Source organism: Apodemus sylvaticus, chromosome 15, assembly GCF_947179515.1.
Source record: "Apodemus sylvaticus chromosome 15, mApoSyl1.1, whole genome shotgun sequence".
In the NCBI taxonomy this organism is placed as follows: Eukaryota; Metazoa; Chordata; class Mammalia; order Rodentia; family Muridae; genus Apodemus; species Apodemus sylvaticus.
Window position 1 is genome coordinate 68657292 of NC_067486.1, and position 288358 is coordinate 68945649.

The window sequence follows — 288358 nt, forward strand, 5'->3', positions numbered from 1 at the left end:
GTCAAGCTGCCTGTCTTAATCCCGGCTTGGTAGGCGACCGTGGGCAATGTATCACCTCCACGCCTCGTACTTCCTTCATGACATTGTTTTGAGAGCTAAATTGGTACTCGGCAGTTGGCCTAGCATTAAGCAAGCCTTTAAGTGTTAGACGGGCCTATATTTAACCCAGGTGTGTGCCAGCTCAGCCACCACCACTTGCTGGCATTATGATCTTGGGTGGGTTGCCTCCCTTCCAGTAGGGGGCGCTGTGGCGCACAACCCAGTGTTCCTCCGGGACTCAAGGCCCATTCTTGCTAGCTGCCGGCAGTGGTGGTGGTAATTGATGGTGTCCTGTTGGGTTTTTCTTTGAGACTTGTCCTCTGCTGAAGCAAGGTCATGCCACCCCAAACCTGTATCTGACGGAGGGATGGTATGGGGGGTGTGCACGACAGCCAGGCGATCTTGCTGAACATAGAATAATAGCCTAAGGGGCCTTGCTGCAGTGCAACCCATATCTGTCATTCAAATGTCGGCCTCGTGGGGGTTTTCTGGGTAAACAAACCTATGGCAACTGGTACCAGGAAGGATCCTGGGGAAAGAGAGTAAAGTGGGCTCTCAGCACTCGGTCATCAGCTGGCCATCTGGCAGTGAGAACTTCAGGCACAACTGTTAAAACTTTCCCAGAGTGTGGCACAGATGGTGTGGTGGCTCATGCCTGTAGCCATAGCATCAGGAGGCCGAGGCAAGAGGACCTCAAGTTGACTGGCAGCCTGGGCTACATAGCAAGACCTGGTTTCATGAAAACAAGCCAAGCATATCCTTTTTAAAATTTTTTTTTTGTTTTTTTGGATTTGGTTTTTTCCGAGACAGGGTTTTTCTGTGTATCCCTGGATGTCCTGGAACTCACTCTGTAGACCAGGCTGGCCTCGAACTCAGAAATGCACCTGCCTCTGCCTCCCCGAGTGCTGGATTACAGGTGTGCGTCACCACTGCCCGGTGCCAGGCATATCCTTATCACTGGGGAGGCAGAGGCAGGAAAATCCTTATGCATTCCATGAGTTAGAAACTAGAGTGGGCTACACAGTAAGACCTTCTCTCAAAAAACACAAGCAAGCAAACAACCAAAAAAATCCCAAACCAACCAAACAACCAAAAAAATCTAAACAACACACTTTACAAGTACTGAAATGGTAGTAAACTGGTATAAAAAAAAAATATCTCTGTGCTGGGCCTTGGGCCTTGTGTCCTGTTACTTCAAGGCAAGGACCCAGGTTCTGAGTTCAAGTGTCGGGTTGTGAAGGTAAAAACCCATCGGGAGAAGGCTCTGTTTGCTGTAACCTTGATTTTTTGCAATATGAGGGGCTAGGACAAGTTATTTGGACACACTGGTTAGTGGCGGTGCTATGTCAGGCCGTGAGCTAGGAAGGTGGGGGAGGGGAAGTGCTGTTCATGAATAAGTCAGGTAAGGGGTGGGCGTGGGGTGCGTATGTCCCTGACTCCTGAGTAATGTACCTGATCCTGGCTTTTCTCAGTCTCTCCCAGGCCAGTGGGTACTGAATGTTGGCACGGAGGCTGACTAGCTGAGTTTGGACCTCAGTCCATCATGTTTAGATGATCCTTCTCCCATCTGCCCGCAGGCTGGCAGAGGGCTCAGGACTACTGGCAGTTGCAGGGGAGTGTGTGTGTGTGTGTGTGTGTGTGTGTGTGTGAGAGAGAGAGAGAGAGAGAGAGAGAGAGAGAGAGAGAGAGAAGGCTTGTGACACAGCTCTGTTGATCTGCAGGGCCTTTGAGATTGTCTGGGAAGGCGAGGCCCCTCCTCCTCTCCAGAAGATTTCTTCCAACTAGTTGGTGTGGCAGATGCTTAGAGAGGAAGTGGAGGCTCTAAAGCACTGATTCTCAACCTTCCTATCGCTGTGACCCTTTGATGCACTTCCTCATGTGGTGACACCCAACACCAAATTATTTTCGTTGCTACTTTATAACTATAATTTTGCTACTGTTATAGATTGTAATGTAAGTATATGATATGCAGGCTATCTGATGTGAGACCCCTCTAAAAAGGTTGGTTGACCCCAAAGGGAGTAAGAACCACAGTCCTAAGGAAGAGTGACTTCTCCTAGGGCATGTGGCCAACAGTATAGCTGTTTGCACATCTGGGCTGAGTGGCTCCAGGTCTGGGCACCTTCAGCAGAGCCAGGTCCCTGTGCTTGTGACTGTGGAAGGCTTTGTCATCATTTCTATTATAGCTTATTCCATTCCAAAACGAAAGGGTCACTCCTTCCTTCATTCATGGCCGTGCTGGAGCTGGAGTTCAGGGCCTGGCTCATACAAAGCCAGCACTGTACCACGAGGCTACATCCTCAACAATTTACTTTAAACGTTTTGCAATTCAAAACTTAAAGAGTTTAGAGAAACTAAAAATAAAGTTTAAAGAAAGTTTCCCTTAAATCCCACCAACTAGAGAGTGTCGCTGTTAACAGTTTGGTGAACAGACTTCCAGACAGCATTGTGTGTGAGTGTGGAGGACTTATGGTAATGGAATCACATACTGTTTCATAACCTGCTCTTTTTACTCAACAATATGTCACAGGGATCTTCCCACCTCAGTGAAGGCAGCCCTACCCTTTACATAATGGCTGTAGACAGACCGCAGCAGAGGGATGTACTAGGGACGCATTTAGATGTTGTTAGAACTTTACTGTTCCTAAAATTATAGAGTGAACGGTATACTGCTCTCACGGCTGTGAACATGGCAGCTGTTTTAAGTATATTTTAGCAGGCTGGTCATTTATTTATGTATTTAGTTTTATATTATGTATTTATTATGTATGTATTAAATAAATAATTTATTTATATTTGTGTGTGTGTGTGTGTGTGTTTACACGTATGTTCATGAGTGCAGAGTCTCTGGACTCCTCTGGATCGGGAGTTACAGGCAGTCATGAGCCACTCAGTGAGTACTGGAAACTGAATTCTAGTCCTTTGCAAGGGCAGCAAGTGCTCTTTACTGCTGAGGGGCTGAGCCATCTTTCCAGTCCAGAGTTCCAGGGCCTTAATGGGGAAATCTTAGCGAGGGTTCTACCCAAGAGTTACACGCCCCCTCCCCCCAGGACTAATTTTACTTTTACATTTTGAACAAGGGTCTTGTTAAATTATACAGACTGGCCGGGCGTGGTGGTGCACGCCTGTAATCCCAGCACTTAGGAGGCAGAGGCAGGCAGATTTCTGAGTTTGAGGCCAGCCTGGTCTACAGAGTGAGTTCCAGGACAGCCAGGGCTATACAGAGAAACCCTGTCTCAAAAAAAAAAAAAAATATACAGACTGGCCTTGAACTTAATCTACCATAGAGGCGGGCCTTTAACTTTTGAACTTCCCATCCCAGTCTTGTGAGTAAATGGACTTACTGGCCTGTGTCAGCAGGCCTGACCAAGTGGATATTTTAGCTGGGTATATGGCTATATACCAGACATAATTAAATTGTGAGGGCTGCAGCTAGCAGCTGGAGCAGGGTGGGTCGATGCTGGCCCTTTCTTGCAGCTGGCTTGTTGGAATCCACAGCTGGGTGATGGCATCTTCTAGCACACCTCACACCCTCCCCAGGGATACTGCATAAGCCACAGTTCTTTCTTCAGGTTGGACTCAGCCTCCTACCCAAGGGGCCTTGACTACTCATCCTCCTGGCCAAGGAAGCCCTAGGCACCTGCTAAACAGCCCCAAAACGAATGCAAACCCAAGTTGCCTCTAACTGCATTCTTCAGAGTGAAGAATTTGCCAGACATTCTGTTCCTATCCCAGATCTGCGGAACAAGCAGGGCACAGCAGCTTGTTTTGACAAGGTCTCCAGGTCATGCTACTGACAGGCTCCAGAGTGTGAGAGCCCCTGACGTGCAATGACTCTCAGGAGGAAACCCACTTCTGCATCTGGAGCAGCCACCCTGAAGGCTGTTGGGAGGGAAGAGATACGGAGACCACCCGAGCCTTCCGTTCCGGCCGCCATCAACTCTGTGGAGACTGACTCTTCCTGATGTTGCTTGTTTTGAGACAGTCTGGCAATATAACCTTTGCTGACCTCACACTTCAGTGATTTTCCTGACTGTCTTACAGGTGCCCAAATATGGAATGGGACTACACATATATGTTACCACACCCAGATACAGTGATACACACACGCGCGCGCGTGCACACACACACACACACACACACACATATATCTCCTAGGCTGGCTGCAAACTCTAACTGCCTCAGCCTCCTGCTGAGGGAAACATGGTAGAGGGCTATGGCCATCAGTCTGTATTTCAGGTCAGTGCAGGCCAGGAGTGCCCGCTGTGAGGACTGTGGGCCTCCTTCCCCACCAGTGAATTAACAGCGAACCTGCCAAAGGAACGGTGGGTGTGGGGATTTATTCTGGAGACACAGGGCAGGGCATCAGGATGTTCTCATCCCCCTCTGCATCCAGTCCCCTGAGAAGCGGACACCCAAGAGGCTGAGGGGGTGGTGGCAGCTGGCATGAGCCAGGCATGGGGATAGCTGGGGCACTGCGGGGGCCAGAGAACGGATGGGCCAGATGGGGAAGCAAACGGAGACGGAGACGGAGACGGCAGAGTGGTCCCTGACTCCTCTCAGCCAACAGGGCTCTAAAGGAAATATACCATTGTGGTGAGGCAGGGCAGGGGCCTGAAGCAGGTTGGTTTCTGAGCGACAAAGAAAACAAGTTAAGTCAGGTGGCAGACGGTTTCCACCTCCATTCAGGCCTCTGCGTATGCAGGGATATACGGCTTTATTTAAAAAGAAACCAATGTCTTTCTTTAGCACCAACGCAGCAGTGGCCCGTGGCAGTCAGACGTCATTTACACCACGCTCTTGAAAGTCACACCTGAAAGGCACACGGCACAGACATCGCACTTTGGGCAGCACAGTCGCGCCCACAGTACACTCCTCACCGTGAAAGTCCCCAGCTCAGACAAGAATGGATGGCTGTGTTCTGAGAGGAGGAGGGGAGGGGCTTGCTCTGCAAAGCAGCATGGTGACCGAGATTCCTCCGGATTGTGTGACTCTGGCTGGGACACTGCCAGGACTACTGGTGAGTGATGGAAAGGATCTGTCCCGTCGCCCACAGGTGGGGGCGGGCCACTGGGAACCTGGCTTGGCATCGGCATCCTGAGGCCCCCCACACAGACCAAGACACAAATAGCTCCAGGCCCACACTGCTTCCAGTGTGCTGACAAGGACGGCTTGCTCCTAGCTCTTCTCCTTTTTATTTATTATGTTTAAGGGAACAAGATTTGGAGTAAGAGTTGGTAGCTTTGGAAAACTTTTTCTGGTTCTTGAGAGAACAATGGCAAAACGGTGGAGAAGAGGCTTTTCCTATGCCTTGACTGTCACAGCTCTTAGGAACCAGGGACCCTCTCGAAAGATGCAACCAGCCAAAACAAGCAGGGTGAGGGGAAGACAGGGCTCTTCCCAATGCCCTGGCTCGTGGTATGTCCTAAGGCCCAGTTCATGACATCACGACATGGCCTTATTTTGGGTTAGCTCATGCTTCCTCAGACAAACAGATATGTTCACACAGATAAGGTGAGTGTGTGTGTGTGTGTGAAGGGGTACGTGAAGGCAGAGAGAAAGCTAATGTGGAGACTGAGACCAGGACAGCAAACAATAGATTCCAGGCAACAGTTTCATTGTGCAGTGAGGTCCAGGCAGGGCAGGGCAAGACCTGCTTGCCACAGGAGCTGTTAATCTGCATAGTTCGCACCCTGCACCTCACACACTAACATTCTTTCTGGGGGGGTGAGGGGGTAGGTCCCTTCCTTCCTCTGAGGGTTTTTGGAGGACTTCATCTCCACAATACAGCTCTGCCCTTCCTCCCATCCCAGTCTGGCAAAATCTTGCTGTCCAGTGTGCTGGGCTCCTAGGTTGGTGTCACAGAAGACAATGATGAAGGCTGTTCCTCTGAGGGCGTGGGTCTGAGCCTTGGTGCCCACAGGAGAGGGTGGTGTGGCGGGGAGAACGGGGGCTGCTGGGTGGAAGTGTGTCGCGGAGGTTCTCTAGGTTCTGGGCATGCTCCTTCCTTGGCACCTCCCCAGGTGGCCAGCGCAGAGGCCGGAAGCTGCTCCACGGTTGCCATGGCAACTGGCATCTTTCCCCCCCCCTGCTCCTAACCCCTCAGCCAGCCAGATGGTTCCAGGTGGGAGGCACGGGTTCGCTGCAGGCGCCAGCAGTGTGGGAGGAGGGGCTGGGCTGCTCGCCAGGCCAGCCGCCTCAGGTACTGAGGGCTCCAGCAAGGTGGGAAGACTTGGCCTTAACAATCGTCCTGATTCTAGAAAATTTCTCTCTGGGTTAGAATCACACGTCGGAGGCTTGCGTGTGTGAGTTCTCATTTGCCTCCTGCAGGGTTAGCTGATGTCCTGGTTTCTTGGGTTGGGCTCTGGAACTTTCCCTGCTCAGGGCGTGGCCTGAAGTAGCCGCCTTCAGAGAACTCGCGGGAGGAGGCCTGCAGCCAGGGTCAGCAGGAGCAGGGCCAGCAGGGGGACTTGGTGCACCGCGGCCCCTGCGGGTGGAGGGTGGGGGGATGACAGGTCGTTAAGGCTGGAAGCACCGGGCCTGTGGGCGGAAGGCTTGGTGCTCACACACAGGCAGCACTATTTCGGTGTACTTTGCTAGCTCCAGACTCCTTTCTACCCCACGACAATCTTGCCTTTCCTTGCTTTCTTTACATATGTATTCCTTTCCAAATTATACTGCATACATATTTATGTTGTTACCTCAGATCCACCACAGACTATCATTTCAGCTTTTATGTTCATGATCCCAGTCAATTTGGGTAACACGCCAGAGCTGCCTCAATTGTCTGCAAGCCTCCCTGCTCAGACCTGGGACACTTCACCTCGACAGCGTGTGCAATGGGGACCTCCTCCTCTGCTTCACCCGGGCCTGGGATACCCTTTAACTTCCTCAGAGTTTTGATTCCAAACTTCTTTACCCCTATGATTCTGGGGTGTTACCTTTGAAGGGGGTAACATAAGTTCTGGCGTATCAGGCCTGCGGCCCTACCTGCACGCGAACACTGCTGAGACAACATTCCCTCTAGAGCGACCACGTAGTCAGGACCCAGCCAGTCCAGGTATGTGGTTTTCTCCCGGACGGGCACTGCTTGGACCGTAGCATCTTTGAAAAGCAGGTCTTGGCTGTGGTATTTGGAGGAATCAAACATTTGGAAACCATTCTTGTTGTGGTCGTCTCCAAATAGGTCCTGGAAACATCAAATTCAACTGCGGTGTCTGGGCTTACAGAATCTCCTAGGGCTCCAAGGAGCAAGCATTTCAGGGCTCCAAGTCTCTCAGTGGGAGCCAGCCACCTCCCCTCTGTCATGGAGGGAGTCTGGGGAAAGATCTGCATGGAGGCACCATCCAAAGACTCCCAGAAATTCCCACCCGACCAGGCTTTCTCGCCATTTTCATGGGGATCCTTTCCAAAGAGATTAAACAACCTCAGAGGCCTTTGCTCTGTCACCAGGAGTAAGAAAATAGTGAGGGCGTGGACGGTGTCACCTCTAACCCCCTCAGAGTCACAGGAGTGATGCCGCTTCCTTCCCTGGTGGGAATCCTTGCACTGATTGTGCTTTGGACAGTCCCAAACAGCCAGAGGAAGATGTGACACAATACCAGAATATCACCATAATATAATACAACAAGCCAGGCATGGCGGCCTATTCCTATAGTCCCAGGGCTGGGGAAGAGAGTGGGAGGACAGCTTGGGATATAGATAGTGCTGTGGACAAAGGTCATCTACAAATATGCATAATGTGTGCCCACTGTTAAGGAGCAGCCAAGGGAAAGGACAGAGTGGCCGTGGCCTTCAGTCATGGGGGGACTTATTCTCCTGAAGCCATCAACTCTCTCAGAAAAATATACACCCACAAAGTACTTGTCCCCATTTAATTTCAGAGAGCCTGAGAGACCGGTCAGGGGTAGGTATGAGGTTGAAGGGGTTGTTCCTGGAACAGACTGGCTCTGTCAGGAGAATGAGCAGATCACTTATAATTTCAGTTTAGGAACGAACAGTCCTTTGGCTCTGCTAGTCTATAGTTCTGGTGGGTCAAGGAGGTTAAATTTAGCCTAATCGATAGAGTTGGGAGGGGAGCCAGTGATGTGGGGATCTGAGAGCCAAAGGAGAAGGTGTTTCAAAGAGAAGGGCTTTGAGGCTCAGGAGAAGGGAGCTGTGGCCCACGCTGTGTGCTGTGGTGTAAGGTCAGGCGCAGTGAGACCCTAGACTGCGGCCCTTGGATTCAGCAATGTGTATCAAGGTGCCCTTGACAAGAGCAGTTTCAGGTACGTGGTAAGCACTGTCTGGCCTGGAGCTATTTCCAAGTCAGACCAGGAGAGGAGCTGACAGGCTTAGCACGGAGATAGCTCCCTTGTCTTCCAAGGGAGTGGAGGAGCCATCTTAGGGGAGGGGGCTCTGGGTTTGAGTTCCTGGGTCATACAACAGTAACAGCAGTGACAAGGAACGGGGTTGTAACGTTCAGAGATGCGAGGCCAGGAGGGTTAGTTTGCTGCTTGTGGCTGGTGAAGCAGCTGTTTGTATGTTGCTGGGAATGGATTGCCCAGTCGAGAAGGAAAGTTAATGATGTAGGAGACAGGGGGATGATTGCTAGGAGAATGTCCTGACTGGAACGAAAGCTATACAGTGCCTCCTGGCCTCCTGAGTTTCTTGTGACTTCTGCTCCAGGCAGGCAGAAGCCACCTTGGGGCTTGGCCCCAGCCCTCCCTCCCTGAGGTCACTCTCCCTGAGAGTGTTCTAGCTTGGCTTACCTGGGCCTTGTCCAGAAGTCCATACACAGTGAAGATGTTGGTGTCTGGACGAACCATGACAGCGTGGGATGGCATCTGTGCAAGGTTACAAGCTTGGAACTGGTCTACCTCAGCCCGTGCCCCGTTGGGGCACAGTAGTTCATAGTCTTGCCGCCTGAGGTGAGAGGCCCAGGGCTCTGGATTGTGACCTGAGGGGACAGCATGGGGTGGGAAGAAGGGGGAGAGAAATCCGTGAGACCCCTCAGTGGGAAGAGGCGGTGATATCTGGGCAGCGTCCCAAACGCTGTGCTCTCGGCTGTTACAGGGAGGGACAGAACCCTCTGGCGGAATGTGGCTCTGGGCGCTCAGTATGACAGGCGCAGGTTACAGCCACACAGGGCGGGGATGAAGTGGGGGCCATCACCTCCATTTACAGCCCTTTACAGCTACAAAACCAGGGAGGGCTCTTAATAAAACCATTTTTTAAGACTGGATCTTGCAATACAGCCTAAGCTGGCCTCAAAACTATGATCCTCCTGCCTTGGCCTCCAGAGTGCGGGACTGTGCTACAATGCCAGACCTTGATATCTTTATGGTTTTCCTTCTTGTGTAAGAATTCCTATCTGTGGGTCATGCCCTTGAAGCTGGGCATGGGGTGTCTCTGAGTGCTAAGCTCTTAGACTGTAGAGGGTGTGGCATCAGTTGTACGTGTGAGACACAGTCTCGAGGGCCACAGCCTGGGAAGAAGCTCACTCTAGCTCTTGGGCAGAGGCCGGAGTCTGCATTTTGTAGCGGCACGTGTGATGCTGGAGCAGGCAGCTGCTCGCAGAGCTTCCCAAGAGGGGCCACCCTGGCGAGTCACATCGTATTTGCCCTGAGGTACTTACCTAGCCTCCCTTTCCAGAGGGAATGGCAGGGGAATGCCACATAGAGCCAAAGACACTAAAGGACCCTGGGAGTCACAAGTGTCACAGCAGCCCAATCTCCCTCCCACTGCCTTCTCCAGCACACTACCAGCTCCCTTCCCTGGAGGGTGTGCAGGGAGGCCGGCCTGGGGCAACAGGGAGGGCCGTCTCCAGGGTGGCCTGTCTCCAGCTCTGTTGGGGCCATGTCCTGTGACCTCAGTGACCTCTGAACACTGCACCTGGTGGGATCTGAGTTTTTAAATATTTAAATACTGATGTTTTTCCTAAGTGTCTAATTCCTCCCTGCTTTGGGCCACAGCTGTGCCCTTTGTGCTGTCCCTGGAAAGACAGCATTAGGAAAGGGCAAAGATGACTGGGCGTGGGTTTTTGGAATTTCAAAGCCAGGGCACAGCAGGGTAGGCAGAAGTACAGACACTAAGGTGCTGTGGGCACAGACTCCAGCTTTAACCGAGACGTGCCTTCTCCACTTGAGTGGGTGTGGGGTGGGAGCTGAGAGGTTCTGTATGCCGACAGGATCTCAGCGGTGGCTTTTGGGGACCCGAGTGTCTGAGCTTGGGAAGGTGACTGCAGGAAACCCAGTTGTTTGTGTGATGAACCTGGCTGGGCCCTGCCTTGGTGAGACCTGAGTAGATTTCCCTGCACAGGCCACTGACCTGCTTCTGACCAGTGACCAGAGGCGAGCCCGCAGGTCTCAAAGCAGCCGAGATTCAGGCATCACCCTGCCGTGGGATATAACATTGAATTCTGTCCCCCAAATCTGTCCTTACGGTGTGGTTCCTGGGGTCCCTAGGCTCATGGGGGGTTAGAGGGTTCCAGACTCAGTTTCTCTTGACTGCTGCTCAGTCTCTAAACCCAGCAACACCCCGAGCCTGGATTGCTCTGGAGACCGGAAACAGCCCGTCAACCCCGTGCTCGTTCTGTTTAGCTCCAGCCCGAGCCCTCTCACGTACCATTTGTGTTCTCAAAGACAGTCGTGTGCTTGACGAACGCCACGTCCCCTGCATTCTCCACGAGGCACCTGTCACGGAGGAGGGCAGGCTAGCCGTCAGGAAGACAGTCCTGCCGCAGGGCCAGGCCAGAAGCCCGCCCCTGTGCCGGGGCTGCCACCGAGTACCTGAAGGCCCCGCTGTAGCCATAGTATCGCTCCTGGCTGCTGCCCACGCACTTGTTGTCACCCTTCTCGTCTCCCACGCAGAGCGCGCACAGCGAGGAAGGGTAGTTCTTAGGGTTGTTTACAGGCACACAGCTGGCATTGAAGAACTCGCTCACCGCTGGGGCAGAATGCAAAGGATGGAATGAGGGCTCAGCAGAAAGATGGCGGGGGGGTGGGGGGGGCGGGGGGTGGGTGGGAGGGGTGGGGAGAAGAGGGGCAGACTGTAGCCCCACCCCCATTTCCCCAAGGGACCTGGGCCTGAACTTTCCTCATGATCTAGTCTCCTTATTAGAGCAATTGAGTACTGTCAGGAGACAGAATTGTCAGTTCTGGTGCCTTCCATGTGATTAAAGGTAAGAAAACTATACTTATTGTCTCTGAGTTACCAGCCAGGAGAGGGGTGTGGCCAGTCAACTCAAGGACCTCGCTGGCTTCGGACCTTGAGAATACGGGAAGAGCTTTGCATTAGCCGTATGTGGTGGGCAACTAGCAAACCTTTCTTATTCTGTCGCCATCTTAGCACTTAAATATTTGGGCACAGAAGTGCATGCCCTGTCACTTTCCAATGAGGTCTGCAGATGCCTAGGGGCTGCTAGGCATGGGGACAACCTGCCTATTCTTATTCCCACGTTCCCCATGTCGCTCAGTGTTAATTCTACTGGGATTGAGGGCCTGGAACATCTAGACGTATCATGAAGCTGTGGGGTGACACTAGGACCATGTCAAGAACAGGTGACCTGTTAGGTTCACAAGGCCCCCAGCCCTCAGAGCTGACCATCTCCCCATCAGATCCTAAAGAGCTTCAGGACCCGTGTCCCTCAGAGGGGGATACCTGTGAGGACATCACAGTCCTTGGGCCGGATGAAGCCCCGCTGGATGAGCGAGCCTATGGGCACCTCCCAGCCCGCGGGGCTGCCCAGGCCGGGGTGGCAGGAACGCTTGCCGCGAAGTTCGTCCGTAGTGAAGGAGTAGGAGCTGTCCCGTCTCACCACAGCCACCACAAAGTAGGAATTGCTGCTGTCTTCCTCTGTGGGGAGAGGAACATCTTGAAAAGGACCCCTTGTCAGAGCTGGGACTCATGCCGCAACTGTCCCCTCCCGTTTGAGACTGTGCCGTCTCATCTCGGGACTGCGCAAGCCCAGCTGATGACCCAGGGCCTTTAGAGAGCAGCTGGTGTCTCGCCTGGCTGAAACCCGTCATCTTCCTCACACCCAGCTGGTATTTTATTTTTTCGCTAAGGGAGGAAAGCAGGGCTGACTGAGACCCACAGACATATTCCCGAAGCCCAGAGATTTCTCACAGCCAAGTGGAAGGGACTAAATAAATGTCCTGAGATCAAGCCCAAACCACCGAGAAGGTGTGAATGAGTCAGCAAGCAATCAGCTCCACCATCACATCAGGGAGAGAGCAGCATCTTCCGGAGCCTTACAAACTGTGGGGTGGTCTCCTTGTTTAGCCTGGGCTGGCTGGTAAGAAGGGCTTTAGTAATTATTAATAAGGAATTTGGAAGTCAGAAGAGTATGACTGGGCTCTGCAAAGACTAGAATAATTCCTTGACCCTGTCCGGAAAGTCTGTAGGTGTTCAGAGGTTTGCATCGCACAGACAGGTAACTGAGTTCCAGGGTGGGAGGGGCTGGCTTCTTGACAGAAGGCTGGCAGAAGCCTCGGGATGAAGTACTGAAGGGAACTTGGAAGTTCCCAGGCAGTGTCAGAGTTACGGAAGGATCAGCCCCCAGGCAGGGACATGAATACGCACCGGCATACAGCTCTCCAGCCGCTGGAACCAGGCCGTACACCTTTCCTGCCCTGTGAATGTCCTCACCGCCCAGAGTCACAGCATCGATGTGCCCAGCCTGCAGGGAACAGAGGGAGGCTCACTATGCTGCTGTGACAGGAATCCCGGGAGATGGCAGGGCTCTCCCCCCCTAGGGAAAAGAGGGAGCTCAGCCTCTCTTCCTTTGGGGGTCACCACTGTTGGGAAAGCCCCATTCTGTCCTTATCCCGTCCCTTCCCGCATTTATGGGGATGCCAGGTCCAGAGGACACTGAAAGGCTAAGGGCGGCCAATACAGGAGGGGGTACCCGGCTCCCGGCAGCTTCGCCAGCCTTTCGGAGCGTGGCTGTTAGGACTCCCCCACGTCCCTCCTCCGCACAGAGAGCACTGCCCTTGCCCCACTGCTTGGTCCCCAAGGACTGCCAACTTCCAGTGGCCTGAGGTCTCTCAGCACTCTTCCGTGGGTAGCACACTTCATGGGCAATACTCAGCTGCAATGGCAGACTGGCCCAGAGATTGAAAGATGACAGTCCCGGGGCCTCAGGGTCCTCCCCGAGTGTTAGGAACAGGCTGACCGGGAAGGCAGTGGGCAGTTCTTCTGTCTGAGCACACTGAGATCTCCCCCCGCCCCCCTGTCACCTACCCCCCACCCCCACCCCGCTTGCTCATTCTAAAGCCATTTGATACTAGACTAGGGGTTATGTGGTAATAAAGCTACAAGAAAGGGGCCAGACTGGGGAAGAGAGGCCCTGGCACCCTAAGGGCGCCCCACACTACTGCAGGTGTGGGGAGAAGGTGGTGGTGTTTGTCCCAATGGGTGCATCTCTAAAGCTCTCTCCTAACTCAGTTTCTGACACCTCCTGTGATACTAACGGGGACACAGCCTGGACACATAGCCTCGGTCTCAGTCACCGTGGAATTCAGGAAAGGGAAGTGGGCACCTTGCTGGACATCATCTCCAGAGCCTGGGGTGCCAGAACCGAGGCCAACTGAGCCTCTTGCTGGGTTTCTGAGGTTGCCCGGGAAGACTCCGCTCCTTCCTCCACAGGCCTAGGCGCCTCCCTCCCCGGTTCCTGTCAATCCTGCAAAAGCTGTGTGGCTGCATCTCAGCCAAGAGGGGATGATCCTGCCCCTTCCCATCTTTCTGCCGCAAGGCGGCATTCAGAAAGAGCTACCCAGAGATAGGCCCGTCTGCCAGGCATCAGGGAATAGACATCCTCTCTTCCCAGCCTCTCTTTCCCTTCGTGCCCAGCCAAGGTAGTCAGGAGGACAGACCCGGATGGGATGGAACAAGGAATAGAGTTTTCCCTGTGGATTAGTGGGTCCCAAGACACCTGAACAGGTCACAGCAAGTGCTCAGGGAAAAGACCAAGATCAAATGCAAGAAACAGAAATACCGAGCGTTCTTCTATCCCTTCATATGTGGGATGCGGTTTCCATTCATTCCTATTACATTCCTATTTTGTGCGATAGATCTTCAAACACAATGAAATCTATTTCTAAGTGTGGGTTGCCAACAGACACATCTAGCAAACAGTGATCTATCTCTGATCTATCTCCCACTCTCTCCAAGTATGGGGGAAACGGGTTCAGAAGAGAGAAGGGACTTTCTCGGACCAAAGGTCTGTTCTCAGCCACCTGTGGTTCTCACCTGCCTTCCTCCGTGAGCTTGTCACAGGATCCCCTCCCCGCCCTTACCACATAGGTGTGAGAGATGGGGATTGCACCAGGTACCACGTACAACTGCCCCCGCCCGCCCCAGCCCTCCGCCGTGCACCTGGATCTGCGCCATGCAGTGCTCAGGGGAATCGGCTGACACACACTGGATCTCTGGCTTGAGACTCTGGCGGCTGAAGGCCACGGCCATATCTCCACACTTCTGGATCTCGGGTGCCGACAGCACACACCAGCGCAGGTAGTGGGGCAGCCCTGCGTAGGGTGCACACGGGGACTTCAACAGGAAGCCTTTCCAATCAGGGCTCAGGGAAATTCTGAGTGGGTTTCTTAGCCGTGTGACCAGGACAGGTCATTTACCCACTTCCTCAAATGGACAGCTGGGATGCTTGAGGCAGACTGCTGTGTCTTGGACTCAGTCTGACATCCTATTTCCCTGGCTATAGGTGGGAGCTGTGTAGGGGCCCGGAGGCAGGAAGCCCACTTACAGGCAATAATCCGAGGGCGAGATCACGCCTAAACCCATACAGTAAAGAGGGGGAGTGGGAGGCTGTGGGATCAGAGTTGTTCTGAACACAGTAGTTCTAAAACAGGCTCCCAGGACCCGAGTCCCAGGCCCTGGAGGCTCTCACAGGGTTCCATAGGTCTCACCATAGGATTGCTATATAGTCCTCTCCAAACTGCCAAGCAGCGAAGTGACAGGCTCTCCAGGGGCCACAGGGCACACGCCAGACTGCCTGGAGAGGTGCCCTGCCCTGGCGAGCCTGGTAGAGAACCCCGCCGTGTTCCGTCCAGGCGGGGATGCCGCTGGCAAGGGCGGCCACAGGAGGACTCACGGTTGGGATCACAGAGCAGGCCCTTCATGGCGTGCAGGTATTCCCGGCCCAGCCAGGCCTCGTAGTTCTGCGTGGCAATGGGTACAAGCTCCAAGGTGGAGTCTTTGAACAGCAAGTTCTTCTGGCCGTAGGCTTCGGAGCTGAACATCTGGAAGCTGCTGTCTTCGTGGCTGAACAGAAGCTGCACGACAAGGGTAAAAACCGGGGTGGCGAGGCTGCTGCGGGCCGCATCCTTTCCTCCCAAGTCTGTCGCCTCTAACTCCTCCTTGCAAACTCAGGCCAGGTGCCCACGCTGCCACTTCTTCACAGAGCCTTCCCGGATGCCCTGCTCCCTCCAGCGCTACCTCATCAGCCCCCACCATGCGATCCCAGAGCCTGTGGTCTGGGTTAAGATGGTTATAATGACTAGGCGGTGGCTGACGTGGTGGGGTCTCTACAAAACATTGTTCGCCGCAGTTAGCCAACAGCGCAGTCGCTATCCTATTTGCCCCGAACTGTGGTTTTGATTTTCAGTGGCACAACTAGGAAGGGCTTCTACTGAGGGGTGCTGGGACTGAGGCCATGTCCATGCTCTGGCTGTTCCTCCCTCCCCCCTTCCTCCCTTCCTCCTCCCCCACCAGCTTGCAAAGCACTGGCCTCTCACACTGACCTTGGCTGCACCAGACTGAGTCCTCCACCTAAGGGCCCAGTGCTGTCCAGGAGCACAGCACCCGCCTCACCTGGCCTCCATTGAGGAGTTGGAATATGAGGCCTCCGTCCATGTCTCCCCTCACCACCACAGCATGAGCAGGCACCTTGGCCAGGTGGCATCGTCTCCACTCAGTGACGTCGGCCCGGCTGCCATCCCTGCAGAGCAGCTGGAAGTCCTGCGACATCAGGGCCTTGCCCCAGGAAGGCAGGGTTTTACCTGGAAGGTGGGAACTGGGGAGTCAGCTCCTGCATTCACAGAGGGCTGGAGGGCAGAGGGGGATAGGAGAGGGGGCTGGAGGGGGCTGGGTGCGGGGAGCTGGTACCCACGCCGGGAGCTCTTCGGCTGTATACACTGCCCTTTCTACCTTTCTCCAGTTTCTGTTGAGATGGATTTGAGGGAGCATGCCGTAACACAGCACACAGATATGGCTACTTACGGAGGGTAAGATGAGAGAGCTACATGGAGCCCAGTAGGCAGGGGGCAGGGGCAGGGGCAGGGAGGAGGGGGCACGGTATAGGGTGCAAGGTGTGGGGGAGGGGTAGAGGAGAAGGTGCAAGAGTAGGCATAAGGGAGAGGTTGCAGTGTACAGGGGCAGGGTGCAGGAGCAGTGAATCACCTGACTGATAGACTCTCCTCAGAGCTGTGGCCCTAAGGGAGAAGAGTCATCCCCCAAACTTTGCCCAGAGCTCCAAATGTTACTATTTTGGTTTATTCTCCCTTATGGTCAGTTTTCTAACCCATGCATGCTATAATGTTGATTAAAATAACAAGGTAGAATATAAAGTTTATATCTATCATGTGTCTGGGTGTTTAGCATGCATGTGTGTCAATGCCCCGTGTGTGCGCCTGGTGGCCATGAAGGCTAGAAAAGGGCATCGGATTCCAGGAACCAGAGTTACAGATGAACAGGAGGCGCCACGTGGGTGCTGGGAGTTGAAGTCAGGTTCTCTGGAAGAGCCGTGATCTCTACAGTCCCTAACCGTATGTATTCTTTATTTTACTTATTTTTTGAGTCAAGGTCTCACTATGCAGCTTTGGTTGATCTGGAGCTTGCTGTGTAGACCTGGCTGGACTGGAGTTCCTGAGCCATGGGATTTAAGGCTTGCATTCTTCCTCTTTTTTAAATGCAGAGGTGCTGAGTGTTGGGACAGTGTTTCATAATTAAACATGGTGTGCCTTTGGCCAATTTTTACAAAACAAAGAGAAGGAAGAGGCAGCTGTGGCGGCACCTGGGCATGCACACATCCTACAACCCTAGTGCCTGGGAGACCAAAGCTGGACGGCTGAGAGCCTAGACTACACTTTATTTTGTCTAACTAACCTCCAAGTCTATATTCAGTATAGTTCATTCAGGGCTGTCCTGTCCTGCTGACAATTCTTTGTGCTTTAAGATCCCCTCCCCTCTTTTAGAAACAAACACAATGACTCCCCAAACCCAGACAACAACAAAAACAAGAAACACAACCCAAAACTAAAGCAGGTAAGGCTCACACATCCTGACCGGGCGAAGGTTAGACGTGGCTGCAGGTTGGTCGGGAGAAAACTAAATCTTGCTGCACATAATCTCAACTTCAATTTAGGGAGGAAAAATCCCCTACTGATCTTCAGGCAACTCCACAGTGAGGCCTTTTCCAGCTCTGCATGTAATCCTAGCACTTGCTTGCAATCCTCCTGCCTCAGCCACCCAAGTGCTGGGATTATAGGCATGTGGCACTGTGTCTGCCTGAAAGTTCTAAAGGTCAACTACTACAAAATTAAAAACAAACAAAAAAACCATACCAGAAGAACCCATCTAAAGCAAGACTGTCCAGGGAAAGGCCCGGTCACAGAGGAAATGCCAGGAAGGGACAGGACAGCCTACGGTGTTTAGCGTGGGGCTTGTAGACTTAAGTGGACCAGGACAGAAGCCAATGCCACAGTTAGAGCCCTGCTTGCCCTGACCCTTGCCGCACCAAGCAGAAATGCCTATGGTGAGACCCTTAGCTCAGTACACAGACTGTGGGACTTGGCCAGAGTCCCCCAAGGAGACTCAAAGCAGCACTAGACCAACGTGCTGCAAGCCATCTGGGGTCACCCCGGGCAGTTGAGACAGACGCCCCTCACCATCAGTGTTCTCCAGCACTGTGCTGTGTTTCACGAAGGCCACGTCACCAGCTCCTTCCGTCAGACACCTGTGAAGGAAGCCGTGAACCTGGGCACTCAGTCCCACCTGACCCCTGCTACGGCTCTTCAGCCCCCAGTCTTCTATCCTGGGGATTTGACCAGAGCTGCAGGGGGCTTCCCTAAAGGGTATATTTTACAGTTCTGTAGTTCTGGAGGCAGGGGTCTGCTCCCGAATTGTTGTCTGTGTGGCTTTGCCAAGTCGTGGACTCATCCTAACCATTCCGTGTCACGTGGGCCAGGGAAGCAGGTGGGGTGGGGCTCTCTGAGAATTAGGGGTCTCTCACAGTTAGTGCAGGTCCCGTGCTGCCCCCCCTGGGCTTGCGATCCAAACCCTAGACACCCAAGGTATTTTGAAGAGGACTTGTCTCTGATACAGGGGACTGGACTAGAAGGACTCTCATGCTATACCCAAAGATTCTGAGTGGGAAAGATGCTGACTTTCATATATTTTCCCAATATGGAGGCAGGTTGGGAACTACTGGGCAATGGGAATTCTTGGGTCCCCACAGCCAGAAAATAAGCAAACTGGACTGGCGTGGGGAGGTGTCAGAATGGAGGCCTCTGACAGGTGTCCTCCTTCTGTGGTTAAAACTGTGCCCCCTGGCCACCAGTAAGCCTCCCATCATGAGTGTGGACACGGAGCACTGATTCCTACAGGGACTGGAAACCCTCCTGTGAGACATGAGATGAGGCAGAAGCCCTTAAGACTCTCTCTTGAGTCATGGAAGGCTAAAGTGCCAGTCAGGACCGGCATAGTGACAGGCCAGCTCCGGTGTCCAGTCATATACCTCACCGCCCTCCTCCATGCTCAGACATCAGAACGGGGACCCAGGAGCCGCCTGAGATGGCTTTTTCCATTCTCTTTGGTCAGAGCCCTCCCTTTCCCAAATACACCAAACTTGTTGACTTTGTGAGCAAACTCAGCCTGGCACCTTCCGGTTTCGTGTTTATGAAGCAGCACAGCTTCGTATAAAGGGCTCTTTGATGCCCTGCAGCCCACAATCACTTCCCTGCACCCCTGAGTTTCTCTCGCTGCACCCTGCCCGAGCCCCCCCCCCCCCTCACCGGAAGGCTCCACTGTAGTCGTAGTATCTCTCTAGGGGACTCTTGTCACACACGTTGTGCCCAGAAGAGTCACCACGGCAGAGGCGACAGAGGGACTCAGAATGGCTGGTTTCTCCTGTTCCAGGGACGCAGCTGCCCCCAAAATAATCACCAACGGCTGTGCGAAGGGGCAAAGAGAGGTCACTGACCCCACCCTGGAGACTCAAGAAAGCCATCAGCCCAGACGCCACCCTTCAGAGTCAAGTGAAGGAACACGGGGAATGGCTCACACCCATATTCCCAGACTGGGACCCGGGTGGGGCTGTTGCTGTGACTGGGAAATGAGTTTTCTCTAAATGTCTTCACAGCACAACAGACTGCAAACTGGATGCTGCTCTCACCGTAGAGTTCATTTTCAGATCAGCGGCCAGCGGTCTGACCAAAACGGGGGAAGAGGCCTGCGGCCAAGCCGTCTGACCTGAGATTTTTGTGGAGTTTGCTTTTTATGTGTATTTTCTCTTCATTAGTAAGGCTCCAGAAACATCTTTTCACGAATGTTCACCCTCGTGAAGGGTAGCTGGCCGCCCCAGAGGCTGTGGAATCTCCCAGGTTGTCTGTTATACCATGGCGGGGGCCCACAACCACTTGGGGGTTTTTATGGGTGAATGTGACACTTGTCTGGGTCCTGAAAATGTAGTTTCTCATCCTGGAGATCTCGGGATACATGTCCAGACAGGGACCGCCCTCCACAGCCCACCAGCCTGATCTCTTCTTGATCCTCTCCCTATAACTGTGGCTGGGTCCTGCACTTTAGCCAACCAGCAGAGAAGAGGGCGTGGCTTCGCAGGCTGCCGTCAGGGAGGGTCCCGAAGGAGGTGGGGCTTTGCAGGTTCCCAGGGGGCATCGGATGAAAGTGAGGAGAGGGAGAGGGAGAGGAAGAAGAGGAGGAGGAGGAGGAGGAGGAGGAGGAGGAGGAGGAGGAGGAGGAGAAGGAGAAGGAGAAGGAGAAGGAGAAGGAGAAGGAGAAGGAGAAGGAGAAGGAGAAGGAGAAGGAGAAGGAGAAGGAGAAGGAGAAGGAGAAGGAGAAGGAGAAGGAGAAGGAGAAGGAGAAGGAGAAGGAGAAGGAGAAGGAGAAGGAGAAGGAGAAGGAGAAGAAGAAGAAGAAGAAGAAGAAGAAGAAGAAGAAGAAAGAAGAAGAAGAAAGGGAAGAAGGGGAAGAGGAGGGAGAGGGAGGAGGGAGAGGGAGGAAGCTGGGCCTGAAGTTCTCACCTTTGAGCACATCACAGCCCATCACTGACAGATGACCACTCTCTACGAGGTAACCGACAGGCACGTTCCAGCCCACAGTCCGGTTGATGCCCGTGTGGCAGGACTTGACGCCCTTCAGGGTGTTGATGGTCACGTTGGAATTCCTCCAGACCACAGCCACGGCATAATAGGAAGTCCCAATGTCTAGGAGGCGAGAAGTGAGGGAGGGGAGAGGACGGCAAGGGTGAGGACACAGGAGGCTGCGGGGAAGGCAGGCAGTGGGAGATGCTCTTCAGTGGAAGTGTGTGTGTGTGTGTGTGCGCGCGCGCGTGTGTCCGTGCATGTGCAGACGAGCACACGCGTGTGTGCTTGCTTTTGTGTCACTAAGAGCTGGAAGGCGCCCTCTAGTTCATCTCCCGGCAAGATCCGCCCCACGACGCCCCTCCTCCTCCACCTCCTGAACTTGGAGAGAGATAAGGAATTTATTCAGCTGCCCCGGTCTCTTTCTCAAGCCATCTGGCCACAGCCGGGTCTCCATTTGCTCAAGTGAGGGGAGCCTTCGGCTCCCAGAAGCACTTAGGAGAACTTGGAGGTTTGAGGAGGGGCGCCATGGTTATGGAGAGAGGAGAACTGGGGGAGAAGCTAGAGGGCCCCTTGCAGAAGGAAAAACCAGGTCAAGGTGCTGCAGTGCGGATGGAAGTGGGGAGACACAGGGAGCTGGATGCGACCCTAAGTCACTCAAGACCCTGGATAGCTCCCGCCAAGTTGGCTCTGCAGCCCCTCGAGACTCCAGGGTGGCCCACGGTGGAGAAGGGCTCTTCCCTTCACATAACTAACCCATCTCCGGGGACTCTCCTTCTCCCTGCCCCCTCTCTTACAAGCTGTGTGGTCGTGGGATGATCAGAGCACGCTTGGGTTTGAGAGAATTAAGCAGTTGCCTCTCTCATTAGTGACTGGAGTCATCAAGGCCTCAGCCACCAGGGCCATTGTTGTCCCACCAGCCGCCCCCCTGCCCTCCTCTGTAGGCTTCCTGGCACCTCTTTCTCTTGGCTTTTTTTTTTTTCCTTCATAGCACTTGCGCTGTGGGGAACTGGGGTTTGGGGTGCGTGCTGGGTATCTGACTTCCATTGCTGAAACAGGGCTTCCCAGCCATGGAACAGGGAGCCAGCGGACGATGGGTGCTCGATGTGGTGCTGAATTAACCACAGGAAGAGCTCTGCTAGGGGCCGTGAGCCAGGGCTGTTGGTGGCCTTGGAGGAAAGGCTCCTTGTGCTGGACTGTGTCCTGTGTCATGGGACTGTCACAAATTCAATTAGCAGCCAGCCAGGGTGTGAAGAGCCTTGGTCTAGGCTCCATTCGGGGTCGACAGGGCAGAGGGATGAGGCCTTAGGCTCGCGGAGGAGGAGAAGCAGAGCTTTAGAGACAGTTCAGAGGCCTTTGCCAGGAGCTCACGAGACGATAAGATGGTTGTGTTGCTGACTGAAGAGGCTGGGCATTGGACAAGCCGAGGGAGACAGACAGAGCAGGTCCAGAGAGAGGGAGTCCAGCATGGGAGGTAAGTCTACTATGAGACATGGGACGGGGTAGCAGCCGGCCCCAGCCGTGGCGTTTCTGATCCCTCCCGTCCCCAGCCCCCGCCCCCACAAGCGGCCTCTGACAGGGGCACTGTGTATATCCGGGCACCTTGGTCACCAGGCGCCTGACCATTGGGTTTTTACCTAGCCCTGCCCCAGGCAGGGTACTGCCCCTTAGTAAGAGCTCAGTGGACCAAAGTTGGGGGGGGGGGTGCGGCGTGTTAGACCGCCCAGGAAGAACAGACTCATCTTCTGAGTCCCTGGTTCTCCCACCTAAAGGTTTCAAATGAGAACGCGGGGGGCTCTCAGAAGGGCTTTCTGTGGAGCTAGGGACCAGGTTCAGGGTCACGTGGCCAGACCACCCAGGTGACTTCTGTGAGGGGTCTTTGCTTCTTCCCACCCCAGACCCCTTACCTTGGTCATAGACTTCACCCACCACTGGCTTCAGGCCGTGCTCCTTCCCCGCCTCATAAATGGCCCCTCCGTCCAGGGTGATGGCATCTGCTTTTCGGTCCTAATCGAGAATGAGGGGCGGTCAGTCCACTCAGCCAGCACGCGTGACACCCACAGGCAACCCAGAGCCAGCCCCTCGAGAAACATGGAGGGCTACGCAGCCTTCTTCATCTGGCCCAGGAGCCTGATCTCGGCCCTGACCTAAGGGCCCAGGGTTTCCTTTATCGGGCCCAGAACTCATGAGTTTCCACATTTGCTCTTAGTTAGTTGCTAATTTTACAGGATCATCACTGATGTGTGAATGAGAAATCAGTAGACACAAGACGGAGCTGTCGCAGAAAGCATCTCTTCATGGGGCAATTCTCAGCTTCTTGCCCCAGTCCCTAACCAGCTTTTTCCTCCAAGACAGTTCATGAAGGCAGAAGCTGAGAGGAATTGTTATTCATTGCTGCCTTCTGCCCTCAGAGAGGGTTGGCCCCACTAGCTGATTAGTTCTTAGAGGCCTCCCGGGGGCCGGACTGCAATGGAGACCCAGTACCTGTCCTGTCTTGCTGAGAATGAAATTAATTGGTCTCAACCGAGGTGGGGGAAGGTGGGGGTGTGTTGGGTGGAGGGGCATATACATGGAGGCAGCGGGGAGGAAGAGAGGGAGGGGTTGGGGGACTTAGGGGAGGGGGGATATCAGGAAGGGTTTTACCATTGGCAATGTAAATGAAGACGATTTTCAATAAAAAAAGAAGAAGAAATGAATCGGTCTCCATTCATCTAGTCTAGCCTTCCCAGCTCAGTTTCCCAGGGCTTTGGGATGAGGGCTTCTTCTCCTGGACCTTACAACTCCAGACATCACTATGCTGGCTAGGTTTTTTGTTTGTTTTTGGGTTTTTTTGTTTTTTTGTTTTTTTGATTTGGTTTTTTTGAGACAGGGTTTCTCTGTGTAGCCCTGGCTGTCCTGGAACTCACTTTGTAGACCAGGCTGGCCTCGAACTCAGAAATCCACCTGCCTCTGCTTCCCAAGCGCTGAGATTACAGGTCACCACCGCCCAGCTTTTTTTTTTTTTTTTTTAACTTCCCTTCAACTTGACACAAGCTAGAGTCCCTGAGAGGAGGAAACCTTTGCCACCAGATTGGCTTGTGGTGCATTTTCCTGATGGATGCTTGATATGGAAGGACCAGCCCACTGTGGGGGGGTGGAATCAGGCCTGTGGGCGGGGCCAAGCCAGTGTGGGCGGGGCCAGCCCCTCCCCCAGGCAGGTGGTCCTGGGTTATTTAAGAAGGCAAACTGAGCAAGCCAGGAGGAGCGAGCTACTGAGTTGCATCCCTCCATGGCCTCTGCCTCAGTTCCTGACACTAGGTTTCTGCCTTTAGCTGCTGTTCTGTCTTCCTTTCATGACGGACTGTGAGCCGTAAGCTGAAACGAACCCCTCACGGTGTTTCTCACAGCAGTAGAAAACCAACCTAGGCCTGGGGGTAGTGGCATACGACTTTTCTCTGCGCTCAGGAAGCAGAGATAGGTGGGTCTATCTCTGAGTTCAAGGCCAGCCTTGTCTACAGAGGACGTTTCAAGAAGCCAGGGTTATACAGAGAAACCCTGTCTCGAAACCACAAAATAAAATAAAATAAAAAACTAATAAAGGAAAGCAAGCAAGCGACTCTCCCCCCCACGAGGGGGTAGCATCGCTGCCCTCATTCAAAAGGGCTACTTGTCCTACCAGGGGTTTTCTCCACTTCCTCCTTCCCCACTGGTGCCCATCTGGACCACAGCCCCTCCTCACTTCCCGCTTGGCAGGAAAAAGTCAGGCGCTTGCTGCTAGGGAAACTCAGGAGATTGTATCGCCAAGGCTGGCAGAGGAAGCTCGGCCTCCGTTCCAGTGAATGGGCCTTTTGTGCAGGCCTCCTGAGTCAGAGCTCTCTTGTCCGGGCCAGGGGTGGGGGACAGTCAGAAGGGAGAGGCCTCACCTTGATGAGCTGGACACAGTGGTCAGTGGAGGTGCCCTGGACGCAGAGGAGGGGAGGCTGAAGGCCAGCCTCCCGGAAGGCCTGGCTCATGTCTCTGCATTTCTGTTGTTCCGGGTCTGAGATGGTACACCACTGCACCTCGGTCACACAGAGGACTGCGCGAGAGAACAGTCGACAGCATTTCCTCCCGGAGCCAGCGCACCAAGACCCGGCCAGCCTGTACGGCCAGTCCCCTGACACACAGCCTTGCGCTCCCAGGGGGAGGCAGCCAGGCAGAGGCGGGACAAACCTGTTCTATGGACTCTAACCACAGCTCATAGTTTTGCAGATGGGTGGCTCATAACCTAGCCCACCACAGAGCAGTGGGAAATCCCTGCTAAAGAGAGAGCACTGGCCCCAAATCTCAACAGGGGCTGTGGCCGGCAACTTCCTGTCTCTTTCCCAAAGAGGGCTTGTCCCGGGATCCCACCCCAGCAGTGTCCCTGCCCCTCTACATAAGCACTGGACTACAGACGGAGGGAGTAACTGGTGCTCTGTCATCTGCGATGAGGCAGAATCAGAGGGCCCTGGCAGGGGAAGGTGCAACAAACAAGGGAAGGTACAACTTCTGCTCACAGCTGTAACAGGTGACATCGGGAGACTTAGCAGGTGAGACACCACCTTCAGTGTGAGAAGTCAACCTACACAGAGCTGGACACACAGGCCCTCTGCGTGGGTTCCTTCTGCAGCCTTGACCTGACCAGGTCAGAGTTCTAGGAGCGTCCCTGCAGTGGCCCAGAGAAACGGGTCCCAGAGTTGCTCTGGCTTGGTGACTTTGTAATCAAGACCCTCTGGAGGCCTGTCCGTCTGGAATTTGCCTTTGGGGTTGCCTTTCGTCTGGGGGTCGGTCCTTTCTGCTGCCAGCCTGCTTTACCGTCTTTACCAAGGGTCAAACTGTAGCTGCCTCACAGTCTGGGGGCCACCTGGACATGCCACTGCCTCACTCTGCTATGGGGCTCAGAGCACTCAACCCTTGTCGCCAGGCTCCTCCTTCTCCTCTTCCTCCTCCCCGTCCTCCTCCTCCTCTGTCATCAGGGTTGCCTGTGTCCTGTCCCTTAAGCTTCCTCCCACCTTCCACATTAGACAGCTGCCCCCCACCCCATCCCCGGCCCCCAGACCCCTGCCCCCTCCACTCCCGCCCCCCGGGACTTCTTCCCTGACATCTGACATGATTTTTCCAGGCCTGGCTCAAGGCTGCCTCCTTTAAGAAGCCCTCTGGGAATTGCGCTGAGCCCTAGAAGGTGCGAGAAACCTGCAGGCGCAGCACCGCTGCTTTACCCCATACTCTTCTCCCAGGGACACTCTCACCAGTGCACAGGGACAGGAGTAGCCAAAAGGTCACGCTCAGGAGCCTCATGACAACGCTGCGTTGGCTGGGGTGCAGGCGGGGCAGTCCTGGCTTCCTTCTCCCTAGTCTCTCTGGCCCTTGACTATTTAAGCGCAGCCCAGGGAGAGTCCACGCCCCTCAACACACCCTGCACTGAGCACCTAGGCTGACCAGCGTGGCCTTGGCTTTCTCCCTGGCATCCCCTGCTGACGCCTCCTCTGCCCCCTGGCGGCCGGTCCGAGGGTTGCTGACCCGACCTAGCTACCCCCTGGCTCTCTGTCCTCAACAATTTGCCTTCCAGACCATCCTTCTCTGTGCTTGAGGACCCCAATGCCACATCCTACTTGACAGGGACACATTCAGAGTTGGAAGGAAAAGAAGTCGGAAGGTCAGAGTCTGAGCCTGGGGAAAGTGGGTCACCTAATTCACTGGCGCCACCCTTCACCCACAATGCACGCAACATCTGGAGACTCAAGTATGGATGGGCCCATGACTCAAGATGGCTGCATCCATGATTTTGCAGATATTCTCGGAGACTCATCTCTTCGGTGACTTGAGACCGTATCAAATTGGCAGTTAACACTATTACAGAAGGTTACTTTTCCGTGTGGACGATGAAGTTTTATAACTAATGTTAACAACCGGGATTAACCACAGGTGCTGCTGAGGAGTGAACAGGCGAGACTGGCCGTGGACTGGGATGAGGCCGCTCCCCAGGGCACCGCTGAGCAGCCACAGTGGTAAGGTGAGGGCCAAGGCCTGACCAGGAACCGAGGTCCTCGGTGTGTGTGATCTTTAAATATTTTTCATAATTTTATTTATTCTTCTGTGTCTGTGTGTTTGTGGGAGCCGGTCTTCCCTTCCACCATGTGGCTTCCAGGGATCAAACCCAGGTCATCAGGCTTGGCGACCACTAAGAGCAGAGGTCCTTGTGCTCACTGAGAAGGGATGTTAGTCACATGGGTGTCTCCTCAACGGGGAGATAAAAACCAGATACTTGCAAATCAGATATTGCATCCAGAAAGCTGAGCATGGACTTTGTTAGTGACCTGGTGACCTTTCTGCTCGCTATAGAACACCCACATTCCCCAGGAAGATCATCCCAGACTCTGCTGCTTCTGGGTATCCCAGACTGATAGCCATGCTTAGGGGAGGTGCCACAAGTTGGCCTGTTGATCTTTATGCTTCGACAGTCTCTAGGCCTTCTAGCTGCAGAACCCACCCTCGTGTCACACGCACTCTGTAGAAGAGTTTCTGTGTAGCCACACCTTGAGCTATCTTGAACACATGGAATTAGGTGATTGGACTGTTTGTTGCCTGTAAACCTTTTCCCACATCGTGCTGTTTACAATGTGCTGACAACGGGCCGCCCGGCATTAGACTTCCCGAAGTCTAGATGCAGCAGAGTTGCACTGAGTTCTCATCCTCACACAGTTCTCTTCCCTGGATGACACCTGCAGGGACCCCCCCCACCCCACCCCACCCCATTGCACCCCACCCCACCCCACCCCACCCCAGCCGAGCCCTTCCCTCACACTCCTAGGCATGGCTCAAGCCCAGGTAGCCTACATTTTGGCTACACAATCCCACAGACGATTCTGGGAGCCTGAATTTACAGAGCTGGAAAATGATGGGTGAATGACTGTGTTGTCACTACAACAGGTCTCAGTCCTGTTTCACTTAAAGGAATCCTTGGGCAGAGGAGGCTAGACCTTCAACGCGTTAATCAGCCGGGCACCATTCAATCTGGCACAAGTCTATTATTGTTTTGCTGGTCCAGGCTGAGCCCACAACGTCAGAATGCTGTGCCCTCTTGGTCCCTACTACCACCTGTGCTAAAATATCACAGGACACGCTGGAGTGCCAAGCTGGGCCGGAGAGAAAGCCCGTCAGCTGCAGATATGCTCCGTCCCTCCCCGCCCTCCTTGCCTTTCCTCAAGAGAACTCCTCTCTCTGGTGGTGGCTGGATTGGCCAGGCACAACCGGTGAGGCCCTGGGGATTTACAGGAAGGTTGTCATCACTGCCTGGGGGCCAGGTGAGGAAGGGCTCCATCAGTGACGCCAGTAAGAAGAGTGGAGTGTTTGGGAAGAATTAGAAGTATTTGGCGACTGAAAAGTTGGGACATGACAAAAGCACCCGTGATGAAGTTGAGTGCCTGGAAGAGCATCTGTGGATGAGGCCATGGCTAGCCTCAGAGGGAGAAAGGCTGAATTAGCGTCAGGTAAAGCCAACCCAACCCAAGCATAAATGTTCAGCGAAATGGAGCTATCCTCAGAAAGCTGTCTTAAATACCACTAGGGAAGTAGGTATTTTTAATTAAACGACTCACAAGATTTAGAAAATCTTTTTGTAGAGACTCCCACTGTGGGACATATGGAGCGTTTGAGCGCACGGCTGTGGCTGCTCCATCTGGGAGGCAGGCGAGCCTAATTTTAGACAGCCAAAGAGAGCGTCTGAGATTAGATCACTCGTCCTCCCTAGAGAAAGTTCCCATGCTCACTCATCAGCAACTTCCCATGGCGCTTGTTCCGTGTAGACGTCCACGTAGTTTACATCAAGGAAGGACTGTAATTAATTGTACAAGGTACTGGATCTCTGAGCTGCTGTTCATGCTCCATATGGTTCTTTAAAAACCACTCACAGTTCAAACAAAACCTATTACTAACCATTGACTGCTTGGTTAGTCGGTTGGCAGAGGTAAGTATAAGTGAAAATGTCTGTGCTGGGTAAATGCTGACTCCTAAGGGTTAGTCCAGAGCCAAACTGACCAACTTAAACCAAAAGCAGAGGACATGGCCGAGGACCCCGTGCCGTCTGCAAACGGTTGTTAGACTCTGGAGCCAGCTGATGAAAGGGTCCTTAAATACACGGCAGTTGAGTCCTATTGCTGTAAATCATGCAGCGGAATATGTAAAACCCACAGGGTGACTACCCAAAGAAACCAGGCAACTAATATAGATGAGAAACAAGCTATAATTGGCATTTTTTGAACTCTAAAAAGTTTACAAAAACAAACTTCTTGAAAAAACAAAAACAACAAAACAGACCGGTCTCTCAGGAATGGTTTGTTGTTTGTTACTTTGATCACAGCCATCTTTTGGCATCTTTGGGAATTAGCTTCTGGATCCCTGTGGGGTACCAAAACAGGGAGGAGAGCTGGGTGTTCTGAGTCACCCAGGTGCCCTGAGCGCGCGGAAAACTGGGCAGGTGTTCTACGCAAACACAGCATCATTTTCTTGGGACTTGGGCACCCACAGATTTTCCTGTGTCTTGGATCACTCCTCTCCTCAGATACCGAGACAGGAAATAGCAAAAGGGAAAACTGGCTCTCATAGTCGTATTTGTGACAGCCATGGTGTGACTTCCTAAAGGTGCATGCTTGGGTGTTGTGAGCAGGAGTGTGTCTGAATGTGTGTGGAAACATGTTGCTGTGGAGGAGGTCAGAAGAGGATGTTGGGAATTTCCTGCATCCAGGCAGGGTGTTAGTTGAGCCAGAGCTAGCCTTGCCCTCACCCGCCTCTAGCCCTTCCCCAGTCCTCTGCTGACCATTACTATTGCTTTATAGACACTAGGAAAACCGGAGTGAAACTCCACCATATTGGTACCTTCTCCACAAGGTTTCAGTGATATCAAGTCACCTGACCACCCACTCTGCTCAGCAGACAATATGCTTTGTCAGCTGTCAGGTAACAATCCTCCAAGGAAGAACCGAGATCAACTGATGTGCAACCCACAAGGGAACCAATGAGGCAGAAGGAATGTTGACAGTTTCAGTGTTTTCTGCTCTCCTGTCTAGGCCTTATTGGTTCTAGCACCAACAATTCTGGAGAGCTTGTTAGAAACGTGGTTAGGAAACTGCAGATGTGAAAGCCAGCGGTCTTCCAGGTCTGTATTACAGGCTGAGTTAGAGCAGACAACTACAGCATCTCTGACCAAAGATATTCTTAGATGAGGGAAAATGATCAATAGGGCTGAAAAAATGTAAATAATCTAACATATCTCAGATCCTCCACGGGCGCTGGGCAGTGGACAGCACTGTGGTAACCATGCACAAGTGCACGGGAGTGAAGAACGGAAACACGTCCAGCAAGAGTCTGACTGCGTTGTGGACACAAGCCGAGCCCTTGGAACAACCTGCAGGGCGTCCAGGTTCCATCTCAGCTCCACACACGCAGCACCACTGACTCTAGGTTTCAGATCTCACCTAGAGTGAGAAACTTTTTTTCTTTCAGGGAAAGGAACAAAGTATATTCTGACCTAGCACACCTCAAGGCTTATCAGTCCTTAAAGTCTCTCCATCTTAGTACCAAGAAAGCAGCAGGCTTGTGTCGCTGCCATCCAAAGCCAGCTACATCAGCCGGTCCCCTTCACGCTGCATGACAACGACGACGCTCCTGAGGGGAGAGGTGCTGTCCATGACGGCAGACCACACAACTGTCAGTCCTAATCTGGGCCAGGAAAGTGACCGCTATGAATCTTTTCTCAACAGAGAAAACTTTAATGAACGTCTTGGCATTTACTACTCTTCTTTCTGAGGACAGGACAACCTTCCACAGGAGCAGAAGGAACCAGCACGGTAATAAGCCCGCTGCCAGCTCGAAGCCAGCAGAACTCTGTGTGACGACATAGGATTTCTAAGCTTCTATTCGTGACACGAAACATTACTAACGGTGGAGTCTTAGGAGGTTGTTGGCCCCTAATAGTTCAGAAAATAAATTTTCTTAGTATTAAATCCCCCCAACAGCCATCCTAGGAGTTAAATATTCCAGCCTTCAGCGGGGGCTTGAGGTCTGCTTCTCCTGTTTACACAGGAGTCTGAGGCAGCTGCAGACCCAAGTGAACAGACACACGGAGCCGATGTGTCACATCTTAAGTCATTTCGCCTCAGTGTAAGGATGGTATGAAACAGATCCAAACACGGAGTATTTAGGAATGTACGAACTCCCAGGCAAAAGAACACACCTGTAATGAAGTCTCCAGTGTGTCTGAAGACTCCTCATCCCTGCTGTCACAGTGCGGCCATGGGAGCTACTTATCCTGGTCACTGCGGAAGTCCAGGTGTGGGAATCTGTACAGACACCAGCTTACAGTTTATACCAGTGTGCCTCACTGAATAGGGGCTAAACAACAAGGCGGCACACAATTACCAGAAAAAGACTTTCCGGCCACATCATGTAAGGTAATTCCATTTTATGCCTTAGGGTGGGGGTAGTGAGGCTTGGCTCTTTCTTCAAAATTGTTGTAAAATTCTAACATGAATATGGTAATTAGTAATTACATTATTAATACTCATGCAAAAATCTAGAAAACACCATAGATATATTTTCTTTAAAAAAATCACTTAAAAAAGACATTTGGAAAGAAATCTAAGACAACTTTTAGTAAGTGAATTCCGCGCCTTTCTGGTTTCCTCATACTCAGAGGGCAGCACCTGCCACATATTGGATCAGCTGTGCCGGGTCTCACTTCTGTGGGTGGTTTACAGAGCTCTTAACATCTTTCATTTTTCTTCCTGAGTTTATGTTTTCTTATTTATTTTTATTTTTTTATTTTTATTTTTTAGCAATTTACTGCATCTAGTCTAAAAACTACATATATTGATCATGTCTTTAAAGCTAACTTGTTAAGTGATGTGGTGAACCATCCCAAGAAATGACAGCTTATTAAAAAAAGAAACCTCCAAAATTCAAGACGCGTTTACCATATGGATTTTACAATGAAGTTTATTAGCTGTCCTCTTCTTTCTCATAACTGGAATGGATACTTCTTTACAACCCAGTACTCATTTAGGAAATTTTAAAGAGTTGCCAATAACCAATAAACAATTCCAAAGAGCAATGGGAAGCCAAATGGTATTAATAACGGCCTAGAGAACCGGACTTCTGCAGCATCCTGCCTCTCACCAACAGTTCTAACGCCGGTTACTGTCAGACCTGGGTAATTCTACTTCAGTGCAGCTATGCAAGATGAATTGTCTGGGGGAATCTCAAAAATGGAGTTTGTCTATTAATAAGATGAGGAGCACTAGGAGGAAAGGCAGAGGACCAAAATCAAAGTCCATGACAAGAACACAACGCTGACAGAAAACCTAGGAACCTTCTGGAACTTCTGTGGGAAGAGGAGAACAGGCCTGACGTCGCCTCACAATCTCCCTAGAGGCTTCTCCTCACCGCCACCACACGCTTGTCTTAAGTTCACATGATTAAGGACGATAAGTCTCATCAAGTAATATTTAATTTAAAAACCAAACAAAAAGTTAGAAGTAGGTGGCAAAAGAAAAATATATTTTAAATATATATATATGTTTGTGTGTGCAACTATGTAAAGAAAATAATTCCCATAGTTACAGAGTTTAGTTAAAGAAAGTTTTATATATATTTATATATATTTTATTATAACAAAATAGGCAGTTATTGTGGGTAAAATAGTCATTGAAATCTGACCCCTCGCTAAGCATACATTAATTTTAGGCTGTGAATTGGACTCCTTCCCATTGCCATGACTGCTACATGTCCAAATGCTTCCTTGTCTGCAGTTCTGTGTAAGGTGAGTTCTCTGCGCCTGATAGACCCGTGACCACAGTGTACGGACACTGCTGAGAGTCGCTGGCCACCCACCATGCTGTGCCGCACAGCCCACTGGCGAGTGCTCCAGGGAGGACACTCACAGGGAAGACCTGCCATCAGTAATGAACGGCCCTCCTGACATCATGAGTTAACTCAGACATTGATTTTGAAATAAGCCCCTATTTTTCCTACTGTTTTTAATGAAATAATTACTTTAATGCAGAAGTCAATTGAGGAAAGAACTTGAGGGCTGATACACGGGCCATCCATGCTATTAGAGCTAAGCGTGCACAGGTGCTCAAGGTCCACTGAATCACTGATTAAAACCACTTTTCTTTCATTTGTACTGAAACTGGAAAAGAATGTATATAAAGCTTTTCTGAAAATCTCTTAAAGTTAACTTTCCCTTAAACATTAAGGAATTTTACAATTTTGCATCTCCCCAAACCCTAGATAGCTGGTCAGGCCATTCAACTTTAGTTTTGAAAAGCGGCCAGAAACCAATAGTAACACAGAATAGTACAGATGACACAACATGAAGGGACACAGATGTCAAACAGGCACGGCTGCCGACCATGAGGAGGGGCTCTGCATCAGTGTAGAGGGACACTGAACACGCACTCCGGAGCAGGTAAGAGATGAGACCACAGAAAAGACAAAGAGCGGCGTCCGTCCGTCTGTCCGTCCGTCTTCATAACTTTTCTTTTGCTGGGACCCAGATGTAAGGACCAGACTGCTCCTCGATGATCTGTTTCACTTGGTTGTAAATGTCCTCCAGCGTGTCTCCCTGAACAATGGCTGCAACAGAGAAGACAAGCATCCCCATTAGTCAGCTTCCTTTGCCATCGGCATTTCTGGTGAGATGGGAGACACACAGTGCTACTTGTGTCCAACAGCTGTCATTGTCAGCTGTCCTATCTGTGCAGCACGCAGCAATGGCCCACAGTGAGACACACGTCGCCTCTCTCCTTTGTTCAGTGTGCTGACCATCCGAGCTTCCTTGCCCGCCGGCTCTTCTGATGGTGCTGGGGACTGAGCAGCCTAACTGTATGTTTATGTCTTATTTATGCCCCTCAGTTGTTAGCTTTATTATTTTAATACAAAATATTTACTCCCTTGACTTTTGTGGGAACTACAGAGTTCCCACCAAGCTTCTATAGTGGTGGCAGGGTAGGCTCTGAGGAGAGACAATCGATTCCGCACTCTGCTGAAGTATTTAGTGTGCCATGTAGATGGAGAAACACAATCTGCATCTTAGTGTTAGAAACTGTCAAAACCAACATTAGAAAGCTCATTTCCTGCCTGAAATAATGTGTAAATAAAAAATAACACAGTCTGTGTCATGATGCATAAATGAAGATTAAATGGAATGAAAATGTTAAGACATGTTAAAAAATTTTAAGACGTGATATCCATGGACTTTTACAAACTATTGAAAGTTCACATTTTGAGCTACATATAGGCATGCTTTGATAACTGCAACGCCGGTTCCTGTGGCTGGGTCACAGTATGTAACAGGGCAGGCAGGCCCGCAGTGGCCCGCAGTGAATTATCTGAGGAACGGCGGCTGCTGAAGTGCACTGGGAAACTTACCACAGAAGCAAGTCATGTTCTCCTGGGCTAGAGGAGTGGAGGTCAAGTCTGAGATACCTCAGCCATTACTGTTACAAGCAGCACCACTAGATGGCTTTCCAGAGCAGTGCTGTAAGCACTGCACGACACAGATCAGTGTGACTTCTCTGACATGCCTGCCCCAAACTAACCCAAATCTAAGGGAGCTGGCCTTCATTCTTAAAGAACCAAGCCAAGGGAAGTAACTGGGCATGGCGGCGCATGCCTTTAATCTCAGCACTTGGGAAGCAGAAGCAGGAGGATCTCTGTAAGTTGGAAGTCAGCCTGGTCTCCAGAGTTCCAGGACAGCCAGGGCTAAACAGAGAAACCTTCTCTGGACACCCACCATGCTCCCTCTCCCCCAAAGTCAAGGTTGCCAATGACTGAGAGCAAGGCTCAACGCATGGCTCCAGATCAGGGACATGACCCGTGCGACATGTGTGCCTGGACTGGATCCTGCCAGCATTTTTTTTTTCTTTTTTGTCATCTAACAAGTGGCACTCTAATAAGTGCCACTCCTGGGGAAAGCCTGTATGGAAGGGTGACATTCCCCATGCTCCACTTCCTGCGTTTGATCAGCAGCACCCCCACCACGGGGAGGGTGTGAACAAACACTCAATATCCTCTTTAAAGGAATTTTTGAAATATAGAAATATTTAGAAGTAAAAGGCATCTATTTGTAACTCATTCTCAGATGTTTTAGAGGTAAATGTTAACACTGGAAAATCTGGGTAAAAGGCACGCCTCCTACCCCACACAAGGTTTCTCTGTGTAGTCCTGGCTGCCTGACACACACTCTAGACCAGGCTGGCCTTGAATTCAGAGCTCTGCCTGCCTCTGCCTCCCTAGTACTGGGATTAAAGGTGTGCGCCATTCCATTCTACATTAATATTCTTATGGTTTCCTTCTAAGTGTGAAATAAAAAGTTAAAAAAAAAAGATGCTCCTCCTTTCAGCACATGGCTGATGACAGCAGGGCACTTATTGGAACTCATGTGATCATTATTTTAAATGAGGTCAGGCATAGTGTGTATACATGGTCCCAGCTACTCAGGTAGCAAATGTAGAGGGATCACTTGAGTCCAGTAGTCCAGGGCCAACTTGGCACACAGAGCCTATCGTTTCTAAGCAAGCCTAAGCTGTTGTTACAGTGGTGGGCTGTTGTTGTCAGAATGAGGCTGTTGGTCACTTAGTCTCCAGCCTTCTGTGTGCTTGTCACCCTCTGTAGGTCACCCAGTCTACAGAAAACACAGCGAGAGGTCTAAGTCAACAATCTCACTTCTGGGTATAGATCCAAATGGAAAGTGTGTCAGTGAAACAGCTACAATTCTCTGTTAACCTCATTATTCACAGTGGACAAAGCAATGAAAATCACCTAAATGCTTGCCAACAAAGAAAATAAGGGGTATTTAAATATCTATAATGAGAACATTCTCCATGCATAAGAAGAGGGAATCCGGTCATTTCTGACAACATGAATGAATATACAAGACCTTAAGCTACATTAAACCACACATATAAAAATAAATCTGACATGGCTTTATTTCCCTGTAGAATCTAAACTGAACTCAGAGAGGCAGGGAGCACAGTGACAGTTCCCAGAGATAAGGGGAGATTAAGGGAGGGGTGTAGAACAGGATAAAAAAATGGTGGTCAAAGGGCAGACATTTCCTTTTTAGGAGGAAATGTACTATGGTCACAGCTCAGTGACAATCCTTGCCTAGTTTGTGCAAAGTCCCAGTACTGGAAAACCCAAGATCCTAGAAGAACAATTCCTGGGCATCTAATGTACAGATGGTAATGACATTAACAAAAGTAGATGTCAAGTGACCTCATCAATAGACATACACAGCCACACAGCAGGTAGGACCTGTGGCCATAGATGTACTAATTACTATGACCACAGTAATCAACTCCCAGTACACATATCCCACTATGCACCCTGAATGCCTAGGGAATCTGTCAGTTCTATCTTAGCAAGCCTGGGAAGAAGGAAGAATTTATAAAGGGTAAGAGAAGGTCCGAGCCCTCAATGAAGCAGTGAAATCAAACCTACTTCTCTCTGGTCAGAATTATTCCCATGCACACAACCCTAGGTACACTGCATTCTAAGATTCCCCATTACCAGCCAGGCTAACCTTTGAGCTTCCCACAGGACAAAAGCACAGATCTTACACGTTTATTTTAGCAACAACAGGACTAGCAGATGTGGACACAGCACGGTGCGGCCAGCAGGCCCCGTCCCAGGCTCCCACCTGTGAAATGCTCAGTGAACTCCTGCTCCAGCTTCATGGCTCGCTCAAATGTTTTTCTGGCCTGCTCCTCTGTTAGGCGCTTGTTCATTTCCCTATGCAAATAAATTTAGAAATTGCTTGTTACCATATTTTATACTCTTTAGAAAAAGATGACAGAGGACATATAAGGCATAGAATAATGAGTAGTTCAGCTGTGTGAACTATAGCTGTCATTGGGAACAGACGCAGTCATTAGGCCTACTGCCTGACACTCCAGTGACAACAGGACTGTAGCACTTTCTATACAGAGCAACCAATGCATTCATCTGACAGTTTCCCTGTGTACTTCATATTAAGATGTGATTCACAGATCTATATCCCAATTTACAGACCATAAATGGACACATTAAACAACCAATCAGAAAGTAAAGTTTGGGGAAACACTATGAAATGACCTAGTTTCCCCATCAGTGGAGTGGGATGAGAGAGAGGAACAAGGAGGAAGACTTAGATTAAAAGCTTAACTTTCTCTCATGAGGAAACCTTAGCTAGAACTCGGCGGCTATAGGGAAAAAACCTGCAAACACATACGACACAAGAAAGGACATCTGACATGATATTAAAACATATTGTTGCTGGGCAGTGGTGGCGCATGCCTTTAATCCCAGCACTTGGGAGGCGGAGGCGGAGGCGGAGGCGGAGGCGGAGGCGGAGGCGGAGGCGGAGGCGGAGGCGGAGGCGGAGGCGGAGGCGGAGGCGGAGGCGGAGGCAGAGGCAGAGGCAGAGGCAGAGGCAGGTCTGAGTTTCTGAGTTTGAGGCCAGCCTGGTCTACAGAGTGAGTTCCAGGACAGCCAGAGCTACACAGAGAAACCCGGTCTCAAAAAAACAAAACAACCCCTTTCCCCCGCCCCTTCCCCCGGGCAAAAATGTTGGCTAAATGCCATACCCTCAATGGGGATGCTTTAATTCATCAATTACTTTTATAATATATGACACCATACATATGACATTTATTTCACAATAATCTCGGTGTGTGTGGACAGAAGCAAGACATTCTGCAGGGCTATGGCACAGTGCCTTCCTTCTCGGTCCTCAGGGTTCCCTGAGCTTGGCTTGCAGGTGGTCTAAGTGTCAATGAACTGCTTTTGGTAATCTGAGAACACTTTCGTTTCCTTTTACATTTTTTATTACTATTCTGTATATGCATGGTATGTGGGTAAATACACCACAGTGTTCACGTGGAACACAGGAGAACTTTGTGGAGTTGCTTCTCTCTCCCCTCCTTCTCATGGGCGGGGATCAAGAGCACATCAGCAGGCTTACACAGCGGGCTCCTTCCCTCATCCTCACTGGGTATAGGGTGCTGGCCTTGCAGGCTTTAGTTCTTCAGTGCTTTTTCATGTAGCATTCATGCCTCTGACCGGCTAAGTTTCTGATGAGGATTGCTTACTGGACGATCTCTTGTACATGATGGATGAGTCGTTTGTCATGCTGTGTACAACACTGTCTCCCGACAGTTTGGCTGCAACATGCCTCAGGCAGGGCCCCTCCATCTCTCATGCTTGGACTTGACTCTGTATCTTGGATATTTATGACTTTTAAATAAAACCTGGGAAGTTTCTTCAAATAATCTGTCCCTGCTCACATTTTGAAATGCATAACAGATGTTGACCTACTCAATGCCAGCTCCCAGTTCCTTGAAAGCTGTTAACTTTTCTCCAATGTTCCTCAGATATGATAATTTCCATTGTCCTATCTTTAGGTCTAATGAGTCTTCAGCCCGTTCAAAGTTCAAATTTGTCTCTAAATCTCCCTACTAAATTTATCTCAGTAACTGTTTTCACATCCAGAAATAGAAAAAAAAATTGTTTTTAATTATGTATTTTTGAGTTGTGGTGTGGGTATGTGCACTTGAGTGCAGTGTGCAGGAAGGCCAGAAGAGGGCGTGGGTCCCCTAGAACCTGACTTGGATGCTCTCTTAAGATTAGTCTGTGCTCTTAGGGGCGAGCCATTGCTAGCCTCCCAGAACTTTGAGTTTTCTCTTTATTGATAATTCCAACTTGTTCAGATATACTTTTTCTTGAGATGGACCTTGTCTTTAAGTTTTTTTTTTTTTGTTTTTTTTTTAATATATCTTCGAGGTGTTATAAACATTATGTAACATAAGGGCAGAAAGGATACTACCAGGCAGGATGAGGGGACAACAGAGGTGAATATGAGCACTGAATATATATATAAAATAAATGCATGAAAATGTTATATGGAAACCTGTTATTTTTCACTTAAAAACAACAAATCATACTAAAGTGGTTTTACAGTCTGTAGTGAGTTTGACATCTGGTTTGTCTCAGGGATTTGATATTTCCTTTGAATGAATCATTCTTTGCTGTTTCTTTGTATACTTTTGTTAAAACTTCACATTGGATTCTTACGATTCAGCAACTCTTAGAGACTATAATTTTTGCTGTGTTATTTAAAACTTAATTATTGCCGGGTGGTGGTGGCGCACACCTTTAATCCCAGCACTTGGGAGGCAGAGGCAGGTGGATTTCTGAGTTCGAGGCCAGCATGGTCTACAGAGTGAGTTCTAGGACAGCCAGGGCTACACAGAGAAACCCTGTCTTGAAACAACAAACCAAAACAAAACAAAAAACAAAAACTTAACTATTTATTGTTGTAGAGCATTTCTGTGCTAAGACAGCTTGATATAAGCTGAAGATTTTACTTAGGTATTTTCTGAGACTGTGTCTTTCCATAGTCACATATGATATACCTATAAATTCCATCCACACATTTGACACTTTCAAATGTCCTGGGCTGGCTAAAAAGTACAAAAGCAAAGTCAAGGAGGTGGGGTAGGCCCGGGGAAAGGCACTGGGGCCTTTAAAACTTCAACAATTACTTTATAAGCACCTTATTATATTTCCAAGCCAGAAATAGCACTAGCCGGCATAGCTGTTGCTGGCAGGCCTTTGTCGTGTCCTTTGCAGCATCTTAGAAATTGTACATAGACTGCTTGCAATGGGGCTAAAACAATGGGAGCTGACATCACGCTGAGAGCTGAAATTAACCTCTTAAACCAACCCTAGGAAGCTGCAAGGCTTCAAAAGACTTCAAAGTTCCAAACTAGACTGAGCAGCTAGCTCTTGCAGTGAAGCCATTGTGTAGTGTGGGGTGGGTACTGTGTGCTCATTATTTGGAGACTCTCCTTGATGCTAAGTCTAGGCCCTTGAAATCCTATACCCTCTGTTTATGCTGGACAAGTGCCCTACTCTAGACCTTTAGTCTACTCATAGATTTTAAAATATTAAATCAGCCTTATATTCTAGGAATAAACTCTGCTTGTGGTCATTATGTAAGATTTTCTTTCCTTTTGTCCTTTTCTAGGTAATGTTTTTGGAGGTGTAACTTTAAAAGTATGGAAGTGGTGTGGCTTACATGTACAGTTTGACATACTGTCATAAGCCTGTGCACCTAGCACTCAGGTCTAACAGAGCAGCACCTGTGCTCTGGGACTCAGTACGCCATCCTCATGGCTAAGTTTCATTTGGTTTTTAAAAGCAATGATCAAACCTGGAATTGTGGAGTGTACTTCTGGGATCTTTCATTCAAATTATATGACTCTCTTATTTGTACATAGTTGAGACTGCTCATGATTATTTTTGCAGAATGTTTCATTGTGAAAATGTCGTTTATATATTCAGCTGGTGGTGGTCATTTAGGTAGTTTCTAGGTGGTAGCACTTTTGAACAGCACTTCTGCTGTCAAGAAAGTAAGCTTAATACAAGCAAACATTTCTGTTGTTCTATGAAGTAGAGTTCAAGGCTGATCATACATTTTGCATGTGTCAATCTTTTGAAGCCACTGTAAAATAACCAATGTAGATTCACCAAGTGACACTTGAAGACTGAGTTGTTTCAGATGCTCTGTATTCCTGTCAAAGATGTGCTGTCCCTTTCCACTTCACCCTTCTGATGCAGTTAGTAACATTATGGCTTTCATACTGCGTGTGCTCTGTCCAAGATCTAATTTCTACGGGGTCACCTGTGTCAACTATAATGACCACTGATGTATACTGATCACCGTTTTCCATTCTGGTGTTAATATGAAAATGCTTAACTTTGTTTCTTGGTCATTCTTAATGTTTTTTGTATTTTCAAAGACCATCTTCCCATTTATCACTGTTCTTTGCTGATTTGATAGTACTTATTTGTCTTCTGGCTTCTTTGAATTTATGGTTGACGTCCAACTTCTCTCCTTGTTTATGCTTTTTTGAAAGCGTCTCTCTCACTCTGTAGTCCCAGCTGGTCTTGGAGTTTCAGCAGGCCTCTTGAGCTCCACAGCCCTAAGATCAGGGGCTTTGCAACACGCCTTACGTTTAGTTTCATGTTTACAGGTTGTGTAACCTCCTTCACCAAAGACATTACATTAAATTTTTCAGCTTTTATATGTAGCTCAAAACATTTTATTAATTTTTCTATGATTCCATTTGTAACATATTCAGAAGTATAATGCTCAGTTTCTAATAAATAAGCATTTGAGTCATATTTTTATTATTAATTTCCAGTTTAAGTTTTGCTGTGGTCAGAGGATATTTGTTTTCAGTTATTTGACAACTATATTCCATGGAGCCTGGATATTGAACTCAGGTCCTCAGGCTTGACGGCAAATGCTGTCATGGAGCTGTCTCACTCACATCTTGTCAGTCAGGGAGCCACCATCCGTTTATCTTTTTAATGGTTACCATAGAGCTGCACTGCCCATTCAATAGTGTGAATCATGGTGATAGGGTGATGAGGATGTTAATGTCACACAAAACTCTCTAGGACAGGTACAAATACTACTGTCTTCATTTTGTAGATGGAGAGAATGAGGACAAATAAGTAACTCAAGGCTGGCTGATCTGCATTTAAAAGGAACAATCTAGATAGACATTTACACTTACATGATATTTTCCATGGATTTGGGTTTAATAAAAATAGATATTGGGTAAAGCTGTGCAATCTGCAACCTCTTTATGGCATTTCCAGACACATCAAGGATACAATGTTTGCCCTAAAATAGAGACAATAAAGAAGACAATTAGCCGGGTGGTGGTGGCGCCTGTAATTCCAGCACTCTGGGAGGCAGAGGCAGGCAGATTTCTGAGTTTGAGGCCAGCCTGGTCTACAAAGTGAGTTTCAGGACAGCCAGGGCTAAACAGAGAAACCCTGTCTCAAGAAAACCAAAAATCCAAAAGAACAAAAGAAAAAAAAGAAGACAATTAAATAGGTGGGCCAAATCTTTTCAATTATACTAAAGGAGTTTCCCACAGGCCACAATCTGAATTTTACTTCATTTAGATCCTTTTTACTTCAAGCAAAACTGTCATTTATTAGTAAATTTCAGAAGGGAAATTAAATGAAGACAATAATTATGAATAATTATTTTTCCATTCTCAAAGTTGAAAGGAATTAAAATACAGGTCTTATATCTCTAGTTTTTATAGATCAACAACTTTTAAGTGGGTGGAGACTTAGCAGCTGAAGTCTTCTTGCAGAGGAGTTGAATTCATAGCCCCATGCTGGAGAGCCACTAGCTCTGGTCATTATGGTTTCAGGGGATCCAACACCCTCTTCTGACTCCAAAGGGCACCTCTACATACTCACATGTACAGACCCCCCATGTTTAATATAAGTTAAAATATACAAATAAATCAAAAGGGCACTAACGAACACATTTCATAGAATGGTATGCCCAGCAGAAGGTAAAAAGACACATGGAGTGTGACACGCCGTTCACTCAGTAAACTTATATAGCCTCCTCACTACCACTGTTCTTTAAAAACTTATTTTATTTATGTGCATGCCTGTGTGTTTTCTCTCTGGAGACCCAAAGATAATCACAGTGTAATTCTAGCTGGTCATCTAATGCTCCTACTGAACAAGCAATAGTTGTGGCTGAAGTTACAATCTAGGACATATTTGATTGATTGACGTGTGACTGCCAACAGCTGGGCGCTCAGCCCCTGTCACTCTAGGTCTTACTGTCTCACTGCTTTTGTGTTGTGTACGCATATATTGAGCATGTGAATGGAGAGGGCAGAGGCCACAGTCCAGTGTTTTTGCTCTCTGCCTTACTTGTTTTTTGAGACAGGGTTTCTCTATGTAGCCTTGGCTGTTCTGGAACTCGCTCTGTAGACCAGGCTGGCATTCAACTCATAGAGACCCATCTCCTGAGTACTGGGATTAAATATGTCTGCCTACCCCAATCCCACTCAACCTTACTCATTCTTAGGATAAGCTTGCTCCCAGATTACTGTTTATGGGGTCTCGCCAATGTCCACCCTACTCAACCTCAACCTGCCTGGCTTTTATGAGTACTGGAGAACAGTCCCCATTGTAACAAAAAGCACTGCACTTCGTCCTGTGAGCCAGCTCTCTCTATCCCTAATCTTGGCAATTCTGCAGTGTACAGACCATTCATTTCATAGGATATGTCTTATTTGTCCGACTCTTGACAATCAGAGAGCAAGTTACACATTTCTCAAATACCTGAAAGGTATCCTGTTATTAGTTCATTTTATCAATACGGTATGTAATATCTATTTTTCTCATTTCTAATGGCAATGTGATTACATTTAAACTTCTGTCAGTTTAAAAGTTCTCCATTGTAAAATTATCTTTGCCTTTTAAACTATTTTCAGGGTAGACACTTTCTTGGAATGTAAATAATTTTGTTTCTCACAAAAATCACTTATTAATTGTGATTATTTTAAGATATGATTTTAATCATCTCTTAATGCTCTTGTCTGAAATAATTATTATCATGAGGTTTTTCAAGGAAGATTTCCCACCTCTGTCACAGCTTGGCTTTGATCGTGACAGACAGTGCATGGAAGCAAGGCTCCCCCCCAGCTCCCCCTCCTGCGCTAGCTTTCTCCCGCCTCCGTGGACGACTTACCTGTTATGTAGACTGTGTTTTATAATCACTAAGTTACTCTGACAATCACATGTTCCACTCCCACTTTCCCTTTGTTAGTAACTAGTCTTATCAGGTTCTGATCAGTTCTGTGTTTATACACAACCGAGTAGATGTGTTTTATTTCTCCTTTTAAAATACTATGTCATAGATCCTCTGCATGCTGCAAATCAATTCATAGATACTTCACTGTCATTTATTAATTGTAAAGAACTCAATTCATAGGTATTTCTGATTTTCAATCACTTTGTTTTGGCATTGATAGTTTACAATACCTTACACTCTGATTAAGGCCCCAATGGCAACTCCTTTGCAAATGCATTTTTCATATTACTGGACTCTGTGTTTGGAAAAAAAATCCCTAAAGGTGAACTGCTTGGTGGAGGATGGTAGTTTACCAGCTGCTGTCAACACTTCTTTCTGACCAATGTTTTGCAGGAGTAGAGTTTTTATTTTGATGAACTCCAATCTATTATATTTTCTTCTGTGGATTGTGCATTCAATGTATCTTTGTCTAACTTAGGGTCTTCATTTCTTTTGATAAATTACTTATTTCTATTTTATGTATGAGGGCCTGTATGTATGTATACAGCATGTATGTATGTGCACTATATGTGTGCCTACTGCTCTTGCAGGACAGAAGAAGACATCAGATTCTCTGAAACTAGAGTTATAGGAGGATGTGAGCTGTCAGATGTGCTGGGAACTGAACTCAGGACCTCAGAAGAGCAGCCAGCAAACACTCCTAACTGCTGAGCCATCACGCCGGACTCACCTTATGCGTTGTCTCAGAAGTGTATAGTTTTAGAATTTAGACCTATGACTTTGGTTAGATTTGTAAATAGCATGAACTGAAGCTACTTAATTGTTCTGGCATCACATGTTCAAATGCTATTTATCATTTCACAGAATTTGTTCTTTTCTCCATATGTCCGTGTGTGTAGATCTATTACAGGATTACATTTTTTTTTTCCCCGTGATGAGACAGTCTTGACATGTTGACAGGATTGTCCTTCATCTCTTGGGTTCAAGCGAGCCTCTTGTCTTACCCCTGAGTAGCTGAAACTGAGCATGTACCACCAATCTAGGCTCATTTCAAAATACTGCAGTGTGTAGCCCCTTCATCGAAATGACTTTTTCTATACTGAGATGATGTTGCTGCTGCTGCTGTTGTGATTATAATTATGATTATGATTATTATAGTATCAACATTAAGTAGTATAAGATCTTCAACTTTGCTGTCTTACAAAATTGTCTAGCTATCTGTGATGGTTTTAAATGTCATTGCCAAAACTTGGAATTAGCTGAAGAAGGAAATCAGGAAGGCCCGTGGGCAGGCTATGGAGGGGATTGTCTGGACTGTTAAATGAGGCGAAAAGCATCGTCTTAAATGCGGGTGGCACAGTTTTACAGACTGGGCCCTGACTGTATGAGAGGAAAGAAAGGCAGTAGGAAGCAAAGGACTTGACTGCAGACAAGATGTCATTAGTTGCTTTGAGTTCTTGCCACTCTGAATTCCCATCAATTAAAGGATCATTGGAATTATAAGGTAAATATACCCACAAGATGCTTTGATTAGGACATTTTATCACAATGACAGAAATGAAACTAGAGCACTATCCTAGAATTTTTTACATAGAGTTTATAATTATGATATAAATTTCTAAAAAAAAAAAAAGTCTGTTGAGAGTTCAGGGATGTCTGATATTTAAGTTATATTTGTTGGGACCTTGGTAAAATGTTAAGGTCTATTATCTGTTACCTGACTAGCCTGCCATTATAAGGAAACTTTCTAATGCCAAGATTGATCTCATATTCTGTTATGTTCTGTGCCCTTGGAAACCAATGACGATAAAAGTCAGTAGACCTGTTTTGTATAGTTACCCAAAATAAGCTTGGACCCGAACCAGCCAACCAACAGCATTTTCTGCACCTATGTATAAGCTTTTATGGTGTTTGCCTTTATAAGCTGCCCCTGGGATGAACATCTGTACCAATATAAGAAACTATTTGAAATAAGACTTCCATTTTGATTAGTGGTGGAATGAAGTTTAAGTTCCAGAGAACTTCCTGGGAACTCATTACTTCTCAGAGACACTGGCGGCCTTAGCTAGGACCAGGCCTTAGGGTACCATCCCCTAGTTTACAGATGCACGTGATCATTTCATCTCCAGATTTGACAACCTGTTCTTAGATGAACTTTTCTAAGTTACTGAAAATCTAATATTTACTCAACTACAGCAGTAACGTTATTAAGCTATCAAGGTTATGTCAGCTGTATTATATTTTTCAATACAAATAAAATAAAGTAGCCTTTATTAGAAACCCTATGCTGGGTGGCCTGGTGCTTACCTTCTCTGCCACTGCTCGCACAGACTGAACGCTCGTTCCATACAGATGGTTGTTATACTGGCCAGCTTCAATGAATTTATGCTCCTGGATATCCTTCTCCATCTGTTCTCTTGAAGTCACAAAATGATAATCTCTTCCATCCACCTCATAGTCACGCTTTGGTCTAGTTGTATCTTCAATAAAAAAGAACTTGGGGAAGTGTTTAATATTTAAAAACAGAATAAATACATCTTCTCTTTAATTCATTCCTATGAAAAGGTTTAACACACTTTTAAATATAAAAAAGAAAATAATATTGAAGAAATAATAATAAAACAATCAACTATAGTCTTTAAAGCAGTTACATTTACTTCTACCAAACACAGTGACAGAAAATGTTAAATAGTTTTAATTTGGGTTACTCACGAGGGACACAGGATCCAAATTTGTCAGGAAATTCTGAGATTAAGTCATCATTTACTCTGTCTTTCATAGGTCCTAGTATGATGACTGGTCGGGTATAATTAACTACAAAAATAAATGTATTAAAAAGAATAAACATTTAACAAATATCAGTGTATTTTAGCAGAGAACAAAACCATCCTGAACTATTATGAAGAATTTCATCCTCATTCATTCTTCCTTATCCTTTCTCTATATTATGTTCTCAACTAAGTACTACTTTGTAAACAAATCCTTCTTAAAATCTCGAAAGTCAAGTTATATTTAGCATCTCAGACATTTTAATAGATTGCAAACACTTCATTATAACGAGAAAACAAAGTATGGTGTTGAAGTTAAAAACAAGAATGCAGAGGAATTGAGACAGAAACCACTGGGTGCAGGAAGTGATGCGATGGCCCTGTGATCTAGAAAGATGAGCTAAAAAGCACACAGTGGGTCATGCTGAAGGAGGGAGATCACTGGTAAGAATCAGACCAGTACTGTAGTCAGAGGGATGGAAAGGTAGATATAGTGAGCTTAGGGAGACAATACCAATAAAACCCAAACAACATAAAATGACTTGGTTCTAATATTTTATGGGTTTAATATTCATATAGAAATTTTCTACATATATAGTTAAAAATAGCAAAATTATGATGTAATATTTTTGCATCTAATAGTCTGATTTTACAAACTAAGCATATTTATTTTGTTTTACATTAATCTATTTATTATGATTAATTCTTTTGTGTGTAACATGGTGTGTGTATGTGTGTGTGTGTGTGTAGGTCAAAGGATAATTAGTGGGACTTGAATCTCTCTTTCCACAAGGTCATTTCTGGTAGATGGAGCCATCTCACTATCCCTGAAATACACTTTTTTTTAAAAAAGATATATTTATTTTTATTTATATGAACACACTGTAGCTGTCTTCACACACACACCAGAAGAGGGTGTCAGATTTCATTACAGATGGTTGTGAGCTACCATCTGAATTCAGTCGCTGGAAGAAGAGTCAGTGCTATTAACCACCGAGTCGTCTCTCTAACCCGAAATATGCTTTCTAATAAGGCTATAAAACATCAACAAACGTCACAAACCTTCTTGTTGATTCACTGGCTCATAAGATAAAACATATTCTTCTTGACCACCTATTGGAAAGTTAAAGCAAGGATAAGAAAGTCTGTAAAGATGGCTAATGGCATTGTAACCCTGCTTCACACAACCCATCCACATCCTTACGTGTAAGGTATTATTAGGACTTTCTGAGGAATAAACATGATACACAAAAAGGTTCTTATGTCATAAATATCCAAGGCAAGCCTTAGAACAAAAGGGGAAATTATTAAATCATAAAGGTAAATTTAATATATAAGTCAAATGCACTATTTTTCTTAAGTTAATGTTATTATGTGCTTATTTACATGTAATCAAATCCATTAAAATCTTCATTTCTGGCTGGAGATTTAACTTACTGGCAAGTTGCCCAAGTTTGATATCTAGCACTATGAAAAACAAACAACAACGCTGCCTCCCAGTTGAAAAAAATCAAAGTCAACAAACACCCTTTCATTTGGAATATAGAATATTTAGTATGAATATATACTATGGCTGGATGTGGGGCTGCTTGCCTATAATCCCAGCACTTGAGTCTCAGGCAGGAGGATTGGCATTTTGAGGTTGGCCTGAACCATGTAGTAAGACTCTGCTAAGAAAAAAAAAAGTCAAAAAAAAAAACCCAAAAAACAAAAAACCCAGTAAGTTGCTGAATATACTGTTTTTGTTCCGAATGAATATATTTAGTTAAAGCTATATTTATTTATAATCTTGTTTTGATCACAAAAGTACTTCAGAAGTTAAAGATCTTCAGAAGTTAAAGGAGCTTTGGAAATACTATGAATGAAAAAAAAATCCTATGAACTATATCCGAACACCATGAAAATAACTGAAACTGTACTTTTAACATGTATTATAGAAACATTTCAGTGATTAAATGAAAGCAATGAAAACTGATAAGGTATTTGGAAAATACTCTATCAAGACTCAAAAAGTTCCATGGCCTTGTGATTGGGTTACCATCCATACACATCGCTATGCACGTGCAGCTGCTGGTGCTAAGTCTGTACAGGGGCACACACATCTGCACTTGCTTGACACTGTATGTGCTTGCTTCCAATCTCATTGTAGTATCACAAAACAGATACTTTATGAACTGCTTTTTTTTTTTTTTTAAATTACTAATGTATCCAGGCATGATAGCATATGCCTTTAATCCTAGCACTTGGGAGGCAGAGGCAGGTCAAATCTTCTGTGAGTTTAAGGCCATCCTGTTCTATGTAGTAGAGTTCCAGGACAGCCAAGGCTACATTTCGTGTCTCAAAAACAAAACAAAACAAAAATTACTGATATGGTTTACATACTGTAAAATCATGCAGTTGGATATTCCACAACATAATAATTCATGCAAACAGTGAGAGAAGACAGTATATACTTTCATGACCTCTTTGTAGTATAGACCACCACCCAACTATCAAGAGTGCATTCTGTTTATAAGCAAATAAAATGCTGAAATCAAAGAAAATATTTTCCCATTCTTCTTCCTCAAATCACATAGCTATCATGTACAGCAAATATCCAACAACTGAATGAGGGTTAAAAGTATATATTGCCAACATGAGATATTTGGGACTTGTAACAGGATTATTAACCTTTTGAGCAGCCATATTCATCTGTAATCAAGATTACTTTCATTTTAGACAGCAGTAAAAAAAGTTAAAAAAACAATTTTAATTTTTAAGTTGCTACAATCGACATTTACATACTCTCCCCTCTTTCCATATCCCATTTTGTATAGCTTAATTAATATAAAGAATATAACATTAAACATCAAGGGAATAAAAAGTATTGCTTTTTTGCAATGGTTGCATAGAATAAAAAGAAAATAAACTAATAATGATTTAGCATTACTAACAAATATCTTTTTTAGTGCTTATGTTAGAAAACAAAACTACTAAAGAAATAGGAAAATACAAGTTTATTCCCCAACAGATATTTTTTTATAAGGGGCATACAAATCTACATACTAAGTGTAGTATCCAAAAATAGGTTGGTAAAGCTGTTTGCTTTCATTAAACCATTGAAATTAACCTTTCTGTATGTGGAATTTGAGGCACCCTTAGCCAAAATGCTTACAGCAAAACGTTTCAGATTTAGAGTTTTATACATTTAAAAATATCTACACAGCCAAACTTGGCTGAGCAACTCTGAACTGAAAATTTTGAAATGTTCCAAGATCTGAAATCTTTACACTGCAACTTTGTTGCTACAGACTTTGGGCTTTGGACTAGAGATACTCAATATTCTTTTCAAGTCTATGATTTTACTTGGCTCTTCCTAGTTTAACAATCTTAGGAATCTGACTTTTAGTTTTTAGAGTACGTTATTTAGGAAAAAGTCACTCAGTAATATTTTACCTTTACCTTTTTAAAAAAAAAAAACAAAACAACCAAACAAAAGAACAAGTAACATGAAACACTTACGGTAACTACTTTCACTATCGCTGGCATTAGAAGTTACGTGCTCTGAAATTGAAGGGAAATGAAAAGAAAATAAAAGTGTCATGAACTTAAAAGCTGATAAAAGCAAATTTTAAAAATTAAACAAGGTGGTATTATAAATGTTGAGGTATAAACCAAATATACCCACAGAATTTTTACAAAGCATTTTAGATTTTCTATGAAAAAAAGTTAAAATTTTCAACTAAATTTAACATAAACTGTCACGAGAAAATACCTGCAGTAAAAGAAAATGGCTTATGTTTCCAACAAAGTTTATGAACAAAATTCTCAGGAAAAAACCAAGTGGAGCATGGTACAGATACAATGTAATCTTGTATTAGTCCAAACATGCACATAAAATCCCAAAAGAAAAAATCGATTTGGTACCCAAGGGGACAAGCTCCATTTGAGCAAATCCTGATGGGAATGGTGCTTTTGTGATGTACAAATAGGTCAGGTTGTACCAGAACATCGTTTCTCTTAAACCTAGGTTTCAGAGGCCATTCAAAGCTGTCATGACAAGGAACTGGATGCTGGGTGAGACTACGTTTTAATAGGTAGTGTTCCAGCCAGGCGGTGGTGGCGCACGCCTGTAATCCCAGCACTCTGGAAGGCAGAAGCAGGCGGATTTCTGAGTTCGAGGCCAGCCTGGTCTACCGAGTGAGTTCCAGGACAGCCAGGGCTACACAGAGAATCCCTGTCTCGGAAAAACCAAATCCAAAAATCCAAAAAACAAACAAACAAAACAAAACAAAACAAAAAAATAGGTCAGTGTTCCTTAGCAACTCCCCTTTGATATCAGACTACTTTGCAAAACAAAACAACTCCCCAAACAAATATTAGTAAAAAGTCACCTAACTCTGGTCAAAAGTGGCCCCATTTTATAACTTGGTTACTCATAAGGATCAGGCATCCATTTATCTCTCAATAAATATCTTCTTTTAATAAAAGAGCAAAAATTTCATCCAGAAAACAAGAAAAGGAAAACTTTCAAGGACAGAGGGAAACCCAATTTTCTGTGAGGGAGAGAGAACATTTAGAGCCATGTGCGCTCCTTGGATGGTGGCTTAGTCCCTGGGAGCTCTGGGGGGTGTGGGTCTGGTTGGTTGATATTTTTGTTGTATGTGGTTGCAAATCCCTTCAGCTCCTTCAGTCCTTTCTCTAACTCCTCCATTGGGGATCCTGCACTCAGTCCAATGGTTGGCTGTGAGGATCTGCCCCTGTATTTGCACGGCTCTGGCAGGGCCTCTCAGGCGACAGCCATATCAGGCTCCTTCCAGCAAGCATTTCTTGGCATCCACAATAGTGTTGGAGTTTGGTGACTGTATATGGGATGTTTCCCCAGGTGGGGCAGTCTCTGGATGGCCTTTCCTTCAGTCTCTGCTCCACACTTTGTCTCTATATTTGCTCCCATAAGTTATTTTGTTCCCCTTTCTAAGGACTGAAGCACACACATTTTGATCTTCCTTCTCCTTCTTGAGCTCATGTGGTCTGGGAATTGTATCTTGGGTATTCTGAGCTTCTGGGCTAATATCAGTGAGTGCATACCATGTGTGTTCTTTTGTGATTGGGTTACCTCACTCAGGATGATATTTTCTAGTTCCATCCATTTGCAAAAGAATTTCATGAAGTCATCATTTTAAATAGCTGAGTAGTATTCCATTGTGTAAGTGTACCAAATTTTCTGTATCCATTCTCAGTTGAGGAACATCTGGGTTCTTTCCAGCTTCTGGCTATTATAAATAAGGCTGCTATGACCATAGTGGAGCATGTGTCCTTATTACATGTTGGAGCATCTTCTGGGTATATATGCCCAGGAGTGGTATAGCTGGGTCCTCAGGTAATACTATATTACCCAGTTTTCTAAGAAACCACCACACTGATTTCCAGAGTGGTTTTACCAGCTTGCAATTCTACCAGCAATGGTGATGATCCTCTCCAGCATCTGCTGTCTCCTGAGTTTTTGATCCTAGCCATTCTGACTGGTGTGAGGTGAAATCTCAGGGTTGTTTTGATTTGCATTTCCCTGATGACTAAGGACATTGAATAGTCTTTAGGTGCTTCTTGGACATTCGACATTCCTCAGTTGAAAATTCTTTGTTTAGCTCTGTACCCCATTTTTTAAAATAGGGTTATTTGGCTCTCTGGAGTCTAACTCCTTGAATTCTTTGTATATACTGGATATTAGCCCTTTATCGATGTAAAGATCTTTTCCCAATCTGTTGGTTGCCCTTTTGTCCTATTGACAGTGTCCTTTAGCTTACAGAAGCTTTGCAATTTTATGAGGTCCCATTTGTCGATTCTTGAACTTAGAGCATAAGCCATTGGTGTTCTATTCAGGAAAATTTCCCCTATGCCCATGTGTTCAAGATTCTTCCCCATTTTCTCCTCTATAAGCTTCAGTGTATCTGGTTTTATGTGTTGATCCTTGATCCACTTAGACTTGAGCTTTGTACAAGAGATAAGAATGGGCCAATTTTCTACATGCTGACCCCCAGGTGAACTAGCACCATTTGTTGAAAATGCCTTTTTCCACTGGAAAATACCAAGTGACTCTCTTTCCATTTTTATGTGTGCATATGAGTGTTTTACAGGTATGCGTGACTGTGTATGGAGGCCCCCAGAGGATGCTGGCAATCATCCCCAGGAACTCTTCTACCTTTTCAGTGAGGCCCATGTCTCCATCAGACCTAGAGCACGCTAACACTGCAGGTCTCTCTCGCTTGCCCTAGGGACCTGGTTTTTGTCTTTAGAGGCAGGAATTACAGGCAGGCTGCCATACTCACCCAACATTTACATGGGTCTTGGGGCTTGAACCTTGCTCCTTATAGCTGTAGGGGCAATTGCTTTAACCACTGAGCCATCTCTTCAGCCCCACCCCCAACCCTTTTTCCCTCATGTTAGTACATGGATTTCAATACAATCATTTGAAATTCCTGAATGATATTCAATAAATTCTAATTTGCCTGTTATTAAGACATTTTATTTGCTTTAAACTGTTTTACATTAATAATTCTAAATGTCTTCATTTATACCACTTTTTATCTATCCTATTTCTTTAAAATTTGTTATAAGAAATAGGAATGCCACAAAAACAAAAACTTCTGAAGGCTGTATTAGGATTGGCATTAAAAATTAGTTATCTGTATGATGAGAATAAGTGGGTAGGTAAGAGACAAAACTGATGACTGCTGAGCTGGGGATTATGAAGCAGGTGAATGAGTACTGCAGCATCTATGTTCACTAGTCTACCATTCGATAAACTGACACACTATAGAAGAAAATGGTATATTCTTTTTTTTTTTTTTTGTATTTTACATACTCACCTTGAGCTTTTAAAACCTGTAATAAACTTCTGTGGGTTCTTTACATTTTCTGTATATGGTTCCTCTACAATAAAACCTTGCTATTCATAGGGTGGGCCTTAGACTAGGATGCTGGGGATGGGGCTATAGCTCAGTGGTCCTGCCCCTGCTTAACATGCATGAAGAAGTGCATGCATGTTAGGTCCAAGCCCCAGCTCTGCCAGAATAAAAACAAAACAAAAGTTGAACATAACTTATCAAAGAAAGTTAGATAGCTAATACATAGATTGAAAGGTGTTTAAATTTACTTCCAATACAACAAAACCAAACATGCCAACGGAAGACAAGGACCACTTGTCTTATGAAGCAGTCAGAACCATCTATTGGGGTTAGGCATGTGGGTAAAAACATTCTGGAAAATTGCCAGAGCAGTGATCCCTAGATACCCAAGGAAGATAGGTTCCAGGACTCCAGGTAACAGAAGTGTAAGATGTGAATGTCCCTTCACAAAACTTGCAGGATTTGCATGTATTTCCTGCTCTTCTCCTTTCCTTCTTAGAAAGAGGATCATGTAGTCCACACTATTCTGTAACAGGCAGCTGAGTCATCCCAGATGCTGGGACTGTAGGTAGGCACAGAGCATCACAGCTGGCTCCTGTATACTTTGATCTTTTTTGATTCTATAATATCCTATATAGTGCAAATAATGGCTATATTATGCTATTCAGAGAATGAGAAGGGAATTAAAGCCAACTCAGCATACCACTAGAGGCTGTGAAGTGAATAATGGTAAATAAAAGTGTTATGGAAAGCCTGGGAATTTCTGAAATGAAGGATGTTCCAGGAGTCGCCATTCATGTCTGTTCATTCACTGCAGTGTTTTGTGCATGTGGCAATTTCAAGTTTTATACTTTGCAAATATCTGGACTTTTCTCCCCAAATATTTTCAATCTGCAGTTGGTTCAATTCATAGATATGGAAAACATGCATATGGAGAGTCAATTTTGTAATGCTCAACCAATATACATGCATGATCTAAAAGTGTCTCCCTTTCCTACATATTTCCCCAAAGAAAGGCATATATCTGAATATCAAAAGATATGCACAAGAATATTCAAAATAACATTATTTTAAAGTGCCAAGCACACTGTGCTTGCATATCTGACGTACGTAGCTGTTTTTATTGTGTTTGTATTGTGAGCACTCTGCATGTCGTTTGTGTGGCTGGGCTCGGCTCAGGCTCGGGATGCTGCTTCCTTTCTGCCAAGTGCTAGATGCCAGACACGAGCCAGCATGACTGCTTCTTAATAGGACCTGCAACTGCCCTTTAATACTATAAGGATGAATTGTATTTCGTTAACCATTTTTAAATTTGGACTCCAGAATGGCTTCAATCCTTTTTTTTTTTTTTGCTTTTACTTCTAAAGAATGATTAAAAATTATCTTTATCTCCAACTATACCCTGAGGATAATCTCCTTGAAATGGATTTAATAAGTCAAAAGAAAAAAATTTTTTTCAGAAAAGATGCATTAATTTATAGTTGTAATCATAGTGCATTAAAAAGCTACTCTATGGAATACTTCCATCACCAATGTGCCTCCAGGAAAAGGTAAAACACAGTACTTTGTAAACGCTGACTACTGAGTGCGCGCGCGCGCGCGCGCGCGCGCACACACACACACACACACACACACACTTGTTGCATCTCCTTATCTTATGAGAGCAGTTGTGCTAAGGGCTGCAGGCAGTAGACTTGAAAGTGCAGCCTAGGGGCAGCTTTAGGTCACTGTGGGTGTGCTCTTCAAGAGGATCCTTGCCTTTCCCAGGCTTTTCCCATTCGTCCTGGCACTGAGAGGAGAGCATCTGAGGAACCACTCATTGTATAGTGATGTCCTCCTCCCCACAAGCGTTCCAAACAACAGAGCCTCACAGGTGGAACCTCTCAACTGAGTCAAAGTGAACATCTGTAAGACGATTACCTTAGTTTTTGTTGTTGTTAGTAACAGAAAGGCAGGGTACTTGTATTACCCCTGTCCAGTTCTCTAGTGAATAGCCTGTTTCTTACTGATTCATAAGGAACAAGTACTTGACGCACATATATTCTTCCAGGTCCAGGGCTGCGTGCGAGGTACCTCAGATGCAAATTTAAGACCTCCCCACTCACCCTCTTACTTTAGGAGAAAAGTATTCCCTAAATTTTCTCTCTTCCCCATCACCCCCTCTTTCCCACCTCTTCTATTTTTAAGGTGCCCCGTGAACACAATTTTCTCAAATGTAATTACATTTGACCTTTCCTCACACATCTCCTGCCTGCAGGGTGCATGTTTGTTCTCTTTACTCCCTCCAAATGCTACACTGCCAATCCCAAGCAACTATTTGACATCTTACTTGTAAAAACACAAGTAAAAGCAAGTGTAGTTTTGGCACTTGAGAGTTGTGCACAACTCTGCTCACACAAGTGTTTAAAACAAGAAGAAAATAAACAGATATAAGAAACCTATGTGGCTGTTGTCGGAGGAAGTTTTTGAGGTATTTTATAAAACTGGAAATTGTAAAAACAGAAAACAAATGTGTTGTTTTTAAACTGTGTGCTATCACTTCACTTCTGAGTACCCCGTCTACCTCTTACTGAGTCATACCACCTTTAGTCTTATTTTGAATCCACATATATATTAATGAAGCCATAAGTAATGTCCTGATGTATCCTTCTTCCAGTATTTTCTCTATAATAACAAGCAGTCTATAATGCTTTATGTGTTTGTTTTATGGGATAACCTCCTTCATACCCAGTTTTAGAATTCTACTGGTATTTTTCTGCTTCTTCAATATTTTTTGAATAAAACCTTGACCTTTATGTTGCCAAGTTAATAAATTCTTTCAATTCCTGTGAAATGAAGCAGGTAGTCATAGTCCAGTGAATTATAATATACTGTGTAGAAAGTTAAATCTTTCCCCAAGTGACACTGCCTGATAATCTTTATTTTTCATAAGTTTTCCTTAAGAAAGTTTCTATTTCCAATTAGAGACACAGGTAAAGGTATAATCATAAATAACTATAAAATATGGGATCCATAATTACATACAGCAGTGTCTATGATTTTCAAAAATTCCAAGTTGATTCATATAACTTCTAAAACACATCAACCTCAAGACAAATCCCAGTGCATTGGGAATCTGTGGAGGATATTTTTCCAGTTATTGAAGATTTTCATAATTTTTCCAAAGTGTTAAACATTAAAAAGAAGCTGCTGCTAGTGACAAAAGTGTGTGGGTACTACTAATTGTAATCTTTAAGTAAAAAAATCTGTATATATTTTGATAAACAAGTTTTCCCTCTACTTCTGGTTCTCTCAGATGCTTTCCATCTCCTTACCCAGCCAACTAACAAACACAATCAAACATGACAAGGAGCAGAGCGGGCCAGAGTCAAACTGCCTGGTGGAGGCACTGGGCACCATGCACACGCTCTCAGCTTAGTGCAGACCTGCTTAGTAAGATCAAAGTAAGAGTATCTATCTAAAAATTGTAATATTTATTATTTAATGATGACATTCTTGGAAGGTTAACTAGTTACTATAAGAAAGTTTGCAAAATGCTTAATAATTTAAATGAAATAAACAATTCAACAAAAAAAAAATTTAGCCTGGATGTTTATTTCTATGAGTAGAGATCACCTAAATTAACTTAATAATATTTGATGATTTTTCACATTTAAGCAGTTTGGAAATACTCAAGTTAAACAGCACCTCACTCTGCTGAATAGGCTGGCCTCATACTCCCGAGGTCCTGATGGGATTCCACGCACATGTCACCATGCTTGGTTCTTACTCAATTACTTATTAGATTCCATCTACATATCAGAATCTACTAACCTTTATCCGATGACTAATCAGGTAGTTGAAAGTTAAGAACAGAAAAAACAAGAACAACAAATCCAAACAAATAACCTCTTGGCTAAGGGAGAAACGCTTAATTACACTGTGTTCTATAATGTGCTTATAATCTGAAGAGAATGACCCATTTCCCATAGACTGTTGCTTGAACTTGTTATTACCTTATACTTTCACATTAAAGCAAGGGTTTTCTAATACATAACTGTAGTGATTTAAACTTGTTTTTTAAAAGGGAAACACAAAACTCCAAAGCTGTACATGTCTATATTCTATTATGATGGGCAAGTGATATTAAAAAACAAACAAACCAAAAAAAAACTTGTAAAAAGCCTACACTTAAAAATTTTCTAGAAAAAGTTAACTACCAGAAAATTTACAAAATTGAAAACATAACTGAGTTTCTCAAGTGGCATGTTTAAAAAGGGAACATAGGAAAACAAAAATTGTATCATAGAAGTAAAAATCCCAAGCTTATTATAGACATGGAAAGCCTAAAAGCCATCTAAAGCACACACCTCCTCATGCCAGAAAGGCACTACTGTGAACCTCAAAATGTCCCTGAATAAGGTAGGAGGTTAAAAAATAACTTGGGAGTATTTTGATCACTTACTCAGGCCTTTTGATCCCATGTCGTCAGGGATCTCCTGTAGAGAGTAGTCCCCAGAGAGCAAGCAATAAAAAGATAATCAAAGAAAATAGTTGTCAGTGATGCATAGAATTGGTGCTACAATAAGAGACAGTTCCAAGACCATTACAGGTACACACAGCTTAAAATCACACTTGTAGATTTTTCAAGGTTTAGAATGAGCTACCAACTAAATGTTATCTACGCAAAGGATGAAAACTGGAGTTTAGAGGTTAATTAGAAAAGAAAGGAAAATTTTCAGGCCATTTTGGTATTTTACAAGTAAAATTTACATTATCTATATTTAATGACACAAGATAAAGGAAATGATTCCAAATGATCTAGCATCAGAAACTGGCAGTACTATATCTATATATCAGGTACTTTCATTTGTTCCCTTAGAACTCTGAATGTGTAAATGGTAAGTGCTTCTTATATGAGCCCTTACTTCAAAGAATTATATTTATTCTTATATGTTATAAACAGATAAGATGCAGTTAAAGAGTTCCTAGGTGCTAGAAAAGTTAAGACTGGAACACAAATTAATTTGTGTGTATCAAATTCCCATGGTAAAGTAAATGAGTAACCTGTTGCAGCTCTTGAAACTGTCTCCATGGTAACAGCCAACTGCAGGGCAGCAGTTCCCTCTACGGTCTATTATCAGTTGACCAACGGATCCACATACTTACGGTCAGCATCACTCGTTTCCTGCTCACTCTGGTCCTTGTTCTTGTAGAAGGGAAATTTTCGGGAAAAGAGGTTCTTTTTACGCTTGTCATTGAATGACTGCTGAAGAAGAGAAGGAGGGGCAAAACAAAGGGGTGTCTACTTCCGTGTGCACAAAGGCCCAGCCTAGCAGCTATGGAAGCTGACTCCTGGGACCACAGTTTGCATGCAGTTTGCATGAAGTTTATACTGTTCACATGAAAAATGAATTTCTAATTTTGTATAAGGTTTTATAATTCTATTATTTTGTAAATGGTAAATATTAAAATTCTAGAGCACATTCAGTTTTATCGAAAAAATAAATGCTACTTGACAAAAATGTTAAAAAGGGTTAATCAATTATTATCAAGCTAATATTTATTTCTAACGACTATGTATTTTTCTAGGAAATTTCCAAGGTATAGTACTAGATAGGTGATACCATGTTATTTTTAACGTTATGTTGCTGCTCAATTCTTTCACTTATTAAATAGCAATCTTGGCTTTACTTTGTCCTAACTATACATTTTCTTTTATGCCTTTTATTTGTGGCTATAATAAATTAAAACAATAGCCAATATTAACAAAACGAACCTAAATAATTACGAGGGGGTTCCTAGTTTAAATAGTTTCTTTTTTTTTTTTCAAGAGAAAAAGGTAAGCGCTGAAGTCTGTGACATACAAATGGAAAGACATTGGTGCAGTCACTGACTGGAGCCCCCGAGAAACTTTTCTGTTCTGGACTTTCTTAGTGGAGATGACCTCACCTACCAGCAACATCACAACCAATTAACTGGAGTGAGGATATATGATGAGGTTTTTGGAAGGTAGTGCTAGGGATGGCAAGTGCTTCACCAATAAGCCACATCACTAGCCCCAAAGATAGAATTTCTGCTTTGATTTTTCAAGTTGAACTGTGCCCGAGATGCTACCCCAGCCCTAACCATCCATCACGCACTTCCCGGGCCTTCAGGCTCTGTTATCTGGTTTTGAAATAGAGTGGACTACTTCAGAAATGTACAATCCCCAAGTCTTAAGATGCATATCTTTTTAAAACTTGATATGAATATGATGATGAGATCTTATGCTATGCTGGCTCCAACCTCCCCAGGATGTGAATTATCTTTCTGCCCAGTGCATCTACTTGGTGTACCCTATTGACTCAGGAGTGACTGGGGAGCCAGCCATCTTTGTTATCTGATTGACTGTCTTGGTATCAATGCATTTATGTTAAAGTAAACATCATTTTACTTTATGCACTAAAAGCTCAAGAGTAGCAATAATGGCTATCCTATTCTATTGCTATAATTACTGTGCTTTTTATTAATTTACTGTGCTAATTTATAAATTACATTTGTCACAGACATGCATCTACAAGAGAAATGCAGCATAAATGGCTTCAGGTGCCCACTAGTGTCTTGGAATGTACTTTACTCAGGTGAGTGGCATTACTGTTTATCACGGGAAGCATGTTCTTATTTAAAAATCAAGTGGTGTGAACACTTAGGGAAACATTGTAAGTCAAGTTAGATGGTAAATTCATAAACCAAATTATCTTAGAACATGAAGGTCAGGAGGAACTAGAGAAAGGAGAACTCTTCAGCAGAAGCTGGCCCTGCTGCTGCTGAGGTGCAGGGCTGCAGAAGTCTTGCTTCGGCAGCTATTTTATCAGCTGTCAAGTAGCATCATGCGACTCAAAATGCTTGCTTGGGTCTAAATTTTAGAAAGGAGAAAATTTAAGTTTTAGCAGGGAAAAAAGGTAATATTTCTCTCTCTCTCTCTTCTTTTTTTTGCATGAGAATCGCTGGTTTAAGCGTGTGATTTTTCATAAAATTTTAATTTTTTAAAAAAAGGTTATTTACCCCATTTACCGCATATATAGTGGTCAGAGTCAGTTTCCTAGCACACAACCAAAGAAATATGTAGTTTAAAATGTTTTGATTTTTTTGTTATCTTTCCAGTTAGCCAAAATAAGATATCTCAAGGACACTGTAATACAGGATAGAAAGATGTGTGTTAGTTAAGAAATGTATTAATTATAGTAATTTAATATCACCCAGGTGAAAAACTTATTAAAAGTGCAAATGTTAAGTAGCATAAGCAAACAATTAAAGTGTGTGGAAAATATAAAACTGAAGAGATATGAAGAAAAATCTTCAGTTTTTCTGTATTTTCAATAAAATTATTTTTTAATTTTTTAATATCATTAATGTCATATTGCAATAAACACAAGAAATGATACAATGCCACAAATTCATGACAGGTATATGAAACACATAGATATAAATGCTCCAAATGTAGCATTTCAAAAATGGCCAAATAAGTACTAAAAATGTTAATGAGGAACTGAAATGTTAAAGGTCAGTATTGAAAAAAAGTTTGCAGATCATCATGTAAGGAAAGGAAAGGAGGAAGGGAAAATATTACAGAAAGGAATGCAGTTCTGTATCAATGGCAAGCGTATTTTTACCCCACTCAGTACCATGCATATTCTGGTGCTGTGTTAGAACACAGTGACTGTGTACAGAGTTGGTTACAGTCAACAAAGACTACAATTTAAATCTCGTTAATTCAGTTAACTGCTCACAGAATGAAAGGAGAGTTAAAACATGCATCCTCTTTTTAATTCACTGATAGTTTTACTGTACTGACTTTTAAATATATATATAAACAAGTACAGAAAACACTGTTATTTAATATCCTGAGTATATACCTGGGATTTTTCTTCCAATAAAAATTTTTAACAAAATATTGCTTCAGGTTGTAAGATGTAATTATGATTCTGAATTTAATAGAAATTTATCACTTTCAAAAACTAAATTATCTAAAACTTATCCAGATATAATTTCTTTAACATATTAAAGCTGTTAGCACTGAGTGCCTGATGACATCTGATGTCCAGTGATGGTAGTTTACAGGACTAATTTGCTGCAAATGTCTGTTTATTTCAAGTATAATGAAGAGCTTATAAACCTTGCTTCAGGTAAAAAGCAAGTCTAGAGATATAAACATTATGAAAAGTATCTCAATGCAGGTAGCATGTGTGAAGTTCTTTCTGCAGGCTCACTTAAAGTACATTTTACTGCAGGAGGGCATGGGTAAGGAGGAATTGTGTACACAGTATAACTGAAACCTGTACCATCTTACTCATCTATCAGAATGTTATATTTTCACACACCCAAACATATTTAAACTAAATAGAAAAATAAACATCTAAATAGTTAAGAAACTCAATACATTTTCCCACTATGTATATAACTTCTTTTGACTTTCTTTATTCCTGGATTATAGCTTTGTGTTGATCTTAACATCAAAAATTGGATTCTAGTAAGAAATTTATTAAGGGAAGAAAGAAATACAGAACAAAGACCTCTCTAGGTGGCTTCACCTGTAACAACTTGTAAACTCACACCATGACTTAAACTAGACCACCCCCCCAACCCTCTTTAATGAAGGGTTCTTACTATGTAACCCTCATTATCCCGAGATTCACTATGCAGAGCAGGTTGGCCTGAAGCTCACAGAAATCTGCCTGCCGCTGCCTCCTAACTGCCATGTGCCACTATGCCCAGCAGGTAATACTCTTTATAGTATAGGAGGATCATTAAACTAGCTGTTTCATAAGACATGGAATTAGAAGCATGCCTGCTGTCTACCTGCTTCTCTATGCCTTGGGATTATAAGTGTGCATCATCAACTCAACTGACACAGTCTAGTTAAACCACTGAAAGCTAAATTCATATGTATAAAAATAATACTGATCAAAAGTTACTAAGAATCTATCAAATGACATAATCTGAAAAGGCCTGCAGAATAGGTACTTTATAGTAAGTGACTACTACTATTCTAATCTGTGGCAAGAGCTGTTCATAGTTAATTCTTAAGGTCAGTATTCTCATTTTAACAACAGAACCAAAATAAAAATGATAGAAATGTACAAGATTTCGTATACTCACCCCTTTATCTCCTCTTGTTTTAGAATTGAATTTGACCGTTTTTAATCGGGCTCGTTCTTTCTTCTCAACTCTGTCAAAGTACAGAAGGTTACTGTCTTTGTTACTGGAGACTGAATTCTAAACCTTATATAAATTAGACATATTTTCTAGCACCGAGTCCTGATTTCGAGAATTTTTTCTTCTGTTTAAGTTGGAGTTTTACTATGTGCCCTAGACTGATGTGAAAATGTTGATTCAAAACCTTATCTTAGCCTTCTGAGTAGCTGGAATTTATAGATCTACATTACTATTCCTGGTTATAATATTTTTCTCTTAAAGATTTTTGTGTGTATGTATATATGTGGAAGTTAAAGGTTAATGTTAAGCCGGGTGGTGGTGGCACACGCCTGTAATCCCAGCACTTTGGGAGGCAGAGGCATGCAGATTTCTGAGTTCGAGGCCAGCCTGGTCTGCAGAGTGAGCTCCAGGACAGCCAGGGCTATACAGAGAAACTCTGTCTCGAAAAAACCAAATCCAAAAAACAAAACAAAAAAACCCGGGGCTGGAGAGATGGCTCAGTGGTTAAGAGCGTTGACTGCTCTTCCAGAGGTCCTGAGTTCAAATCCCAGCAACCACATGGTGGCTCACAACCATCTGTAATGGGATCTGATGCCCTCTTCTGCTGTGTCTGAAGACGGCTGCAGTGTACTCATATAAATAAAAATAAATTAATTAAAAAAAAAAGAGTTTGTTTTAAAAAAAAGGGAGTGGGGGGCTAGAAAAGGGGAAATCATTTGAAATGTAAATAAAAATATATCGAATAAAAAAAAGTGAAAAAAAAAACCCAACAAACAAAAAAAAAATAAAGGTTAATGTTAGGTGTCTTCCTTCCTTGCCCTCTACCATTAAAAAATACATTCATTGTATGTATGTATATATGTATGTATGTATGTATGTATGTATGTATGTATGCATGCATACCTGTGTGTGAGAATGGACAAGTGTGTAGATACTCAGGAAGGATAGAAGAGTTGGATTCTCTGGGAATTTGTCATAAGCATACATGCCTTAGCTGCTGGAAACCAAACTTGGCTCCTTTGCAATACATGCTCTTCTTAACTATTGAGCCATCTCTTCAGCTCCCATCCTACTTTTTTGAGGCAGATTTCCCACTAAGTATACAGTTTACCAATTTGGCTAAGCACACTCTAGAGATTGTCTTGTCTGTTGGAATTCCTGGTATGTACTGTCCTGAACCTGACATTTTTATGTGAGTATGACACTTGTGTGACACTTTACAGACTGAGCCACCTCACCAGTCCTTAGTACAAGTCCAATACAATTTAGAGCCTTGCTTTACACCACTTATTCTAAAATTCCCCAAGCCACTTTAGTGTGAAGTAAGAAGCCTTTTAGGAAGTACCACAGTACACAAGCAGACACAGGATACAACAGACTACACTTACATGCACTCAGTTCCATAAGTAACCTGAAAACAGTCAGACAACATTTCTGACTTTAGTCAGTTTCCAGGATTCCTTCCTTCTTTCTTTTTTGTAAATACTAGCTTAGCATAGAACATATATGATGAAAATAAAGCTTAAGGGAGAAAGTAAATGTAGCAAAACTCAACAATTTGGATGTATACTGTATTATCTTGAAACTTTTTGTACTGTTCTGTAGCTCTGAAATATAAAACCCATGTGGAAAAAAATTTAATTCCAATAATCTATACGTATAAAGATATAATAGTCTACAAGTCAGTAGAAAAGTATTTTGGAAGGGAGAACAACAGGTAAGCTTTATGTCTTTGAGGGTGAAAGGTAACTTTGGGAACAGGTTAACAGATGCCAGAAGGACTTTAAAAAATGTTGAATTTTGAATCTTCTTGTATTTATACAATGAGCATGAAGGCTCATTCCCATAAGCCCTATATGCAAGAAGCTGAGGCAGGAGGATTGTTATGAGTTTGAGGTCAGTCTGTGTGATAGAGTGAGTTCTAGTTAGGTTGGGCTACAGTCCTGTTTCTCAGAGAAAGAAACATTAAAAGGGTGCCCTACTCAAATATGCAAATTAAAAAAACACCAAAAATTTTAGATACAGTGACATCAATCTTAATCATGCAAATGTGTTTTCACATAAATTAAACTCTTTAAAAACCTTTAAATTTTAGCTTTTAAGTATGATAGCATACTGCAGGAAACCCAAGCAGAACAGCCTATGAAAACTATCTAGCTAATGTTTTATTGTGGGTGCAACGGAATCTTAATACTCATAGATTAAAGCCCTATGTTCTTGAATACTCCAGAAGAATACTTGGGAGTCTATAGCATGAGTAATTTGTAAACTTGTTCCAGTACTTACTGAGGGTACCACTAACCTAGAATTAATTAAATAAACACCATTAAAGTCCATTAAAAATGGACTTTCCTAATCTGTTCGTTCAGTAAAATATAGTATTTGTAAATGCTATTCCGGAAATAAAATCAAGAAGTGTGAGAATTGTAGCTCTTCATGGTATTAGATTTCTGGATAAAAGAGTTTTACTTAAAACAAATTTTAAAAACTTTCAAGAAAAAAATAAAGGTGCCTGCATCTTCCCCTGAAGCTGGCAGTTATAAACTGTGTCCAGAGCTGACCAGGGCACTGTGGAAGGAGACCATGCCTTTCTTTTATGTGCAGAAAAGGCTGGGCATTAGCCTAGATTGCCCCTTGATGATCCCTCTCAGTGCCATGCTTCTGAGAAACAGAACGTGTATGTGGAATTGGTGCTATCTGGGCTCAAAAAGAATGCAGTGTAAATATGAAGATTTTGAAGATTTTTTGGTGTTGGTGTGGGGGCACAAAATGATGAAGGGTATGGTGACATCAAGTGGCAGCAGGATAATGGGAGGGAGCCTCCCCATCACACCCACACCTTTTGGCCAAGGAGAAACCCAGGCCCTGGGCACAGGAACTGAAGGCTGCATTTTATGCTGTTTTCTACAGGAAAGATTGTTTAATGAAAGCTTCTTCATCTAATGTGTATAAACAAAAAGCCACTCTATTTTACATTTAAATAAAATGGCAAATGTGTTGTGTCCTACTATATTTTACAGTAGAAACATAATAGTCTTTATAGTGCTATTTATGAACCAGAAGATGAATAGATACTTCAAGATGTATCCCCTGTGTTCACCCTTCCATCCAAGTCACCATGTTTCTCTGGTTGAGGGCACATGCAAAGCCTCTGTAGGGTTATGAGGCTCCAAAGGACAATTTTTAGGAGCTGCAACTTTGATATTTAAGATGTGAGGTTTCTACTGAATCAAGAAGGCAAAGAGGAGTTTCTGAATTAAAGCATACTATATTTTAATATAGGAAAGAAGAATGCCAAAGGCTGTACTCCTAAAATAAGATTTTTCCATCAAACACATGATTATACAACAGATGGTTCTTGCTAAGTATAAAGCTCTAGCTAACAACAGTTATACCCTTCCAATCAGTAATTACAAATCCTGTAAATCAGCAATACTTTAATACTGTTCTTGGGCTTAAGATGTAGTTCATTTACAGAATGGTTGTATAGCATGCACAAAGCCCTGGGGACTCAATCCTTAATACTGCACATAAAGTATTTCTGTTTGCGCTATGAAAGAGAGAGAGAGATATGAGTTGGGGTATTTTCGATTAAAGTATAAATCCAACTCACCAGTGAACTAGAGCTGAATGAAGTAGCCAGCTATAGTAAGCATAGACACTATGTTTGCTGGTTACCTTGACATAAGTTGAGTTAATGAAATAAAAACAAGACAGGAAGATTTTCCTTTCTTCTCCTCCTCCTTTTAAATTTTTTTATTTTTATTTTATTTTTGCAGCCTAGGGATTGAACCCAGGCCTCAAACATGCTGGGTAATCAAACCTAGTCTTCTAGAAGACCAACCAGTGCTCTTAACTGCTGAACCATCTCCAGCCCCCTACAAGATAATCTGGTGGGAGTGTATTATCTAGTTCTATCATTGGTTACTTTTCTGTTCGTTTGTTTGTCTGAGACAGTCTTGGTATGTAGCCTAGACTTGCTCGGAACTCACGGAGTGCACGTGCTACCTCACCAGAACCTCCACTGGAGACATTTTATGTGACAGAATCAAATAGTAATGAATTACACCACGGAAAACAAAGCTTCGGATCACTATTCAAGAAAAGATATTAATTCATTTATTCAGCTTTCTTAACTCTTTAATTCATTAATTGCGGGGCTCAAAAGCATTTTAAAATTGTGTATACTTAAGTATAGTAATATATGCATGCAATCCTGGCACTTGGAAGGTTGAGATAGAAAGGTGTTGAGAATTCAAAGTCAGCCCGTGATACATTGCAACACCAGGTCTTAAAAGTCAAGGCTGAGGAGATGGCTCAGTGAATAAAATGCTTCATGCACAACTCAGATCCTCAGACTCAATATAAAACAAGAAGAGGCACTGCATATCTGCAGCCCTGCAGCGAGCCTATGGTGATGTGGAGACAGAGGAGCTTTGAAAGCTGACATGACTAGCTAGCCCGATCTAGGCAGTGGTAAACAAGAGATCCTGCTGCAGACAAAGTGGAAGACAAGCACTGACTCCAAGACTGTCCTGACTGCCAAACGTGTGCTGTGCACACGTGAGCCCCCCACATTCACCCTTCCCTATAATTTGATTTGTTACACATATTTTGATATGCACAGGTAAAACAATTGCTATAAATTATGCCAATTAATTTAACACACCTCAATAACTTCTCATGCAATTACTTTTTAAGCATTGTTTTGACAGCGAGAAACTTGGGCTCCACTTAGCAAATTTCACTATGGCTCTCAGAGTAGCCTTCTGGAATTTATTCTTTTATCACTGAAACTACCTTATCCCTGACCAACATCCTCCCATTCCTCTCCCACCTACGACTCTCTTGGAACCTCTAGTAACCTCCAGAATATTTTACATTTCACATAAGTGAGACACAGCACTTTGACTTTCTGTATGTGCTTCATTAAGCACAATGCTTCTACATAGCACAGTACAAGAAATGCCAAGAAAACAATTATTAATGTCCTACTTTGAAGTAGTAAGAAACCCACTCACCTGCGCTTGCTAGGAATCACTCCAACGTCGTCACTCTCGCCGTCTGGGGTGACCTGCCTGGCTTGCCACCACTCGTCGTCAGAAGCATTGATAACATGGAGAATGTCTCCAAATTTGAAGTTCAATCCTTGACTGGGAAGCCCACTGTCTTTAGTCTTGTCATAATCAAAAAGGGCTCTAGACTCAAGAAAAAAGTTCATAATAAGTTGTTATTGTGGTAATAATCAATTTTAAAAATTCATGGGATCGCAGAAGTATATATAATTTCTTTAGACAAGTTATTAGTTTAGTACAAAAACGTTAGGCTTGATTTTACAGTATATATAACACAGTAACAACAAAAAAGAAATCACTCTGTAATGGAAACAGTCTAAGTCTATTACTTACTGCTTTCAGCGTTTTAGGATAGACTGCATGCTGGGTTGATACTGGAAATTGCTGCATTGAATATGAATATGTATATGGATTGCTACGGGCCCAAAACAGCCTTCTTGCCTCAGTCTCTCGGTCCTGGGAAGTCTGGCTACTTTATCTCAGGGCTGTCTTACTGAGTCGCCTAGGGAAGGGGGCTGACACATGTGATCCACTCACATTTCTACTGGACAGTGACAGGAGGGCTGTAGAGCGCTGGCCTCAGTGCTGCCCAGCACTCCTGGGTATGCAGCCCTTCGCTGCTTCCCTCTGACAGTTTCTTTGGCTTCCCTTTGCTTTTTCCCTCCTATTAGATGGGGCTAATGTTGACACACTGTAGAGTTGTTCTGATGACGCCATCAGGCTTATGTGTAAGGGAAATTTTAAAAATCTCTGGATACACTGGTTATATTTGTATTTTCAACTACCAAGGAGGACTGCTTGAGTCTAGTAGTCCTGGGTGAGCTTTGGTAACATAGTCACACCCCATCTCATGATAAAGAATAAAAATAAAAAAGTTGGCACCCCAAATTTCATTACCTATAATATAGTAACAAAGTATATTAGATTTGTAAATGAGAAATTATAAACATTATCTGCTTTGATTAGATATTTAGAAACAACCTTCCATCTATAGATTAACTAGCTAGATATGCAAGTATATAAGTTGGTATCAATATAGTGATTATTCTTCCAGCTAATTACTTCTTCTACTTGTTTGCAAATGTAGTAATAACATTAGTTTAAAAGTCATTATCAATAAAAATTAAGAATAAAAAAGATAGTTATTTTAAAAACTTATTTTAAAAAAATATAGTATTAATTTACAGCAGTAAAATGTAAAGTCTTTCAAAATTTGTTAAAAAGAAATGAGCTAATAAACACACAATATTTAAACTTAATTCTTAAGACCAAATAAACTCTCTTAAAAGTCCAAGAAAAATAGGCTGGACTGAAGTGTACTTGCCTGGCATGCACAAGGCCTTGAGTTTAATTCTTAGGACCAGTGATCCTAAGCACTTTGAGCAAACAAGCGAAGAAAACCAAAGAGAATTGTGGCAATCAGACTGAAATACTAAATAGTTATTCTTTTATCTTAATCTGAAAACTGAAAATTAAAATAAAATCATTCCTTGCTACTCAACACTTTAGTCTTTTATAGTATTACATTTTTTATTTTGGTTTATGTGTAGGAGTGAATAAAGGAAAATACAATCTACCCAAGCTCTGATAGTCACTAAAACAACCTAAATTATCTTTGCTAGTTCACATCTATTTTTGTCTTTTTTTAATACCACTAATTCAAAAGGTCACATAATTTATGATATTAAAGTTCAACTATTCCAACTCTTGAGAGTATAATGTCAGAAAATCAATCATGAAAATTTTATTGGTTTGCACTGAACTTTTCTACGGTAAATCCAAGTCAGTCACAGTAAACAAACAAACAGGATCTGCTTACACAATTAGATGATGTCACAGTTACATGTGACACTTACCTGACATAGAGGGATCGCTTCTGGCTAGTTCGAAGAGACCCTGACCCTGAACTAATGCTGCTGTTCATCATTTGCTCCCGTAAGTCATGGATTTTAGCTTCAAAACGACTGTACTCTGATGGAGAAAAAAAAAAAAAAGAAACTAAATATTCCTAAAAACAAGTTTTTCAAAGATAAAATATAAGCTATATAAAGTGTCTTAAAATTGACCGGGTAGGCTAGGAGTAAGCCCCCATAAGCTTCTAAGTGCTAGGGATTAGAACTGGCTGGCAGAGGATGCTGTTCAAATCACATTTAAGACAACTCTACGAATCAAATAGCACTAGCAGTTTTATATTTTCATTTGGATGTAAAGTTTAAAAATACGAAGTATTGCAGTTTTTAATTAAAATGAAATTTATAATAAGTAATGTCAGATGCTTTGATGGATGAAATTTTCTTAAGAAAAACTTTACACTTTCAAGTGTAGAATTTACATAGAGTTTATAACAATGTAAAAAAAAAAATCCAAACCCGCCAATAGGAGTGCCACTATTTTGTAATTTTTAAATTGCTGAAATGATAAAAAAAAAAGGCAATCAGAAGTAACATTCATAAAATTCAGAAAAAATATTAAAGAATTTTTTGACACTGGCTATTTTAATCTGTGTTATAATGCTAGAGACTACTAAATTTTTGATGATGTAAAGTACCTTCTAATTTTGTTTCTTTCTGATGCATCCACACAGACAGAGGCTATAAAGCCCCCATGAGCCTACCTAAACTTCTACCGTCTTGTTACTAAGTAAGATAACGCTATGGTCTTTGATCACTTGATGACGGGTGCTTCATGGGTTATCTCTCTTTCAAGTGAGTTATTAAATATGTATACATCTCTTAATTCTTAAAAATAAAAAGCCTTAGTTATTTACTGTATGTTGAGGGAGGGTGTACAGATCTCATGGACCCTGTGTGGACCCAAGCTGTCAAAGGACAGCGTGAGGACACTGCTTTTACTGTGTAAATTAGGGGCTGAACTCAGATCATCAGGCTTGGTCAGTGCCTTTACTTGCTGAGTCATCTCACTAGCCCATTAAGCTTTTAATTAGCCATTTAACTAACATTGGTAAGGACTTCTAACTTACAGTAGGCTATACTTAGTAGGCTTATCAGTAATTTGAAACAGAAATTGTTAATTTGTGTGTCTTCTTCCATATTGGATCTTTTTTAGTTATGTTTCTATCATTGTTTGAGCAATTTACCTTTTGGCACAGAGTATCATAAAATACCAGTATTTTCTCTGCCTGAATCTGGAAGCCAGTCATCTGTTCAAAAAGCCTCAGTTAAATAGAAATAGATCTAGATCAGAAGGCAAGATCTAGGGCCTATGTATGCTCACTACTATTGGGGTATGACTGTAGTATCAAGGGCAAAGCATACCAGATATTTATATATGCACATAAGAGGTTTAGATCTATAACTGAATTTACATCTACTGAAACTGAAAGTTGAGTTCATATTAAATTTTCTAGTTCAAAGCCAATATCACAGAATATATATTTAGCTTTTTCCTTTGTATTTAACGCATAAAAAAAATCAGCTTAAAATGTATATTCACTTTATGTTTTGAGCACCACCGAGTGCCTGCTCTTATCAGGATCTATTGCTTTCCTGAATGTGCTTCTCAAACTAGGCCATAACCTGACAGGAAGGGCGAAGCCCAGGGGAGCATGGCAGCACTCCTCGGGCCCTAGCCCTACAGTGGACCTCGCTCTGTTCTTTCTAGTTGCTGTGGGACTTAAGTGACCAGGCTGTGGAAGAGCAAGATCTCTAGCTTCAATTCAAAAACATTTCCCCAGTTTTCGTACTCCCCTTAGGAAATACCGGTCCTATTTAAATACAGTGTTTTATTATTTTTAGGACGTTTCTAATTTTATGAAGTCATTGCTGTTCTTTGCATATCTTGAGACTATTCTGTAAATACATCAGTTGGTGACCATTGTAAGTGTGTGCTTTCTTATGAAGAAATTATTCTAATTCTTATTTTCAGTTTTCAAGCAGGTTCCTATGTGATTCAGTCTTGATCTGTTCATTTTTATCTAAGTTTCTAGAAACTTTTTTTTAAAGGTGGGATCTCCTGTAGCCCAGGTTGCCTTGGGGAAAGGAGGGAGGGAGGGAGGGGGAGGGGAGGGAGGGAGGGAGAGAGATACCCTGAGATAAATGCTTAGCTTGTCCTAAAATTTTGGGTAGGCTTTGATATGGCTTCTCCCTTCTAGACTGGAGCTTCCTTCTTTTGTTGCTTTTGCCAATTGTTCAAAGATATGATCTAATATGCTGAGATTCTCCTACTTTATGATGTATTTACCCTATTAACAGAAAGCGAGTTTCAGTTGGCTGTCACGGCCCGATGCCTGCAAACCCACTGAACTCAGTATGCAGACTGCGCCAAACCTTGCACTGCTATTACGCTCCACCCTCCGCCATGCAGGGTTTACTACTCACCCTGAGCCCCTCCTGTTGCTTTGCCCTGTACTGTAGGTTATATCACAGGGGTTGGTAGCTCTTTATAGCTTGATTACATCAGTTTTTATTTTGGGGTTTATGAAGAGTTCCACCTAGTTTTGTTCTAAGTCTGCTAATAAATTTTAGTTTCTCTGTCCTAATAATTTTTTAAGAGGTGTAGAGAAGTTATGGGACATGCATTAAATCTACCATTTCAGTTTGCATTTTCTAGCAGTACCATTGACTCTGTGCTTCTGATTTTTAAAGTTACTGTATTACTGTATTGATAACTATTGTGAGCACATATGGGTATACATACATGTGCCCTGACATACGAAGGTCAGGGGATCCCTTTCAGGGCAGGTCTTCTTCAGCTGTGGGTCTGGATTAAATTCGCGTCTTGCACAATGAGTGCTTGATGACACTGAGCCACCGCACCTGGGCTTTGGTCTTCCCTGTGTTGTGTATTTGGTTTTGAAATACAGACTCCCTCTGTAGTCTAGCCTGACCTCAAACTCGCTATCTTCCTGCCCTAGCGTTCTAGGCAGCAAACCAAGCAGGTCCGACCGCTCCAGCTCCAACTGTTCGATGCTTTTGTTATTTTAGCAATTATCCCAAACAAGTGATGGGCTTTTCAAAGTACATTTCTTCTGTTTTAAAAATATTTTAGCATTGCATATTTTTACAGTTTTCTTTTCTTTCTTTTCTTTTCTTTTTTTTTTTAACTTACTATGTCAGGGAGCTTTGAGCCCCTGACTCATGCCTCTGCCTTCACAGTGCTGGGACTATAGGCATACGCAACTAAAGCCAGCCATAATTGTACTTTTAGCAAAAGCCTGTCTTTAACAATTAGTTGGCGAAATCCTCTCAGACACTGCTCTTGAAGGGAAGGGACTTGCTAGCTCCAAGTCACCATCTTTGCCTGATGGACGGAGGACGCTTACGGCTAACAGCTCCACAGTGTCTACTGTGCTCACTACATTTGCTGTGGAGCACTGTTGGTCCTCACTTTGAGGGACTGATTAAAAGAAGCCTTGGGCATTTTTAAACATTCAACACTAAACAGTTAAAATTTTATGCAAAAAAGAGCACATCACATTTACAGTGAGGCAGGAGAGTGCTATCCTATTAAGGAGCCAACGGTCTCTGATCCCACTAAATAGTCACGATGAGGGTGCTAGAGTGATTACTGATAAGTTCTTAAATGTGGGATGTGTTTTGTCATGTTTATATTTATGGTCCTCACTACTATGAATTCCTTGTAACATTTTCTTTATGATAATTTTCCACACATTTCTCCATGTTACTTTTTAATTTTCAACTTCATTTACCTTGTGAAGATTACTCTTTCATTTAGTTTCAATCAGCTTACACCTGTCATCCAAGCTCCGCCTTTAACCATTCTGTAAATATTTCCTCAGGGGAGAACTTTGCCCCCCTTTTTGGTTGTGTGCACCCTTCTCAGAGAAATCCTTCCAACTCTTAGCAAAGCAGCTACCAGGAGAGAACAGGCTAGGTGTCTGTCACAAAGAAAATGTTTGCCAGCATTTCTGACTCTATTGGACTAAATCATATTTTATTTTCTATACCATATTAAAGTCATCTGAAACAATGAGAACAGAATGTGCATGCTTACTGAGGAGAGAGAAGCCTAATGCCACCTCACCTCCTCTCACGCTTTAGGATGCACAAGTCTGGTATTCAGGAAATTGTGGAAATTCTAAATATATATAAGACAAATCCATATAAAGAAACCACTCTGGGATAGGAAACATATACTAAGTACTACTTGAATAACCCAACAAAAAAGAATTCTCTTTTTTTCAAAACTTTGTTTGTTTGTTTTTGTTTTTTTTGAGAAAGGGTTTCTCCATATAGCCCTGGCTGTCACCCTGTAGACCAGGCTGGCCTTGAACTCAGAAATCCACCTGCCTCTGCCTCCCAATTGCTGGGATTAAAGGTGTGTGCCACAACAGCCCAGCTTCAAAACTTTTTTTTTTTAAATTAAGACTAGAATAGCACTCTCTCTCTCAGTATTCTTCAGATTAGCACTTTAGCATACTGCCCCCTCAAAACAAACAAAAAGGGATCAATCTGAAAGATATTAGCAGATGCTTAGAAATCACAAAAATAAGATTAAGAATAAGCACCAAAGAGGGAAGAAAAGGGAAATTCCTGGGGACACTCAGTAACGACAGAGAAAGGCTGAGTGGTCAGTGCGCTGGCCCCATATGGGCCATGTCACCTGTTGCTAAGCTCTGCTGTTACTCTCTGCTCTTTCTTAATTTCCTTCATATGAATAATTTGAGTACCCAGGATAGATACTTATAGATTACTTATGACTCTGAGTTGAATTTTGCTGGAGCAAGAAAATCCAGAGTAAATAAAATAGCCGCTTCTTCACAAAGCTAACTCACAGACTATCTCCTTTAATGCCTCAATTATACACCACTTCACTTTGCTCATTCCGACACCTCGTTTTCCTCCCTCATCCTGTTGTTTACGAGCACTGGCGAGCATATTTCTATGTATTCTTCTGGGTTTTAAATGCATCAGTCCCACTGAGGCGTCACGACTGACCTGGTAGCTGATGCTGCAGCCTACACATGCGCACTACAGAATTAGCGCCGAGTTTCCATTATCACTTTCTTCCCCTGGGAAACTAGTCGAATTATGTTATGATGCTTTACTGTCGAGAGAGACAGTATGCTACAGACTTTACTCTATTTTAAATAACATTAAAGGTGACTAGAAAGCATAAATCTGTTATTAATAAGTATATTATAATTTAAAAGAAAAGATTCTGAGTAACTTCACTTTCTTTGGCAGTGTGATTATTATTACTTACAGGTTTTTTTTTTTTTTTTTGGTTTTTTGGATTTGGTTTTTCGAGACAGGGTTTCTCTGTATAGCCCCGGCTGTCCTGGAACCCACTCTGCAGACCAGGCTGGCCTCGAACTCAGAAATCTGCATGCCTCTGCCTCCCAGAGTGCTGGGATTACAGGCGTGTGCCACCACCACCTGGCTTAACATTAACCTTTAACTTCCACATATATACATACACACAAAAATCTTTAAGAGAAAAATATTATAACCAGGAATAGTAATGTAGATCTATAAATTCCAGCTACTCAGAAGGCTAAGATAAGGTTTTGAATCAACATTTTCACATCAGTCTAGGGCACATAGTAAAACTCCAACTTAAACAGAAGAAAAAATTCTCGAAATCAGGACTCGGTGCTAGAAAATATGTCTAATTTATATAAGGTTTAGAATTCAGTCTCCAGTAACAAAGACAGTAACCTTCTGTACTTTGACAGAGTTGAGAAGAAAGTACGAGCCCGTAATCCCAGCACTCTGGGAGGCAGAGGCAGGCGGATTTCTGAGTTCAAGTGCCACCACCGCCCGGCTATTATAGTTTTTATTACTCTTTCAAATCAACGAGTTAGTAAAAGGGATAGTTAGACATGGTAAATTGGGAGTCAGATTAAAAAGAAACTTGAAAATTAATTCAAATAATGGCACAATCTCAACAATTGGCAGATGAAGTTCTAATACTAATGAAAAACACTTCTGACATGGAAATGAATTGGTATACACTGGACAAATACTAAACTGACAAATTAAAACAATACATAAAGCGAGTTAAAATTGGAAAGTGAGCCGTTTACTAAGAGTTAGCAGTGTAGCTTAGTTGGCAGAGCACTTGCCTAGGTGAATAAAAACCCGTGACTGGATCCCCAGCACAGCATGAAAACAAGCATGGTGGATCCACCCACAAGCCCAGCATCTGGGAGGCAGAGGCAGGGGTCAGTTCAAGATTATCCTCAGAGCATACTGAGTTCAAGGACAAGCAAGGCTACATGAAAGCGTGTTACAGAATAAAACAAGGAAAAAATCATTATCAAAAGGAAGAATTTAAGATCATTTAAAAAGCTAACTACAGTGTGCAACAGTGAGAGGCAGCAGAAGTGTGTACCCTCGGGCCGGTACTGTGCGACAATCGTGACAGCCTGGCCGGCGGTTTTTAGCGCGGCTGCTGCTTGCTCGTGACTTGCAGCTCTGAGGTCAACGCTGTTCACCTGTAAATAAAATCAAATGCTAATATAAGAAAATATGATCTTTGCGGAGACATCACAGTGCCCCATTATGGGAGTAGGCACAAGTAAGTTACAGCACCTTTATAGTTTAAATATATCATATAGTAAAACAACACATGATTATTTCAAATAATCTGATTCACTAAAAAACACTTGGTTTAATGGTAAGAGAAGGAAGTCAAGCATTTCCTCAGATGGCAGTCAGAAGGATGGCTACCAGGCTAATAATAGGCACAATTCATTTAGCAAGTAACTTGAGCAATGGGAAGAAAATTGATTTTTATCTGTGGCAAACCCTCCAGTTCAACTCAATTTCATTTTTCTTTCTTTCAGGCTAAACTTCCATTCTTGTGCTGTAACAAGAAAGCCATTGCTAAGCATAGTTCAGGCTTCAGGGACCAAATGAAACAATAATAAATGTAAATACTCTTAGAAATAATTTCTAATAAAGGAACTTGCATTGGGTTCAATTTGACTCCTGAAGAATACCCCATTTTATTCTCACCTCTAAAATGCACTAATACACTTAGTTATGAAGCAAGGCATTATTATACCTTCAGAGATTACTCCCTTTCTTCTAAGCCAAATGTTAAGACATTGTTCACAGATGAATTGTTATTGAATGCAATAAAGCCTTAATATTAAAAACTGAGAACCAACAACAATGAAGAGACCACAACTGTGTTCAGGACTGAGGGCTGGAGAGATGGCTCAGCAGTTAAGAAGAACACCTGTTGTTCTACCAGAAGACCCAAGTTCGGTTCTCTGTAGGCTCAAAATTCTAGTTCTAGGGAGGGTCTGATGCCTATGGCTGCCACAGGAACCTGAACTGCACATACCCACATGCATGCCTACCCACAGTTAAAAAGATAAAAACAAACCTTTAAAAATTACATTTTAGCCATGTAAAGCTAATGCAACTCAGTATGGCTATCAGAGAGGAACTCCAGCTGCGGGGACGTCACTTACCATTTATAACAATACAATGTACACTTCAAATTCCGGTTGCCAGAGTAAACTAGGGAAAAAGTCTAGAGAAAGATAAACTTCTATAGATTGTAGAAGAAAAATTAAAACTTTTTCTGGGGAGGGGAACAGGTCTTACTCTGTAGTACAGGCTGCCCCGGAACTTTCTATGTAGCTCAGGTTGGAGTCAAAACTCATGACCATTGTTCAGTCTCAGTTTCCTCAGTGCTGAGATTATAGGTGTGTGTGAGCCTCCATGCAGCTTGGCTCAGTGGGTAAAGTGCTTGCTAGCAAACTCAGTAACCTCAGTCTGGACTCTCAGAACTCACATGACAGCTAGGTACAGTGGCACTCATGTTTGTGGCTCCCATGAGCCAACTGGAAATGGGACATGGAGAACAGAGATTCTCTAGCTCATAAAGAATGGCAGAGACCCTGCCACCAACAACATGGGAGGTGAGGGCCAACCTCAAGACTTGTGTTTTGACCACAAGCCATGTACCTTCACATACAAATGCACACAGAAAAGCAGTAATGACTATAGGCAGAAAACACATTCTAGTTACTGTGTAGCTCTTTGACCTTTGAGTACATTCAATAAACAATTTTTAAAAAAAAAAGTTTTTAATTTTTGCTTGGAGAAGATTGGAGCTCCATGTGGACTCAAAAACACATAATCTGCTTGACAATAGTAGAACTAAACTTTCCAAAATACTGGTTAATACTTCAATGAAATTATGTCTTATCAAGTATTTTTTTGTTTTTGGAGACAGGGTCTTACTATGTAGTCTTGGCTAGCTCAGAGTTCACTATGTAGACCAAACTTGCTGGAATTCAGAGATCTACCTGCTTCTCTGCCTCCAGAGTGCTAGAATTAAAGGTGTGTGCCCCCAAACCTAGCTCACTGATTTTTTTGCTTGTTTAAAAAAAAAAAAAAAAACCAAAAAACCTGGCCGGGTGGTAGTGGCGCACACCTTTAATCCCAGCATTTGGGAGGCAGAGGCAGGTGGATTTCTGAGTTTGAGGCCAGCCTGGTCTACAGAGTGAATTCCAGGACAGTCAGGGCTACACAGAGAAACCCTGTCTTGAAAAAAAAAACCAACCAATCAACCAACCAAAAAACAAAAAACCCTATGTACTGAAAGATATATTTAAATAGCCTTAGATATACTAAAAGAATACACACATTTTAAACACTGGGAAATACTTCAATTACCATAAAACATAATCTTTAAAACTGCATAGTTGTTTTGAACACTGATAAGATCATAAAATTACCACAACTACCTAATCTCAAAATTCTCTCACTCTAGAAAGAAACTCAAGTCAAAAACTGAAGCGGAGGCTATTCCAAAAGTAGCTGCCTGTCTGTGGGATATGTTCTTCTAATTTGGCTGCCTTGTCTGGCTTCAGTGGGGGGATATACCTAGCCCTGCAGAGATTTGATGTGCCAGGATACGGGGATACCCAAGGGGTGGGCACCTGCTCAGAGGAGAAAAGGAGGGATTGGGGAGGGGGAGAATTGTGTGTGTGTGTGTGACTGGGAGGGGCAGGAAGCAGGATTTAAAGTGAGTAAGTAAAAGCAGCCAACCAACCAACCAACAACCAACCAACCAACCAACAAAACCAAAACCAAATTAAAATCTAGTCAGTGGTCTCTCCTTGCTCCAAAAACCCCATAAAGCCCCTTTCAGCTACTTTTCGGTATAGGTTTATTTTTATTATGTATGTATGTATGTATGTATGTATGTATGTATGTATGTATGTATGTATCTATCTATCTAGTTTCAAGATAGGGTTTCTCTGTGTAGCCCTGGCTGTCTTGGAACTCACTCGGTAGACCAGGTTGGCCTTGAACTCAGAAATCCGCCTGCCTCTGCCTCCAAAGTGCTGGGATTACAGGCGTGCGCCACCACTGCCTGACCCCCGGTATACATTTTTTATCCTGTACATGTGAAGTAAGTGGGCTTCTACACTTTCTGGACGTTTTTCTTGGTGTTTCTTATTTAAGGTTCATACCTAAAGCATAGTCCAGCACTTTCCTTACTGTGGTTGATCATTGCATGCAAAAACTTCATCTGTTTCCTTAAATATACTTTTGTCCATTGGTGCAACACAGGGGCGTTGGATCCTCTGGAAGTGGTGGGTGCTAGGAACTGGGTCCTCTGGAAGAAGAGCACGTGGCCTTAATCACTAAGCCCTTCCGGCTCCATCCTTAACTCCACATTTAGCATCTTAGTTTTTGACTCTGATACAAGGGATCAAACTTGGGGTCTCGCCTCATGCATGTGCAGTGAGCATGCTGTTTCTACCCCATCAGCTCAGCTCATCAGGATCTAACACTATGTGGTTCACGGGACGGAGCAGCGCTCTACCCTGGAATCCTGTCAAGCGTCTGACAGGTTCTGCTCTGTCTTGTTCCAGTGCCTCAAGACTTTTACAGATGAGATCAGGCCACCAGCACAACGTCTCCTTTCTGCCTTTTAATTCTGGAGGACTTTTCTATTTTTCTTGTCTAAGTCCTTCAGAACAAAGATGAATACAAGTGGGAAGAAGATTAAACATCTTCGTTTTATTTAAGAGAAAAGATTTTAGTTGTTCATTTAGTATAAGGCACTGCTTTTTTTTTTCCTTTTTTTAAAATAGTGAGTTAAAAAAAAAAAAAAAACCTAGGTGAGGAAATAGCTTTTTAATTCCTAGTTTCTTAAATGTTTTTAACCATGGAAAGGAATGGTCCTATTCCACTCCTTTTTTCCTGTTACTGAATGATCACATGACTGTACCATTTACTGTGTTAGGATGCTTTTCAACTCTTTTTTTTTCTCTGCAGAGTCAACCATGCATTCCTTGGATAAAGTCTTCTTAGGTACAGCACACACCTATGTTTCTAGATCTATTCTATTATTTTATTGAGGGTCTTATCATCTACATTCAGAATGATGCACCTTTCTTGTTTTGTCTGCTTAAGTCTGGCCTTACACACTGAGCTGGGACATGTTACAGTTCTTCTGATTTGCAAGAGCTTCTTAAATTTTTTAAAAGTTTGCCAGTAAAATTGCCTGGTTTTTGGCTTTTTTACTATAGGAGGCTTTTGACATCTCTTTCTTACTCCACACATATAATCCATATACCATAATATATATATTATTTATTTTGGTATTAGGATCAAATCCATGACTCTGTGAATGCTAGTACATGTTTTAACATAAAGTTATAGCCCAAGCCTTTGATTACTATCAACTTAGTGTCCCTCCTAACTATAGATTTGGTTTATGTTTCCCAAATTTATGAACAACTATGTATGTGACTAACAGCTATTATTTTAAGCATATAAACAAATACTTTTTCTTTTTAGTAACAACTTTTGTTTTAAAGTATATTTTATTTGTGATTTTCAATTTTTTCTAATGAGGTACTTAAAAATTTGTCCTGGAGTTCTTAGAATTTGTTGATTTTTTAAGCTTTTTTCCCCATATTTTTACTCTTGCACCTAAAGATTGTTCTCTTTTGCTTTAGTGCTATTTCCCCACAGAAGCCTAGTAAGCACCTCCACTTCAATGTTACTGATGTACACCGCCAAACAGTGCTGTCTTCAAGCACACTCAGGGTAAGCAACACTGTCATGCACTCTCTGGAACTTTCAGCCCCAACACTGGGAAAGTCCTGAGTGAACTTGGCTGTGCTGTTGGCCTAACACATTTTGGCAATATTGCATGTCAGTGACAAGCTAGTCTGAGAAGGGCAACTTAAAATCATCTGTTTTTGCTCTGAGGTTTTCACATCAAAATCTAAGCAAATTAAAAAAGGAGGGAGGTGATTGGAGAATGGATGGAGAGAAGAAGGTTTATGGGACATATGGGGGGGATCTGGGAAAGGGGAAATAATGTAATGTTTGGAATGTAAACAAAGAATATAGAAAATAAAAATATTTAAAAAAAATGTACTTTCACAGATAGTATGAAGTGAAGAAGGTACTAAGCCAATTTTATTCTCCTAATTTGTCTGACAACATTTACCAGCAGTTTGTCCTTATCACACTATGACTTATTTTTAGTCTAAATTATAGTATATCTTCAAAAATGTGAAAAAAAAAGCCCTATGACTAATTAAGATGGAAGGACCTAACACACATATACCCCCATAATCTACAATTAGAGAACAAAGATACTGTTCCCATTATCCATCCATGAGAGTTCTACTGGGCACTTTATAGTCAGTACAAATCAATAAAAGTAAATTTCCAAATTCTATTACCAGAAATTAGTACTCAAGATTATCACACAGGACAGTATGCATTTCTGTGACATCTGCGGTGTTTTATTCAACATAATGCTTTTAGAGTCACATGTTATTTTGTATTTCAGTTATTTTGTTTCATTTTTCTTGCAGTGAGTATTAAATGATATAAATATCTCACCATTCACTCAGTTTTTTTTTTTTACCTATTAACAGGAGAAGATCATTTCCAGATTTAGATTATAATGAATAAGTTGGTACAAACATTTCTGTGGATATGTTTTCACGTCTCTTGAGCAAAATTTATGTGATAAGCTACTTGCATATTTAATGGTTTCACCAAAGTTCTTATACCATCACTTTATGAGTTACAGTTTCCCCATTGCTCTCACCCATTATGTATTGCCTTTAATAATATATATTAATATCCTCTAGCCATCCAACCCTATGGGATATATATTTTGAGATATCCCCAAATTCCCTTGTTTACCAGTTCAGTAGTTTTGTGCTGTTAACTCTTAAATATCTTTTCATGTGTATCCACTTTAGTAAAGTATCTGTTTAAGTAATCTATGAGTTAAAAAAAAAAGGATTAGTGTCCAAGTTAGGGTTACTGTTGCTGTTATGAAACACCATGGCCAGTAGGAAGTTGGGAAGGGAAGGGTTTATTTGGTTTATACTTCCATATCACAGTTCACCACTGAAGAAAGTTAGGAGAGGCAATCAGAGGAGCCTGAAGACAGCAGCTGATAAAGAGGCCTCAGAAGGTTGCTGCTTCACATGCTTGCTCAGTCCGCTTTCTCACAGAAGCAGGACCACCATCCGAGGGCCGGCTCCCCCAGCATGGGCTGGGTACTCCCCATCATCTTATGGAGTAACTAAGATCTTATGGGGACACTTTCTCAGGAGAGGTTCCCTCCTTTCTGATGGCTCTAGCTTGTGTCAAGTTGACATAAAACTAGGTAGCACAGTTACTCGAGCTCTTTATTGTGGATGTGTAGACATTTTGGGTACAAATCTTTTGTGAAGATATATTTAGACCTCTACATAGCTTGCCCACTTGTTTTCAAGTGGAGCTTTCTAATGATTAGTGTCCTTTGCCCAAGAAATTGCTGCTTTGCCCATATAAATTTTCAACACTTTTTCCCCTCTAGAAAGATCTGGCTTTAGGCTTTAACATGTGAGTCTAAATCTACCTAGGGTTACAGTTTTACTTTCAGAGTAAGCCTGAGTGTGGCTCGAGGTTTTGCTGTCTGCCCAGTTGATCCGCTGTCTTTGTTAAACGTTTTCTTTTTGTGGGAGCGTCTTTGTTACCTCCTGTTTCACATCATAGCTGCAGAATTACGGTGGTGTTAGAGAACATGCTGTTAAAAATTTGCTTTTGCTTTTTTACAAAGGTCCAGTTTTTTTGGAAATGTGCCTAAGATGCAAACGTAGTCTCTGATATCTGTCACAAGCTTATTACTTTTGTCTTTATTTATATACTATTTAGAACTTGAACCTGTTGTTTGCTTGTTTTATTACTAAAAGTCTTTCAAGGCTTACTGTATGATGGTGGAATAGCAGCCTATCCTGTTTTAGATGTATTTAAATTAGAATTCCCACTCATTCCTCTCAGATTTGCCATTACATTATAGTCCTTTATTGGACATACTCTGAGTTTGAGATAAATTTATGATTTAGATTAAGATAGATGATTTACTAGATAACTTAGAAATAAATCATCTCTCTTGAGTCACTAGTGCAATATAGTATTGAGATTTTATGCCATTTAAAAATTTATGAATTGATATAGAGACCTTTTCAAGTGTAAAGTCACAAAATATTCCTCAAAATGAAAAACGAATGTGGCTGGCACATGATAGAAGAAACATACCAGAAATGTAAAATTCAATCTTTTTATGCAGTTTTCAGAATTATCTTTCTTACTATCTGAAGGAACATCTGACATACTTAAGACTTATCAATATATTCCTGCATCTAATCCTTTTGAAGGTCTCATATAGTTCAATGACAGAGTCTAGTATAGAATAGATGATCACTTACAAAAGAAATAGCAATCAAATTTTGTTCTAGTTGCTCTATAACATTGGCGTAACCAGCTGAATGAAAATTTAAGTATTTGATATGTAGCAAGGAATAGTTTATTAAGGATTATATACAACCTTAGATGTTAGAAACATCAATATGCAGTACTGTTAAATAGAAATTACCTTTCTATGTTTAAGGGCAAGTGACTCAAAAGGCAGGACATATCAAGAATGGTGATTACTACAATATATTCTTAAAGATAAAGAGTCTACCTAATAGGACTAAATCATAGAAGTCTCAAGAATTATCACTTCTATCTTAATAATCAAAACCATCAGAGTAAGTTTATAAAAACTAAACCCACCAGGTTACTGGAACTTAAAGAGACTTAAGCGAACTAATATCTAGAATGTCATAGGAAGACACCATGGCCACGCCTGTCCCTGGCAGAATGGTGAAAGCAGGAGGAACAGATGCAATAGGAAGACCAGCTATCACTTTACTTAGTATTGTATGGTTTACTGTAGACTGGAAAAACATATAAAACTTCCAAGAAACCACAAGTCAAGTGGACCCCCAATCTGTCGATCTTGTGTTCAAGGACCAAAACCCACAAACAAACCGGCAAACTGAAGCACGACCACATGCAGCTCAGCTATAGGATCATGTTCACACAGCTCGTCTCTTGTAGTCTAAGCCATGAATCATTCCCTATTCCAAGGATTAATCCCTGCCACACACTTATCCTGTCAGAGTAATAACGTAGTACTTCAGGCCGAGTATCAAGTGCCTTTACCTGCTCAGCCATCTTATGTGAGTTACTTCATTTATTACTTTATCCAAAATATCTCATGAAGGTTAAGATTATAAGACATGCAAAGATGGAAGAAAATCTCACTTGTCAAGACAAAAAGAAGTAACCTCAATACTTAGGAAACTGAGACCAATGATACTCATGAGTGGCTGGCTACGCTGGACCACAACTGAGAGACCTTGTTACTAAAAATAACGATTATTATGATAGAACCATGAAGATAGAAAATGCTAACAGATGTAGAGACAATGTGGATGATGAGTTTGGTATAAAAACTGCTACCCCTCCCAAAAAAAGCCCCAAACAAACAAACAAACAAAAAACCAACCAAAACCCACATAGAATCGCTAGAAAAAAAAATGAGAAATTTTTATTTGAAAGACTTAGTAGTATAGTAAAATTAATTGAAGAAAGAAATAGGAAATTTGAGCCTAAGTCAAAACAAGTTTCCAGGTTGAAACTTACAGATAGGGGAAAACTGAATGAGAGGACAAAAGCATCATCTGTGGGGCAGTTAGACTCATGGTGTCTAATAAAGATATGGAGTCTTCTACAGAGATGCTGACAAAGACCTTCCAAGATCAATAAAGGAGATGTGAGATGGCAAAGCAGGTAGGGCACGTGCCAAGCAGGCCTGTCAATCTGGATTTCATCTCCTGGACACACTGGAGAAGACTGTCTCAGCCACCACCCAGAGCATGCTCACCACTAGTCACACCCAACAGTTGTCAAAAGGGCTAAAGGTGAAAAAAAATTGACAGATTTTATATTTGATGTAATTCTGATAGATGGAGGTGAATGTAAAAAGTGTTTAAAAACTCAGTACTGGGGCTGGAGAGATGTCTCAGTGGTTAAGAGCACTGACTGCCCTTCCAAAGGTCCTGAGTTCAATTCCTAGCAACCACATGGTAGCTCACAACCATCTGTAATGGGATCCGATGCCCTCTTCTGGTATGTCTGAAGACAGCTACAGTGTACTCATATTCAAAAAGGAAATCTTTAAAAACTCAGTACTGAAGTAAAAGACAACAAACAAACAAACAAACAAACAAAAAAACCAAAACCAAACAAACAAAAACCGAGGAACATTGTAAAGTAAATAAAAAGCAAAGCTGTTCTGAGACTGAAATCTCCAAGAATTCCTCATTGTACTGAGCTGGAGATAGAGCTCAGAGGTAGAGCACTTACCTTATAGAAGTTAGGCCTAGCTTCAGCCTGAGCACCACACAAAAAAGTAACCATTGTAGAACAATTAACACATGTAGAATATGTCAGCTTCGTTCAAAACAAACAAACAAAAAAAACCCACCTTCAACATAACAAGACTGAGCTCTATAATGTTTATCAGAACTATACTTTCAAGTTATTTTAAAAAATTCATTTTTAACCATTAACAGATCATAATAAAGACAATAAAAAATTCAAGTATCAGACCTACCGATATAATGCGATCTCCTTTTCTGAGCTCTCCACTTAGATCAGCAGGGCCTCCAGCAAGGATGAAGGAGATAAAAATTCCTTCTCCATCTTCACCTCCCACAATGTTGAAACCAAGTCCTGTTGAGCCACGATGAAGAACAACTTTTCTAGGTTCCCTAAAAAATAAGAAAAAAATTAAAGCTCTCTCTCCTTCAGCCAATGTCCAAAGGAAAGAAGGCTAAGGGGAAGAAGGCGGCCCCAGGCCCTGCTGTCATCAAGAAACAGAAGGCCAAAAAGGTGGTCAATCCTTTGTTTGAGAAAAGGCCCAAGAACTTCAGCCTTGGGCAGGTCATCCAGCCCAAAGAGACCTAACACGCTTCATCAAATGGCCCCGCTACATCCGGCTGCAGCGGCAAAGAGCCATCCTCTGTGAGCGGCTTAAAGCCCCTCCTGCCATTAACCAGTTCACCCAGCAAACAGCTAGCCAGGCGAACATCTACTCAGCCGCTTAAGCTTGCCCACAAGTACAGGCCAGAGACAAAGCAGGAGAAGAAGCAAAGGCTGCTGGTCCGTGCTGAGAAGAAAGCTGCTGGCAAAGGAGGTGTCCCAACTAAGAGACCACCTGTCCTCTGAGCAGGAGTCAACACAGTGACCACTTTGGAGGAGAACAAGAAGGCTCAGCTGGTGGTGATTGCCTATGATGTAGACCCCGTTGAGCTGGTGGTTTTCCTGCCTACCCTGTGTCAAAAAATGGGGGTGCCCTACTGCAGCATCAAGGGAAAGGCCAGGCTGGGGTGCCTGGTCCACAGAAGACATGCACCACTGTTGCCTTCACACAGGCTAACTCAGAAGACAAGGGTGCTCTGGCTAAGCTGGTGGAAGCTATTAGGACCAATTACAATGGCAGATATGATGAGATTCGCCGCCACTGGGGAGGCAACGTCCTGGGTCCTAAGTCTGTGGCTCGCATGGCCAAGCTGGAAAAGGCAAAGCCTAATGAATTCGCCACTAAACTGGGTTAAATGTACACTAAGTTTTCTGTACATAAATATAATTACAAAATTAACAAAAAAAGAAAAAAGGTAAATATCTTAGAAATTTTATGTAGAACCTTAACTTCAGAGGGAAAGCATCCTACTGGTGACTCCTACGAGGGGAGGAAGTCCTACTATGGAGCCCCAGCTGACTTTCAGTTCAACTGTATGGCCTCAAATTCACAGCAATACTACCCAGCCTCCTAAGTACTAGGACTATAAAAGCCTGTATTACTATTCGAAGTTGATATTCCTATATTACCAAATAATACACATAAGCTACATGGAAAAAAACAAAACCTAAATGTTATATGCCTTCTTAAAATGACAAGGGAAACAGAAATAAAAGAAGAAAAATCTAATTATATATATATATATATATGTATATATATATAATTAAGGGTTAAAAAAAATCAAGGAAGCAAAACTACTACCACCACCACCAATATCAAAGTAAGAAATAATACATATGGATCTGGGAAGAGTAGGGAGGGAATGAATTTGATCAAAACACATTCAATGAATACTCATAGAAAAAAAACAGTATTAAAGGTAATATAAAAGTAGTACATATATTTAAAGGTTCTGTCAAGAAACTGTGACATGTGTCCCTAATGCCTGAGAAGGTAGCACGGCCACTATTTCTTAGACATATCTGCTTGCAGAAAGCAATGGCATTCAGTCCTTTAGCTGCAAAGACACCATTCAACTAGTGAGCACAAACTAGTGTCTGTTGCTAAGGACAGGGCTTGACCTCTTTCTGGCCTCTGACAAATGAAAATGTTTTGTCATGTCCCACAGAGGGGGAAAAAAAACCCACATTCCTACCCTCTTTTCTCATATCACTCAACTTCATCAAATAAACAAATCGTTAATAAAATCTCCTTACTGGTTTAGATATACTGTAATCATGAAGGTGAAATCAGAGAACTCCTAGGCATTAAGGGTTGCCATGCTACCTTGGAAAATGGCCATCTCCAAACTTTTTAGATAAAAGAATTATCCTTAAACAACTGGCGGTGACTATGTGCACTTGTAGGCCTCGTTTCCTGAAAGGCCCAAAGCATGAAAATGACTTAGGATCGTGATCTGATACCACCCAGGCATCACAGACAAAGTGCATTTCCAAACAAGAGCAGCAACAACAAAAGAATTGGTTTTTCATTTTATTTTTTATGTCCACTGACTCCATGTATATGTGTGTTAGGATGCTGAATCCTAGAAATGGAGTTACAGACAGTTGTGAGATGTAGTTGGGTGCTGGGAACTGAATGCAGATCCTTTGGAAGAGCAGCCAGTGCACTTAACCACCGAGCCATCTCTCCAGTCCCAAACCAAACGATTGTTTTCTAGGTGTTTTGATCCAAGGTGCCACAGTGGAATTCTTGTCTGTCCACACACTTACAGAGATCTGCTTGCCTCTACCTCCCAAAGCGCTTGTGGTTAGGCGTACACTATTACCCTGCCGGTTTATTATTTCACATTTACTTTTTCCCACACACCAAAACTCTGGCTTTTATCTCTCCATTGATAATTTTCACAACTCTCGGCCTGTAAGAGTTATGTGAAAATCACTTACTCACATCTATCTTCTGGTAAGATAACAGAAGTGCCAGAAGCAGATCCTTTTAAATTAGATGAAATGGAGAATATCACTTGACAGACATTATTTTTAAATAGAATAGAATGTATTTAGCAAATATTTAAAAGTTTTAATATGATTTTTTCTAAAATATAAAAGGAAACTATTGGTTATAATAATCTTGAGTTGAATATGATGAATTTTAATAATTGTGTGACATGTTAAATCAATTTTGCTAACTCATGGTGTTTATGGAATTATTTTTCTTATCAAAAAACAGGAAGTTAAATAAAATGTTTAAGAAACGTGTGTGTGTGTGTGTGTGTGTATGTGTGTTTGTGTGTAAATATAAAAATGAAAACATAATAAAATTTAGGAAGGCAGTAATTTGGAGATTCTAAAGGAGAGACAGGGTAGGATGAGGGACACATCCGAACTGTACCATGTGAGGTAGAGGGTTCAGTGTGCAGAGCTCCTATCTTGCTTCAAAACACATGCATGAATTGTAAATTCATAGAATAATTGATATAACAATTTTAAGTTTGATAAGAACAATGTAAATTAAACCAAGAGATACTTGTAAGTGACATGTAGTGACTGTATTTTTTTTGGAGACAGGGTTTCAGGATTCAGAGGCAAGAAGATCTTTGTAAACTCAAGGCCAGCCTGGTCTACAGAGTTCTAGGAAAGCTTATGCTACAAAGATCCTCTTGCCTCTGCGTTGAGTACTGGGATTAAAGGTGCACGCCACCACTGCCAGTCTCTGACTGTAAAATACGGCTGATAGTTGTGTAAAAAGCTAACTAACAGAGCAGGGACATATGCTCTTAGGACTCTACCAGGTTATTTCCTAAGAAACTTGCTCACAGCATGAATTAAACTACATGAATGTCAGTATTTATCAAAGAACTATTTATAGTGATAAAATGTGGTTTGAAAGTCTATGAATGGGTGTGCATGTACACATACACACTCAGATATACACATAGGACTACTACTTAGTTAGAAAGATGAAGATTTTAGATTCTTACCCATGAGTGAACCTTGAAAGCACTGTGCTATGAAATCAGTCACTAAAGACATACTGCATGGTTCTGCTTATATGACTTATCTAGATGAAGCAAATCCACGGGACTGAAAGTAGGCTCAAGTTACCAGGGGCCAGGAGCAGAGTGGATTCTGTGATGACAAAAAAGGTTTTGGAAATAGCTAGTAGCAATAGCAGCACCTAGACTGAATATAATGTACCTGACATTAAATTGTTAGTCATGCTGACATGTTAGTCATGCTGACATGACTAACATTTTAACTGTCTGATATATACATATTTTATCACATTAAAAACTAATGATATGTACTACAAATTATTAAGCTGTACATCTGACTTAATGTTTGTGTATGTGGGCAGTCATGTGTGCAGGTCTAAGGAAAGTCTCAGGCCATTTCTTCTAAGACAAGATTTCTCACTGGCTTGGAACTTGTTCAGCGGGCGAAGCTGGTGCACTCGATAGCCTTAGGAATTCACCTGTTTCTGATTCCCCAGCACTGGGACTGCAAGTGTGTGACCAACATGGCTTTTTAAAATGTAGGCTTGGAGGGGTGTATGTCAACTTTAAGTTTTCCAACAGGTCATTTGCCAGCTCCATTCGTAAACTTCATTATGTATAAAATGGTATGTAAATATTTGAATAAAACTAATCTTTAAACATTTTTATTTATTGTTGTGGGTTTTTTGTTTATTTGTATTTGAGACAAAGTCAATACAAACTAGACCAGACTGGTCCCAAACTCATAGAGATCCACCTGCCTCTACATTCCAAGAACTGGGATTAAAGGCACTCACCATTTATGCCCAGCTCCGAATTTTAGAAGTGTTAAATGGTAGCTGTGGCATTTCTGAAGGGGGGAGCTGAGACTGGGTGACAACTTCACAAGAGGCTTTGGTTCAAACTATGGAGAACTTCTAATGTCTGGACAAAGATTTTTGTATTTTATAATCTGGGCACAGAACCATACTTATCAAATGGGATTATATAATGCGCACCATTTTAAGATCTATTTAGTAACTAATCATCTTGTTTTTTTACAGTAATATGGAAATAATGTCCAACAAATTCTCTAGATATGAGATGTGCAGAGAGACTGCATGGGGACAGGAAAAAAAACACTATTACAACTTACCTTTTAATTTGCAAAATATATAAAGATATTAAAGCTACTCAAATCATTTCCCCTCTTCTAGAAATAGGCACTAATAGCAAATAACAGAAATAGACATTAGTTGAGGAGGAATGGTTACGAACAGTAAGCACTGTGTAGTCATTATTTCATTACTAGCCCAACTAATGAGGATTTGTTTTGTTTCCAACTCTGCAAACTCGGTGACAAGATAAACTCCTCTGTACTTAGAGACATCATCGCTTCTTTTCATTTTATATGAATGAGTGCTTGCCCTAATGTATGTAAGCACACAGCATGTGTGCTTGGAGCTTACAGAAGGCAGAAGAGGGCATGAGCTCCTCTAGAGCTAGAGTTAAAGGTGGTTGTGAACCACCATATGGGTACTGAAACTGAGCTTAGAGCCTCTGCCAAAGCAGCAAATCCTTTTAAACATTGAGCTGTCTCTCCAGTGCTGAGCCCCGTTTCTTACTCTACAATGACTTGGGAGTGAGGCAAACGTTGGCAAAAGTAACACTTTTGAATGTACAATGATTAAAAATTAATTCAAGATCAAATGTGTGATGAGTTCCTGTGTTTCTGGTAGTGGTCACCCACCTTGCATCACAGGACGACACTGCAGTCTCGCTTCTGAGTGTATCACATGTGCTTCCTACGTACATGTTACACATATCTAACAAATACTGCTTGAAAAACTTCATTGAAGATTTGAGACTGTGGTGCATTTGAAACCCAATGCTCTTACAGAGTTCTGCTCTTACACAATCACAATGCTTTACTGATAAAAACAAAGACTTTCAGTATTTTGCAACTCTTCTTTTTTAGTATATAAATATCAAAGTAGTATTTGGACAGTATTAGACTAGTTGATTTAAAAACTGGTATTTGAATTGGTAACTTGAGTTTCATAAAAACAAACAAGCCATTAAATGACTTCTGGCCTGAGCTCAGGAGAGAATGTCCAACAGTTCCTGAGATGTCGCTAGCCACATTTCCACCATGTGCTGCATTTTTATGGAACCCTATGTTCTCAGCACACAAATGCTGACCAATGCTGGAAAACGTTGGGAATATGCTATAGCCTACAATAGCAAATGTTTAAACAAGATTTAATTTTTTTAATTTTTAATCAAGTTTTAAAAATTACATTTTACTCATTTATTATGGTCTGTGGTGGGTGTGGGGAAGTTATAAACAAATGGCAGGCAGGGGACAACAAACAGGAACTGAACTCAGGTTGTCAGGCTTGGTGGCAGCTTCCATCATCTGCTAAGCTACCATACTAACACCAAGACTTAAATTCTTTATATCCTAATAAAGCGCACACATCTTTCTGATTAGTATGGAATTTTTATAAGAGTTACTTATCTTCATTTTATGTGTGGGGGTGCTTTGCCTCCACGAATTTCTGTGCATCATGTGTGTCAAGTGCTGGAGGAGGATTCCCTTGAACTGGAGTTAGTTAAATGAACTCATTAGTAGTAATGTGGGTGCTAGGAATTGAACCCAGTTTTATCAGAAGAGCAGACAGTGCTCTTAATCACTGAGCCTTCTTTCCAGCCCCGGCCCTTAATAAATGGTAAAAATTGTATGTACAGAAAAAAAAAAATCAATAAATATCTGGGAATCATGTGAAATTTCTGCTGAGAAAGGAGCTGTGAAGAGAAAAAGTTTAGGAACTAGGCCTGGTGTTTATAGTCCTAATAAGAAAAGTCACAATTAAACACAAAGGTTCAAAGCCAACAATAATGAAAGTAATAAAAATATAGCAAACATTTCTGAGGACACAAGTAACACTAAATGTGACAGTTAATATAAATACTTGTAAAAATGACCAAAAACCCTATATATAGTGTCTCATTATTCCCATTAATAATATGAAACAGAGCTAAAGTGTTTCTACCTTTTCAGAATCCTATGCAACTTCCTACACATAAACTCTAGTGTGATTACTACTGTTAAGATAAAAGCAATTTTTTGGTGTCAGAGCATCAACGATATGTATCAAGCAAAAAAAGAAATCACTTGCTGATTTCTAAATTTTTCAACACAGATTGAATGCTTAATAGTCTATGACATGTATTGAAAAAAAAATACACACAGTTAGCTTACTGGATGGATAGGTGTCTTTTTTAGTTTAGGGTTCTCTAAGCTAATCCCCCTACTTTTCTGACAGGGTTCTATCTGTACCCAGAACTCGCTAACATACCCTCGCCTTGAACTTGAACTCATATCTTCCCACTTCAGCCTTGTCACTGTTGGAACTAAGGTGTTTGCTAGCAAACCAATCTATTTACACTAATTTTGACATGACAACATACATCACCATAAGAGGGTAAAAAGCAGTATTTTAAAAAGGAATAGAAATTACTTAATATTAGCCCTTCACAGTCTGGGTCTCTTGTGTGGCTAATCCAAGTTCTCCATGCTGGCTCTGCGTCTGCAGAGGAACGTGCAGCGCCTTACCTGGTGATCTCGTCGTCTCCAAGCACTGCTTTAGAAATGGGCGAGTATCTGGCTGGTGACGCTGGTGTCTGACCCATGTATGAAGATGGGCTAACATGGTTGTCAACAGACTGAGAAGAAGCTTCAAAATAAATTGAGAAAATACATCAAAAGTGACCAACATCAGTTAGTACCACAATGTGAACTTTAAAGCTAAAGTAAATTTATTTTTGTGGCTTTGCAGAACAAAATTTAGTAAGTTCTGCCATCTAGGATTGATGCATGAGCTCAGGTTTCAGGTAAAAACTGGTTTTAACATTCAGATCGATGAAGCTAATTTATTTCACTTGTTGTCTTTTGAGAAAATACAAACACTAAGAAATTTTATATAAGGTGATTTGCAAAATTAAATCCAGGAAAGGTCAAAGATTGTCACAGAAAGGACTAAAATATCATGTACAGTAATAAAAAAATTAATAATGATTATTAATTTTATGTGTATGGCTCTTTAGTCTGTATGTGTATGTGTGCACCATGTGCATGTCTGTTGACCAAGGAAGTCAGGAGAAGGTGTCAGGTCCCCCAGACTGGTAGGATGGGTTCTGAGCTGCCAGTGCTCTTAACCACAGAGTCATCTCTCCAGCTCAGTCAATTTTGCTAACAAGTCATTTGTAGACTAAAACAAGGAAGGAAGGAAGGAAGGAAGGAAGGAAGGAAGGAAGGAAGGAAGGAAGGAAGGAAGGAAGGAAGGAAGGAAGGAAGGAAGGAAGGAAGGGAGGGAGGGAGGGAGGGAGGGAGGGAGGGAAGGAGGGAGGGAGGGAAGGAGGGAGGGAAGAAGGAAGGGAGGGAGGGAGGGAGGGAGGGAGGGAGGGAGGGAGGGAGGGAGGGCACAGAGATTCACAATTTATTGTGATTGGAGACCAGAAGTCTAAAAATAGTTAAGAAAAGCCTTATACCAGTTCTTAATTGCCAACCTATTTTTACTATTCACACAAAGAGTAGAAATCTGGTAAAAAGAAAAAAACGTAAAAAGTAAAAGTAAAAATTATCTGTTGCTTCATTTCTATAATAGTATCATATGCACATAGGTTCTCTTGAAAAACTAAAGTTTAGAGGTATACCGCAACACTCCTGACCATCCTTTACAAATACCCAGGATAGAAACATTTTAGCCATTGTTTACAAAGACACCATACTTGAATTAGCTGAATCACTGGCAAAATATATAGAAAGCAATAATTAGGTGCAATGTCTAACATTTTTATTATCAACCATTAGTTTTTGCTATACTGTATTACTAAGTGTGGAAGCCTGTGGGAAGTATATATAAAAGTGGAAAGGTCATTAGTTCAAACAACCAGAGCAGCTGTGCAGCTGACATTAAATAAAGACATGAAGGGATCTGAATAAAGGACAATGGAGAATGAACTGTAAGGCAGAAGGAGAAAAGGCACAGTCCATGACAAAGGACACAGCATCTCTATAACATACAAAAAGGAAGCGTGTATCATTCCTCCTGGCAACACAATCTAGGGCTAGCATGTGCAGACACAGGTGCAATGATTTTTAACTAGTTCCTAAGCTATCTTTCACATTTGTATTAAAGCACTAACTACTATAGTTCTTAGCTTTAAAGTCCAAACTCTGTCCTGGATGATATGTATGTTTATTGATTTTTGACCCTTAAGGTTTTTTTCTTCAGTATTTCATATTTGTATGGAACAAAAATCTAAACTAAGAGTAACAACAGAACAAGTAAACATAAAATTCTAATAAACACCAAAATTATTTTTTTAAAAAAGTAACTTTTCCCTGGTAGATTTAAACTGCTCCATTGTGCAGTGAATACTTTCTGAGTCCTTAACCCACATGTCAGTCTCTCTGACAGCAAGGGCTAAAGGTTTTTTTTTTTTTTTTTTTGATTTTTTTTGGATTTTGGTTTTTTCGAGACAGGGTTTCTCTGTATAGCCCTGGCCGTCCTGGAACTCACTTTATAGACCAGGCTGGCCTTGAACTCAGAAATCCCACCTGCCTCTGCCTCCCAGAGTGCTGGGATTACAGGGTACGCCACCACCGCCCAGCTAAGGGCTAAAGATTTATGTTCCTAATAGAAAAAAAAACTGGGGAAGACCCTTGAGGACATCGGTACAGGGAGAAAGTTTCTGAACAGATCACCAATAGCGTATGCTCTAAGATCAAGAATTGACAAATGGGACCTCATAAAATTACAAAGTTTCTGTAAGGCAAAGGACACCATCAAAAGGACAAATTGGCAACCAAGAAATTGGGAAAAGATCTTCACCAATCCTACATCAGATAGAGGGCTAATATCCAATATATACAAAGAACTCAAGAAGTTAGATCCCAGAAAATCAAAAAACCCTATTACAAATGGGGTACAGAGTTAAACAAAGAATTTTAACCTGAAGAACTTCGGATGGCAGAGAAGCATCTTAAAAAATGCTCAACTTCATTAGTCATTAGCGAAATGCAAATCAAAACAACCCTGAGATTTTACACCAGTCAGAATGGCTAAGATTAAAAATTCAGGAGACAGCAGGTGTTGGCGAGGATATGGAGGAAGAGGAACACTGCTCCACTGCTGGGGTGTTGTAAATTGGTACAACTACTCTGGAAATCAGTCTGGCGGTTCCTCAGAAAAACTGGACACGTCACTTCCGGAAGATCCTTCTATACCACTCCTGGGCATATACCCAGAGGATTCCCCAGCATGTAAAGGATACATGCTCCACTATGTTCATAGCAGCCCTATTTATAATAGCCAGAAGCTGGAAAGAACCTAGGTATCCCTCAACAGAAGAATGGATGCAAAAAATGTGGTATATATACACAATGGAGTACTATTCAGCCATTAGAAACAATGAATTCATGAAATTCTTAGACAAATGGATGGAGCTGGAGAACATCATACTAAGTGAACCCAGTCTCAAAAGATGAATCATGGTATGCACTCACTAATAAGTGGAAATTAACCTAGAAAACTGGAATACCAAAAACATAATCCACACATTAAATGAGGTACAAGAACGGAGGAGTGACCCCTTGTTCTGGAAAGACTCAGTGTAGCAGTATAGGGCAAAACCAGAACAGGGAAGAGGGAAGGGGTGGGTGGGTGGGTGGGAGAACAGGAGGAGGGAAGGGGACTTTCAGGGGAGGGCCAGGAAAGGGGAAATCATTTGAAATGTAAATAAATATACTGAATAAGAAAAAAGAAAAAAAAAGATTTATGTTCCTATCTACTAACCTAAAGTTAGATTATATACAACAGCGCTACCTTATACCTGAACTCTTATTTAACAAGATCCTACAGAGAAATGACTGAACAAAGGAACCTAATTTATTATGAACTATCAAATATCAAAACTAACTGCCTAAGACCTGAGGAAGAAGTGGAAGAGCATGAGGTGGACAGTGAGAAGAGACTGGGGCTGGACACTATGTGTGACAGAAACAATCTAGGCTGAAAGGGAGAAGCCGGAGCACACAGCCATTTCAGGGTCAGGGACTGTCAGATCTGATGAGGAGCTTGGTTGCTAGCAACAAGCATGCTTTTATTCCTGTATACAGTATTTTCTTTATCGCTTTTTTGATTGCCTTATCTAAATTAGAAATATTGATTGTGCCTCCCCAATTAATGGACTTCCATAATCATCATTTCTTGTTTTCTTCTATATTCTGGTCGAAAGACTCTATCTTATAATCAACACTATCCTAACTTGGACATCGACTCACATATATACTGCTCTTCCAGAAAATCCCTCTTCCCTCAACTTCCCAGTCACCTCTTAAATCAAATGTCATCTAATTCACTTTTCTGCAGAGCTATCAAATGACTGAAATATGGATGTTTCATAGTTATCATTACTAAGTTTAACTGAGTCCCGAACTAAAATCTTTCCAACACCACCACCATCACAACAAAATTCCAAATATATAGATGAATTCATTGATAAAATACAGTATCAATGTAGTTTATCATGTTAACAGAATAAAAAAACAATAATCTCTATAAATAAAACACTTATGCAATTTAAAAATGTTAAAAAATAAACTATAAGTCAGAAATAAAAATTAGCTTTATTAACCAGACAATGTGAATATACCAACGTCCTGGCAAAATGCTGTTTTTCTAGAGTTGAGATTGAGGTAGTGATATGCACCATCGTTTCATTTTAAAATTCAATTATGTGTCTGGTGTTTTGCCTGCATATGTGTATGGGCACTGTGTATGTGCCTGGTCTCTGTGGATGCCAGAATGTGTCAGATTGTCCTAGGGTTACAGATGGCTGCAAGCTGATGTGTATTGGGAATTATACCTGGGTCCCTCAAAAAAGTAGTCAGTGTTCTTAACTGCTGAGCCATCTGTCTAGTCCTTGACATTTCTTTTTAACAGTGACCTGGAGGTTCTATCAATCATCAGACAAAGGAAATGAATATTTAAAGAGTAGGAAAAAAGCCCCTGAATTTTATATACAAATCACATGGTTGAATAAACAGACTTTTATTAAGATAATCTGAGGTACTTTTAATGAGCTTAGCACTACAGATTATATAATCAAAACACAGAAGTCAGTCTTGTTTTTACCAGTGCAAACTAGAACCATTTAAAAAGCAGTATCATTTATAACAGACATGAATATCAGGCTTATCAAGTATCTTGGACTAAATGCAACAAAAGCAACTATAAAATCTGTATTATGTTATAAAATACTGCTGAGATAAATTTTTAAAATATCTGTGTAATTAAGACAAAGCTACCATGGGCTGGAGAGATGGCTCAGCGGCTAAGAGCACTGACTATTCTTCTGAAAGTCCTGAGTTCAGATCCCAGCAATCACCTGGTGGCTCACAACCATCTGTAATGAGATCTGACACCCTCTTCTGGTGTGTCTGAAGACAGCTACAGTATACTTACATTAAATAAATAAATAAATAAATAAGAATCTTTAAAAAAAAAAAAGCTATCATTTTGGACTGCGTGAAAGTCAAGTTCTGTTTTTGCAAAACAGCATTATACTTTTCTATTCTCTTCATTTTTGGTTGTTCCAGGCACAGTCTTACTCTGAGTTTGAAATCTTCCTATCTCAACCTATAAGTGCAGAGATTACAGGAGCAAGATATCAAGCTTGACTGTACTTGAATGTTTGTGTGGTGCATGCACATATTTAACCCTGCTTATGTAGGGATGTTTGTGTGTGCATGTAGAGGCAGGAGGCTGACACTGATGTCTTCCCCCATTTCAGCACACCTCACTGAGCCTGGAGTTGGCCATCCTGGCGGACCTCCGGTCTTGGCTTCCCCAGCACTGAGGTTACAGACACAGGCTGTGAGCCTGGCCCTGACATGGGGCAATATAGCTGGATTTATTTAGGACCTCATATTTTTGTAACAAACACTTTCCTATTGAGCTATCCCCATAGCTCTAACATTTATTTTTATTCTAAAAATCATCAAGGAACTTCAAAGAAAACTCAATATAATCTTGAAAAATAACAAAGTTGGAAGACTTATACAAACAGAAGTCAACATGTATTATAAAGTTATGCCACAAGGATAGGAAAATGGAATTAGAACCATACATATATTCTCTTAGTATATAACTCACCCCCCCCCCACACACACGCTCAATACTTCAGAATTATCAACCTTAAGAGAAATAGGGTACATAAATTTAAGAAAAGTAGATAAACTGAACATGGTGGCACATATATGTAATAAGAACCAAGGAGGCCAAAGCAGGATGAGCATGAATTTGAGGTCAGTCTGGGCTACATAGCACAATTTTGTTTAAAACAAATGATGGTGGTAATGGGATAAAAATAGGATGAAAACACAAACCACAAGAAAACAGACGTGTGCAAAAGGATTCCAGCAGCTGTGCTCCTTATAAATCTCAACTGAAAATGGCCCAGCTGTGTAAAATAGAAAACCTGTTGTATGTGTATATAACAGAATTCCTCAGAGCATAAAACAAACAGAAAACAAGCCACCAAAGCAATACAACTACACAGACCTCACACACCTTTGAGGTAAGCAAAAGCAGCAAATTACAAGAGTAGACACAGAAATTTAAGAGCAAGTAGTAGATCTAAAATAGCTACACATAACAAAGTAAACACACACACACACACACACACACACACACACACACACAGAGAGACATGGGTCTCTCTAGGAACAAGCAGAGTTGATGCCATCTCTTTACTCCTGACCAAGGGAGCATCAGGCTTGCCTAGTACTATTTCCTGTTCACTCTCACTGAGAATTTTTTCCTCACCTCAGTTTACTTTGTACCTACTTTTTAATCCCCCAGAAGAGAATATCCTTATCATTGTACTTTCAAATCTCCAGTTATGTGCTGCACTGGAAGAATAGCCTGAAGAAGGCAGCTGTTTGAACACTTAGGGAGGGAAGGACAGAGGAACTGGAAGCACAAAGACGTATCATCAACAAACCACAGACGCCAAGCAGAAACACCCATTAGGAAGACCAAGCTAGGAGGAGGCAGAGAACACAGGATGAAGGTCAAATGAGGCTCAACGGAGAGAAAAGCAGTCACTGAACTAATGGTTGGGAATGACTCAAAATTGTTGTAGACACTGAAGGTAGTGACAGTTCCTGAGCAGATTTGTGTTAGAAATACTTAGATATTCAAGCTGAGGTAGAGGGCAGGAGACAAAACAAGAAATCAAGACACCAGAAAGCCAGGGTTTCCATGAGCTAGTGCAGCTTTCCATAACCTCTAAGAACAGCAATGTGAATAAAAGTAGCAAGAAAGATAGTAAGTATTCAGTGAAGAAAGCCAGCTCTGTAAGGAGACCTCGATGACTATAATGCAAGGAAGATGCAGGAAGTTAAATGCAAGGTCTGGCAAGGGCTTAGGAAATCAAAAACTATGAAAAATAAATGTATGTGCCCCCCAAAATGAATTCTTCATGTGTTTTACCACTTAATAAATAAAATTTATAAGTATATCAAAAATGTATAATTGCAATTGCCTGAGATGGAGAAGAGTAAAAATATAAAGTTGAGCTATTAAAGGTAAACTACAGTTTTCTCATAGTGTCCTATTAGTTCACTAACAGACTGGAACCAAGAACAAACAGCTAAACACTTATACAAGAGACATTGGTTATTACTTACTACTCTTCAAGATTAGCTTCCACTTAAAAAAATGCCAGGTCATTATCAAAAAAGAATTAATTTCATAAAAAATTTTTTTTGTTTAATGTTTTTCTAAGTAGTAATCTGGGTATTTGTAATATATATTTGATAAAAATTAGGATACCAACTATCAATTTGTAGAAAAGCTGTCCGACATAGGCAGTCCTAAAGAGGCAGTACTAAAAGTGAGGGTAACACTTGAACTGATGAGCCATAATCTTTACATTCACATAAATACATACAAAGTCCTAATGTAAACTGTATGCACAGGACCAAGGACATGCAAGAATTTCAAGCAGTGGCATGTTCTCTTTGTTAAAAAGAAGCATACCATAATCTTTCTCTCGATTAGAAAGGTTGAACATCATTAAGAAAATAATTCAATTATATTAATGTCAGTGTCTTTCAAAGCCTAGTCAATGAACCAACCCTGAAGTATGAGACCTAGTTTCTTCATACACAGAATAAACTACTTGTTAACTTTTGTGCTCAAGCATATAACACTAAACTGCATTATTTAAAAAAATATCTTGAGTAATTGTTAGTCACAGAAAAGCTAGAGAATCAAGGTGAAAACTACTCTTATGAGGATAATTATGACTTAACAGATTAAAATAATCAGATTAAAGATGAGTGGTTCTCTTAAAATGTTTTTTTTTTTTTTTTTTTTTTTTTGGTTTTTTCGAGACAGGGTTTCTCTGTGTAGCCCCGGCTGTCCTGGAACTCACTCTGTAGACCAGGCTGGCCTTGAACTTAGAAATCCACCTGCCTCTGCCTCCCAAGTGCTGGGATAAAAGGTGTGCACCACCACCGCCTGGCAATATTTATGTTTTTTAAAAAGATTTTAAATGATGTGTTTATGTGTGCTTGTGCATCTGGGTATGGCTGCCTGAGGAACACAGACGAGGGCAGTGGATCCCTGCAGCTGGAGTTGCAGGGGTGCTGGGTACAAAACTGGAGCCTCTGTGCGAGCAGAATGCTCTCCTAATTGCTGAGCCATCTTTTCAGCCAATTCTTTCTTTTCTTTTAAGACAGTCTGTCTCCATGTCCAACACTGGGTTTATATGTGTATAATATTTTTATGATGTTTAATCTTTTTTTATTACACTGTATACTGGCAACATTATGAAGAGCATATTCATGAAAATAAGACCCATGTAAGAAACCTTAGGCCAACACACTTACAATTAGTGATGTCTGGTGGTGCATAGCCATCATTTATATACATACTTGTTGGTTTTGCCACTTTCAAATAAACAAAATCAGATGTATTCTTTAAGGCAGTCACTGCTTCTTCATGAGTAACTTCTTCTAAACAGACACTGTTCACCTATAAGGAAATAACAAGAGACAATATTTGAAGACACTTTTACAGGCTTCCTGGTTTTTAAAAGAAAGCAATTACCTAAATGATATGGGATATGAGAGACTGATTCATGGAATACCAAGATGTGGACAAAGATACACATCTTTACTGTCTATGATACATGGAAATTGTTTTTACAAATGTTAATAAAATAGACAATTTTGACTCTAGCTTCTCTGCCCATCCTCAACTTTCTCTCACTAATCAAGACTAAATTAAGACATTTAGGGATGCAGTATTACAGAACTTAATTCTTTTAAGGAGAAACATATTAAAATACAAACTAAAAGTAAGCTATTACTATTAAGCATGATTCAGTGTGTAGAAATAGTCACAAATACCATGACTGTCAGTTTGTCATTCAATGTTCTTTTCTTACTATTAGACCTGTAACATAAGAGGTGACAAATTATTCTGATTAGATATTCAAAGAAAGAAGATGATCTCAGAGTTTTAGACTTAAACAAATATTATGTGACATTTATCAGTCTTCTTTTGCTGTTTAAACAATGAATTTGGGAGTATGTACCAACATAATAGGACGCACATGACCGAGTTTTAAATCACCTTTGAGACTAGAAGCTAGAAAGCATGACAAGAAAGGAGAGACCTAGTGACAATGAGATGAAGAAGATCAAGTTAGAGAGAAAAGTGGGAATGATGGAGGTGTGTCAGCGTCAATTAAAGTCAAACTAAAATGTTAAAGTCAATTAAAATGAGGCCTCAAACTGTCTAATTTCAGGATAGTTGTAAGAACAAAGGCTTTATTAACATTTTTTTTGAGACAGAATGAAAAATCTTGTTGCTTTTGAAAAATCAATATAGGTTGTTGGTTTCCTGCTAATAATACTGATTCTGGACAAACAGTAAAGGATTGTATACATAAAATTAAAAAGTAAAATTGAGGACTGGAGAGAGATGGCTAAATGGGTAATAGACTAGATACACAACTCTGACAACTTGAGTTAGATCCCTGGACTCAAAAACAGGAAACCACTCAAATGTGGTGACATACATCTGCAATCCCAGCATTCCTAAAGATGGCAGGCAAAACCAGGAGACTCAGTGGAAGCTTGCTAGCCAGCTCACCTGTGCTGTGTAGCACAGCAAAGGAAACTCAGAGAGGCCCTGTCTCAGTGGAAGACAAACCTGGGAAGCTGTCCTCAGCCCTCCACACAGCAGTGGTACACAGGTCCCTGTCCACACACACACACACACACACACACACACACACACACACGGAGAATAAAGAATACATATGCAAGTGAGAAATCTAATGAAGGCTGTTTATGCTAGCAGGTGGGTATGTATGATCAAACTATCACTTGTAGCTTAGGGAAAGACTGGCAATGATGCCGTAAGACAAGAGGCAAGAACAAAGACTGTCCTGTTCCTCATTGTCAAGTTGCTAATGTTGAAAAAAGAAAGTTTTACAAGTATCTAGAAAACAACAGGCTGCTAGCCTTTGTTGCTTAGTAATATTACTAAAAGAATACCCATTAGCTAATAAAACCAATACATAAGTTGTCAATAAAACCTTTGTACAACAGAGCACACAGCAATTCTTCATACCATAACTATTTATAACATGCTCCCCAAGTGGAAATGATATGATTACTACTATACTTCACTATTTTATGAATTTACAAACGTCTCTGAGCCTTCCTGCCATTAGTGTGTGGTCAGCACAGTGTCCTAGCTATTATTGCTGTCATTCTGTCTCCTACAATTACCAGTTTGCTTAGCCTATTTTGTTTATGACTGAGCATGGATGATGGAGCCCATAATTGTGAAAGTGTAAACATATGTGAAATGCTGTATTGGCTACTTTTATGTCAAGTAGACATAAGCTAGAGTCTACAGAGAGCAGAGAGCCTCAATTGAGAAAATATCTCCCAAAGATCCAGCTGTAGGGCATTTTCCCAATTAGTGATCAATGGGGGAGGGCGGTGACATCCCTGGGCTGGTAGTCCAGGGTTCTGTAAGAAAGCAGGCTGAGCAAGCCATGGGAAGCAAGCCAATAAGCAGCACCTCTCTACGGTCTCTGCATCAGCTCCTGCCTCCTGGTTCCTGTGCCGCTTGAGCTCCTTTGCCGATAATGGCAATGGAGAGTCATAAGCTGATCATGGTGTTTCACTACAGCAAGAGAAACCCTAGGAGACACATCTAGCTTTCTCTTCCCTTTCTAGGCTTCATAGGATCTTACGTTCACCAACACCTTAACTTTCCCTCAGATTTCATAGTCCTAGTGAGCATGAAGACTAAGTAAGGCATTTGTTGATGAACGCTGAATAAACGGTGATACAGTCACAAAGTTAAAATCTTTTATGAATGGGTTTCTGCTATAGGAATATGGATCCATGGCAGTATCACCATGTCAAGTGAAAAAAGTATGAAGAAACTACACAGGCCAGCAGTCTCAGAAAGTTTACTCAAGAAGGTGGAAAGGTGGCATCAATTCCAAACCTGGATCCTGTAAGAAGGAGCAACAAGCACTCTCACCCACTGAGCCATCTCTCCAGGCCCTGTTTAAACAATTTCTGAGAAGAAAAGAGAAAAAATACACACAATTTTTGGTGTTCTTATTTTGGGAATGAGTAAAGACTTCACTGGTTTTCCTTATGCCATAAATAGCTCAGTTAAAACAAAAGAGGAAACTGGGAGGGAAGAGGGCTTATGGGACTTTCAGGGAGTAGGGAAAGGGGAAATCATTTGAAATGTCAATAAAAAATATATCGAATAAAAAAAAATAAAACAAAAGAGGGTCACACATGACCACACACTGCACTGTGATTTAACTTAGACTGTGATTTAACAAGTCTGCATTCTAAGATTTCTACTCTTTAGGAAAGAGAGATGAGTAGAGAGTCAGGAGAGAGGAGACAGGAAGAGTCAAGATGAGCAGAAGGCTGCTAAACGAAAAGGAGTAACACCAAGAACCACTGCAGCTGACAAGGGCTGGCTACAATTCCCTCAGACGGTGTTGGGTTCAGAATGGAAGAGCAGACGACAGAAGGACTTTCAGAGCACTGCCTGTACTCACTGCTAGAAGCTTATCTCCAATCTGAAGCTTGCCATCCTTGTGTGCTGCACCTCCTTCGATGATTTTGGTTACATAGATGCTGTTATCACCAGGGATGTGCTGATTCCCAACACCTCCAGCAATGCTGAACCCGAGACCTGCTTGGAAGACACTTGTTTAGAGTCTTATCAATAAAGTGCCCAGGGGAAAAGAAGGAAAATTAGAAGTGATCATTGCATCACACAGAAACATTTAGTTCTCTGCTTTTAAAATCTTAAGTTTAGAGACTGGAGAAAGGTCAGTGTTGAAGAGCACTGGAGGCCCCTACGGAGGTGTTGGTTCCCAGCACCCACATGATGGCTCTAACGCCTTCTTGCCTGGTACAGACATTTAAGCAAGCAAAACACTCATACACATAAAATAAATCTAAATTATTTTTAAAATCTTAGATTTTTATATAAATACAGGCATTTAAATAGCTACAAATTCTCCTTTTTCTTTGGATTTCTTTTTAGAAGTCTTTCTGTAAATGGATTTGAAAATCAACAGAGACATAAAATCATGTTCACTTCTATTTCATCATAATTAGGCTTTTCACTAAAACTGAAATCAAAATTTTCCTTGTACAAAATTTTGCTGTGACTTCCTCACCATGCTGTGTTTCAATATCAAACTGTGAGTTAGAATACATCCTTTTGGGGGCCTGAGAGATGTCTCAGCAGTTACGAGCACCGGCTGCTCTTCCAGAGGTCTTCTTCAGTTCAATTCCCAGCAACCACATGGTGGCTCACACCCATTTCATTTTGTGTGTGTGTGTATGTGTGTGTGTGTGTGTGTGTGTGTGTGTGTAGGGGGGCACTGATTTGCCTGGTGCACATGAATGTGGAAGAAGCATCAGTGTCAGAGGCACTGTGAGCAGCCATGCTGTGAGCAGCCAGGAAGGCTGCCTGCAAGAACCCTGCTGAGCTACCTCTCCAGCCTCAACACTACACGACTTTTCTTGGGCTTTTATCACAGGTTTTAAATCTTGTATACTTTCCCCAATAGTCTTAAAGTGACAGTTTAAAATAAAATAACAATTTCTGAAGTTCTGAAATCCTGTTTCATTTCCAAATTCTCCACATTTTCTTTGTTGGAATCCTCTTTCCTCTAGGAAGCCGAGTACTAACTAGAAATACTATTTCTACTTACCCCATCAGTGTTTTCAAATTCAGAAACTACCTTCCCATCCTCACCACAGAGGTAAGCACCATAACACACACCATCCAATCCCTTTTTAAATCTGACCTATACTCTACTATACAGAGTACTTTGTAGATAATGAAAACTTGGTATAAACATTATATATAATTTCAAGAGACAAGTACTTAATGAGTCTTTAACAACAACAACAAAAAACAATTTAACAGGGGAAAAAAAAAAGAGTCCTTAACAAAATGACACTTAAAATGGATACAAACAAATCTACTCTAAATTAGAGGGTTGGTTGGATGGACCAACTGGCAAAAGTGTCTTCCCCCAAGCCTGACAACCTAAGTTGACCTTAGGGATCCACATAGAACTAACTCTGGCAAACTGTCCTGATTTCCATATGCACACCATGGCAGACCAGGCTTTCCTCACCAAATAAATGTGATTAAAAAAAAATTCAAATAAGTAGAGATTCTGTTCCCTATTGTTTAAAGTATTAAGGACAGGCTATCAAACAGCAAGAGAGACAGTCTCAAAAGGTAGGATGAAAGTGGCAGAGAAAGACACCTACCCAATGGTATGCATGGGTGTGCACGCACATAAACACTACATATATTCAACATCACACAGAACATACTCTTCAATGTATATGTACATAACAGTAAAATGTGTTAGTACATGGGAATTACTCTAGGACTGTTTCGAATGCTGCCACCCTGGTAGGAATACAGCAACTATAAAGCTGTACTTGAGACAAAGAGCAATGAAAATAACCGACTCACTCTGTAGAAGTTAACAGTAGGACAATCTTAGAGCATAAAAGTATTTCTTAATATGTACCTTTAGGACCTTTAATGAGTTTTATTTCCATGATTTTTTCTGATGCTGGCTTCCGCCTTTTCACATATAACCGCACAATTGATCCAGCTTCTTTTAATGCCTCAACTGCTTTGCTGTGGGTTACATCACGAACATCTGCTTCATTTACTCTCAATATACAGTCATTTACCCTGATAAAAATGTAAAATATTGGGGCATTAAGTACCAATTTTTAATTTTTCTTTTTGATAAAAGATTTATTCTAGAAAGTATAGATGAATAAACTACACGTTAAATTTCAATGTATAAATTTCTCAAAAGCTGGCAAAAGAGAAAAATAAAAATAGATTATTTAAAAATATTAGTATATTTTTTATGTACAGATAAAGGTATGTGATAAAATTAGCAAATATTTTACACCAACCACATGCTAGGTACTTCCTTAGTATTTTAATCCTTAAAACGACTTGTACCAAGTATTTTTTTTAACCTGTTTTAGACAGAGAAAATGAGACACAATGAATTTTAGTATAGTACTCTCAAGGCTATAAGTAAGTGACAGAGCTGTGTTTAAGATTAAGGAAAATGAAGCTCAAGAACACTTAAGGTCAGTTAAGCTACTTAGGTCAGAAGACAGTGTCAAAACTGAAATTAACTGGCTTGGCCAAGATGAAAATTTTATTTTTTCAAACCCGAGGTGTAGAACTAAAAACTTACTTCTTGAAACTTATGTGAACTTAAAGATCAGATCATTTAATTCAAGGTTCTTTTATATAAATAACATACTTTCACATGGTAAGTTAAGAAAATGTTTTTGTCCCTATTCTTAATATTTTCAGTTTAGCTCTCTGGTCCTGGCTCTGACTGCATGGGACTCCATTTGAAAAAAATGGTGGCCATTTCAAGTTAGAAAAAGAAGAAAACATACTTAAGATATTAAAACTCATCCTGACAAGTGTCTATATAGCTAGTTAAATTTCGCAAAGATATCTCATACCCAAAGGAATGACGAGCACCTCCAGTGTGTTCTTCAGTTAACCAATTAATATGGTTATATTAATTGTCACATAGGTTGTACAAACAAAATGGCAGTAATATAGACTAGGAAGTAAATGCACGGATGGTTGAATTCCTAATTTTTATAGCAAATTTCACTAATATAGTACCTGCCATACCAGTCACAAGTTCTGTTCAAAATCTAAAGAGCCATATAAAGTACTAAGAACCTTCAAATAAGATGCTGATTTAATAGCTCATAGATTATAAAATCCTTAGTTCTTACATGCCATTCTATAATTACATATAAATACAAATCTAGACCAACCAAAGAAACTGGAAAAATGCCAGAATTTATAGTCTAAGGAAATAGCATCTTTGTAGAAAACTAGTTTCCAAAATAGAACACTATATAAATCCTATGTAAGTTTATGTTTCCCAAAACAGAAAATCTGTAAACACTGAAGACATGACATCTAGAAAATGGGTTACAGACATTTAAGCTCACAAAATGTATTATTCACAGTATCATAATACCTAATATAAAACTGAATTCCTTAAATACATAAACAATACAAAGAGCAAAATTATCTGAGAGTTGGTCATTTAAATGTGGCCTGAGGAACTACCTCCATTTAGTTGTTATCCTGTTTCATTTTTGTGTTAGTCCTTTTCTTTTGACAACATCACAACATTTAAGTTTAAGACGTACCGCAATCTTCCATCCTGGGCAGCTGCTCCTCCTGTGATAATTTTGGTGATGAAAATACTTGAGTCATCTCCAATGTGTGGGTTGTCTGTACCTCCTGCAATGCTGAAACCAAGACCTGAATTTCCCTAAGGATAGAGGGGAAAATTCCAGACAGTAATAAGCATTTAGGCTCTATCTCTACTGAGATAGGAACTATCTCACAAAAAGGAAATGCACAGGTAAGAGAAAGATTCTATATCAAATATACATGCTCTTCATAAGGAAAGATGTCTTCAGAGGTATTTATTATCACTTAGTAGGTGAGGCTGAAGAAAATGTACTAAGTTCTTTAGAAGCCTAGTTTGAAGTTCTTCCCTTACAAGTATGTGTAATTTGTTTGCTAATTACCTGAAGAGGTGATACTACAAATTTTTTTTAATGTACCTCATTCATGTTTGATAAGGCAAACCGCTCCCAAGAGACAAAGCAGGTGATCCTTTGCTTAATTAATTAGTATGTTAAGAGAAACTATAGCCGAGAGCACCTCATCCATGACATAATCCTGTCCCTGGCCTCCCAAGCCTGGGAAACATGCCATTATGCCATATACTGGATTTCCTAATGGCATTTTTTAGTCCTAAAGCCTAATCTGACAATTTATATTGGTGAGCTTTTCTGACAGCAAGCAAACTTTGACAATTGCCACCTTACTTTTATGCTTATTTTATAAACAGGAAAACTGAACTTCTAATATTTGCACACAAAAGAGGTTTTACTATTAAAAGTCTATAAAGAGAAATATTATGTTGACCTAAGAAAAGATACTTAGAAATGTTTATTTTCTGCATGTAGCTTCCCAACAACTCAAATAAGTGGGTGAAGTTGATCTATCACTAACTAGTCATATTTAGTAACTTAAAAAATCCAATTTCCCTCAATTTGTCCCTAAATCCCAATATAATTATTTTCATATTAAGTTAAATTAAATTAAATTAAGTAAATTAAAGTAGGATTTCAACACAACTAAAAGAATGTGGAAAGCTGCCAAGAAATTTAAGTATTCAAGTTTTCCAAGTAGTGAAAAATATACAGTTCAAAAACTAATTATAAGAAACTTAAAAGGCACTGGGAGAGGATTAAAGGAGCCAGTCAAACAGCAGAGGTCATAAAATGCCCATAGAAACATATGCTAGACTGGCACTGACCTTACTCCAGTGTCACGAGGAACTGCCTAACCTAAGTGGGTGGCCTCAAGTTAAGCAGACTGTACAGATGGCTACATTTGGGAAAGACTGCTTTAGTCCTACTTATCTTCCTGGGCATCCATTCTGGCTTCAAACTCAACAAAATACAATTATATAAGATTTTAATTTTTAAAAATGTAGCTATTCTGCTACTCAGGATATCTACAAAAGTTGCTTTTGTAGAACATTTAATTTCCTGGAAGTGCTTGTCAGCCAAGGGCAGTATTTCTAAAATAAGACACACACACACACACACACACACTTTCATCTATACCAGAGCATGTGTGTGAGTGTGAGTGAATGAGTGTGTGAGTGTGTGTGTGTGTGAATCTGAGACTCTTGTGGAGCTCAAGCTGCTTTGAATTCACCACTGAACTCCCGAGGCTCCTACCACCACCTCCTAAGTTGGGAATACAAGTTTGCTGCCACCCAGATAGCATGCCACTTACTCAGAAACTTAAAAAGAAAAATTTGACAAAATATAATAGTTCAGAGCACCCTAAAGAAACAACTATATGGAATGTAGTTTCAGATGGGGCCCTGGAGTTAAAAACAACAACAACAACAACAACAACAACAACAACTAAAATACCTTCAAAACTAAGGATTAAGAAATGAAGACTTCAGTTATACACTGGTCCATTACTTTAAACAAATACACTGTAACAAAGGCAAATATTAACAACAGAAAAGGGTAAGTCTAAAGGAACTGGAATTCTGTATTACCCTTATGCTTTTTCTGTAAATCTACAAAAATTTAAAAGATATTGAAGGAAAAAAAAAAAAAACTCTAGAAATACCATGGCTAATTTTATGGCTGGTGAACTTGGTTTTTTTTTTTTTTTTCCATTTTTCTCATTTTGAAAAGCATTTAATCCTTGGAGTCTATGACTGAACAAATATTTAAAAGCCCAAATAACAGATTAAGATAATAGTATTTTACCCTTTCAAGTGTGATTTCCTCATATTCATAATCTGCATCAGTGCCATTAACCTACAGAGGAAAAAGAAAAGTAGCTCAGAAATTCAGGATGACAATTCTGAAATGCCAAGATAAATTCTAAATGATTTATTAATGAAAACCTGTTAACCATGATGGTGATTAAAAAGCACAGCTCTATTATAGTGGTTTTAGATAAGACTTAGGAATGGAAGAGGGTAACTGTGACTAGGCTACAACATTACCATCATGACTTTCAAATACGGGGGGGGGGGGGGGGGGTGATTTAGCTTTTACTATTTTTGAATGTTGACTTAATGATTTCTGTGTATAGCTGCCTTGCTGTACATGTCTATGCACCACATGCACCCAACTGTCCGACGAGGCCGGAAAAGAGAGTACACTGGATCTCAGTGATTGTATGCTGCGAGCCAGGTACTGGGAATTGAACCCAGATCTTAAGTAAGAGCAGACAGTTCTTAACTGCTAACCAATGCCTTACAGCCCCATCTTTCTTATCTTGATCCACACAGCCAATCAGCTGTCAGCTCTTCCTAATTTAAACATTTCAACTTTTGAAAAACTATCACTTCTTCATTCTCATAGTTACTACTTTGATCCAGGCCTTATCTAAATGTCTTCTGGAACACTGCCAATGAATGCGGTCTAACCAATCAAACCTATATTAGTGTTATCCACTGCCTCAAATGTTTTAATTTTAATTTTAATCAGACTAATCTTTTAAAAATCCAGGCTGTTAACACACTTCTCTCAAAACTTTCAGGAATTCTCCTTCCCCAAAACTAAAATCTGTGGCTTTACAACCAAGGTTCTGTGTGAATTAACTCCTATCTATTACTTGCTCTCTTCTGAAACATATCAAACAGGTTCAGTTAATTTTTTATTCTCTTTAGGGTGTCCTTGAAATCTAGGTTGCATTACAATTTCTACTAATAGGGGGCTAGGCAATGTACTTGATGTAGGTCAAAAAAGATTCTGAGAGTTTTCTTTCTAAAGATGACTCCTATCTTCCTTCTCACTTACTCTTGCACTATCACAAAATCTAACATGAAGGATTCAGGTGAGTCCTGTGACTGCCTTTAACAAAGCGATGATGCTGGGTGGGTCTGAGTTCTCGGCTTAGCCTTACAGCTTAACATTCCTTACAGCTTAGCAGATACGATTTGAGGAAAGTCAAAGTGCTGATGACCAGATCCCAAAGAAGGAAAACCAAGGTACTTAGCCCTTAGTCTTAGCCTCATTCTTAAGTAGCCAGCACCAGCTGCCATTCAAGCTCGTGAGGCAAATTTAGATGTTCTAGTTTTTAGTAGTAACCCACCCAAAACTCTGGTCACCTAGTGTTAACCTGTTACTAGTCTGCCTGTGAGATTTATGAGAAACAATGAGTTACAGTTTTTAAAAAAATGATACCAGTGGAGCAGGAGAGATGATGTAGAGGTTAAAAGCACTGTCTGCTCTTCCAGAGGTCCTGAGTTCAATTCCCAGCAACCACATGGTGGCTCACAACCATCTGTAATGAGATCTGATGCCCTCTTCTGGTGTGTCTGAAGACACCAAGAGTGTACTCACACACATGAAATAAGTAAATATGTCTTAAAAAATGATACTAGGTTTTAGTGTGGTTTATTATACAGTGACAAATACCAAAACAAAGCAACAACAATGACTCCCCTGCATCCCCCCACTGCACTGCCCAAAATTTAAGCTCTTTGTTTTCATCATCTGTAAGTTTAGTCTAGGTCTGTCCAGACAGGAGCTCATGTTTTTTGAGGGCATTTAAAATCCATATCTACTTACAAGACAGGTCAGGTCCCCAGTGGGACTGGTATCTGAGAGCATGTGGAGGTTGCTCATGCCCAGCCTAGGGGGTTAGGAGGTGGGGCTGGTTGCAATGTTGCCTGGACACAGATAGGAGTCTCTGGGCTGTGCCTTGGAGGGCTACTGTTTTACTTGTTCTGAAGATTTGCCAAAAAAAAAAAAAAAAAAAAAAAAAGAAAAAGAAAAAGAAAAAAAAAAAAAAAGAAAGAGAAAAAAGAAAAAAGAAAAAAAAGGAGGAGGAGAAGGAGGATTCATCTGTAGATTTGACATAGTATCACTCACAGATGAAAGGGAGGGGAAAGACAAAGAGGGAGAGAAGAATTGGAGAAAACTGGTTGCACATGTTGTGAAGGGCTGAATTTAAAAATAAAAGATTCATCTACAGTTAGGATGTTCAGTGGCTACTGATCACATGTTCATATTCAAATTTAAATAGATCAAGACTCAGTGCTACTGCAGTAGGTACATTTGCTGATATGACTCTGCTGTATTTCCCTTCCATCCTAAGGATGAGTCCCACTAACCACAGGGAACAGTGAGTGTTGGTGGAGTGTCTTCTTGTGTACACTCTGTGTATTTTTTCTCTAGAGGACTGACTGCTGGGCATCTCACAATTCTGTCATTATAATTTATGGATCTATACATCCAAGTGGTTACTGTTTACATCTTGGAATAATGTTTATTATCGATACATTAAAAAATTACATACTTTTGGATACTGGTACATATAGGCCATAAAGAAACACAAAAAACTTAGCACATGTACCCAATCCTTAACTGACACAGACTCAAATTTTCTAATTAGAAAAGCACTAATACAATCAACAAGACAAAGTCTGTTGTGTTAGAAGTGTATCACTTGGCCAAAGGAGGATAACGAAGATAATTTATTAATATGCTACAGCTTAGGTTCAATTTAGTAACATCTTTCCCACAGAGTAGTAAATTGACATTCAAGATTTTATGCATCTATATTTATAATTCATGGTCATATTGCATAATCTGAATAACTAAACCTCAAAGACTGTATTACAAGCCAAAAATCTAAAATTAAAATGCAAAGAAAAGCCAAAGTTCTTCCTAATGAAAAATTAAGAGTTTGCTTAAGAGGGTATTGCTGGGTATTCAGGTAGATCTATTTCCAATTTTCTGAGGAACCTCCAGACTAATTTCCAGAGTGGTTGTACCAGTTTGCAATCCCACCAGCAATGGAGGAGTGTTCCTCTTTTTCCACATCCTCTCCAACATGTGTTGTCACCTGAGGTTTTGATCTTAGCCATTCTGATTTGGTGTAAAGTGGAATCTCAGGGTCATTTTGATTTGCATTTCTCTGATCACTAAGGGCTTTGAAATTTTCTTTAGGAGCTTCTCAGCCATTTGAGTTTCTCTGTTGTGAATTCTCAGTTTAGTTCTATACCCCATTTTTTGACTGGGTTGTTTGGTTTTTTTGGTGATTAGCTTCTTGAGTTTTATTTTTATTTAAAGATTTATTTATTAATTATATGTAAGTACACTGTAGCTATCTTCAGATACCCTAGAAGAGGGCATCAGATCTCATTACAGAAGGTTGTGAGCCACTGTGTGGTTGCTGCGATTTGAACTCAGGACCTTTGGAAGACCAGTTGGTACTCTTAACCATTGAGCCATCTTTCCAGCCCTCTTGAGTTCTTTATATATTTTGGATATCAGCCCTCTATCAGATGTGGGGTTAGTGAAGCTTTTCTCAATCTGTAGGTTGCCGGTTTGTCTTACTATGTCCTTTGCCTTACAGAAGCTTTCCAGTTTGAGGTTCCACTTACCAATTCTTGATCTTAGAGCATGAGCCACTGGAGTTCTGTTTAGGGAATTTCTCCCTGTGCCAATGAGCTCAAGGTTCTTTCCCACAGTCTCTTCTATAGCATTCCACGTATCTGGTTTTATGTTGAGGTCCTTGATCCACTTAGACTTGAGCTTTGTGCAAGGTGACAAATATGGGTCTATTTTCATTTTTCTACATATAGACAGCCAGTTAGACCAGCACCATTTACCGAGGATGCTTTCTTCCATAAGTGTGGTTTTATTTCTGGATCTTCAATTCTTTTCTACTGATCAACGTGTCTGTCCCTGTACAATACCATGCAGTTTTTATCACTATTGCTATGGATGATGATTCCCCTAGCCGTTCTTTTATTGTTAAGAATTGTTTTGGCTATTCTGGGTTTTTAGCCTTTCCAGATGAATTTGAAAATTGCTCTTTCCATGTCTTTGAAGAACTGTGTTGGGATTTTTTTGGGTATTGCATTGAATCTGTAGCCAATAAAGAATGCATTTACTGTATTTATAAACATTGCCTTTGGTAGGATGGCCATTTTTATTATATATTAATTCTGATAATCCATGAGCATGGGAGATCTCTCTGTTTTCTGAGCCTTCCTTCCTTCCTTTCTTTTTTTGGTTTTTTGAGACACGGACTCTCTGTGTAGCCCTGGCTGGCCTCAAACTCAGAAATCCGCCTGCCTCTGCCTCCCAAGTGCTGGAATTAAAGGTGTGCGCCACCACTGCCTGGCTTGATTTCTTTCTTGAAAGACTTGAAGTTACTGTCAAACAGGTCTTTCACTTATTTGGTTAGTTACCCCAAGATATTTTATATTATTTGTGCCTGTTGTGAAGGGAGTTGTTTCTCTAATTTTTTTTTCAGCCTGTTTATCATTTGTATAAAGGAAGGCTACGGATTTATTACAGTTAATTTTATATCTGGCCACTTTGCTAAAGTTGTTTATCAGCTGGAAGAGTTCTCTGGTAGAATTTTTGGGGTTGCTTATGTATACTATCATATCTGCAGATAGTAATACCTTTATTTCTTCTTTACCAATTTCTATCCCCTTGATCTTTTTGTTGTTTTATTGTTCTAGCTAGCACTTTGCATACTATATTGAATAGATATGGGGAGAGTGGGCATCCTTGTCCCTGATTTCAGGGGGATTGCTTCAAGTATGTCTCCATTTAATTTGATACTGGCTGTTGGCTTGCTGTATATTGCTTTTATTATGTTTAGGAATGGGCCTAGAATTCCTTATCTCACCAACACTTTTAATGTGAAGGAGTGTTGTATTTTGTCAAATGCTTTTTCTGCATCTAAGGAGATTATGATGTGATTTTTATCTTTGAGTTTGTTTATATAGTGGATTACGTTAATGGATTTTTGTATATTGACCCGACCTTGCATCCCTGGGATGAAGCCTACTTGATCAGGGTGAATGATCTTTTGATGTGTTCTTGGATTTGGTTTGCAAGAATTTTATTATTTTTCCATCGATATTCATAAGCAAGATTGGTCTGAAGTTCTCTCTTTTGGTTGGGTCCTTGTGTGGTTTAGGTATCAGAGTAATTATGGCTTCATAGAACAAATTGGGTTGTGTTCCTTCTGTTTCTATATTGTAGAACGGTTTGAAGAGTATTGGTATTCCTATCACTTGATAGAAGAGAAAGGAAGAGAGGGAGGAGTTCCTTGAATTTCTTCTCTTTTGTTTTTTCCTTGAGCATGAGGACTAACAAACTCAATACAACCATATGCTGCCTATCAGAGCCCTAGCATTTATCTACAAGCCTCTGGAAAGTTCCCAGAATCTCAAATAAAACCCAATTACAGAAGCTTTCTACAGATAGCAAATCACCTCTCTGGCTAGAGCATGCTTCACAGCTGCTGCGAAGCGGCCCTGTACACCATAGCTGGGACTTAAACGGAAGCATAAAATGTTTGTGTTTTTATTTTTTAAAGAAAAAAACACAAAAGTTCATTTTAAATACTTATAATTATTAACTATACTACATATAGAAAAACTGAAAACTATCATGTAAGAAATTTATTAAATCTCAACTGAATGAATTTTTTCTAACATTTAGCCTTGAGGATTTGTTTTGCAAGAAAATTATGACAGAAAAGTTGGCAGTGATTTCAACACAGTCACCCTGGGGAATGCCAGGGCGGTGAGGCGGGATAGGGTGGGTGGGTGGGGGAGCATCCTCATATAAGCAGGGGAAGGAGAGATGGGATAGGAGATCTGGGGAGGGGAAACCAGGAACGAGGATTACATTTAAAATGTAAATAAAATAAAATGAAATAAAATCAGTATAATGGGAAAAATTTGCAAGCGCTATATCCACAGAGGACTTGTCTATAGAGCACTTCAGAAGGTATTAAAGAACGACTTAATTAAAAGGGGGCAAAGGATCTAAATAAAAATCTTTTCCAACATGTTTAATCTCATCAGTCATTAAGGAAATATAAACCAAAGCCTCTGTAAGGTATGTTATCTATAATTAAGAATACTGTAACAACAACCTTGATAAGGAATAATAAGATTAGTGGTGGTGTGGAAGAACTGGAAACCCTACATATTACAGGTGGGAAATAGGAAATAGCTACTTTAAAAACTAATTTGTCAGTTACTTGAAATGTAAATGTATTTATCATATGGCTTAGCAACTCCTCTCTTAGAATGAAATAAAACTATAGGGACATTCAAAACTTGTAATGATAATTGTATCAGTTTTATATTTAACAGCCAAAATGAACACAGCCCAAATGTTTCTGTTGATGAGCAGCTAAGAGAATATTATTTAACAGTTAAAGAGAGTAAATTGGTAGGTGAGGTATGCTTTCAATAGAGTGTTACTAGCCTGATATGCTCAAGGGCCTGGGTTCAGTTCCCAGCACTGGGGGTGGGCGGGAACCAGCAGTCCAGAACAAAAGTAATGAAAACAAAGCCACAGAACTGATGCTTATTATAACAGGGATAAACTCTGAAAGCACAAGCTTTAATATAAGGAACTACACAAAATTATTATGAGTTGGGCTAGAGAGATGGCTCTCCGTGGCTAAGCCACTCTTCCTGAAGGCTGGGTTCAATTCCCAGCACCCTTATGGCAGGTAGCAACTACCTGTACCTCCAGTTTCAGGTGGGATCTTACATCCCCTCTTCAGGCATTGCACACACATAGTGCCTAAATCTGTATCCAGCCACTCATACACATGAAATAAAAATAAAACCCAACCTCTAAATTATTAAGTATGCAAAAGCATTTAGTGAAAGTTATTCATAAACTCAAAATTAAAACAATTTATTGTTTCATTTACAATAGCAACCCAACCAAAAAAAGATATGATTTCATTTACTACCAATTAATATATATTATATATTTCTAGGAACAAAAATTTTTTGAGGCAAAGTTTCATATATCCCAGGCTTGCCTCAAACTCACCATGTAGCCCAGGCTGATCATTCTGCCCATTTCCATGGCCAGAATTACAAGTGTATACTATCATGATGAGGTAGAAATTCTTAAGTAAAATTAGAGAAAACAATGCTGCAGTCTTTGGGACTACATCAAATTGAACAACAAAAAAGGGCAGAATTAATTCAATCTGGTGGTGAAATAGAACTTACGTAAGTTGGTGTCTCTAAGCTGTCTGTGTTGACCAGCACTGGAGGAGGATTTGCCTGTGAAGAAAGAATTGTAAAGTGTTAGTGTAGCAAGAAAACTGACAAGCTGCATTATTGTGTTCTAATGGTAACAGTTACAAAGGCTTGCTGTTAATTTTTCATTCTGTTTTTGTGAGACAGAATATAGTGCTGTAGCCCAGTCTGCGCTACAATTTGTACTCCTTCTGACACAGCCTCTCAGGAGCTGCATCTCACTGGCTTGCCACTTCTAAAGTCATGCTTTTAATGAGCTTTCTACATATTAAACAATGGATTCAGGTGAGATACATTAATCAAGTGTCAAATGAGGGGAAATAAGGTATAAACAGTTGCAACTAGGTTTGCTTCTGAAAACTTTTCATGTAAGTCTAAGTACATATTTACATGTGTGATACACGTGTGAACATGTGCATGTGGAGGTCTGAAGTTAATGTCTGGAATGACCCTCGCCTGTTTGCCCATGGCATTCTTTGAAGTGGGCTCTCTCACTAATGTAGAAGCTCACTCTAGGGATCCTCCTGCTCCCTGTCTGCTTCCTAGTCCAGAAGGCTGGAATCCAGGACGCCACCCAATCATGATTTTGATGGGCCCTAGAGATCTGGAAGTTTGGTGCCTGTTCTTGCATGGCATGTGTGTGTTTTAACCATAGACCCATCTCTCTAGCCCCTGATTTTAGCTCTACTGAAATAGATACAAATATAATTTTTTTAAAAAAAGTCCACCATAGTCTTGCTTAAAGCTAACATTCTTTAGTGAAACAAAATTACTTTGCTGTATAGAAACCCAGGCATTTTATTTCAAAGGATCCTATAAGATTTCCAATCATTTTATCAACCCAGAAAAAAATTCTGCCAACAATGAATTATTTGAATGTTGAAGAAAAACAAAAATTCAGGGCTGGAGAGATGGCACTGACTATTCTCCCAGAGGTCCTGAGTTCAATTCCCAGCAACCACATGGTGGCTCACAACCATCAGTAGTGGAATCCAAGGCCCTTATCTGGTGTGTCTGAAGACAGCTATAGTATTCTCATACATAAAATAAATAAATAAATAAATCTTAAAGGAAAAAAAAAAAAAGAATCTCATCAAAACAAACAAAACCATCTATTTCACAGAGAAATCAGCCACAAGTTTGAAGAAAACTGAAATATTTTCCATGTAAAGGCCCTAAATTATTTTGGGCTAAAATTCCTGCTTGTTGTTAGACCATTCACATAATAGTAATTTGTAATAGTATACAAAACAAATAAAACAATAAGCATCTATATAAGTTTGAAATGGGAAAAAAACTTGTTTCCTGTTAAAGTTCATTTTTTATGTGGCTGATAATGTAAGACCCCCAAAAACCCAGGGTGCCCCAGCACCCCACACCTTGGAAGGCGACACCCAAATCACTTGCAAGAAACAGTCTTGATGCAATAGCATGAGGATTTCTTTATTCCAGAATTCTGGGTTCCACAGCCATACACGGCGCAGGGGTAGAGGACTGAGGACTCTGTGCAACTAAAGTCAGGGGTATTTAAAGGGGAAAATCACAAGACAAGGATTGGAGGACACAATTCACTAGGCAAGGGGTGGAGGACAAAACATGTATGGAATGGGGAAGTACAGAATGAGGAAGTAAGGAAGGTTAGAGATTATTTGGAGCAAACGTCCTTGGGGCACTGTATAGTTAAACATTGGAACTAGAACAGGGTGGGCTATCTTTCTCAAGCTGAAAACAGAAAAACAAGTTACTCTGTGATGGGCTAGTTGCTTAGAGGTCTAAAAACATTGAGTTGGGGGTCTCTCAATAATAAGGAAGAAAATTAACTATCATATGAAAACAAACCAGAAATGATAAATTCTTCTCAACATTATTTTTTTCAGAATATTTAAAGATTTTTTGTAAGAATGCTAAATGAAACAATTTAACTGAATATGAAAAATGACTATCCTTTAAATAACTTTTCAAAGAGAGATACTTAAATGCTAATATTAATCCTCTAAAGAATTACACAGCATTTGGGAGGTAGAGGCAGGCAGGTCTTTGAGTTTGGATATCTAAGTTTGAAGTCAGCCTGGTCTACAGAGCAATTTCTAGGATAGCCAGGGCTAAACAGAGAAACCTTGTCTGGAAAACAGAAAACAAAAACCCAGTTACACAGCACAGCTGTGTGGGAATACATTGTAACACAAAACAGTTTTCTTCCAAATATGTAAACTGTGCTTTGTGTTGTCCTGAGGCAGTCTCACTGTACAGCTCAAGATCTGGAGTTCTTTTATGTAGTCCAGGCTAGCCTCAAACTCATGGCAATGCTCCTACCTCAGTCTTCCTAATGCTAGAATTGTAAGAACAAATCACCATGTGCAACATTCTGTGCTTACTTTAAAAAGTCATTATTGGAGCCAGAGGGGAGGCACCTGCTTCCCCACACCCCAGCAGCTGAGGTGGTGAATCTCAAGTTCAAGAACAGCCTAAGCTGCACACAGAATGCAAATGATACACTGTTGTCAGCCAACAACATATGATCATATGATAAATAGGCATAACACAGTTTCCGTTTGGGCTACATGTATAAAAGGAGCAGTTTAAAATAAATTAGTAGTATTTTGTTATCTACAAAGAAAACATGTGGGCTGGAGAGATGGCTCTAAGGTTAAGAGCACTGACTGCTCTTCCGAAAGTCCTGAGTTCAAATCCTAGCAACCACATGGTGGCTCACAACCATTCATAATGAGTTCTGACGCCCTCTTCTGCTGTGTCTAAAGCCAGCTACAATGTACTTACATATAATAATAATAATAATAATAAATAAGTCTTTGGGCTGGAGTGAGCAGAGGTCCTGAGTTCAATTCCCAGCAACCACATGATGGCTCACAACCACCTGTAAAGTTACAGTGTACTCATAAACATAAAATAAATAAATCTTTAAAAAAACATGCACTACTACATGTTCAACCCTATATATGTAGACTATCTTTGATGATTCAGTCATATCAAACATAATGAAGATTCTACCTATAAACTACTACTAAGCAAAGCTTAGAAATCTGAGACTTAACAGACAATAGAATGATTCATTTCTCAGTGGCATAATGAGATTATTCAGACTGATAATTTTTACCTTATTCATGATAACAGCTTCATTGTTTTATGCCTAAGCAATTTTAGAGAAGAAAGAAAAGGCTACTTAAAGTTACAAAAGAAACTATATTCTTCAATCACTGTGGAAAGAAAACCATTTGGTTCCTTCTGCTTACCTGTATCAATCACATTAATAGGTAGGTATTTATGGAAATGTAATTTCCCTGTTATTAATATATTAACCATAATTATTATCACGTTAGCTGCCTGTTAACAATCATCATCATCATATATTTGTCTAATAATTTATAACATTGAAATATGTACATAAAACAATTCGATCTTATATTTAGTTAAAAATTAAGCAATACGTTGTCTATACATATAGGTAAAATTTAAAGAGTGACTATACCTTTAAAGGGAAACCTCAAAAACCATGAAACTGGAGGGAAAAAAACCCCATGAATGTTCACATTAAGGATTAATTAAAAATTTAAATCAGTCTAGCATCTGGTAGATAAATCTACCATGACATTAAGAAACCCTAGCAATTTGAAAAAGTATGTCATAACCGAGAGTGAGATTTTGTAACATTCAGCCCTAAATAGGATGTCTCCATAAAATCCCTTCCCTTAGAACTCAGAGAACCCCACAGAAGAGAAGACAGAAAGAGTCAAAGAGCCCGAGAAGATGGAGGACACCACCCAAAAAATAGGGCCTTCTAAAGCAACATGTTCAAAGCGTCTATGAACTCAGAGACGGGGCAGTCTGCCCCAGGTCCCAAGCACACATTACAGCCTCCAGTCTGTCTTTTTATGGGACTCCTGAGTGTGGATGAGAGGCTCTGAGTCACGTTCCTTCTATTGGACTCTTTTGTCTTTGTTTTTTGTTTTTGTCCAGTTCTAATGTGTTTAGTTTTTGTTTGATATTATATTTTACTATTTAAAAATATAATTATAAAGATAGAAAAATGTCATTAAAGTTCAATTAAAATAAGAGCTTGCAGACATGACTCAAACGGTGGAATGGTATGACTACCTCAAGTTTAGGCACCTAAAGAAGTGGTAAAATATAAGATGATATCAGTAGGAAGAAAATGAAAGCCTCTATCTTGATACATAAATTACCCACCACTCTAAACTTTTCTAATTTTATGTATTACAAGATACGGACATAGTACTTGTTAAAATATTGTTTTATATTTTTCCAATTTGTAGTAACAGGAATAAATGAAGGAGCACAATTTGAGCTGATCCAGAAGATATATGCAAAATGCAAATAGACAAATATATCACCAAAATTAAAGCTATTCTACCAGCAAAAATAAAGGACAGGCCGCTTCCCAGAGAAGGCAGGAAGTATAGTTATAGAAAATAAACTAGTTTTATATAGTTGCAGAAAAAACTTAAAATGAAGTGAAGCAGTATTCGGCAAAACCAGAACGGGGAAGTGGGAAGGGGTGGGTGGGAGGACAGGGGGAGAGAAGAGGGCTTACGGGGAGTGGGGGGCTAAAAAAGGGGAAATCATTTGAAATGTAAATAAAAAATATATCGAATAAAATAAATAAAAATGTAATACACCAAAAAAAAAAAAAAAAAAGACTCAGTAAAGAACTTTCTTAGGGCTTGGCAGATAGCTCGCATGGTAAAGTGTTTGCTTTGCATATATGAGTACCTGAGTTTGATGCCCACCTTTAAAATAAAAGAAGCAAAGTGGAAAAAAAAAAATGAAGTCCACACAAACTCTTAAAGAGTGTTCCTTTTATGTAAGGTTGTTCACTCCATGTTAACTCTTGTTCTGTTAAGGTTTCAAAGCCTTATGCTGGTCAAAATAGCCCCTGCTTTCTGTTTTCTTGTTATTTTAGATAGGAAAAGAAAAACTTACTTCCTACATCTCTTTTCAAAAGACATTACGTGCCAAGACCTGGTCCAAGATCTCAACTTTACAGCTATTTAATGATATTTGATTCTATTAATCATAAAGAATATTCAAACTCTTTACCAAAGGATTGTATAAAGGTCCCAGAAGGAATAAACATGTCATAAACCATAGAAAACTATACAAAAATTTATCATTACTTATTAACAAATACAGTATTGTATGTGTTTCAACATAGACAAGAAAGCTCCATCAATCTCTTAGAGGCTAGGGAAGGGAAACCCTGCCCTACGACAAGTGATAAGTCTATAAAAAAGAATGACAGAAGAATATGTATGACCTGTGCTACTACTGTTAAAGAAATTAATAAAGTATCTTGTAGTAAATGCTGCTATATTAACCTACAAAATTCACCGAACTAATTGATTAATAATGATGATGATAAATAATATACAGTAAGAGAAATTATAAAGTGAATGTAGTTAAGTATTAACAACTAGTATATCTAGGTAAAAGTATGAAACATCTTTGTACTATTTTGCAACTTTATAAACCTGAAGTGATTTGAAAATAAAGCCCAATACAAAACTAAACAATTTTCTAAAAAGTAAGTAGAATAAAGGTACTTTTGTTAAGTGTCAGTATATAATTACAAAGAAATTCAGATAATCTCACAGATGTTATTTTAAGATTACTCATAAAATGAAAATATTTCAAGTCAAACAATACTACTGATTCAATAATTTAAGACTTAATACTCTTATGTATTATAAAATGTGAAAGGTCCGGAGGTCATAGGATGTTCTGCAGCACACTATACTGCTAGTGAATGACTCTCATGCCATAATGAAATTATTGCTAACTTTTCTCATCTATAGTTGCTCTTGTAGGAAGTCAATTATGGTATTAGTATATACTTAAGTTTCCATGATCCACAAGGAATATCTTTTGGGATGTTGCACAGGTATGTTAAAGAACTGGGTAGAAGTATTGTATTTTGTGTTTGTGTGTGTGTGTGTGTGTGTGTGTAACATATTTATGATATCTATGAGGTTTAATCTATAAATTAGTCACAGAAAGAGATTAAGAGTAATTAGTAATAAATAGAACAAGTGTAACAGTATCATAAAATAAAGGTTATGTAAAATTTGACTCAATGGCTCCTGGCATTTTCCACTGAATGTTTTGGTTTTTTTATTTTTTTTTATTGATATATTTTTATTTACATTTTAAATGATTTCCCCTTTTCTGGGTCCCCACTCCCCGCAAGTCCCATAAGCCAATATTTTTCAAATTTGACTGTAAATGGAACTGCAGAAAACTAAATCTCAGATGGAGAAGGGTATTAATGCATATGATTGGAACAATTACCAGAAGGAGGAAGAGGAAGGGGAGAAGGAAGAAGATGAAAAAAGAATGAAACCAACTTATTATGAAGTGTGTGTCTGAGTACCAAGACCCCCGAGCCCCCCCCCCCCCCCACACACACACATACACATATGCACACAGGATATGGCAAACACAGAAGGGGGAAAAGAAAAAGGAGAATGGAAGAGGAGAGGAGGCTGAAGGAGAACAAAAGAGAGGGGGCCAAGGAGAGGGGAGAAGAAATGAGAATACATCCAAGAGCACACTAGAGCAAAAGCGTTTGCCAAACTTGAGTCACAGAATAGTGCTTCATTCAAGATAACACAAACAAGTTTAAAGCATCTGTTCCGGAGCAGATATATGCCTCTAGATTAAAAAGCTAGAATCATAAAAATGAATGGCTTCATCTTTGGCAGAAAGAACTACATATCATATGCTTTGGATCATGTGAGAAACTGGAGCTCTGAAAAACATGAGAAATTTCTTCTGCTCTTAAGTCTAGAAATGAGTGCTGCTGAGTGGTGGTGGGTGATCAGACTATCAAGTTCATGATGCTTTATTAATTGTATGTAGCCATTCAGAGTATGTTGCACTTTACCATTTGTAGTCAGCTTTAATGAAGTTCAGATGGTAGGATCAACATACAAGCACTCTGTAAAATATAAAAGTATTCCACAAAAAGAAAGAAAACGACCAACAAGGTGTTTTTTCCCCTGTGGTTTTCTGACTTGTGTGGAACTTGCTATATAGACCAGGCTAGCTTTGAACTCACAGCGATCTTCCTGCCTTTGCCTCCCCAGTGCTAGTATTAAACGAATGCACCATTATGCCCATTTGACAATAAAGTCTTTTAAAAAAAAAAATCATACATCCGCGTATCTTTCTTCCCTTGGGGTTATGACCTGAACCTCACAGTTACTATGAAATATGGTGGCTAACCTCTCCCTTACAGATAAGGAAGAAGCATAACATTCTGAAAGTGTAACTTATTTGTGTGACAGACAGGACTAGACTCTGAATCTTTTGTCTTTTATTTCTGTGCTGAAATATGTCAATTTGACACAGACTAAGAGGGGAGCCTCAACGGAGCAAATGTCTGCAGAAGATGGTGCTGTAGGCAGGTCTGCAGGTCATCATCTTAGTGATTATGTGGGCAGGGCCAGCCATGCGCTGGTGGCCTGGGTTCTATAAGAAAGCAGGCTGAGAAAGCCAGGAGAAACAAGCCAGGAAGCCTTTCCATGGCCTCTGCATCAGCTCCTGCCTCCAGGTTCCTGTCCTGACTTCTTTTAGTGAAAAACTACAATGTGAAAGTTTAGGCCAAATAATCCTTTCCTCCCCAACTTGTTTTTGGTTATGATGCTTCATCACAGCAATACTAACTCCAACTAAACAGCTTCTATTACATCCTGATACCTCTAAAAAGACAAACTTAAGTTATACGTTCTTTTATACTGCATTTTAAAAGTGTTTACGTTTTTTCATATAATACATTTTGATGGCATTCTTTTCCCTCCCCAAGTTTTCCCATAACCGCTCCACCTCAATAACTTAATGTGCCCCTCCCTCCCTCTCCCAAAACAAACAAAACAAAAAGCCCAACAACCCAAGAAAACAAAATACCACAGACAAAAACACCAAACCATAGCAGCAGCAGCAGCATCACAAATCAATTGCATGCATTCTGTGTTAGCCAACTACTTGTGAGAGTGGGACCTGCCCGAGGTGTAGCTAATATAAGAGTCACTACACTGGAGTAAACTGATTTTCTATCTCTCAACAGGTATCAACTGCAACTAGCTTTCTGGACCTCATATCTACTTCTCTGCTGGGATTTTGCTTGAATGTTAGTGATGCCACAGTCTCTGAATTCACACATACATCTAAAAGACTGTTCCCTTGGAATCATCCATTCTCTCTCTGGATTTTTCTGCCCCCTCCTCTGCACTGATCCCTGAGCCTCAAGGGGGAGGAGTTTGAAGACATGCCATTTAGGGCCAAGTGCTTCATGGTCTTCCATTGTCTGCACGTGGTCCAGCTGTGGGTCTCTGTGCTAAATTCCATCTACTGTAAGAAGACACTTCTCCGATGATGGTTTAACTGCTGGGCCAGCCAAACACTCCATTCCTTAAAAAAATATGCTTACTGAACTTAGTATTCTATTTGTTTTTTTTAAACAATAAATGTGTTATATTTAATACCAAGGACAATAGTTATCTTAGAAAATGAGACAAATCCATGAGCTTCTTACATTATACAGCATGCATTACTATCATCTAAGGACATCAGGCATGTTCATAAAACAAACTGAAGGTATTCCTTTTCTTGTATACATAGTCTCACAGTGGTTCTTTTTTTTTTTTTTTTTTTTTTGAGACAAAGTCTCTATGTAGTTCTGGCTGTTCTAGAGCTTGTTATAAGTACCATGCTAGCTTTGAATTCAGAGATTCTCCTGCCTCCCAGCTCTGTGAATTAAAGGTGTGTGGGCCACCATGATTGGCAGTTTACTGACTTTTAAATTGGTTCATTTATTCTCTCTCAAAAAAAGTTAGCCAGTATGAGGGGATTATGTGAAAGGTACTGTGCAGATGCACCTTTTTGTCTTTTTTTTGCTGGGAACTGAAGTCAGAACTCAAAGTCATAGCTCCTATATTAGACTCTTAATCACTGCAGAATCTCTCAAGTCAGACCTACTACTACTCTAGTAACAGAGTTTGCTAACAGGATTCATCACTGTGAAGTAAACTCTTCTGTAACACAGCAGTAAATGGTTGCAATGAGTTCAAAACAAGTCAGACTGACCTATAAAGCTTGCTTTATTTATTTATTTATTTATTTATCTATTTATTTATTTATTTATTTATTTATTTATTTATTTACTCTAAGACTATGAATGTTTACAACTTACAATAATAGTAGACTACTGTTAGGGACACTGAATAAGTAAATGAAAGAAATCTAAAAAAAGGACAGGTCCCTAATTAAAAACAGAACAGAGACCTATACAAAATTTCAAGGGACTCTAGCTAATTATTTTGAGACAAAAAGAGAAAGAAGCAAGTAAAACAACCTTTGAGATCCCCCTTTGGAAATGCTATGCCACTAGGCATTTAAAATCACATCATTACCAGGTTATAGTAACTTTGATTGCTGACTGCTCACTCTCTGCAATATGGAAATAAGAAGTATCTGGAATTACCTATTCCATTCATGATGCTTCATAATGATTTCCACAAAAGAAGGCTCTACAGAAGCCACAGTATTAATATCATCCAGTCATCACACAGTGAAGTCTCACTGTAACACTGATGATTTATCCCAGAATCTCATTTAGTATGGCTATTCTGACTGGTGTTCAGTTAGCAGAGGGAAGCCCTACCTGAGTGCCCACAATTACTCTCCTCTTCCTCTCAGTAGGGATCGTTTGACCCTGCGACTACACCCAGACACACTACTTACACTCACACACACATTACTTACACTCACATACACTATTGTTTACACACCCAGATTTGTGCCACTCATCAATTTCAGCAAAAATATCTGTGAATACATTTACCTTTAAAATGATACTGCAAACTCTCAACGGAAGCCCATTAATGTTATACACAACACATTATTAATGCGTGCAGTGTAATAATAATGGTGGTGCAATGGCAATAAAGTGTCAACAAACACTCCTTGCAACTAATAAGATTCTAAAAATCAGAACTTATCAAATTCACTGACATTTGGTTCTGGTTTTATTCTGTCACAGTTCTGACAGGAGTTATAAAGACCCTGTAAATAGCTCACACAGACAGACACAGAGCACCATGACAAACATCTCAACCGACCACCAGGATCAAAGCTAACACAGACTACAAGAGCCCTTGTCTCTAAAACAGGAGTTTTCATAAAATTGAGATATAACTTATTTTAATAAATTTAAAGTATGGTATTTAGCCAAAAATAAAAGGCAGAATATTTCTAAAGAAGACAAATATACACTGAGAAACAGTGCCATATAAAAGAATGAATCTGGCAAAGGATCAGGATCATTACATTTAAAAATTACACTAATTTATAAAACTTGTCCTAAACACAGTTACAAGTATCAAGACATGTTAACAAATCCCCAAAGGCTCATTATTCTATGTTCAGAATGTACTTCATTCAGAGACTACCAAGGAAAATTGCAAAAGTTGAACCTATCACGCCCACTGAAGTCAAAGCAAATTAATACACCTAACAAAAAATACTTCAACAGTTTTAAAAGATACAAATAAAACATTGAAAGCAAATTAAATTGTTATAAAGAAAAAAGAAAGCAATAACAACCTGTGGTGCGGAGGGCAGGACGGAGGGCAGGACGACAGTACTCTCGGCAGGGACTGGCAGGGCAGGGGTCACAGGGACAATGGGAGAGGAGGGAGGAACAGCTTCTGTGGGCTAAAATCATCAAGGACAAAAATCAGGAAAAAAAACACCAAATAAAAGAAAAACAAACAGAAAGTTGTACCAAAAGGTAAATTATAATTCTTTATAATAATAAAGTGAAAACTTGATTAAGATACTACTTTAGTTAGTTAAGTAATGAGACTGTCCTGATTATTCTAGCAATAATTACAGCATTAATTTATAATGTTAGGATCCAGGATTAAGAAAGTCTGTTCTGTAAGATGTATAAGACAATTACAATCTACTTTATGATGTGCTTGTTTTGTAGACAGAATGCTTTTCTAGCATCTAGAAATTGACTATTTCCACATTTCACATTAAAATAAAGATTATTAGTCTCTATGCAAATAATGAGTTTATAAATCCACAGAAAAAATGTTAAAAAGAAAATCTTCAAACTGAAATTATATCATTGAAAATAATCCATACTATTAAAATATTAAAACTCTACTACCAAGAAATGTTGCTAATGTCTGCCTGATGTTCCTGTGAAGTCACTAACCCACTAACACTGATTGCCTTCATGTGATAGAAATAATCTGGCAAAAGTGGAGGGGGAAGTTTAGAAAAAGTAATTTGCCAATAAATATATACAGTCTTTAAAACAAAAATGTCTTAACTCTGACTTAGTTTAATTTATTCTCATGAAACAACTTAAAAAGAAAATATAAAACTTCTAAGGTATGCACTAGAACAGTGCTTATAACTGGGGAATTGTCTAATATCCTAAATATTCAAAGGTATCTTAAGTAACATTAACCACTACCATTAAATGTTATTAAGCAATTTAAATAATCTATAATTGTTTATAAATCAGGTAGAATACTGCTTGTAATATTAAAATAGAGATGAAATTTGTAAAAAATAGAAGAAAAGTTTGAAACATTAACTGGGGTCAGGGTTGTGATTGCTCCCACTCTCGCTTTCATTTTGAATTTGATTTCTTCAACTGTTAACAATAAATGTATGGTGACTGTGCATACCAACACAAAAGAAATCATCTTTCATCGACACATCCTTTACACAACAAACACAATGAATATGCTCTAAAGATACTTTGAATTTCAGTAAGAATATTAATTGTAAAAATATCAACACTGGACTCTGTTATCTGAATTTCTTATTTTCTTTTCACACATTTTTAGCCATTATAGATTTGATGGAAATAAAAATACAATCAATCTCCCCTCCCCCAAAGTAGAGAAGGGATGGCAATTGCATAATATGGTGAATAAATACTTAATGTCACCCAATTATATACTTAAAAGGCTAAAATATGGGGCTAGAGAGATGGCTCAGGGGTTAAAAGCACTGACTATTGCAGAGAACCTGGGTTCTAACCCAGGCTCATGCGTGCATGTGAAACTTTTATGCTGTTACTTTACCACAATAGAAAAAAAGTACATTGTGAAAAGGATTTCTGACTTTGACTTGGGACTTTAGTCATCATTTCTACATTTTCACTAAAATTCAGACTTCTGAATTTTATATTTGAAGCTTGGAATTAATAACTTAAGTGGTAAGCAACCTCTTAAATGCCCGTTACTTAAATGCCCTTTCAAATGATCCATGACAAAGCACAGGGAAAGAATGGTTTTGAAAGAACTGTTGTTAGATCACCTGGATACACACACTGCCAGATCAAATGAAAACCGATTCCTATTTTATTTTCAACCACATTGATAGAAGTAAACAAAACAAAGGTTCTAGAATGTGATAGAGTAAGATACCACTCCCTTTGCAGAGGAAGCAATTTCTTCAACAGAGAGAGGTGCACATTATAGGAACCAACACTGTACAGAGATGCTATCAGCTGCAAGCAATGAGGGGAGGGAACAATGTGCCACAGGGTGTTATCGTTTGAACGGGCGGGGACAGCAATATGGCGTCTTTATGGGCACAGCATGATGACGCTCATGGATCCCAGTGGAGTACAAAGCATCTGTAGGTGCTTGACAGGAAGGGTGGTGTCAGTGATGGAGGGTTTCACAAGGGGAGATTTTACTCTAATAAATGAGTATATAGGGGACAATGGGATGAAGATTTCTCATGTGAGAAAAAAGTAAAGCTGTAAATTACGAAAGGGAGAAAAAAAATCAGCATGGACCTATGCTTCTAGACCAAAACTGGAAGTAATGGTATAAACATATGGTTTTTCAGTACTTATAGGAACAAGCTAAATATAAGCATAAATATATTTCCTAATCTGCCTCCCAGAGAACAACTAGGGACACTTACTACCTCAAAGGTCTAGACACACACACACACACACACTCACACACTCACTCACACACACACACTCTGATCTTGATTTCTAAATACCCACACTCAAATAAGAAAACAAAAGAGATGTCTTGAGAGAAATGGCTGACTTCAGTGCCAGAATTCAGTGAGTACAAGTAAGTCCTTAATGCCTCAGAGTAAGTGTCCAAAACAAAAGAGTTGTCAAAAGGTCTAAAAGTTCCCTGAAGGGCCGCCACCTGGAAAGCACGAGACTCAAATACTAGCTGTATTACATTACTTTTCTTTTGCTGTGATAACATACCATGAGCAAAAGAAACTTAAGGAGAAAGACATTTATTTTGTCTATGGTTCTAAAGGCTGAAGTCCACAATGACAGGAAGCAGTGGTAGACTGGCAGGAGCAGAAAGCCGGCTGCTCTAGCTTTTCATGCACACACAGATGATGCAGAGATCATCAAGTGGAGTGAGAATATAAACCCTCAAAGCCCACCCTAGCGCTGCCCTTCCTACAGCAAGGCTGTACTCACCTAAGCAGTCCATAATCCCCCCAAAGAGTACCATTCACTCAAGAGCAACAGTGGCATACAACTCAATAAATAAAACAGGATAGTCCAAATTGTATAAACACATAAATTAATAAATATAATGCATTTCCTTGAAAGTGGAGGAATTACAAAATCACCTGGCAGCCATCAGGTTATACTTAAAACAGCAGTGGATGTTTAAACTTCTTGGTGTTCCTAAGTGAAACTTTCATTTTACTTGAACATCTGAATGTTCAACATCTGAATGGGATGGACACGGACACACACACACACACACACACACACACACGTACGTCAGTTGCTCCTCATATTCTTTATGACAAATCATTCTTTTTCTGTTACATTTAAGCCCCATTGCACCCTTCTTTGTCAGAGCCTGTTCTGTTCTAGAATCTACTTTCTTTGGAAAGGATCTGTCTTAGTCAGGGTTTCTATTCCTGCACAAACATCATGACGAAGAAGCAAGTTGGGGAGGAAAGGATTTATTCAGCTTACACTTCCACACTGCTGTTCATTACCAAAGGAAGTCAGGACAGGAACTCAAGCAGGTCAGGAAGCAGGAGCTGATGCAAAGGCCATGGAGGGATGTTCCTTACTGGCTTGCTTAGCTTGCTTTCTTATAGAATCCAAGGCTACCAGCCCAGGGATGGCACCACCCACAAGAGGCCCTCCCAACTTGATCACTAATTGAGAAAATGCCTCACAGCTGGAGGCATTTCCTTAACTGAAGCTCTTTTCTGTGATAATTCCAGCCTGTGTCAAGTTGACACACAAACCCAGCCAGTACAGGTGGTATGAATTTGGGCAGCATTGCCTAATTGTTATTTCTTATAGGACCAAGGACTATCAGCCCAGGGATGGCACCACCCACAATGGGTTCTCCCACACTTGATCACTAATTGCGAAAATGCCTTACAGCTGAATCTCATGGAGGCCTTTCCTCAAAAGAGGGTCCTTTCTCTGTGATAACTCCAGCTTATGTCAAGTTGACACACAAAACCAGCCAGTACAAGATCTAAATACTGTTTCTTTAAAAGACTCCCTACAACAACCTCTGACACCTTATCTCAGAGCCATAAGACACATGGAGTTAAGAGTTCTGTGAATGAGCATGTGTCCCGTCTCTTCAGCATTCAATATGTAACCAACAATCATCTACCAACAAATAAAACATCCAAGTCATAGATGATAAACAGAGTAACAAAATTCATTTAATTCACTTGAAACAAAAATACAGTCCTAAAAAAACCTAATAAATGAAAGTTGATGAGGAATGACAAATACTCGATTTTACAAAATAGGGCAAGGAGATGAAGAGGATTTAAACACAGTTGAGAATGTGATACAGTGCTTATCAGCTATATAAGATTGTAAACTGGAAAATGTCATATATAATAATGCACCAACATGGATGGTTTAAACAATGAGGCAAAACAAAGGAATCATTATATTTAGGTTATTTTCAGAAAAGCGTGGATAATAGCATTTTAAACCATAACACCCTTCTATAACCATATAAACCAAGTAGAAAACAATGACCCTTACATCATTCCTGCCCTGCTCTATTTGAAGCACTCAGTAAAATCAGCTCAACCGATATCTGTTATTGTTTTTAAAAACCTTGGTCACATGACTAGCAACAGTCTCAGTTGTTTCTATCCATAGCAACACCACAGAATCATTAGCCTCTAAGGCTGCCTTTGGAGACTTGTTTCCATGACAACAGAGGTTATAATATTAACACTGTCTGAAGGAACACTGCAGAAAATCGTACATTTCTATAAAATAATTGGATTATACATTGTCAAGTACTTTTGAAAAAAATATCACATTGGCAAGTACCTGAAAGATGTTTAAATCCGATTTAACAAAATTGTACTAATTTTCTACATAGGTTTATTTTTTATATTAATTTAAGGTCTTAATTTAGACCCCTTCTCTCAAAATAAAGATTCTTATGTAATTTGAAGTATGTGCACATCCTCATTTATGACAATGTAGTACTGACCCTCACTTTTAGGCATTCAACAATATATGCATATTGTGAGCCTAGCATAACCTCACTGGCAGCACTGGTGAAAATGGACAAGAGTAGTCAGATAAAAACTGTGAGTGTAGAGTTAATGTACCTGGGAACCAATGGGATGTGAGGACTATTAAAAATAATACCCACAATTGGGAATGGTGTATGGGCTTCTTGTCCCAGCACTTGGGAGGCAGAGACAAGAGGATCTTTTCTTTTTGAGTTCAAGGCCAGCCTGGTCAACATAAAACGGTCTCAACAAAACAAAATAAAACAAAACAATTTCCACAATTGCAACTAAAAATTATTTCCTAGATAATAATTAGACTTGGACATGAAAGAGTGCAGTACTATCCAAATATTTATTTTTCTTGCTAATTATTTATTAAGACTTTCAGGACTGGGAGAAATTTGCTCTGTGGTTTAATACTTGCTTAACAAGCATAAAGCCCTGGCTTTTAAAACTTAAGTCTCTGTAGTCAAAAGATAAAACATAAAATCAAGAGATGATAAAAAATTATTTTCAGAATGTAAAGCTGACAAGATAAACTACAATACCAAGAAGCTAATGCTTACATTTTATATTAACATGCTTCATGTACTCAGTAAATGAACGTTAAGACTAACCAAAACAAAACAAAAAAACCCCAAAACCCCAAGGTCTAAATATATACTTTATTTTCAAGGAAAAACAAAGTAAATGAATTAACAAATTTTTTGGTACCAGTATCTTAGACAACAAAAGTAATCCCCCAGGCCACTGTTGGTGAGTAAGGAGCCTAAATTTGAACATGGCATAGTTAGAATTCTTAATCCAGGTTCCTTGGTCCTTTGTTTAAAGATCCACTATGCCATAATGAGGCACACTTCTGATTAAATGTCAAAGTAATTATTTAACAGGAAAAAAAAAAAAAAAAGAAAGAAACCAGGAAAAACCTGCAAGCCTTTGAATGTTTGCAGAGGATAAAATATAGCAAAGTTGATTTATACAAACTCCGCTTGGCAATTACTGTATTCAAGAGAGGATCAATATTGCAGGACAAAAGGTATTTTTCATGGTTTAATATTTTTTTTATGATTCATACACCCTTTGCCACTGTCACTGCAAACACATTACATTTTTAATATAAACTTGTTTAGCCAAAAAAAGCTATTTCAACCATGTATGACATCCATGCCAATGTCTCAGAAGAGTATATAAAATCAGACATTTTAAATAACCACAAAACATGTCAAAATACAAATATTTTTTTAAAAATTTAAAATAGCTGTGGGAAACAGGAAATAGATCCAGTAATTAATTCTATTGTAGAAGCATAGATGTGAAACTGTTTATAGATTACAGACAAGATAAGTTAGCTCATGAATCTATTATTTCTAGTTGAAAATTCATAAAATTAAAATTAAAGTTTCTGATCTCATTATGAAAAGATGGTACTTTATATTAACATTCAGCTAACAACCTTTAAAAAGGATGACTCAGTCACTATGAATTTAAAAACAGAGCCTTAAAGACTGAATGTAAAGATATGGTTACATAATTAACACAGGGAGAATATTATCAATTGCAATATGCCTTCGTTTTTGATGTTTTTCGAACTGGCTAGATAAATATGGCCCACCATGGCCCTCATCACCTGTCAAGCTACAGTAGGCCCTTAATGCTTCTTAGCAACGGCGGCTGCTCTGTTCACTGCTCTCAGAGCGTCCTGAGAGTGGTGAGCGCCCATGGGCCAGGCTCTGCTAGCCTTCCAACATCACAGTGATCCTACGCTCTCCCTCTACTACTGCCCAGCTACACTGACCTGCTACTCCATACCTTACATTTGCTAGTTACTGTTCTTCCAAAATGCTCTTGCTTAGATAGCTACAGCCTCAAGTCTAGGAATTTTTCATGTCTTTACTTAAATAATGATCACTTTCAATTTCAAATCAAAGTCTCCATAAGCAATTTTATTTTATCGACATCTTCTTTTCCTCCAGAATACCATATTTTTTTTGTAATTATATTGTCCTCTATTATGATATGAGGTTGACAAAAGCAAAAATTTCTGTTTAGTTTTTTTCTTTATGTTCATCATCACAGGAAGCTATGTGTGACTACCAACACAGATTGTGGAATGGATTTTGAATACATGATCTTCTTTATCTTGTTCCCTGTCGTGTTGTACTTAGAACAGACACCCAACTTCCTTCTGCATGGTCGGGTAGGTATATCCAATCAGAAGTGCTCAAAGCCTTCTATTTACCAATCTTACAACACAAGTTGCAAAGTGTAAAAATGCACACCCCTCCCACTAAGAAAAAACAAAACAAGTGCCTCCCCCCCATGATGCCCCCCCCCATCCTCTGATTACAACAATGCCCCAATGCGGGCCCGTCTTCTGAGCTTCATCTCTTCCCTCTTCAAACTGTACTTCAGAGTGAGTCTTCTCACGTCCACGTGCCTCCCTCGAAATTTTAAGTCCTCTTCCTCTCAGCCTGGAGCTGCTTTACTGTGGCATTCCTCTTAGTTAGACCTCTTAGTTCTCTAGTACAGTTTTTGTTGTTATTGTTTTATTTTTCTCTTATTTGAGACACATCTCACTGTGGAACCCTGGACAGCCTGTAATGCTCTAGGTAGATTAGCCTGGCTTCAAATAAAGAGATCCCCCATCTCTGTTTCAGGAGTGCTGGGACTAAAGGCATGGACCACCAGGCCAAGCTCTAATACTTGTTCAGATAATCTTCTGTTACAGTCTCTCTTGGAATAATTATTATGGGTTTTGTTTTTTTCTCTTGGCTGGACTCTATTAAGGTTAAAAATTTACCTGTTTTTATTAATTTTTTAAAATTAGGACATAAGTCAGGAGCTGACCTCCATGTGGATACTGACTTATATGAACCTCACTGACTCTAGGTCCACATAGTATTTCAATTCCTACTTTTTTACAAACAAGGAAACAGACTCAGAATTTAGGTAATTTTGTTAATGTGCTATGTCATATAAAGGGCAGAATATAGACTTAAACTCTGGCCATTGTGCTCAAAAAAACACCTGTACCCAGTACAAGCCAGCTGTCTTAAAACAGCGTAGGATGATTTACATTTCCTTGAGTGTAGCCACTAACAGCAGAGGTAATATTTGTTTTCCAAAATACTCTTAAAACAATTTCAAATTTACAATCTTTTATTATAGTAGATGGTTTTACAAAGAATAGAGTATACAAAAATCAAAAAGTGATCCATTTTTATTTAAATTCCAGATTATAATCTCTAGTTATTTTCTGAAAACCACTTAAAAAACTTGTACTCTACAATTATTATGTTTTCAGAGCTAGATGGCTAAACTAATTGACAAGTCTCACAAATGATACACAAAAACCTGTTCAGAAATGGAAACAATTTGGTACTTTTTAAAGTTTTTTAAAATTATTTTTATTTCATTTTATGCTGACAGGTATTTTGCCCAGGAATATATGTTTACCCACCACTTAGAAGCCTCATGCCCAAAGAGGCCAGAAGAGTGTGCTGGATCCCTTGCAACTGGAATTACAGATGGTTGTAGCGTCCATGTGGATGCTGGGAATTAACCCTGGGTCCTCTGAAAGAGCAGTCATGCTCCTAACTTTTGAGCCATCCTGCTAAAGATATATATAGTGGCAACGACTTACTACAGCGCTAGGACTCCTTTTAAAATTCTATGTTTGGAGAGCTGGTTTGGTGGTGTAGAGTGCTGGCTGCTCCTTCCAGGCCTGGGGTCAGTTCCCAGCATCCACATCACGCAGCTCACAATGTGAAGTAACTCCAGCTCCACTACCCAGCATCCTCTGCAGGCCGGCCTTCACAATGACCTGAACACATACAGTATGTGCACATACCCATTCACATTAAAAATCCCGTGCTGTCAGATACCATAGCCAATTATGCAACGGTCTATAACACAGGACCACTGTTTTTGTTCACTAATTTCTATGTAACTGTACTTCAGTAGATATACTTAAAAGTTTCTTAAACAAGGTGGTAATTATAGACTATTTTTTATATGATCTGAACAATTATTTTTACCTTCCTCCAAATTCTGAAATTATATAACAACATTGTTGGGGGTTTTAATATAGTCAAAGATCTTTTAAAATGTGTTTTAATGATACAGATTTAAGTTACATGTACAGTATGATACCTCATATACTTTTTCTTTTTAAAATTTAGTTTATATGTGTAAGTGTTCTGCTTTCATGTGTATTTGTGCACCACATATGCGCCTGGTGCCAGTGCTTTTCCTTTTGTTGCTTGTGTCTTTTGAGACAGGGTCTCTCTGTATAGCCTTGGGTACCCTGGAACTAGTTATGGCTGGCTTTGAACTCAGAGCTGGGAAGCGCACTACCACTGCCAGCTAGCCAGTGCTCTTGAGTGTTGGTCCCACATACACATTTTTTTTCTCAGAGGGTTTCTAAGTACTTTGGCAATGTACATACTTTATCTTACAAAACCTTTGGTGCCAATTTTTAAGCTATATTTCTACATAAAGTTTGTGAAAATAATAATAATGACCAAATCATATTGAGAAGCTTCTTTCAATCATGTTAAATGGAAATAGGTATCTATATTTATTTATTACTTATTCAACTAATATTTATCAATGCATTTACAAGGCTAGGCTCTAGGAATATAAAAGAAACTGCACATCTTTATAAGACCAGCCCTATAAAGCTTACCGGTAATTCAGCAGGTGACAGTGAACAAGACTGTGGTAAGAAACATGCAGTGCAATTCTTAGAAGAGAAACTCAGCTTGAAACTAAACAAAGGAGCCCAAGTGGAAGCTCACTAAGCCTGAAAACTGTAAATTTGTGGCTTTCAGGTTGACTTTAAAATTGACTTTAAAAGTTAACTTTTAAAATTTACTCGAATACATTACAATACGTAAATGGAAAATGTATTTCTCTTAGCCTATTTGTCCTTGACAGAAGAGCCGACTATATCAAGACATTATATAGAAGCTGCACAGATGAAAACTTACATAAAAATTTTCCCATTTAGTTCTCCAGACTAAGACAATCTAATTTTAAGATAGCAAGTTTGTATTTTTTAATAGAATTTAATTTTCAGACCAGATTTAGGTTCACAGAAAACTGAATGTTGAGTACACCAAGTTCCTTCATACCCGCAGCCCACATCCGTGCAGCCACCCACTCCACCCCCTGCACCGGAGTGGTGTATTTGTTACAAGGCATGAGCCTATACCAACCCTCCATTATCACAGACTCTAGGCAACGCTGGGCTCACTCTTGCTGTTGGACAGCCTGTGGTTTTCCAAGCGTGTATTGGCTTGTATCCGTAATTACAGAATCACACAGAAGAGTTTCACTCTCCTCTTAAAATCCTAGGAATCACAGATTTTTACTTTATGACTTCCCCAAATGTCACAGGATTGGGATAATATGTGTAAAGCCTTTTCAGATTTTCTTTTCACTTAGTAATAAACATTTTCCTTTCATGTGGCTTAATCTTTTTTACTGCTACATACTATTCCATTGTTTGATATGTATATTCACCTACTGAAGTACACCTTATTTGTAAAGATTTCTCTAACTATTGTAAACAAATACTTTTTGTGTAGTGTCTGTGATTGCCAACGTGTTCTGCTATACCAATAATTGGTTCTTGTTTGTTTTGGTTTTTTTGGATTCTCCCCCCTCCCGCCCCCAAGACAGGGTTTCTCTGTATAGCCCTGGCTGTCCTGGAGCTCACTCTGTAGACCACGCTGGCCTCGAACTCAGAAATCTGCCTGCCTCTGCCTCCCAGAGTGCTGGAATTACAGGCGTGCACCACCACCACACGATTTAATTGGTTCTTAATACTAAACACATATAGATGTGCTGTAAAAAGTTTAAGACAAATAGAAATATCACAACAGTATTCTTGTGAAAGGGTGAACATTTCCAAAGACGAGTCACGATATTAATCTTACAAAGCTCATGGCCTTTTGAGTGAGGAATTAAGAAATAAATGTTTCTGCCCAAAGTAGCATTTTGTAACCAGTTAAACAGACTATTTCTACACTTTTATCTTGGAAACTGCCCTACTCTTGATCAGTGTAGGCATTTCTGCTGTAGTTTTAAAAGGCCGCCTATTTACTTCGTATATATTCCAGTTCAGTGCAAAGAGGGCATTACTAAATATAAATAGCCTCTCAAAGATAAAGACTATCCCTTCCTTTTCATCTAGGACCAGCTTTATGAAAATGTATGGATAACAAAGTTGGACTCTAGGATACTCCAAGATGAAGATATCTTGGTAGGAACACTTGACACCAGTTGCCTAGGAAATGTGTATTTGTACTGGTTGCCCCACTTTACTTAGTAGTAGTACCCTCTCTCCATCTAAAGCCTATGAGAGTTACATAGTCACCCCAACTGTGAGAAAACAAAAACTTTCCACCCCCTGGGGATTTCTTCCTCTCTAGAAGGACAAATAAGAAAGATGTTATCAGGCAAAGGATCAGCTTAATACTAAGGCAGTACACAAATGTTTCGTGGAGAGATTAAGACAGAAATGAGATAGACAAAAATCTGTATTAGCTCTTCTAAGGATAGGTTGATTTGTCGGTTTCTTCCCTCATTCAGTAATCTGTTGTTGTTGTTGTTGTTTTATTTGCTATGTTGCCAATAGTGTTATGGAAGCTGCGGATTAACATAAACAGAAAATTCTACCTCCAGGAAACTGCCAGGCTAGTAAAGGAAACAGATTCTGAACTGCACCTCCACTCACTCATATGCACACACTAATTCACATGCAATTAAAAATAAATCTCTAAAGCCATAAGCTTAAATAAAATAAAAACTATAACAACAAAAATCAGTCTGTAGGTAATACTCTGAAGAGAATTATAAAAGTAAATGAGGCTGATATCTAAAGCCAAGGTGTTCCCTAGACAGGTAGTAGGGTGGGGGCAGAGTGCAAGGTCTATCTTAAACCAAAGCCAGCAGCATTTCGCTGTTATCTGGGAAGCAGTGCAAAAGAAAAGAGGGCAATCCCGCAGGTTTTGTTTTCATATTCTTAGCATAAATAAGAACAGGAAGTTAAAAACTCTCTAAGGGCTGACATTTAGCTCAATGACAGGCATGCTTATTAGCATGGGCAAGAACTTGTACTTTCTTTCCATTAAAGACCACAATAATGATAAGAAGAAAATGAAAAATTTAAAGTTAAATGAAAACAAAAACTCAATAAGGATGAAAAAAGATAAAATTATCTTTTATGCTTAACTTAAGTAAAAATACTGGATAATAAGGAAACTATGGCTACAAGGGCACAGGAATTAGCTCTGAGCTAAAGACAGACATCTTGATGATTTTGATGTTGATGGCACAAGACTGACCAGACACAATTACATGAAAACACACACACACACACACACACACACACACACAGGAATTCAAGACTAAGAACCCTACTTAGCAATAAGAAACGAAAACGCTGCAAAGGAAAGTGAAGGTAGCAGAATGTTAGGTCAGCACCCAAGAGTCAGTGGTGAAAAGCCTCCAGGCAGTAATCAAGTGTGTTAAAATCGTCTGTCTAGCAGGCCATGTGAAGAGGAACAACTGGCAAGTGGATTTAATAATGTACAAGGAGGTGTTTTCAGTTTTTTATGTTAGTGAGAGGTGTTTCAGCTCATGGAAATTACCTAATATACAGGAAAAGGCAAGTAACAGTGAAGAAAACAAGGAGTCTGATGAGGCCTTGAATTATCAACCAGGAGAGAAGGGTGAGCTTTAGGAACAGACAGTTGGCTTACTGCAACAGGCCAGGACAGAGGAAGAGTTATCAACTTAGAATGGCGCTAGAAAGGACACTGCAAGCTTAATGGGCAGCTCCCAGAGCTGGTGAAGAAGGCAAAGCTACAATTAAAGTGGAGGGAAGTGGAAAAGAGTTGAGATTTTGAAAAAGTTTGAGCAAGATTTGAGAAATGTATGAGTGGTAAAAGATAGTGTAAAAAAACAAAAACAAAAACATTGGTCCCTGGATCTTAAGAGGATTAAAACGCATTGAAGTGTAAGTCCTGACCAAGTGAGCTGAAAGGGAAAGTGCTAGTCACATGAAATGCCTGCATCCTTGAAGTGATACGGTAAGTGGGGTTGAAAAGTCTGGAACACAATCATTTGAGTAGATTGTTCAAGTGGCAGAAAACCCAAGATCCCTATGGAAAAAGATAATGAAAAATAGAAAAGTCAAGATTTTAGGTAGATTATATAAAGATACCGAAATTACCTAAGAATGATTATACAAATAGCAGGTAGAACGAAGACATCAAGTCGGTGCTCATATACTCTGCATGTCCCAGTGAAAGGGAGAAAACAGAAATATTGACTGACGATACGTGCGTCTTTTTGGTGAAAGTCTTTAAAGGATGAATGACCTGAGATTACAATACACAGGCTTTTTTGTCTTGTTTTTTTCAAGACAGGGTTTCTCTATATAGCCTTGGCTGACCTGGAACTCACTCTGTAGACTAGGCTGGCCTCAAACTCAGAGATCTTTCTGCCTTAGCCTCATGAGAGCTGGGCTTAAAGATGTGAGCCACCACTGGCCTGGCCCCAAAGGCAGCAGGTATTTTTAGTCAGGAATAAAGAAGTAAGATGAAGTATAGTCATCCAAAAACTAGTAATGACATCAACTGCATCTCTTGGTTGCCATGGTGACTACTTACAAGAACAGGAAGAATGATGATGTGAGGAATCAAAGGAAAGGAATGTTTGACACTGCTTATAAAATTTTTAAGTGTGTGTGTGTGTGTGTGTGTGTGTGTGTGTGTACATAAACTATTTAAAACAAAGGCTATTTGCGGTACGAAGTCTCTGAAAAAAAAACTTACAGCAAGGTAAACCAATTCATGACAAATATCTTAATAATAATTAAAAATTTCCCTTTCTCAACTCACAACGTAAACTTCTGAGGCAAAACAACATTTTTATCAGTATTGGCAATGGGTAAAGGGGTGAGGAAATAAGGAGAACAGGAGATTTGTGCGGCTGAGGATATTATGAAGCAAGAGAAGGAAAGGCAAGACAAAGAAATGAGGCTCTGTGAAGAACCACAGGTATTTCTACGTGAAGACTGTGGTATATTAAGATAACACCCCAGGGACCCAAAACAGACGTTAACTCCACAAACATTTCGCTGAGCACCCACACACTTGGTATCGTGTAGATCTTTATAGTTATTTGGTTTCCTTAGCATTCAGAGGATGACTTCCTAAACGTTCCAGATATTCCATGGAACTTGGCACATAATCTTAGTTTTGAACATAAATACTTCTAATAGACAAGCACTTAAAATGAATCTGTAAGTAAAATTTCTTTTTACTCATAGCATGATGTGTTTGGGAATCAGAGTAGTAATTTGAGATAATAATTGAAATTTAATTTAGTAACAACCCCCAATTTGGTAAAGGATAATATAACCCAGTTAAAGGAAATTTAGATTAAAAGTTAAATCTTCCTATGAAATCTTTAAAAATTTCATTTCAGATACATCAAAACAGGAGATCCTGCTATTTACAAACCACAGTACAAAATATATTCATAGTAAGTACATAGTATATGCTCAACAAATTATGAAATTTCATTCATCTATTTTGCTCCCTACAACAACATGCAAATTCCTTTAGTATTACAAAAGAAAACTGTCAAGCCTGAGGTATTATACAAATGTACTCCAGTGTTAAATAAGATACAATCATGTCTCCAGTTCCTTCTCAGTTCTACTACATTTTATCATATAAAGCAAACTCCAATAAGTTATAAATAACAACTTGAACATATAAATTATACAACTGATCAGTTAGGAAAGTATATGAAAGTGAGATGTGATTACTCCAGGGAAAACAGAAGTAAAAATCTCTGACCTAGGATTGTCTACTTCCATAGTCAAAACACAAAGGTAATGAAAAGGCCAAAAGAAGGATCAGTTAAGAGGTTTGCAAGAAAAACTATCTCTTCTGCATATAGACACTACAGGGGCCAACTTTGGGGGAGAGGAATAATAGTCAATGGTGTAATAGAGTTTACAACAATTTTAGTGTATAGGTTCCTGTATTCTAATTCTATGAGTTCAATAGTTTTATGTATGAACTATTGGTCTTTTCATGTATGGCCTTATGATGAACATCAAATATATCAATATGTACATAAACACGTGTACAGTAGTTTATTTATAAAACCATAAAGATTACGGCATCTTTTTATTGATATGAAAATATTATTTAATATTAATCTGTAACATCTAGTAGCAATAGCCTTTAATCCTTTCATCCTTTTATGATCAGAAGCAGGGAAAAATGCTTAGAGCAGTCAATTTTCAATTTAAGAGTCAGTCATTCCCTTTCAGTAAGTTTTGGCTGGTGCCTATATATGTAATTTTATCTTAAGCATATAAGAAATAGGTAGAATTTTAGATTTTAGAAGTTGACATTTTACTACCACAAAACATTGTGAGAAAACTCTAGTAACCAAAACAAATAATCAGGTTGGCAGTTATATTTATATTTATTGTGCTGCTTCTAGTAAGTGAAGAAATAATCTTTAAAGGAAATTTATTTTTTAAAGGCCCCAAAAGATCATATAGGCATCTGTAGACATATTAAGAATTACTGATATCAAAAGAAAAATCATTATCAATTTGTTCTTAGACTATTTTTACCCTTTTATTTCCACTAATTGATTGATTTTCTGCTAAAATATATTTTAAAATATTAATACTTCCTTTTGTCTTCTTTTATACCAAACCACAAACATTCCATTTAACTGTTTATTTCTGTCCCCTACATTCAATATTCATTTCTCCTTAAAGAGAGAAGTTTATGGGACTGTTTAAGAAATTGGGACTTTTCATCTTTGCTAGCATCTTTAAAATTTGAATGTGTTAAAAATATTCCATGACTATGCAATTATACAAGTTTACTAATTCCAGATTATTCTTAGACAATATATATTTATAAAAAGGACAGACTCATCTCTTGAATAAATTTAATATAACTAAGATAAACATATTTTATATTAGCTAACTGTATTACATTTAATCTATTCTCAAAACATTAAAAATGAAAATATTGAAGCTACCTTTTGTTTCTTACTGTGCCTCCTCAAGATTATCCCTGAGCACACAAACACTAAAGAGGTAATCTTCTTCTGCTCAAACATCATTCTTTATAACATTTAACACCATCTAAAAATACGATGAGCATTACTGTGTCTTTTAGCTCACGTTAATGACTTTACATTTTTTAGAGAAGTCATTTAGTAGAATCTGAGACTGTTTTGTTTAGTATTACATAACATAAGGGAAAATGTTTTTCATTTCCCCTTCTGTGCTAAAGACCTGCATAGATGGACTGAGAACATAACATTTCAGTGCCACAACAACAACACAGTAACTCATTTTTAATAATAAATCTGCACTAAGACATTACAGCAAAGCAAATATGAACATAAATATACTGAAAATAATTTCAACAAGTGTCATGTTACCTGGGTGGAGCTGGTGGCTACCGAGATGCAGTCAATAAAGCTGTGTCTTCGAGTGAAGAATGCCACTATCTGCTGCCAGCGTGAAGGCTCTGGCTCAGCCTGCAGCTCATCTGACGAGCCCTTTGTTGCCCAGTGTTTCTGCTTAGGGCCTACTGAGCCATGGCTAGAGCTAGCATTGCCTCCTCGACTGGCGCGAGAGTACAGAAGTGTGTTGTTTCCGAAAATGTAATTCATCTCTGCAGCCCTGCAGGTGGTTGCCAAGCAGTCTTACTTCTCTACCAGCTGCTGAGTGGTGAATGATCGGTGAAAACTGCAGCTACAATTACAGCAGCATCACTTGTAGATCAGGGAAATAAAAACCTTGAGAAATGATGCTCATTTTCTCTGCAGTTTCTTCCTATGACCGAGCCTGTCTCTTCCTTCTGTACCTGTTAGCTGTATGGTGGCTGAGTTTATTTTTGCAGACAGAAAAAGACGACATAAGGTGGATTTCTTTCTCGTGATTATTTTTTCACCAGCGTCTGCAGGAACCAAAAGCTGTTCTTTTGTTAGCTGATAACTAGACCCGGACTGAAATCCAGGAAGTGAGGTCGATTAGCAGGTAAAGAAGGATGTTATAAACACCGGGCTACCAAGACCCTTTGGGGATGACTGACTTAACGCATTGGGTGGAGAAAGCCCGGGTTACTAAGTTTCAATCAGCGTAGAGTAAAATCCAATGGCATCTTCACTGCTTGCATAAATTATAAATATGAACTGAATTTTAAATATAAGGTTTCTTTATGCTAACAGCCCTGATTTCATTAAAAAAATATCTGCTATTCACAAATTTTGACATTACAATGAATCTTACATTATTTTATCATTGGTTTTAAAACTGTTTGAAGATACAATGTGTTGAATTCTGAAAATCTAGTATTAGGGAAATATATTTATAATATAGAAAAATCATTTTACATGGTGTATTAATTTCTAATGTTTTAATTACTGAGTCTAGAACAGATTAATCAGTAAAATACATAAATGGCCACTGGAACTTTTATGTTAAAAAGAATTGTTAAGGAGTAATTGGCATTGTCCTTCTAGTGTATAATAATCATTAAAGTTACAAGATTGTGAGTTTAAAATATCCAAAAGAACACCAATAATTTCTTTTATTATGAAACACTATAGAAATACTACTCTGGCTCATGAAGTAATTTTGCTTGATTTCTAAATTAATGCACATTTAAAAAAAAAACTTTTTCCCTGTGTTTTTTTCTAGTTAACCTTAGAATTGCCTGATGTTTAATATAAAATCTTTAAATATTTCAGTGTTATGTGTATATGTATAAACCACACATATGCAAGTGACCAGGAAGGCCAGAAGAGGGCATCAGATTCTCAGGTCCCTTGGAGCTGGAGTTACAGGTGTTTGGAAACTGTCAGTTATGGATGCTTGAACTAACTCAACGCAGGTCCTCTGGAGGAATAGCACATGTTCCTAACCATGGAGACAACTCTCTAGCCCCTGTGAAATGCTAGTTAGAAAGCTCCCTAAGTAACTCTTAACACCCTCAAGTTTAAGAAGCAAATTCTGAGGTACAAGCCACACTATGCTTTATTAGTAAATGTTACAGTATATGTCCATTGAGAAAGTATACATAAACAAAAGTGCTACTTGATAATAACTGAATCAACTTTTAGTCCTGTATGAATACATCATACACACCAGGCCCAATCACGAATATTTTTCAGATATGGACAAAATCTTTCTTATGTCTGTGCTTCCAGAAAGGAATTAAATATATCTTACTGGACATAGTATCACAAGCCACACCCTTGGAACCACTGTAAATCTGGCTCAAGAAGAAAAGATGTCCATACTATCTCACTGAAACCTTACCTAAGACATGTCTCCAAAGACCAGAGAACCACATGGGATTCTCAGGGTAAGATGCCTTCCCAGAGAGATTAGAGCAGAGTTTGGTGTTTATTTCCAAGGATTAAGAAATCAGCTTGCAAACTGTGGTTCTATTCTACTTATGTTTAGTAAAGGAATATATGAAAATATTAAAAACTGATACAGATCTAAGAATCCTCTTTGAAGGAAAGAATAAGACCTCCTGAAAAACAAATTGTTATTATGGTCCAGGTATTTAATAAAGAACTCATTAATACAGTTTATATAGATTATACAGTCATTAGTTTGATTTCAAAATATGTCATGATCCATGTATTCTGACAAAAATCAAACAAAACACAACACTCTAGTTTTTATACAGTCCTTGATATTACGGATTATGACAGGGACACTGAATACAAATACTAAATGCAAACCTCCTTCCTCAAATTGCAAATAGTATCAATACAGACACAAGAATAATCTTTCAGTGTACACAGACTCATCCTAGAAAGTCAAAGAGCTTGGGTACAATTCGAAGTTGAAAGATCACTCTATTCCAAATTTCTCCAAAGCACAACTAAATATGCTGTAATATATAAATTGCCTATTCAATCTATTTACTACACAACTTCCAATTTCTCAAAAAGCTGTTCTAAACAAATATCTTGTTATCCAAAAAACAAAAATCTAGGATCTATGTAGGTCATCGACTGCACAAAAGTATGCACACACAGCACAATGTGTTTATCAAAATTATAACTGGGTAAAGGGATATATTTTTGCTTTACAGTAGCCTTATTTATTCCGCAAGAGAACTGAAACAAAACCATATTAAAATAAAATTTAAATTCAATATAGAAAAACCTGGAAAGCTTGTTTGAAATAGTGAATAGAAGTAGCCGGGTGGTGGTGGTGCACGCCTGTAATCCCAGCACTCTGGGAGGCAGAGGCAGGCGGATATCTGAGTTCGAGGCCAGCCTGGTCTACAGAGTGAGCTCCAGGACAGCCAGGGCTATACAGAGAAACCCTGTCTCGAAAAAAACAAATCAAAAAAAAAAAAAAAAAAAAGTGAATAGAAGTAATATGCCACCTAAAGCAACCAACAAAAATAATTACTCTTAACCTCTTGGATATACAGAAATTAAAAAGTTACACAGTTTAACTTTTTCTTTAAATTTATCTATTCATATGTTTGTGTGACTCTATGTCTGCCATGCGTGCTAGTGTCTATGGAGGCCAGAAGAGAGAGAGAGCTGTGGGTCTCCTAGAGCTGGAATTACAGCTGGTTGTGTGTCACCTAATGTGGACACTGGGAACCAAACTCAAGTTCTCTGGAAAAGTACCAAGTATATTCCTATAGCATTCAGCAAAAATATTTCCAAACTTACAATTAAACCCTTTGGGTATAACTACAATACCACGTATTTAGTAATCTTAGTGAACAAAGAATGCTATTTATTTAGAAAAGTGGAAACTCTCTCTCTCTCTCTCTCTCTCTCTCTCTCTCTCTCTCTCTCTCTCTCTCTCTCTGCTCTCTCATGTAAGTAAATCCATTCTGTATGGGCACCATCTAGTGGCCAAATTGTATACAAATTATATGGTCTTAGTTTTAGGCCAACCCAACAAGAAATAGAAAATGTGAAAACTTATTGGTCTGGAGAGATGGCTCAGTGGTTAGGAGCATGTACTATTCTTTCAGAGAATCCAAATTAGAATCCCAGGGATGACATCTGGTAGTTTATAACTGCCCATAACTCCAGCTCCTGAAGATCCTCTGGCTGGGGAGATATGTGTGCATGTGTGCATAGATGTCTGTGTATGTGTATGCATGCACAACTTGACACAAGCACACATATATTTAAAAATGAAAAATCTAATGTATATGTTCTAGTTATAAAAATGAGTTAATTTCAAATTGCATATAATTTACTTGAAACAGAAAGAGTATATTCCTATAGCATTCAGTAAAAAGGATTATATTTGATTCTAAACATTCTTCTGTAGGCCCTGTTTGATAGTTTCTGAAAAATTGTAAGAGGAACTATGTGACTGTGACTTCCTTTTGCAATATTCTCACTACTGCTGTGTAAGGTGTATGCAAACAGGAAATGAATCCAGTTTAGGGACCACCCTTCTTTAGTTTCTTTTTAAATTCCTACTACCAATACTTATGCATACTAGTTTTAACAAAACTTTCCTCACCACTAAGGAAAATCGTATGAATTATTTTGTTTATCCATGTCATTATAATTTCCCATATATATGGCAAATGCCCTCCTCTGTCACTAACATGGGACCAATTTTGAAGGCTGAATTTATGTTTATTTTAATTTACTTTCTGACTACTTAGATCTTAACTCATAGTTTTTAAGAGTCTTGATTCTATTGTTAATCCCTGAATTTATCTACTATGTCCATTTTAGTCACATTGGGATTATTTTCTTAGCACTCTATTACTAAGTTTTTTATTGAGACTTTTCCCAACACTAATTAGCCAGAAAGTATCCTTTCCAGTTTCTTTGCAATGAACAGTGGTGAATGCAGGCTCCTGGCTAATCACAGTGCTGAAAACAAGGGATACTTGTGTGGTCGGTCAGCCCTCAACAGGATGTCTATTTTTCATTCTGTTTATTATTGTATTTTCGTTGTGTGCATGTGTGTCATGGTGCATATGTGGTGGTCAGAGGACAACTGACTGAAGTTGGTTCTCCCTTTCACGGTATTGGTCCCAGGTATCAAACTTGGGTCATCAGTCTTGGCAGCAGCTCCTTTACCCACTGAATTATCTTGGTGGCTTTTTTTTTTGTTGTTTTTTTGTTTGTTTGTTTGTTTTTTGTTTTTTTTTTTCGAGACAGGGTTTCTCTGTATAGCCTTGGCTGTCCTGGAACTCACTCTGTAGACCAGGCTGGCCTTGAACTCAGCGATCTGCCTGCCTCTGCCTCCCAAGTGCTGGGATTAAAGGCATGCGCTACCACTGCCCGGCTCATCTTGGTGGCTTTAAAGAAGGTGCTTATAACCCCATCCAAGGTTCAGGAGCACTAAAGAAGAGGGTATGGAAAGACTGTAAGGGCCGGCAGACAGGGGAAGGGTTGTGAAGATGCTATCTACTGGACACGGCCCAGCTGTTGCAAACAGGAACTCACAGAAGCTACACTTGGCCTGAATAAGTGTGGACTTCTCAATATTCAGCCAAAGACGGGGGAGGGAAATCATTGGGGCCCTATCCCTCCTTCATGAACTAATTAATTAGCTACTGATAAATTGGGGGATGGAAATCACTGTCTTTACTTATGTATCCACTGGTAATCCAGCTAGGTTCCACTGAGCAATTCTAAACCCAGGACAGGTCACAAAACAAACCAAAAAAAGATACAAACATGGAAAGAGTTGCCAACAGGGGTTCAGGAAAAAGAGTAATCAGAATGTACTATATACCTGTGTGATGCTGTCAGATAGTAAATCACATACTGAGTTGTACAAATTCCTTAAATGTTTCATTTCACACCCACAATACTGTAAAGATAGGAAAGGCCCCTGCATTGACTTTTTTCTTTTAAAGAGGTTGTTAATCTTAATTGAACATATTTTATATAAGTTATACTTCACTGCTGAGTTCCGTATAACATTTATCCCTTTAGAATCTATCAATTTTAAATTTTATAAAATTTTACTTTCTAATGAAAAGCTAAAGGAACTCAAATAATTTTACATAATATTATTTTTATCCACTCTTACTCTATTTCATCCCACAAACAAGTATTTTATAAGATAACCACCACAATAACCCACATACAGAAAGGAAAAGCAGAAGAAACCCTACAAATTATTCTTAAATTGCAATTATAACAGAACACATTCTGTCAAATATCAAGAACTTACTAAAATGTTATTATAATTTTTACTTACTAATTTGACCTCCAGGAATCTATCTTAAAGAAACCCTATTTGACCAGAGACCATACCAGAAGTCCAGACAGGCCACCCACCCACTTTGGTGTCCCTCGCCCTGGTGCTATCCCCAATGCCCCTTCCTCCTTCCCCATCATGGGCAGACACCTCCTGCCCCAATCAAAGGCCCTGCCAGCTGTCCAAAGTCCAGCCCCCTACAGGCCACACCAGCCAGAAGACCAAAGAGGAAACAGAGACCAAGGAACAAAATATCCATGCAACAAAGACAAACTCTGAAATTGACACCTAGACCCAAAATCACCCAAAACAGTGTAAGAAGAATAAAACCAACAACAGGCAATCTGTCATCACCAGAGCCCAGTTACTGCACCACATCAGGCCATGAATAGTCCAACATAGCTGAAAGCCAAGAAAAAGACCTTAAAACCAACTTTATGAAGATGATGTGGGTTTTGAACAAATTCCTTGGGGGGCGAGGGGAAAAAGCCAAGAAAAGACACACAGTTAAAGGAAACGAATAAAACTGTTCAAGACTGAACATAGAGAACAGAATAATGAAAACACAAAGTTAAGGAATTCTGGAACTTAAAAAAAAATCTAGGTAAGGGAACAAGAACTACAGAAGAGAGAATCTCAGTCATTGAAGATACAGAAGAAGAAATACTTTAGTCAAAGAAAATGTTTAAACTAAGAGAATTCCTGACACAAAACATTCAAGAAATCTGGGACACTATGAAAAGACCAAACCTAAAAATAATAGGAATAGAAGAATTCCAGGTCAAAGGCCCGTAAAATATTTTCAACAAAATCATAGAAGAAAATTTTCCTAACCTAAACAAGGAGATGCCTATAAAGGTATCACCAAATAGATTGGAGAAAATAAACTTCCCCTGCTTCAAAATAATCAAAACACTAAACATACACAACAAAGAAAGAATGGGAAAAGCACAAGTAACATATAAAGGCAGATCTATTTGAATTATTCCTGACTTCTCAAATGGAGACTCTAAAAGCCAGAGGGCCTGGGCAGATGTTCTATAGACTCTAAAGGACAACATATGCCAGCCCAGACTACAAGCCCCAGCAAAACTTTCAATCACCGTAGATGGAGAAAACAAGATATTCCATCCCCTGGCAATAGGTAAAGAGACACCTTGTTGTTGTTGGTGGTGTTCTATCAGCCAAGGGCAGGGCAGATGGCAGTCCTTTGTTCATCCTAACTTGATGCCTGGCTTGGTGGTCACAGCTGTCTTATGCCTAGGACGCAAAAATCAAATCCAGACAGCACAGTACAGGAGGAGGAAGACAGAGACCTGAGGACTACCACGCCACCCAGACCTGCCCTCTAACACACGGCACTAGCTCGTTGATACATCACGAAGCAAGGATGGAGGATAACACCCTGGAGTCCACCAGCTGAATGGCCAGCCTGGAGGGGGTATACTGAAGTATACAAGAATGTGGTGGTCAGATGGAAGGGTAAGAGAAGTGGAACAGCTTGAACATTATGAAGAGAGATGGAACTGGAGACTCAAGGGTGGAGAGGAGTAGCTTGTAATGAATAGGCCAATCTTGCTACCTGGGGCCATGATAAGGTCCCAGGCCAAGCCGTCACTGAGTGTCTGAGTCCATGGCTACATACAGATGCAGGGGTCAGTGTTGATGTCCGTGGTTCTTACTACCACTAGGAACCATGAGGACATGAGTGAGGAGAGCTGACCCTGCCACTCCTCTAGAGTGGGGAGGCACAGGTGCAGAAGTGATGCCTCCAGCAGTCAGGAAAGCTGCCCACAGGACCATGAGTTCAAGAGGACCATGTAGGAATCAGGAGAGTGGGCCTGGACAGCACAGCAGAACTGATTCTGGTGAGCCAGAGCAGGAGCACAGCTGAGTCAGCTCTGAGGGTCTGAGGGTGAGAGCTTGGGAGAGCTGGCGCCAACACTAGTCCGCTGTGAGGTGTGAGGTGACATAGGTGCGTGTGGGGGTGATGGTTCTTTCCCCCTCCTGCAGTAGCTGGGAGAACTGATCCTGGGTCATGAGAGGGGGAGAGTTAGCGCAGCAGCTACTGCCCAGGCCCAGATCTAGAGCTCTCTACTAATGGTTGAGACATGAAAAGGCCAGTCCTGCTGTTCCAAAGCTATAGGATCTCCATGACACTGGGCAACAACAGGATAACCAGGAGTCTCAATGAGGATCCAATATTGATGGTGTCATAGATGCCAGAGATCTCTGAGACCAATGACTCACTGCAATGAACATCTGCAAGTGAAGATGTGTGGACAGAGGAATATACTGTGGGACACACTAACATATTACAGCTGCCAAGATGTTTTCTGTGAGTTGGGATTTTTGTTGTTGCTGATGTTTGTTTTATTGGGGGGGGGGGGAGTTGCAAGGGCAAAGGGCAGACATGAAGGAACAGGGAAATGAGCAGGACTGGGTCACATGGTATGAAACTCGAATGAATAAAAAGGTTTTAAAAGATATTCCATGATAAAGTCAAATTTAAACAATATGTATCTACAAATCCAGTCCTACAGAAGGCAGAAGGAAAACTCCAACCCAAAGAGGTTAACTACATCCATGAGAACACAGGAAATAATCTCACACCAGCAAAACTAAAAGAAGGGAAACACACATATACATCCACCACCTCCACCATTAAAATGACCATATTAACAATCACTGGTCACTGATATCTCTTAATACCAATGGATTCAATTTCCCAATAAAAAGATATACACTAACAGAATGGTTGGGAAAACAGGACCCATCCTTCTGCTGCATACAAGAAACACATCTCAACATCAAAGATAGACATTGCTTCACCAAAATAAATCAAGAGATAGGGAAAGAAACTTCATACTCATCAAAAGAAAATCCACCAAGATGTTTCAATTCTTAACATGGCCCAAATACAAAGGGCACCCATGTTTGTAAAAGAAACATGAAAGCTTAAAGTACACATTGATTCTCACACATTGTGAGAGATTTCAATATCCCACTCTCAACCAATAGACAGATTTCCCAAAAACTAAACAGAGAATTACTGAAGATAACAGTTGTTATAAATTAAATAGACCTGGCATATCTAAAGAACATTTCACCCAAACACAAAAGAATATACCTTCTTCTCAGCACCTCATGGAACTTTCTCTAAAATTATTTACATAGTTAGTTACAAAGCAAGACTCAACAGATACAAGAAAACTTAAATAACTTTCTGCATCCTATCAGTCTACTACAGAATAAAACTGAAATTTCAACAACAACAACAACAACAACAACAACAACAACAATAACAACAAAGTCTATACACTCACAGAAACCGAACAACCTTCAATTGAATAACTACTGGATGAAGACAGAAATAAAGACATTAAAGACTTTCAGGAATTCAATGAAAATGAATGCACAACATATGCACACTTTATGGGACACAATGAAAGCAGTGCTAAGAGGGAAGTTCAAATCACTAAGTGCCTACCTCTAAAAGAGAGATACCAGCAACTTAACAGCACGCCTGAAAGCTCTAGAATAAAAGAACTAAGCACACCCAAGAGGAGTAGATGGCAGGAAATAATAAAACTGAGGGGCTAAAATCAATAAAATAGAAACAAAGAGAATACAATCAATGAAAGAGTTGGTTCTTTGAGAAAAATCAACAAGATAAACAAATCCTTATCCAAAGTAAAATCAGAAATGAAAAAGGTGACATAATAACAGATGACAAGGAAACTCAAAGAATCATTAGGTTATATTTTAAAAATCTATATTGCATAAAATTGGAAAATCTAAAATGAATAATTTTGATAGATATCACTTAAAAAGTTAAATCAAGATCAGATAAACAACTTAAATAAATCTATAACCCCTAAGGAAACAGAAGCAGTCATTAAGTCTTCTAGCCAAAAAAATCCCAGGGCCAGAAGATTTCAGCCAAGAATTATAACTAGATTCTCAAGGAAGGGCTAACACCAATGCTCCTCAAATTAATTCCACAAAATAGGAACAGAAGGAATATAGCTAAACTCATTTTATGAGGCCACAATCACATCAATACCCAAACTACACAAAGATGAGAGGGAGAAAGAGAGAGAGAGAGAGACACTAATTTCCCTTATGAACATGGATGCAAAAAGTACTCAATAAAATACTCACAAACAGAATTCAAGAACACATCAAAAGATCATCCACCATGACCAAGAAGCCCTCATCCTAGAGATGCAGGGATGGTTCAACATAGGAAAATCAGTCGGTGTAAATCACCATATAAACAAACTGAAAGAAGAAGGGCTGTAATCTCAGCAGCACTCAGAAGGCCAAGATAGAAGGACGCAAGATCCCAAGTCAGTTTGAGTTACAGAAAAAAGGAAAACAAATGGTCTTTAAACAAATTCTTAGAATAAACAAAAAGTTGCTATCATATCAGAACGCAGGTGGGGGTGGGAGTGGGGATAACAACAGAGAAGGAACAAACCCACCTGCTTACAAACTGGTCCAAATGATAGTCCCATGTAAAAGCAAGCAAAAATCCACATAGGCAAGTCACAAAACATGAAGTCTACAGGGCGGTGGTGGCGCACGTCTTTAATCCCAACACTGGGCGCAAAGGCAGGCGGATTTCTGAGTTCAAGGCCAGCCTGATCTACAGAGTGAGTTCCGGGACAGCCAGGGCTACACAGAGAAACCCTATCTCGAAAAAAAAACCAACAAAACAAAACAAAACAAAACAAAAACCAAAAGCATGAAGCCTAGCTGACAAGCATATCCCAGCTCTAATAAAAAGGAGTACGTATATTCAAGTCACAATGAAATATCATTTCAAAATCAAGAGAAAATTAACAATACCATGTATTTATGAGAATACAGACCAATTACAGCCTCAAACCTTACTTTTGAAAGTTAAAATTATACAAATATTGTGAAGTAGTTTAGTACCATTAATCAAGAGGACAAGTGTCTAGATGGTCTCTGCTTTTTTTTTTTATCTTGCAATAACCAGAAAATAATTTAATACCAATTAAAAGAGAGAAAACTTATGAATGTTTATAAAATAGAAAAATCTAGATTGTGAAAACAAGTAATAAATTGTAGGAATATAATGTTGAATAAAACTGCAAATTAAAGTTCAAAATACACAAAACAATACCTTTATTGTAAGTCTAAATATGTAGTAGAATTTGAGAAAAGGTAAACATCAAAACAAGATTGTGACAGTTTATGAAGATACACGACCAAGAAAATTCACATGTGAGATTTCAAAGACGTTAATCGTGTTTAAAAATGAATTTGAAACACTAATAAACAGCATGAAATTCTTTAAGTTTATAACAACTAAAACCAGCCCAGAGAGTGGGAAATCTACATGAACTTAGACAATTATTTCTAAACAAAAGTAACATTTAAATCACAGCAATATGAAATAACAACAAGTAGTTACTATCCTACCTTTATTGGTGAAATATGAGAATGAGAAACAAACCCATGGACATTCTCAATCTCTGACAGGCTCTTCTCTGAGACGTGAACTAGCTCTGGACCTAGCACCTCATTTGTGACTTGTGGGGAAATGTGCTCTGGAGAAAGTACCTCTTCATCCTGATACCGGTATTTCTGTGAAGTAAAAGAAAACTATTAAATATGAAGAAATCCTAAAACCTAAAGAACATTAATTCAAAATATGACTTTTATAACTATTCAAATATTAAATATAAATATGAATATAACTTAATACATAAAATTTGAGAAAAACAAGACTCCATTTTAAAGTCATGATAAAGGTTTTTTTTAAAAAACTGCAATGCCTAAATTTAGATGCCTAAATATTGACTTTCCCATTTCTTTCTTACCCAGCCCTCATGTATATCTAAAAGGCAGCTGTTTGAATGAAGTCAGCATGAAAATCTGCCTATTTAGCTAAATTGGTCTGGTTCCTTATTCAGTTAACTTGCATAAAACAGAAAATAAACTAGTCAGCCATTTCAATTTGGAGCTAAAAATTAGCCCAGCAGAAAATAACATTTTCCTTTACCTAACAAAGGAATCTTAATCACTTGTGTGTGCCTGGATGGATGTATATGCCTGTACGTACATGTGTATACACACATACACACACACACACACACACACACACACACACCCTCTTTTCTAGGCAATCTTTATTTGTTTGAGATGGGGGGTGGGGTCTCACTCTGTACCCCTGGCTGTCCTAGAACTAACTATGTAGACCAGGTTGGCCTCCAACACAGATGCACAGAGATCCACCTGTCTCAGCACTGGGATTAAAGGTGTGAGCTGTCACATCCAGCCCTAGGTAATTTTTTTGTTTTGTTTTGTTTTTGTTTTTTGGATTTGGTTTTTCAAGACAGGGTTTCTCTATGTAGTCCTGGAACTCACTCGGTAGACCAGGGTGGCCTCGAACTCAGAAATCCTCCTGCCTCTGCCTCCCAGAGTCTGGGATTACAGGCGTGCACCAACACTGCCCGGCTATGTAATGTATTTTTAAAAGACTAACCTTTAAAACAAATATACTTCATACCATATAAAAATTAATTATATAATAGACACTGGAAAAAAACATGGTGTATTTTTCAACTCAGGGTTTGTCTGTTCTTTACAAAAAGTTAATACAAAATAAAAGACTCTCAGATTATTAATTACTCACAAATAAACCTAACAATAAAGAAAAAAAATCAGGTATAACAGGGGGGAAAAACCCAATTCTCAAACTATTACTGGCCACTAAAGGTTGCTCTTAAAAATTATTTGAAAAGACTAGTCAACAAACGCAAATAAGTATGTTTAAAAGTCACACAAATAGGACAATAACTTATAGGAAAAGTGTACAATGTGTTTAATAAGCAGAAAAGGAGTTAGCATGAAGACATTTAGCATGCAAATTTTATATCAATTTATACTAGGAGTCTTTCTGGAGGGCAATATGGTGATAACTCAAAAGCTCTGAAAATATTATTTCTCTGCATAGTAATTCCATTTCTAGAAATTAATCTTAGAAACATTATCAATGATACACTTGCAGCAGAATGAAACTAAAATTTCTCTTTCTCACTCTACACACACACATACACACACACAGAGACAGAGAGAGAGAGAGAGACCCCTAGATAAATGCCAATTAACTTACAAATAAAAAAATCATATACATCCACGATGTAGTAATATCGCTAAAGGCAAACTACATATCTATATGTAGCTAGGGCTCGTATTGTTATAAACACTGTGACCAAAAATAACTTGGTGAGTGTCAGAACATGGTCCAAGAATGGAGTCCTGTGAGGAGATTCCTGAGTGTTTGTGAAAAAACTTGAAGAAACTAAGACAAGAGTCTGTGATCTCAGTTTCTTCAATAACACAGATTGATTCTGGGATTATGTTTCTATGCCCCGGCCCAGGTGTAGTAAATAAGAGTTCGTGTATTTCAGATTATTCATTACAATTGGCTATTCCAGTTTATATGCCTCTATGGGCATGGCATTGTGTACAGCTTGCCTACTGGGCACAATTTGCCTGCCAGTACAGCTTGTCCTTGTCTTTGTATGGTTTACTCATGAGACATTAAGTCTACTCATTTATTAGTGCCTCTCTCCCAGATCCCACTGTCTCAGAGCAATAAAGAGGAGGGGAAAGGTTTATTTCATTTTACAGCTGTAGTCTATCACTGAGGCAAGTCAGGGCAAGAACTCAAACAGGGCAGGAGTCTGGCACAGAACCGATAGACATCATGGAAGCAGACTACGCACAGGCTTGTCCTGCATGGGCTGCTCAGCCTGCTTTCTCGGAGTGCCCAGGACCACCTACTGAGAGGTGTCATGGCCCACAGAGAGCCCAGCTCTAACACAGGATCATTCATAGGCCAATCTGGTAGAGGCACTCAATATCTCTTAACAACAATGGACTCAAACTCCCCAATAAAAAGACATAGACTAACAGAAATATTTCACATGTAAATCTTCAATTTTATCAGAAAATGTTTGTAATTCCCCTTTTAATTAATTTAGTCATGTTTTTATGTATATCATTTTATCTGCATTATTTTTCATGATAAGCTTCAATTTTAATGTCTTTCTACATATTTCCTCTATTTTATCAGAAATGTTTTCAATATAAATCTTTATCACAAATGTTTCTAATTCCACCTCCAAATAATTTAGAAAGTTTTTATATCTACCATTTTATATGTAAAATTTTCCATAAAATAGTCAATTTTAACATGTTTTTCTATATATTTCCTGAATTTTACCAGAAATGTTTTCCATGTAAATCTTCAATTTTATCTGAAAATGTTTATAATTTCACCTTCAATCAACTTAGAATTATCTTTATGCCTATCACCTTATCTGTATAATTTCCATGATAATCTTTAATTTTAACATGTTTTTCTATATATTTCTTCAATTTCATCAGAAATATTTTCCATGTAAATCTTCTAATGTATCAGAAAATGTTTATAATTCCACTTTCAATCAATTTAGGAATACTTTTATGCCTACCATTATTATGTCTATATAAAATTTTCCATGATAATCTTCAATTCTAACATGTTTCAATTTTTTTTTCCCGAGACAGGGTTTCTCTGTGTAGCCTTGGCTGTCCTGGAACTCACTCTGTAGACCAGGCTGGCCTCAAACTCAGAAATCCACCTGCCTCTGCCGCCCAAGTGCTGGGATTAAAGGTGTGTGCTACCACGCCCAGCCTTTTTTGGTTTTTCAAGACAGGGTTTCTCCACCACCCAGCCATGTTTAAAAATTTTAACACCTAAAATTTTTCTACAATTTAACAGAAATATTTTCCATGTAAATCTTCAATTCTATCATAAAATGTTTCTACTTCATATTTCAATTAATTTAGCAATGTTTTACATGTCTACCACTTTACTCTTTAATTTTCCATGAAAACTGTTAATTTTGACATGTTTTTCTATGTATCTCTTCTATTTTATCTGAAATATTTTCCATATAAATCTTTAATTTTGCAGGGCGGTAGTGGCACACGCCTTTAATCCCAGCACTTGGGAGGCAGAGGTAGGCAAATTTCTGAATTCGAGGCCAGCCTGGTCTACAGAGTGAATTCCAAGACAGCTAGGGCTACACAGAGAAACCCAGTTTCGAAAAAACAAACAAACAAACAAACAAACAAACAAAAAATCTTTAATTTTATCATAAAGTGTTTTTACTTCCCTTTTCATTAAAAAAATTAAAAACAACAATGTTTAAAAAAAAAAAAAAGAGGGAAACTACACCCTAGAAAAAGCAAGAAAGTAATCTTCTTTCAACAAACCCAAAAGAAGAGAAACACACAAACATAATTCCACCTCTAAAAACAAAAAGAACAGGAAACAACAATCACTTTTCCTTAATATCTCTTCACATCACTGGACTCAATTCCCCAATAAAACGATATAGACTAACAGTCTGGATATGTAAACAGGACTCAGCACTTTGCTGCATAAAGGAAATGCACCACAGTGACAAAGACAGACACTACCTCAGAGTAAAAGGCTTGAAAAAAGCTTTCCAGGCAAATGGTCCCAAGAAACAAACTGGAGGAGCCATTCTAACATTGGATAAAATTGACATTCAACCAAAAAAAAAAAAAAAAATCATCAAAAAAGATAAGGAAGGACACTTTATACTCATCAAAGGAAAACTCTACCAAGATGAACTCTCAATTCTGAACATCTATGCCCCAAATGCAAGGACACCCACATTCATTTTAAAGACACTCTAATAAAGGTCAAAGCACACGTTGCACCTCACACAATAATAGTGGGAGACTTCAACACCCCACTCTCACCAATGGACAGATCATGGAAACGCAAAATAAACAGAGACACAGTGGAACTAACAGAACTTATGAACCAAATGGATTTAACAGATAACTATAGAACATTTCATCCTAAAACAAAAGAACTCACCTTCTCAGCACCTTATGGTACCTTCTCCAAAACAAATGGTCATAAAACATGCCTCAACAGATACAAGAAGATTGAAATAATCCCAAGCATCCTATCAGATCACCACAGACTAAGGCTGGTCTTTAATAACAAGAAAAATGACAGAAAGCCCACACACACATGGAAGCTGAACAATGCTCTACTCAATAATTTGGTCAAAGAAGAAATAAAGAAGGAAATTAAAGGCTTTTTAGAATTTAGTGAAAGTAAAGGCACAACATACCCAAACTTATGGGACACAATGAAAGCAGTGTGAAGAGGCAAGTTCATAGCCCTGAGCGCCTCCAAAAAGAAACTGGGGAAAACATACACTAACAGCTTAGCACACCTGAAAGCTCTAGAGCAGAAAGAAGCAAATACACTACTCTACTCAATAGTAGACAAGAGGAGTAGAGGAGTAGACAGCAGGAAATAATCAAACTCAGGGCTGAAATCAACCAAGCAGAAACAAAGAGAACTATTTAAAAAAAAAAAATCAACAAAGGCTGGTTCTTTTAAAAAATCAACAAGATAAACCCTTAGCCAGACTAATCGGAGCACAGAGACATTTTCCAAATTAACAAAACCAGAAATGAAAAGGGAGACGTAACAACAGAAACTGAGGAAATCCAAAAAATAAATAAATAAATAAATAAATAAATAAATAAATAAATAAATCATCAGATCTTACTATTTTGAGCCTATACTCAACACAACTGGAAAATCTGGATGAAATAGACAATTTTCTAGACAGATGCCAGGTATCAAAGTTTAAATCAGGATCAGATAAACCATCTAAATAGTCCTATAACCCTTAAAGAAATAGAAGCAGTCATTAAAAATCTTCCAACTAAAATATGCCCAAGACCAAATAAATGGGTTTAGTGCAGAATTCTATGAGACCTTCAAAGACCTAATATCAATACTCCTCAAACTATTCCACAAAATAGAAACAGATCACTACCCAATTTGTTTTATGAAGCCACAATTACTCTGATACCTAAACCAACAAAGACCCAACAAAGAAAGAAAACTTCAGACCAATTTCCCTTATTAATATCGATGCAAAAATACTTAATAAAATTCCCACAAGCTGGATCCAAGAACACATCAAAACAATCATCAATCATTATCAAGTAGGCTTCAATTCAGGGATGCGGAGATGATTCTACTTACAAAAATCCATCAATGCAATCCACTATATAAACAAAATACATGATCATCTCATTAGATGCTAAGAAAGCATTTGACAGAATTCAACACCCCTTCATGGTAAAAGTCTTAAAAAGATCAGGAATTCAAGGCCTATACCTAAACATAGTAAAAGCAATATATAGCAAATCAGTAGCCAACATCAAACTAAATGGAGAGAAACTTGAAGCAATCCCACTAAAATCAGGAATTAGCCAAGGCTGCCCACTCTCTCTCTACCTATTCAATATAGCACACTCTAAGTCCTAGCCAGAGCAATTAAACAACAAAAGGAGGTCAAAGGGATACAAACTGGAAAGAAGTCGTCAAAATATCACTATTCCCATATGATATGATAGTATTCTTAATCGACCCCAAAAATTCCACCAGAGAACTCCTAAACCTGATAAACAATTTCAGAAAAGTGGCTGGATATAAAATTAATTCAAACAAATCGGTAGTCTTCCTCTACTCAAAGGATAAGCAGGCTGAGAAAGAAATTAGGGAAATAACACTCTTCACAATAGTCACAAATAATATAAAATACCTTGGTGTGACTCTAACCAAGCAAGTGAAAGATCTGTATGGCAAGAACTTCAAGTGTCTGAAGAAAGAAATTGAAGAAGATCTGAGAAGATGGGAAGATCTCCCATGCTCATGAATTGGCAAGAGTAATATAGTAAAAATGGCCATCTTGCCTAAAGCAATCTACAGATTCAATGCAATCCCCATCAAAATTCCAATTCAATTCTTCACAGAGTTAGAAAGAGCAATTTGCAAATTCATTTGGAATAACAAAAAACCCAGGATAGGGAAAACTATTTTCAACAATAAAAGAACTTCTGTGGAAATCACCATCCCTGACCTCAAACTGTACTACAGAGCAATCGTGATAAAAACTGCATGGTATTGGTACAGTGACAGGCAGGTAGATCAATGGAATAGAATTGAAGACCCAGAAATGAAACCACTCACCTATGGTCACTTGAGCTTTAACAGAGGAGCTAAAACCATTCAGTGGAAAAAATTACAGCATTTTCAACAAATGATGCTGGTCCAACTGGTGGTCAGCATGTAGAAGAATGCAAAACAATCCATTCGTAGCTCCTTGTACAAAGCTCAAGTCCAAGTGGATCAAGGATCTCCATATAAAATCAGATACATTGAAACTAAGAGAAGAGAAATAAGGGAAGAGCCTTGAACACATGGTCACAGGGGAAATTCTCCTGAACAGAACACCAATGGCTTATGCTCTAAGATCAACAATAGACAAATGGGACCTCTTAAAATTCTGTAAGGCATAGAACACTGTCAACAGGACAAAATAGCAACCATCAGATTGGGAAAAAACTGTTAGCAATCCTACATTCAATAGAAGGCTAATATCCAATATATACAAAGAACTCAAGAAGTTAAACTCCAGAGAACCAAATAACCCTATTAAAAACTGGGGTACAGAGCTAAATAAAGAATTCTCAACTAAGGAACATCAAATGGCTGAGAAGCACCTGAAGAAATGTTCAACATCCTTGGTCATCAAGGAAATGCAAATAAAAATAACACCTCAAACCAGTCAGAATGGCTAAGATCAAAAACTCAGGCAACAGCAGATGCTGATGAGGATGTGGAAAAAGAGGAACACTTCTCCATTGTTGGTGGGATTGCAAGTTGGTATAACCACTCTGGAACTCAATCTGGAGGTTCCTCAGAAAATTGGAAATAGTACTACCTGAGGACTCAGCTACACCACTCCTGTGCATATACTGAAAAGATTCCCCAACATATAACAAGGACACATGCTCCACTACGTTCATAGCAGCCATATTTATAATAGCCAGAAGCTGGAAAGAACCCAGATGCCCCTCAACCGAGGAATGGATACAGAAAATTTACACAATGGAGTACTATCAGCTATTAAAAACAATGACTTCATGAAATTCTTAGGCATATGGATGGATCTAGAAAATATTATCCTAAGTGAGGTAACCAAGTTACAAAAGAACACAAGTTATGTACTCACTGGTAGGTGGATATTAGCCCAAAAGTTTGGAATACCCAAGATACAATTCACAGACCACATGAAGCTCAAAAAGAAGGAAGACTAAAGTATGGATGTTTCAGTCCTTCTTAGAAGGAGGAACAAAATACTCATGGTAGAAAATACAGAGACAAAGTGTGGAGCAGACTGAAGGAAAGGCCATCCAGAGACTGCCCCACCTGGGGATCCATCCCATATATAGTCACAAAACCCAGACACCATTGCGGATGTCAAGAAGTAATTGCTGACAGGAGCCCAATACAGCTGTCTCCTAAGAGGCTCTGCCAGAGTCTGACAAATTCAGAGGCGGATGCTTGCAGCCAACCATTGGACTAAGCATGGAGTTCCCAATGGAGGAGTTAAAGAAAGAGCTGAAGGAGATGAAGGGATTTGCAATCCCATAGGAAGAACAACAATATCAACCAACCAGACCTCCCAGAGTTCCCAGGGACTAAACCACTAACCAAAAAGTATACATGAAGTGACCCATGGCTCCATCCACATATGTAGCAGGGGATGGCCTTGTTGGGCATCAATGGGAGGAGAGGCCCTTGGTCCTGTAAAGGCTCGATGCCACAGTGTAGGGGAATGCCAGGGCAGGAAGGCAGGAGTAGGTGTGTGGGTGGGGGAGCACCCTCATAGAAGCAGGGAAGGGCAGATGGGATAGGGCATATGCAAAGGAGAAATCGGGAAAGGGGTTAACATCTGAAATGTAAATGAATAAAAAATAACTATGGGGATGAAAATGTTACATTTTTTTCCTTAATTATTCACTCTTCTGTTTTTGAATCTGAGTAAAATTTAGTGTTGACATGTGAAGACTTGAAAACCTCAAATTATATAATTATATAATGAAATTAATGATAGAGCATTTATTCATGTTTTGGTCAGTAGTTGTACAATGTCCTTTGTTGTTACTGGAGGTATGTAGGAAAGAATTACATACTCTTATGTGACTGTCTTCGCAAAGGCCTCCTATCTAAGAACTTAGATCTCAGGATGATTACTACTGCTTAAAGATACAAGCAGTCGGCTGGGACACAGCTCAGAATAGGTAAAGTGGTTACTGCACAAGCCTGAAGACTACAGGTTGGATCCCCACAAACAACATATAACCTGAGCAAGCATGGAAGAGGTACAGGATCCCCCAGGCAAGCTGGCTAGCTAAACTAGCCAGAATTGACAAGCTTCAGAGTCAAGAACACACACACACACACACACACACACACACAAAACCAACCAACCAAAAATGAAAGAAAGAAAGAAAGATAGATAAAAGGAAAACAGGAACACTAACTCAGGACACTGGAATGGCAAGTATTTTGGGAATGAGACCTCAAAGACAGGAAACAAATGAGATTTCAAATAAAAAATTTGCTGCACAGGAAAAGAAACATTCATGATTGAAAACACCGTAACAATTACACCTTTAACACTGGGTCAGCAAGCAGGAAACAAGAAGAATTTAAAACATGCAATAGCTAAATCCCCAAACAACCCAATTTAAAACCAGGAACTGGACATGAATAGACATTTCTTAAAATGAGGCATATAAAAGGCTAAGAGGCATGTGAACCAAGCTGAACATCAGTAACCATCACAGAAAAACAGACATACAAGACATATCAAAGTCCAATTAAAATGATAATCGTCAAAAAGACCAAAGCTTAATCTTTCTATAGCAATAAGGTCATTATGGAAAACAGTATGGAAATGGCTTTAAAAATTAAAAAATATAATTTAAGGGAGGGGGGAGAGGGGGAGGAAAGGGAGGGTAAAGGAGGGGAGGGAGGAGAGCATTCGTTCGTTGTACGACTCTTTGGGGGCCAGAAGCTGATTATCAAGAGTCTTTCCTTGGTAACTTCTCCACCTTCTCTTTACTAAAGCTGGAGTTAGGCTGATTGGCTAGGGAGCCCCTAGGATCAATTATGTGTCCTCAATCCCCAGTTGGGGGAACTGTTTGGGAGGTATTACAAGGTTTGGCTGGCTGGAAAAGGTGTTTCCAAAGCTCCTGCCCTTCATCCTCAGTGTCTTTCTCCCTGCCGCGTGTGCCTGTGGATTGTAGATCTGTGGATTGCGCTCTAGGCCCTAAGCTGCTGCTCCTGAATGATGCCTGCCTGCCTGCCATGCTTCCCACCATGATGGTCACCAACTCCACCTCTGAAAATGTACACCCAAATAAACTCTTTAAGTTGCCTCAATCATGGTGTTCTATCACACCAACACAGCCAGAACTAAGACACAGAACACAGGCACACACCACTATACCCAGCAGTTTATGTGTGTTCTGGGAATCTGAGCTCAGGCCTTCATGCTTACAATCAAGTACTTACTGGACTATCCCTCCAACCTAATTAATAGTGCTTCTAAAAAGCCTACTAAATTCTATCAGACATTTAAAAATGAACTAACATATAAGTCTCCTACATTATAACATAAGGCAGAAAGGGAATGCTACAATATTCATGAAGTCAGCATTGCCTTAATATCAAAATTGGGTAAGTATAACAACAAAATAATTACAATTATCCCACTATCCCTGATTTACAGATGCACAGTTTTTCAGTAAAACACTTGCAGACTGAATTCAACAACACATTAACTCACACTCTTTCTCTGTGTCCGTCTGTCTCCCCCTCCCACCTTGACTGAGTTGTCTTTATTATAAGAATGCTAGGATGGTTCAAAACAACTAAGATTAGTAATGAAATTTGGCACAGAGAGACTCAATGAGAGAAATCACAATCACACAAAAGCCCTAAAGACCTGAGCAGCATGTCTTTAATCCCAGCACTAGAGAGGCAAAGGCAGGTGGACTGTTGAGTTCAAGACCAGCCTGGTCTACAGAATGAGTTCCAAGGTAGCCAGGTCACACAGAGAAACTGTGTCACGAACAAAAAAAGCCCCAAAGAAACTAGAAATAAAAGAATATTTCACTAGCCATATGATAAACCTATAGCCTAAATGAGGAAAATTTAGAAGTATTTTCTCTAAAATCTGAAACATGGGTTCTGTTCTCTTCATTCTTACTAATCCACTACTTTACTATGTCTTAAGAGTACTAAGATACGAGAAAGAAATATATACCATCAATCTAAGGTCCATGTGTGACGAAAAAGTATCCAATACTTACTCGAGTCTGGCTTATTACACTTAATGTAGTGATTTCCAATTCTATCTACTTGCCCGTGAATACGCACACTCACCACATACAGACACAAAATAGAAAAGGGGCTGGACAGAGAAAGGGTCTAGAGAGAGTGCAGCAGAGGAAGAGGGAGTGAATACGGTCAAGGTCTGCGTACATTTGGACGGAAACAACATTAGAAAGCAACCCCTCTGTATGATAAACATATTGGTTTTTAAGAAAGTTTCAGTTTGAACTCATCCTATATTTCCCTTCTGAAGTCAATGACGTCACCAGAATTACTCTATGAAGTCAAACTACATGCTGCTTCTCTCAGCACTATCACCTGTTTTCCTGTGTTCTCTAATAAATAAGCCATTAAAGGTTAACTACCAGGCTTCCAACTCTTTCTTGCTAATAGAGTACATGTTAAGACAGACATAATCAATGAAATATAAGCAGACACCTACTAGTTTTGAAACCTCATCCCTCTTTCTTTTCCACCTCTTCTTTATATACTATGGTAATATATATATTACCATAGTAATATATATATTTTTATATATATACTTCTTTATAATACTATGGTAGGAATGTGAGTACCTATACCTGGCCCTACTTCCATGCTGGTTGTACTAGAGAGTAAGGGAGGTACATTTATTATATATACATATATATTTTAATACAGTTTATGTATTATATATAAGTATAAATAAATATAAATGATAAAACTGCTGTTATTTCAGTATTTAATCATTTGTAGACTCAGCCGTAAGCATGAGTGAGCTGAGCAATGCCAATCAGTCAGACTGCTCAGATCTACTGTAAGGCCTTGTTCTCCTCCCAATGAGGGAGGAATGATACAGGCAATTATATGAGATAGGAAACTATTCCACCTAGTGGCCTCTAATTGGGAAAAAACAACACATGTGCGTGCACCCATGCACACAAATACACACATACACTTGTACCTGGAGCCAGGCTGGCAGGCAGCAAGGGCCAGTGATCCTTGTCTCCGTCCCTACAGTCCCTGAGATTACAGACCGCTGCGCAGGCAGCACCCAGTTTGAGTGCTTGGATCTGAACTCAGGTCCTTCTACCCACTGAGCCAGTTCTCCAGTACCATGGATGGTATATCATGAAACTCACATATTTACCACAAATTCCATACTACAATTTCATATGTATAAAATACACAATAATCCAATTATAATCATAGCCAAGCACCATGGTTATAGCTGAAATATAAATATAACTTTCCAAGTATTTTTCTTAATATACTCCAGAAAACTTTCTGTACAATGATTGTGAAGTATTCACACAGCTAACTTCCTCCTAGGGAATCTTAAGTCGTGGTGTCTGCCTAGTCTGCTCTTAGTTGCTATGATAAAATTGACCAAAACCAGCTTTGATATAGGAGGAAATTCTTTGTCTTACAACCTCGACATCACAATTCATCACTGAGGGAAATCAGGGCAGGAACTCAAGTCAATTAGATGCATGAGCAGTGCACAGTACATGACCAAAGACGAGACCATTAAAAAAGTTTGGGTCATTCTGTACAGGGTAGAGGCTGCTGTTGTCAGGGACAATTTTTTGGTTATTTCTGTGCTTCCCAAGCTCTGTGTCAAACTATATTACTGTATGAGCTGTGCCATTCACAGCAGGGTGGTCAGGAATTGATCTCAGGAAGCCTGGAAAGACCAAACACCCCAACTGTGATTTAGAGCTGCTGCTGCCTCTGCCCATGGCCTCTACCAAAGCCCATGTAAAGAGTTAGCTTACAAAGGAAGGACAGAAGTAAAACCATTTGGGAAAAATAAAATGGAATTTTAAAAGTATGTTATAGTTTTAAGTATTATAGTTATATGCTGGGAGAAAAGATTTACTTCACATTATTGTTTCAGGCTGTCTCTGGCCTGCTCTAACCAAAATTTACAGGACTATTCACCTCTAAAAAGTAGCCCGCTTTGATTATACACTTAACATTTTATCTGAATTTATTTTACCACAAAGCTTTAAATAATAAGTCCCGAATTTATAAGAACACATGAGTGAAAATGCAATTCATTATTGAAGTATTTTCTGTTATGCATATATAACTTAGATGCCCTTTCAAACTATCATTAACTATTATACACGCCCATAAGACATTTTCAATATATTTTCTTCACTTTCCACTAGAGGGCCACCAAGAGTCCTAAATGGTATCCTGTGGTGCCTATCATAGACTGGTTTCAAGTAAAGCGGTTTAGAAGAGGCAGTCAGGTGTCACTAAGAACACTGCTGACCATGACCAGTGATATGCAACTTCTTAGAATAATCTGTATGGCAAGGTGGCCTTGTAAAGACATTTTATATGTCTTATAACATATATCTGCTTAAATTTTTGATTAACTTTTTACATTGAAAAACAATACTTTTAGTATTTAAAGCCCTCCTGCAAACATCCCATTATATACAACACATGAAGAAAAGCCTGAAACACAGAGAAAGATAAATGTAGCCTGAGTGCTCGAAGTATTCAAAAGGACTTTCTGCTGGCTCACAATTTAATGCCCAGTCAAAATACTGAAACAAACACATTAATAAAATCATTTTTCTTATACAGCCATTTCTGAAATATTACTACAATTTTCTAACGGTACAAAGACTTTTGTAATGAAGGAAAAACAAGCAGTACAGCCAAACACTGTCCAGGTGATCAGAGAAACAATACATTCATTAATAGGGTTTTGTTGTTGTTATTAAACTTCAGTATAATTTAGTCCACTACCAATTTAAGATATATTCATATCATACCTGGAAGATGGCCCAGGAGGTAAGGGTGCTTGCCAGTTGACCTGGTGACCTGAGACTAAACCCCACAGAATAGGAGAACTGCCTCCTGCAACCCAGCCTCTCACCATGACATGTACACAGTGCACACTCTAGACAAACACATACAAGTTAAGAACTACGTATCTCTTTATATTTTTTCTTATTCCCAGAAATATGTTAGAAAGCTCTTTCTGTTTTCAACTGGTTTTAAACCACATAAAAATTTTTATTGCAAAAATTATGTAAATACATCACTTAAATTTTTTTATGTGAATAGGTATTTTGAGATCATGTTTGTATGTACTCCTCATTTGTCCCTGGTGCCTGCAAAGGTTAGAAGAGTGTCAGATACTTTGGAACTGCAATTACAGAGGAGGCCATCATGTGGGTGTTAGAACCAAACCCAGTTCCTCTCTAACTGCTGAGCCATCTGCCCAACTCCAACACATCACTTCTTTATGCCACTTAATAAGGTTCTATGTCAGTGGTTCTCAACCTTCCTGATGCTGTGACCCTTTAATATGGTCCATGTTGTGCTGACTCCCAACAGTAAAATTATTTTTGTTGCTACTTCATGACTGTCATTTTGCTAGTTAGGAATTGTAACTAGCAAATTTATGTAGTAAATGTAGTAAATATTTACATTTTCCAGTGGTCTTAGGGAACCCTTGTGAAAGGATCACTGGGCCCTCAACGGATTGTGATCTACAGGTTGAGAATTGTTCTATGTCAGATTTTTGTATTTAATAATTTTATTTTTAGTGTCTATCTCTCTCTACCTCTCCCTCCCTCCCTCCCTCCCTCCCTCCCTTCCTTCCTCCCTCTCTCTCTCTCTGTACACAAAACTACTGGATCCATTTACTGTTGTTCATATTATGTTTTTTTTTAGGGCTGAAAACTTGGTATTGGACAGCCAATTAGGGTCTCATCTGTGGAAAAGAGTAGTTCTCATTCTATCAGAAGTCATTAATTGCCAGTGGAGTACAAGGAGATAAGAATGGATCGATTTGCATTCTTCTGCATGCTGACCTCCAGTTGAACCAGCACCATTTGTTGAAAAGGCTATCTCTTTTCCACTGGATGCTTTCAGTTCCTTTGTCAAAGATCAAGTGACCATAGGTGTGTGGGTTCATTTCTGGGTCTTCAATCCTATTCCACTGTTCCGCTTGCCTGACATTGTACCAATACCATGCAGTTTTATCACTATTGCTCTGTAGTAATGTTGGAGGTCTGGGATACTAATTCCCCCAGAAGTTCTTTTACTGTCCAGAATAGTTTTAGCTATCCTGGGTTTTTTGTTATTCCAGATGAATTTGAGAATTGCTCTTTCTAGCTCTATGAAGAACTGAGTTGGGATTTTGATGGGGATTGCATTGAATCTGTAGATTGCTTTTGGCAAGATGGCCATTTTAACTATATTACTCCTGCCAATCCACGAGCATGGAAGATTTTTCCATTTTCTGAGGTCTTTTTCGATTTCCTTCTTCAGAGATCTGAAGTTCTTGTCATACAGGTCTTTCACTTGTTTGGTTAGAGTCACCCCAAGATACTTTATGCTGTTTGTGGCTATTGTGAAGGGTGTCATTTCCCTAATTTCTTTCTCAGTCTGCTTATCCTTTGAGTATAGAAAGGCTACTGATATACAAAGAACTCAAGAAGGTAGACCCCAGAGAACCAAATAACCCTATTAAAAAGTGGGGTACAGAGCTACACAAAGAATTTTCACATGAAGAACTTCGGATGGCTGAGAAGCACCTTAAGAAATGTTCAACATCATTAATCATTAGGGAAATGCAAATCAAAACAACCCTAAGATTTCACCTCACACCAGTCAGGATGGCTAAGGTCAAAAAATCAGGAGACAGCAGGTGTTGGCAAGGATGTGGAGAAAGAAGAACACTCCTCCAGAAGCTGGAAAGAACCCAGGTGTCCTTAAACAGAGGAATGGATACAAAAAATGTGGCATATTTACACAATGGAGTACTATTAATACAGCCATTAGAAACAATGAATTCATGAAATTCTTAGACAAATGGATGGAGCTGGAGAACATCATACTAAGTGAGGTAACCCAGTCTCAAAAGATCAATCATGGTATGCACTCACTGTTAAGTAGATATTAGCCTAGAAACTTTGAATACCCAAGACATAATCCACATATTAAATTATGTCCAAGAAGCACAGAGAAGTGGCCCCTGGTTCTGGAAAGACTCAGTGCAGCAGTATAGGGGAATACCAGAACAGGGAAGTGGGAAGGAGTAGATGGGGGAACAGGGAGAGGGAAGAGGGCTTATGGGACTTTTGGGGAGTGGGGAGCCAGAAAAGGGGAAATCATTTGAAATGTAAATAAAGAATATATCGAATAAAAAAGGGGGGGGGAGAAGAAAGAATCTCAGATGCCGAAGATACCATAGAAAACACTGACTCAACAGTCAAAGAAAATGCAAAATGAATAAAGTTGGTAACCCAAAACATCCAAGAAATCCAGGACACAATGAGAAGACCAAACCTAAGGATTATAGGCATAGAAGAGAGTGAAGATTTACAACTTAAAGGGCCAGTAAATATCTTCAACAAAATTATAGAGAAAACTTCCCTAACCTAGAGAAAGAGATGCCCATGAACATACAAGAAGCCCACAGAACTCCAAACAGACTGGACCAGAAGAGAAGTCCTCCTGGCACATAATAATCAAAACACCAAATTCTCTAAACAAAGAAAGAATGTTAAAAGCAGTAAGGGAAAAAGGGCAAGTAACTTATAAAGGCAGACCTATCAGAATCACACCAGACTTCTCACCAGAGACGATGAAAGCTAGAAGATCCTGGGCAGACCTCATACAGACCCTAAGAGAACACAAATGCCAGCCCAGGCTATTATACCCAGCAAAACTCTCAATCATCATAGATGAAGAAACCAAAATATTTCATGATAAAGCCAAATTTACACAATATTTTTCCAAAATTCCAACTTTAACATGTTTTTCTTTATGTTTTTGCAATTTTGTCACAAATATTTTTTCCATGTAAATCTTCAATTTTTATCATAAAATGTTTTACTTCCTTTTTCAATTAAAAAAAAAAAAAAAAGAAGAGAACCCAGTGAAACGGCAAAGCTAAGTATCATAGCAGCACATTAACAGAGCCCAGGAGCGAAGCGACAGCAGAAAACGAGCTGGACTGAAGGCACCACTAAAGGCTGGAGAATGGGGGAAGTGACCATTAGCTTTGACAAGAGGGAAACTGCCAGCAAGTTAATACAACAGTTTAAATAGAGTGTTAAGGATGGCTTATTTATAATAGCCAGAAGCTGGAAAGAAGGCAGATGCCCTTCAACAGAGGAAAGGATATAGAAAATGTGGCATATTTATACAATGGAATACTATTCAGCTATTAAGGCCAATGAATTCATGAAATCCTTAGGCAAATGGCTAGAACTAGAGAGTGTCATGCTGAATGAGATAACCCAGTCACAAAGGAACACACATAGTATGCACTCACTGATAAGTGGATATTAGCCCAAAAGCTCTAAATACCCAAGATACAAGATACAATTCACAGACATGAGCTCAAGAAGGAGAAGGAAGACTAATATGTAGGTGATTTCTGAAAAGGGGAACAAAATACTCACAGGAGCAAATAGATAAAGTGTAGAGCAGAGACTTAAGCAAACCATTGGACTGAGTGTGGAGTCCCCAGTGGGGGAGTTAAGAGAAAGGAATATAGGAGCTGAAGAGGTTTGCAATTCCATAGGAAGAACAACAATATCAACCAACCAGAGCTCCCAGGGCCTAAGCCATCAATGAAGGGGTGCACATGGCTCTAGCTGCATATGTAGCAGAGGATGGCCTTGTCAGGCATCAATGGGAGGAGAGGTCCTTGGTCCTATGAAGACTCGATAGATGTCACAAAGGAGGGGCATCGAGGGCAGGGAGGTGGGAGTGGGGTAGGTGGAGGAACACCCTCATAGAAGCAGAGGGGAGGATGGGATAGGGGCTTTCCAGGAGTGGGGGGAACTGGGAAAGGGGATAACATTTGAGATGTAAATAAAGAAAATATTCAATAATAAAAAATAGTTATTCCAAGATAAGTAAGTGGTGATAAGCTGTGTAGAGAATTCTTTAAAGAAATAGAGCTATGATGGTTTTCAGAGAGGAATGGACAGACTAGACTGGTGATCAAAAGTTTTAAGTTGAGAAAGGATATTTTTTCATGCATCCTCACAGAAGGAGGGTGGGATAGATGGGTTTGCAAAAGGAAAATCAGGAAAGGAGATAACATTTGAGATGTAAATTTTTTAAAAAGAAAAAAATTTAAAAAAGGTTTGAGACAAAGAAGGGATATTCTATGTTAATGCAGTTTCAATACAAGAAGACATAATTGCAAACATTTATTAACACAGTATCAAACTGTAAAAATCAAAAATTGGTATGACTCCAAAAAGGACAGTTCTACAATAATAGCTAGAGAAATCATATTCCCTATGAATAGTAAAACAATCAGGCAGAAGGTAAAAAGGAAATAGTTCACCTGCACTCAGGAGGAAGAGACAGAGGCAGACAGATGTGTGACAGGTGGGAGTATAGGCCTGCAAGGGATACATAGTAGGTCCTGGAGAGAGATAGAGACAAAGAGATAATGGAGAGGGGATAATGGAGAAAAAGGGAGGCGGAGGGAAGGAGGGATGGAATGAGAGAAAGGGGGAGCATGTATGAAGGTCTTTTTAAGACCAAACCACAAAGGAAAAAACTTGACTCCATTAAACCAATAAAAAAAAAAAAGCCCAGTGACCCCTCCCAATAATTTCAACCACACATTTTTAAAAGTGAGCTTTAACTCCCCCTTAATTTCCAAAATATTAGGAAGATGAGTACTTCCATATGCATTACCCATTAATAAAATAAACAAAACTCTGATGTATGGAAAAAGACTCTGACTATTGACGTGGAAATCCTTTAAAGAGCTCTCTCTTCTCCTTGGAGCCTGGAGGGACTGATTACAGGCGTCCTCACCCACCCGGATGAGTGTGCTCAAGTTCCTTCCATCTTCACATTACCTGTATACATCGCCCATGACTAATAATACGTATTATTGTATTGTTTGAGGAATAAGAAGAAAGTCTATCCAAATTCAATACCTGCAGTTTTCCCACCTCAACTGTTTAAGTAGCAGGTGATTTGAATCCCACTGTGCAATGAAAACAACAACACTTGTCTACACAAACTATGGTATGACCAAAAACTTAACAAACTTCCCATTCTATGCAAAGACTTAATACTATTGAGATATCAATGTTTCTTTCTACGCCAATCTACACAAAAGGCAAACTTGAATCCCAGTGACTTTTTTCAGTATAATATTAAAAACCCACCCTAAAATTCAAACAGAACCTCAAGGGATCCTGAACAAAATTATTAAAAGGAAAGTTTAAAATACTTTCATGACTTTTCTATCCCTTTGATAAACACCATGATTAAAGCAACTTATGGAAGAGTTGATTTTTGCTTAAGGTTTCAGAGGGTGAGTTCAGCATGACAGGGAAGCAAAGCAGGAGCAAGCGCACGGTCCCAGGAGCGCCTCCAATGCAAGCAGAAAGTCGAGAGCACACGTGACTGGGGGAGGGGGATCCACCCTCAGTGGCAGACTTCCTTCAGCAAGTCCACACCTCCAAATTAAGGGAAATTTGTAATTCAAATGATCACAGCTAAGGAGCTAGAGAAATGGAGAATCAATAAAGTGTCTGCCTCACACGCGTGATGACCTGAGATCAGATCCCTGGCACCCACATAATAGTGAGGTACGGTCACTAGCATCTAAACCCTAGCAGGGGCTGGGGACAGTCAGGCAGGCAGACCAGAGCTCACTGGCCAGGCATCTAGCCAATTCTTGAGTCTGGATTCCTTGTGACCCTAATCAAAAGATAAGAAGAGGAGTGAGTGATAAAGACTCCTGTATCAGGCAGGCACTCACAGGAACAAGCACACACATCTACAACACATACACAGACAGAGAGAGAGAGACAGAGACACAGACAGACACAGAGAGAGAGAGAAAAGGGGAGGAAAGAGGAGAGGAATAGGTACCTGGTTTCAAAACTTTACAGAACTACAGTACTCAAAGCAGTGATACTAAAGACAGATAACTGAACAGAATCATATAGAAACCCCATGCTAACCCCTTAAATACATGGTCAAATAATGTTTTACAAATATTTCAAAAATCATTCAATTAGAACTTGTGGTGATAGAAAAACTATACTTGCATATATAACAAAATTATGTTGGACATTTACCTAATTCCATGTAAAAAAAAATTGGACACACAACTAAGGACAAAATATAAGCCTGAACTATAAAATGCTGAGAACCTGTAAAGTTCATTAGATATGACAACAAATTACAGTCAAGAAAAGAAAAATAGACAAATTGGATCTCAGGAAAACTTTAATTTGTGCACCAAGATACTATCAACATTGCAACAAAAAAACAAATTCACAGACTGGGAGAGGGTGGACATAGATGGGGAAAGGGCCAGCAGAGAGGTGCACACCTTTAACTGCAGCACTCAGGAGGCAGAGGCAGGCTGGTCTCTATGAGTTCTAGGCCACCTTGGGCTACATAGTAAGTTACAGACCAGTTGGAGCCAACAGTGACCCTGCTTCCAAAATAACAGGAGAAAGTATTTGCAAATAACACATCTAATAAGGAATTAATATCCAATATGAAGAACTTCTGATGTACAAAAACTAAATCCAAATCACAATGCCAAAATAGATTAAATGCAACTGGCCTCATTTTTCTGTCAAGACACACTTCAGCAGATCCATGACCATGGCAAAGACTACTGGTCAATCTCAGCATCCAACCTTTCAGCCTGTTAGAATTCTTGGCAATGGCTTCCCCACACTAACACCCGGGAGCCTGATTTGACCTACTGCTCAGTTTGCCAGACTTTGTCTCCCATGTTTATTGTATAGATAGTATAGGGCTTTATCAGTTATTTTATATACATTATAGGGTTTTATATGTAGAAAGCACTCCATAAAACAAAGCTAGAAGCAATCTTAAAATTACCCCTAACTTTTTCATCAGAGATTAAACTGTATGCAACATAATTTTAAAGAAAATTTTCCTTTTAGATTTTACACAAAGATCTACATCTTTACTTAATACTAAATATTTAAAATGTGAAATTTTGAAACATGAAAGTTCTGAAACTTCAAATACCAAAAGACAAACTGAAACAATATTTTAGAAAAATCTTTATATATAATTTACTTATAGGTAATCAATGCAAGCTCTGAATCACACAAGCAGATGATCATCTATGTGAAAAATACTTATTAAGCCGGGTAGTGGTGGCGCTCGCCTTTAATCCCAGCACTTTGGAGGCAGAGGCAGGCAGATTTCAGAGTTTGAGGCCAGCCTGGTCTACAGAGTGAGTTCCAGGACAGCCAGGACTATGTAGAGAAACCCTGTCTCGAAGAAGGAAAAAAAAAAAAAAAGATTACCACATGAAATGCAAAACTATAACTAAGCAAAAGCTTGCTTTAGGACTAAAGTTTTTCCAAAGGCCAATATGAGTACAAACATATTTCATGGAAGTCAATATTTCTTAATTGTAATAAAATAACCAAATTGTTACAATAACACTTTATATTATCAAAATTCATTCTAGTGGCATAATAAACACTAAAAAGTTGTCCTGGTATAGGCTCTTGAACATTTTTATGTGGCAGTAAAGTATTAGTTAACAGTAGAGGGCAGCATTTCTATTCATATAAATTTTGAAAAAAAGAATCTGAACACTGAGTTCACAACTCTCTCATAGATTCTGGCTAAAATGAAATGTTAATACAACCCATTACAAGGTTATACATATATACACTAGGGAACAGGTGAAATATGCCTTTAATCCTCTCTTATACTGTGTCCTATTAACAAAAAGCATCTCCTAAGGACTCCAGCTACAATAATCTACCACCCAGCTTCTCAAAAACAGGAAAACTACAGTGGTTTGTTTTTAAAATGTTTCATTTCCTATGTGTGTGTGTGTGGGTGGAGGCACATGCCACAGTATACATGTGGAGGTTAAGGCCAACTTTCAGTTCTCTCTTTCTATTGTGGGTTCTGCAGATCAAATTCAGGTGATCAGGTTTGCATGACAAGCACTTTACATTGGCCCTACAGAATCTTCTTATACCTAATTCATGCTGGTATTTGGAAATATGTAAAAGAGGTGAATTTACCTAGCTCTCCTGCCTCTCTGAACTAGGCCAAAAACATTCCCAAGGATGTCAGGCTACATTTTTAGAGGACCCCCTCAACAGCAAAATGCTTAATAAATTTAATAAGTTGAGTCCAAATTTTGTATAGAAAAGTAAATGAAGCTACGGGTAATAGTACACACTTGGAAACTTGAGTATGTATTCAAGGTCAGTCCAAGCTATATAAGACCTTTTCTCAAACAAAGAATAAATAAGATTTAAGTAAGCAGAGTTCTAAAACAGTCCTAAGCAATAAGACCATATCAGACTCTAAATTATACTATATAAAGCTGCAATCAGTTAACACTGTCAAGCTGTCTCATAGACAGGGAAACAGACTGACTTCCTAGAAAGACAGGGGAAGTCACTAGGTGTAATTTCAATCCATTTGGGATGGAAGTAAATAAGGACTTTTAAAGAAATGACAAGAACAAATAGGTACAATTTAGAAAAACGATTTTACTGAAAAGGGAGAGGGTGAAGAGTAACACTGTGAGTAAAAATCCATGACAAAGTGCATGAGGGGTAAAGACCATCAACGGACATCAGACAAAGGTTAATCTCTGATTAAAATGAAAACGTTCTTACAAACTACCAAAAGGAAAAAAAAAGAAAGGCCACTTCTGCAAATAATACAGTATAATAAACTTTGTTTAAATACCATAAAGAAATGCAAATTAAAACTTTAGTTACATAATAATGCTCATCCAGCAAAGAAGTAAAAAATCCAAAAACTCATTCCTTTGCTAATTTGCAGAAAAATATTCCCTCAAACACTGCTAATAAAGATGCAAAATGGCACAATTCCTATGGAGTTACTTAACAATAGTTATCCAAATTAAGCTACATTTTCTCTCATCTAGCAATGCCACATATACAGACAAGACCTTCATAAATACAAATAACAAAGTTGCTTACTGAAGCACTGGGTTTGGTTTTTGTTTGTTTGATTGTTTTGTTTTGTATCCAGACAGGGTTTCTCTGTATAGCCCTGGCTGGCTATCCTGGAACTCACTCTGTAGACCAGGCTGGCCTTGAACTCAGAAATCCGCCTGCCTCTGCCTCCCAAGTGCTGGGATTACAGGTATTACAGGCGTGCACTACCACTGCCCGGCCAAAGCACTGGTTCTTAACAATGAAAAATTAGAAAGAATCGTTCTGCTCACTGAAAGTATTATTTACAATTATTTCAGCTCATTTGTGTTGCTAGACTATAATTCCACACACTAAGTAATAAAGAACTGAAATGTATTTCCTACGTGTATGGGAGCTGGATGCACACAGTATCAGAATACCTTCTGGACAGGTATCTGAAGGGGGCAGAAGACATCCTTCAGAACACTTTACATTCCTCTTTGGCAGAAAGGTAGAGAGACAGTAAGGAGCCCTTCAACCTTGAGTCTCTGCACCAAGGTACTCACCTCACAAGGCCAAACCTCTGATGAGACACAATCATTTCTCAAAAGCTACAGCTCTTAACATCTTCACACTGCTGTATAAAGTGTAAACCTGAATCTGGAGGGTGGCATTATCGTTCAAAGTTTAGCATGTATCTTAAGAAGATCTAGAATTTTTTCCTAAAATAGGTATGGATCTAAATTCTATTTTTTACTTAAACATAATCACATATATTTAGGAAAAGTTTCTAAGTAAAATGTGCAAGGGGTGAAAAGTCACTATCAATTGTATAAGAGAAAAATAAAAACATTCTTTTTACTTGTAATTATATTAAGTCCTAGATAAAAGAGGACAAAAAACAACCAGTTTCTAAAGCTAGGGAGATGGCTCAGCTCATAAAGCTGAACAGATCCCAGCACCAATGTGAAAAGCCAAGCAAGGCAGTGTGCACCTGCAACCCCAGCAGATACATAAGACCCTGGGGTTTGGTGGCTAAACAAGGATTAGGTTCTGTGAGACCATCTCAAAACTGAAAAGCGAGTGAGGAAGAATACAGGCCTCAACATGTGTGTATACATGTACACACACATATATGCAAAAACAACAAAAGAACCAGTTTCCCCTAGAAGGGAAGAAGGAATAAGACTGAGACAGCACCACCCACCAGGAGGTGGGGGGCAGGGTCTCCCTGCAGCCCTCTCAGCCTGCAGCTGGTGGACTAGGGTAACCTTGAATTGCAGGGATCATCCTCCTGCCTGCTTCCTGAATGCTGGGATCATAGAGAAGTTACTTAGTGACAGTTTTGATTTTGTTGTTTTATTTAGACTAGGTCTTGCCAAACAGCCCAGCCTGGCCTAGAACTTGCAATTCTCCTGCCTCTACCACTCAGGAGATGGGATTACAAGCATTTGTTTGATTGCTTGAATTGAGCTTATTCCTCAAAAATTATGTTAAAAAAAAGTACAGGAGCAGAAAGTGAAAGATTAGCTGCTGAATAGGAATGGTTGTTACAAGCCAATAATACTAATTAAACTAGAAACATGTTTCTTTGTACAAATCAACTACATTTCACAGTACTAGTAGACAGAACAGTGCCAGCTTCATATTTTCCATCACTGCATGAAATTCTACTGGACAATGGCGAAGCTGCTGACATTCTGCAGCTCAGAGATAGAAAGCACTACCTTGAGAAAAGATTCTGTTTCTCAGTTCTAGTATAATCCAGAAACAAACTTACTTCAGAGTTGGCAGATTTCGGCACTTAAGTAAGAAGAAAGCAGATGCGTAACTCAAGTCTCCATGTGGACCCCACAACAACTGGAGCTGAGGCTCCCTGACTGGCCTCAGTGCAGAGATGTGCCTACCACTGCAGAGACTTGATGAGCCAGGGTAGGGAGATAGCCAGGGGGTTCCACACTCTCAGAGAAGGGGAAGGGGGATGAGAGGAGAGACTGTAAGGGGGACCAGGAAGAAGGGACATCAGTTGGGGTATAAATAAATAAATAAACAAACAAACAAATCAGCAAGAAATGATGGGGCTGGAGAGATGGCTCAGCAGTTAAGAGCACTGGCTGCTCTTCTAAATATCCTGGGTTCAATTTCCAGCACCCACACAATTGTCTGTAACTCCAGTTTCAGAAGATCAGACACCCTCACACAGACAAATACATATATAGGCAAAACACCAATGCACAAACAATGAAAATTATTTTTTTAAAAAAAGAAAAAAATGAGTGGAAACAACAGGAAAACCTACTTTCTGGATCCTTCTGAGTTTATTACTCAAAAAGACACAGAATGACAATTAATTTCTAATATTGCAGCTTATATGTGTGACTGTTTTGCCTGCATGTAAGTCTGTGCCCTACCTGTGTGCTTGGTATCCACTGAGGCCAGCAAAGGTTATTAGCACTTGTGGAACTGCAGTTATATTCAGTTGTGAGCCACATGTGGGTGCTGGGAACTGAAGCCAGATCCTTAGAAAAGCAGCCAGAGTTCTTATCACTAAGCTACTTCTCCAGCCCCAATAAAATAGTAATGCTTTCTGAAATATCTATAAGTACATTACAAAGTAAAATACGTTTTTAAACCTCAAGTTTAGGTTATTTGGACCCATAACAAATATTTACTGAGTACCTACTGTATACTGAATACTTGGATAGCCAGATAGACCATGGAAAACAAAACTATGCTGCTGTCATGATACTTTCAATACAATGAGAAGAACACAGTACCAAAGAATGTGAGTGCACACACGGTCGGTCTACTGTGTCTGAGAGGAAGTGGGTACGTTCTTCCAGCAGCAGCAAAACTGAGTAGTAGAGGCCTGATGCAGCCGTCCACAAACTAGAGATGGAAGAGTAAGTTCTTAAGTCACAGTTGGAAACTGCTATGTACATATTCCTCAAAGATGAAAGAAACACCTTAGAAGAACTGGGAAAAGCCCTATTAACAGAGTAATGGAAACAAGGTGTAGTTCTTAAAGCAAAAAAAATAAATAAATAAATAAAAAAAAAATAAAAAAAAAGCATTGCCAATTCTTTCATTGGGAATTAAAAAAAAAAAATCAAAACTGTCCTGACACCACCTATCATGAGCTATTATATTTGGGAAATTAAATAATAAAAGTATTAACAACTGGGATTGGAGACAGCTCAGCAGTTAAGAGTAGTGACTGAGCTTCCAGAGAATCTAAGTTCAATTCCCAGGACCTATATAATTAACAAGTGTCTGCAATTCCAGTTCCAGAGTATCCCATATCCTTTTTTGGTCTCCTTGGGCACTGCGTGCGCACTCAACACACACACACACACACACACACACACACACACACACACACACACACACCCTGCAAGGGGGAAAAAATATGCAAGCTGGCAAATCTCGATCTGGAGAGTTGACTTTCTCCTCCCCAGAGTTGATTAAGGACCTATACACAACACTTTGCTTTTTTTCCAGTTCTACTTTCTGTCATCTATCAGCCTATTAAATGATCCTAAGAAGACATAGAGAAGAGCTTTTCTAATTACATGATCAAAAATTACTACAACCAAAGATGGAAAAAGATATGGTTTACAAGAAACTCTGATACTGTTAGCTCTTCTTTCCTCCCAGTTACTGATCAGATAAAATCATCATGAAGAAGGTAGACATCCTGAGCTGCAGTTTACACACAGCACCTCACTGCTCTAAAACAGAAAAGCTATTTAGCAACATTCCCAAAGTACTTCTTAGATCTAGTGTGGTAACAACTTCCCTACAGTGATAATGAACCTGGTAAAACTATATTTCTCTGCTTAGGCCCTAATATTACCTCCACACTGATATATTTCTAAAATCACTAGTTAAGAAGCTAAAAACTCTCAAGAAGAAAACTAAATTGTTTTCTAAGACAGTATATGGGAGACACACAAGAAAATGTTGTAACCAAGCTAATTAAATAACATATAATCTATATTAATATAAGTAAAAATAACCAGAAACAATACTCCAAGTGCTCTTTTCCCTTGCAAAGTATTTAACCCAAAATGACTTTTTTTTTTAAATTCAAGAAGGAAGCATGCCTTCAAACCATCCGTCTCAGAGGTATTAATTAGGGCTGGGTACTAGCTCAGTGGTGAGGCACTTGCCTGACATATTCATGGTTCTGGGTCTAATTCCCAGCTCTGGGAGCAGGGAAACAAACTTAGTTCCTTTTAAGGACTGTATTAATCAGAAGAGGAACGTAGGGCTATTTATGACTGTCTTAAATTAGTAAATGCCAATTATACTACTGTAGATGGAGGCCAAGATTTAGCAGTTCAGTAACAGTGAAGATTTAGTCATCCCATCTCACAACCTAGTCATTTGAAAGCATTTTAAAATAACAGTCTTCATTGTTAAGAACATATAGTTATTACAGTTATGGAGGGACTAAAAAGCTAATCATCATTGCTTTAGCTCAACCCACATGCCTGTTCTTAAGGGTATCCATGGTAGCAATGATGCAACATGCCTACCTAGTTCACTGTGCCTACACAAGTGGGAGAAAGGGGAGGCGGATGATGAAAAAAATGTTACTTGAGGTGTTTAGTACTAACACGATAGAATTATATCAACTACACTGTCAGATTTTATACGCCATAACACTCTCCAAAAATCTGAAAGGACCCTAGAACCGGAAGACAAGAAGGGGGAGGGAGCACGCACTGAAGCCTTTAGTTGAGGAGAAAAAACATTCTGCTCATCTTGCTGTAGCAACTGATTAAAAATGCTCAAAGGGTTTATTTCTAACCATAGAATAAATTCTAACAACATTTTCAAAACTACAAATAATGTTTTATGCTTCCTAATTTCCAACCTCCACATTTTCCTATTTTTGTTTTCACAGTTATATAATAATTTATAAATATTTTAAGGTAAGTGATTATAGCCAATGGTTTTTAAGAAATAAAAAACTGTTCTCTTCTGCTTAACAAAGCTGAGTGCAAAAATAAATCTAATTCTATCCAATTAAGACTAAAGAGATATATCAAATAACTTTGCTATAATATTGAAGCAAAAAATTAAACTAAATGAAATTACACAAGGTAATTAACAGGAGAAAGACAAACATAGATAAGAAAGAGGGAGAGGAGAGGAGAAGAGAGGAGAGCAGAGCAGAGCAGAGGAAAGAGGAGAGGAGAGGAGAAAAAAAAAGAAAAAGACAAATAAAAAAAGTCACAACAGCAGAGGTCAGGCCGTATCATGGACACGCTGGTATCTGATCACAGACTGAGCCAAAGCTCTGCATGCAATAAAACAAAACAAGAACTCAATGCCATCAATTTTCCCACTTTTCCTCTGAGAACTAATCCATTACACAGAAATAATAGCTTGAATTCAGAAATACTTATTCTTTTATCACTAAACATTAATCTTAAAGTCTCAACAGTTGTATTTAAAAATCACTATTTGACATTAATATGTAAAAATAAAAACCAAAATGGATACTTCCTGTTTTGAAAACCCAAACCTAAAGTTTAAATGTAAGCACCTAAAATTTATAACCAAAGTAGTCTGCTTAGAAACTAAGTGAGGCGTGCTGTATTCAAGATAAAAAGCAGAACAGCCTTAAAAAGTGCTTCCAGAACTGCCTGTACAAGTTCAAGGTCCTCAGTCCGGACCAGTATCTATCTAACAACACATCAAGAACCCGACTGTTTCAAAAAGAAGAGTCCAGAAACTGTTTGCAAAATGAACTACACTTGCGGCTAATATGTTATGTCTAAGTGGAAGAGAAAAACTCGGAGGAATACACGACCCGAGCACATCAAGGCTTTCCAGATCTGGGCTGTTAGGAGGAAAGCTTCCTATAAATCTTAGAGAGAAAAAAATCAGTTTAACACACTATTTTTAACCTACTTGAAATACATTTCAAACTATTGCCTTTGCTAAGTATGCATTATATAGATTCAAGATCTGTTTTCAAGCATCTAACAGTAGTTATATCTTAAAAAATGAACACAGAAAATCATACCATATCTTACCTTTGTAGTTACAATGCACAGGCAATCCATTATTCTACCATTACAATATTTTATACACAAAGAAAAACTATTTAAAATGCCTATTTCAACAACAACAAAACTTTAAAGTTGTTAGATAAAATCATAGATGAAAAGTTATAACTGTGCCAAGATCTCGCCAGGATCCATTCTTAGAGCTAGCAATTTTTCTACTATCTGAAATATAAGAAGCCAGAATGTATCACGTGCCCTACAATCTTCTTTATGTAATCTTTGTCTGAAGAACTTGAAATTATCCAACAGAACACTGTGGAACTTGGCGGGTTGATTCCGGGAGAGCCCACTGCTGCTTCAGACGCTACCTCATTAACCCCTCTCTTCAGGGCTCGTTGCCAGGGAGTCATCTGATAAAATGCCCCACAAGGAGGTTTCCCAACACAAATTTAAATCTGTTTCTCCTTGTTTGCTGTAGTTTAGATATTCAAAGAATGGCCAAAAAATTAATAAAGAATCACTAGAAAAATGCAAGCAAACACTTGTTCCCCTCAGCCATCTCGGCAGCTGCAGCCTGCAGCCTGATGACTTCCTCGGTGGTAAGGAATGGACTATTCCAAGCGTTATTTTCAAGAAGGGGAGCGGGAGGAACAAAGCAATCATATAAAGTGTCATTAAAACTTCCACTTTCTCTCTTTACCAAAATAGTAACATTTTACCAGTGAAGACAGATTGTTACTTTATCATGTTACTAAATCCACTTCACCCAATTCCTTGTCCCTCAGGTAGAGGGAGGGAGCACCAGAGAGGCAGTTACAACTGTACCATTTCAAACTCCTCAATAAGTATTTTTTTAACCCAGAATTCACCTGACTTTTTAAATCTTGTCTGGCTTTTAAGATTATCAAGCACACGGTTGGCCAGGCTAACAGCGAAGAGACAGGGCACAGAGATGCCCGTGGCTCTCCGTTTCATAAGCATCTGACTCCCCTAGGAGAGCACACAGCAAGGAAGAGCACTATCTGTAACTTTTGTCCCTTCAATAAATTTGTCACTTTTTAAAGCAAAATGGTTGTTTTAAAACAATGAAGGCAATATTCAAGTACTGTAAAAGCATTGTATTTTGGAAACAATTTATTGGTTTCTTAGTGTTCTGAAATTTCTCTCATGAAACTTTAAGATACCAGAGAGAGAAGACCTTCCTCAGTGTGGCAGACCTAACATCAGATGTTGAACAACCCCTATAGCAAACAGGAGACGTGGGTAAACCCATTAATAAGCTATAGAGCCAGTCCTTTTTTTCTGGTGGGGTTTGGGGGAGAACTCAAGTTTCCTTTTTATAAAGTACACAGTGACACTAAGAGTCCTTCCCCTTACTTCTGTTATAATTTCTATACTCAACAGTCTCTAAGTTCCAACCAGGACAAAACCTCAAGAATGTTCCTGTACCTACTATTTTATCCTCATCACCTATGAATTAGATATTGTGACCACAAAGTAACCAATCCTCAGTATGTGTTGAGGACTGAGTAATTGTAGACAATTACAAAACTAAAAATCTGAATTGATTCTGAAATGAGAGTTTGTTTTTCCCAAGAAAACCTCTGAAATACCTTTGCCAACTAAACTTGTAAGACATAGAATAGCCAGAAAGTCAAGTTTAAGTTTGAATCAGCTTGATATATATTTAACAACAATCACATTTTAGGAAATAATTTTAGTTGGAATCTTCATTTTCATCTTAGACATTAGAGTCATCCATGTAACTAAACCAAATTTGAATAATCAAATTTGGGCTGGAAAGATGGCTCAGCTGATAAAGTGCTTGTGTTGTAAGCACAAGGACCTAAGTTTATTGCTCAGAACACACATTTAATTATGAGCCGCCCGCCATGTGTGCAGCTCATACTTGTTGCCCAGGACTGGGGAAGTAGGGACAAGGTAGATCTCTGGGGCTTGACGGTCAGCCAGCTTAGCCTAAATCAGCACATTCCAGGCCAATGAAAGACCCTAGCTCAAATCAAAGGTGCACAGCCAACGAGTAACTATACCAAAGAGTGTTCTCTGGCCTCAACACACAGTGCATTTGTGTCTGCATACTCACCCCCCAACACATGCATCTGCCTGCACACATTCTTGATTTTAAAGAGCAATTTTACAGAATCTAAGTTTCATAAGATGTTGATTTTTTTAATTAAAGTATCACCTGACTATCCAATTTCCTACCAGTACCCATTTTAAGTATACCTATTATCCCTATTTGAACAGTAGTTGCATATTTGCAATGTCTATGATGTAACCAGTTAACTGTATTACCTTTTTAATGTACTTAATTATCTTTCAACCAAGTTTGAATGTAGTATCTCCAAGAGAGAGGGGGAGAAGAGCAGGGGGAGGGAGGAGGGAGGATCTTGTATGAGCTAGGCAAACACTAGAACACTGATCTATACACTCCAGTCCTCATTTTTAGGTTTTTGAGATAGGGTCTCATTAAACTATCCACAGTGGTGGCCCTGAATACACTCTGTAGACCAGTCAAGTCTTAGACTTATAACACTTTTTGTTTTCTTCCTTCTTTCCTTCCAGTCTATCTACCTATCTTAGTGTATGGGTTTCTTGGCTAAATGTATCTGTGTTCCACCTGTGTGCATGCCAGAAGGAGTAAGATCCCCCAAGACTGGAGTTACAGACAGTTGTGAGCTACCACATGGGTGCTGGGAATTGAACTGAGGTCCTCTGGAAGAGCAGCCAGTGTTCTTAACCACTGAACCATCATCTCTCCAGCACCTGGCCTTGTAATATTCTTGACTCTGACTCAAATAGTTGGGATTTTCAGGTTATGTTACCAGATCCCAGTCAGTGGGTAAAGTTTTCCAATGTGAGTAAAAACTATAAACCTACTTACTCAATGAATCCATACACATAGGATTCATTTTGTGTATGTGCGCGCGCGTGAGCACGCACACACACACACACACACAAATTTTTCTGTGACTATAAGGTTTTACTAAAACAGAATTTTAAACAGACATAAAAAGGGCCCAAGTTAATTGTAAAATATGTGACTCAAAAAGAAAGTTACCTAGTAACAAACTTGAGTATCTCACTGACTCCACCATTCAAGAAAAAAGTACAAAGAGCTATCTATAGGCATACAGAGATTAGTTTCTACCAAGAAATGGGTGAAGATTTTGAACTGAGCCTTAAAGGTGTGTATTGTCCAACTATCATTTGAAAGATGGTACAAAATGTTTTATTCTAAAAATTGCAATATGGATCATACAAGCATGAAAACCAAACTAAAAGTGTCTGGTAAACAACAACCACAACAACAATAACACAGGGCGGATGATGGTTGTATATATATGTCTTTAATCCCAGAACTCAGGGGGCAGAGGATCTCTGTGAATATGAGACGAGCTTCATCTACAGGGTGAGTTCCAGGACTGCAAAGAGAGACCCTGTCTTGAAAACAAAAAACAAAAACAAAAACAAAAAAATAGCAGAAAATCATTGATCTAGAAACCAAAAACACTTTACATTAATCATAAATTGGGCTATATTAAACTTTGAAAATTAAAAAATTGAAGTGCTGGGCAGCAGTAGCACATACCTTTAATCTCAGAGCCAAGAGGCATAGACAGGCAATCTCTGTGAGTTCAAGACCAGCCTAGTCTACATAGAGAACTCCAGCAACATCTCAAAAGACAAAAATCAAAACCAAAAGACAACAGACAAAGCACGTCCAAGAACTTGAGAAAATATTTTTAATATATGTATTTGACAAGGGAATTCATTATATCCAGATAGAAATCTTGTCAATCAATAAGGTAGAAAACTTTTTTAGTGTATAAGAAATGTAAACAGATACTTCACTGAAGAATCAAAATGAACAACTAGGGCTGAAGTTTTCTCAGCAGTTTAGAGCATGAATTACTCTTGCAGAGGACCCAGTTCTGAGTCCCAGTAACCAACACAGTGGCTCACAACCATCAGTAACTTCACTTCCAGGAGGTCTGATACCTACTGACCTGTGTGGGCATCAGGCTCAAAAGTTGTGCACATACATACATATAGGCATGACAAATAAATACATCCAAGATTAAAAAGACAAGAACTAACATATGAAGAGATTCTTGTTAATTGTTAATCTCATTAATGACATGAAAACTAAAAACAAATCAGCAGGAAGAATCTCTATATACTTCCTATGCACGTATCAGAGTTCTCTAATGCATTTTTAAGTTAACCTTTAGAAGGCTTTAAACTTTAGTAGTCCATATGTGTTTGTAACTGTCCTGTCTCCAAAAATCCTAGTTTTGTTTTGTTTTTGTTTTTGTTTTTTTTAGAGGTAAGATGAAAAAGAGATTATCTTCCCACACCACTTAGGTAATTCTCCTGCTAGGATGACCTCTGAAGAGTTAGAGCACTGAACCAACAGGTAAGAGCCATAATAAAACAACAGTACTGAACGAAGACTGAGTCTTCTTTCAGACAACTAACCTGCTTTCTTCTTACAGTCATATCTTATAAATAAAACCTGCTTCATTTAATATACAGATTCGCTGTCAATAGAAACTGAAAACACGGGAACACTGAAAATACAGCATGTGACTGCATGGCTGACTGGCAGGGGTGGTATGCTGCCATTGCCTACAATCAAAAGGTAAATCTTGGGGACAGGGCTACAGCTCAGTGGTTCTTTCCTAGGCTTGTGTTCTACTCAAACTCAAACTGCCTGATGCCCAGAGGTCCAGAGGTGTCCAGATGGAGTCACTGATAGCTGTGAGCCACTGTGTGGGTACTGGAAAAGATCAAAATCCAAAATCTGAAATGTGGTTTCTACTAAATCTAAAGTCATAGATTCAGTGACTATCTACATAGATTCAATCTACTATCATAAAGTCAAAGTATAGTGAGTAAAATCAAGTTGAAAACCAGCCATAATAGAAATATAGAATTTATATTTGTGTTTATTTTAGCTAAATATATTTTAGCTTAAAATTTTTTGGCTTAAAATAGCTACAGTAAAATGTTTTACTTTAAAATTTTTCTTTTATATGGCACCTTCCCCAGACTTGAAAATCAGACTAAGGATGGAACCCAAGGCCTCATATATACTAGCACTAAGTTATTCAGCCAGTGCTAGACTTCTTTTTCAGTTTATTTTGTAGCAGGATTTAAGTTCCCCAGTTTACTTATCATCCTGAACCTGAACCTATACAGTGTTTGCTTCTTTGTTTTGTAACCCTTAGAAAAGGTTTCCTCTAGCCAGGGATAATGGCATACACCTTTAATCCCAGCACTCAGGAGGCAGAGACAGGAGAACTCTTGAGTTTGAGGCCAATCTGGTCTACAGAGCGAGTTCCAGGACAGTCCAAGCTACACAGAAGAGAAACCCTGTTCTGAAACATTAAAAAAGAAAAAAAAAGTTTTCTTTTATCCTAAAGGCATAGAAAAGTCTGTTCTTATTGTTGTTATTTTTAACCCTTTGGTTATTCCAGCCACTTAAATGGTTAATACTAGGAGTAGAACAGTAGATTCTCTCTGTAATCGTATCTCAGTAAATTAGGCAACGTCTCCTACTTTATCCTCCTTTCTTTAAGGTTATACACTCTTCTCAAAGTAATTCAACAGAATTATTTCTATTAAAACAAAATGCCTTTAAAAAAAAAAAAAAAAAAAAAGACTAACAGTCCAAAGGGGAGGGGAGGCTGGCAATGCAGGCCAGCAGAGAGCTGCCTTGCACACACATGCAAACCACCCACACCACTGACCATTAACCCTGGGAGGGATGGGGGAGGGGGAGGGGTGGAGGTGGGGGTGGGGAGTGGAGGCCCCTGCCTGCAAAACAAGTTTATAAACAAAGATTACTAAAGCATCTCACTGTGCAAATGTTCAAAGTAAAGGGCAAGCATAAAAAGCCACTAAGAAAATAAAACATCACTTTAAAAATAAACTATATTGAACTTAATTTTACTACATTAGAAAAAAAGAAACAAAGTCATAAGGTTAACTAAAAGAATTTGGCAAGATTTATATCTGTTACCAAGTGTAAATAAATAAATAGGACAAAGAAAACTGGACAGGTGCCTTAAACTGCAAAGATTTAGAGAAAACAGACAAGTACTTGCAGAAACTAATCAATGTCAAATACGTTTTGCAAAAACAAACATTAAGTAAAAGAGGCAAGACCATATCGTATGACATTTTTGTCAGAAAAAAAAAATATTGCCTACCCAGGATTTAGTGTATAAGTACAGTAAGTCAAGTCATGTATAAAGCAAAACAAACTTATGATTTCCAGGTTATCACTCAATTTGCAGTTAAACAGAAGTGCCTTTTTGCATTTGTTTGAATTTGGGTCAGTGTGCTCCAAAGTCTTTTCAGCCACAAACATGACTGAAACAAGAGATCAAGCTAATGATCACCTAGCCAAGTGTCCCATCCAAATACAGCAAGAATGGATGAATGGGGGAATAAATTTCCTACTGTGATACTCTCAAAACAATTAAATCTCCAAACATTTCACAGAGCTCATAATTGTCTGTCAGTAGGTTTTAAACTATGTACATTTTCAGACTAACATCTGTCAAGTTATTTGCTACAGAAACAGTAGTTTCTAACAACAGACTTCACAAGTTTGGCATATACATTTTCCCCATTAAAAAAAAAATCTAGAAGTTGATGGATGTATCCCAATGATTCTCTTAAAGAGTCCATCCATGAATGAGTATAAATTTCAAACACTGCTTGGGCATTTACCACAGGGAACACCATGTGATCCTATTTGTTCTCACACATTTTCCAAATTAATCACATCTAACATTTTTTAATTTAAATGTTCTCTCTTCATTTGTTTGAACCTTCAACATGTCTAGACAATAAAGAAAGAAACTAGGGTTGTATTGCATTCTAGGTATCAGTATTTCACTTGGAAATGTTTCTAAAATCCGTCTATGATAGTGATTAAACCTAAGAGGCTTCATGCATGCCAGGCAAGTACTAAGCTCTGATTTCAACTTTTCCTTATAATGTTGATGAAACTCAATACATTTGTATTACTTCACACACAACTAGTTATCTGAAAGGAGAGAACCTCAATTGAGAAACCGTCCCCCCCAAGATCCAGCTGTAGAGCATTTTCATAATTAGTGATGTCCAGGAGGAAGGCCCAGCCCATTGTGGGTGGTGCCATCCCTGAGCTAGTAGCCCTGGGTTCTATAAGAAAGCAGGCTGAGCAAGCCAATGGGAAGCAAGCCAGTAAGCAGCACCCTCCTGCCTCCAGGTTCCTGCCCTGCGTAAGTTCTTGTCCTGACTTCCTTTGGTGATGAACAACAATATAGAAGTGTAAGCCTATAAATAACCCCTTTCCTCCCCAACCCTGACAGAGACAACATTGCTGTTGACCTTTCTTTACAGAAATCCACCTCACCAAAAGTTCATTTTCTCTAACTTAATGGGTCATCATTTCCACTGGTTGTACTGTATCAGATATTTTAAAGTGATCTATAAAGGGAAGGCTGGTGAGGAGGCTTTGTATTTAGGAGTGCTTGTTGTTCTTACAGAAGACTGAAGTTCAGTTCCCAGCTCCAACATTGTGGCTCAGAACTACTCATCACTCCAGTTCCAAACCTTTTTGACCTGCTCAGGCACCAGGCATGTATGTAATACACACAATGATTTATAAGCAAACAATAGAAAAAATAGTAGGTAAACAGGAAAATCAATCTCTTAAGCCTTAACGATTTTTTAAAAAACAAAAGTCTTTTAATCTTGGACTAAGATAATAAATATGGAAACTGTAACTGGGGGTTGGAGAATTGGCTCGATAGGAGCACTTACTGCTCCTGCAGAGGACCTGGGTTTGATTCCTAGCACTCACATGGTGACTTAACTACTATCTGTATATCCAGCCCAAGGAAATTGTATGCTCTCATCTGACAGGCTCAGACACCAGGTATGTATGTGTCTCACACACACACACAGAAAGGCAAAATGCTCATACATATAAAATAACTAATAATTTGTCATATGAAAATAATTTATATAAAAGAGAAGCATATGCCTCACATTCTGGAGGCTAGAGTCTGGCATGTGCTCTGCTAAGGGACATCTTGCTTCACTCTCACAGGCACAGGGCAGACCTAAACTTTGGCATAAAATTTCTCTTATAAGGACCACTTGTGACAAGCAAGCCCTCATGGCCTCCCCGCTTCTGGGGTAAGGGTTGAATCCAGAGTCTTGGGCATGCCAGGCAACTTATTTTGGAAGCAGCACATTTATCTGAACCATAGCAGGAACTACAGACATTTTTAAACTGTATTTGAAATAGACCACAGGATGAACTCTCATTATAGCAAACAATGTATCAACCAAAGAAGAGGAGGGTAAAAGAAATTATACAAGAAAAAAGTAATTTTTAAAAAGAGAAAAAATATGAATACACACACAGAGAAATGTGTAAGATTCTATCAGGGTTACTAAGAGAAATAACTATAAATTTAACGTTAAAAAGTCTGATACCCAAAGACAGGCTTGTGAAAACTAGCTAGCCTTAAGCTGGGTCAGTCATTTTCTTTTAGATTTTTTTCCCCAGCTTTGAACTGTAGGAGAGGGATTATGTGTGCTCAATCACACCACTCTAAAATGCTAGTTATGCAACAACATATTAAATAAAAGAGAAAGTGAAAACTTGGACTCTTCATTTCCAGTGTGCTACATAGCTATCCCCCCTTCCTGACTTATTACTCATCAAACAGAAGCTGATTCAATTTTCCAGGCACAGTCTAGTACTAACCAGAGGGACTAGAATCAAATTTAGAGACAACCACTTTTTAAATGACTAATGTTTCTCAGGCAGAGTCCTCATTACAAATGCTGCACCACATCCAACTCTACTAGCAACAATATAGCACAACCAAAAAAGAACATCACCAATTATGATGGTAAAGATAGTTATTAAAACTCAAAGACGTTAGCAGTTTTAACTACAGAAAAATGAAAAAGCCAATGCTGACTGGGACAACTGCTAGTCTTCTCTGAGTTTTAATGCCAATCACCAGAGAATCAACAGAATTTCAAGCCAATCAACAGAATTCTTGCCATAAGTAAGGGATCAGAGCCACAATTATAGTCTTTCTTTAGTCAAGAAGAACACAAAGCAAACTCATCTTTCAAACTACAATGGCCATGTTAATAATTATATAAATGAAGCTTTCTGAGGTCTACCACCAAGACACTAATATCCCAAAACAAGTATTTCGGACCTCTAACATGTTAAAAACGTTAAGACAAAAATCAAGATTGACTTTTTAAGAATATTTTAATTCTTTTCTCTATCTCATTATTATTTCCAAAAAATACCCATCTTACAAAGAAAACTGATCACTGAAAAAACGACTATGAAAACTTCTTCTTACCTCTCCTGGAGGACTAAGGCTGCTGGGCAGGGTTTCTGAAGTCACGGCAGTGCTTGGAAGACTGGCAATCTCCCAAGTAGTCACAGGCTGAACTGGTTCACACTGCTTTGAATGATCCACACATTTTGGATTATCAAGTAAGGTCACTTCATAAAATTCTTGAATATCTAGAGATGAAGAAAAAGAAAATTTCAAAGGCATTTATATCTACTGAATGATGCAATGTTAAAACAGCATAATTCAAAGGCCACTCTGACTATTAGATAAATAAGTCCAATTCTACCACATATTCTTCCCCTCAAGAGAGGGTTTTCTGTGTAATAATAGCCTGGCTGCCCTGGAACACTTGGTAGACCAGGCAGGTTCCAGCATTACAGAGAGCTGCCTGCCTGCGCCTCTCAGTGCTGAGGTGAAAGGCGTGTGCCACCAACCATGGCTCAGCCACACACTTGTAACTTTTAACAGGTTATTTACTCGTTTCATTATGTCACAACTGCATCAAAACCTGCTAGCCCTCGTAGAAAGTCTTAGAAATGGTACACTTCAAAAGTTAGTGTTTTTGAGAGATGGCTCAGCTAAGACTGCCCCATGCTTGGGCTGGAGAGATGGCTCAGCAGTTAAGAGCACTGACTACTCTTCTGAAGGTCCCAAGTTCAAATCCCAGCAACCACATGGTGGCTCACAACCATCCACAGTGAGATCTGATGCCCTCTTCTGGTCTGTCTAAAGACACCTACAGTGTACTTACATACAATAATAAACAAATCTTTGGGCCAGAGCAAGTAGAGCTACAGTGTAATCAAATACATAAAATAAACAAATCTTTAAAAAAAAATAAAATAAAATAAAAAAAAAAGACTGCCTGGTGCTTTTGCAAAGGACCTCAGCTAGGCCTCAGTACCTATGCAAGGGGATGACACCATTGCCTGAAACTCCAGCTCCAGGGTATCCAATGGCCTCTTGTGATCTCTAGAGGCACCTCCACATAACCCTATACACAATACACATTCATGTACACATTAAATAAATCTAAACAGTTAAGGCATCATGGATGGGGGAGGGGCTCACAAGTCCACCTTAGCTGAGAAGCTACAGCCGGTTGACTAACAGTGGAAGGGAGAGATTTTTCTTTTCTTTTCTTTTTTTTTTTTAATTCTATATATTTTTTATTTACATTTCAAATGATTTCCCCTTTCCTAGCCCCCCCCCCCCCACTCCCAGAAAGTCCCGTAAGCCTCCTTCTGGGAGAGATTTTTCTTTGAAGGTATTACAGCAACTGCTTAGGTTACCCACGTTCCCTCCATAGATGGACCATATACACCCATGCACATAAGGGTAGCCCTAATTAGACTCAGCAGGTCATTTAAAACTGTATTGGAAATGAAAGGTGGGAAGTAGATATGGAAGAGGCGTCTAGGGAAACTGAATGGGAAATTATAGGGCAAATACGATCAAAATACATTGGAAAACATCCATGTGTAAAATTTTCAAACAAATATTTTTTTAAAGTGCTGTGTTAAAATCCTCATCAATTAACTACAAAAAATTACTAACACGCTGATAATGTCTTATTGTGAACTGTGCAAGAGCTGAGCACAATAAAGTGCCTAGCATGCTAGCAGATAATATACTCTTAATAAACAGTGGTTAATATGATTATTATAAATTATCCAGATGAAACATCACTAATATTTCACATCTTTATCATCACTATTCAGACCAGGAATGTAAATCCTCATATGGTCTTAACTGTCCTTCTAACTAAAGTGAAACACATTTTTAAAACCAAAGAACTAGGACATTTCCAACTCCGTAGTCTGCAAATCTAAGAGGAAGTGAGAAACAATCACTTAAAAGTATGCAAAAAGTATGGAAGAAACCAAACATTTATTCATAATAACACAGCATAATTTAAAAGATAAAATTACCTTTCTCCCAGTTGGAGTCACAAGAACTTACTATATTAATAATATTAGCAGTGGCTATTCACACAGCTCAGTAATGCTGAGTGACAATTATCTAATGTTTAGATTCACACTGTGAGTTCTTTAGTCACCTACTGGTATAATTTAGAATTCTTTAGAGAGAGGGAACGGTTTAACAGCCAATATGAGCATTATCCAGAATAAATCATGAATAACTATAAATAACACTTAGAGTAACTTTTATTTCTTGTTTCTTACTATATTAAAAGTATCATTATACTTTTTAAAAACATATTTCATTGGGCCAATGCAATAGCCGGGCAGGTAAAGATGCTTGTCACCAAACCTGATAACCCAAGGCCAATCAATCTCCAAGGCCTGCAAAGAGGAGGGAAGAACTGACTCCCACAAGTTGTCCTCAGGTTTCCACATTCAAATGTGGCACTTGCAAACCCATACACAATTATAATAAATGAAATGTAATAAAATGTTCTTGAAAGCCCACAATGCATAAGAAAGTAAGGACAAAGTAGTTCTGTTTGCAGTTTTAACAACCAGCAGAACTAAAAAAAAAAAAAAAAAAAATCCAAGTAAAGGACTAATTAAAAACTAATGTTTGTATACTGAAGATGAAATCAATCTATCTCACCAGCTGTTAAAATTATTACTGGGCTGGAGAGAAGGCTCAGTGGCTAAGATGGCTTGCAGAGGAGCGGGCTTTGGTTCCAGTTAACCATTCAGTGCCCTGTGACAGTGCTTAACCTCAGTTGCAGGGGTTCCAGCATCCACTGCCCTCTTCAAACCCCAGGCAAATATATGGATATTGATAAAAAAAATTCTTACACATAAAATGAAAACACTAAGTCTTTTTTTTTTTTTTTTAAGAATACTACCAAAGAAAATTGGATGTGAAAGCATTTTCTGGGCTAGAAATCACTGCATAAAAATGACACATAGCCATTATGAAACCAAAAATTCAAAATCACTTTATCACCTATAAGACACCCTCACCAAAACTACTCAGCTTTTAGCTTCAACCTCCATCTAGTCTTCAGAACTAATCTCTAATTCACAGGAAATACAGGCAAATAGAAGTCAATAACACTCTAAAGCGAACCATTAAACAATCCCACACTGGACACCTGTCTCCTCGGAAAGCCAAACTAAATAGGAGAAGTTACTTACAGATAATTCTACATAACTAAAGATAGCACCAACTGCAGAGTCTGAGTCTGAATTACCAGTGATGTAGGGTAGGGTAGGCAGCTATAAGAAGCAATGGGAGAAGTTAGGGAAATATGAAATGCCTTCCAGAACATACTAAGGGTATCTATAATAGAAGTAACGTGGAAGGATTTGTGAAGAATATATATTTTATACACATAGCATATATTTAAGAGTCTTATCCATATTCTTACTTAGTAGCACCTATGCGATATATAAGTAATATACATGAGATCCTATTACATTATGCCTCCAATAACAATGATTATTGAATAGTTACCAGTACCTAATTAAACTATATTATGATAAAGCAAGCTTCTAATTTTAAAGTCCTATATGACCTTTTATCTTTTAATTAACTGAGCACTGCTTTAATACCAATGCAATAAAAACCTACACTAGTAAAGATCTAAAAAACAAAACTTTCCATAATGATAAAAATAAACTTGGCTTCACTGACCAAGCTTCAAGGTTCATAGGCTATAAGCATCAGAACTGTAACTAGTGTATTTAAGAACTAAGTTTATACTTTTTGTAGGCATAATTAAGTTGAATGGCCACATGACTAAAAATTATTCAGAAGTCTAGACTACATCATTCAAGAAAGGGAGCATTATACTTGGTATATATGTATAATCAAGGAATAAAGTGTGAATTTTTGAAAAATTTCACAGCATCTTGCTTGTCAATTGAAGTCTTTAACTCTAATTCATCTATCAAACTCAAGTCATATATCAAACATCCCTTTTATGGGCTGGAAAGATGGCTCAGTGGTTAAGAGCACTGACTGATCTTCCAGAGGTCCTGAGTTCAATTCCCAGCAACCAGATGGTGACTCACAACCATCTATAATGGGATTTGATGTCCTCTTGAGGTATTTCTGAAGACAGCAAGAATACTCACATACATAAACATTAAAAAAATGCCCCTTTTTATTTATATATACATACATATACATATATACATAAATATGCACACAATATATAAACACAAAACTATAATATATATGAATATATTTAATATATACTAATTATATATAATTATATATAGTTTAGTCAGACTGGCTTTTCTTTTTTTTTTTACAAGATAAAGATTTTATTAAGCTATTTCATTTATTGTTTTATATGTTTTATATCTTTACATAAGTCCATGTGTAAATATATACATATATATGCATGATCCTTCAAAAACAGGTTCTAAATAAATACTTATTAATTGCATGTTTTATTTCAATTGTATTATAGTCATGGGAAATATAAAAATTATATGATTTCATTTTCAAGACATTTTTATTTATTTATTTTTTTTATTTTATTGCATGTGTAGGAGTATTTTGCCTGCATGTTTACCTGTGAAGTACCTGCATGCCTATATCCATGAAGACCAGAACATGGTATCAAATCCTCTGGAAATGCAGTAACAGACAGTTGTGACCTGCCATATAAGTAGTGGGAATTGAATCCAGGACCTCTGTAAGAATAGCTAGTGTACCTGAGCCATCTCCTCAGCCCCCCTCAAAATATTCTTTTTTTTTTTGAAAAGCATGTTCTTTATTGAAAAAGGAACTAAAAACACTTTATGATAAAATTGAAGATTTACATGGAAAATATTTCTGATAAAATAAAAGATATATAAAAACACATTAAATTTGACAATTTTCATGGAAAATTAAAGAGTAAAGTAGTAAACTTAAAAAATAATGCTAAATTAATTGAAAAAGGAAGCAGAAACATTTTATGATAGAACTGAAGATTTACATGGAGAATATTTCTGATAAAACTGCAGACAAATGTAGAAAAACTTATCACAGAAAATTTTATATAGATATAATAATGGTAGGCATAAAAGTATCCCTAAGTTGACTGAAAGTGGAATTATAAACATTTTCTTTTTTTTTTTTAATATATAAACATTTTCTGATAAAGCTGAAGATTTACATGGAAAATATTTCTGATACAATTGAAGAAATATATAGATGTTAAAATTGAAGATTTACATGAAAAATATTTGTTATTCTATGCCTTTTTATTGGGGAATTGAGTCCACTGATGTTAAGAGATAGGCTTTTTCTTTAAAATTTTGTCTGTAATGTGTTTGCCTGCAAGTGTCTGCATATTCATGCAATGCCCCTGAAGGAAGGAAGAGGGTGTCAGGCCCATGGTCTGGAGTTAGTCTGTGGCAGGTGGTGGAGACTGAACCTGGATCCTCCAAGAATGGCTGAGCCAGTGTCAGCCCTCAACAGCTCTTCCTGATTGGTTCTATCTAACCTCCTGCAGCTGGAGGGTAAAATATCAATCCTATTTTAGCTGTATCAGGATTTATACAAAATGAGCGGAGTTAACACCACTTAGAATAGCTATTATAAAATAAAACAAAAAATAAAAAGCAAGCATTAAAAAGATGAAAGTAGACCCCTTCTTCACTGCTCATGAGCAAATGTGTAAAAAGGTAAAAACTGCTACTGAAAATAGAAGATAAGCTGGGCGGTGGTGGCGCACGCCTGTAATCCCGGCACTCTGGGAGGCAGAGGCAGGTGGATTTCTGAGTTCAAGGTCAGCCTGGTCTACAGAGTGAGTTCCAGAACAGCCAGAACTACACAGAGAAACCATGTCTCGAAAAACCAAAGAGAGAGAGAGAGAGAGAGAGAGAGAGAGAGAGAAGTGGCTTCTGAAAATACTAAAACCCAAAATTCCCATGTGATCCAGCGACCCCACTTCCTCATATACATAGAGAGAAAAAAAGAGGCTGAACCAGACTGACAGATCTGTATACGAATGGTCACTACAGCGTAAGAGCAGAAAGGTGAAAATACAACTATCCTTCAGAACTTAAGGAATAAACACAGTATGTATGTACAAAGAAATATAATTTACCCTTAAGAATAAATCTTGAAAATATCCTTAAATGAAGTAAGCCAGACATAAAAGGACAAATATTATATTCATTCCATTCATATGAAGTATCTAGAACACCAAATTCAGAGACAAAAAGTGAAATGCTCGTTAGGAGTCGAGCCCAGGACCCTGTAAAACAGGCACTTTTTGTTTGCTTGCTTGTTGCTGGAGACATAATTATTACTCAAAGAGAATTTCAGTTTGAATTGAAAAATAATTAAAACTTAAGATGCTAAATTTTATATTATATATATTTTACCACAAAGCAATAAATAAATAAAAACAGAAAAGTTCTAGGATGAAGAATGTAAGAGTTTGATCACGAGATGGCAGTCTATGAAATGTTACTGCATGGGCATGGCTTGGCTGTGGTACACATGAACTCACAACAGCTGCCCATGCACACAGAGCTTATACACAACCAGTCCATAAACAACCACAGATGGGGAAGGGACTCATGGGGCTCCATCTCAAGGAGCTAATGGTCATAGAGGGCTGTTGAGGAAGAGGAAGTTACTGTCTTTGATAACATAGCCACTGGCAAATTACACATTATTCTGGTGGAAAACTTCACACCCATGCCCACGTGTGTGGCCCTGATTAAGGGTGGTAGGACATAAGGCAAAACCAACCAACCATCTAGAATTCCATTGCCAAAGGATCTGATGCCCTCTCTGGACTCTGTGGCCACCAGGCATGCACATGCTATATACACATGAAGACCAAGACCCATACATGTAAAAGCTAATAAAAGTTAAATGACAATATATATATTTTACAACCCAACAACAAAAATGTCTTTGAAATAATGAGAAAACTGAAGGGAAAGGGTAGGGATGTAACTCAGTAATAGAACACTTACCTAGCATATACCAAGTCCTGGCTTTAGTGGTCTAGTGGTGTGTGTGTGTGTGTGTGTGTGTGTGTGTATGTGTGCACATGTACATACATACATATCAGTAAACATTTTAATGTTATACAATTATAAGTTATTTTAATAAACTTATAAAAAAGAGTAAATTGCTGTTTTAAAATATGAGTTTATCATGTTCATACATCTTTTATAAAATTGGTAAACTTAGACTTACAGAAAAATTGAATGAAAAGTAGTTCCACCTCCTCACACCCACATCCCCTATTATTAATAGCTTATGTTAATATCCTGCATTATTAAAACAAAGCTATTAATTATCATTAGCTAAAGATCATAGTTTACATTAGGATCACTCTGTGTTGTACACTGACTGACTTAAAACGTAAATTTGTTGTTCTGACATATTAATCCATTAATACCAAACAGAACAGTTTCATTGCCTAAAAAATCTTGTGTGCCTCTACTCCCCAAATTCTGGAACTACTGCTATAGTTTTTGGACTCTTCCACATGAATTAAACTGTCATATCATTTGTATGAGCATTTCATAACAAAAAGCCCTAAATGCGTATCCCCTTTTTTCACCAAATAACTCAACTTTAGGAATTTATCCCAAAGTAGCCTTTGGAGACTGTCTTCTTTTCCTGACAGTACATGTTAAGTTTCCTGTCTTTTTATGACTTGTTGGTTTTTATCTTTTTTTTTTTTTTCTTCCCGAGACAGGGTTTCTCTGTATAGCCCTGGCTGTCCTGGAACTCACTCTGTAGACCAGGCTGGCCTCAACTCAGAAACCCGCCTGCCTCTGCCTCCCAGAGTGCTGGGATTACAGGCGTGTGCTGCCACCACCCAGTGGTTTTTATCTTTTTATAGCTAATATTCTGTGTTGTATGGTTCTACAGCACTGTTTATCAAGAACATCGTGACTCCAACTTTTACTGATTATTAATAAGGCTCCTATAAATTATACAAGGGTCTTTTCTTTTGGCACCTTCTAAGCTACATCCCCAACATCTTGGTTTTCTTGTATGTGTTTGGAGGAAAAAGTTTTGGCTCATGGTTTCCAAGGTGTTCAGTCCATGGTCATTTGGCTGTGGACCTGCTGAAGATCATCAATAGGCACAGGAGTGTATGGCGGAAACTATTTACATTACAGTGGACAGGAAGACCAGAAAGGAGGGCTATAAGTAGGTTTTTAGTGGGCATGTTTCAACTCTGGGTAAATATACAAGAGTGTAAGTAACTGGTGTGAGTAATGTTTAAGAAACAGCCTGAGCAGTATTCTGATGTGGCCATGCTATTCTGCACGCCCATCAGCAGTGGGTGTTATTCACATTCTTACCACCATTAAGTCATATCAGTGCTTTGGATTTTAAGCATTTTGAAAGGCATGCGGCACTATCTAGGTTTTTGTTTGCTTGGTTCTGAACAGGATTCTGCTCTGTATCCTAGTCTGGTGTAAGCTGTTGCCACGTGGGCTTGAACTTTTATTCCACTGACTCAGTTTAGACATTTTTATTGGCAGTGTCCTATGATACTTAATCTTCCAATATATTTACTTGCTATTTCTGACTACTTTAGCCTAATATTTGCACCTTCTGCTCACTTTTAGTGGTTTTTTTTTTCTTACTGTCAAATCTTACATGGTTTTTATGTAGTTGGGTACCAGTTCTTTGTCATATAAATGTTTCACAGATATTTTCTTACCGGTTGTGACTTGTCAATATTTTTTCCACCGAATAAAATACTTTCTCATAGATTAGCAATGTTCTCTATGTTGTATTAAATTATTGCATAGTCTCAGGTCAGTGTCTAGACCTTCTATTTCGAGCCTAGGTTATCACTAGCCTCGGTTCTTTGTTTGAGAAACATTACATGTTTGTGAAGTGTTTCTGTTTAGGATGATGTATGTTATCCCCCAAACTGTGAAGTTTCTCTTCCTACTTGAAAATGCCCATCCTTCTGCTTCTTACTGTCCTTCCTCAGGCCCTACCTCTGAGGCTATTTATGAGATGCCAGATTTCCTCTTCCAGTGTCCGCCAACTAAGAGAGTAGCAAAAGCAATGAAAATCTTTTACATGAAGACTTCGCAAATAAGTTAGTTGATTTTCATATTTATTTTTCTAATATCCACTGACTTGCTTGTGTGTTATATGTGTATGTGAGTACAGGCACAAGTGTATCACAGGTGCATGTGAGAGTCAATGGATAACTTCCGGGAGTCAGCTCTCCTTCTCTGTTCTGAGGACTGAACTCAGGTCATCAGGATTGTACTCAGACATTTTTACCCACTAAGCCAACTCTCTGGCCTCTAGAATTTTTTTTTTTTAATAGATGTGAAGGATTCTGCTAATCCTCAGGACTAACTCGATGTGTTTGTTTTACTCTCTTTCATGCTTATGTTCAAGCTTTTCCTGACCTTCTGATTGGCGGTTAGTCTAAAATCAAGGTGAGCACTCTGAGACCATGATGGAAGAGCAGGGCTGCACGGTGACCAGACAGACCCCGCTGATTTGAGTAAGGCTTTCAACTGTGATTCGTCTAAACAAGCAGTTTCCTCTAAGACCTAGGTGAGCATTCCTGCGTTTTCTTATATGGGTTTTTTCTGCTAATGCATTACCATTTTCACAGAAAAATATTTTTTCAGAGTAATAATAAAAATGCAATCAGTTATTCTATTTCTATTTGTTATGTGTATCTGGTAAGCTGTCTGTGGCACCTTCAGGGAAGGCTATGACATACCACTGTACTCACTTATTTTCTAAGTGAGCATCTAAATTAATGATTACCTAAGTTTACTGAAGGACTATTATTCACACTAGGTAGTAAATGTGCTAATTTATAATGACATCCTAGTGAGAGATATGATTTTTGAAGCATTAATTATAATTTTTTCTACAGTTACATACTGTTTTCACAGTGGGTAAATAAAAACACGAGCAGTCCTTATTGTTGACATTAGATACTGAAACACATGAATAAATAAGAACTGAGAAAAAAATCAGCATGATCAATTTTCTTGTCCATTTGTTGATGGCAACATGTCCTTTACCTTTACTTGCTCAGACAACTTTAGGTGGCCCTCCAACTGCCCTCAATGTCTCCCTCACAACTTGAATACATGTTCAGTAATAGAAATTTACATATACAATTAAGTTGCCATAGCATCTTAAACCAGAGCCAAACATTTACTAAAATGTACCTTTTTAGTGCAAAGTATGTATAAATATGTTGTACATAAATAAATGTGTGTGCTGCTAGGGATTAAACAATACACACAAATTAAAATATTTAAGAGTCTTGAATGTAGGTGGATACTTTCATAAATGCTGAAGACAGATTAAGATAATAATCTTGGGCATTAAAGTATCAAGGACAGCCTTTCTAGGCATGTTACCACAAACATAAAACACATACCTATACTAATAAATCTAACCATAAATAAACATGAGATTTTTAAAATCCAAGTTTAAAAACATGCTACAAACCAGAGTAGTAATTTGTGATTTACATGCCAGACAGGGTTGATATGCCTCATGTTAATTTTATAAAGAAGAAAGAATGGAAGGAAATATAATGACATGAACAGGGAATTCAGAAGTTAAAATAAAAGACCAAATATCTCAAAGTATATTCCACAAATCAGAGGAGAGAATATTAAAAGATATATAGAACTCTACACTGTTTAAGTCAAACCAGTCATTCTTCTATTTACTGCCTAAAATATTACACTGATACAATATTAGTAATAGTGTTTTATAAATTACAAGGAAAGCCTTAAAATGTATACCCTTTCACCTAGTAATTAACTTCTGACAATTATCCTATGGATATAATAAAGAATGCAATATCAAACAACCCCACCTGCATGGGTAGATGTACACATTTGTATGCCTATGAATGCAATGTTTATCAAATCATGTAAAAAAAATGAATTAAAAAGTCTAGTTACTGGAAAGCTATTAACAGAAAAATCTGTTATGTAAACAGTCGTTTAAGATGATAAAAAACTGAAACAGAAAGAAATCTGCTGGCAAATTTTGGGAAAACTAAGAACAATTATATATGGCACAGATAATACACACATTTATACAAATTCAACTGCAGTACCCCAACACACACAAAGCAGTTCTCCCTGTCAGCTGCCACCAAATAAGTGGCCATCACACGAGATGAGGTGAAGAAGTCTGCTCCCTCTCTCTCAGTCTCAGTGCTGTATACAGTGGGAGCATCTTGAAGTACCTCACTATGCAGAGTGTGCTTCTTTAGTTCTAAACCAGTCAATTATTTCATCTGGTATTCAACTAAAGAAATTGAAATATTATGCCACTAGAGAAAAGAAGTTATCGTCATGATATATTAACTAGATGCATTTTTCACCTTATATAGTAACTTTATATATTTCAAGATTTACTTTATTTTTGTGTGTGCGCATGTCTGAGTATGTGCGCATGTCTCTGTTTGAGTATGTGTGAATGTCTGTGTTTGAGTGTGTGTGAATGTCTCTGTCTGAGTTTGTGTTTCAGAATGTAAATATGTACACATGAATGCAAACCCCCTGAAGGCAGAGGTGCGGGTATTTGTGAGCACCTGATACAGGTGCTGGGAACCAGCAGCATGTGTGCTCGCTCAGCGCTGACATCCTCCGGCCTGTCCTTACACGCCAGCTTTAATCAGGTCTCTCATAGAAAAACAGCTTTACTGTTTTGTTTGTGTAAGATGTTTTACAAAATTCAAGTACTTGTACAAATACAGAGAATAAAATAACATTTACTTGTATTTTACAAAAACTAAGGTTGTCTAACCTTAATTTTAGGTAGAACTCGTACTAGCCTTATGATAGATTCCTATAGAGGAATCTATCATTTCCTTTATGATAGATTCCTATAGAGGGCTATAGGGAATACATCTAGAGAACAGGACGACAGTGAAATAGACCTTCTGTCGCTGCAGAAGGAAACTCATCTATCAGCTCATCTGACAGCCAAAGATACTCAGCATACTTCTAAATCAAGATACACTGTAAAAGTCACTTTGATCCCCAAGGAAAATACCCTACAAAATTTCAGGATTATAACCAATTTATATTTCACATACTGGAAACATGGTAGATATCAAAGTAGTATATAAAAATAAGTTATCTCCATTCTTCAGACATCATTTGGCTAACATGAATATTCCTTTTAACAGGTGTATGGCTGGTAGTCACAGGGTGGACCCAACAGTGCTAAAGAAATGAGACTCATCATCAAAACACAAGAGAAAGTGTGAGAAGGGCACCCCTGAGCTAAACCTGAGAGTCTACATCAAAATCATTACGACAGTAAAAATGAAAACCACTGAAAGAAACCAAGCTCTGCAAAGTTCATGGCACACAGACAGAAAGGGCTTCTGATTACAATCAAATACCAAGTATAAACTGGGAAACACAGAGGAATGTTACTATTTGGTAACTATCACTTTTCAACAACCACACTAGAAGAACAATTACTTCAAACAAGAACCATTTATGATTTTGCTCAAGAGTAATATATGTAAACAGTTCACAAATGCTTGTAAGGAAAAAGGTACTAGAAAGAGAAATAAGAACATATAATCAGGTGATCAAAATTAATGTTACCAAGAAAGGGAAGATGACACTGCATACTTCTGGATATACAGAATCCTAAGCCAAGAATACAAAATATGAATCTAATTAAAAACATCAAATAAACCCCAAATGAAAAACATTATTAAAAAAAATGTAAGAGCGGGGACTTGAGAGATGGCTCAGCAGTTAGGAGTACCGGCTGCTCTTCCGAGGACCGAGGTCCAGCTCCCAGGACCCATACGGCAGCTCCAAGTATCTATAACTCCAGGTCCAGGGAATCTAATGCCTTCTCTGGCCTTCATGGGCCCTGCATGCATGTAGTACACATGCCATACACGCAGGCAAAACTCCGTGACTTATAATATAAAAATAATCGTTTTTAAAGGAGGTATCAAGAGGGAATTAAGCCGGGCGGTGGTGTCACTTGCCTGTAATCCCAGCTCTCTGGGAGGCAGAGGCAGGAGGCAGATTTCTGAGTTCGAGGCCAGCCTGGTCTACAGAGTGAGTTCCAGGACAGCTAGGGCTACACAGAGAAACCCTGTCTTGAAAAAACCAAATCCAAGAAACCAAAAAAACAAAAATTAAACAAAGAGGGAATTAATTTATATAAAAAAATGTCAATGTTGGAGCTCCTTGGGACACAGAGGCAGGAAGACTTCAAGTTCAGGGTCTACCTGAGCTACAAGGCAAACTCAGGGGTCATCCTGATATAAAATTAAAAATAAAAAAAAAAGGTTGTAAAAGTGCCAAGGATTTAGCTCAGAGGCAAAATGTTTACTTAGCAACACATACACTCAGAGGGAGAGAGAGAGCTAGAGAGAGTGAGAGAGCTAGAGAGAGCGAGAGAGAGTCAGAGACAGACTCAAAGAGACAGATACCATAAAGTCAAGAGAGAGGCTGGAGAAAGCCTCCGATAGAGATGGACAATAAGTGGGGGTCCATCTCACCCAGAAGGAAGAAACAGCTTAGAGGCGTTACAGGTGCTCTTACAGCTCGGTTACTCAGGGTTTAAAAGAAAGCTCAGCCAGATCCAGCAAAGCCATGCTGCTGTGGCTGGAGCAAGCAAGCAAACACCTCAGCCTAATTAAACCAAAACCACTACATGTAAAGCTAAAAACCGTAATCCCAGTCTAATCCATAGTTTATGTTTTCCTGTTCCACGAGCCTACACACTTTAAAAATACAGGTTAGTAACAGGTTAAAATATAACTTCAGTTACAGTAAGAAAACCACAATTTTGATTTTACCTACAGAGAGTGCTAAGTTCTCAAATCCTGATTATAAAAATGAACTTATTATAAACATTTTCCTTGAAAATGATACTTTAAAAAGAAATAAAAAACCACCAACCCTACAGACCAGTATGCCTTAAACTTATTATGCTTACTGCATTTAATGTTATGACAGTGAACATAATGATAAGGAACATTTTAATTAATGAAGTAGAAGTTCCATATTCAAATTAGAGTTCAATTTTACACTACACAAGTTAGTATCTGAGAATCTTGGTTAAAACTTGTTATTTCTTAGTGCCTCAGACATCTAATCTATAAAATGGTATAACCATCTCATTGTTAGACATACCTCATAGGACTGAGGACTAAGTGAACTATTTAAAATGTAGCCTTATTACTTTTTATACCATCTTCAGCAACACCATTTTCATGGGTTATATGAGGTCTTAGCTAGGAAAAACGAGGCTTCAATTAAAAAGAATCAAACAATCTAAACATACTTTTCTTTTTCCATAGACATAAAAATGACGAAGAGGAAGGACAGAAAGGAGCTAGAAATCATCAAAGCCAAATGAGGGAACACGGCAGACGTGCACAGTGCCCATCATCACCGACACAGAGCCGGCCAGCACGGCAGGAAGGAAAGAAAAGCACGCTACACTACGTGGGAATTTAGATCTGCAGAGCGATTATGAAAAATAGTTCTAGTCCCAAAGAAATTAATAACAGAACTACCAGACAATCCAGGAACCCTGATGTGCCTTGGAACAGAAATAACCAGAAGAGATCAAATCAGCGCCTTGTAAAGATACCTCCATGCCCATGTTCACTGCAGCACACTCGGAAGACATGGGACTCGGAAAACACTCCAAATGCCTGTGATGGTCCCAAAGCTTTAAAGGTGTGTTGGGTATGCACACACATATACCTTCATACCTACACATTCATTAACAAAGTGTTCCATCTGTCACAACAGGAACGGACCTAGGGATGCTGTGCTAACTGAAATAAGCTGGACACATAATGCTTAAGGAAGAATGAAAAGTTGAAATATGACGATGATGAATCTGTGGGTGAGGGAGAACCAAGAAAAGACGTTAAAATAAATGGGATATATGAATCTAATGTCCAACATTAGGACTAAAGCTAATAAAATTGAACAGTATAAGGGATCTTTGTCAAATTAAGCAGATTTTAGCTGCTTCTGACTAAAAAATAAAAGTATGCAAGATACTCTGCTAACTGCCTCACTATAGTTCTATTTACTATTTACCTATGTATCTCATAACATCATTTTGTAAACCTCAGATATACATGTTAAGATCTAACTTGTATAAGGTTCACTACTGCCTCTCCACATGGTTACCCTGGCCCTGATCTACATGTGTAGCTCCTAACCTTGGCCAGAGGTCTCTTGTTCCAGTGAGCAGTAGTTACTGCAGAGGTTCATACCTGATCCAAGTGCTCGGGGTAAGTATGAATGCTCAAACCCAAACAGGACATCACATCAACAGGTCCTTCCCACCAAGGATCAGGGAACACTGGAGAAGATGGGGTAGAAAGGAGGGTGGGGGCTCTCAACATGGCCAGTGCCCTCTTCACCCCTCAGAAGCTGGGGCTGCCTGTACAAGATCAAGCCAGTAGAAAGTCCAGTACAGATGGATGAGGGGTTCAAGACCCCACAATCTGCTGAGAAGCTATTGGCAGTGAACTGCTGCTGGGGAGAGAATCATTTTCTTTACATGTGTGGCCACTGGTATGTTGCCCATGCATATAAGCAGTACTAATTGAACTCAGTGATTTAAAAAAAAGGGGGGGACGGACAACATGAAGTTGGGATACTCCAGGGGAAGCACATTGCAAAACTATTTCAAAATCAATGGTAAAGATGTAAAGAACAAAACTGTAACAGCTTCACAAGTTTCAGAAGGAGAAGCAAATGTGAGAAATACTTTGTGGTGTTGGGTTTGTTTTGAGACAAGGTCTATGCAGCTCAGACTTCTCTTAAACCCACTATTTAGCCAGGTTGACTTCGAATTCTTGATCCTCCTGCCTCAGCTTCACGTGCTAATGACAGTATGTGCCAAGAATAAACGTATTAGTGCAGTACTATCATCAACTCAGCTATGATGCACAAAACCCAAACCTGTCTTCTTCAACATGCCTAGCGTCGTTAGTTGTTCCCCTAAATCTGACGCTACCTAACTATAAACACTAAAGACAAGTAAGCCCAGATAACAGAGGAGGTCCACAACTAACAAAATTATAAAGTCAGATAAAAGTCTCTAGTACAAACTTAAATAGATTATCAAAATTTAAATATGCATATGAATGAACATTCAAAACAGGCAAGAATATATAACAAATGCCTCAAAACACAGCAAATCCAGCCACGACGCGACAAGGGTCAAGTCTATTTAGTTTTCCTAGGTTACAGCTTTCCCATACAGTAAAACTACAGTACACTGTGTATGGAAATGAGGACATAGAAATCGTACTGTTTTTTTTTTTCTAACATGTCTCTATTAAATAAAAATTTCTAGGTTTAATGTCGATTTAGAAAACTACATAACTAAAATATTATTTTTCTCTTCCTCATTTGCTGTTTGTTTACTTTTTTCCCTCCAAGGAACCAACCAGGTGATCTATTTGGACCTTAAGCTTCATGGCTTGGGAAACAAATGCCCAAGTATCCGCTCTAACATTATCAAAATGCTGACAATCTCTGAGGATGGCTGACTGGCAGTTCATCATCTCTCCACCCTGAATGCATGTCTTTAAGTCTGTACTAACACTAAATTCTAAAAAACTGTAAGGTCTATCAAGTCTATAAGAGACTGAAACTCAGTCAAGAGCATCAATATAGCAGTAAGTTATCCGACAAGGCACACACTGATGAGTGTTCAAATCACACCAATACTCTATCAACACACACATTTGTTAGGCCTATCAGTTGGGAAGTCACTGAGAAAATGAACATAATGTGCGGAACCGTAAGTCTTATTTGAACATGTTAGACAGTCGATACTTAATTTTTTTAAAATCTTATTATTACACCTAGAAGCAATAAATAATCTGGTTCAGTAGTTTGCAAACTTAAAGTACATGTTAAAAGGGGTCAGAGACAAACCAACTTGATAATATATTGCGGATTATATGAAAAACAAAAATCTCATTTTTAAAAGAACCTACTTACTTTGAACGTCCTAAAAGCCCACTGTTTGATTTCCCACCACAGTCTATAGTTACAATAGTAACTGGCTGAGTGAGTTCTCTGATATTTAATCACTAACAGTGTCAGGAACTAAATTCAGGACTTCGTACTATTTGTCCAACTCTTTAAAACAACAAACTATCTCATATTTAAGATACAAGTAAGAACAAGAGTGGTACAATACTGTCTGTAGAATAAGGTAATTATTAGACAGCATCACCTCTGAGACCGGTTTCCAGGTCTAAAATTGATATTCTACAACTGCCAAACGTAAAAGTGGTGTGTATCAGAGAGACGGATGTTCTCAAGCACAGCAGCAGAACCCTTCAAATATTTTCAAGGATTCCAGAGAAATACAACCACAGAAACAACAGTAAGTAGTTCAGTCGTTACAATGGGTGCTCAGAAAACATTTCTACAACTTGTCCATCTTTCAACAACTAACTCTACGACATGAAACGGTGTTCTCAAAGTACACAGAAATTTCTGGTAATTAAACATTTTAGACCGTGGCCTAACTCACTAGAGATGTCCTAAGTTAATGTCGGTCTGCAGAGAGCCCAGCACATGGTCTTTCTGAATTTAACATACAGAGAAGCATCACACATTAGAACAGTGGTCACGAGCAAAAAAAAAAAAAAGTTTGAACTCCCACCTATTAAAGCCTGAAAAAGGTTGCTCTGAAATATGTTAATAACCCGCTCAATGGAACTTCTGAGCTGTCTGTCTTCAGTTTGGCTTAGTTTCGATCGATATTCTTCCAACAGATGCAATGCTCTCTGGGTATCTGAAAAGACAAGTTCGGTGAAAATTTCACATATGCATTAAGGGTCTGTGTGTATCTGCATACGTATTTACAGGAAAGTACTACATGCTATGTCTACAGAGCCCAAGGCGAGGGCTGCCATCACTCCATCCATATCCCATTCCCTACTAAGGCAAATATTTTAAAGGCTTTATATCACAGTAGAGAAAGGAGAAAGGGGTTAGCCTGTGTTAACTGTGGACTGACAGCTTCCAAGACTAACAGACCATCTAATTAAACTGATAGCGACTTGGTTTTAGAATGCCTAGTAGACAAGAACAAGTTATCTAAAATTTGTTCCAATAACCAAAACCTAAGTGTTTCTAAACATGAATTCCTCGTTGTTCACAAAACAGTGTTGATATGAATAATAAAGTGAAATACTGAAGCAACGAAGTTTTGAAAAAGACATGGTCGGGGGCTGATTGCTTCCGTAATCACCATGGAGAGCAAAAAGGTGTGTGCAGACACCCAGGTGTTTTCACCTTCTGAAATGATGTGAAGCGTAGATAGCATAAGGAATAATGTTGAGAGAGCCTGCTGATTCATCAAAGCCACACAAACCTTTTGAAAACAGTAACCACAACACTGATGTACTGTGACAGCCACAAAACAGTCCCAAAATACATTCTCACCTTGCTTCCGGACCGGCATTTTTCTCCAGGATCAGGAAGAAGGCACACACCTTTACAAACACGAAACAGGGAAGGAAAACTTGAACTAATGCAAAGAACTGAATCGTGAACCCACTCGTTGCCCCCGCTCCACCCCACCCCCCCACCCCAAACTCTCGACTAGGAAAAACTCCAACCTAGGTGGAACTGCCCACCTTCCAAAGTTTTCCCAAGTGGAAAAAAAAAAAGCTCTGAAGCCCCAACCCCCCAGCAGTGTCAGCCAAGGCAGAAAGCTGGTTCTCGAGGGGCGCTTATGCCCCCTACAGATTAAGATCAGACCCAAGTCCGCTTCGGAATGTTCCTCCAGAGCCTCCCCCTCCGCAAAGAGCACCTGAAGAGAAGCTGAGCCGCCGCCACCGCGGCGTGCTCGCCACGCTCCCCACCTGCTGCCGCGGGCCGGCCCGTGCCCAGCGGCGCAGCGCCCTGCCGAGCGCCGGGCTGCTCCCCCGGCCCGCTCGGGCCCCCTCCTCTCGCTTGCCTGGTTCCTCGGTCGCCTCCTCCCGGCGGCGACTCCAGCAGGGGCTGGACCGGACAGCCGCCGCTCTCCGCGCCGCCCTCGCGCCGCTCATGCACCGCTCCGCGGCCTCCACACCTGCGGCTCCGCCGCAAAGTTCCCGCGAGCGGCGAACGCGGGCGCCCCGGGTGCGCTCCGGCCGGCTCCCCGCCCGGCCCCGCTCCACGTACCCCGCCCCGCCCCGACTCGAGCTCAGCTGAGGGGGTGAGGGGACGGGGGAGGAGCTCCCCTCGGCGGCCGCACCCCCGCGCCGCTCTCTCCGCCTCGGCCGCCGCCGCCGCTTGCTCGCTCGCCGCGGCCCGCGGCTCCGCTCGTCCGCTCGCCTCCGGGCCGCCCCACCCCCGGAACCTCGCCTCCTTCCGCGCCCCCAGTCGCTCTCCCCCTAAACTTTCCGCCAAGATGGCGGCCCTGGAGCTGGCCTGCCGCGCGCCCACGTGACTGCTTTCCCGACGCTCTCAGCCAATGAGAAGTGAGGAGGCGGCTCGCTCCGAGCCCGGGGCTCCGGGCGCTGCTACCTAGGGGTTGGAAAAGGGAGGAGGGCCGGGAGGGGGCTGGGGTCCTGGAAGGAGGACCCTTAAGCATCCGCTGGGAAGCGCCTTGCTGAGAGGCGTTCCAGTCCAAGTGGCTCTAGGGACAAAGGAGTTGACACGCGCTCTACAGGTGGCCCGAAGTGGCTTTGGGACAGCCAGCCTGCATGTCGCCCTGGCCCACCTGGGGTGGCCTGCGCTTCTGAACTAGCGCACCGGACTCGAGATGCCGGAGACTTTGAAAGAGAGAAGTGACCTCACCTGCGCCGGATCCTAGAAGCAAGCTCAGGACAGACACCCCTTAACCTCAGAGCACGTGCTGGCCAACTTCAAGAAAGGGAGAGTGCCTGGCACGCCCGGGGTGGATCCCCAACTAGGAAAAATGAATGTGTGCGGATTGCGCCCGTCTCCCGCGTTAAGGGGCGGAGGAAGAAGGAACTTAGTAGTAGGGGAAGGGATAGTCTAAGTCTTCCACTTTTTACTGGTTTTTAAATTATTCGTTTGTCAAAAAAAAAAAAAAAAAAAAAAAGGAGCTTTGAGGAGTCTCGTTAAGGACCGGATGGATGTAAAACGGAGACTGCTCAACATCTGAGGGTTTCAGAGGATTTTTAGGTCTAAAATGGTTAACTCCTAGTATGAACCGTTTAATCAGGTGAAAAGTTCCGTCGTTAATTTTCATTCATTCATGCCTGCATACATTTGTGCGTTCATGAATGTGTCCCTGCCGGGTGATGCTCTCAGGAGTTACCTATTTTATGACGGTCCCTTTAAGAAACTCACCTGTCTACCCTGGCGGTGGTGGCACCGGACTTTAATCCCAGAAGGCTACTGCAAGTGAATCTTTGTGAGTTCAAGGCAAACCTGGTTTACAGGGAGTTCCAGGATAACTAGGGCTCCACCAAGAGGAAACCCTGTCTCAGGTGAAAAACAAAGAAAGCCTCTGGCCTGTAGCTACCCCAGAGGCTGAGCTGCTGCCAGTCCTCACACCTAGTTTAAATTTCAAGCACCTCAGAACCCAGCCAACAGTCCCAAGGGACCCTTGCTCTATAGAGCCTTGGGAACCGGAAGGGGAAGGTTCTCAAGTCACTGCACAGCTAGCTCTTTGAGCTGGTTTTGAGCAATAGGAACTTCTCTGTCCATAGCCCAGGAGAATTTTTCCAAAGTCGTCAGAAGTTATTGAGGCAGAACCAGAAATGCAGTGTGTCAAACCATAAGGCTGGATCTGCTTGCATCCAGCTTGGAAATGATTGGCTAAGATTCTTGCCTCCGAGCCTGGTGACCTGAATTCCTCCCTGGGCCTCCCATGGTGGAAGGAGAGAGCCTCCAATTTGTCCTTTGACCTCCGTGCATGTACACATTTAAAATCAATCCACCGGTAAATGGGTTTCAATTAAAAGAAAAGGGGAAGAGGAGGATTTGGGGGGTTTTCCTTTTGTTTTGTTTTGCAATAAACCTGAGAGCCTTTCCTCTATCCTTGACAATAGAAAAGTCAGAGAAGGAACCTTGCCTGGTAACCATAACTCAGGTATGCTGATGACTGGGTTTCACTTTCAGATTGTACCTTAGAATCCTAACCTTAGGACTTTAGAGCTTATGCAGATCTACTTTCAATTCGAGGTAGAGAACCAGGTCCAGAAAGGGAAAGAAAACATTCCCCATGAGATCTAAGCTGGTCAGTGGTCACAGCACAGGACTCAGCTCTCCTAGCTCCAACCCAGGGCACTTTCCACTACGAATTCCAATATTCCAGCGGGCATGTTGGCCGCAGATTTTGTTGTTGTTGTTGTTGTTGTTGTTGTTGCATTAGGAACGCTGGGATCTTGATGACCAACAGTAAAAGCCACATTGCATAGAGGAAATCCGACCAGAGAGCAAATGGGGATGGCTCCTGAAAGAAAAGAGTCTTCTTAATAGATGAGTGGAGGTTATTAACAGTGAAAATGCCTCATGGCTGTGTATTAGTGTATTAGTGTCAAGACTTCATTGATATGCTGCCAACGCAATGGCTCCGATAAGGAGCCATTCTTAGCCACCATGTCTCTGGTCCGCATGCAACCATTTTAAGAATAGACTTTCTTAGAATTCGGGGTGCAGGGGAGTTTGTCCTCTTCATGCTTTCACTCTGTCCATATATGATCAATTGCTAGGAAAGGGATGGGGCTAGAACTAACAAGAGCCAAACTGTGCTCTGGAGGACTCAGAGGCCCACAGCAAACGAATGAGGTTCAGGGAGCTCTCGCCAAGGGACCCTGAGGACTAAAATCGAAATTTGTGTTGGACCTCAATGTCATCCTAATCCTGCCCTAAACAGAAGAGGCAGAGATTATGGGCATATATATATCACAGAGGAATATGTGTGTGTGTGTGTGTGTGTGTGTGTGTGTGTGTGTGTGTGTATAGTCCAAAACCAGGAATGAACCTAGTGTTCTTCCTTGAGAGGCTAGGACAGGTCCAGGTAGAATATGAATACGAGGGGCCTTGACTTAATTGCTATCCCTCTGCCTTAGTTACTTAGTGCTATATAACAAGTTTCTTGATGCTTGGGAACTTAAGAGTACAATAAATTCTATCACAGCTTCTGTGGGACAGGAATCTTGAGGCCCCTTAGTTGGGTGGCTCTGGTTTAGGATTTCAAGAAATTGCAGTCATCTGAAAGCTTTGATTGAGGCCGAGGAGGTTCTGGGAGGCTGTCAGGGTTCAGGCTGGCTTCCAGCTTGTTGCAATGCTTCCGGCTGTCACGTCCCGAGCACTGGGGTTACATGTGTACACCACCAGACAGTGTTTTGAGGCTCTTTCAACATGGCTAATTCACATGGTTACTGGCAGGAGATCTCAGTTTCTTACTGTGAAAAATCTCCCTACCTCACTGCTTGGTATCTTCATGACACAGTGACTGACTTCCCCAGGGACAAATGATCCAAGAAGGCAAGGCAGACATCACAGTATTTCTCCTGCCCTAGTCTCAGAAGAAACATTGTTTTTGCTGCATTCAGGTTACTTAAAACTAGCTAATGTATAAACAAGAGTTTTATCACAGCACTGGGGGAATCGACATGTAATGAGGAACTCATTCCTCTAAATCATTAGATCAGCCTTCCTAATGCTGTGACCCTTTCTTACAGCTCCTCATGCTGTGGTGACCCCAATTATAAAATTATTTTCATTGCTACTTCATAACTGTAATTTTGCTACTGTTATGAATTGTAATGCAAATATCTGTATTTTCTGATGGTCTTAAATGACCCACAGATTGAGCATTGCTGCTCTAAATGGTGTCTTTTTTTTTTTCTGCACCTTCATGAAAAGGGAGACAAACAGACTCCCTTCGGCCTCTTTAATGAGGACAGAAATCCCACTTATAAGGGCTGACTTAATATCTCCTTCCAAAAGCAGATATTCAGGAGCATGAGTACAGGAAGAAGAAGTTTCAGGAACCATGGTAGAAGCAGGCTCCACAGCAGAGCAGTCAAAGCAGGGACGTCCATATTTTTCCAATTAGCTTTTATTCTCGCAAACTCTTCCCTACGTTTCACACTTAAATGCTCATGGCTCAATATATAACCTCACGACTTTCCCAACCTCCTTATTGAAAATACACATATGCATGTACACCCACAAACCTTAAATAAAAAACAAGGATAGAGGTTAAATCCGACCACAACATTTTCAAGTTAACTTTTCTGTTGTACAGTTTAAAAGCCTCAGGAGTCAAAAGACTGCAAAGAAAGACGAAACTTCCCATTCTGTCCCTGATATGTCAGAGACTGGATCTCAAAGAATATTGACTTTCAGGTTCAAACCTTCTTGCCCAGTCATCCTCCAACCCGGGCTACCATTGCAGCTCTGCATCTAGCTTTTCCTTCCGGCCCCCTAAACCCCAGCCTGTCTTCAGCAAGAACAGATCCTGCCATACTCCATGGCAGTATTAGCTCTCAGGCCGGCAGAGAAGCAGTACACTGGCTGTGCCAAGACAGTCGCAAAAACCAAAGGATGGGAGGCTGTCAAAAGGGCTTAGGGCAGCTTGCTTTGTAAGAATAGTGTAAAGAACGGTGACAGTGACCACAGATAGCGTCGCTACCACACTATGCCAGAAACGTAAGTGGACATGTCCTTGTCTTTCCACAGCGTCAGAATTGACTGAATCATAATAAATTCACAAGGTTCAGCTGTTTCAATGGTAACCAGTTGTCATTTAAGTTGGCTAAAGTGATGTTGTTGCTTTATTTATTTATTTATTTATTTATTTATTTGGTTTTTTTTCCAGACAGGGTTTTTCTGTATAGCCCTGGCTGTCCTGGAGCTCACTCTGTAGACCAGGCTGGCCTCGAACTCAGAAACCTGCCTGCCTCTGCCTCCCAGAGTGCTGGGATTACAGGTGTGCGCCACCACCGCCTGGCTGCTTCTTTTATTCCAATCATAGTTACTAATGCTCTGAATATCTCCTAGCACATAGTAAATATATCTTCCTATCTATATGCCTAAATGTAGATTACAGAATGAATACAAGTAAAAGAGGTTATAACTGAGATCAGAAGGTTTCAGTAGTAGCCTGGGGTAGAATCGGTATGATAAGATAATGAACCAGTTCCAGGAGGGAGCCATTGGGATCAGGTTTGGGAGCAAAGCTGCAAAGTTCAGACACTAGGTACTAGTCAGGAGCAGGAAGTCAAAAGTCAGGTCCAAAAGGACAAACAGATGGGCTGGCAAGCAGTCAAGGAGTCTGCATGCGCAGCAGAGAGCTGAACTGAACTGAGCCAAAGCTCCAGGAGCCAAGGAGCCCTCGCCCCTCCTCCTTCCTCCCTCTTCAACCCACCCCCTTCCCCGCCACACACACACACACACACACACACACACACACACACACACAGCAGGTCACTGTGGGGCCATGCCATTGAAGGGCTAGATATCCATTCCTAAAGGGGTGATTCCTTAAGGGAGTTAAACCTTTTTTTGGCCCGGCATATCTGGTAAATTCTTAAGCCTGGTTTTCCTGGTAGAGTTGTAAAATGTCCATATGACTCTACAGTCTCAGATTATCCCAGTCAGATGTATAGGCTGTTTTTCTACTCCTTTCTACCCTAAGGAAGAGGTCACTTAACAGTCTGTGATAGATGAGTGGTGGTGACAGATGGTGCAGTTCCTGGGTCCACACAAGGGCTTCAGTGATACTTCTATTCAAAATGGAGCTGGGCACAGTGGTGCACACCTATAATCCCAGCATGCCAGAGGCAGAGGCAGGTATGAGACCAGCTAGGGCTAAACATTGAGACCCTATTAAAAAATAAATAAATAAATAAATAAATAAAAATAAAAATAAGCCTCCCTCAAAAACAATAACAACAAAAATGGCACTCTCAGGGTGCCTCGTGGCCTGAAGAAAAGTGTTTGATACAATATAGAGCAACTGAGGGCAGGGCATAGCCTCATCTCAGCAGACAATAGGACTGCCATGACAGCCCATGGAGGCATGTCTTGGCAGCACACTTTAAGAGTGATTTAGAAAACCAGGGTCTAGAAAAGAGTGGAACCAGAGCAGTTGCACCTCTGAAACCTTATTTCAGGGGAAAAAAAAAAAGATTGTGTCTAAGGTCATTTCACTGAGGAAAGAGAGAGCATCCAGAACTTGCCTTCAGTCTTCAAGCAGGCTTATTCTGCCTACCCAGGGAACAGAAATACAGAGACTGAGAGTGTAAGACAGAGACTGTGAGGTCTTCCTTAATGTGTTTGCTCTAACACCCCAAAATTCCAGAAGCTGGTGGGACTTTGCTGTGAGAAAGATGCTGACTGCGCTCAGCAGGGCCTCTCTGATACACAGTTCGAGGCTGGACAGAAGACTGAACATCTGCAACCACAACTCTGAGCTGTAGCAACTTCAGTGCCGGCTGAGTATCACAATGCTATTAGAACCACTTTATCTGCCTCAGAATCCAATCTACCAAGTTCAGATGAGACCAACTCTGGCCTCACTCTCATGGATAATATTCTGATTTCACTTTTTTTTTCCTGTGAGAAAATATTCTGACAAAAAAGAAAAAACTTAGATCCCATAAGGAGTAATTACTGGGTTTACAATTTCAGGGAAATCAAGGCAGGAGCTTGAAGGAGCCAGTCAAGAGCACAGAATGAGTGCCTGCTTGTTATTTATGTTAGCATTCAACAATGCTCTCTACCCTTCCGAAAGCAGAGGTCCCAGACCCCGGTAAGGTACCACCCAGAGTGGGCTGGCTCTTCCCACAACAATGAACTTAATCAAGACAATCTCTCACAGACATTACGGCAGACCAACCTGATAGCGGCAATCCCTCACTGTGAATCGTTTCTCAGGTGATTCTAGATTGTATCAAGCTGATGATTAAAAATAACCATCACAGAGAATTCTCAGAATAAAAACTACACACTGAAACCATTTTAAATTCCCTTTAAAGTGTGGCCAGTTACTCCTCTTCAGTAACCAAGCACTGAGGTCAAGCTTTCAAGCGCAGGCTCACCAAGCTTCGATAGACAGTTGTACGCCCTTGACTCTACATTAACCTGAATCCCTTATTCCGGGACAGCACTCTATATTGTGTTAAAAAGTTAACTTATTTTAGTCTTTCAGCAACCTAAGAAACTTTCTGTGGTGCTCTCCCACTTTGCAGAGGAGGGTACTAAGGACGAAAGGTTACCTTAGGGCAGCACTGCGCCGGGTTAAGGCTGGGGTGAGCAGTGTGTTGTTTTCCCTTCCTTGTTTTCCCTTCATCTACATTTCCTCGATTCTATTGGACCCCTCCACAGGTTAGAAGCAAAACCAAAAAGTGTATCTGTAGGTTGGAGGGCTAGTATACAAAAGCTAAGTAGGAACAGAGATGGATAGAAAGACAGAAATTAGAAGAGGTGGGGAAAATAGAAAGAGACTGACTTAGGTAAAATAAAACACAGCACAAGGCAGGGGCAGAGAGGCAGAGAGGCAGAGAGACAGGCAGAGAGAGGCAGGGGCAGAGGAAGAGGCAATGAATGGATCTTTCTGAGTTTGAGGCCAGTCTGGTCTACACAATAAGACTCTTCTCAAAAAAAAAAAAAAAAAAAACAAAAACAAAAACAAAAACAAAAAACTAAACACACACAACAAACAAAAACAGGTAATAGGCTAGTCTGTTGTATATTTATAATACATCTCAACATTTACAAACGCTCTCCACCATGGAGACAATTTTTTTAACAGAACAGGAAATAGAAGCAATGACTCTCGCCTCAAATAACCCAGTTTACAGACTGTAACTAAATGAGTTAGGGCTTGGGTGTTATTTGATTGGTTGGCTGATTGGTTGACTAATTGTATTTTCCCAATGCAAAGGTACATCTTTAAAATACCTTTGGTCCTGGTAGATGGTTCAATGTACTAAGAGCACTAAGTGCTCTTCTGAGGACCCAGGTTCAATTCCCAGCATCCACATGGGGACTCCACCATTGCAGCTCCAGTTCCAGGGATCCAGCAATCTCTGTGGGTACCAGGCACTCAAATGGTAAACAGGCATACTCTCAGTCAAAGTACCTCTACACATTTTTTAAGGGTAAAAAGACATGAGTACCCTATAGTATCTTTCTTCTTCTTTTCCCCTGACAGACATCCTAATGAGAGGTTTCCTAGACACATGAGATGGTCAACTTGATGGAGCCCTGAGACAGCACCTGGTACCATCACAGGCCTTGACTCACAGGCTTGTAAATCCCAGAGAACTCCCAGCCTGCATCACATAACAATAACTAAGGACTTTCCTAGAGAGCAGAAAGGGTAATCGGCCTTGTGCTGCAGAGAGGAGTGTTTTCTAACAGTACATCTCGAAGTTTAGACAAGCTGGACTTCAGCATTTAAAGACCTCTTCATATTGAAGGAACCACAGGATCTCATATTGAAGCCCTCAGGATCTGCTAAAATCTCTTTACTTCAGAAGGTCTCCTCACCCTACCCTGTACTCAGAGGATTAACAGTGTCTCCTCCAGGAAGCCTCTGCTTAAGACTCCTCAATCAGATTATCTTTTTATATTCAGAGAACATGGACTTTACTTGAAATGTGAAGAAATGTTATCAGAACGCTATGAAGTTATTTGTATTCTGTTTCTGATATGGGGGCCTAACGAAACTTAGATAAACCAAAAGAAGTTAGAAGATTTTTCATAATGGGCTGTGGACTGAGTCATGTGACCGGTCACCTTTGGCACAGAAGACTGCCAGAGCTTTTTGAAAAACAGCTCTCAGTGGCGACTTTCATCTGAGGAAGGGGCGCTCTCCAGAGCTATAATTTTCTTGGTTTTCATTTTGAATAACCTTAAATTCCTTTATTATTCCCTGTCATTTTACATTCACAAGGACAGGAAAGACAGCAAATCATTTAAATCTTACTTTCTACTTAAACTTCCTTCAAATGTATACTCATTTCTTTCCAAGATAGTTTTACCAACTGAGATATTTGTGGTTAAAATAACCTCTACTTTTTATAAATAAATCAGGCTACAGTTGACAAAAAAAAAACAAACAAACAAAAAAAAAAACTTTCCAGAAATGCTTTTTGAAAATCCTGAGAAAATTTCCCAAGATGGATATCATTCCAGATCACGAATTACCCCACACCAAGACCCAGGGGAATGGGGCAATAAGGTAGGAACGGCTATAAATCAACAATTTTTTAAAGGGACATTACAAATTACTCATGAAGGTGAACAAAATAAGAATAAGGAGGAAAGGAAACATTTAATAAGAAAACCTCCGGCCAGCAAGATGGCTCATTAGATAGAGGTGCTTGCCCCAAGCCTAATGATCTGATTCCATCCCTGGAACCCACACAGTGGAAGGAGAGAACTGACACACACACACACCCCCTTCAAGTTATCTTTTAACCAGTGCATCTGTGTTGTAGAACAAGTGAAGCCCTTGCTCACCCTGACCAGTTATCAATTAATCAATCAATTGAGAAAAACATTTTAAAGAAGGAAAGAAGTGCTAATGTCATTCAGAGGGTTAAGCAAGCCACATCTCTGTTCTTTAGTCTTCCTCTCAGAGATCATTCCCCAACTATTAGAACAAAAGAAAAGATTGTTCCTCCAGCCTCGGTGAAGATATGAGTATTTTAACTCTACTAAGATGCAAAGTCGATGAAATATTGGTAAATCTATGTGTTGGGAAGGGGGTAGTTGAAAGAATGAACAAGGCAGCTTCAAAAAAAAGTAGTAGAGAAGAATTAACACACACACACACACACTCAGAGAGAGAGAGAGGGAGAGAGAGAGAGGTATTTTTCTCATAATGAGGTTATAAAAATATCCTCCAACTGCATTCAAATACTTCTAGGCTACTGAATATAACTTGGCCTAATTAGCTTATTATTAAACATGGCTAAAATGCTTATATTAGACTAGAGTGGGCAAAATAATTCAACACAAAGCCTACTTAATAGTAAAGGGTTGAATGTCTCATAATGTATTGACTTACCCACCTACAGAAAATAACAAGAACATAAAACACTATGGAATATTAGTTATTTCTCCTCTTGACAGTATGGCTGACTAGAAGCTCCAACATTACAATTAAGTACTCTAGGAATATTACTAAGTTAAAGAAAAAAATCATAATTCAGAATACGCATGCTGCCTTTATCATCCTCATAAAATTGACAAATCATTAAATCAGAAATACACATACCTTTTGTGATAAATACAAAGTGGTCTTTCCTATTTATTGAGTGCTTTTGTGAAGATTTAAAATATTCCTTAATTAAAAGTTTAATATCAGAAAAAGTTAGATTGTCTTGAAGAGATATGGAAATGACAGCCCTGAATTCCAGGGAAGTTGGGGGACTTTAGGGCATGGTGCCCTGAGAGCTGAAAACCAGGAAATGCTGAACTATCTGGATAAAGAGAAGCAAGATACCCAGGTTCCCACTGACTAGATGATGCCTTCCTCTAGGTCTCCAAAAGATACATGTTTGACCTCATTCTGATCTCAGAACCCACATAGAGCCAGACACAATGGGGTTAGCACATGCCTGCAATCCCAGTGTATCTACTGGAGAGACGGCAAACAGAGAAACAAGAAATCCGTGGAAGATCTAGAGCAAATAACCTAATATAATGCAGTAGCAAAGGAATGAGGGAAGCTAAAACTCCACCCCCACAACACACACCACAAACACATACACACAGAGATTAAAAGAAGCACATATGCATACCAATAAAATCCATCGTGTTCCCCATTCCTCACGTACCCATTAAATCTACATTTCTTTTTCTTTTTAACTTTTGAGACACGATGGATATGTAGCCCAGGCTGGCCTTGAACTTGCAACCCTCTTGTGTTGCCCCACCTCCACCCCAAGTCCTGGAATTACAAATAATACACCACCATGTTCGGCTTCGAGTGGATTTTAATAGGTTGGTAAGTCCCTTTGAAGGCCCACCATTTTAAGGTATTCATGTAGATTTGGATAAAGAGGCAGTGTGAAAACTGGCTGATGTATATATGCACACAGGCTCTGACTAAACCAGATATGCCAGTGGGACTCTGACCCACGACCTTTCTCTGCAGCAACCAGCCTGGGAAGAGTAACGTCCATTTCCGAGGCAGTTGGCCTTAGAGAATCAGGGCTCACACCATGACTGCCAGCTTTCCTAACCTATGCCCTTGCTTCTAACTCAAGCCCGGAAAACTAAATGTTTCCCCAAATCCCACTTCCAGCCTCCTCCCCTCCAGCTTTGTCCTGCAAACACTGCCAAAGAGAGCAATGTCTGTGGATGAGTTCTTCTTCTTCTGCTCTGTCTGCCCTTCTTTTGTTTTATAAGGCTTCCGTATTCCTGGCCAGCTTTACAGTCTCAAGAGATAGCAGCTCTGCCCCTGCTAGCAGTGTCTGTGTAATAATAGCCTTGATTTGTTCTTATTCAGGTCCACTGCTTGTTCCAATAATGGCGTTGAAAACTTCCTTGAAAGGGCAATCCTGAAAATGATAACGGAAAAAAAAAACTGCTTAGTCAGCTACTTCAACAAACACCTCATTCATCAGGTCCTTAGTTTAACTGGTATAGATTATGCATCAATTATAAGACAGACACTAGAATAAATTACACCTCTGTAGGACAGATTAGCCTAAGAAGAAAGCCAGGAAACCACATAGCTGATAACTTGGGGTGTGGCAGTTCAAATCTTGAGTCTGTGATTATTATGACTTCAGCGTGCAAAGGAGTAACCGCAAATTTCTTTAAAGCTCCCTTGTTTGCATGTGAGTGAAGACATCCTCAGTATGACCATAATGTGCCCCAAAGAAATCCTACTAACGGGTCGAGGAGGTGGCTCTGCAGTGAAGACCACCGACAGACAGCTCTTCCAGAGCAGCCAGGTTTGATTCATGGGACCTGTAAGAGGCTCACCATTATCAGTTACAATCAGATGCCATCTTCTGGCCTTTCTGAGTACCAGACATACACGGAGAGCACAGACACACACGCAGACAGAACACCCTTACACATAAAATAGATTTGTTAAAGGATTACCGCTAATCCTTAGAAGTTTGTGACTCTATTTTTAGAACCATAATAAAAAATATTGTACATATAATTACTTGTCTAGGATAATTCTCCCTTCCTCTCCCTCTTTGTTTTTCTGTCTTATATTTAATTTACTGACTCATAGCACAAAATTTTCATTAATAAAGTTGGCAAACAAAGCTCCTGGAAATCTTGCTCCAGGGAATAATGTTCTGGGTAAGTTTTTTTTTTTTTTTTTTTTACTAAAAATGACATTTTCATTAACACTGCTAATGAACTGTGCTTATTTCTTTGGGGAGTGATGATTTATTAAAAGAATTAAATGTTCAGAAAAAAAACCAAAATAATTACATCTATTCGTTTTGAATATGATCACAGTGTTTGCAAGAGAAAAATTAGTGACTATTCCCTGCAGTCGTGGTGGCTTTTAAACACCGCATAATTCTAGTGATTGCCACCAGGGAAGATTGCACCACTGCTCATTAGGTGGATAATGTCATTATAATAGCTTTACTCTGAGACATAAACCAGTTAAATGAAGCCCCCCAAAACAGAAAGGCAGAAGTTGTTTGATGAATCATTCTTGTTCTATGGTGGCTCTATTCCAAGCCAGAATGCAGCTCAGGGCTTGATTTGATGAATCTTCCAAGGAGATGCTACAAAGGGAGGGGGCTGGGGGAGGTGATAGGGTCCTGTAATTGGTCTCTAGGCTCTGTGACCTCTGTTCACACAGCTTTGCAAGCTAATTGTGCACAAGCCAGGAGAGAATACGCATGTGCATGTAATAAGCCTCAGGAAGACCTCCGTCTCTGTGCTTGTGACTCTCTTCTTGGCATTGTGACCTTAGGAACTTGAGTGTGACTGGTGCTGCTCTGCTCCAAAACGCTGGGAAGTTCAGATCAGGTCAAGGGCAAGGGCAGGCCAGGCTGACTCCAGGGTTAGCCTTATCCGAATGTCTTTATTAAGGCTGGGCTAAAGGAACATCAGGAGCATAGGCTGGACGTTGGTAAATCAATTCTCCAAAGCAGAACCAATTGACACAGAAAGAAAAATTGTACTGTGGGTCACCTCTAGCCCTGAGCACAGACTCTCATAAGAAGCCTTACACATTTAGTCATGGAGAAGCCTGTGGAGCAGAGGCAAGGGTGACCCCACTGAGAGAAAGGTCTTATCCTAGAACCTATCACTTGCACGGAGGAAGCTGCTTCAAAATTCTTCACCCTGGGGGCTGACGTGATGGCTTAGCCATTAAGGTGTGGAAGCCAAGTCTGAAAGCCTGAGTTCAATGCCCAGGGACTCACCGAAAACAAAACAAAACAAAACAAAACAAAACCACCTCAACTCCCAAAAATTGCCCTCTGACCTCTACACTCAGGACTGTGACACATGACAGCTCCCAAGGCTAAAGAAAGAAAGAAAGAAAGAAAGAAAGAAAGAAAGAAAGAAAGAAAGAAAGAAAGAAAGAAAGAAAGAGAAAGAAAGAAAGAAAGAAAGAAAGAAAGAAAGAAAGAAAGAAAGAAAGAAAGAAAGAAAGAAAGAAAGAAAGAAAGAAAATTCATGACTCTAGACTGTTGACAGCTTCTGGAGAAGTGATCAGGCCAGTGCCCAGCATTACAGGGATGCCAAGGACTTCGCAGTCCACACTTGTGCTGGCAGCAGAACTGAGTTGAGGACTGCTTCCGAACCCAGGAACTGCCTCCTGGCAGAGCCCTGAGCAGGATGTAGCTAAGATGCTGCTGATGGGTGGTGCCTTTGGTGGTTCTAGAAGTTCAAGATGAAGGTGGACAACAACGCAAGCTCGATTCTCCATGAAAAAGGTGGTGGCTCGCCTACAAACAAGGAACTGAGCACGTTAGGGACAAGGAGGCCCTTATCCTCCAGTCTGCTCATCCAGGCAATATCTAAAACCAGCTGTTCACAGATGGAGAGGAAGATGCTCTAGTGCTTACCTGCAGGCAGGCAGTAGAAACCATTGGTCTAAAGAAGAAAAGTGGATGAAGGGCCAGGTGGGGTTGCCCATAAGAGGTTCCAGGACAGTCCTGACGATCATACACACACACACACACACACACACACACACACACACACCATACACAAATTAAAAAGGAGAAAAGCAAGAGCAAGGAAGACTTTAAAGGGAATGGAGAACTTAGTCAGTGGTTAAGAGCACTTGCTGCTTTGCGGCGGACTAGGGTTCAGTGGCCAGCACCCACACAGCACCCACATAGCGGCTCACAACCATCCATGACTGCAGTTCCAGGGTGGGAAGAATGAATAGAAGCAGCAAGAGCCAGGAAGTTCAGGAGGCAGTGGGCCTCAGAGAAAGCGCTTCTGATCTTAAGTCACAGGTTTAAGGTTTGAAATGGTCCCGTTTTCTTCTCCTGCCACTCCTACAAGCTTTAGAGAACTTGTAGTAATACATCCTCGGCATAGCTGTTCTGTCTGAGAATTTATCATGGAGAGGACTCTGCTTTCCGAGACGTGGGGTCTGGAAGCACCAGGGCCATGTCTCAGAAGCTGTGCTCCGTGGCTCCTGCCCCGCCCCCAACCCAAGTCTCGGACGCGGAGACCAGTGCACGGCTAATCAGGGGCTGCAATTCAGCCTCCACCCTGCTCTCCCTTCTTTCTGCTCCTGGAGCTCCTGGGACAGATCCTTGTCAATCTTATTTCTCTCCCTTTTCACTGCCGCCGCCCTCTCCGTGTCTTCAGAATGACTCTCATTTCACAAGTTGTATTCAGGTCTCCGAGACAGCCCCCTTCGTGAGAAACCTTGAAGTTCACAGACTGCTTTGTTCTCGGAGTACTTAAAACCTTGACAACAGGCTATTTGCAGAGCTAACCATCAAACAAGGGTAGGTGCCAGAAAGACGGCCTAATTGAGTAGGAGACTGGAAGGGATGGTGGCCCGGGGCTGAGCTGAGGGAGAGGGAAGGAGGAGCTGAAGGACTTCCTGTGCCAGCAGCTGCACTGATAGCAAAGTCTCTCCCCACGACTCAGGAGACTGACACGAGAAATACTGTCTGGACTAATAAAGAAAAGAAAAGAAAAATTCACGTGATAAAGTGAACTCAAGCATCATTTTGTATTATAATAACATTGGGGGAGGGCGTCTAGTTTATATGCTTAGTGAAGACACATTGAAAAATAGAAATACACTCCAGGGGGAAAAAAAAAATCAACCCAGATCACATAACTTAAAGCTAACTGCCAACCAACTAGCATTTGTTGAAGATATTTCTAGTATTTTCCATGCATATACATTTTTTTCGTACAAAAAATAGTAGCATACGTGTTACTTTATAGACTTTTTCTTTCTTAGGTAATTTACATTTACTTTTTAATCTCTGAAAAGGCTTTGCCTACAACAGGATATTTCTGTTCAGCTATGATTTAATAATCATCTCAAATGGGGGAAACATCTACACTGTTGTTTTATAAAAAAGAAAGAAAGAGCCAGGATATGTTTGGTAGAGGCGGGGCAAGGTGAAGTGGAAGGGGGCGCCTCTGTGGGCCCAGGCTGAGGGATCCCTTCCCCCTGAGGGGCCAGCCATACAATATAGCATGGAATAGAGTTTATTTAGGGTATGGGGAGGGGAGTTGAAGGAGTAGAGTCAGAGAAAAGCAGAGTGGGGAGGGGAGAAAAGGAGCAGAGAGGGTAAGAGGGTACAAGGGAGAGGAGGGGCAAGCAGCCCCTTTAATCTGAGTCAGGCATACCTGTCTGTTGCCAGGTAACTGTGGGCAGAGCCTAGAAAGAACGCTAATATATATGAAACACTACCATTGTAATATTTAATCTTTAAACTGTATATGCTCAGATTGTGATATGGTTGAGGGGAAGGTTTATTTGTTTGTTGCTGGTTGGTTGGGGTTGGGTTTTTGTTGTGTTTTGTTTTGTTTTTGTTTTAAGCCAGGGTTTCTTTGTGTAGCCCTGGCTGTCCGGGAACTTGCTCTGTAGACTATGTTGGTCTCGAACTCGGAACTCAGAGATCCACCTGCCCCTGCCTCTGCCTCCTGAGGGCTAAGATTATAGGCATGGGCCATCACCACCCGGCTAGGGAAGCATTTTTATTGTAGATATAAGGGAGGGTACAGCCAGGGGCGTGTGGGATAGTGCAGAGCAGAGAGGGAGGGAGGAATGAGAGAACTTGACTGGCGGACTGAACCTGGCCATGGGGGTGCGAGAGAGGAAAATAGTGAAAGCAGGCCAAGGAGAGGAAGAGGAGGTGCTGAGAGGGGTTGAGAAAAGAGCTGAAATAGCAGGTGTATGAGGGAATGAGGTGTGGGGGATGGGGAGCGGGAGGGAAGAACCCCACGCGCTGGAAAAGTTTAGGGTTGGGAGCAGGGTGAAAGACTAAGAGCCCCAGTATTTGTACTGAGCAGGCCAGGAGGCCATGCGGTTAGGTATGTTAACAGGCACCACATACAGCCATTTGTTCCAAGTTTCTTTTGGACCTGACATAACCCACAAACTGCATTATAGCCTGCAAATTCCAAAGCATGACAGCATCCTGCAGGTAACAGGGCCAGCAGTGACAGTGTATGGATCCTACAGTCTCTACATTTTAATGTTTTCAGTTAATGTGAGCCATTTCTCAAGTGGTCTTCCCCAGTCAACTCCAAGAGTTCTCTCCGATCTGTATGCCCATTTGCAGAATAGATACTCTTAACTTACAGTTTCTTACATGTGCATTTTAGAAGTAACTTGCCCCAGGTCACAAAGCTGATAAGCAGGTACTTCTGATCCCAACCAAGTTCATTGCTTTTCAAATCACCTGTGATTCATTTACTAGTCCTTGAGATGTTATCATAACAAATAAGCATGGTGTGGACTTTTCCAAGATTAAAAAAAAAATTTTTGGGGGGGGACAAGGTCTCTTTGGATTCCTGATCCTCCTGTCTCTACCTACTGAGAGATGAAATTATTACAGGCATGTGTCGATAAACTGTTTACAACTATCCTGCCACCCCCAACAAATTGGAAAGAAATGGTTACATTTAGGAGAAAGTACTTGAAAGCTGCGATGTAATAAGAAGCCACTTTGTGGGCAATATTCAATGTATACAATAAAAATCATATTTTCCTTTGTCGCTGGAACTGTGTGATGCCTGCCATTGTACTGGTACACGGTAGTGTCTAACACAGTGGGCTCTTGGGTCTGCCTGCCTTCTAGATTTGGATCTTGGCTCAGCAGTGCTATGATCTGAGCCGGCTCTCCTCCGTGTATTCCCCACCCCTTAAGTAACTAAAAGGAGTACAATAGCTCCTGTTCAGAGGATGGCTGTGAGGACTGACCGGAGGGAGAATGTCAGGAAAGCATTTAATCTTTTGTTCATCAGACGCCAACCGCCTGATACGTAATTATTCTTATTACTAGATGCTGAGAACCTAGATAACACTGTCTTAGCCAGGGAGGAGAGGACGCGATGGTGCAAAGTAGGACAGGAGGTACAGGGCCCTGCTCTGATCTGCCAGCGGATTAGAAGGATAATTAACAGGCTTCTCTAGTAGGCTGCACGCTCCTATCGCCCACTTCAAAATGGTTTCAGTCTGCACTTATTTCTTCCGCTGCCAGTGGGTTATTTAGGCATTCTGTAGCTTAATTTTTATAATGATTGATGTTTTCTGCACACCTTTGGTTATTATTTTCTCATCTAATTCTGTTGCAATGAGAAACAGTTGGTGGGTGTTCAGTGCAGTTTTTTTTTTTTTGTTTTTTTTTTTTTTAATGTGAAGTTTGTTGTGTGGGGAAACATTGCTCTGAAAGCAGCCATAAATCACATTTGGTAACTGTAGTTATCCACGAGTTATTGGTTATTGGAAGAAAATTTTATACACGTTTACCTTTCTGTTTTGTTTGGCATTTGTTTCTTGGTTCCCTTAGTTAATAGTATTATTGGTTTGTTGTTTGTTCTGTTGCTATTGTTTGCTTGTTGGTGGTTAGGAAAGTCAGATGGCCACTTACAATGATGTGTGGCTGGGGCTGGAGTCCTACCTTCTCCCACAAAAGCTTGAGTTGTGGTCCCAGCAGGGAGTGTGGCTTCTGCTCCACCCTCCAGGGTAAGGGAAAGCTACCCTCTTAGAGGGGTTACAGAGCTTCAGAGGAACGCATGAGTGTGTGTGTGAGTGTGAGTGTGTGTGTGTGTGAATGTGTGTGTGTGTGTGAGTGTGTGTGTGTGTGTGTGTGTGTGTGTAGATGGAAAAGGATGAGGGGCACCTGCCTAGGAGCCAGAGCAGCCAGATCTGGGGGGGATGGTAGATATTGCAGTCAATCAGTGCTTATACCTCGCTGCAAATGTTTAAAGGTGCTGTTTTTAGCTACCCATGCATCCAGAATTGTATATCTTGCTGGATAAATTGGTTTATGCTATGAAGTGTCCCTCTTCCCACCCCCCTTTAAACTGATGACATTCTTTGTTTTGGAATCTCTTTGATTCGATGTTAATGTTGACTCCTCTGGGTTCTTTTTTTTTTTTTTTTTTTTTAAGATTTATTTACTTATATGTAAGTACACTGTAGCTGTCTTCAGACACTCCAGAAGAGGGAGTCAGATCTCATTACGGATAGTTGTGAGCCACTATGTGGTTGCTGGGATTTGAACTCAGGACCTTTGAAAGAGCAGTCAGTGCTCTTAACCCCTGAGCCATCTCTCCAGCCCCTCCTTTGGGTTCTTATAACAAGAATGGCTGGGGCTGGAGAGATGGTTTCACTGTTTAGAGAATGCTGATCTTGCACAGGACCTGAGTTCAAATCTCAGCATCTACAAGGTGACTCAACCATTTGTAATTCTAACTTCAGGAACATGACACCCTTTTCTGCCTCCAAGGGCACCAGGCATTCATGTGACTCACAGGCATCTGTGCAGATAAGAAAAAAAAGCATTCATACATACAAAATTAAACAAATTCAAAAAGAAATCAATTTAAGAGCCAAGTGTGGTGGTATATCACTGTCCTACTGTTAGACAATGTTGTTATTTAAAGACTGTTAAGAATGTGTGTGTGTGTGTGTGTGTGTGTAGTCCAGAAGAGGATGTCAGAGAGCCTTTGGAGTTAACTGGAGTTAACAATGATTTTGAGCTGTCTGATATGAACTCAGCCCCCCTGCCCCTGCCCCAAAAGGGCAGCAAGTGGTTTTTTTTGTTTTTTGTTTTTTCTCTTCGAGGCAGGGTCTTTTTTTTTTTAAAGATTTATTTATTTATTTATTTATTTATTTATTTATTATATGTAAGTACACTGTAGCTGTCTTCAGACACATCAGAAGAGGACATCAGCTCTCATTACAGATGGTTGTGAGCCACCATGTGGTTGCTGAGATTTGAACTCAGGACCTTCAAGAGAGCAGTCCATGCTCTTAACCACTGAGCCACCTCTCCAGCCCCTAGACAGGGTCTTGATATGCAGCTTTGCCTGGCCTGGAAGTTGTTCTGTAGACCAGGCTGGCCTCTGGAACTCACAGAGATCTTCCTGCCTGTGCATCCTGAGTGCTGAGTTAATGGTGTGCCCCACTAAGCCCTGTGTGGCCAGTGATCTTAAGCACTGAGCCGTCTCTTCAGGCCCCTGCTACTAGACATTTAAACTATCTCTGTTGTGGTTGTTGAGTATGCAAAGTATTTGGATATTAATCTTTATCCTTATCCATTGTGACAACCTTTGCTTTTTAACTGGGATCTTAACACACTTAATATAGTGATTACAATAGCTCTCCATGAACCTACCACTTTCTTGATTTTTGTCTGTTTCTCTCATTTGTTCTTTCTTTACTCTTTCTTTCCCTGGCCTCCTTTGAGATGACTGAGGAACACTCTCTCTTCACCATCGCCTTGCTGGCCATGATTCTGCATTTGTAATTTAGCGGTTGTTTCAGGGCTTCCAAAATGTGTTCTTTACTTATTACTGTCTTCTCGTGACACTGTAATGCATCAACGACAGCATAACTTCACCAGTGTATCTCCTTTCCCCTCTCTGATCCTTTGCACCAACATCATACATTTTACTTCTGCATATATTGTAAGATCCATAATATGCCACGATTACTTTTGCACTAAACAGTCAACTTTAATTTAAATAAATTAAAATTTGAAAATGTCTTCTATATTTAAGGGTTTTTTTTTCATTTTTAGAACTCTGTATTCTGTCTATCAACTTAATTCTCTATCTAGTTCACTTTCCCCCAGCTTGATGAAATCCTGGTGGTTATGATATCTCTTGGTTTTTGTTTATTTGAGAAAAATGTTTTTATATACTCTTCACTTTTTTTAGGAATCTGTTTGTTTGTTTATTTGTTTTTCGAGACAGGGTTTCTCTGTGTAGCCCTGGCTGTCCTGGAACTCACTCTGTAGACCAAGCTGGCCTCGAACTCAGAAATCCACCTGCCTCTGCCTCCCAAGTGCTGAGATTAAAGGCATGTCCCACCACTGACCAGAGGTGGAGTTATTCTTATATCAGTCGGGGACAGGGCATATGACTGTCCATTGTTCATCCTAGCTTGATGGTTGGCTTGGTGGCCAAAGCTGTCTCATACCAAGGACTCATAAAAATCAAATCAAATCAAATCCAGGCAGCACAGCTCAGGGAGAGGAAGACAGAGACTTGCAGATGGCTATGCACAGATTTGCTCTCCTTTCTATGTCACCGGAGGGCAATAGACACCTGCTTGTCACCGTACCCTGAAGCACAGCATGGATGGAGGATGTGACCCAGGGGCCTGCAATCCGTGTGTCCAGCCTGCAGCAGGAGCCTCGGCGATGCTCAGTATGCAGTGGTCAGATGGAAGGGAAGGAGAAGAGGAGGAGCTTGGGCATCATGAAGAGAGACGGAACCGGAGATGTGAGTGAGGGCTGTGGTAAGTGGCCAGCCCCGCCACCTGGGGCCATGGTGAGGTCCCAGCCCAAGCTGCTGCTGAGGGCCATGTCTGAATCACTGACCACAGAGTGACAGGGGTCAGCGTTGATGTCAGCGGCTCATATTACCACTAGAAGACACGGGAATGTCCCTTGGGGACCACGCGAATAACCAGGACCTGTGTGTAACGGGCCCCACTCCTCCCTGCTGTGTCACTCAGCAGAGCTGACCCCTTCACTCACTAGCAGCAGCGCTCTGGAGAACGCGCCCTGTGCCTCACCCAGGCAGCAGTGGAGCTGTTCCAGGTGGTAGGGGTAGGGGTGAGTGGGCCCTGAGGGCCCGAGTGTGGGAGAGCTGACCCTGCCACTCATCTTCCATGGACTGGCACAAATGTAGAGATAATGCCACTCCCTGTCCCCAGACTACCACCTCATTACCTCTGGTAGTCAGGAAAGCTGCCCACAGGGTTATGAGTTCAGCTGCAGCACTTGGGAGATTGCGGGTGTCCCCACTATTTGTCCACAGTGAGGTGGCATGGGATTGGGGTGATGCCTAGTCCCCCGCTCCCTACCTGCAGCAATCAGGAGAGCAGGCCCTGTGGTCATGAGAGCCAGAGCTGTCTCTCTGCCCCTTGCCAGGACATTTGTAGCATTTGGGAAAGTAGGCCCTGTGGAGGGGTTGCAGGTGAAGAGTGCAGGAGAGCTGACTCCAAAACTGGTCAGTCATGGCATGGCCTTAGGGGGTGGGGGGAGGAGACGTGGAAGATACCCTATTCCCCCTTGCCCCCCCCCCTCACTACCTGAGGCAGTTGGGAACACTGGCCCTGGAGTCATGAGATCAGATGAGCTATCCCTGCCCCTCACTGGCTCCAGTACTTAGAAGAGTAGGCCTGTACCTCACCTGAGCTATAGAGTGGAGCTAGGCCTGACAGCAAAGGCACAGGTGAGCCAGCCTCAGGCATGGCTGCAGGAGAGCTGGCTCAGCGCCTCCCCGCCCCCCCCCCCATAGGCTGCAGCGCTAGGGATGTGAACTCTGCATCTTGACTGGGTAGCACAGTGGAGCTGACTCTGGAGTCATGGGTGTGGGTGAGCCAGCCCCAGGAGCAGGAGAGCTGACCGTGCCACTTGCCTATGGTGGCATGGGGGCCGGGGGGGGGTGGGTGGTTAGCTGGAGTCGTGCTGGAAAGCTCACCCTGCCTGGTGGTGCTGATAAGGGAGAGCAGTAGGCTGACCACCTCAGCGACCACTCAGCCCAGATCCAGGGCTTTGAATTGGTGCATCCCAATGTTTTGATTCAATCTCGAATCTGCATGTCCAAATGCTAAAGGTCCTTACTCCCAATTAGCTTTTGATCCATCAATAAAGATGCCAAAGGCCAATGTCTGGGCATGGGGTGGGACCCTTAGAGTTGCACAGGCTAGGACACAGGAGGGAGAAGACAGAGAATCACGTGACTAGGGGAGAAAGATGGGACGCAGGAGCTGCAAGAGAGAAAGCCAACCAGCCACGTGAGAATTCGGGAGGGTGGCCACTGGCCACTTCCCGGATTGGGCCTGGGGTGGCAGGGGTAGGTTTAGGAGTGCCCAGCCTTTGAGGTAGCCAAGGCATTTCAAAAATAAGCTAATGTGCGTGTTTTCCATTCAGGAATCCAAAGAGGTTACCAGTTCGCACAAAGCGGTATAGCCCAAATTCACCACTATATTACCCCATCTAGGAGCTGCTGGAATACATGAAGTGGTGGATCCTACAAATGCAAAGCTTCAGGGTCCCCATGACACAAGGCAACAAAAGGGTAACCAGGAGGGGGTCCTGATGAGGACCCAACACTGACGGTGTCACAGAAACCTAAGATCTTAAACTGATCAGAAGGACGCACCATGGGACTCATCGTGACAGACTACAGCTTCCACGGTGACATGTTTTCTATGCTTTCTTTTGTTGTTGTTTTTGTTTGTCTATGGAGGGGTAGGTTGCAAGGGCGAAGGGCAGATATGAGGGAATGAAGAGCTGAGTGGGACTGGGGTGCATGATGTGAAACTCAGAAAGAAGCAATAAAGCGTTAAAAAAAAAAAAAAGAAAAAGAAAAAATTAGTTGAGATGCCAGAGAGATTGCTCAGTAGTTAGAGCGCTGGTTGTTCTTTGGTGGACCTGGATTCAATCCCCAGCACCCACATGATCGCTCACAACTGTCTGTAACTCCAGGAGAATCAGGTATTCTTCCGGCTTCCTCTGGTACCAAACACACACATAATCCCTTAATCAGAGCACTCAAATACATACAATAATAAAAATTATTTTTAAAATATTAATTGAGGAGCTGAGAAATGGCTCAGTGGCTGATGCACAAGCTTAAGGACCTGTGTCCTCAAACCCATGTAAGAAGCCAGGTGCAGTAGAGCTTGTCTCTGTGATGCCACTGAGCCGTATTGCCAGATGGGAGGCAGACACGGGAGAGCCTAGGAAGCTCACCGGCCAGCTAGCTGGGTCACAGCCATGAACAAGAGGGGCTCTTTCTTTAAAGTAAAAGATGGGCTGATACCCAAAGTTGTACACACACACACACACACACACACACACACACACCAAAATTTGTTGAAAAGTTCCCTTTGTTGTAAATCTTACAGTGAGAAGATGTCCCAGGATCTTCATACTGCATCACGGACTTCGGGCTTGTACATGCTAATGTGTCCATAAGAAAAGACTATTGTATTGTCCTAGTTCAAAACATAGTATCTTTTATATTCTGGGAGAATCTGACAAATTAGTAGTAGTAATTAATCTCCTTTAGTCTTCCCCCAAACAATTTAAAGAAGCAGGTTGGATGATTTTTGAAAATAATTGAATTTGTGGGCACATTAAAGCTTTTTTTGGGCTGGTGATGCAGAGCGGTCTCTAGATTGCTTGCCTAGCATGCAGGAAGCACTGGGTTTGACCCCCACCACCATATTAGCCCGGCACGGTGATACATACTTGTAATTTCAGCACTCCAGAGGGAGGCGGGAAAGGATCAGAAGTTCAAGATTATCTAAAGCTACATAACAAGTTTGCAGCCAGGCATGAGACCATCTGAACTAAAATAACATTTTTGAGGTGGGTAATCTGAAACTCCCCAGCCCTGACTCCCAGATGGTTAAGGTGTTAGGTCCGAAAGAACAACTTAAAATCTGAGCTTGTGGGACGGGCCATCTCACACAGCTGTGACTGAGCATCAGTCTTCCCATCTGTGAAATGGTGAGAATAGCATCAGCCTCAGTGGCCAGGACTCTTCCTGGGTTAAGTGAGAAACAACAGTGACGGTTAAGGGCTAGGTGAGGATGAAGTCCCAAACAAAACAGGGCGCTTGCTTCTGCTCCAGCACAGTCTCCCATCCTGGGTCATCTCTGACAAAGCCAGCGCCCTTACTTTCTCTCCTTTTCTTGGTGGCATGTGCAGGGTATCAGCGTGTCCTGGGGACACCCGCCAGGCCTGTGCACAGCAGCTTTATTTTATAAACTATAAACTACCAGAAGTATTTACCAATGGGTGGCTGGATAAACAACTTATGGTGCAACTAATCTGAAAGCCCAAAGTTTGACATGCCGTGAAATCTGAAACAGTTTGAATGCTTTCATTATGCTTTAAGTAGAAACTTCTGTACTTGATGTTAGCTGATGACTCACAGACAAAACCCACGTTCACTCAAAGTCTTATAAAATGACCTTCAAGATATGCGTGTAAGCTGCACAGAAAGCATAAATGAGTTTCACGGTTTCCTTGGGTCTCATCTCCTCAATCCATACACCAATATCATGAAGAAGTAATTTGGTGAAAGAGGAGTAATTGTTACACACGATAACATGCATGAATATCAAAATATCACATCAAAATAGCATGCATGAATATCAAAATAATCACACTGAGTGAAAGAAGTCCGACCTGCCCTCACTCCCAAGAACATGATTCCATTTATCACAACTTTTTTGGGTTCTCTGTGTAGCCCTGGCTATCCTGGAACTCACTCTGTAGACCAGGCTGGCCTTGAACTCAGAATCTGCCTGCCTCTGCCTCCCAAATGCTGGGATTAAAGGCGTGTGCCACCACCGCCCGGCTATCACAACTTCTATAATTGCAAAATAACTTGTAGTAGCAGAAAGATTGCTGGTTGCCTTAGGATGAGCAGGTAATGGATTGCCAAGGGCCATGAGGAAACCTTTAGTGGGCAAGCATTAGCTGCTGTTTCTATTGTGGTGATGTCTTCACATTTTGACCAAAGCTCATTAAACTGAAAACTTTAAACAAGTGGTACTGTGTTCAATTATGTCTCACCATAGCTTTTAAAATATATTTTAATATAATACTTTATTAATTCTTCGAGAATGTCATAGACTGTCCTTTGATCATATTGACCCCCATTCTCCCCCAACTCCTTCCATGTTTACCCCAATTCCAAGTCCCCTTTGCTTTCCCATCTTCACGTCTTCTGGTTTTTTGTTTTTGTTTGTTTGTTAATAACCCAATGTGTCCAGTATACGCAGTCCACATTGTCACTCTTGTGTGGCCCTCCATCGGAAATTGGTTCACACACCAGAGCCACATCTTTCAAGAAAACGGACTCTTCTGCCATCAACAGTTCCGCAGTGGTCGGGCTTCTAAGCCCCCACCTACGTCCATCTGGAAAGCTGACTGGCTTGGCCCTGTGCATGCAGTCACGGCTGTGGTTCTGTGAGTTCGGGAAGCGTCCTGTCATTTCTAGAAGAGGCTAATTGGCTTCAGCCTCCCCTGGTTCCTGGCATCTCCCCATCTTCTCTTCTCAGATGATCCTTGAGCATTGGCATTCGTGGCTGTACACTCCACTGACGCTTCTCCTCTGCTCTTGACCAGTTGTGAGAGTCTTCATTAGCCCTCATCAGAAACTTCTCTGACGAGGCCTGAGAGATGCAGTAATCTATGGGTCGAGAAACAGGAATTTAGAGGACAGAATATCAGTAGGAGGTTCACCTCTGGGGCCTGTGAGCTCCCTGACCATGGACTCTTGGCTAGATTTTCAATGCCAGGCATGGGTTTCTGCCCACAGAGTGGACAGTAAAACTGTTATTAAAGGCTGTCAAACAGGACTAAACACACACACACACACACACACACACACACACACACACACACACACGCACACACATTTATAATTAAGTTAACCTTGAACTTACTCTTGGGCATTTATCTCAGAGAACTGAAAACAAAACTGCACATGAGTATCCAATGTAGCTTTATTCAATTTAGTAAAAGAACTAGAAGCAGCTCAACTGCCTTTCGGTGGGTGACTGATTAAAGGAACTCTGAATCTCCACACCATGGCCAGCTACTGAGCAGTGGAAGGAAGGGTCTGTGCAGGCACCTGGGAGGGTCACCGGGCTCCGTGGGGAATGGCAGAGGCAATCCCGAAAGGTCATGTGCTGTGCAGTTCACTTACCTAACATCCTCAGATGCGGAGAGCAGATGGTGGCTGTCAGGCGACAGCGACATGTTAGGGAGGTGTTCCTCTAAAGCTGGAGTTTTATTACTTTTTCTGTGATTCAGTCTTTCTATATGCTGATTATTGCGATGGTTATATGATCTGTCTGTGGAGCCACATTGTATTAGTGCATGGAGATACTGTTAAAAACTACATAAGGTCTATATTTTACTTAACAGTATTTTACCAATCTTACTTTCCTGGGTTTGATATTTTATTGTGCTCATGTTAGGTGTCACCTTTCAGGGAAGGTGGACTTAAGGGATACTACATTATTTTTGCAACTTCTTGTGAGGCTTTTTTTTCGAGACAGGGTTTCTCTGTATAGCCCTGGCTGGCCTGGAACTCACTCTGTAGACCAGGCTGGCCTCGAACTCAGAAATCCGCCTGCCTCTGCCTCCCAGAGTGCTGGGATTACAGGCGTGCGCCACCACCGCCCGGCGACTCCTATCTTTATAATTCCAGCATCTACTGTAGGCCTGACTCACTCTAGGAATGCCGGAAGCTTTGGGTAGGAAGGAACAGAGGGATGATGAACAAGGGTTAAAAAAAGGACAGGGTCTCTGCCAGCCTTGAACAACATGCCCTTCTTTATGTCAGTTCTGGTGATGATGCTTAGTCTCTGACAGATAACTGTACAGGACCATGCGGAGGGCGTGGACAGGAATGGGAATCGTTGCTGTGACTAGACTCCATTTCACCAGGGACAAAGTGCCTGACGGAGCGTTCTTCCAGGCGGACAGGGGTCAGGCTGGGAATGGGGTTCTGCAGGACTCCATGAAGTAGCCTGTGGACTAGGGAAGATTTTAGAGTTCAATTTTTAGGCTTCTGGACGCCACACTGGGCGAAGAAGGACTGTCTTGGTTCATACGTTAAACACACAAACACTAATAAGAGCTGTGAACAGAAGTAAGACCTATGTATAATCTTTGTGATGTCTGCCACCACAGAATGTCCTAAAGATGGACTGCCCTGTTTAGAGAAGTCTTTTCAAACCTTAAAATAGTTTGCGATCACTAATAAAGAAAATGTACATGCGTAGCAACGAAAATTTAATTTTTAAAATGATTTTAAAATATATTTTATTTATTTGTGTTTTAAAGATATTTTAAAATACAAAGCTAATGAACTCTCAGGAGGCAGAAGCAGGCAGATTTCTGTGAGTTCGAAGCCAGCCTGGTCCTCAGAGTGAGTTTCAGGACAGCCAGGGCTACACAGAGAACCCTTGTCTCAGAAAATATAAATATATAAAAATTTTTTTAAAGTAAAAGAAAAGAAGGACCTGTAAAACTAGCGATGTATTTTCCGTGGTTTCTGAGAAATGGGTGCATGGCTCTCCCATTGATGGGCGTGGCTGCAGTTCTCAGCGAGTCCTGATGGCGTTCTCAGCAGATGCTTTAACTCTAGTTTTACCCTCAGTGTGCCTCATTCGTGAAAAGAGTTGTTCCCAAAGGCAGGTGCTGCCAGAAGGCAAGGCATGGATGAGGCTGGGAAGGGAGGGATGTTTGTTTTGAGGTGGATAGAATTTGGATAAGCATCGTAAAAATCCGTGACTTCTGACTTCGCCTATTGGCAAGTTGAATACCATAGCGGAGCTTCAGGCAAACTATTTGAACATCAGCAGGTAGAGTATTTATGCCAACCGAAAATGGAGCAAAAACCATATCAAAGCAGCAATTATTTCCCAGAAATCTTATCTTTTATTTTTTTTAGATTTATTTAGCTTATTCCATATGTGTGGGTGCTTTGCCGGTGTGTGTAATGTGTACCACATTCACGCCTGGTGACTTGAAGGTGGGAAGAGGGTGTCAGGTTCCCTAGAACTGGAGTCACAGATGGTTGTGAGTCACCATGTGGTGCTAGGAACTGAACCAAGGTCCTCTGCAAGGACAACAAGGGCTCTTAACTGCCGAACCATTTCTCTAGCTCCATATTTCCCAGAAATCTTAAAATCTGTTTTCAGATTTTTAAATAAAATCAGAAAGCAATGTTATATATGTCTCAAGGGTCACAGGACTGCATTTAGCCAGCATGCTAATGTGGGTAAACTTCTTTGCCTTTATTTGGGATTGCCAAATTTCAGCTTCACTTGAAATGCTTGCTATGGTTCATATTTTAATATTATATCGATATGATTATATGAATCTTAATATTTTATATTGATAAGTTGGTATCTACTTTGAAGACACATGTTCAAGACGCTCAAGTCAGCAGAACCCACTGAAAAATGCAAAATCTCCCAGTCAGTTGTTATAGGCTGCTTCTGGCACAGATTTGTTTTGATACCATAAATAACTCGGTAACACGCTGCAAATCATAGAATCTTTTCAACATTTGGCCTTGAAATAACCATCTTTTGAAAAGCAAATGATGTCACCACGAATGACGTCTGCATTGCTACATGAAAGGACCAGTTACTGCTGCCCATACACATGCACGCAGGTGTAGGGCTGTCCACTGAAGCACGAACAGCCAATCTCTCAGGAACCACAACCCTGAAGAAAACTCATGGTCCCTCCCCCCCAATGTTTCCCTAAGTGTGAGTTTTAGGCAGAAATTGAATTGTCTTCTATTAATTTTAGGTCACTTTTTTACTTACCATCCCATATGTGACTCTATCAGATATGTTGACACTAGATGAAGAAAATAACCTTAACATATACATTTTATCACTTTATACGAATCTTTTATTTATTGTCTTTTAAGAATTTTTTAAAAGTAACTTATTGTGTGTGTGAGCCTGGGTATATGAATGTTCACAGTCGTAAGCCACCATGTGGGTGCTGGGAATTAAACACATCCACATAAAACAAATAAATAAAAATTTAAAAAGAGACTGGGGAACGTTTTGGGAGGCTGTAAATAGACTTAGAAATTTCCTTAATCATCACAAAAGAATTCTGGGAACAAAAATTAATTCATAAAGGTAAGAATGATTTCATTCAATACTCCACTAAGGAGTTAAGACAATATGGAGCTTTCAAAAATATCTAGGACTTCTCAAAATGTTAGGAGAATAGTGATTGTATGCAAATATCAAAACTCTCTCCTTCAAGGATGCTGTGAAGAGTGTACAGGGAGTTAGCCTTGGTACACGTGCAACTTCACCAAGAGGCCGCCTGTCCACTCATCCATTGATCCCACTCACACCTCTCCTCCACGTGACTCTGTGGCTTTGAAATCGTACGAACCTGATTCGAGCTGATTCTACTTCATTTTTCAATGACTTCCTCTCCTCTGCGCTTGTGTCTTCATGTTCCACACTTTTTTCTCCTTTACTCTAAGGCTTGGCTACTTGAGTTTACAGGATTCAAAGATATTGACTGGGCAGAAGCACAGATATCTAGGGGTATTTTCCCCCTAAGAGATACAATGAACATAAAACCCAGAGGCTATGGATACATTAAATGTAAAATGGAGGCTATGATACATTGAACATAAAGGGGAGAGGCTACGGCTACATTAAACATAAAACAGATGGATACATTGAACATAGAGGGCTATTTCCCTTCATGAGAGCTCTCATCTACCATTTTAACCTTTCACAGCATTTCCTGAAGCCATTTCATCCTCAGTCAAAAAATGCCAACCTAAAAATAAGCAATCACACCGAAAAGTGTCCAGATGGAAACAGAAAAGCAAGTATACATCCATTCAGTCGGAAGAACCTTTTCTGTATCTGTCAGCCGACTTACCTTGTTTCTCTTCGCTTTCTGTCTCAGCACAGAGGAGTGCGGGAGCCCCCCCAGACTTGTTCTGACCCAAGGAAACAAAACTCATTTTTCAAGGCTTCTGGTTCCAGGTGGTGGTAATCATTTATTATGGACCTTTGGAAGTTTGAGAATATATTGAAAATGGATGTGAGTAATTTATATGTCTTATCTAACAGAGCTGAGATTTCAGCTAATTGTGTGTATTTTTTTTTATTTTTTATTTATTTATTTTTTTCCGAGACAGGGCTTCTCTGTGTAGCCCTGGCTGTCCTGGAACTCACTCTGTAGACCAGGCTAGCCTTGAACTCAGAAATCCGCCTGCCTCTGCCTTCCAGAGTGCTGGGATTACAGGCGTGTGCCACCACTGCCCGGCAATTATGTGTATTCTTAAGAAGCAAACTTTTGTTTCAAGCTAGGAAGTGAAGACTGCATTGAGTTCATAACTTGGCAAATTCCCTAATTCTTTGGCTCTAAGAATGTGGACGACTTTCTAAGACAAGGTTGCAGCTTCTTAGACAAAGAAAACCGGGGCATGAAAATTATGAGCACACTATGAACGCAGTAAATTATAAGCGGAGTGAGAAATGCAAATTCCAGACTATCCTGGATCTGTAATAAATTGATATTTTTAAAATTCTCTTTTTAGAAGAGAGAACAACACACGTCTACACACACACAATTCTATTAGTGGGGACTTTGTGCTTGTTGTCACGGAATCTTTGATGTCAGTACCCATTCCTCTCAAACACCCACATCTTTCTTATCTATAGTCCTGTCTAAGGGCAACTGGCGTCCAGAATGAGAAATGTGAGACACCACAAGATGTTGAATCACTAAAGGAAAAAAATAACTTACATTTTATACTAAGGAAGGCCATTTTTCTGTGTCATATTAGAACATTTATCAGAATGAAGAATTGAGATAAGAAACATTTGCTGAATAAATTATGTTTTAAGTCATGGAGGGTCCATTCTCTAAGCAGTGTATTATAAAAATATTCCAAGCCATCCCCCAATCGTGGCGGCTCACACCTTTGATCACAGCACTTACTTGGGAGGCAGAGCCTGGTGGCTTTGACCTCTGTGAGTTCAAAGACAGACCAGTGAACATGTTGAGTTTAAGAACAGCCAGGGCTGCATAGAGAGACTTCGTCTCAACAACAACAACAAAACAAAAATATTGTTCAAGCTCAAGACTTAAAACCTTGATAGGCTTAATTTCACATGAATTAATGGTCATGATATTCGGCTTCTCTTTTGCTCCCTAAATTTCAAAGTAAAGATGTTGTAAGGATAATTAAACTGTTGTATTTGAAGATGTTGAGCTGAAAACTAAGAGAACAGACCTTTTAGCGGTTTGAAAGATTAGAAAGCACAGCCTCTCGGTCCTCTCGGTTTGGAGTCTAGCGCCTAGGTCTTGTTCAGACCAAACTTCTATCAAAGATGGATGTGCCTCTCCGCATTTTGGCTCAGCTCCTCCAGCTCCGTGTCTAGCTGCACACTGCTCTGCTTCCTCCCATGATAATGGACTAAACCTCTGAAACTGTAAGCTGCCCAGTTGAACGGTTGCCTTTATAAGAGTTGCCTTGGTGATGGTGTCTCTACACAGTAATAAAACCCTAACTAAGACATCCTCCTACATCAATTAGCAGTCAAGAAAATGTCTCACAGATGTGTCACAGGCTAGTCTGATGGAGATAATTCCTCAACTGAGATTTTCTCTTTCCAGGTGTGTCTAGGCGTGTCAAATGACAACCAGCACACCTCATTTTTTTTATTCTTTATAATCATATCTATTGTTATCTAACATATTATAGATGACCAATAATAAGGATCTGAAGATTGATTTTTGTTTTTTGGCTGGCTGACTGACTAAATGAGCAAATGACTATATGAAAATCCAATGATTTAGCCGGGCGTGGTGGTGCACGCCTGTAATCCCAGCATGTGAGAGGCAGAGGCAGGTGGATTTCTGAGTTTGAGGCCAGAGTGAGTTCCAGGACAGCCAGGACCACACAGAGGAACCTTGTCTCAAAAAATCAAAAAACAAACAAACAAAAAACAAAACAAAACAAAAAAAAACACACAAAAAAAAGAAAGAAAAGAAAAAAGATAAAAAAAAAAAAGAAAAGAAAATCCAATGATTTTCCTCTTATTCTTCATGGTATCGAGTAGCGAGAGGCTCGGAAAGCATCCCCTCTTAAAGAAATTTGGTGGAATGGAACCTGGCAGGCCGAACTGCTATCCTCAGGTCTCTGCCCATCAAACACAAACCCTACCAGTTCTTCCATTTCTCTTTACAGTGTTTACGTGTGCCCTGTGGCATCCTGGTAAGATGCTCCAGAAAGGGGGCTGGAGAAATGGCTCAGCAGTTAAGAACACTGACTGCTCGCCCGAAGGTCCTGAGTTCAATTTCCAGCTACCACATGGAGGCTCACGACCATCTGTAACAGGATACTTCAGACTTCCTCTGATGTGTCTGAAGACAGCTACAGTGTACATAAAATAAAATAAATAAATAAATTTTTAAAAAAGCTCTGGAAAGCTTCTTTAGGGAACTATGCATTTTTACCGTGCACTAAAAAGGTGTTTCAGGACTGGTTTGTGCAGGGTGCTGAAACTACCCTACCCTATTGTTTGGATATTAAAACAAGCAAGTGGCAGCATGGTACAGTTCCCCGCCCCCAACACACACACCCAGGAAGCCAGGGGCACGAAAAAGAGCTACTCGACCATCTAAACCAAAGAACTAAAATCAGGCCCTGTGCTTTGTGAATGAATTATGCCAAATAAAACGAAACAAGGCATTCTACTTTCAACAGGGAACTTCTGCAAGCTTTGTAAGGCTGCTTTAATGGCTGTGATCTCTGGTGGACCAGGGATGTAACTTCTAGGAGACAAAGCAGACTTTTGCTTTTCCATGTATGTGGAAACATTTTAAATAAGCCCCTTTCTCACGAAATACATTTGGTTTCTTCGGTCACTTTCTGTGGCAGGAGGCCCAGGCCACTTGCTTGTCCCCAGCCCTTCATTCTTAGGCAGTCCCAGGTGAAGTTGGGCTTCTCCAATTCCGTGCTGGGGTACAATGCTTCACTTAGATCATTTACTAACTGCTGGCTCCCCCCCAACCCCCTACCACCCCCAGAGTCTCACTATTTCATTATAAAGACCAGAAGAACAGGCCCTTGTTCCCAGGCAGGAAAACACAGAAGCTTCGTTTGTTTATTATTTTTTAACCATTATGCATTTGTGTGCCTCGTGGCTTCTTCGGTGATTGTTCAGCTCTGAGTGTATTGGCATGTGATCTAGGTTAGCTGCTCGTCCCCTGGGATGTGACAATCCAGAAAAATCCCTTAAAGTTCAAACTTCAAACTCAAATCCACCAGGGAATAATCTCTCTTCTTCAAATATTCTGTCTACCATTGGGAGGGGGATGTCCTGAACTATTGATCTCTCTCTCTCTCTCTCTCTTTCTCTCTCTCTCTCTCTGTGTGTGTGTGTTTTAAAGGCTTATTTATTTTTGTTCGTGAGGACACTGTCACTGTCTTCAGACAGACCAGAGGAGGACATCTGATCCCATTACAGATGGTTATGAGTCACCCTGTGGTTGCTGAGAATTGAACTCAGGACCTTTGGAAGAACAGTCAGTGCTCTTAATCGCTGAGCCATTTCTCCAGTAAGGGAAATGATGCTGGGTGGTTCCTGACGGCAGTCATCACACAGGCTGTTGGGCTGGGGCAGAGAGTTTTAAACAGCACTGACATGGATTCAAGAAGGCCAATGTTTTTACACTATTGCCAGCTTTTCCAGTTATCGCAAGAAAGTAAGATTTTGTCATTATGCTTCCAGTTTGTCACCGAGGTCAGCGGCCTCTGGGAAAATGGCATTTTAAAGAAAAAGAGGACTAGATTCTGCCACTTCAAATCCTGTAACAAGAGCACACTCACAGATCCCATTTGCTTCTCTCAGATCTCCTTCTGCCCAGTAGGTCTTAAGCTCTCACACTGGGATTCTTTTGGTTTCTTTCCACTTCAGATGTTGCTTCCAGCGGTTGAGAGTAGGAAGGGAAAAGATTGGAAGCAAATACAGCAAAATCACGACTGTGGTCATCTTATAGTGTGTCTTTAGCTGCAACAAAGCACCGTGACCAAAGAGCATGTTGGGGCAGGGGAGTGGCGCGTATTCTTCAGCTTACTGTTCTACATCCCTGTTCATCCCCAAAAGGAAGTCAGGACAGGAACTCAAGCAGAGCGGGAACCTGGAGGCAGGAGCTGATGCAGAGGCCCTGGAGGATTGCTGCTCACTAAGGTTTGTTCCCCATGGCTTGCTCAGCTTGCTTTCTTATAGAAGCCAGGACCAGCCCAGGGATGGCGCCACCCACAATAGGTCCAGCCCACCCCCCCTGTTGATCATTGACTGAGAAAATGACTGGATTACATGGAGGCATTTCCTCAAGTGAAGTTCCTTCCTCTCTGATGATTCAGGTTTGTGTCAAGTTGACACAAAATCAGCCAGTATAGGTCAACCAAATGATGGGCGTGTAGATATTGCCTGTATTGGGTTCCATAGTCCTACAGATTTAAAAAGTTCAACACATTTTACCCAGGCAGTGATGGTGCACACCTTTAATCCCAGCACTTGGGAGCTAGTGGCAGGTGGATCTCTGAGTTTGAGGCCAGCCTGGTCTACAGAGTGAGTTCCAGGATAGCCGAGGCTATACAAAGAAACTCTGTCTTGAACAACAAAACAAATACATTTAATGTGTTAAATATATTTGATTTAATACATTTAATAGATTAAATTAAACATTTAATATGTTTTAAATTGTATTTTAAGTGAGGGGGATAGGGGATGGCACATGCCACAGTGCACAGGTGGAGGTCAGAGGATAATTGATAAGAATATCAGTTGTATCTTGCAGGTTGTAGGTCCTAGGGATCAAACTTGGGTCATCAGACTTGGATGCAAGGGCTTTTATCCACTGAGCCATCTTGCTGAGCCCCCCTAAGATATTTTGCAAGTTCTACACATATTGTTTAAAATGTGGCCCCTGTGTTTAAGAAGTTTAGAGTCTGGCATAATTTACAAGCAACTATATTACTATATCTTGCACGCAGATTGTTATTCTTGGAGATTCCCCCCCCATTTTAATATCACATGGTATTGTCTGCAATTAGGTCTTCATCATCCCATCGAGGCCTCGCCCATGTTAGGCAAATGCTCTGCCACTGAGTTCACTCTCATGCTTTCTAACAGAGATTCTAGAAAGTTCTTGCTAACAGTTAAGGGAAGAGTTACAGAGTACCTCACCCTTCTTCCCCACTTGGTGCCTCTTCTTGGAGGATATAAAAAGGCTTCTTCAAGAACACAAAGTTTGAAGATGAGTGTTTTTCCATGGTTTCAGGTAAAGATAGGGCTGTAGGACAGAAAGATCCCTAACTTGTGTAATCAGACTCTGGCCCATAGCTGTGAGGGGATGGCCTTTTCCTCATGTCTGAGGGTGTCCTGTGTCAGCATGGCCAGGGGTGTCCTGTGTCAGCACAACCAGGGCTATCTTGTGTCACAGTCAGTTTGCAGAGCTGGCCGTTTACAAAGTGACAGGTCCCACATGTTAAGTTTCTCACTGGTTGATGAGGATCTAAAGAAGCAGGGGAAGGGATGATACCCTTCAAAGGACAGTGTGGAAGAGGGCTGGAGAAGGGCGTGGAGAGAGAGTGCACATTGTAACTGCAGTGGCATAGAGGAGGAGAGACAGTTGACAGTTCTTTCGAAGACAGTGGACCTGAACGCAGAAAAGCAGGTATTGTGAGATAAATGCTGGGTGATGAAGGTAGTTATAGTGGTTTGAATGGGTTTAGCCAACATAGACTCATGTGTTTCAATATGCCTGGCCCATGGGATGTGGTGCTATTAGGGGGTGTGGCCTCGATGGAGGAAGTGTGTCACTGTGGGGGTGGGCTTTGAGACCCTCCTACCTGCCTGGAACTCAGTCTGCTTTGGGAACATGATGTAGAACTCTCAACTCCTCCAGCGACATATCTGCCTCCTTCCTGCCTTGATGATAATGGACTGAACCTCTGAACCTGTAAGCCAGGTCTAATTAAATGTTGTTCTTGATAAGAGCTGCCGTGGTCGTGGTGTCTCTCCACAGCAATGGAAACCCTGACTAAGACAGTGGGGCTGGGTTTGTGACACAGAAAGTGGGTCAACATAACATAAATTCAGAGGCTGGGAGAACAGGATAGAGAACTTGCCATATACTGAATTTGGGGACTCACTCACATCTTGGAGTTGCACATGTGTTCACAAGGTGTATATATCCGCAGGGAATCTAGGTAAGTATGCTGTTTGGACCAGACGTTGATACATTGATATGTATCACAATGTAGCACATTGACTGCAAGCACACTGGTGGTGAACTTGTCCCAGAGAGAGAGAGAGAGAGAAAGAGAGAGAGAGAGAGAGAGAGAGGAAAGAACAGCAGCTGTAGCTCAGGAAGGGAGGCTGTGAGAGAGGCTGGAGTGGAGGTGTCAGTGAGTGACCCATCTGCTAATGAGGCGATGACACAAGTCAGTCAGGGTTCCTGGGTAAAACGGAGCAACCATGAGGTCAGATACAGATGGGTACTTACTTCATGTAGGTATGTACCCTTCTGCCTGTTTTGAGACAGGGTCTTGCAGCATAGCCCAGGCTGGCCTTGAACTCTGCCTCAGTCTCTTGAGTGCTAGGACTGTGGGCCAACTGCACTCTATTTTACCTGCTAAATATGGTAAGCTAGTGCGTGAAGACAAAAAACATGTAAATAGATGTGTTAGAGAAAGTATAACAGTGGCAGAAGGAAAGGACAGAGAGATAGTTCTGGGGGAGGGGGGGACTTCTTCCTAGAACCCAGGCTGCAGAGGATACCAGGAAAGGGGTGTGGCTAAGGCAGGGAGCACTTTCCTAGGCTGAATAGAAACTTCCGGCTGTCACCTGCCTCCAGCCAGCCAGGAACCTCCTGAGGTAAAATCCTTACCTCACTTTCTCTTGTAATCTGATCTTCCCAAGCATTAGGACTTCCCTTCCCGTGCTTTAGGAACTCAATACATTTCTGCTGACTTAAATTCTTAGAGGGGGTTTTTCCAAGCCATTCATTCAGAATGAATGTCACTTAAGAAAGTACATTGTTTGTTTGTTTGTTTTGCCTCTATTTGAAAATTACAATCTAGTCAGGTTTAATCCCAATCTTATCTTTAAAATAAAAAGGGAAAAGAGAAGAAAAATTAGCAAATTCAGTTCAGACTAATCAGAATGACTCGGGAAATGGCCTCAACTCTCTGCTTTTAAAAAATTGCTGATTTTTTTTGTTTTATTTATTTTTTTTTTGTTTTTGTTTTGTTTTTGTTTTTCAAGACAGGGTTTCTCTGTGTAGCCCTGGCTGTCCTGGAACTCACTTTGTAGACCAGGCTGGCCTCGAACTCAGAGATCCACCTGCCTCTGCCTCCCAAGTGCTGAGATTAAAGGCGTGCGCCACCACCACCACTGCCTGGCTGTTTTATTTTTAAAACAGGGTTTCTGTGTATAACCTGGCTGTCCTGGAACTCACTCTATAGACCAGAGATCTCAGCAATTCGTCTGCCTACCACCGCCAATCTAACGCTTTACTTTTATTTACTGGTAAAGGTACTATATTAAGGTTCTCTAGAGGGATAGGACTTCTATGGAGGATTGATTAGAATGACTTACAGGCTGTGGTCCAGCTAGTCTAACAAGGGCTGTCTATGGGAGGTCCAAGAATCCGGTAGTTGTTTAGCCCATGAGGGTGAATGTCTCCGCTGTTCTTCAGCATACACCAGAATCTGGAAGATTTAGGCTCTATTGCCAGTGGAGGAATGGCCCTCCAGGGCGAGCGAGTGAGGGCAAGCAGCTGAAGAGCTCCTTCCATGCCCCTGACGTGGGCTGTCAGCAGAAGGTCGCGCCCAGGCTAAGGGTCAATCTTCTCACCTCAAAAGATCCCGATTAAAAATGTGCCTTCACACTTCAAATGATTTAGTAAAGAAAAGAAATCCCTCAAAAGAGTATGCAGCTGTTTGGGTTTTAATTAATTCCAGATGTAGTGGAGCTGACAACCAAGAACAGCCATCCCAGGTACACACAGTCTTGGACAGTACAGTGTGCAATGCCAGGTAATATAAATAGCAGCAGCAACAAGGAATCAATTAATTAATTGTCTTGGGCTTTGTCAAGATTATGCAGCTTTCCAGGTGAGTTAACCAGATCCTGAGAGGGTGAAGGAAAATCAAAATAAAAGCCACCAGACAGCAAGGCCTCCCACCCAGTCAGGAGCTCAAGGGGGTTGTGAGGCCTGTGGGAACCGTCAGCATCTTTTCAGCCCATCTGACACCAGCCGCTCCACTTGGCTCATAAACTGCCTTCTCCTTTTTTACACAGCTAAGTGAAATCCACTCACCCCATCAGAGGAATAACCCAACCACAAAACAAACCTATTAAAAGGCCACTCAAGTCTGTCTTAAGGGAGCCAAAGCAGGGAAGCTTATGTGCAAGTGTTTTCAAAGAGAGATGTTTTGCATTGCCACCCTGAAAACCTTGTCAGAGTCTACACTGGAGATCCCTGTGGGGAGAGAGCCTGGAACAGCCGGGTGAGGTGAAGTGGAGACTCTGTTCCTGCTGTTGTGGAATGCATACCCAGCACAGTCTTGAAGCAACAAGGAGCTCTTGTTGGTCAGAGAAAGAAAGAGATAGTTAAATGGAAGAACTTGGAAGTTGAGGGTTAGACTGGTGTTCAAATCCCAGATTTAGTCCAGTGCAGTTCTGCTGTTGGGGTTTTAAAGTGGTGGTTGAAAGCAAAACTTCAGAGTTGAACGTGCTTGCAATTGGTGCCCAGTGCTAGGATGAGGAACGTATTCTCCTGACAGCCATTATATCACAGTGGCTTCAAGGTTTCACTGTGGAGCATAAACTTACCCAATGGAAGGTCTAAAACTGTTCACTCTTCCAGTGGCCTGCGATTGGTTTTGCTAGGATGATAGAGTTTTTACAACTAAAGGTGGCAGTGCAGATCATCTAGTCTGCAGGTTGCATTTTATAGGTAAGAACATGAAGCCTCCACATAGAAAAATGGCTTGCTTCAAGGCCATTCTGGGAAGGAGGAGAGCTAGGAAGGTTCTGATCGCACTGTGGAGGGTAACAGAAGCCCTTTCACCACAGCAGTGGGAAGATACCGGCCTTGGAGAAAGGGGCCGTGAGACTTGGAAAGAAGAGCAAGTGGCAGACATGGCGACTTGAACTTCAGAGGGAAGGCTAGCAGTCAGTTGGGATGTTGGGGTTGGGGTTGGGGATGCTTAGAAGTGCAGCTGTATATCTTCCTGCATGAGGAATCCCAGGAGGAGGCTGCCCTGGAGACGTGTGGTGGGCCCATCTGATGTCTACCTTGATGTACATTTGGTTGTGGATGGGCCTGAAGCAGGACCAGTCTTCCCTTGCTGCTGCCTCTCTGACTCAGAAGCCCTTGAGAGACCTATTGGGGGGACACAGAAGGCCACTGGTCCCTCAGGCGAGTGGGCGTACTGTGGGTTCTATGGAAATGGGATGGGAGTAGTTGGGAAGAAAACTGTCCCCACGTATCACAAGGGGACACCTGTGATACGTAGATACCTGCCACCTGTGCTGTAGATGACTCAATCAGTTTTGTTCCTGATGTTTTGTTCCTCAAGAAGATTTGGGGTGCTAGAGGCTAAAATGATTGAATTATAGAAAATAAACTTCTGACACCCCCATCTCAGGTGCGGTGCAGGGATCACAGCCCACCTTGAGCTGAGCTTTGTAAATGTAGGTTCTAACATCACTTCTCTGGTCCTCAATTTCATCTATAAACAAAGGACTATAGCACTGCAGGAGAGTCATTGTGAGGAAACGCCATGTGCTAAGCTCTGGGGACAGCACCTAGGCCTAGCATGCTGCAGAAGGTCAATCCCTAGCTCCCTCCAGCTTCACTTTCTGCCTTTATGAAGCAGAGCTTGCAGTGTTCCTGTCACAAATAGGTATGCTGAGAGGGGGAATCGCCCTTTCCTAGTTCCGTTGCCTCTCTGAAGAATGAGTCTATTTCTCATTGTCTACGGCAAGTAAATCCAACTCTCTGCATTTTCTCCCACAACAATAGCTACTGAGATTCCACTCAGAGCAGGGCACTCTGCTCAGGGTTCCAAGATGAGATACTTGGATACTAATCATCATTTCTAAAGATGTCAGTCCTGGCAGGGAGGGAGGACAATTGTCTTGTTTCTTTGTAACAGATGAGGAGCAGAGGTGTCAGGGGAAGGTGTAGACAAGCATGGCTCACTTCTAAGTGAGACTTAGAAGACAGAGGTGCATTCCACCAAGCCAGGCCAGCGAGGAAGATCTAAGAAAAAGAGGCCGACTTGGGTGTGGAAAGATGGTAGAGGGTGGTCTGGGCAGTTCGCGGCCAGAGTAACAGCACAGTGGGGATGGCCTGTCACAAAATCAGAGAAGGCAAGAGAAAGACGTGTGTGTGTGTGTGTGTGTGTATGTGTGTGTGTGTGTGTGTGTGTGTAACCGTGAGGAGCTGACTGCAGGCCTGTTACAATGGCTCTATAATGTTACCAGACTTCTAATGTGTTGTGAAAATTAAAGGAAATAGATGGTCCAGAGCCAGGCCCTGCCCCAAGACCCTTACTCTATGGAAAATACATCTATACCATATGAACAAATTAGCACTAAGTGCTCATCAAGGAGGAAATGTGAGTTCAGGGAGGTTAGTAATGTGTCCAGGGTTACACAGCTAAAAATAAGTCAGCGCAGAGTCCCATTTGGGTTTGCCTTCCATAGCCAGTGCTCTGAGGAACGGCCCTCAGGCCCTCCCTGTTTGCTCATGAACACGCCTTTCTCTCCATCTCCTGGGTTTAAGGATGTCAAAGTGCATCACGTTCTGTTTCCGGTGAATTAGCACAAAGGTGGACTGTGTGCACTCTGAAAATCGGATTCAACAGAAAGCTGCTTCTAGTTCAGGGTCAAGGCCAACTGCCAAAAAGAGCCGGATCCCCTCCTGCTGGTGGGCCAGGGACTCTCCTGGCACTCTTGTTATCCAGGGGGAAGAAGAGGGTCAGGGCCCAAGATTCAGCTTTAAAAGCCAACAGTCAGAATGCAGGAAGCCCTGGGAGGCTCATTTTCCATGTGTCCTTGCTGTTTAAGCCTGGGTGATTATATTTAGAGGTTCATTCTGAGTCAGGAGATACGGTGACAAATGTTTACCTGGCATAGAGAGTCTCAGCGAGAAAGCTCCAAATACCTACTTCCTCAGTTGGGGCGGAGACCTAGGATGCCTTGGGAGTTGTACTACAAATCAGGTCAAGGAACTCAGTCTGAGTGTGTAAGCCCAAGGGTCTGATTAGGTGTAAAGCCCTCTGTTTCCCTGAAGCCAAGGTTCAGAGAGGCGAGCCAGCTCACCCAAGTGCCCGGAGAGGCAGAACCAAGATGGGGTGGGGGCGAGGACTGGACCTCTCGGTTTCACTGTGGAACTGCTCTAAGGAACATAAATGTACCCGATGGATGGACTAAAAGTGTCCACTCTCCCAATGGCCTGTGACTGCTTTTGCTAGAATGATAGAATTTTTACAACTAAAGGTGGCAGTACAGATTATCTAGTCTGCTGGCTGCATTTGGTAGGTAAGAACATGGAGCCTCCACAGAGAAAAGTGGCTTGCTTAAAGGCCAGAACAATTTTAGCTATGGAGTCTGTTAGGTCACAGATCTGCCCATGGTCAGCACTGAATAAACTTTCCATTAATGTCTGATAAGTATAAACCATTTGGCTATGGTTTTGTGTGTGTGTGTGTGTGAGTGTGTGAGTGTATGTGTATGTGTGCATATGTATATATACATATATGAATACATATACATATGCATATGTGTGTACACACATATATACTCATACACATATGAGTACACTATATGTACATAGTATTCACTCATGTATACTGTGCATGCACGTATATATACTTGCATATATTGTGTATTCATAATGTGTCTACATATATACATTCCACTGATCATGATAGTCACCATCACCCCCAGCCCTACATACTCCAATGTAAAGATCCAAGAGGTAACCCTGTCATATCCTTACCTTTAGAGAAGCATACTGCCCTAGTCAGAACTGGAGCCAGGTAGTTTATACAGAAAAGGCTTTTGTTTATTCTGGTTCACAGCCCTGGAGGTTGCCACGCCCGGGAGCACAGTGGTTGGTATATGTTTGGCTTCTGGCAGGGGCAGCCTGCTGCTTCCCGTGGTGAGAAGCAGAAGGGCAAGCTGACTGGTGGCAAAAGAGGCAAAGCATGAGAGGCGGCCTCTCTGTAGCTCTTGGACCGTTCCTGGCCTGCAAGGGCGAGAAGCCATCGGGAGAAAGCTTCGTGCCCCAAACTCTCCCCCACTACCCACCTCCAACATGGCCACGTCAAGAATCGAATCCATGAACTTTGGGGGTGCTGGGGGCTAGGATTACACTCAAACCATAGCATTATCTTTCTACTTTTACAAAGGAGATTAAAAAATGTGGCCTAATTTTAAAGCAGCCAGCAAAAGATTCCTCAAACATCTGGCTCATCCGTGGTTTGAAAGTCCCTGCGTTTTGGCACACAGACATAGAATGCTAAAGGAGAAATCTCGGTCCAGTGCTCCATGGTATTCTTCTCAAAGTCCACAAATACTAAGCAGATCTCCAGCATTCTTGGTGACAAGGAACTTCTGACAGACAACTCGTTCACTCTCACAGCTTACCTGGTTCCACAGTCACCTCCCTCCGGGCAGCTTGCCAAGCCCTGCCAACCACTTTGCCCTGGAGAAGACAAGCCTGGGAGGCCCTTCTGCCTCTTTGCCAGACAAGGCTCCATTTGCTTGGCTACACAGCTGAAGCTGCCCCTGCTCCTTCCCCCAAAGGAGCACTTTCCGAGGCCCGAGAGAAGGAAACCAGGATTCTGTTCCCCCGGGGTTCCCGCAGTCTTCTGGCCATCTGCTCCTAGCCCCCCTCTCTAGATCTGACAGGGCTTGTCTTTTAAAGCAGGCTTGCAGGAAGGACTCGCTGATGCCCTGCCTCGCACTCCCGCAGAATCCCTCTGGCGCCGGGGCTGGAAATGATCTGTGCAGGGCACACAGCCAGCCTGATCATTCCCATACTCCGCAGATGCAGGGAATCCCAGCTCACTGGCCCAGGGGAGGGAAGGAGGCTCCTCCTTTTGACAGCTGCTCTCCCTAATGGATGTGCTCAGCAGTAATGGCTGCCTGGGAGGAGGATGGGATGGTCTGGGTCTGGAAAGTCAGGTAGGATTTGCTGAGGACATCTATGGCAGGAAGATGGGATAGACCATGGTTTGGGACAGTGAATGAACTTGGCACTTTGGGGGCAGCAAGGGAGAAAGTCGAGTATCTTGGGGGAAGGAGGAAAATGAAATCAATCAGGATCCGAAGAGGAATTGGGAGGGAGGAGCAGGTGGTGGTGAACCAGAAGTACATTCAAATAGGATCATTCCAGAAGAGTTATTGGCAAAGCTCAGAGCTTTGGAAATCAAAACTGGCAGTTTGGAAATCCACAAATAGTGCAGGGAATTAGACCTGGAGCCCAGGTGTTGTCACCTCAAGGCACAAAAAGACAATGACCAGGACAGAAAGAGTTAGGCAAAGCTGTCTTAGAAGTAACAGAAGCCAAGGACACAACCAGTTGGAGGCAGTTACCCAGGGGGATCCAGGCAGTGAGGATGGTCACGCTCAAGGTTTGGGACCTCCCACATCCACAGATTCAAGGCCGGGGCAGATGGCCTAGCAGTCTTCACATGTTGCATCTTTTGTAAAATTTGCAAAAGTCAGGAGTTTGTTTGCTTTTGTTATTGTTATTTTGGAGACAGGGTTTCTCTGTGTAGCTCTGACTGTCTTGGAACTCGCTCTGTGGACCAGGCTGGCCTCAAACTCAAAGGTCCACCTGCTTCTGCCTCCTGAGTGCTGGGAACGAAGGTGTGTGCCACCACACCCAGTGCAAGCTAGATATCTTTTCAACCCTAGTTTCCTTTTGCAATATGCACTGAATGTTCTGTGGCTTTTAAGCAGTGGTAAGTATCTTGGAAATCTGGTTACGGGAGATGGGTCTGGGAGGTGGACTATATTTAAATCGTTTTTATGTTGTCCACTTAAGTCATCGCTAGCTGCCCCATTGCCCTTGGATCATCTGACTGTCTTACTGGTAGAGAAGTAGAGCCAGCAAGCCCACTGTGAAGGGTTCACCATTCCTTGTGATCCGCCACTGTAAAGTTAACCTCTTTAAAGATGTCTGAGCTTAATTTCCCTGGAAACTAATAGGAAACGTCATGGAGGAGGCTTCCATTGGCAATGTGTGTGCAAGGGAATAAGAATACCGTTGAGAGAGGCTGGCCAGTATATGATCTCAGTCAGAGAGGCTACAGATGGTCAAGTGACCACCTAAGAAAGTATGGGGACCAGAGTACCCTCTATAGACCCAAACAGAAAACTCACCATGTGCCACACCACTGTAGACATCAAAACCAAACTAGCTTAGAAGTATTGCTGTTACCACCCTGGCAGCCATGAAGATATCTGAAAGGAGATGTCTGTACTCCTCTGGCTATTAGACTATTGAGTCATGGTCCCCAAGGAATTGAAGTTCCCCAAGAATATCACGTGGGAGGAAGGGAAAAACTCAAAGATCTGGTATCAGGCAGAGGAGCTAATCTCCCAGGAACAGACTTCACACAGTTCTGACAGTCAGACAGCGAGCAGTACAGGACAGACTCCAGCCTAGGTAAAAATGGTCAGTGATAGGCAGGACTGTGCTTTGACTAGGACTACTTAGTGATACACATCTCTTGCCTTCTATTTAAAATTTACCTTGAGCTGGAGATGCTCCTAATGCTCAGGCATTAAGAGCACTTGTCATCTTGAACAGGGCTTGGGCTTGGTACCCAGTTACCCACATGGTCGCTTACAGTTGTCCATAACTCCAGTGACCAAAGCCTTCTTTCAGCCTCTTTGAGCACCAGGCATGTACACAGTACACATAGTACATGCAGGCAAAACCCTCAGACACATAAAATAAACTTAAACCCGAATCTCAAATCAAGACTCCAAGGTGGACATGGGGATTGCTTGGGCCTCTTTGTTTCTGTCTCTAGTCTTGCCACACGGACTAAGTCTCCTTCCTCTGCTTTGCACTGCTGTTTGTCTCTTTGATTGGCACGTTGAAGACAGGTGGCCCAGCTCAGCTTGTAAGGGCTGCCAGAGCCAAGACTCTGACACTAACGACCCTAGCAACACAGCATTTCAGAATATTCAGGCCCAGTTCCTGCACAAGAAAACTTGAGGTGTCTGAAACCTCTGCTCCGTATGAAGAAAACGATAGAGGCCTTGCCAAGTGTAAAAACAGCTTGGGCAGTTTACATGATTGCTAGGCATGGCGGCGGCGGCGGCGGCGGCGGCGGCGGCGGGAGGTAGGAGCAAGCAGATTTCAGTGAGATTGATGCCAGCCTGGTCTTCTTGAGAGTCCAGGCTAGCCAGGATTCCGTAGTGAGACCATTCAATGAGATACAGATTGGAACGGCTCTAGATGACCACTGGTGAAAGAAAATACAATTTCCACCAAATCTATTAAAGACTGGATTATAAGTTTGCTCTTTCCTGCATTACAAAGTTTCATCTGAAGGGTAGAGTGCCAGCAGGCGAGAGAGGAAGAGAGAGTCAATACAGGTATATCCGTGACAATTAAAAACATTATTATTTTTCTATATTTTGTGAAGACTCTGCAATTTATAATTTATAATAATATTTTTATATTTTGTTGTGATAACTCGATATTCATTCTTGTGTCTAGAATTTTATTTCTAATTACAGTGTAATAATTGTAAGCTCTGGCTAGGAGAAAACAGAGACCATAGTTAGATCTGCAGTTATAAATGCTTAGTCCTTCATAGAAACCCTTACATTACTACGCATTGGCTGAACACACTGGACAGAGACCTTGGGAGGAGGGGTGGCCTCCCAGGCAAAGGGTGGACCATGGGTCAGGAGCTAATGTCTGTAGATAGTGCTCACTACAGTGAAGCATGCTGGAGGAGGAGTTCCTGGGCCCGACAGTTACCTCTAAGTGGCTCTACTTCCTAGGTGTACTGGTTGGGTTTGTGTGTCAACCTGACACAAGTTGGAATTGCCACAGAGAAAGGAGCTTCAGTTGAGGAAAGGCCTCCATGAGATCCAGCTGTAAGGCATTTTCTCAGAGTGATCAAGGTGGAGGGCCCCTTGTGGGTGGTGCCATCCCTGGACTGGTAGTCCTGGGTTCTATAAGAAAGCAAGCTGAGCAAGCCAGGGGAAACAAGCCAGTAAGAAACATCCCTCTATGGCTCCGGCTTCCTGACTTGCTTGAGTTCCAGTTCTGACTTCCTTTAGTGAAGAGCAGTAGCGTGGAAGTGTAAGCTGAATAAACCCTTTCCTCCCCAACTTGCTTCTTGGTCATGATGTTTGTGCAGGAATAGAAACCCTGACCAAGACATTAGGTCTCCCAGAATACCTCCTTGGCAATACATTCACAGCCAAACTCACTAATACCAGCAGTGCTACCATTACAACCTTGCTGGGCTGGGCCAGTTACCTTTCTTTCTCCCAGACACTGCCTTCCATAGGCTTCTGTTACGTCCTGTCCAGACCACCATCTTAACTTCTTCTGTTAAGTCTTGCTCTGCTCCAGCTCTCTCTCCAGTTAACCCATCCTCTTCAGTATCAGATATGATGCCTGACATCGACCACTTCACTGACCTTCACTGTGACCTCAGTGACCTTCTGTAGCTACCCATCACCTCACAAACTGAACCCAAACCAATCAGTTCGACCATCTGTAATCAAACGGACATGTGGTATTGCAGTTACTTTAAAACATAAAAACATGAATTTATTATTTGCACCAAACAGTGTCTCTCCCCTCTCCCATTAGTCAGAGAAACTCATAAAGTGACAGGGCCTGGTATATGGCCTACTCTTGGGAAAGGGTTAGCTCCACTAAACTCCATACTCTCTCTCTTTCTCAACACTCAACCCTCTTATCTGGTCCCCTCAGAGGGCTGCCCTACCATGTTCCTCCTGGGATTCCCTCCCAACCTATGTCAACACATGTGTGCACACCACATACAACAAGCACAGACCTGCTACTTTGTCCATGAGGCCTTCCTCCCCATCCCCAAGCACCCTTCTTTCACTGTCTTCACAGTATTTGTCTGCAGAGAGCTCTTTTGTAACACCTCTCCCAGAAGAACACATCAGGGGCCTGTGGGAACTACATGGATTCCTTCCAAAGCTAACACCCCCAAGGACCGAACAACCTCCCACTAGACCACATCTTTTAGCATTGCTACATGTCTACACTGGGCCCAAGATTCTAAAACATGAACATGTAGGGGAGAAACCACATATAAACGCACCTACTATCTTAAATGCTAATCTTCTCTGGAAATGCTCACAAATATGCCCAGGAATGATGTTTTGCCCACTGTCTGAGGAGCTTTTAGCCAGTCAAGTTTAATGCCCACCACGCAACCATCACAATATACAACAGCAATTTTTATAGTTTTATTTTTTTAATTTTTAAAAATATTATGTGCATTGGTGTTTTGCTTGCATGTATGTCTGTATGAGGTGTTGGATCCCCTGGAACTGGAGTTACAGACAGTTGTGAGCTGCCCTGTGGGTGCTAGCAATTGAACCGGGTTCCTCTGGAACCAGAGCTCCCCACCAACAAACCATCTCTCCAGCCCCTACACCAGGAATTTTTAAAGTCTAGAAACAGCTTGAGAAGAAGTAGGCATAGCCACATGAAAAGTTCCGTCATGCCTACTGAAGGCTAGGAAAGAAGGAGCCTGGTCTAAGATGGCTATGGGGCCCTGGATGGCAAGGGTGATCAAGGAGTGGCGCCCAGGCTCCCGTGGGTCTTATACATCTACTCAATTGGTCTGATTTCTCTGGAAAACTGTAACTAATACACCTATAGAATATGTTTAGTTTTTTCTTCTGATAGAAAATTTCAGATGTATGAAAGTATAGGCAGGATAGTGTAATAGTATAATGAATATTCATGTGACTGTCCTGTTCACTAGGTCAGAGCTCTCATGATCTGATGGGTTCTGTGATGAAATCATAGACATGCCCAAAAGTACACTTCATAATCTCTTGAATGTTTCTAATCAAGTTGACAATTACGACAAATCATCACAAAGAGGAAAGAAATAGAAGAAAGATGGGAGCTCCAGGTTGGGCTTCCCAGGGTGGGATTGAGAAGGGTGGGAATCACCTTGACATTTGTGAAAAGGAGACCAGAGATCCTGGAATAGCAAACGAATGAATGCAGATGAGACGACACAGCTTAGAAAGAGTCATCTAGAGACATAGAAAGACTTTGTATGGACAGGTTCCTCTGCATTTGGATAACTGCGGGCCCCTGTGGCCAAACAGGAACAGATGGCCACCTCTGCTAGGCTTTCTGATTTAGGGGGTCTAGGATGAGAATGGAGAATGTGTCTCTCTAGCAAATCCCCAGGAGGTGGTGATGGTGCAGGGTCAGGAGATGTCCTTTGAGACTGGTAGTTTGAATGAGAGTGGGCCCCATAGGCTCAGATATTTGATTACTTGGTTCCCAGTTGGTGGAACTGTTTGGGAAGGATTAGGAGGTGTGGCCTTGTTGGAAGGGATGTGTCACTGAGGTGGGCTTTGAGGTTTCAAAAGCCCACTCTAGGCCCGGTCTCTATTTCTCTGCCTGTGAATCAGTTGTAAGCTCTCTGCTACTGCTCCAGAGCTATGCCTGTCTGCCTGCTACCATGCTCCCGCCATGATGGTCATGGACTCATCCTCTGAAGTCCAGAATTAAACACTTTCTTTACTGCCTTGGTTATGGTGTCTCTTCACAGCGATAGTATCAGCAACACAGATACTAGCTTCACTAAAGAGCTCAGAGTAAGGAGCATCTGTGGTGGGGAGAACCCCCCTGTTAGGCAAGTGCCAACTGCAGTCTCTCGGAACTTGACTTTCTGCTGGAAGATGGGTTGCTGGGCAAGGGTTGATTTATGTGTATAACAAAATTGTGTCTGACAAAGTAAGTGCTCAAGAAATGTCATCCATTCATCACGGTGTGGTGGTTGGTAAGGTAAAGGCTCCTGGGCGCGGCGGTGCCAGGCGTCACATGTGTTACCTTTGTGTTCAGGTACTAGTAACAAAGCCCAGCTGGAGTGGCTGAACAATGAGGATGACAAGAAGCCATGGGTCTGGGGGTGGCCCATGTGTTAATCAGGCCCAATGGCCTAAGGCTGATCCCCACAACTGAAAGAAAAGGTCCAGGGGCTGCTGTGACAGACAGTTCTGTGGATACCTCAGGACTGGGTCAGGACAGAAGGGAGAAAAGACCTGAAAGGCAAAAATAAAATATAATAAATAAAAAAGGCAAATGTTTTCTTCTGATGGCAAACTTATTAAAAAAAAAAAAAAAAAAAAGAATTCCTCAGAGACTTCTGATGACAAGCTTGGTGGCCAGAATTGTCACATGATTGTCTCCAGGTAACACTTAGGCCATGAAAGAAAGAGCCTGAACTTTTTAAACTCTGTCAGGGATGGCGAGATAAGGAGGTTGCAGTGGGTATTGATAGACAACCAAGGCCTCTGCTGCTAAGTGATGGTTCAGAGTTTGAAAGTCACAAGGTCAGTGAGCCGTGTGGGTTTGAGGTGCACAGTTCATTGTGTGTCTCTATGACGGCTAGAATAAAAAACGCCCCACACTTGCTCAGACATTTACATACTTGGTCCCCAGCTGCTGGTGCTGTTTGGGGAGGTTACTGGAACTCTTAGAGGGTGTGGCCTTGCTGGAGGATGTACATCACTGGGGGCGGGCTTTTGAGTGTTTGTAGCCACACCCTACTTCCCGTTCAGTCTCTCTTCTTCCGGTGTGTGTTTGAAATGTGATCTCTCAGCTTCTAGCTCCGGTGTCCTGTTGTCCCACATTCTTTACCAGTAGTGTAGCCCTCAGCAACCGCGAGTCAAAATAAACTCTTTTCCCACAAGTCACTTTTGGCTATGGTGTTTGATCACAGCACAGAAGTAATGAATACTGTCCTTCTGTGGGTGGAACCGGGTGAGAGAAACTTTGCTTTTTCTCCCGGGAATTTTTTTTTTAATCTTAAAATAACTTTTATTTCAGATAACATAGTTACTTCCTGAAAATTATTTTTCCAAGACAATTAAGAATTTTACAATCCTATTAAGAAAGTAACCCCTCAAGTTAATCATGGACCGAGAAACATCACTCTAAATAAAGTTTAATGAGTAAAATGGTCTCCATATTTTCTTATTACATCTCATATAAAATTACACGACATTCAGGTGTGATGGAACACACCTGGAATTCAGAAGAGGGGAGACTGAGTCAGGAGGACTCCTAGATTGAGGATAGTGATATCAATATTTAAAAAAAACAAAGCATAGTAAACAATAAATTCAATTTATGCTTGTTGAATTAAATTCTTACAGTGCATGCACAATCCACTGTTTCGGTGCACTGAATAGATTGATGCTTGCCTGAAAGAGTCATTCAGCTGCCAAAGGACCTTGGATTCCTCCCAAAAGTGGCTTACCCAGTGACACTTTATGAGTGATTTGAAGAGGCCCTCATGGACCTAAAGAGAATACATCTGCCAGAAACCGAAATTACCCTGGAGACAGCAGGAACTTCTTTATGATGTCATTGATAGTCACAGCTCTTCATCTTTTCAGGGTTGATCAGCTTTTAGGGTACTCAGGTAAGAATTGGCCAGTGGTGCTCCATACTCAAAACAACTTGCTAGCAACCTAAAAATAAATGGATCATAGCAAACTACATGCCATTAACATAATAGCATCGTTGAAAATACAAACTAAGAAACCATAGATGCTTATTTAAAATTTAAAAAGTAGAGAAGTCTGTTTTCACATATATATGTATGTCTCCTGGGAATTTTACATCGCATGACCTTGTAGGCTCATTTGGAAGCAGATCTTTATCTTCCACCTCTTCTGCATCTCAGGTCCACCCCGTTTTCTAAACTCATACCTTCCTTGACCAGTCACTAAGCCAGGCCCCAAATCGGTATTGAAGACACAGCCTGTTAGTGGCCCAGCAGCCTTCATGAACCTACCAGGCAGATGGGCAACGTGGCATTGCATTTTTTTTTCAGTTCCTTAACAACAAGGACTAGCTTGTTAAATAAAGTGGCTTATTTGATCAAAAACAATAGACAAGATTGCCCACAAACTTCCTTTAGAAAAAAAAAAACAGAAAAAGAAAGCTAGCTGTGCATGGCTGGCTTGGATGTTAAGTGACTCTGTATCTTTGAACATCTGTCTGCTCACCTCTCCTGGACTCACCAGTTTCTTCTGAGGACAGGGCTGATTTAATGGCTGATTTATTTCTACCCTCGTGGGGCGCATCTAGTGCTGGTGCATAGTAGGAACTCCAGAAATATTTGTGGCGAGGAATGGAATCTAGTTTATGTCTTTAATAAAGACTGTCACATTGGCAACTGGGCTCATCGTATGGGTGTGTACTCACTCACTGGGGTATAAATGGAACAATAAATTGTTTTAAGGCTCATAAACTGTTTTGTGTGTGCGCCATCCTGGCACCGGATATACATATCTTGTCCCAAGGAGGCCCCTTCAGGGAGACATTAACTCCGAGAGCCTAGACAGAATCAGATATCCTGGGATATGCGCCATGTCCTGTCTGTCCCTCACGCATCCTTTTTCCTTCGTAGAAACAGTAAGGAGAGTTGGTTTGTTCCACTGTAGGAAGCGTTGGGAAGGCTACAGGAAGATGAACCAACCTGCCCTTTCTCTCCTCCCTGTCTCTCTCTCCCTTTCTTTCTAGAGCTTTCTTTAACACAGATATACCGTCCCTCATCTCCAATGCCCAACGAAGTCTACTGTGAACCTTCTACCTGTTCTTACATTGTGAGGTAAAATCTATTAGAAAGAGGATTTTTGCTACAACCACAAGAACAGGGTTGGTTTATTTTAATTCAAAGAAAACAAAGCACCGCGGGATTTTATTACAACTTTTCTGTCATGCTTTTTCTTAAGCCCTGGATCCATTTCTTTCGACCCCCAGGGAGATGAGGATGCTGCGGTGGACTGTTTCCAGAATTCCCCATCCTCCATCCTGGTTTGTTTTCTATTGGTGTGCTAGAGACCATAACCAAAATGTCTTGGGAGGAAAAGTTTACTTCATTTTATGGCTTACTGTCCATCATGAAAGAAAGTCAGGGCAGGAACTCAAGGCAGGAACTGAAGCAGAGGCCATGGAGGACTAATGATGCTTACTCGTTTCGCTTTCCCTGGCTTGCTCAGCCTGCTTTCTTATACAACGCAGGACCACCCGAAGTAGGCCGGTTCCTCCCATAGCAGTCATTGATCAAGAAAAGGCACTGTGGGCTTGCCTACTGGCCAATCTGATAGAGGGATTTTTTTTTTCAGTTGAGGTTTCCTCTTCCTGAATGACTCTAGGTGTGTCAAGTTGACAAACAAACAAACAAACAACCCCCCCAAAAAACAAAAACAAAAACAAAAACAAAACAAAACAAAAACCTGACCAGCACACCCACAGGCATCGCGGTGAGCTTTTTCTCTCTGGCACTCATTGGAACAGCGTCGCTCTGAGGCACGCTTCAGAAGCCACTGCTGCCTGGAAGGCAGGCAGGGGAGGTCAGCACAACCTGATGCTTAATTATGTCCAACTGTTTCTATGTTTTGATCCACCCACAGGAAGGATGCTTGGGTATGAATAGAACCATCCCTGCGTGCAGTTTCCTCAGTGTGGCCCTGGGGAAGCAGGTTGGCTTGGCGGCTGACGGCTCTAGGATTTAATGACAGTTGCGTATCTTTAGGCCAGCAACTTAGCCTTTCTGGGCCACGGTTTCTCCACCTACAAAACGAGGCAATGACTTGGTACTTAGGACAGCTGTGGGATGGCCATGCCTCTGATGCATACATTGGTTGTTAGGTAGCTGGGGTATCTGTAGTACCCTGGCTACAGGTAGGTATGGTTCCGGCTGTTCGTTCAAAAGCTTCCCAGCTTCTAGGCCCTGCATAGTTTTGTCAGCTGTGTTCCTATTCGTTCTTTGTTGATCCCTCAGTGCCAGACATACTTCATTCTTTATAGAAAACTGAGACTGATGCTTCAGAGATTCAGACATGGGTTTCTGAAGGCCTTTCCCGCTACTTGAGGAACCTCCTTAGAGCTCTGTCTCTGTCTTTGTCTCTGTCTCTCTGTCTCTCTGTCTCTCTGTGTGTGTCTCTCTCTGTGTGTGTGTGTGTATGTGTGTGTGTGTGCACACCCATGGAGACTCCTCTGGAGCTATAGTTATAAGCAGTTATGATTTATAAGCAGCTGTGAGCCTCCTAACACTAGAATCTACGTTTGGGTCCTCTGGAAAAGCATCAAGTGCTTTTAACTGCTGCGCTATTTCTCCAGCCTCGGTTCTTCAGGACACAGTGTACACCTTCCCACTGTCCCCTGTGGTGCTGCTTGTAGAACAAAGAGCCTTACTCTACATGCTTGGAACTCTTACTCCTAGACACTTTCCTACTGTGGCCAGAAGGGAGGTTTTCGGGGTAGAACTGTCGTGCCAATTTGAGACGTGGACCTAGATTGGCAGTTCACCCTGCTTTGTTTTGGGGAGCCCTGGGAGAGCTTTACTCCTGCTGGTCATTTTTCCTGGACACCACAAGAAAAGGGGTGGCGGGGATGTGTCTGTGTGGGGGACAGAATCAGGCAGTGAGACACACACAAACAGAGACAGGAAAGCAAAGGAGACATAAACAAAGGGAGAGGGGCCTGCAGACAGCTGGCAGGAACTGGAGGTCTGAGGGGGACACACAGAGAGGCGGAAAGCAAGATGAACCTATAGCGGAGATGCAGTTTAAGAGAAGTTAGACTTAGGGGCAGACGAAACCAAGCAGTGTTTGGGCTGAAGACATAGAAGTTGCACCCAGAAATCTTCAGGCTGAACTTGGTTCTTGGCTTTCAGCAGCCAGTGAAGGATCGTGTTCGGAAGACACGCTTTGAAAAGTGGGCCAGGCAGACTTACAGGGACAGCTGGGCTTCAGCTGCGGTTGACGGCAGCCAGCCCTCTAATCCAGGGCCTACTCAACCGGCAAAGCAGAAGAGCTCAAACTCTCCCCACAGCTTCTCTTGGGACAAAGATGAGGCTCCTGTGGTCCATCACAGCCAGGGCTGACAGAGAAGGACATAACTGTGTCCAAGGAGGCACTGTGGAGAGCCTGCCAAAGACCTGGGGCTACACCACTCTGGACCAATCATGCCTGCCGGGCCTCTGCTGGCATCTTGTGAACATGGGGAATAGCCAGTCACATGGCAGAACAGTGCCACCCTTCCCACTGCTGTGCCCAAAGGCACATGCCGTCCACGAGGCTTCAGGAATGCCTCTCACACAGCAGAGACCCTAATAACCAGCCAGCCCTGTTCTCCACAGAGAGACATGGTCACCGGAAAATGCCTTTCTGGGCAAGCTGCTCCGGTTTCAATCAGCACCTGCAGAAGTCCTCAGAGGCAGGACCACCTCAAGGACCTCAAGCACTAACGGGGCTGAGGGACATCCTGTCTGGAGCATCTCTAGCCTGCTTTATATTCTCCCATTCCTTCTTTCTCTTCACCTGCCCATCACAGCCAAAGCTCCTGCTCTGCCCCTGCTGGCATGCTGGCCTACTCCTGTCTCCTAGGGGATCAGGAGCCTTTCTTTATACCTGAGCCTCTATCACTGAGGAGGGCAGCTCTGTTGCTGGGGTTGGGGGGCACTGTGTTTGGGGAGTTTCAGAGAACCCACAGCCCATCTGTGGATTAGGAAACTGAGCCCAGGTAAGCTCACAAGATAACCTCATCCCTCTTCTCGCTACCCATGTGAGTCAGCACAGGCTCGGGGATGCTCAGTAGGGTCAGTTCACCAGAGTGCGAGCTCGTGAAGCTAGGACATAGAGAGACGACAGTCAAATCCACAGTGGAAGCATCGGAGAGCTGGCATCACCCGTGCTGTCTGCAGCCAGTCCGAATCTTCATCAGCTCACCCTCTTTGCATTTTCTGTGGCAGGCAAAGCATTTTTTCCATGCACCATCAAACCGATTTCTCTCCGTGTACCATCCAGTAGACAACCCCGCGACCACAGAGAGGAGTGATTTCTTCAGCATTGCGTGAACCTGAACACAACCCAGCCACAATCCCAGCCCAGGCCACTCCTCCTGGTAGTGCCAGTCCCTGGGCCAAGCATACACACACCATATGTGAAGTATATACGAAGTAGTGACAGAGGACTATAAAATAGTGACCTGGAATTTTCCTCCTGATCTATATCTGCTTCTGACCTTCTCCTACGTGGTGGTCAGGTTGAGTTGTATGGCCAACAGAACCCAGCAAAGTCGTAGGATGCCACTTTCAAAGCTAGGTCTTAGAAAATACTGAGGAGGCTTCCTGTTCGGTTACTTTCCCTTTGTGGGGAAGACATTGTCATGCCCGTGTTGAGCAGCCCTTTGGAAGGTTCATGTGAGAAGAAACTGAGGCCTTCTGTAAGCCATTTGAGAATGGATACTACAGCTAAAGTCAGCCTCAAAGAGGTCTGCAGCCCAACCCTGGCCGGATGACATAGCCAAGCCACTCCTCAGTTCCCAGCCTTCAGAAATGGTGTGATATCATACATGCTTATTGTTTTACATTGTGGTTTGTGCAGCGATAAATGAGCATAAGATAGGCCAAAGTTATCTATTTTATTAATATCATGATCAATTATCACTGTTAATATTAACAAGCATCTGACTTCCTAAAGAAGAATCAAGTTGGCCCTAACGCTGAAAATCAATGTAGGCTGGGTGTTCTCATCTCCTTCATGTTGTGGTAGATAAGAGCTTCTTACCAAAATCAGTTTAGGGGAGGAAAGGATTGGTTTGTCTACCCTTGCAGGTCATGCTCCATCACTGAGAGAAGCCAGGGCAGGAACTATGAAGGAAGCCTCTTACTGCCTTGCTCACTGTCTCGTTCCCTGACCCAGGCCCAGCCAGCTTTCTTATACAACCCAGGCTACCTGCCTAGGAAGGGTGCCGCCCACAGTGGGCAGATCCCTACCATGCCAGCCATCAATCAAGACAGTCTCTCAAGGACATGCCATAGTCCAATCTGACCCAGGCAGTAACTCAGTTGAGACTCCCCCAGGTGATTCTAGGCTGTGGTAAGTTGGTAGCGAAAGCTAAGTCACAGGAAATAGTGACTCATACTTGTAATCCTTGCGCTGGGAAAGCAGGATTTCCATGATTTGGAGGTAAGGCTGGGGTATATGAATTCTACACCAGCCTGGGTCACAGAATGAGAGCCCCTCTCAAGCAACAACAGCAACAAACAAACAAAAAATAAAAGAAACAACAACAACAACAAACCAAAGAAAACTAGTATGAATATTTACCAAAAACCTCTATTCTTCAAAAGATCTTTCTTGTTGCTCAGACCTTAAATTCTAACTATGTTAGGATTTCTATGAAGCACACATGGTCTCAGTTATACAGTTACATGGAAATAGAATTTTTGGACATTAGTTCATGTCTTAGAGGAGATGATTTTGTTGAGGCTGGAAGAGATCTGCTTTTCCAGTAGAATGGCTATTGGACATGTAGCAATTTACACTTATACTTAAATACATTTGTAAAAGTGAAATAGTCAGCCGCCTGACTGTACGAGCTGTGTCAACTGTTCCAAAAGACCGTGTGTGGCCGTGGGTCACCTTCTGTAAGGGATGTTTTCCTCACTGCAGGAAGCTCCTTCCCATGTGGTCTAGATGTTCAGGAGGTTTGGAATGTGTGGCTTGCGTAGAGCACGGGGCACAGTGCCTAGAACACACTAGGAATTGTCCTCCTCCCAGCAGCTCTGAGGCCGGAGAGAGTGAGTCCTCTGTTCTGGCATGCACGGCCAGGAGGTGCGGCGACCAACCGGCCTTCCGGAGAATGCTATCCTTTATGCGCTCCTGTCACTGCTCGTTGCTGTTGCCCTGGTCCTTGGTGTCAACAGTCACCATGTTCAGTCGCCATGGTTGTACAACTGGCACTTCAAAAAAGCCCAGAACCAAACTCAGTCCCATTGCCAGTCCCCATCAGTGACTGCCCCTGGCTCTGCAGCTTTTCTCAGAAGCCATGGTTGTACAACTGGCACTTCAAAAAAGCCCAGAACCAAACTCAGTCCCATTGCCAGTCCCCATCAGTGACTGCCCCTGGCTCTGCAGCTTTTCTCAGAAGCCATTCTCTGTTTGGTTATTCGGTTGTTTTTTGTTTTTTCTCTCTCTCCTCCTGATCACTCACCCTGGTCAAATTCTTTTAATTAAGCCTTGAATTCAGGCTGTTTTCTACCACTGCTTCCTTGTGCCGACATCTTGTCTGGTCTCCCTCCCCTCTCGGTTGTTCAAGCGCTCACGGTTAAGGAGCAGCAACAGGGTATGCAAAGGACCGATGGAGGCAGGCAGAAATGCAGAGTCTGCAAGGAAAGGCGACTGGGCCATTTGTAGGAGAAGTCATGTGAGCGCAAGTGTGTGTGTGGCGGGGAAGGTCAGCCCCACCCCCACCCTGAGAATCTTCTCAGCCCTCTGGTTGTTCCATGGGTCTCCTCTCATTTGTAATAAGCAAACTCTATCCTTCTACCTCTCATTCATCCTCTCATCATTCATTCCCAAGCCTCCACCTTGCTGAGGGCCCATTCATTCATTCATCATTTCACCTTGCTGAGAGTCTTATTCATTCATTCATGCATTCATCATTCTACCTTGCTGAGAGGCCCATTCATTCACTGATTCATTGATTCATTCATTCATCCTGCCTTGTTAAGGGCCCCTGTTTCTCACTCAATCACTCATCGTTCATCTCTAAGCCTCTACCTTGCTGAGGGCCTGAACAGGACTCTGTGATACCAGATCCAGAAATGAAAAAGACATATGCTCTGCCCCCCCATGTGCATCTGCAAATGATCCACTAAGGCAAAGCAAGCAGTTATAAGACCAAGACGTGCCAGAGAAGGGAGGCTCCATCTTACTGGTTCAAAGGGAGGCCAGGGATTTATCTGGGACAGTGACTGACTAAACCAGCAACCAGAGAATGGAGACAGGGCTCTGGAGGCTGAAACTCAGGGCAATGCACAGCACCAGAGGCCCAGGCCTGATCCAGGAAAGGTACTTAGCACAAGCTACCTAGCATCTAAGTGGGGGGCTTTGAGGAGGGAACTCAGGGGTCGTACTCAAGGAACATCATCCAAATGACTCTTGCTAGCTCATAATCAGGAGGCTAGTCCAGGACTCAGAACCTGAGGTGTGGAGCAGGGCAGAGAAAGGAACACGGACAGCATGGGCACAGGGTAGCACGCAGGTGCGAGGGTCCCCTCCTGGGGCTTACCTTCCTGGTGTAGGCAGATGAGTGAGGGGTAAAAGAAATAGCTTATGTCATTGTTCCTTTTCTCTTTCTCTTTCTTGCCTATAGATCTACAGGACACTAGGGCGCAGAACTAGAACCAACACTGACATCACACTACCCATCTCTACTCAACAAGAATGGGTCCTTGCTGGCTGGACCCAGGCTTACTGCAATGAAGAGGGCCGCAGGGCTGTCCTTTAAAAGCTGAAACTGTCCAGTAGCTCCTGTCCGTCTTGACAAGGTAGGGAGGGAATTCCTGCTGACCCCAGGGGCTTCCAGCTCTCACACTCTGTGGGAGCATGGAGCGCTGTGCCGGGGAAGACAGAAGGAAGTGTGTCTGAAGCCAGGGCATGGCCCAGTGCATGTTTACGGTACGTGTGGCTCACCGATGTGCTTTGGCAAAATCTGTTTCCCTCCGATCTCTGGCTTAATGTTGCATAGGTGGCCAAGGGATGCAGCTGGGTGGGTCGCTGTCACTATCATGTTGGAACCTGGCCAGGGGCACCTAGATGGAGTGTTTCCAATGTCCCATGGAGGGAGGCAGGGCAGGGGCAAAGCTGGAGTATGTCTTCCTACAGCAGCTGCTTCGCTCTCTAACCATTAGGGACACGAGCCTGTTAAATGTCTTTGTGTGAATTAGAAAAAGCCCCCCGCACCCCACCCCCCGTGAGGACACCCCTCTTTTTGGCTTGACAGCAGAGGGTCTAGAGCTCAACTCCATTCTGCTCAGTGGGGTAACCTGCACAACTGTAGCCAGAGGCCTCCTTTCCCACTTCCCCTCCAAGTTGCAAACAATGGACTCAGGGTTGAGCACACAAGAAGACTGACACAAAAGAGAATGGGTGGGGGTTTATGGAGTCGGTCAGAAGCCAGCCATTTACCAGTCCAAACCACACGACGCCAAGTGTCTAACATTAAGAGTGAAGTCTTTGCTCTTGGCAACTGTGATGACTATTCCTGGTGGTCAACGTGACTACATCAGGAATGAACTGCAACCCAGAAGTGGAGGGCACACTGTGATCCAGATCTTGAGGCATAATGTCCACGAAAATATTAGGCCCAGGCAAAGCAGTACACACATACCTTTAATCCCGGGAGACAGAGGCAAGCAGATCTGAGTTCAAGACCAGCCTGGGACAGAGCAAGTTCCAAGTCCAGGAAAGCTTAGCTCTGCCAGGCATGGTGGTGCATACCTTGAATCTGGGCCACGCCGTCTGCTGGAGGCCTGCATAAGGACAATGGAAGAAGGAAGGTTCACTCTTCTCCCCTTCTTGCACTTACTTGCCAGCACGTCTGTTGGCACCTACTTCGTCAGGATTCCAGCTCATACAGAAGACCAGCTACAACGCCCAGCCTTGTGGACTGAGAAACTACTACTAGATTCTTGGACTTCCCATTCACAGCTGCCTATTGTTGGGTTGGTTGGACTGCAGACTGTAAGTCATTCTAATAATTTCCCTTAATATACAGAGACATTCCAGAAGTTCTGCAACTCTAGGCTACCCTGACTAATACAGGAACCTTTCTCAGAGCTGCAAGGCACAGGGAAGGCTGAGGTCATCCCAGGAGCGATTGCCCAAATGTCCTCTTCCTCCACAAGCCCATTAGATGGACTTAATTCTCTAGTCACCCTTAGACACTCATGTGTTAAATAGGTTTTGATTTATGTGTGTTTTTAATACGTGTCTTTAATATCTGCCCATAATTTTATTCTTTCTCCTCATTTCCAAGCTCCCAGAAACTGCAGACTGTGCGGAACTTGAGACCCTTTCTCAGGGAGGTGCCTGGCCCATTGCCACCTGGTGCTTTTAGATGATAATGATGAGGATCAGGCTCAGTTCCTAGCTGTGGCACTCCAGACTTTCCATCATCTGGCCGTTAACCTATTTCCTTTCCCGTGTCCATTATTCTGATTTAACATCCTGTGTAACAGTCCAGCAAGCTCACGTCCCCCAGGAATCCCATCTCCACGACTTAGCTTAGGTCTCTGCTTTTATGGACACAACCCTCTTCCCTTCCTCCTACCTCTAAGGATCCACACCCAGGCCAGCTTTGGAGGACTGGTTCCAGTGTTTTTTTCCCTGACAGCTGTCCTGAATCCTTGTGCAGGAGGGATCTGTGTCTTTGCCTTCCTGGGACTTCTGTCCAACTTTTTATGGCCCCCCTGACCTTTTAATGTGTCTAACTGCTGTTGGAGTAAGGGCTGGTTGGGGGCCAGTGTCTCATCCATGTCCCTCTCTGCACCCTTCACTCCAGGGATGGCTACCCGGGATTCAGCTCTGTGGCCCGGACAAGTCCCACCCTGCTCTTGCTGTGTGTTTATTCATCATTGGTATAGTTGCACAAACGGAGCTCAAGCTCACTGAGTGAGTCCTGGGTAAATGCAGGGTTAGAAGGAGATCTCTTCCACTAAAGATTGCTAGGAAATTAGAAATTCAAATCAGTTAGTCTCAGGGTCCAGATTTTTCTCTTCCCGTGAATGGGAACAGTAGTGATTCAGAGTAGATGGCGCCAAGATTCAATATCTGTTGTTCCAACTTGGCCTCTCCTGAAGTTCCCCTTCCACCCTTCTTGAGGCAAAGGTGTGGCTCACACTCTAGCAGTGGTGGCTGGAAGCTGCCCTGTGTGTGTCAGAGCCCACTGTACAAGCTCACGACAGCCATCAAAGGAGCAGCCTAGTCTGCACTGATACCTAAACCAATACCTATTTTTGGCAGTTAAATCACTAAGCACTTAGGGCTTTTGTACCCTGGCAGATCCTCTTAAAATAGACCCTATATTGTCTCCCCAGAGTGACTCAGCACCCCATACAGTAGCTGTGATTCACAAAAGTGTGGGCACCCAGGGTGTGCGGTTGCTTCTTGGAGGCCGTTCAGCTCTCTGTCCTAGAACCCAGAGGGTCACAGCCAGGAGAGGAGGCACCCACGCATCACACCCTCAGGCTTCCGGGATGCCACTTTTCTTGCAACTACAAGCTTCTGTGCTTGGCTACCGTTGCCAACCCTCCAAGGCAAGGGTATTTGTTGGGACAACTTCAGAGCCGCACTGGGGGGTAGGGAGACACACCGGAGTCCCGAGTACTCAGGGTGGGGGGCAGATGCCCTTAGGGCTGGGAGGATGGGAAAGCCCCATCTGGTAGAGGTCTAGCCAAGAGTCTAGGCTTCAGGCCCAGCCAAGCTGCTGACTCACCGTGGGCTCTTAATTGCCTATGAAAAGCAGGCCCAGCTCTGGGAAGCCCTCACAACTCAGTGGTGTTGGTGCTACTAGAGACCAGGGCCTGTGGGCTGAGATAAAAGGCCTGCTGGGCCACAGACAATTGGGCAGGGGAGTGGAGACAGAATGAGAGGAGGAAATAAGCCCCCACTCTGCATGCTTGCAGAGGACTGGTAGGACAGATACTGTGAGGGAGAATGGTGGGCGTTGGACAAGATGGGACTGAGCCCAGCATGCTTGCTCCAGAAAGAGGTGGGCCACACATCCCTTCGATCCCGAAGCTGGGTTAAAGATCTGTTTTCTCCATAGACTCTAACAGACTGGCTAGAGGGTTTCTAAACTGAATAAGATGAGTTCATATATAAAAACTCAAAATCTACCTTCAGCTTCCTCAGCACCACAAGGGGAGCCTCCTAATCTTCTCCTTTGTCTCATTACACAAATATGAGGTGACAGTGAGCGTCCACTCTCTACCTGCCCTGGCAAATGCTGTGACCCAGACCCCGGCTGTGCAGCTCAAGGCTCCAGGTAAAATGCTGAGTCTTGGCACGGGATGGACATAATGTTTAAAACATTCTCAGGGATGTTCTTGTAGTCTGTAAATCCTGTTTCTAGGGGGCCTCCCGGTCACTGTACGAAAGAAGCTGTGTGTGTGTGTGTGTGTGTGTGTGTGTGCATGTGTGTATGTAGGTGGGCAGTAGGGTGTCCAGTGCTTTGGGAGGAAGGATTCCTAGAAGCCAGTGCTCAGATCTCACTGTCAAATTAGAGTTTTGCAAGTCCCCAAAGTGACAAGCTCAAAAGCCAGCTGCTAAAGAGGTAGGATTGTCAAAAGGCCTGAGATCAGATCGTAGTTTATGTGTGAGCAATCTCTACAAGGCAGAAAGAGGGTGAGCATGAAGGAGAGGGGAGAGACGGGACAGTCAGCTTACTGAAGCACAAACCTTTCTCTTCCCACCCAGGGCTTCAGGCTGATGGGGGAAATGTGTCCCACAGGTCAGGATTCTTGAGGGCCTTGTTCAATTTCAGGGTCTGACCACTCAGAGACTCCCTATACTGACTTAGGAGTGTCCGTGGCATAGCAGGGACTATCTCTGCATGATCTTAGGAGCTGATAAGGAGTTCTGTTGAAAATCCAGCCAGGGAGCTTGGGGGAGGGCAAGGCCAAGAGTATGGCCAGGGCTGCCGGGAGGAGCTGCCTTTCCTCGGGTGCAGGACCCGGAAGAAATCTTGGAGGGGCCATGGCAGAGGCAGCTGAGCCAGTGTCCACTCACCCTGGGCCAGTGCCAGCCTCCTCTGGGCCAGCCATCCCTAGCCATGGCTGCACAGAAGTTTTGCCTGTAGATGAGTTTCCCATGCCCATACTCCAGACTCTCTTTGCAACATTTCTCTCTCTCTCTCTCTCTCTCTCTCTCTCTCTCTGTGTGTGTGTGTGTGTGTGTGTTTGTGTGCACACAAGCTCACATACACGCGAAGGTTAGAGGTCAACCTCCCGGGTTGTTCTTCAGGACTCATCACTGTTTCTGAGAGAGAATCTCCCACTGGTTTGAGGCTCGCCCCTTAGGCGAGGCTGGCTACCCAGAGCACCCAGGAATCCTGTTGCCTCTGCCTTCCTAGATTACAAGCACGCCACCCGACCTGACTTTTTAGGCATGTGCTGAACCAAACTCGGAGCTTCATGCTTACATAGCAACATTTTTACTAATTATCTCCCCATCCCCTGGTTTTGGTGTATTTTAAGAACGTTCCTCTGGATTACGAACCCAGGACGAGAATTACTTTCTTTGGGGACAGAAATCTCCTCTGTCTCAGGGCAAGGAGAATGACAGAGGAATAGGGCTCCCAGGTAATACTGATTGGGGGATCACACACTGCCACCCATGCAAACCTGACTGCTTGCCTGTCAAGGCTTGAGCAGCCTTGAGCGCCTTGCTGCCTGCCGCACTCCCCTTTCCTTTCCGGGCAGTTCCTTCCCTGACCCAATCTGAAGAGGTAACCCTGGACATTGGAAGGGACCCAAAGATTACAGGACCAAGAGATCATGGGGGAATGAATGGATGTGAGATGGCAGAGTTGTTGTTGTTTGCTGCTGCTGCTGCTGCGGGTGGTGGTGGGGTTTTTTGTTATTTTGTTTTTTTATCGAATAGACCAAATTGTTACCTATAGAGTTTCTGCTCCCCAGAGAGTAGCATGCCATGACTATCAGCTGCCAAATACCACTGAGTCATTCTTTCCAGTCAGGACACTTCTGTTGAATGCCCTGTGGGGGAGGTGAACTAGATCTGGTTCTTCAGAAAGGAATTCAAGTTCCACACACACACACACACACATACCCCGATGTGTGTTCGTGCTCTGTTGCTCTGTTTCAGTTACAAAGAAAGAGAGTGTGCCTGCTTCCAAGTGGGGCTTCCAGCTCCAGGACCTGGCTCCTGGCTGCTCATGACCCGTCTCACCCAGAGACAGGCTCAGAAGTGCTCCGTGGAAGACAGACTCTAGGGAGCATTGGGAACTGACTGGGTTGGTGGGTGTGAGCTTGGGGCTTCTGTGAATGGTCCAGTGCTGGACAGAAGTTCAGTTTCACACGCTGGAACAATTGGGTCTTTTGTGAATAATAACTGACCTTTGTTTCCCTCTGCCTGGTCTCCACCCCCTCCAGGCTCTCCTTCCTTCATGCTGGCCCCAGCCAGGATCCTGGGTGCTTCTGCCTGGACTTGCCAGTGGGATTGGACATCTCTACCCCATAGCAGGGCTGGTATGGGAGATGATGCAGAAGGGCCACAGCCTTTGTGAACGATGTTCTGCACTATGTTGGAATAACTCCCCCCCCCCCACACAGAGTTTCTCTGTGTAACCCTGGCTGTCCTGGAACTCACTCTGTAGACCAGGCTGGCCTGGAACTCAGAAATCTGCCTGCCTCTGCCTCCCAAGTGCTGGGATTAAAGCCACCACTGCCTGGCTGTCAGAATAACTTTTAAGGTCTGATTCTACTTGTGTCTTATTTTTCTCATCTTAAATGGTGGTGGGGACAGTTGCTAAAGTCAATCAGAGGAGAGCAGGAGGACACTGACCCCTGATTGCTGCCCAGGGTCCTTCAGACTTCTAGTCCTAAGTTACACACCCCCAAGCCTGAATCTGTTGCTCTTAAATTAGTAACTGGAGATCTGACTTCTTTCAGATCTGATGCCCTGGCAAGAAAGGCTGGTGGTACAGAGAACCTGCCTGCTCTCTCAGCACTGGCTAAGATCCTGAGAAAATATTCTCTCTCTCTCTCTCTCTCTCTCTCTCTCTCTCTCTCTCAATTTCTGCTGAAACAGCAAAGATGGCAGCAGCAGCAGCAGCAGCAGCAGCAGCAGCAGTGATCCCAAAACTCAAGAGCATCAGCCCTGCCTCCTTTGCTGGGATCTATTAATCTCTTACAATAGCCGGCAGCTAACCCATCTGGCAGACACCTGGTCTTGATTTAATTAACTCGAGAAGCGAGAAAGAACAGGGGGTAGGTAAAAATCTGTAATTAGCAATAATCTCTTAAGATTTCCTTTGTTGAGCCACTCCCTCCCCCGCCCCTCCCAGGCAGTGGAAAAGGATGAGAGGGAGCCAAAGGCAAACACAGTTGAATTCCTTCTTGAGTAATTGTTCCGGAAAGCCTCCGAAAATCGCTGGCTGTTTAACTCCTGCAATTTGAGTTCGCTTTTAGGGACATCATCAAACTGCGACTGCTTTGATCTCTTGAATGCTTTTGTACAGAAGGATAACCGAGGGCCCCTGGTCCTATGCTATGCTGTCACAGGGCTTAGAAACTCTTGGCCCTGGGCCAGGAGTAAGAGGTTTAAGAGGAGTTGGCTTTGCCAGGAAGGAAGCAGCCAGATGCCTGGGAGGGAGTGTCATAAGTGGAGCCAGGCGGCCAGGACACACCCCTTCATTTTCTAGTCCATAAAATAAGGAGGCGGGGCCACATGAGTTCTCAATTTCTATGTCCTGCCTTCCCAACCACAGAAACCCTGTCATTTTTATTTATTTTTTCCCATCTAGGGAATGAGATCCTTTCCTACACCACAAAACTGGAGGTGAGGTACACTGTTAAGCAAGGGGGAAGGTAACTAGATGCTGGCTCATCAGAACATTTTAAGGAAAAGATGGACTGGATTAAGAGGCTCTTTTGAACATTGGATCATCTCAGATAGGTTTTAAGGACCTGTAGCCTCGGAGGAGAGCAAATTTAACTTGCCTCTGGAGGGTTGTGGGGCACCTGTGACCTCAGCCTTAATGAGCATCGTATGTTCAATAGCATTCAAAACCACAAGGGCCTTCTGCAGGCACCCACATCAAACCATTGCCGCATGCCTGCATGCTCTCCTGAGGGGGAAAGGACAGGACCAGGACAGCACGGGCTGCAAACTGCCCACGCCTTCATTCACACATGCATCCCACAGATGTTAATACCTACTGTGGAGGGACTTTCTCTGGGAAGACATAAAGAGCTATCTAGAGTATCTGTCAACCTCAGATAGAAAGGGTACCAACAACCAAAGAGTTCCCTGAAGACCAGCTTGGTGAACTGAGGGATTTGTTGGGGTTATTTACAGAATCACCAGAGGTTCCACAGCACTCAAAAGGCCCACCCAGAGAGCATGAAAAACCTAGACGCTACATCACTGAAGACCTATTGCTTACCGGGAGAGGCAGACCCTCGTGAGGATCCCAGGACGGAATGATAATAGGCCAGATGTCACGAGGGTCTCCTGTGGATAATGACAGGAACTCTGAGTCAAGGCAGAGATGGCCATGACCACCGTGGGGAAGAAGATAGCTGAGATAGCTAGGCCTCAGGGCGATAAAGGCACAACACAGAGACTTCTGAGTAGTTCTGAGTGTTCATTTTTGCTGCTGTGGCAAAAAAATTTGTCACAGCAAAATTCCGTGTGGATCTGCAACAAAGCCATTCACAGGAAGACATACCTTCCAGCTGTTAACGAGCCCCGATAAATGGTCTCCACGGAGTTGCTATCTCTGTCCTTAGGGTTCATGCTCCTTCTTCAAGGTCAGTTAGGTGCTGCCTCCTAGACGAGACCTTGCTGGCTTCGGTATGCCTGCTGGGATTATTCCCAGGCAGGTATGTGGAGGGCTGGTCCTGTACCTCTGGGTCTTCTCCAGGCTCTGGAGTTTCAAATTCTGTGGATTCTCTCTTCCTGGTTTTGAGTTCTCACGACATTCCGAGTCTTTTTCTGGGTGTACTTCCTAGGTCACTCCGCTCTGGAACAGTTTACTCCTCCCCTGTTCTGGATATTCTAGGGGGCTTCAGTGCAGCTAAAACCACACTCCTACTTTATCACTCCATACCATTGGTCTACATTAAACATGGATGGAGTCTGTTGTTGCTCTCGATGTAACTAACCTCACTGGTCCCTGTATCGGTGATTATTGTTTTATTTATCTAATTTAAGCTTGGGGCCTTGTATTTCTCTATCCCCGGCTGCAGGTAAGAGACTGTGGCTCCTTTGAAACTGTGAAGGTCTGAGTCTTCCGTGAGACCTAGAATCATGAGTGTCACACTCTGTGGCTTGGCCTGTGTCCTTAGCCCTGTGCCCAGAGGAGTACGATTACTTCCAGTACTGGCAGCTCTGGGGGATTTCTCACTGTGGAATCACAGGCTGAGTTTATTTTTATAACAAGTATTTACTGCAGAAGAGCCTAGTAGAATCTCCTGGGTTTCACAACTCTTCCGGCTCTATGACAGGCACAAAGCAGTGCCCACGTGGCTCCTCCTCTCCCCCGGGCCCCATAGACACGCTGCTGGGAGCCATGACATCGGGTTAGAGCTCAGGGCCACGCATCTGAACTCAGGGCTCAGGGCAGAGCGGGAAAGTAATCTAGGGTAGTGTCATCTCGTCCCCAGATAAATGGGAAAAGAAGACAGGGCTTGCAATCTGGAGAGTGCAGGGAGCCAGCTGGTATCAGTGTCAAGTCACTGACAGGGGCTCCATCCACACAGAGATAAACTCATTGTAGAACACAGCAAGGTTGGCTCCTGATTCTCCCGCCAACTTGCTTCTACTGGCCCCTGAGAGGCTAGGGAGGCAGAGTCTCTCTCTCTCTCTCCCCCCTCCCCCACCCCTCTCTCCGTCATACTCTCCTTTTGTTCAAATAACTTTTGTTCAAATAACATGTGCACGCACACACATGTAGGTGGAGGGCAGAGGATGATTTCAGGTGTCATTACTCAGGAGCTATCTACTTTATTTTGGGGGCAAGGGCTGTTTATCATCAGGACCCAGACTCACAGGTTCAGCAGGCTGGCCAGTGAGCCCCAGGGAGCTTCCTGTTTCTGCTTTCCCAGTGCTAGAATCACGTCACTGGGCCTGGACTTAGGAACTCACGCTTGTGGGTGGTATTCTGTACGATGGGATTCAGTAACCATGCTTTCTGTCTCTAATGATGGAGCTTATCATTCACATATCAAATAAAAGTGAAGAAAAAGGTAATGGAAGAAATAGCACGTATCAGAAAGACGGGCAACAACGAGAAAGCAAAACGTCGAACCAGGCACAACATCCAACAGAGAACAGGAATGGCCAGATCAAGGGCAAACAGACTGCTTCATCAGATCTAAAATTAAATGTGGAAGCCATATTGAGGCAGTCTGCTGGGGTTCCTGACTGAGAGCTTTCTTTCCGAGGGTGAACTTCTGGCTTCCTCTTCCTACTACAGGCTTTACATCATGGGATAAACAATAGTAACTTCTGTTGAAGACCGTTTACCTTCCACTGTTCTCAAGGGCACAATGGTTTTGGTTTTTTGTTTGTTTAACAACCCTTATATATTTGTTATTTGCCTTTCTCCCTGTCACAGAGTTATGGGACCAGCCTGCCCCAGGACAGCCAGTTCTAGAGGACATTTTGAGTGAGACAAACATGACTAGATTTGAATTGGTGTGTGTGTGTGTGTGTGTGTGTGTGTGTTAGTTATAGGGCATTCTCAATTCTATTTTCTAACAACTTTTTGGGAATATAATTAGTGTAAATACAGGAGGATTGGCCTAATAAAATTTGAACCAAATGCAACCAAAAATTAGTTACCTGGAAAAACTTTGTTGGTTTTTGGATCCCTGACCTTTCTCTTGTCTTGCTAGCTTGGATATTTCATACTTAGCTACAAGATCTTTTATGTTTTTCAGTGTTTTAAAGTTTGTCATTTTGCCTTCTGTTCTCTTTCATGCTGAGGTATGGGAACAAGCCATTAATGCTAACATCCTAGCATTTTTTTTAACTTACACTTTTATTTTGACCATAACATTCCCTCCTCAAGGACTTTTTGAAACCCACTTCTTTGGTTATCCTTCTCCTCCGCCTTCCCCTCCTCTTCCTCCCCTCCCCTCCCCCTCTTCTCTTTTTGAAAGGGTCCATGAAACACCGAAGAATGATACCCGGGGCTCAAAGAGCAAGTAAACGCAAAGAGCATTTTATTCTGCAGAAGTCCAGCACACCGGGGTCTCTCATTTCAAGATGGAGACCCTGAAATGAGCTAAAGGACTGATTTAAAGCATATTAGGATAATTACAGGGTAGGTGACCTCTATCTTAATCTGTTGAGTCCATTTCTAGGGACATTTCAGAACTATTACCAGCGTGTGGGGGCTGGAAACTATTGCTGGGGAAGTCTGGAAACTATTGCTGAGGAAGTCTGGAAACTGCTGCTAACTAATCCATTGTCCTTGCATCAGGCCAGGTGCCTGGGCAGCTTCTAAAGGCAGGATAGTTTCTGACCAGCTACCTGGGTTTTTTTCTAGTAACTGACTTGCCTGGGTTTGCCTGGACTTGCCCAATTCTTAGGCATAGTCTCATGAGCTGCCAATTTGAAGCCTGTGATGGAATCAACCTAGCATTCACACTCCTTTTCTTATTTAAGATACATGTTTTGCCTGCAGGTATTTCTGTGTACCACATGCATGCTTGGTGCCTACTGAGGTCAGAAGCAGAGGTCAGATCCCCTAAGACAAGAGTTACAGACAGTTTTTAGCAGTCACGCGGGGGCTGGGAAAGGACAGGTGGGACCCAGTCCTTTAGGGGGTGGGGCAATGACCACTCTGGCTGCTTTCACCTGGATGAATGATCCTTCATCAATGTTCATGTTAAGGAGATGTGAACGTGTGTTGCCCTGGGTCAGGAACTTCAGGTGATCCGACAGCTCTTAGTAGAAGGAGGAGGCCAAAGACCCTATACAGTATTATGTAAAGTTTTAGTGTCTGGTATCTGGAAGACATCAGTCATACATGAATAAAAACCCAAACACACAGTCAAAATTGAGATAGTAATGTCCAGTGCAGAGTATAGTGTGTCAAGAACAATTTGTTGAGTTAGAAGACATAAACTTGATCAGCCATTAAGTGAAATGAAGAGAGGGAAATGAAAAGGAAGGCCTTTTCTGTTGGACACAGGTGAGAGTTATCAATGTTATGGAGACATTTCCCATGAGGATAATAATTTAATAGTAGGAGCTGTGATTCGTGGGCTATAGATTTACTTATTTGAAGTTGACCTTTGGGTCTCATTTGAAGAAAGAAATCTAACTTCTCAGTTAGCTTATTTCTCCACTGGGTTTTTACTGCTTCTCATTGTGAGTGTCTTCTAAAAATCCTGAGCAAGTGAGTCTAGTTAGTGATTTCTGAAGTTGGATGGATGGATGGTTGAGTGCCATATACTTTTCTGATGGGTGTTTTAAGACCATGTATGTGGTCACAGATTAACAGCATCCTCCTCCTTCTCTTCCTCCTCGTCCTCTTCTTCCTCTTTCCTCCATCATCATCATCTTCATCATCATCATCTTCATCATCATCTTCATCATCATCATCATCATCATCATCAAGTTAGTTGAGACTCATAGGTTACACTTAGGGACTTAGAAGGAGCCCTAGCTTCCTTATATTTTTCGCTCTGTCAGCTGGGCAATCTAGAGGTACCCATCTTGTTCACCATGTAGCTTCCTCTGGAAGCAAAGGGAACATGACCCTTACCATTGACTCTCCTCCTACAGGTATGTACTGGTTGGGACAGAGAGAGTCCAATCTCTGGAGACTCCATAGCCTGTGGCTTCAAGAGGACAGTTGATTTATCTCGTGGGTTCTGGCTGATCTTGAAGGCAAGAGCCAAATATTGGTTCTCCTGTCTATTTTCTTTTCATTAGCATAAGCCTCATAGCCTTAGCTGTGAACCCAGTCTTATGCATTTGACTTCTAACATTTAGATAAAGCTTATTGAAAAAAAATTGTAAATAAATCCTGATTGTTTTTTCTTTTAAGATGCATCCCCTTCTCCTCCCCAGTGGTTAAAAACTAACAGAGCAAAATAAAAAGAAAACCACAAATAATGATCTTAAATAAACATATTTTTTTTCCCAAGCCAGCTTTGGTAAATGCTACTGAGAGTATATCAACACTAGGTAGGAAAGATGGCTCACTGGTCAAAAGTGGGTATTCTCTTACAAAGGACCTGAATTTGGTTCCCAGTACCTAGCATGGGTAGCTTACAATTGTCTGTAACTCTAGCATAAGGGATCAAACACCCTCTTTTGGACTCCACAGGCACCTGTACTCATGTAGAAACATACCCCCACCCAGCCCCATACATATACTTAGTTAAGAGTAGGTCAGTAACTTAAGAGAACCCTATTGATTTAAATAAGGGCTCTATTGGCATAACGGGCTTTATTGATAATTCAGTGTACTAAACTTTGACCTTAGGAATTAATGACCTTTCACCATCATATACCATATGTAACCGTCCATATACCATCTCCATTTACATAAGTGTGACTTACTTAGATCTTCTGTAACTTGTTTAAACCTTCTGGTTTTGCTGTTGTGTCTATTTTTCCCCTTTTAGAAAATTCTAGTTACTTCATCTTAGGACCAAAATCTTATTTTATCATCATACAAACCACCCTGTCTTACATAAAATGCTCTTTTCTTTTTGACATTTCTCACCAAGAGTATAACCTCATACTTCTCATATATCCTCCTTCCCCTCCTCTCATATTTACCATTTCCTTTTCTTAAATTTAATTTTATTTTTTAATATCATGAGACATAACACTATAAGTTTATCAACCTATTAAGGGAGTGAATCTTAAAATCATATTCATGGCGTACTGTAACAAATGAAGATTTCTGTCTATACTATCAGACAGATTAAACTGTAACACTTTGTCGACTGTAAGATCTTAGTAGTCACTTGGATTTCTTCAAGGGCTCTTTTACATTTTTTTCCGTGAAAAAGTCTGAGAGCTAGAGAAAGTTACATTCCATTAAGAGCCTGCCAAGATAAATGAATTCCCAAGTGACTTTGGGCAGTGAATAATCTTTGAAAACAACAAAGAGAAGAAAAATAAATACACAGAGGGTCAAAAACATTTACATCGCTCTTTGCTCTCCACTCTCCCATACTCTCTCACCTCTCCGCCCCTGGGGCTCTTTCCCCCCCACACACATGTGGTCATGGCTGGCTTCCACTCTCTCTATTCTCTCTCTCTCTCTCTACCTCTCTCTCTCTACCACTAACTCCCATCCCCTATTCTGAATAAACTCTATTCTATACCAAAAAAACCCACAAAAAAACAACAAAAAAAAAAAAAATTTACATCCTAGGCCTGCACTTGGGGTTTTAGCCATGGAAGGCATTTGTGTGTTGGCCCCGCAGTCCACGTATGGGATGCCAAGTTTCTATGCGGTGAGGTCTTTAAATTATTGTTCCTCACCCCTCTCCTTGCCATCCCATGTGTCAGGGGCCCAATTTGTCCCTACAGTGGTTTTATACACACACACACACACACACACACACACACACACACAGAGAGAGAGAGAGAGAGAGAGAGAGAGAGAGAGAGAGAGAGAGAGAGAGACTTGTTTCCCCTCTGACTTTCTGCAAGTCATTCCTTTGAAACAGAAATGTTTCTGTTTCTGAAACAGTTGCTTGTTTTGCTGAAGATGCCAGCTATGCTCTGTAGAGTCTGGAGACTGACCTATGATAGCCATACTTTCAGTTTCAAAAGTGTGGTCAGGGCTGGAGAGATGGCTTAGTGGTTAAGAGCACTGACTGCTCTTCTGAAGGTCCTGAGTTCAAATCCCAGCAACCACATGGTTGCTCACAACCATCCTTAATGAGATCTAAAGCCCTCTTCTGGGATGTCTGAAGAACAACAGCTACAGTGTACATACATAAATAAATAAATCTTTTTTTAAAAAAGAGTGTGATCCGTCATAGCAAGCATGTAGCATGCAGAGGCGAAAGAACAGTTAGCAGGCAACATTCCAATAGGAGCAGTAAATAGATAGCAGAGCATCAAACCAGGTATTTACAACATCCCACAGAGGTGACCAGATCAGCCTGACTGAGACTGGAGTCTAAAGGTGTCCATCCAAACCTGAGGAAGTCTCCCGTGGCTCCTGTGGCAGCCAGCTGGATGTCACTGTCCCTGTCTCTCCCCCTTCCCCTCTCCCCCTCCCTCTTCCTCCCTTCCCTTTCTCCCCCCCTTCTCCCTGTCCCCCTCCTCCTCCCCTCCCCCCTCTCTGGATGAGTTTCTGGCTTCTTGTCCCCACCACAGGCATTTTTTTCTTTCTCAAGGACACAATGGTATTAATACCTTTAGCTGTTTACTTTCTCCCTGCCACAGAGTCATGTGGCCAGCCTGCCCATGTCAGACAGTTTTGAAAAAATACTTTGAGACCAACCTAGTTGGGTCTGAAATGGGGTGGAAGGTGGTCCACCCCACCTCTAGAGCTAGCTCCTCAGTGAGCTCCCTCTGTCCTGGTACTTGGATTTGCCTCAGATAGCTATTACTCTATATTATCTTTAAATTATTTATTTGCTATTTTTTATGTATATGGTTGCTTTGCCCACACGTATGTCTGTGTGCCATGAGTGTGCAGTGCCTATGGAAGGAAGAAGAGAGCCTTGGATTCTAAAACTAGAGTTATATATCTAGAACATATAACTATAACATGTAACATGATGAACCACCATGTAGGTGCTAGGATTAGATCCAGATCCTCTGGCGAGCATCCATTGCTCTTAAGTGCCGAGCCATCGCTCCAGTGCTCCTCTACCATATCTTGTCCCTTCTTCCTTGGCCTGATGTGCCTTCTGGAGGTAGCTTTGGATCATTTCTTCAGCACTGCCCTTAATAGGTAGGGAGGGGGCAGTGGAGGTCAAGCTGGCCCTTTAATAGGTAGGGAGGGGGCAGTGGAGGTCAAGCTGGCCCTGCTCTGTTTGCTTTCCTCCCAGCCCCTGGGGATTGGGTGTCAGGCTTGGGGGCCATCAGTCCTCTTGAGCCCTGGTCTCCTGACTCAAGCAGATCCCTAATCAATGGATGGATTCATATCTTGGGATTCCTAGAGGGTCACAGTGCCGAGTACTGTGGCTGATTCTTCTCACTTCTGGCAATCTTCCCAGCTAGAAAAGGCAGTTGGAACACTAAATCAATTGCCAGATGCAGTCTCCTTGGAGTTCTTCCAAGTTTTCCTCTTCACCAAAAAGGACAGGGTTATCGAATGCAGCCCTAGTCAAAGCCCTGGCACTCCAGCCTGGCTGAGACAGCTGTGTCCACCTACTGCTGACCTGTGAGTGTCAGGATCAAACCCAGAACACGTATGTGTTAGCTGTGAGATCAAAGAATGGATTTTCTGTAACACCTCAAAGGAATATTGATCGGGAGATAGCTTAGAAGCTCTAAATGAAGTAGCTAATAAGAGGGCAGGTACAGGGCTGGGGAGATGACTCAGCAGTTAAGAGCATTGACTGCTCATCCAGAGGTCCTGAGTTCAGTTCCAAGCTCACAGATGGCTCACAGCCATCTGTAACTTTAGTTCCAGGGGCTCTGATCCCCTCTTCTTGCTTTCATAGGCAAACACACCCCTATGGTACGCAGACAAACCTGCAGGAAAAACACCTGAGTGGGGCAAACAGCCAAGCCAGAAGGCCTATTCCTTAGAGGTGGGAGGGCACCATTTCACTTGCAGACATGGTATCAAGGGAGAAGGGTTGTTGGCAGCAGGTGAGTGCTTAACCAACATACTCTCTCAGTATCAGCACTGACAAGATTTCAGGGAATTTGGAACCCATCAGCTATAGCAATAAACAACGAAGAAACCGTGTTCCTACTACCAGGCTAGCCTGCTTCCAAAGGGCTGCCAAACAAGCCTTGGATATGCTCTTTCCCATGGGAAGTGTGGGAAGCTGTCCCCCAGCTCCTTCCAGTCCAGTATTCCAGGAGTCTGGCAGTTGCCAATGGTCCTATGCCCTGGCTTACTCTAGCAACTCTCAGCCTGACAGGCCTTCCCACCCACACCTCTGACACCCTCCTTCCAGCCTCTTCCTCCTACCAGTCTTTCTCTAACCAGAGCTCCATGAGAGGATGGGGAACAGGCTTGCTCTTCAGTGATTCCCACAGTGTGACCAGCTCTTTGCTGGGGCTGTAAAGGGAGCTAGAAGTGGTGGCTCCAATCCTTTAGAATATCGTAGTGATTCTTCTGGGACTCGCAGTTATTGTTGTTTGATCCTATTTTTCTGGCCAGTGCTAAAGGCTTACTAGCCAGCCTTACCATCTCATTCACCTGGTGACATGGGCTTTCTAGAATGTTACTTCTTGCCAGGCAATGGTGGTGCACACCTTTAATCCCAGCACTTGGAAGCAGAGGCAGGCGGATTTCTGAGTTCGAGGTCAGCCTGGTCTACAGAGTGAGTTCCAGGACAGCCAGGGCTACACAGAGAAACCCTGTCTCAAACAACAACAACAACAACAACAACAACACCACAAAACAAAACAAAAAAGAATTTTACTTCTTTTCCCACTTGGAGTAAATAATCATCAGCTACTACTGGTCCCCAAAGGAAATAGTGTCTGAGCAGGCAGTATTTGGATTTTGCATGCTGTCTCCCAGAGCATCTCCTCAAATATTATGAACTTCTTCAACAGTTCCATTCCATTTAAGTTCTTCATGCCTGTGGCCGATTGTGGGGTGGGTAGCCACAATAGTTTCCATTCCTTTTATGAAGAGAGGGGGCATCTTCCTTCTCCTTTTAAAGAAAGTGTAATAAGATAAATGTAGCATATATTTTTAACACTGTAGTTCATTTTAAGTGTGAACAGCTATGGCATTATATCTGCTGTGATATTACATTGTTGCGACACTGTCTTCTTTGTTCCTCTCCAG

The 288358-nt window shown here is 41.5% G+C and overlaps 2 protein-coding genes and 1 non-coding gene across 15 annotated transcripts; 1 reads left to right on the forward strand and 2 right to left on the reverse strand.

The window, feature by feature from the left end:
* Nucleotides 1–4760: 4760 nt before the first annotated feature.
* Meltf (melanotransferrin) lies at nt 4761–25760 on the reverse strand. Its single transcript, XM_052159039.1, has 16 exons — nt 25607–25760; nt 24260–24414; nt 22265–22364; nt 20298–20480; nt 19050–19206; nt 17925–17992; nt 15850–16037; nt 15131–15311; nt 14398–14549; nt 12604–12700; nt 11680–11874; nt 10809–10965; nt 10645–10712; nt 8790–8977; nt 7030–7228; nt 4761–6526 (listed from the first exon to the last, which is right to left on the reverse strand). Exons 1-16 carry the CDS (start codon nt 25653–25655, stop codon nt 6447–6449), a joined length of 2217 nt encoding a protein of 738 aa, XP_052014999.1. The 5' UTR covers nt 25656–25760; the 3' UTR covers nt 4761–6446.
* A 5571-nt stretch (nt 25761–31331) lies between these two features.
* On the reverse strand, nt 31332–212492 carry Dlg1 (discs large MAGUK scaffold protein 1). Of its 13 annotated transcripts, none has more exons than XM_052159027.1 (26): nt 212314–212487; nt 211797–211846; nt 211012–211143; nt 193405–193571; nt 155160–155324; nt 127475–127585; nt 116807–116860; nt 109545–109595; nt 107379–107503; nt 105692–105861; nt 103682–103821; nt 100503–100602; nt 92109–92229; nt 84868–85024; nt 75262–75364; nt 68802–68916; nt 66892–67068; nt 61814–61883; nt 57842–57941; nt 49311–49352; nt 46872–46922; nt 45754–45855; nt 45349–45521; nt 40982–41091; nt 36058–36149; nt 31332–32990 (listed from the first exon to the last, which is right to left on the reverse strand). In XM_052159027.1, the coding sequence occupies exons 2-26, from the start codon at nt 211813–211815 to the stop codon at nt 32884–32886; spliced, it is 2754 nt and encodes a 917-aa protein (XP_052014987.1). In that variant the 5' UTR covers nt 211816–211846; nt 212314–212487; the 3' UTR covers nt 31332–32883. The 13 variants fall into 13 exon arrangements, with proteins under 13 accessions (XP_052014987.1, XP_052014989.1, XP_052014985.1 ...); XM_052159029.1 differs by lacking the exon at nt 57842–57941 and adding an exon at nt 57138–57171 and having other exon boundaries at nt 100458–100602; XM_052159025.1 differs by having other exon boundaries at nt 57842–57938; nt 100458–100602.
* On the forward strand, nt 150836–150978 carry LOC127666383 (small nucleolar RNA SNORA48). The gene has a single exon (XR_007973600.1). It is a non-coding gene; the product is annotated as a small nucleolar RNA SNORA48 (small nucleolar RNA).
* Nucleotides 212493–288358: the final 75866 nt, after the last annotated feature.

Excerpts from the sequence above, each read along its gene's own strand:
- Dlg1 (XM_052159023.1), bottom strand. Across the intron at positions 68,917-75,261 it reads CGCACAGTACCGGCCCGAGG|AGTACAGTCGTTTTGAAGCT; the intron begins GTACACACTTCT and ends TTTCTCCATCAG. Across the intron at positions 45,856-46,871 it reads GCCAGTGAATCAACAAGAAG|TTAATTATACCCGACCAGTC; the intron begins GTTTGTGACGTT and ends TTATTTTTGTAG.
- Meltf (XM_052159039.1), bottom strand. The coding sequence starts at position 25,655 with ATGAGGCTCCTGAGCGTGACCTTTTGGCTACTCCTGTCCCTGTGCACT. Across the intron at positions 19,207-20,297 it reads GGGCTGTGATGTGCTCAAAG|CCGTTGGTGATTATTTTGGG; the intron begins GTGAGAACTTCA and ends CCCTTCGCACAG. Across the intron at positions 12,701-14,397 it reads ACTGCATGGCGCAGATCCAG|GCTGGGCACATCGATGCTGT; the intron begins GTGCACGGCGGA and ends TGTTCCCTGCAG.